The sequence below is a fragment of the Sarcophilus harrisii genome, chromosome 6 (assembly GCF_902635505.1).
Source record: "Sarcophilus harrisii chromosome 6, mSarHar1.11, whole genome shotgun sequence".
Classification (NCBI taxonomy): Eukaryota; Metazoa; Chordata; class Mammalia; order Dasyuromorphia; family Dasyuridae; genus Sarcophilus; species Sarcophilus harrisii.
The window spans coordinates 16,089,413-16,377,770 of NC_045431.1; the positions used below are offsets into that span (position 1 = coordinate 16,089,413).

The window sequence follows — 288,358 nt, forward strand, 5'->3', positions numbered from 1 at the left end:
CATTAAAGGCAAAACTAAGCCTCTATTTTGAAATCAGTGTCATATTTGAGAATCACTGAGGGATACTGCCCTTTTAAAGTAATGAGATGCTATTGATTGCAGAAGTTCAACCCTTCTTAAGAATAGAATTCTCAATTCAGTCACAAACGGTTTTTGCCCATTTTTCTAGGACATTTGGGGGAGGCTCAAATTGAGGGGGTAGTGATGGTAGGAGGGGGCTAGGCAAAGATTCTATTTTTAGGCTCCTGTTCCAAATAGCTAAAAGACTATCCACTGAAGTTTTAGGAGCCTCTCTGAATAATGGTCATTTACTGTATTTGAGCACTTTCAGTGGTGGTAAGCTCAGTATTCTGCAAATCCACACAAATCATGTTGAGCCTGAAATCCCTCCTGCTCTTAAAAAAAACCCAAGACCTTCTTAAGCAGTCTTCCACAGAGATGGAGAAAAGCTGCCACTTACTAATCCCTACCAGACTGTTGATCTCAATTTAATTTTCAGGAAAGCATGAAAGATAGAGATCTCAACACTTGTTTTGCCTAATGACTGGGCAAGATGGAACCCCTAGATTTCTAATACTGCTTATTAAAGTCCAAGCACCGTGTTTGTAGGAGAAAGGGAGAACAAAGGGACTCTTAAATTTGTATTTTGCTGGCTGTCTTTTGTTAGCGCTTCAATGGGCAAGGCCATCTTTAAGGAAATGTTGCCCCTCCAGCCTTGCATCAGAGACATGATTTTTTCTCATCTTTGCTTCCGACAAACAGGACTCCTTATCTCAGGGGCATCCTAAGCACTCTTCCTCCTAGCCTTTATTCATCCTATTTCCAATTGCTTGAATATTCCCCTTTAAAACAAAACCAAAAAATAAAATTAACACAGACTGTTTATTGTCTTAAAATTTGGGGTGCTGAGTGGAGGAACAGCTGTTTGCAGAGCAAGGCTGAGAAGAGTTTAAATCTCAATAATGAAATCTGGTTGGAGATTTGATGGCTTTTACAGTCTCTTCCCTATCTCAGGCCTCTCTCTTTTCTTGTAATCAAAGACTTCCCCTCTGATCCTGGGTTCAGTGTGTGCTATAGGTTATTCTTTCTAGCTCTGGGGAAGGCTGCAGGAGAGAATGAGAGAGGGAGAAAAAAGAAGTTCATTGAGGGAAACCCACTGGACCAGTTCATTCTATAAATCATCTTTGTAAAAAAGAGTAGGTACAGGAAGCAGAAGAAGACTATCAAGAACCCAAAAGATGGAAAGAAGCCTTGTAGGTCTGTGGTGAATAGTCTTGGTTCAGAAAAGATTTAGCCCAATGGCTCAGGTATTAGAACAGAGCTAGTAAAGGAGATATTTGTATGAGCCAGGCTTTATGGGAATAGAAGTACCAACCTGATTTTGCTTTCATGCTGGTTACTGGAAAGTCTGGGATTCCCAGGTTGACATGTGGAGAACACAACTGCTTTCCATTTTAAGAGCTTCTTTTTTTGTGGGTTTTTTTAAAACTCTTTTGTTTTTCTAAACCTAACAAAACCCAACAAACTGTTCCAAATACAGAGAAAAGAGAGAATGTATATAAAACCTAGAATCCCTGTTATATGCAGTTTATTTGTATAATTCTATAAAACATAATAATTTGATATATTAACATGTATTGTAACAACATATATTACAAATAATAAATGTACATATGTATATGTATTAAATAAAAATATCCTATATGTATATATTATAAATTCAACATATTGATTTCTGAGCTTTCTACTACTTATTTTCACTCTCCTTCAGAATTTCCTTCTGTTGTCTTCTGTGTTTTAAAAAATACTTCAATGTCAAAGTCTCCTTAAGAGGAATCAAGAAAAATCTTGCTGGGTCTGTTAAGTATTGTAGAGAGATTATCTGTGAGGAAACAAAAAGGAATAATAGAACGACTTTTGGAGGATCTGGAAAGGGTATATTGATTCTAAAATTGGAAGAAAGGCCTGGGTTCAAATTCTGCCTCCACAAAGCAAGAAATTTATATCCCCTGGATACTGATTTTCTCATCTATAAAAAGCAATATTTGGACCAGGTGGTTTCTAAGGTCTCTTCTAGATTTAAACCCATGAGCCTGTATGGGTTCATATAATTAAAGCTGGGATTTGATGCAGAGTTTGGATATATTCAAGAAAAACAAAAATGCATTCATTACTTGAAGTCCAGGAGATTTGCCTGCACCCATGGAATCCTCTACCAGAGAACATGTATGTCACAATATATGTACCAATGCCTCCAGCATTCCCTGGGGCTTGTTGTGAGAATCTATGTGTGGGGGGGAGCTGTGCTTTTCCCCTAATTCCTCCTTCATTTTAACACTCTTCTCCCATAGCAGCATCAGGGAGTCATAAGGAGAAGCCTGGTAAAATTCTCTCTTACATGTAAGTGTGAAGTTTCTGAATTTCTTGCAGTGTATGCAAAGGAAAAGATCATGTATTGGTGGAGTGGGGATGGCAGCAAGAGGACCTAACAGAGAAGAAGTTCCTGACAAATTTATAAATCCTAGAATCTTAGGTTGCTCTCCTCCTATTGAATTCTCACTTATGATGATGATGATGGTGATGATGATAATAACCCATTTGTCTAGTCCTTTCAAGTTTCCAAAATACTTTCACATAATAGCCCTGTGAACTAGGTCATACAAGCTTCCAAATTTCAAAGATCCAAATCTCTACTTTTTTTTTCAAAAGCACCATCATTCTTTTATTTCCATCTCCTAATTTATCCTTCTTTCTCCCCTTTCACTCAAAAGTCTGTTTAGCTTCTGAACACCACCTCCTCCAATCTGCCCTCATTTTGATTAGTCCTGTCTTGCTTATTCACCTTCCCTCCTACTTCCCTGGAGAACAAGACAGATTTCCATACCCAACAGAGTGTGTTATTCTCTCTCTGAGGAAATTCTGACAACAGTAAAATTAAGCACTACCCACCACCCCTTCCATCTTTCCCTCCACTATGAAAGCTCTTCCTTATAGACCTCTTTTATATGAGATAATTTACCGCCTCTATCTCTTCCTTCCCTCTTCATTTTGTGTATCCCTCTTTCTAATTCTAAATTCTAAATTCTAAAATTCAATTTTATTTTTTTGAAAATCAACTCACCATTGTCAACTCATACCTGTACCCTTTGTCTATGTATACTCCTAGCTGTTCTAAAAATGGTAAAAATCTTAGGAATTACAAGTATCAGCTTTCCATGTATGAATGTAAACACTTTAACCTTACTGAATTCCTTATGATTTATCTTTCATGATTACCTTTTTATGTTTCTCTTGAGTCTTGTATTTGAAAGTCAAATTTTCTATTCAGCTTTGGTCTTTTCATCAGGAATGCTTGAAAGTCCTCTATTTCATTAAATATCAGTTTTCTCTCCTAAAAGATTATACTCAGTTTTTCTGGGTAGGTTATTCTTAGCTGTAATTTAAATTCTTTTGCCTTCTTGTATATTTCTTTCTACAACTACCAGTCTTTTAATATACAAGCTGCTAAATCTAATGCTATTTTGACTGGCTCTAGGATATTTGAATTGTTTCTTTTTGACTGCTTGCAATATTTTCTGCTTAACTTGGGACCTCTAATTTGGCTGTAATAATCCTGTGAGGTTTCATTTCATTTGTAGAGTTGATTGGTAGATTCTTTCAATTTCAATTTTTTTACTCTCTGATTCTAGGAAATCAGGGTAGTTTTCCTTGATAATTTCTGGAAATAAAATATCTATGTTCTTTTTAAAAAAAATCATGGCTTTAGAGCAGCTAATTGGTATAGTGGATAGAGCACCAGCCCTGAAGTCAGAAGGACCTGAGTTCAAATGTGGCCTCAGACACTTAAAACTTAACACTTCCTAGCTGTGTGACCATGGGCAAGTCACTTAATCCCAATTGTTTTAGCAAACAACAACAACAAAACTCATGGTTTTCATGTAATCCATAATTCTTAATTTATCTCTTCTCTCATCTATTTTTCAATGAGATATCTCACATTTTCTTATACTTTTTTCCTTTCTTTTGATTTTGTTTGATTCTTGAAGTCTCATGGAATGATTAGCTTCCACTTGACCAATTCTAATTTTTAAGAATTATTTTCTTTAGTAAGCTTTTGTATGTCCTTTTCCATCTGACCAATTCTGTTTTGTAAGTAACTCTGTTCAGTGGATTTTTGTCCCTCTTTTGCAATTTGACCAATTCTGTTTTTTTAAGGTGTTATTTTCTTTCTTTCTTTCTTTTTTCTTTTGTGCTTCCTTTACCAAGTCTTTTCATAATTTTCTTGTATCACTCTTATATCATTATAGCCTTCTCTCAGGAACAGGGTTCTTAACTCTTGTACATCATGGACTACTTTAGCAGTCTAGGAAGGCTTGTGGATATTTTCTTAGAATAATGTATTTTAGTAATTGGAGGAAATGTAAAATTTATATGTAGATATATGTATGTGCATATTTTCTTCACTCAAGTTCATAGGTTCCCAAAAATCTATCCAAGGAATCCCAGATAAAAAATTTCTGCCTTAGAAAGAGAAAAGGTTGATCTTTTTTGGATCCAAATGGATATTGTTTTTAATGACAGAATTATAGCTTGCTCAGTACTCAGTTTTTCCTGGAAATAACTCCTTTTTTACTCAGTTTTTACATTGCTCTAAAGATTAAAAGTGCTTTTTTTCCCAACAATGGGTGACTATGGGTAATCCAAGATTTTCTTTCTTTCCCAAATGAGGCTAAGAGGAGCTGTTATTTCCTAGGCAACCAAGTGACATAGAGCAACTGGATGGTGATCAGAAGAACTGAGTTCAAACTCTGCCTCAGATCATTCCTTGTTGTATGATCTTGTCAAGTTACCTAATCTCTATCTGCCTCAGTTTCCTCATCTATAAAATGGAAATGATAATAAATAGCCCTAATCTCACAGGTTTGTTGTGGGAATAAAATGAGATAATATTTGTAAAGAGCTTTGCCAACTTTAAAATATTATCTCTAAATGCCTACTGTTATTATTGTTCTCCAAGGTCCCACAGCTAGTAAGTATCACAGCTGGGGCTTGGAATTCTGCTCTTTGACTCCACTGTTTGAACCCACAGTCTTGTTGGAGTGCATTTTCTGGATTGTAAATGTAATCAGATAGGATCAGGAAACAATACAGACTATTTAAAAAATTGAATACAGGCTTTGTGTAATTAGTTTTGTTTTTACCGGGAATTAAAGGTCAGAGGAGAGTGGATCAGTTAAATAAATGTTTAAATCATTTAAAAAAACCCGATCTTTGAGTTCAAATAAGGGTTTTCATGCTAATACTTGAAGTCAGATTTAGTTGCTTAGAACAAAACTTTCTGTTGGTTTGGGGAGGAGGGGGACAGAACGGAACTAATTTAAAAGAGGAGCATTTTCTGAAGGTCGGAGGGTGTGCAGAGAATGAAAACATACTCCGCCATTACTGGCCTTTGTTGACAGGCCTGGAACTTAATCTCAGATTTTACTTTATTATTATTATTTTTTAATGATGATGAAAAACATTAGTTTAGTTGATTCCACAATTTACCTCAGGATATTCCACCTCTTTGGAAGGATGTAAAGCGTAGAGTTTCTTGGACTCTGAGCAGAAAATTCTCACACACCTCTGGGTGGAAGGGAAATTCTTGAGAGGAGAGATGGCTTCGGTCTTTGTATTTGGTTCCCTGGTACCTAGATGGTTGCCTGGCACTGAGTTGTTCCTGAAAGGCGGTGGATTCTCAGGAGGGCCGGCCTTCGATCCCAGAGACTAAAACTCTCTGTGATCAGATGGCAGCGCCCTCCCCTAGGAGCCTATTGCCTTCCTTCTCATCCCACATGGCACTTCATGCTCCCTCAGCCGCCTCATGAGGACCCCTAGACGTAGCACGGAACCCTCCCCTGATTCCTCCTCAGCCGGCCGAGCCCCCCCCTCCTGGGCTGTGGTTCACTCCTTTGATTTTATCCTCTGCATTTCTTCTGCCCCGCTTCTCTGGGCACCTCCCTGCTCATCAGGATGTCAGCCCTCGAAAGGAGGCTTGATTTCATTCTCTGTGCCCAGCCCACAGTGGCTGCTTAATAAGCGCTTGTTCACTGGTGACATGATTAGCGTCCCCATTGCACAGACAGGAAAACTCGGGCTTGGTACAGTTCCACGTCTCTCCTGTACTGAGATCCGGCCCCTTTAGCTGCAGACTCGGTTTACTTCCTGCTGATTCCGCCCCGGCTGAGCTCTTGCCTCCCCCTCTGAGGTGGTCTCCAGGCCCACGGCACCTTTTACATCCTCCACGTGCATTTGAGCTTCTAATCCATTTGTCTCCTCTGCATCTTCCTTAGGAAAAACCAAGCTTCCCGAGGTCAGGGACCACGTCCCCTTCTTCCCAGCAGAAGGTCATTTGGTGAATGCCCAACAAAAGGCAACCCGGGCTTCAACCACAGCAGCTACTCTGCTGCTAGGGCCATGTCTCTGGCACAAAGCCAGCGGGAAGGGCTGAGTCACCAGGCCACGCCCCATACCCACCTAGTGTGCCCAGTGCCAGGGAGCTCTGGAAGCCAAGCGTGACCCAACCCGTCTGCCTTGTGCTCCCTGCCAGGATGCCTGTGAGAGATGGCACGGCACGGCTGCCCCTGTCCTTTTGACCAGCAGTAATGCAGTGGGAGGCCAAAGGCGGGCTCACGGCCCATGTGGGGACTCCCACTGAAGTCAGCCGGGCCCTGGGGGAGGCTCTCCCTGCCAGCTCGGCCCTGGCAAGCTCCTCTCACAGCCTGATGTGGGGCTGAGCTATCCCAGTGACTCACCATATTAGTGCACAGAGAAAGGGAGGAGAGGAGGCAGCTGCGGTGTCTCTGAGAGCCGGCTCGGTCGCTCACTGAGCCAAAGAAGCACCACCCTTCCCCTCCCAAAATTGGGGTGCCCGCTCAGCAGACCCCGAGACCCAGCTGGGGACTCTCTCTGCTAGTGTCAGCAGGGCTGACTCCAGGGCACCTCCCCCCAGTTGTGTTATTCTTCACTTGGTTGTGACTTAAAAAAACAAAACTTTGACCTCTTTACAGGAGCAATCCCAAAGTAGATGGCCTGCCTGAGGGCTGGGGCTCTGACCAGTCTGTCATCCCATCCCTAAACATTGATTGAGTGCCCATTCCATGCCAGCCATGGTACAAATGTACAGGAGGGCAGAAGAATGCAGTTACAGAGGCACTCTGAGTCTCCATATGAGCGGACTCAGAGATGGAGCCATTCCCACCCTCCCCTCGGCCATGGCCTCCTCCCACAATGGGCCACCCAGGGGGCTAGACTTCCTGGAGAGGTAAAAATGTTGGAGGAGACAGCTTCTCTGGTACTTGGTTCATTTATCTACAAACCAAGATTTAGGGACTGAATAATTTCTGAGGTCACTTCTATTTCTTACTTCTGTGATATTATGATTATTACCATTACTAATTCTCTTTTGCGTCTGGAAGCTTTTGATTGAGACACCCTGGAACTGTTAACAACCTGATATTCCTGATCTTGTGGTGACTGTAGTCTTCCTCCCTTCTCTCTCAGGGTGTAGACCAGTCCTTAGCAGGATGTCTACCAGTAATAACTCAGTTCTTGAGAGAAGACCAGAAGTCCACACTCGTTGGACCCTCTGAGTGCCCACTCTGGTGTTCCCACTGGGAGAAATGGAGTGCTGTTGGGCTTAGGGAAGAAGGCACAGGTGGGACCCTACCCGGTGCCGTGGTGTCCAGGATTCCCACTAAGTTATCAAGGAAGGATGGAGCCAAGATCAGGATGATCAGGTTTAGTGGGAAGTGGAATAAATGGTGAGACTGTAAGCAGACGTCACAGGGAAGACTGGGAAGAGTCACCATAGTGCATCTGGGGGGTTGGTCTGGTCTCCCAGTAATTCAGGGTCCTAAGTGATGTCTACTGGTCAAGGATTGTGACCAGCGCTATTCCAAAGTCTAGCAGGATAGAGGGAACAAATGATGATTAATTAAAAATGAGTTCCAGCAGTAACAGAGAGCTGGTTATCTTAATTATTGAAATGAAATTTGCACCTGTTCAGTATTCTGAGACATAATTACGCTACATCATCTGTCTGGTCAAGAGCCACACAGTCCATTTTCTCTTTAAAGAGGCCAGAGTTGGTTCGAGGAATAGGAAGAAAAGTTGAATTTATTTATATTATATATTTTTAAATTATGTTATTGACTAATAATTACATCAATATATTATTGTTATTATTATTATAAGCATTTATTGAGTCCACTGAGCACTGGCCAATATTTTAAATGCTAGAAAGGGACATAGAAGTCAATGCTTACATGATGATGAGGGGAAAAGATAATAGGTAAAGGGAAGCTGAAAGGAGCAGGGTGGGGCTGAGAACGGTCCTTCTCTCCCGATGGAGAAAATGTCCACTGAGTCTGGACTCCTTCAGAGGCCAAAGAATGAAAGATTGGCCATGATTGTCTAGGTCCATTGGTAAGAATGGACCAATTGGAGGAAGGGACTGTGTGAGAAGGGGACTTCAGGGAAGGAGGAATCTCCCAGGATGAGAAAGCTCCAGGATCAGTCATGAGAGGTTCACTCCATGGCCACCCCGATGGAAAACTTGGGATAATCTCTTAAGGCTTTGGTTTGGCTTATTTCTAATTTTCCCCAAAGAAGATTATAAGACCCCACAGAGAAAGATCCTCGACGTACAAAGAGGCTTAGATGGAGAACAGCTATTTATTACTTCCATTGCAAAAGAAATGCTTAAACATGCTCATAAACTCCCATCAACAAATGCTGAACAACATGGGACACGGAACCCATCATTCCTGATACACTGCTACAGGAGAGTCAGTGCCATCCTGATCTTCTAGGGCTCTAGAAATTTTGCAGAGCAAGAACCCTCTTGCCTGGTGACTGCTCCCCTGTCCTGTCACCCTCACTGCAATGGAAGCTCCTTGGGCTTTGGGATCCCCCAAACTTAGCACAGATCTTGGCACCCAGTAAGAGCCAATAATATTTCGAAAAGCCTTAATCACATGAGAGAATATTTTGAAAGTACTCAGCACAGAGTAGATGCATAATAAATGCTTGTCCCTTCCCCTTGCCCATTTTTCATTCTTTCTTTCATTCATTCATTCCTGGGGTGTCGATGCCCTGGACATATGGCACACGTTGTGGGAAAGCTAAACAGTAGTTTCATTTTCACCTTCTCCTCCTCTCTGTGAGCATTTCCATCCAAATCTTTTCAGCCCGAGCATGGATGTGGCTCATCCTTCCATCAGGGCTTATTTTCTCCTTCACAAAAAGTTATTACAGCTCTCCCAGGGTGGACTACGCCAACTGAGGGATCCCATTCTGGGATCTCCCAAAGTCCAGACCTTGCCAACAGCCTTGAACAGTCCGTCTCCCGGGCTTTCTCTTTGTTCACCTGTGCTCAGAGTCACTTAGACAAGCACCTTCTCTCACTGCAACTGTCATTAAAGCTTCTGAGAGGGAAGGAAGAAACAATCCTCCCCTTCCCTGTCCCAGGAAGTCAAAGGCCACTGGAGGCCCAAGTCATCCCTTCAGAAGAAAGGAAGGAAACAGAGGAGAAGATGTCTCCTTTAGAAACTCTCCACCCGTAGGCTGCCTAATACTTGTATTTTACTCTAAAAGTAATGGGGAGTGCCTGAAGATTCTTGCAAAGGAAGATGATGGACGTGCTTTATACTTGTGTAACAAACTCATGCTGATTATTCTCTAAAAACCAAATAGGAGAGTGAAGGGAGAAGTGGGGGAGTGAGGAGTAAGGAGGAAAATATAGGATTTAAACAAGAAAATGGAAATCGAAAAGCACTTCTAAATATGGGAAGAGCTACTATTATTGGAGAAGATGGTGTTCAGAACAGACATGAGATGAGGTTATTGTGTAGTTGGAACAGCCTGGCTTCTGATGCTTCTCTCTCATTCTGGCGTGCTCATGCTCACGATCTCTCTGTCTCTGTCTCTCCCTGTCTCTCTGTCTGCCTCTGTCTCTGCCTCTCTCCCTCTCCTCCCTTTGTGTGTTTGTGTGTCTGCCTCTGTCTCTGTCTCTCTTTCTCATACACATACTCTGTCTCTCTCTTTTTCTATCCTCTCTCTCTTTTCTATCTTTCTCTCTGTCTCTCTCCCCTTTTTCCCTTTTTCTCTCTTCCCCCCTCTCCCTTTCCCTGTTCTTCTCCTTCTCCCTTCTTCCTTCATCCCCCACCCCCAGCAATGTATGGGACACAATCTGGTTAGGGATGGCTAGTTCTACTTTCTTGATGCCCTAAGGAGCCTCTCAAATCATCTTAAGATTCTTATAGAATTTGAAGAAAAATTGCCCCAACAAAATGTATTTCAATTAATTTAATTTTAACCTATTAAGTAGTATACCCTCTGGTCCCTGCATCATTTTGGTGCTGAAAAAAGGGAAGGGCCCGAGAGCACAGAAAATGTCTGTGGGGTATTCCACAGGGTATTCCACATGGGGTATTCCACGCCATATCCATGGGGAGATTGCAATTTCTACCTTTGTGGAGAGTGTAAGACTATGTTTGTGATTGGGCAATCATTCTTTCCCTCTCCCATCTTCCAAAGAGCCATGTCTGTCCTCCCTGAGCAGATATTTTCATAGAGAGGGGCTATGATGGTCTTGGTCGTATGAGATAAAAATCCTGGTTTTCCTGATTACTCCATGGGGAAAGTCAATCTGCCCCAGACCAGTAAGGTAATAACTTAATGGCAGCTAGTCTAGCTCTTCTCCCACCCAGCACTTGTTACATAAAAAGCAATCATAGAAAGTGAGGGAAGCTTTATCAAAGCAATCAATGAAACAGAAATCAGGAAGTCACCCAGATTAGTGCAGATAACAGAATACACAAAAGTGAAGGGTGTGACTTGGGAATCAAATGAAATCTCAACTCAACCATAGAAAATAATTTCACCTCAAAACTTTGCTCTTAGCGCTGTGGGTACGGGCTCTGGAAGTCGGGGGACATATGGAAACGCTGCTTTTCTCCCCATGCCTTTGCCGCCTGGTGCTCCCATGAACCATTCACAATCGATGCCTTCTCCTTCTCCTCCCTGTCCCTTTTTCCTGCCTTTCTCTCCTCTCAGGAGTCTTTCTGCCCATCCAAAGTCATATTCTTCTGGGAACTGGCGGAGCCTCCCAAAGTGGGGCCTGTAGGACTGCTCCTGTATCGTGAGTGTTCTGTTTTCTTGGGAAGGAGAAGACTGAATCATCATGTACTTGGGAAACAGGTTCTGCTTCACTGAATAGTGAACCTATGGTGGACAGGGTACTTTGCAGTGGGATCTTATAATTGCATTTCCAAGGCATCATTTAATGGAAATGGAAGGTCAAACAATCCAATTAGCAACTGCCACAAGGCTGGAAATCGCCTCTTTACCGTCTAGAGCTACTGGAATCCTTAAACTTGCCCAGGAGCGGAAGAGTTTAGGGAGAGAAATGAGCCACATTATGTGAGCCACAGTGTTAGATTTCCAACTAGAAGACTTGTATTTGAATCTTGACTTTCCTTCTTATTCTCTATGTGGTCTTCAGTAGGTTCAGTAACTTCTCTGGTCCTCAGTTTTATCATCTCTAAAATGACCTTGAGGATCTCTAGTACCCTGTCAAGTTCTAGATCCTATTAACTTGTAATCAGGCTATTTAACCTGTTTTGAAGAGTTCTGAGAGCAGGAGATAGCTCCATCTCCTTTCTGCGATTTCTGCATTTGCCAGATTAAGCAAAGGGAAGGGGAGGGCAATAGAAGGAGCTCTGTCTGCTTAATAGCAGAGCTGAAGAAGAGAACAAAAACATGGAAAACAAGCTCTAGTTGAGTCACCTCACTGCTCAAAGTCACCCGCTGCCTCCGGAACTCTCAGAAACTGGGCTTCTGTCGATTGTGTGTAACTACTTACTTGGGACACATTTATTCCCAATCTGGGGCTCAGAATGAAGCCAAAATACTCTGACAACTGAGGAAGAACAGTTCTCTTCAGAGCTCCCAAGAGAGCCCTTCGTTTTCTTCTCAGTCCTCCTGATAGAAATTCAAGCGGATCCACTCCGTAGTTCCAAAGAAGGAAGACGTGTCTCTGACTGAGAAGGCTTCCTCTATTCAGACCAGCCTCCTCTAATTTATTCTCTACAGGTGAGGGAGCAGCAGCAGCAATTTTGCAAAAGCTGGTCTAGTTTCTCTATTAAGGGGCAAGGAGGCCATCATTGGGTCTCTAAGATCAGAGTTGTCAAACGCCCTGTCCTTGGACAACCTTTCCCACTTCCAGTGTAGTCGAAACCAGATTAAAATGTAATTAAGAAACATAACAAAATAAATCAAAATGCAACAAAATATAGATAATAGAAATGTGCCAAATAAAAAGAACAGTTACTAAAAGAAAGGACAAGATATCCTCAAAGGTAGAATAAGAAAATGAATGAGTAAAGAAAAAGTTCCTAATAGAATGAGGAAATACATGGGATAAGACAGTGCTGAATGCTTCATTTCCGGATGAAGAGAGCAATTCCATAATAGCTATCGAACAATTGAACCCCAGAAAATCAGGAATAGCCACAAGAGCAGCAAGAATAGTTTGAAACTCAAATTTAAGAATTGAATAAAGAGATAATTAATGAAATTAGAACTCTTATCTCTGTCATAGAATAGAAACAGGAAAATTTTTGCAAAGTAGTAGACACTAAAAGAAAAATAGGGAAAAGAGTTGTAGTAATACAACATGCAATGGTAATGAGTAGCAAAATCATTTAGAAAGCAAGACCCAATAATGTTTTGGAGAAGAAAAGCTTGCTTAAACATAAAGATTCATACAAAAGGAAAAGGAAACAATAATATAGATTTTTGTTATATCTCGGGGGAATTCAAAATGCAGAAGAGGCCATCATGATTTGAAGCAAAGCAACAGAATAAGTTACAACTGTGAGTCAGGGAAATCAAATATACTTAAAATCCCCATAGATAAAAAGAAATTTAAAATTAAATATATATGCAGCAAATAACATGTAAAAGGTAACCTGACTGAATTATAAAAAGACCTAAATATTAAGAAAATAATTGTTGGGGATATTGATGCAGCTCCTAAAACTTAGACAAATATAACAGAAAGATAAGTAAAAAGGAGGTCAAATATCTGAACAAAATATCAATAAAAGTAGATGTGATAGAGCTTTAGTGATTATTGAATGGAAATATTAAGAAATATAAATATTTTTCAGCATTGTAATGTACCTTGAAAAAAATGAAAACATGAAGAATTATTAAATATGGAACCAATAATAACATGAAAGTTATTTATGAAAAAGAACCAAAGTAAACACATCTATAATGGTGACTAATATCCTAAATAATGAGCAGTTCAAAGAACAAATAACAGTAACAATAATTATATCAAGGAAAACGACCACAGGAAAACTAAATAAAATGCAGGAGTTGTCCAAAGGACCAATCATGAAGAATACTACCTACCTTCTTTAAATGAAGTGATAAACTCAGGGTGGAGAATAAGAAAATTTTAGACATAGCCATTATCTGAATTTGTTTTGCTTGACTGTAAATATTTAATATGATCATTTTGGTTTTCCTTTTAATTTTTTTGGGAGGGAGATAAATATAAGAAAAAATAAATGTTTGTTAACTGAAAAATATTTTAATGTTATGAAAACAAGCTACAATATGAAGCTAGGGTAGTTCTCTGAGAGAAACATATGCCCCTGAACATTTATTAAATGAAAGAAAAATAAGATTTTTGATTTGTTTATTCAAATAATAAAAATGAGGAATCAATGAAAAGCGTGAAATAAAATAAAAATTGAAATCCTAAAAACAAAAAGGTAAACAAGATAGAAAACACAGACTATCTAACATAAACAAAGCTAGAGGTACATTTAAAAAATTAAAGAAACATATAATTAGCTAATTTTATAAGAGAAGAAAAACGTAACCAAAATTTAAAAAGAAACAGGAGAATTTGTAATTCATGTAAAAGAAAGAAAATAATTTGAAATTACTCCATCCAATTATATTCCAATGAAATTGAAAATAAATTAAATGGATGAAAGTTTTTAAAAGTATGAAATACCCAGATAAACAGGATAGGAAATGAAGGTTCTAAACATTCCATTCTGAGAAAGAGAAATAAGAAATTCAAAATCATTAATGACTTTTCATGAAAAAATCAAATTTTTTCCTCTTCTTTTTTGGAGACAACTGGGGTTAAGTGGCTTGTCCAAGGTCACACAGGTAGGAAGTGTTAAGTGTCTGAGACCAGATTTGCACTCCAGTCCTTCTGACCTCAGGGCTGGTCTCTACCTGTTGTACCATCTAACTGCCCCAGCCTGACACTTTTAGATGTGTGATCCTGGGCAAGAAACTTAAAAGCTCTGTCTGCCTCAGTTTCCTTGAACTACAAAATGGAGATAACAGCACTACCTCCCCAGATTATTGCAAGGATTAAATGAGATGATATGTATTAAGTGCTTAGCACAATGCTTGGTACATAGTAGGTACTGTATAAAAGCTTCCCTTCCTGACCTCTCTGTTAGATTGTATGGAAGCAGCTAGTCTGAGTGGAGGAGTTCAGAGTGATGGCTGCAGTCTCCTTATGGATCCAGGGAGCAGGCTTCTCTCCCTGTTTTCCCACCTGAAGTGGGAAACCACTTTTGGGATTTCTTCCTTCTGATCTGTCTTAAAAAGAAAAGGAAAGGAAAGACTTATTTATGAATTTTGGGGTTCTTATGCTATAGCTATTTTCCTTGTATTCACCACACCATCGCTACCTCTATAGAACCCTCCTTTTTCTTTATTTTTTAAAAATATTCACTTTATTTTTTAAGTAATAGCTTTTTATTTTCAATATATATATATATATATATATATATATGCAAAAATGGTTTTCAACAGTCATCCTTGCAAAATCTTGTGTTCCAAATGTTTTCTCCCTCTCTTCCTCCATCCTCTCCCTTAGACAGCAAGTAATCTAGAACAGGTTAAACATGTGCAATTCTTCTATACATATTTCCACAATTATCTTGATGCACAAGAAATATCAGATCAAAAAGGGAAAAAAAGATGAGAAAGAAAACAAAAAGCAAGCAAACAACAACAAAAAAGGTGAGAATACTATGTTGTGATCCACACTCAGTCCCCACAGTCTCTCTCTGGGTGTAGATGTTTTTCTCTATCACAAGACCATTGGAACTGGCCTTAATCACCTTATTGTTGAAAAGAGCCATGTCTATCAGAATTAGTCATTATATAATCTTGTTGCCCTGTACAGTGATCTCCTGGTCCTGCTCATTTCCCTCAGCATCAGTTCATGTCAGTCTCTCCAGGCCTCTCTGAAATCATCCTAGTGGTTGTTTCTTACAGAACAATAATATCCCATGACATTCATATACTGTGACTTATTCAGCCATTCCCAAGCTGAGGGGCAGCCACTCAGTTTCCAGTTTCCTGCCATACAAAGAGGGCAGCCCATGTGGGTCCCTTTCCCTCTTTCTCTTTGGGATACAGGCCCAGTAGAGACACTGCTGGATCAAAGGGATGCACAGCCTCATGACCCTTTCGGTGTAAGAACCCTCCTTTTTGACATAGGAAAACAGCAAAGCTGTTACCATCTTACATACAGTTACAACTGCTTACAGTCAGCAGTACAAGTTTAGGATCAGTCCACCTCTCCACTTTAGAAGCTCCTGATTTCACTCTGAGAACCCTGTTCCCCGGAGATGTATTGACCTTTCCTGGTGTTCGAAGCCTATTGGTCGGTTCCCATCTCTCCTTTCTACTGAAGCAGATTTTGCCTCCATCTAAGCAGGAGTCAATTTGGAAGTACCTGAACATGGAACGCTTTGCCTAAGAAAGGAGCGAGTTGTCCATCCCGTGAGGGGTTGGAGTCCAAACCAGACAGTCACTTATTGACAATCTGCTGAGAGGCTTTCTGCTTTGGACAAGAGTTCAGCTGAATGACCAACTCTAGGATCCTGACTCTTTGCCCAGGCCTGTAAGACACACACCCTGGTCTCCCATGAGCTTCATGTCTGCACTGGAAGCCCAGAGGAGCCGTGTTTCATCCTTTGCTCTCAATCAGCCCATCCTCGGGGATGCAGGAATGATGACAACATTCGACCTCTCTGCCTGTCTTCGCTCCGCCAGCTGTCAGTTGTCCAGCTCCGACGGCTCCTTTGCTGATTCTTCAGGCAACGCTCTCCCTTTTCCCTTCCTGCTGCCTGGCCGGGCTGCTGATGCAGGGAGGGAGAGCAGGGGAAAGGTGATGAAATCCCAGCCAGCTGATCTGGTTCCTTGGTAGTAGCTGGGGAGAGAGGTCTGCCAGGGGAGGAGGTTAAAGTTGTTGGCTAGAAAGAGGCTTGGGGTTATCAAGGGATTCCAATAGTCCATCCTCTCCCTGTCTCCCTCAGATAATCAGGAGAGCTGGCTGGAAGTGCTAATCTTCACACAACACAGCCAAGGAGTTATCACTGGGGCAGAAGCCCAGCCCTTTCCTGAGTCTGCTCCATCCCTTTCTTCTGAAACCCTTTCCTGGGCCAGAAGACCATTTGGACAGTCGGTTATCCGTTGTTATTTCTGTCATGGCAAGCCTTACAGAACTGAGAACTGGAAGGGCCCTTGGAAATGGATCATCTGACCCAATGCCTTCAAATTACAGAGAAGAAAACTGAGGTCTGAAGAGAGAAAGTGACTTTCCCTCCCAGCTCGAAATCCTATGGATCAGTCCAAGGCTCTTTTCTACTACTCCATAATGCCATTTTACAAATAATAACAGCTCCCATGAAGACAATGCCCAAAACATCATTGTCACAATTGCCTTGGGAGGCAGGTAGAACAGGTATATTCACTTTTAATGTACAGAGGAGGAAGGTGAACGTCAGAAAAATTAAATCCCAGAGCTGGGACTCTTTTTATTCTATGAGCTCTTCAATCTTTCCACTGGATCGCATTGCCTCAGAGGTGTGCAGCAACAAGGAGGTGGGGGACACGGTGGAAGTCATCTAGCTCTTACCGTGAAAAGGCTTTCACGGGTGGAATTATTAGCAAGAAAGGTGACACATCATCAGGAGCCACATTGTTTGGGACAGATAGTCAGGGACACGGGAGTTCAAACAAGAAAAAAAGTCACTGAGACACAGACACGACTTTTATGAGTCGAGGATGGTGGGGGGATTAAAAAAATGACTGACACATTATTCTTTTTTGTACTCAAGGTTTTTCTTGATACCTCCTTCCAGAGGGAGATCTCTGTGTTCTTTCTCATAACTCCCTTCCAGGTGGGCAACGCAGCTTCCTTCCCCGCTCCTTTCTCTTCTTCCCACCTCCTTTTTTCTTCTCCCCCTGACCACATGAGGAATCATATCCTTACCTGCTGGTGCTCCGCCCAAAGGAATATACATTTTGATCACTGATTCCTAGCAAATTATCTTCAGGTTTACAGGCTAGATTTATTTTTAAAGGACCTGAAACCGAAATCACTCTGATGGTCTTTGGCCAGCATTAGGTCCCAGGCCAAGACTCATTTGACCATTGTTTGATCTCCGATGTTTTAGCAATTGTTTTTATTTTGTCCAAATATCCTGAGGGTCTTCCCCCAAAAAATTAACTTTGTTTTTTGTAATTTTTGTTCTTTTGTTTTTTAAATTAGGTAGAAGAGGCTATCTTCTGCCCCATTCCTATAATCAATAAATGGGCCCTGTCTCAGTCAAACTGAGACTTGGGAAAGACCTTAACTCAAAAAGCAATTGCTTCTGTTTTGTCTCGCTAGCCTGAGGGTCTTTCCTCCCCAAAAAGTTGATTTTCTTTTTGTCATTTCATTGTTTTGTTTTTTAAACTAGGTAAAAGAGGCCATCCTTTGCCCTATTCCTAACCTAACCTTAATCAATAAATGGACTTTGCCTCAGTCAAACTAAGTCTTGGGAAAGACCTTAACTTAAAAAGGCCAAGGCCTCCCACTGCATCTGGGTCCATTTCCGGTCATCCTGATCAATGTCTTGCCACTGGACCCAGATGGCTTAGGAGGAGACTTGGCCCAGCCTCCCTCACTTCAATCCAGTTCACTTGCAAGTCATGACATCACATTCCTGATATTATGGTCCTCTTGTAAAATAAAAGAAGATGACTAATGAACAAAGGCCCTTTCATTTCTTCTTTATGCTTGACATGTTAACTTTCTCCTTAGAATAAAAACTTTTTCAGGGCAAACATAGTTTATTTTTTTTCCTTGATATCCCCAATACTATACCTGGAAAACAGAAAAATGCTTAATAAGTATTTATTGATTACTTGCCTATCTCTGGACTATCACGTATTCCTCATATTAACCTGTATCCGTGCAATTAGGTCTAGAGCTATAATGGAGAACCCAGAGTAACAGAGTTTTCTACCTTCTCTAGTAGGATAATAACAGCTAGCATTTATATAGAACTTGAAGTATTTCCAAAGCATATTATGTCTATTATCTCTTAAACTTCACAGCAACACTAAGGCAGGTGCTAGTCTGATCAATATTTTATAGTTGAGAGAAGGCAGATAAATTTGCCCAGAGTCCCACAGCTAGTGAATATCTGAAGCAGTATTTGAACTCAGACCTCCTCGTACTCCTTAACACTATGTCATCTAACTTGGAGGCAAAGGTCTTAAAGTAATCATAATTTTTTTTTAGATGGAAGGAACCTTAACCATAATAAAGTCAAATCTCTTATTTTACAGATGAAGAAGCTGAGAATTAGTTAGATCAGATTTCAAGTTCAGAGCCATACAAGGAGTAAGTAGCAGAGCAGAAATTCTATTCCATGTCTTTTCATTTCAAATCCAGCACCCCATTCTCCGTGCCATATCGTACGGTGTAAAAAGTATTTGTCACTGTCATAGGTTTAGAGCCGAAAAGGATTTTGGAGACCATTGATAACGTTCAACTGTCTCATTTAACACATGAAAAACCTGAAGAGGAAATGAGGAAGAAGCTTGCACATTTCCCATTTGCCAGTCAAACTCCCCTTCCCACATCCCCCCTCCCACACACACAGATCAAAGTGCTCCAGACTTACCTTGTTTCCCAGAAAAAGCCAAAATCTATTCAACTCTAGCTCAGCACACTTTCTAAAATGGGGTGGGGTCATGTCAGTTCATGAGATGATAAGCTTTTACTAAGCCTTTTGTGCCAGACACTGTGCTAAGTGTCGAGGACACAAAGAAGAGCAAAAAACTTGAATCCTGCTTAGTCTAATGGGAGACATCCCATGCAAACAGCTACTTACATGCAATGTAAATAGAAAATAATTTTAGAGAAAAGGCACTAGCAGGAGGGAATTGGGAAAATCTGGCCGAAGGTGGGGTTTGATTGGAGCTTTGAAGAAAACCATTGGAGCGAAAAGGCAGATGTGATTTGGGAGAGAATTCCAGGTGGGAGTGGGGAACCTCCAATCCAAAAGCATTGTGTCTTCTGCGTGAAGAGCTTCGAGTCAGTCTGTGTAACTGGATTGTAATGTGGAGGAGAAAGGAATTGAGTTCAGAAGGGGTGGACTATGAGAGAATTTTATATTTGATCCTGCAATTGCAGTTTGTTGACTAGGGACAGAAGACACGGTTGGACCTATAATTTGGGATATTTTTGGCAGCTGAGTGGAGGAACGATTGATTGAATGGAGAGATTAGAGGGAGGGAGCCCACTCAGAGGGCTATTGCAATAGTCCAGGCTGAGAAATAATCAGGGCAGTGTCTTTGTGAGTAGAAAGAAGGAAATAGAGAAGATGCAAAGTGTCAATATTTGTCCTTCATTTTCAAAAAAGACCAGTGACATCATGATGGGTGATCCCCGGACTTGAGTTAAATTTAAGTGAAGGAGAGATGTATGGGGTCATCGGTCGCCCTTTTTCTTCCAGAGTCATTGATGTGCAGTGGCAAGACAGAACAAAATGTCAGGATGACTGGCAATGACCTGCACTGCAGTGGATGACCTTGGAGTCCTCAGTGGCCAAGCCCCAAGCCCTCCAGAGCACCAGCTCCAGCTGCGTCCCACCCATTCCACCGGGAGACATCTGCACTCACCCTGTTAGGCAGCCCCCCAAGTCATCAGTGGGCCTCAGGCCAGTTGGCCACTCTTGACTTGCTTTAGCCTGGCTGCTGAGACAGTTTTACGGGGGGTGGGGCTGCTGTTCCTGCTTCAGCTTCTTGAAGCTCCCTGTGTGACTTAGACACAAGTGAACACCACAGGTGGGTGGGCTGCCCTGAAAAGGGGTCATCAGAGAGACTCCCCGAAACACTCCAGGACAGAATCTGACAAGAGATCTGAGGTAAGTTTTAGTAAAGAGTTAAAGTTGTCATTAAAGTTACAAGATTATGTAACTGGTCAGGGAATGGGGACCTCAGCCAGAACAGGGAAGCTTTGGGGAGGGCTAATGAATTCTGCTTGGGATGTGTTCAGCTTGAGATGCTTGTGTCTCTATTAGGCCTGTATCCCAAAGAGATCAGTAAAAAGGGGAAAGGATCCACGTGTGCAAAGATGTTCGTGGCAGCCCTTTTTGTGGTGGCGAGGAACTGGAAACTGAGCAGACGCCCAGCAGTTGGAGAATAAGTGATGGTCTATGAATGTTATGAAATATTATTGTTCTGTAAGAAATGACCAGGAGGATGATTTCAGAGAGGCCTGGAGAGACTTACAGGAACTGATGCTAAGGGAAATGAGGAGAACCAGGAAATCATTATACACAGCAAGACTACCTGATGATCAGTTCTGATGGACGTGGCTCTCTTCAACAATAAGATGATTCAGGCAAGTTCTAATACTCTCGTGATGGAGAAAGCCATCTGCATCCAGCGGGAGGACCATGGGGACTGAGTGTGGACCGCAACATAATATTTTTACTTTTTTGGTTTTGTTTGTTTCTTTTTCTCATTTTTTTCTTTTGTGATGTGATTTTTCTTGTGCAGCATGATAAATGTGGAAATATGTATAGAAGATTTGCACATGTTTAACATATATTGGATTACTCACTGTCTAGGGGAGGAAGTGGGGGGAAGGGAGGGAGGAAAATTTGGAACACAAGGGTTTCTAGGGGTGAATGTTAAAAACTACAGTCCATATTTTTTAAATAAAAAGCTATTTTTTTTTAAAAAATAGCTTTAGGATATCTTAAATGATTAAATTCTAAATGTCCAAGAAGTAATTGGTGAAGTGGGACTGGAGCTCAGGAAAGAGAAATCAAGCTGTACATATTGATCTAGGAATCATCTGTAATAAGAAGGAAACTATGAGAGCTTTTGAGAAACCAAGGAAGCTAGTATAGAGGGACAAAAGAAGAAGACCCAGGATGCATCTTGAGGAACACCCGTTTTGAAGATCTAACAGAGAAAACTAGGAAGAAGAGGTCAGACAGATAGAAAGAGAGCCAGGAGAGACAGTATCATAAAAACTTGGAGAAGAGCAGGAGCTGGAAGTGACCAATGGTGTCCAAGTTTGCTCAGACATCAAACAGAAGAGAATCTAGAAAAAAAAAAAAAAACATTAGCTTTATCAATCAAGAGATCACTAGTAATTTTGGAGAAGACAGCTGTATTTGAATGATAAAATCAGAAGCCAGATGGCAGACGTTTTAGAAGCCAATGATTGGAGAAGAAGTGGAGGCACCTAATGTGGATGGATTTCTCAAAGACTTTGGTCAAGAAGGGAAGAAAAGATAGAAGATATAGAACCAAGATAGAAATAAAGTTTTTGGCAAACAGAATCAACATGGGTATATTTGTGGATAGCAGGGAAGGAGCTAATAAGCAGGAAGAGATAGAATAGTAAAGACAGAGTGAGTGTTATCATGGGAATGATCTTCTGGAGAACAAGGAGGGATGGAATCAAGAGGACATGGAAAGGGGTTTGCTTTGGTAAAGAGAAAGGCTTCCTCTTCAAATGAATCAGGGGTGAAGGGGAAAATAGCTGACAAAGATGTCTAAGACATGAACAGAAGGGACAATACAAGAGGGAATTCTTGGTGAATGGTCTCAGTTTTTTTTTTCCCCAGTGAAGTAAAAAGTGCATCTTCAGCTGAGGAAGCAGGAGGAGGAAGTGCCACGGGGAGCTTGAAGAGGAATGAACAGGGTCAGTAGAATAGCCAATCAATTAGGAAGGCGTACACAGATTGCCTTGCTACAGTGAAAACATGGTGGAGATTATGGGACATCAATTTATGGCGGATGCAATCAGCCTGATTTTGTGATTTTTTCCAATACCTTTTAGCATGTGCAAAGAGTGAGAGAGGCAGATGGTGGGAATAAACAAGGTTGAGGTTTGCCAAGCCATGATCAGCAATTGTTAGACGATGGTGCAGAATTGAACTGATTTACCACATGCTCAAAGTGGAGAAGGAAGAATAATGTGGAAGGGGATGACCAATGCAGGGATGGTAGCTTGGGGAAAAATTGGGAGACATAATGATAAAGGAAAGGAGGATGTCAGACCAAATCTAATAAGGTGAAACAAGACACAGAAATGTAAAGTCTTACCCTTGGGTTCAGAAAATCAGCTTCACAAATGGAGGAGGGTTAGACAAATTATCTGGAAGGGGGTTTGTGGAATGAGAACTTAATAAAAGTCAACAGTATGTATGGTTTTAGCTTGGGCTGCGAAACCAACAGCCCAACCCCAAAGCTTTGGATTTTAACAAAGACCATGTTTGATTTTAGGAATGTCTCAAAAAAAAATAGGTAACACTGGAGCCACTAGGGCAGTGGATAGAGCACCAGCCCTGAAGTCAGGAGGACTTGAGTTCAAATCTAGCCTCAGACACTTAACACTTCCTAGCTGTGTGACCCTGGGCAAGTCATTTAATCCCAATTGCCTTAGCAAATTAAAAAAAAAAAAAAAAAAAAAAAAAAAAAAAAGCTTTTTTGGTCAAGCCTCCATTTGGTCATTGTTTGGCCTCTGATGGAAATAACAATTGTTTCTATTTTGGTCAGAAACTCTGAGGTTCTTCGTCTTACAGATTAATTTTTTTTTTTGACTCAGTAAAATGGACTTATTTCTTGCCTACCTAAATCATTGAATGGGTTTTACCTAAGAAAAACTGAGACCTGGGAAGGACCAAGGTCTCCCATTTCATTCCAGACCATCTCCAGTCATCCTGATCTTTATCTGGCTATTGGACCCAGATGGCTCTGGAGGGGAAAGTGAGACTTTGCATGGCCCTCTCTCACTTAAATCCAGTGGACTTGCCTGTCATGACATCCCCTCCCTAATGTCATGGTCTTCCAGAATGACAGACAAACAACATTTGGTGGCAAGTAGTGATGGGGGAGGAGAGAGAAAAATCTGTAGGTCTCTCCCACAAAAAAGAAAGGTCCAGTTCCTGGGCAACTGATTATGGGACAGATTTTATTTAAGGCAACATCTCCCCCCCCCCCAAAAAAATGTACAGGACTGAATTAAACCTACTACTATCAGTAAGACCAGCTCTTCTCCCCTCTCTGTTAGACCTTCCTCACTTCTCCATCTAATGCAGAATGACCTATTTACCAGATTATGACACTATTTTAGGTAGAGCTACCACCTTCCTTCCCCCCCCCTTTCTCTCTGTCACCCCACACAAGGGAACAGGACTTGGGGTCCCTAAAGAAAAAATCCCTCTTCCTCTCAGCTTTATGATCTTGCCCTGGTTGAGTCTCCGGCTGTGCCCCGGAGGACCAGGAAGGAAGTGGGGTACAATCCCTGCCACGCAGATGGCATTTAACAAAAGTTTATTGATTGGTTATTGATGAAAGGAAAAGCGCTCAAAGCTGCTAAAGCAAACCCTTCTGTTGAGACTCACATGCTTCAAGAACCTCTAAAGTTCCCCGTTTATCTAGAAAATTTGGGGGAGATGTTACATTTCTTCAAGTATCTGAAGGATAAAAGGGATTTGGGCCAGAGAGTAGAACCACAAGTGGCTTGTGGACGTTGCTGGAGAGCAGATTTTTGGGGGGCCAATTATAAAGAAAAGATTTCCTAATCCCTCGAGCTCTTGCAAAACGGAATAGGCTGCCCCAGAAGGCCCAGCTCAGGTAACAGGTCATGGCTGATTAATGGACCAGAAACGATGTCGGAGGGATTTCTGTCCCGGGTGGTCTGGAAGGATCCCTCCACTGCTGAGATTCTACAGCTCTGTGGTGAGGGGTCTGTGGCCATCTCTAGAGATCATCTCCTTTGGGGGCACGAGAGGCGTCCAGCCCGGAGGGGGGACCCCAAGAACTGCGGCAATTGGGTGAGAGCGTGAGGAGAGGACTGGGAACTGGAGGAAGAGCCGGGTCCTCCCTGCCCGTTACAGGCCTTTCCTCACTGGGATCGCCACCCAAGGTAGGAGGAAGCCTCTGGCCCTCAGCTCCAAGCGTGACCAAGTGGGAGATGGAGGCAGAGGAGAAGGGAGGAACCTGGAAGCCCTGTACAAGCTCTTCATCTCTAATCACCAAAAAGCCATTTGTCCCCTTTGCCTTCGGGGTGAAAACGGGGCCATACTGGCTCTCCCTTGCCTTGGGCTTCTGCTGGAGTGATGGCCAAAGGGGCCGAAGCTGCTGGCCCTCTGCATGGGGAGCACCAACGTGCATTAGACTCAAAGCTTCCATTTTCAGACCAGCTAGTCAAAGTCGGCCGTTCTGTTGCCCGTGGTTCCTGCAGCCCCGAAATGTCAGCAGGCCAGTGTCCCTCTCCGGGCAATCCCCTCCCTCCCCCCGCCTAGGTAGGGCCGAGGGAACCTCCTCTCCATCTGGGCATCCAAAGGGCAGGTGCCATGTCTTTTTGCTTGCTGGGTCCACAGCTCCCCGGCCTGAGGAGCAGCTGCAGGGACCAGCGGTTGGAGCCAGGAGGAGGCTCAGGGGATGCTGTGTCAGCCTGGGGGTGCAAACCACCAAGCCTGGACCGCTTTCCTGGGAAGCCGCTTAGAGGGCTCACTGGCGTGAGGTTTGTCATGTGGTGCCATTTCCGACTGGAGAAAGGAAGTGTGGCCGGGCCCCTCTGCCAGATTTGTCTGCACATCTGCTGAGCCAGGGGCATCGGGAGGGATATGCTCTGAGGCACTCGGGGCTTTTTTTTTTTTTTTTTTTTTTTTTTACACTTTTCAGTGTCCCTTCCTCACTACTGCAACCCTAGAGGAACTTGATGCACATTTCCTGAATCAATTAAGCAAACGCCTAATAGGTTGGGGATCCAGAGACAAACGCAACACCGCCGTGCTTTCCCAGGCTTACATTCTGCCCTGCTCCAATGAAGTCTCCCGCCCCAGCCAAGTCACCATGTCCTGCCAATGAATTCCTCCTCGCACCCCCTGGATCCAACTGGTTTGTTACTCCTCATTTCCCCGAGTCTTACCCGTCACCTTCTAAAGGAAAAGTTCCTGATCTCCCGACCACTTAGTCAGCCGGTGTCCCATGTTCTGTGCGGTTTGTGGTGTCTTTGGACATGTGGACACGTCCCTCCACTTGAGAGAACGGAAGCTCCTCGAGGGTAGGAAACGAATGTTTCCCTTTAGGTTTTGTGTCCTTCACAAGCAGCAAAGTGTCCGACCCACCGCCAGTGCTCCGATGGTTACGCACCTGACAATTATGTTGGTTACAGACAGGCAATAAATATTAATGGATGGAAAACGAATTAATGAAAGAAATGAGACCTCATAAAGCACTGAAGGTTGAATAGAATTCGGATATCTGGGGGCCAACCACAGGAGCAAAAACACCGAGGTGGGATGGAGATACAATAAGAGACCCCTGAAAGTGGAGAAGAAAATATCGGTTGGTCGGATAAGCAGGGAGTGTTCAATGTGACTCATGAGGCTTTAAGGAGGAAAAGCGAGCACAGATTTACTTGAGTTCAACTCCATGATTTTACAGATTAAGAAATTAAGGCCAAGTGAGGTTAAATGACTTGTCTAAGGATCCAGGCAATAGGATAGTTTGGGATTTAATTTAGTAGAGAGTAAGGACCTTGTTATAAGTTCCTGAGCAGAGAAGTGACATGATACGGAGAACTCATCAGTTCAAATGATCATGCAGCCAGCCAGCTCATTAGTTAATTAAGCTCCTAATATACACTGTTTCCATGCTAAATTCTGGGAATACAATGAAAGGCAAAAACCAGGTTCTGCTCTCTGGGAAACTCGGTCTAATTCACCAACAATTCCATTTGGGGAAAAATGCTGGTGCTGGTCCAGTCTTAAAGATCATCACAGATCATTTATTCTTCTTTCATATGAATGTGGGGAATTTTAATATGTGTTCCAATATTTCACAGAATCTCAGAGTTGATGGGTATGAGAGGCTACCTGGTCCAACCTGCTCCTGAACAAGAATCTCCTTTGTAATGTATTTGGCAAGCAATAACTTAGTCACTGATTGAAGACCTCTAGTGAGAGAAGCTCAATATCTTCCTCAACAGCCCATATTCTTTTGAGAAGTCAATTATCAGAAATTAAAAAGATTTAAAATAAAGACTTTAGTCCACTGGATTGATCCGTGGTCAAGAATCCATGGGGGAAAATAGTCAAGAATCATATAGGATAAGGAATAGTTGGGTGGTCCTCATTATTGATCAAGGGAATATATTCCATCTTAATGATGTTACAGATATACTGAAATATAAGATTGCATTAGTCCTTTTAAGGGTCATATCACATAACACATATTCAGTTTGTGGTCAACCAGACTATCCAGATAGTTCTCTCATGAACTGTGACAAAATTATGATTTCTCTATCCTGTATTTGTACAACTGATGTTTTGAATCTAAAATATAGGGATTTGCATTTTACAAATAAAAAGATCTCAGAACTAAGGATAGTCCCCAGTCTGCCACTTAAATTTTGTGATCTTGGTCAATTCATTTAATCAAAGTTTCCATTTTCTCTTGATTGGTAAGGATTTGTCCAACACTAAAATTCAGCGAATCAATTAGACATAATAAAGCCATTTTATTTACTCCATTCCGCTATGCTGCAGTGTAGAAAAAGGAAAGTTTCTAAATCTTAATTTGGGAATCATGGGTAACATTTTCTTTGACCATATGCCCTTCCACATGAATGCTACTTCTTTCTAATTTTGTGACACTGACATCTCTGATAAGCATGTCTTCTTCTGACATTTAAGAATTCAGATAAATGGGGAATATTTTACATTCTCTGCTTCGGCCCGCGAGGCAGAGTGTGTGGACTCTGGAAGAAAAGAGATAAGGGCAAGAGAGAGGGGACGTGCAAAATGGAGGCAAGACAAATCCATCTGATCAAGCCTCATTTTAATGGGTGCAATAGTACAGATATATATAGCAATAGGAAAGAAGGCAGGGTTGTACAAACACAGTACAGGGTGGGGGTCCTAGACAAAGGGTTGGTATCCCGCCCAAGGATGAGCTGCTCAGGTGTTTCTGGTCTTAGGAAGCTCTATGATGTGATTAGGGGATGCCTATTCAAAGTTAGGGCAGTGCTTGGATGTGCTTAGGAGATTCCTATTCAGGAAGTCTTTGGTATGATGTGATTAGGAGATTCCTATTCAAGGTTAGGAATGTGGCCTTATGTGGCCGTAGATTAGTGCCTGTTCCCCACAATTCTCCTTTCTTGTTTGCAATGAATATGAGGTTTCATATATATTTGAAAACTAAATATTTTCCCTGAAGATAAAGATATTAGATAGACAGACACATAGATAGATGGATAGATAGGTAAATAAATTGGTGCATAGATAGACACAGACAGACAGATAAGATGGATGGATGGATAGAAAGGTAGATGGATGGATAAGAAGGTACATGAATGGATAAGAAGATAGATGCTTAGAAAGATGGATGGATAGATAGAAAGGTCAGTAGATGGATGGATAGGTAGATTGATAGGTGGATGGATGGATAAACAGATTAGATGCATAGGTAGATTGGATAGACAGATACATAGATCAGAGTAAGAGACAGAGTAAGAGAGTAGGAAAGAGTGATCTCACATTTATTGAGTACTTACTATTTGTTCAGTTCTCCATTAAGTTCTAGAAATATAAATACAAGAAAAAAATAGTTCCTACAGATTCAAGAAGGTTAGAGGGTAAAGACAATACACAAAAGGGAGCTAGAGAGGGGGGAGGATGCTTATATCAAATATCAAGGTGGTCAGGGAAGAGAAAAAAATTCAGAAAGTCAGAATTGGGGCCAGGAGTTAAGTCAGCCTGGGCACTTCATGATGTGGTTCAAGCTATGCCCTAATCAGTCACAGGAAAGGGCCACAAATCAGAGGCACTTCCAAAGTGAAAAGATTGCTGGAACGCTCCAGAAAATCAGGAGTCGAGCCAAAAGTGAAGTGAGTATAGCTTGGGCACCCCATGAAATAGTAATTTGGGCCAAAAACAGACCTATTGGAGGAGAAAGCATCATAAGGGCCATATCACCAGCATGAGAAGGCTGGTGCAGAGAAAGTAGAAAAATCCAGAGTTAGGAGGGGAGCTGGGAGTGGAGTGCTAATCTATCATGTTAATCTGTAAAACCTTTCTAATGTAAAGCGTTCATTTTCATTCTTGGGGCAATAAATGACCCAAAGTCCTTTCAGTCTTTTTGGTTCCCTCCTCTTTCGTTTTAATGAGATTGTTTTAGGTGAGATGTTCTGAGTTCAATCACAGCCCTTTCTAGCACCCAGTGAGGAAAATTTTTAACATGGAGGTAGAGGTTGGGTCCTTGCTTGCTAACTTCACTTACATTTATCTTGATTTTTATCTAGTTAGCCCCTGGCCTCTTTGTGATTGAGGCAAAATCCAGTTTACTAGAAACATGGATGAGAAATTATTATTTTTGGATAAATAGGCAATCAAGACTAGTAAATGAAGATTTTTTTTTTCTTGTCTAAGTCTTCTTCAAGATAATAACAAAAACAACAATAAAGCTGTTGTTTTTTTGTTTTTGTTTTTGTTTTTTTTAAGTCATTTCAGTCACCTCTGACTCTTTGTGATCCCTTTTTGGGATTTTCTTGGCAGAAATACAGAAGCAATTTTCTGTTTCCTTTTCAAGATCATTCTACAGATGAGGAAACTGAGGCAAACAGGATTATGTGTCTTATCCAGAGCCAACCAGCTAGAAAGTGTCATGTTCTTCCTGATTCTAGACCCAACATGCTAGCTACTGTACCACCTGGCTGAAATTTACTTGAAATTTTATTTGCACTTGAAAGTATGCAAGATGTTTTACAAATATTATACCATTTTGCCCTCACAATCATGCTGAGGTAGATGCTATTATTAGCCCCATTTTACAGATGAAAAAACTGAGGCAGACTGAAGTCAAGTGACTTGTTCAGGATTACACAGCTTGTGAGCTCAGATCTTCACTCAAAGTGTAGCCTTATATCTGCCATCCCCTATCTTTCAAGTTACCTTCTTCAAAAGAAAAAGTATAAAAATCTTTGTTAAATGGTTAGCCGAGATTACCCAGGCTATATTTCCAGCATTCCCTTAATCTATCTGCCAGTCTAGTCATTATGGCAAATAGAGAAATGAAGTTAATCTGATGGGATCTACTCTGGATGAAGCCATGAATCACACCACCTTTTCCAGTTGGTCCCCAAGTCTCCCTTTAATGAGAGATTCTAGAGTTTTGCTAAAAATTAACTTCAACTTTACTAGCCTATGGTTTGCACGTATCCTTCCCCCTTGGCCCCTCTTTTTTAAAAGATCAGGACGTTTTCCTTTGTCCACCCCGGAGCTCTCTCATCCCTTAGAGATGCTGACAGAGACTCAGCAATCACATCTGCTCGCCCCTTCATACCTTGGGGTATAGGACATCCGTTCTGCCTGTGACTGGAGACTTGAGTACATCCAAGGCGGCCACAGGACTAGGTACTGGCAGAGTTCTGTCAAGACTAAGGGCTATTAGACTAATTTAATCTGCTTATGTAACAGAGTGTTAGCACATTGAAGGAGAACAGATCTAATCTATTTTGACTTTTACAAGGCATTTTAATCCCGTCTCAAATAAAACATACTCAGCAATTAACCACGCTAACATGGCCCGTGCCGCACAAATATTTGGTGGAACATAACTGGGTGGGAGGTGATATTTTTAAAAACGGGTGCCCCACGTCCCAGTCTAGACTTACTTGCCAGGTTCCCTCCCTCCCCATTTTCTCTTAACTTCCTCTGCTTGAGTACAGGTTGTCTTCTTCCCTCACTTGTCCAGCCTTCACCCAACTCTTGCCCTTCTCCCTCCCTGAGACATTTAGAGACACGGTTTATGTTTCAGGCTTATTTGTCATTATTTTAGTGTCACTTAATGCTTTGAAGAGCCTCCTCCAATAAACTCTCACCCCTACCCCCTACTTTTGTTTTATAACCTGGAATGTATCCTTAGGATTATTGGGAATTGTTTCTGGTTATTAAGTCTGCAAGAAAGAAAAATGTTGTTGGAATACCTCCTGTCTCATAATGTGTCATGATAATTCAATATTCAGCAGAAGTACTGGAGGTGGCCCCTTTGTAGAAGGTTTTGCTCAGTGAACTTATTTTGTCTGAGAGGCTCTTCCTATGGAATGGGAGCCGTTTCTTTGGACACGTTCCCAGTGGAGAAACAGGCAGTTTTGGTAGTATTCATTTGGCCAAGTGAATCTCTTCCCAAATGCCACAAGAGCATAGAATGTTAGCGGCTAATAAGGAAACAGAAACCATTTGGTCTGATCTTCTCATTCTGCAGATGAAGAAACTGAGGGCTGATATGATCAGACCCAAGATTTCCCAGCTAATGAGTATCAGGGCTGAGAGTTGGACCCAGACCCGGATTTCTTGACTGCCAGTCTGATATGTTTCATCATGACTCTACATCAACCTAGCCCAGGTGAAGACAGATGTGTTTATTTCCTTTAGCAGACACCAGAAGTAAATTGATATGTGCATTAATGACAGTTCTCTTTACTAGTGAGATGACTCTGAGATTTGATTTAGATAAAGATACAGATAATATGCTCTTCAAATCTGCCTCAAAACTGGGCAGGGACGACTAGCACAGTAGAGAAGAGAGTCAAGATCCATGAGAATCTAATTCTGGCTGAATCTAACAATATGAGATAAATGTAAAGGGTTCTACTTGGGTATTAAAATATAAAAATATACCCCCCTCCCCAATCAACTTACAAGTTTAAATAGGATAAGGCATGAATAGATTGCATTTATTCTGAAATTTAAAAAACATCCTGAGGGTTTTAATGGACTGCAAATTTAATATGAGTCAGCAGTGTGGTATAAATGCCAAAATCATTAATATGATCTCGGATTGCAAAAAAAGGGGCACAGCTTCCAGGAAAAAGGAATATTCCGCACCCACCAAACCTCTTCTGCAGTATTGTGTTCTGTTCATGTCACCGTGGTTTAAGAAGAACATTAATAAGCTGGAGAATATCCAGAAGAAAGCAACCAGCATGGTAACTGGTCTTGAACCCATGCTATATGAGAATTTGTGGAAACTGATTGTATTTAGTTAGGAAAAAGAAGACTCTAGGAGGATGTGCAACTGTATTTCAAGTATCTGAAGGATTGTCATGTGAAGGAGTGACTATTCCGTAGATAGACAAGATATTCCTCCTGACATTTCAATATTTCTGTTCTTCAGCCTCAGGACTTCCAGATTTTATTAGAGTATCATCAGATACCATTTCTTTTATGGTAATCTCATATCTCAGAGAATAAGGGCTATTCAAGGCTGATGAAAATTTCTATAGAAAATGCAATTGACTATATTAGCAGACAATCAAAGTTAGTATGTCATCCTCAAAAAGCAGAATCTCAGGACAAGATTCAGAGGTCAAAAACCAAGGGTGTTGTGTGTGTGTGTGTGTGTGTGTGTGTGTGTGTGTGTGTAGCTACTAATTTGTATCCTTTCTCCTGATTTTTTTGCACACAGTTCAATATGTTTAACTATCTTGTTTAAATGTGACTGTAGATTCCTTCAGGGTAGAAAATATATTTCTTCTTCTTTGACCAATTAATAGTCTTCTCCCAAAGCTCTTAATATGATATCATAACTATGAATAATGAATATTTATAGAATTAAGTTAACTTGAACCTTTGTTCATACTCTGCTTTTCTAAAGTTGTGTCCTCACAACTTGGGAGTAAGAGTTAATCCGCCTCCACAATAAAATGAAAAACACAGTGTTGGCCAATATTTACAGATCAACTGATATCAGAAGATTCATGGATTCAGGCTCCTCCAGATGACTAATACCAACCAATGCCAAAGAGTTACCGTCAAGAAGAAGACTAAAAATATTTTCTGATGATGAGGAGAGTGGAAATTGTGCAATGTTCCCTGAGCGAAAAACGGAAATGATACCAAATAGTACAAGCACAAAATTAAAAAAAAACAACAAAAAAAAACAAAAAAAAAAAACAAGCGGTCCACCTGGCTTTGATCTCTGAATTTTGCCCTGAGATTTTGTTCTTTCAGAACGACACACGAATGTTGATTCTGTGATTAGACGTTCAATCTAATTTTCTACAGCAAATTTTTGTCAGCGATGACTAATGCTGAATGAAAGCATAATGCTAGTTGGCAAGTGGAGGACAGATGAAGTTATCTTTCAAAGGTCAAATCTCCTTGGACTCCTCCTCCTCTAGATCTTCAAGGACTGGAAATAGGTTTTGTGTTTCTGGAACCTGATCGCCACCTCCAATTCAGCTCTTGTATGTTGGATTTGGATGACTTTTTCAATTTGGGTCATTCTTAGATTATCACTAAGAGCTAAGCAAAGGGCTCACTTTGCTCACTAAGCAAAGGGCTCAAAGTAAGGCTCTGTGTGTTTATGTACACAGTGAGATGTATAGATGTGCACACACATATTTTTACATACATAGGTGTGTATACTTTGCATATACCCATGTATGCATACAGATTATGTGAATATTCTGTATGTGTGCATACACTTTTATTTTCAAATTTTCAAAATTCAAAATTTATTTTCAAAATAAATAAGGTTTTCTTCTTCCCCTGTCTGGAAAAGAGTATTCCACAGCCAACTTAATGAATATGGATTTAGGAAAGACTAAGAGATGATGATAAGAGGCAGGCAGAGTAGAGTGGATAGAGAGCCCTGGGCTTGGAATCAAAAAGATCTGAATTCAAATCCAGCCTCAGACACTTAATCTGTGTGACCCTGGGTGAATCACTTAACCCCTATTTGCCTCGGTTCCTCATCTGTAAAATGGGGATACAGTGGAGAAGGAAGTTACAGATCATTTAGGATCTTCGCCAAGAAAAAGGACATAAAGTCCATATAGTCAAGAGGAGGAGGACATAAGTGAACAAGACAGATGCAGTTCTCTCTCCCAGAAGTACAATTAGCTAAGAGGTAGGGAGGGGGCTTCAGCTGAAGTTGAAATGGAGCGTGGTGGAGAACACTGTTCAGGTCACGTGGATTGGTCACTTCCCAGGGAGCTGTCATGAGGCTCTAAAATCCAGAATTATTTCTAAAATGGCAAAATATTTGGAATGGATTCAGTGACTGAGCTTCACAAAAACATCCCTGAAGGACTGCTTAAGGAACTGAGTGAGACTTAGGGGAGCATCTTCTTGTATGTCTCTAAGACTAAATTGATACATGCAGATGGTACAAATGTGCCCGACACACTTACAAAACACAATTTCTATCAAGAAGAAAACCTGGGTCTGCCTGGAACACACTCGCTCCTTCCTCATCTCTGCCTCTCAGAATCCTATTTTTTTAAAACTCAGCTTGGATGCCCCTTATTCCAAGAAGTCCACCCAACCTTCTTTAATTTACCCAGTAAAATATTTATTTGTATATATGTCATATCCCTACCCTATTCCCATCTCAAAAAAATATTCTATCTGATACTGTCAGACTCTTACACCCTGTGTCATAAAATCCTCAACCCAAAGCATGATATTTTGCATACAGTGACTGATAAATATTATTGTTGAATTGGATCGAAGCCATCCCCAGCTTATAAAACATCCTATTTGTAAATGACCTTCAAAGAAGCTGCCTTTTGTCCCTTGATTTAAAACATTTGGTTCGTTAACCAAGTTATAAGTATCCAGGATTGTCTGTCCTACTATATCCCCAGTTAGGAAAGCAACAAAATTGGTTATTTAGTGGTCCCAGAGGCTAGCCGGGTTAACTGTATGTTTGATATCAATAAGAGCTAACATTTAAATAGCATTTTAAGAGTTTGCAAAGGGTCTGGGCCCTCCTGTTTCCCCAACACATAGCATCTCTCTGTCCAGGTATACACCATGAGGGGTGCTCCTGGCCCAGACTCCTGCCCCAGTATCCACAGACCTCTCTTACCCTTGTCCCTATGGTAACTAGACTTGGAAAAATGACACCCTGTGATTGATTTCCTTGGATAACTTATTTGGGATTTGGTTTTCTGTTTTCCAGAAGTTGGGCAGGATAGGGGAGGGGAGGGAGAGAAGATTGCCACTTCTTATTGATAACCCACCATCTTGGTTCTATTTCTTCATCAAATTCTGAAATGTGAGAGTGCATATGGTGCAGGGATTTCTGGTGAGGGAGGCAGTTCTCGTGACCTTATGGCTATATCTTTGATTCAGGTACAATATGAGATATATAGACTTCTGCAGGCTAGTCTAAATGCTTAATCATCACCTACAGTGTTATTTTAATGGGAAAATGCATTCAAAGTCCCAAGCAAAGTTCTGAGCAAAATCTGTTAATAAAGCAGCAGCCTCCTATACCAGTAACTCCTTAACTAGTAATGACTGAATCACACATTTAATTATTACTTTAATCTCTTTTTCATCTCTTATTGCCAAAGCTAGCATTTCTCATACAATATTGAATAGTAATGGTGATAGTGGGCAACCTTGTTACACCCCTGATCTTATTGGGAATGGTTCTAGTTTATCCCCATTACATATGATGCTTACAGACAGTTTTAAATAGAAACACATTTAATCATGAAGAGCAAAGCAGGGAACTCATATTTTAGTGGAGAATCACTGTGTCTGAAAGTTTTTCGGCTGCAAGGTAGACGGAAAGGTCGCCTGGTCCTTAGGGCGCAGCAGGGAAACAGATGGAAATGCTTTATCTCTTTTGTCACGTCGGTCATGGTGGACCACTTGACAGTCCCAAGAGCTTCAAATTCTAGCTCTTCAATTGACGTGGCTCTGGAAGCTGCAGGCTGCCTCCTGGACGGGAACTGTGGGCTTTGGGCTGGAAGTATCATTGTTCCAGAGCCTCTCAGGCTCAAGTTTTCTCTGCCAGGATCTGGGGGCAGACAGTAGTCAGGGGGCATTGGTAGCCTGGTATCAGGGTACCTTGAAATCTCTGCCCAGCCAGACCTATGAGGGGCAGTTGCTCAGCAGGACTGAACATGGCTGGCCACTTCTCCACAAGAGTCGCTTCCTGGAGTGATGGCTACAAAGGCTGAGCTCTGAGCAGTGGCCCGAGGGCCACTGCCATGCCCACGGCTATGTGCCAGTCTTCCAGTTGGGTCGGTAATTCCTGCTAATGAGGATAAGGAAGAGGGGCCCCTCTCTAGAATGATTTCTCCTCCTAGTGATGGCTGGGGGAGCTGGCTCAGAAAGTTGCCTGAGAGCTGGGAAGTTCCCAAGGCTCCTGAGTATAGGACCCGGGGCTGCCTCCATCAAGGCCCTGGAGGAGACTGTTGTAAGATGATGATGGCATTTTTCCTTGTGAGGTACATACTGATTCATGTCTCTCCTTCCGGGGTCTTGATACTTTAGCACCTGGGAGAATCGTATCCAGTCATAGATCAAAACACATTGATCAATCAAACTAAAATGGGAGGGAGGGAGCATATTTGTAAATGGTCATCAAATGACAGGACAGATGGAAAACACTTTGCTATTCAAATGTTATCTATTATTAATATTAAACCAATAGCTGACATTTCGGTCCCATACTTCAAGGCTTACAAAACACTTTATTAACTCATTAAAGAGTCACAAAGAGTCTTGGGGAATAAATGCTCTTGACATTTTATCCCCATTTCCCAGACAAGGAAACTGAAGCTTTGAGAAATCAAATGATTTTCTGTGATCACATAACTAGTGTGTATCAGAGGCAGGAAGTCTGGTTCTCTTTCCACTTTAAATTATTCTCTCTCCCAGAGACTGGAGTCCCTTATTCATCCATTATTGGCAAACTTCAGGGGAAAATAGGGCACGCATCCTTTCATCATTTTATTTCATCAGAACATTCCAGCTCTTGTCTGGAAAGATACTAATCTCATTGGAGTGATGGACAAGTCAGATTGATGCTTTCGAGGGTAGAGATCTGGTTTCAAACACCAACTTCATCTGAAATAGATCATCATAATAAGAATGCCTATTTTTTATGCATATACTTCATTTATGTTCAAAAAAAATCAAGAGTTGGGGTTTTTGATCAAATATGAATTTTGCAACATCTGGGTCTGATTACACTATCTAAGCAAATGGAATTCTTTTCAAGGGGGAAAAAGTGTTTTAAATTTTCATTAAAATGCCATAAAGAGAGTATTTGGATATAGTAGCCCCTGTAAGATTTCTCCAGTGCCTTTGACCTCCGAGAATTCATGTCAGACTGTTGGTCAGTCAATACTATAACTTAAGTTTTTGAGTTTTTCTTTTAAAAAAGCTTTTCTTTAAAAAAAAAAAAAACAATTTTTTTTGAGTTTTTCTCATGCACAGAGCATACATTGATTTCAAGAGCAGGAGACAAGAAGAGAAAAGACCCAAATCTAACTCTTAAGGAGCTTGCAATTTAGGTAATTTGTATATTATTGGAGTCTATAGATTTCAAGGACTCATGAATTTGGAAGGAAAAGAAAATTACATTTTTTTTCACTAGCTCTAACTGAAAGCGAGCATCTCTTTCATTTATGAATGTACATACCCATATATACATATATAAATATGTATATATGTTCATAACTCCATAGATTTTCACAGATTGTCAAAAGATCCATGACACAAAAAAGGTTAGGAATGCATAATTTGGGAGTGATACCTCTGAGAAATACAGGCCCAAGAGGCCATAGGGAGTTTTGTCAAGTCAGGAGAGTTTTAATTGTTCCCAGTCAGCTGGAAAAAAAATACCCAACGAGCCTGATATCATGTGTCGTCCCAGCCTATACCAGGAAAACCCACAGGCAGATCCAATTTTTCATTGGTTGTCGAAAGCTGTTCTGATGCCCCCTGTTAGATGAGGAACTAAACCCAACCACTACTTCTCTTCTTGGGTATTCCACAGCCCAAAAAGGATCTAGTGGGTTTGCCAGTGGCTTCTAAAATGACTAATTTCATAAATTAAAAAAAAATTAGTCCTTCTCAAGACATCCTCGGCTTAAGAGAACACTTCCATTTGGGACTATCAAGTTTGCTTTTCTTTTTACCTGGCACCGATTGGTGTTTTGTACCCTGGAGGGAATTTAGACAAAACCTCAGGGAAAAAAAACCTGCTTAATCTGAAGGGTTGTGAAACAGTGGAAAGGAACACTTTACTAAGGAGGGTGAAAGAACCCAGTTCTGAGGGAAAGGGATGGTGTCAATTCCCCTTCTTTTTTAACTGCTTGCAGAAGCATAGTGGATAAAAGAAGCAATCTTGCTATGGAGAGATTCTGCTTTCTTGTCTCTCACTGGCTCTGGGACCCTGCACGTCACTTAGCCCATCTGTGCTCCAGGTAATGTGGCTGGGCTACCTGTCCTAGGAATTGTCCATATTAGTATTGGGAATTAACATATTAATATACTAATGAAAACATCTATCCAGATGGACTTCTTGAGCCACCTTGTTCCATGCAATCAGACTTCAGTGAACTAGAACTCAGTCCACAAGATTCTCAGTTTGCCAGAAATCTGATCATACTCCACATTGAGGAGAAAAAAATAAGTGAATGAGAACAAAACAAATTGATATCAGGGATTTGCTTAAAAAAAAAAAAAAGAACAAAATCTAAGTCCAATGGCTTTTCTCGCCATCCATAGGTACTCTTTGACCATAAGGATCCTTCAGTGTCACTCAAGCCAAATCTGAGTTTTTCATCCTAGATCTCAGAATATTGGAACTGCACCCATCTGGAAGGCACTAGCACCCAACACGCTCCATCTCCATATTCACTCCAAAGGCTATTAAGTCATTCTCCCAGGGTTCCCTAAATCAAGGATCAAATCTAACTCTAAACTGGGGATTTCCACCCAAAAGAATGCACAAATGGCCTCAAGTCCCTACTGGGATAAACTCACAAACTAGTCGGTCAATAATCATTTATTAAGCACTTATGTCCCAAGTATGTTTAAAAAAAATGCAAAAACAGTCCTTGACTCAAGGAGCTAATGTTTTAATAGAGAAGGCAGTTACAATTAGGTACATACAGGGGTGTGTGTGAGAGAGACAGAGATTGGCAGAAAGAAAAAGAGAGAGGGGGGAAGAAGGAGGGGAAGAGAGACACACACAGAGACAGACAGAAAGACAGAGACAGAGAGAGAGACAGAGACAGAGAGAGAGAGAAGAGAGAGAGATAAAGAGAGAGAAAGAGAAAAAGAGAGAGAGAAGAGAGAAAGAAAGAAGAGAGAGAGAGAGAGAAAGAGAGAGAGAGAGAGAGAGCATGGAAGGCTTTATTTGGAGGAACTGGACAGGTTTCTCATAGGAGATAAGACTTAAGCTAATGCTGCTTCTTTAATGTCATTTCCACTGATAAAATCATACTGGTTTCTGATGTGGGACCAGATAAGAATGCTGAGGATTTGGGGGCAGAAGCTTTTTGTTTTGGATTCACCAGCAGTGGCCAGGTTACCTGAAGGAGCAGTGGCCAGGTCACATGTCCACAGGTGTTCTTCCTAAGGTAATGGCCTTAGACTGGAAGCCCAAGACTCTTTGAACTCCAGGGGAGTATGGATCCTCTTTATCTTGAGGGCAAAGCTGTCGCCCCTCCAGAGTCCATCACTGACAGAAGGAGAAAGAAATCCAATGAAGAGTAGTTCTCAAAAGGGAGAGACTAGGGACCAGAAGTGAAAATCTGGAGCATCCTTAGCGTGGAGAAAACCTAGGACAAAGGCACTAGATAGGAAGAATTCCACACCAGGAACTTAGGCTGGCGGGGTCAGACCGTATTGTGTACAGATGGGAGTAATGGGAGTATGGGAAGTATAGGAGTATAGGAAGGGAAAAGGTCAGAAGGACCAGAATAGGAGGTCGGAGAGGGCTCACTCTAACCCTGGTGATAAGAAAGAGCGCTGAAGCTCCTGACCAGTGAGCCGTACGGCCCAGTCAGACCAAGAAAGGTAAAACTGGGGTTAGAGGCTAAGAAGAGAGAGTGCATGGGAAAGATGCTGCAAAGGCAGCAATGATGAGAATAATAACAAGTTACACATAAATGGGAGGGAGACGAGGGAGAGTAAAGATTCGGCTGACGCGCCCTCAGCAGTCACAAGGAAGTTAGGAGGAGGAGGACAGAGAGGGGGGTTGAGGACAAAAGTCCCTCCCAGCTTCCCCAGTGCCCTGTTCCCCACTCTGGGATACATCCTGGGCAGCGGCATCAAGGATTCCCTCCATCCTTAGGAGCTTTCGCCATAGTGAATCACAAACTCCCCAAGTAGATCTTTTTGACCATTTCTACCTTATTGGTCACAGAACCGGTGGGGTTTTCTCCACATCCCTTCATGACTTGCAGGAATTGGGAGTGAGGGCTAATGGCTACAGTGAATGAATAAAGCTGAATTGACTAAACTAATTAATGAATTAATACAATGAATGGATGAATTTATTCAATAACAATGAGTGAATAAGACATTTATTACATGCTTGTTCTGTGTAAAATGCTGGGGATATAAAGAGAGAAGAAAAGAGTCCGCCTCCCAAAGAGCCCCGTTCTCATGGGACAGATGGGACAGACAGAAGATTTCAGCTGCAAGTTGGGCAGAACCATCCCATGTTGTTAAGGTTCAGGGTCAGAACAATCTCCTGTGCTTTGCTGTACTGATAAAAATCATAGTTTTTTGGTGCCAAACCATGTGGTGGTGCCAAGGATTTGGTGATGAGGGCTTTCTCTCTTTTCAGTCTTTGGGAGCTATGGCTGGAGGAGGGATCCCTGGGCGTCGAGTCAGGGGCTGCTTCCTAGGATGATAGCTGAGGACACGGGACTGGATGCATGGCCATTCCAAACCTTCTTATAATATCCCAAGGAACTATGGGCCTTCTCCAACACAGGTACCACCTAAATTCTCCATCAGAGCCTGTCAGACAGAAAGAAGTAGAGAAACTTCCCTGTTTAATGGAGTAAAAATGTTTAAACAGGCCATTCAAGGCCCTCTTGGGACAGGTTCTGAAACAGCAGCACAGAAGCTCTTCCCCTGGCTCCAGACAACCATCTCTGACTGGACATTTCCTCTGATAGATAGGATGGCCAATCTGGCTTGTATCCACTTCTGATCCAATCGGTAGGATTTGTAGCAGGGATGGTGAGCCTGTCTTCCCTTTTGACACCATTGAATTCATATTTCTGGATCTTAATTTTCTTTCCTTGATGATTTACTTTACATAAAGAACTCAGGAAATCTAGGCCTAAATTTTCCAGGCTGGCTATAGATAGCATTCTTCACACCTGAGGATCCTGCTTTGTACTTTAGACAGTGATCCTAAGCTCCATCTTCTCCCCTTCTCTAGATTTCATAACTTCGTGACATCATCCCTGAATCGGCAATTTCTCCAGTTCAAACTTTCTGTGTGTGCTTTTGACTTCATCCCTTCCCATCTTCTCAAGTGGCTTGTTCCACAATCACCCTTTCTCTCTCTGAGCTCTGATCTTCTCTTTTTACTGGGTCCTTCCCTCTTGCCTACACAAATGCCCAAGTCACCCCTCTTCTTAAAAAATAACTTCACTGGACCCTGACATTTATTATAGCTATCATCCCGTGATATCCTGTATCTTTCTACCTGTATCATAGTCTTGTATCTGTTCTACCTATTAGAGCAAATATATATATATGGTTTTGGACATGACTAATGGGGAAATTAGGAGAGGGATTGGACTGTGAATATTTGTTGTTGTTCCAATTTGGAGGCTGGTGAAGTTGGAGAGAGGGGAAATAAATAAATGCTTGTTAATTGAAAAAATAATTAATAAAAAAAGAAAAACCTGCATTCAGAGAAAGAATTGATAAATAGAAGTAGGTATAGAATGTTACATATATGTTGTATGCATATATATATATGTAAAATTATTCTCTCTATATGTTTTTTGTGTCTAATGGTAACCATCTCTAGAGTGGGGGAAAAGGCAGAAAATAAAGAAATTTACATGATAAATTAATTCATTTATTTATTTGTTTTTGTTGAAGCAATTGGGGTTAAGTGACTTGCGCAGGGTCACACAGCTAGGAAGTGTTAAGTGTCTGAGGCCAGATTTGAATTCAGGTCCTCCTGACTTCAGGGCTGGGCCTCTACCCACCAAATTTGTTATATTTTAAAAGCAATAGCAAATTATACAAAATACATTGGCAGTTCCATGTGCAATAATCCTTTTATTTATTTGTTATTTTATTTCATCCATATTCAGTCAATTTATTATATTTGTCTATATTTATCTACATTTATTTTAACTATTTATTATAAAAATGCTTTTTTTATTCTATAAATTAAAAATAATATAAATTAAATCCCCCCAAAATGTGTGTGCACCCAAACCTTCCACTTTGCCCTTCTCACTCCATAACCCTTTGCAATATGGTTTCTGATCTCATTACTTAACTGAAACTACTCTCCCTGAAGTTACCAGTATTCTCTCAATTGCCAAGTCTGATGACCTTTTCATATTCTTCATCCTTCTTTACCTCTCTATGGTCATTGACTGTTTTAACTCCCCTCTCTTCCTTGAGTTTTCATCACACTGAGATCTCTCCTTTTTCTGTTCCTTCCTTCCTTCCTGTCCGCTTTGTCCCTATCAGTTCCCTTTGCTGGATCATTGACCATTGCGCACCCCCAACCTGAACCTATAGAATAAGGATCTATCCCAGATCTCTTCTCTCTCCCTTTATACTCTCTCACTTGGTGACTTCATGTGTACCCATAGTTTAAATCAGTGCCTCTGTATAGCATCTCCCAGATCGATTTATCCAATGCTAGTCTCTTCTAAGCTCCAGTTCCACATCACCACCTATCTCTTGGACGTTTCAAATGGAGTGTTCCATAACGACTTCAAACTTAACATGTTCCCCAAAGACCTCATTATCTTTCTGTCTTCTCCATTTCTGTTAAAGGTGCTACCAAACATCCAATTACTCCTTTTCCCAGCCTCAGTTTCTCTCCCTTCTTAACTCTCATTCCACTCAATTAATTGCCAGATTTTATTGCCCCCTCCCCAGCATTTCTCACAATTATCCCCTCTCTCTACCTATATGCCGTCCTAGTAGAAATCCTGATCACTTCTTGCCTGAACTGTGGCAATAGCAATATTGATCTTCTTGTTCCATGTCATCTTCCATCAGCGATCAAAGGGATTTTCCTAAAGCGTCAATCTGACCATGTGGCTCTCCTACTCAATGTTTCTGTAGCTTCTTATTTTTAAATTTCCTTGGAATTTAATGCCTTTTACAACCTAACTCCAACTACCATCCCACTTTATTCTATCCCAATCACTCCAGCCCTTTCCCACTAACCTGTATATTTTATATCTGCCTCTGTGGGTATCATATTGTCTTCTCCCGTGCTTATAGAGCAAGCTTCGCTCCATAGCTAAGAAAGGGATTCCGATTAGGTTTGTATTAGTCTTTGATCCATGGGTTACCGTGGCCAAAGGATTTGTCACTGGATGACCTGCTCACTGGGAACAAGCCTTTCTATGCTTAGCAAGGCTGGTCCCTGGCAAGCTCATCCCCAGATGTCTTTAGGATGGCCATCCAGAGCGGCTTCAAGCTTTTCCAGTGTGGTAGAGGTCCAATGTCCTCTACTGGAATAGCCTCTATTAGCAGAGCTTGATGAAAGATGGAGAGAAGAGATAAGAAAGAAAATCATGTTTCTCTTTGTGGAATTCCTAGAAAATCAGCCCGTTTTCCCCTTCATCTTCCCCAAGCTTTGCTTGTATTTGTGTTCCCCCCCCCCAATCCTTCTTTAGATAGAAGAGGCAAATCTGAATTTCTTTTAACCAGTTTCACTTCCTTTGCTCTGGGGAGAAGTGGCCTTTGATTTCTGGGTAAAGGAATATGCTCTTTCCTTCTTATCGCACTTCCTGACAGGCCGACCTCCAAGAAGAATGTGTGTCCGTGCTCTGGGTCCAAGATGATCAGCTTGAGCTGTCCAGGGGCCTTGGGGTAAGTGATTCCCGGGGCCTGGAGTCCCCATCAGCAGTGTCTGTGATGCCTCAGTAGCTGATCGGTACAGCCTTATTCCTCACAAGGTTCACTTACTTAACTGTTTAATTCCACAACCACAAAGGCATCTTTTACCTGGGAGAGACTTTTCCCTCTTCCTGAAATGACATTGGGGATTTCATGTGAAAAACTGGACTGCAATTGGCCAGAGAATTTTGCAGTTCTCCAATTAAGAGGCAACAGAGAGTACCAGAAGGGGCCCTTTATTTGGAAATTGAATATCCAGGCTCATGTTCTGGCTCCCCTGCCATTGACTGGCTAAAGGAAAAGGTGTTTAGTGTCTCCAAGACAGTTCCTTGGCCACCAAAGGGTGATAATAACACCTCAAAGGATTGTTGTGGGGAGACACTGATCTAGGGGCTGTGGTTATCAATTAGGAATCCACATTTCTGATGTGGATTTCTTATCTGGCCTTGCTTCTCCTTCTATTTTTCTGTTCTGAACTTCCTATTGTTTTCTCTGGAAAAGAAGTAGAAGTTAGGTTTCATAATGGATAGTGCACTGATCCTGAAGTCAGGAAGACTCAGATCAAAATCCTGCCTCAGTCATTTACTGTGTAGGCCTGGGCAACTCTTTAAATCCTTTGTTCGTCCTCAGTTTCCTTTTTTGTAAAATAGAGATAATGATGGCACCACTTCACAGGATTGTTGTGAGGGTTAATGAGATTACATGTAAAAGGTGTTTGACAAACCTTAAAGTAGCTGTTATTTAAGGAGGAGGAGGAGGAAGAAAAGGAAGAGGAGGAAAAGGAGGAAAAGGAAAAGAAGGAGGAGAAGGAGGAGGAGGAGGAAAAAGGAGAAGGAGAACGAAGAAAAAAGAAGAAGAAAGAAAGAGAAGAAGAAAGAGGAGAAGAATAAAGGAGGAGAAGATGAAAAAAGAAAGAGGAGGAGGAGAAGAAGAAGAAGAAGAAGAAGAAGAAGAAGAAGAAGAAGAAGAAGAAGAAGAAAAGGAGAAGAAGGAGAAGAAGGAGGAGAAGGAGAAGGAGGATGAGGAGTAGGAGGAGGAGGAGGAGAAATGAAAATAGTTTTTGTAATCAAAAGAATCTAGGATTTTCCAGATGTAATGATTTCACAAGTTCCATTCTTTTAGTGGAATGGTCCTTCCATTAACAAGGGAAAGCCTTAGCATACTGCCTGACACATAGTAGGTGCTTACTAAATGTCTATTATTTGATAAACTACTACTAATCAGACAATTGGGTATTCATTTGCTGACCATCAGCTTTATGCTCGGCACAGAGTTCACACGACACAGGTGTTTGGGGGGGGGGGTTAGACAAGCTCTTCCTTCAGGAAGCTTCCAATAACAGCTCCCTTTGGGGTCCCTGGGTACATTTTATGTTGCACATGGTCTCATCTCGTCCTCACAGGGGCCTGGACAGTTCATTTCACTGATTAGCAGACAAGTCTCAGGGAGACTCAATCATCTGCTCAGTTCTGAAACACTAAGTAAGCAGCAGACAATCTTGGACTCCGAGTCCAGCGCCGTGACTGAAACAGTGAATACCGAAGGGGAATCTGCTGGAACTTTGGCACATCTGGGAGATCAGGAAGGTAGACAAGTTGGGGAAGCCTTCCTGGGGGACGTGGGACTGAGCTGGGCTGGGGGATGGTCTGGTTAGAAGAAAGAGTGCCAGCAGCTCTGTCTCCGGCCTGGGGAGCCCAATCTGCCCCATGACCTGCCTGCGTGGTACCGGACCCGCTGTGCCGTTGGCTCTGTGGAGGGCTGGGTCATCAAACACTGGGAGACTGGGCCCTAGGTCAGGTCCTCGGGTTCCACTGGGTCAGGGCGGCAGTTCTGCTCCAAGCAATGGCTGCAGAGCCCTGGGGGAGACACAAGGCTCAGACAGGGCCCAGCTTTGGCCTTTGGGGGCTCATGCCCGGCACAGTATTGGGCACCAGCACAGACGGTTCTGTCAGCCTTCATGTTGGGGGCTTCAAAGTGCTCTCTAATGTCTCAGAGGGAAGTCATGGTGCCTTAGGGACCAGAGACTGTCAGAGGACATTGAGTCACCAGGAAAGGGTCAGGGGAAACTAGGAAAAGGCGCCTGGCCAAAGGCAATCCAGAGAGAGCCTTGTGCCCGGGCCCCAGGTCCTTCAGTCCAGCCTGGGCCCGAGGACTAAGTTCTCCCTGGCCTCTGAGGCAGCTCTCCAGGTTGGGGAGGGGGTTCACCAATAGTCAAGAGCAGGCTCCTCATCACTTCACACCGGATCTGTTGCACCGGCTTCTGGCTAAATGTGGGGAGAGGCCGAGGTTTGCACCAAGCAGGAGGTGTTTCTGAGTCACAGGGATCAAAGGAGCAAAAAAGGATTTGTGTGGTTACGGTGTTGGGGGCATGTGCAGTCCTAGAGAAGCTAGATCCACTCAGCTCACTAAAGGACTCCAATCAAATGGTGTGCCAGCCCCTCAGCTCGTTCTCCCCCTCTCGTCTTCTCCCTCTCACTGTCTCTCTGTCTTTCTGTGTTGCTGTGTCTCTGTCTCTCTCTGTCTCTTCTTTTTGTCTTTGTCTCTGTCTCTATCTCTCTGTGTCTCTCTTTCTGTGTCTCTGTCTCTATCTCTCTATCTCTCTGTGTATGAGAGACACAGAAAGAGAAAGAGAGGAGAAGGGGAGACAGAGAGACAGAGAGAAAGAGAGGAAAGAGAGAGACAGAAAGAGAGGAAAAAGACAGAAAAAAGAAAGAGATAGAGAGAGGAGAAAGAGAGACAGAGAGAGAGAGAAAGAGAGGAGAGAGAGACAGACAGATACAGAAATAGAAAGAGAAAGAGAGAAAGACAGAGACAGAAAGATAAAAACAGAGAGAGACAGAGAGAAAGTGAGAAAGAGAGAGAGAGAGAGAGAGAGAGAGAGAGAATTTATATATTATTCATAAATATATCCTTGCTTAACCATAGCCTGCTTGGGGAAGGTGGGGATAATGAAAGAGGGAAAAAATGTTAAAAAAAAAAAAAAAAAGTGTGTAGCAAGTAACAAAAGAACAACCTACAAGGAAGTAAAAATGGACACTGACAAATATAATTTCTTCTACTATTATATATCCTTCTTGAACTGGTAATTTATTGTTATATATTTGAATCCTTCCTGATGTTTTACTGGACACATGACAATGTTCTATTTTGTTTTCCTTTTATGTTTTATTTTTTTCGATTTTTTTTTTTTTACAAAATATATATTTTAAAGAAGATCTGGTACTGCTAAACCTTTTATATTTTTCATTAATTCCTTTGATAACTTAATGCTTTTGTTCTTCCAATGAATTTTGCTTTTGTTTTTTCTAACTTAATAAAGTAATTTTTGGTAGTTTAAAAAAGGCTTCTTTGAATTGAATAGAAATGAACTTTTTGGAACAAAGTTGGCTGGTAAGGAGACTGCATCCCACACACACACACACACACCTCAAAGTGTCCTAGTTCTTTAGATGGATTTAGGGTTTTAGAGGAATTAGGGTTTTCTTCTCCTTCATCTATTTATTTATTTAATTATTTATTTACTTTGCTGAGGTAATGGGGGTTAAGGGACTTGCCCAGGGTCCCACAGCTAGAAAGTGTTAAGTGTCTGAGGTTGGATTTGAACTTGGGTCCTCCTGACTTCAGGACTGGTGCTCTATCCACTGCCCCACCTAGCTGCCCCTCTTCTCCCCTTTTTAAAAGCTCTTTGGCATAAACCATTAGATGAGACAAGAATGTCTCTATAACTCAAAAAAGTCCCTTATCTGCTCCCTCTCCCTCTGCCCTCCATTGCCCATGGAAACAAAAAGGAGAATTTTAAGTTCTTCAGTGTTTCAGGAACTGTTTTGAAATTCCCAAACTAGGAGGAAAGCATGTGTAAATATCAGAAAAGAATTCCTTTTGTAAGCTCACTTTTCCTTGGCTCCAACTTCTGCCTTGAGTGGGAAAATTCCCTCAATCCTAGGAACTGATAGGGATTTCATAGGTCCAGGAGATAACACCTCGACCCTGTGCTCTTTGAGGGCCCAAGTCCTTTGTGGAGCAGACAAAGTCAGGAAATGTGACTCAGCATCTGCCAGTCCCACACAAGTACAGGGAGCCCCAGCAGACAAGCTGGAGACAGGGGCAGCCGCTGTGGGGGTCCTGGAGAGTGGACTGGCCTGAGCAGCCAGGGGCTTGGAACCTTAGCTGCTTTATCTGCAGAATCAGAAAACCGGTCAAGGGCAGAGATGCTGAACTGGCTGCTGAAAAGCCTGCAAAAGTGTGGCCCGAACCAGATAAAAATGCACCTGGGAAATGTCTAACAAAATAGGCAAAAATACAACAAAATGCAGATAATGTTCATTTGTGCTTATCTAAGGCAGTAGTTTGACACCATTGGTCTAAATCATCTCTATGATCTCTTGTTCTTACAGTACTTTGGTTCTGAGTTAAGTAAAGGAATCTTGATCAATATTAGTGTGATCAGAGGGAGGGATATAAAAGAGAAGCAAAAAAAAAAAAAAAAAAAAAAAAGAGAGAAATTCATTTTTCTCCTCCCCCATAAAATGGTGTATCCTCAAAAGTTTCTGGTGACATCAAGTTTCCACTATGCCCTACTTTATAAAAATAATAATAATAATAATAATTGCTCTGTTCAACAGAAATGGCTAGGAAAAGTAGAAAGCAATTGGGCAGCAATTCAATTTCTTGTTTTCCCCTCTATTTATTTATTTGTTTGTTTATTTAAGATTTTCATTTTCCCCAGTGACATGTAAAACCATTTTTTACCTTTGTTTTTAAAACTTTGAGTTCTACATTCTCTCCCTTCCTCCCCACCCTCTCTCATTAAGGCACATGTGCAATCATGCAAAATGTTTCCATAAAAGTCATGTTGCAAAAGAAAACATAGATTCACACCTTCCCACACACACACACAAAAAAACCCACAAGAAAAATAAAGTTTAAAAAAGAAGTATGGTTCAGGGTGTATTCAGATACAAACAATTCTTTCTCTGGTTGTGGAGAGTGTTTTTCATCACGGGTCCATCAGAGTAGTCTTGAATCATTTTATTGCTGAGAATAGCAATGTTCTTTCCAGTGGATCATCCCACAACTTTGCTATTATTTTGTACACAGTATATTTCGCTTTGTTTGAGTTCATGGAGGACTTTCCAGGTTTTTCTGAAAGCATCTTGATCATCAAGAAATTCAATTTAAATCAACAAAAAAGCATTAGGTGGATAGATTTCTTTTTTTTTTTTATTTTTTTTTATTTAATAGCCTTTTATTTACAGGTTATATGTATGGGTAACTTTACAGCATTAACAATTGCCAAACCTCTTGTTCCAATTTTTCACCTCTTACCCCCCCCACCCCCTCCCCCAGATGGCAGGATGACCAGTAGATGTTAAGTACATTAAAATATAAATTAAATACACAATAAGTATACATGACCAAACCGTTATTTTGCTGTACAAAAAGAATCAGACTCTGAAATATTGTACAATTAGCTTGTGAAGGAAATCAAAAATGCAGGTGTGCATAAATATAGGGATTGGGAATTCAATGTGATGGTTTTTAGTCATCTCCCAGAGTTCCTTCTCTGGGCATAGCTGGTTCAGTTCATTACTGCTCCATTGGAAATGATTTGGTTGATCTCGTTGCTGAGGATGGCCTGGTCCATCAGAACTGGTCATCATATAGTATTGTTGTTGAAGTATAGAATAATCTCCTGGCCCTGCTCATTTCACTCAGCATCAGTTCGTGTAAGTCTCTTCAGGCCTTTCTGAAATCATCCTGTTGGTCATTTCTTACAGAACAGTAATATTCCATAATATTCATATACCACAATTTATTCAGCCATTCTCCAACTGATGGACAAGGTGGATAGATTTCTTAGACATTATTAACAAATTAGAGGAGCAAGGAAGAAACCTCTCAGATCTATGGATGAGAAAATAGTTCATGGGCAAATGAGGTAGACAGGGAATTATAGAAAACAAAATGGATAATTTTGATACATAAACTTTGACAAAGAGACAAAAGACCCATATATCCAAACAGCTCCATTTTTAGTAGAAAAAAAAAACCCTGAAAACTAAGGGGAGACTCATCAATTGAGGGATGGTTGAACAAATTGTGGCTTATAATCACAAAGGAATATATTTGCACTATGGGAATGAGAAAAGAGATGGCTTTGGAGAAATTTGGACAAATGTGTAGAACAAATGGAAAGTGAAGTAAGGAAGAGCAGCAAAGTGATTTATATAATAACAATTTTGTCAAGACAGTTCTGAAAGACTTCAGAACTCTAGTCGACGCAATGATTAACTATGAGGAAGCATATTACCCATTTCCTCTCAGAGAGATGAGAGTCTCAAGATGCAAAATGAGAAATATTTTTGGCCATGGCCAATGTAGGCATTTGTTTTGCTTGACTATGCAGGTTTGTTGTAAGAGTTTTTTTTTTTTCCTTTTGCTAGGGTGAGAGGAAAAATGATGCTTGTTAATTTAAAAAATGACATAAAAACTTAAATAAAGGCCGTGTCAATGCTAGGGATGAAAAAAATGAAAAAAACCAATACTTGTCCTAACAATTTAATTAATAGAATAATAAATTAATTATATGTATATTATATGTATTATATATATTATATTATATATATATATTATGTATATGTATATCTAATGTATGTATATATATATTATGTATATATATTACTAATTATTTATATAATATATATAAATATATATAACATATATATGTAATATATAATATAATATGTTAATATATGTAATATATTAACATATAACATATATATAACATAAATATTACAATATAATATATAATATATGTAATGTAATATATATGTATATATATTATGTATAATATGTATTATATAATTATATATATATTATATGTATTAGGTTATAAACCTAATGATTTAATAGAAACCATATTACATAAATAATACAATGCAAGGTAGGTTGCCTAAGCAAGAACAGAAAGTGGGTGAGAGATTTAGGGAGAAGGATTGCCATGGAGGGGGAAGCCCCAGGAGGGAAAGAAAAGTCCAATTCAGAAATGAAGGAACAAATGTGGAGAGGTGGGAGACAGACATGAAGTCTTCTGAAACCAGAGTCCACAAAGAAGAGTAGCATAAAATGAAATTATAAAACAAGCGGGGAAGTGACAAGGTCAGAACTATTATTAGAAAGATTATTGTGTGAGCTGTGAGAAAGATGGATCAGAGAATGGCGAAGAGACGGGAGTTATTAAAACTCTCTGGATGAGAGGCGATGAGGGCCTGGACCAGGGTGTTGACACTATCAGGGAAAAGCAGGGAATGAATACAAGTCATATTTCAGAGAGAAAGAATTACAAAATGGGCTGCTGATTGGACGTGGGCAACAACGGAGAGGGGAGAGAATTCTCCAGTTTATGGAGCCTGAGCGATAATAGGAATAGTAATGAATCTGGGAGGCTGTGAGGGGAAGTGAATTCAGATTTGGAATTAGTGAGCTTGAGCTAGTGGTGGGACATGAAGGGAGAATAGCTTGCCAGAAGTCGGAGACAGTGAACCCGAGAGTGCGAAAGCCATCGGGGCTGGAGATGGAGATGGGAATGAAGGCGATAATTGAAGTAGGGGGGAGAGAAACAGAGACAGATGGAGAGACAAAGGCAGGCAGAGACAGAGACAGAGACAGACAGAGAAGATGAGAGACAGAGAGACAGAGACAGAGAATGACACAGACAGAGAGATAGAGAGACAGAGAGGAAGAGAGACAGAAAGAGACAGAGATAGAGAGAGTGACACAGAGAGATAGTGAGAGACAGATGGAGAGAGAGACAAAGACAGAGACAGAGAGAGAGACAGAGAGAGAGAGAGAGAGAGAGAGAGAGAGAGAGAGAGAGACAGAGAGACAGAGAGGAAGAGAGACAGAAAGAAACAGAGAAACAGATGGAGAGAGAGAGAGAGACAAAGGCAGATAGAGAGACAGATGGAGAGAGAGACAAAGACAGAGACAGAGACACAGAGAGAGAGAGAGACAGAGAGGAAGAGAGACAGAAAGAAACAGAGAAACAGATGGAGAGAGAGAGAGAGACAAAGGCAGATAGAGAGACAGATGGAGAGAGAGACAAGACAGAGAGACAGAGAAATAGAGATAGAGAGACAGAGAGGAAGAGTAATAGAAAAAGACAGAGACATAGAAAGTGACAGAGAGATAGAGAAACAGAGACAGAGAGACAAAGACAGACAGAGACAGAGAGATAGAGAGACAGAGAGGAAGAGAGACAGAAAGAGACAGAGAGACAGATTGAGAGACAGCGAGAGTGACACAGACAGAAACAGAGAGATAGAGAGACAGAAAGAGATAGAGTGACACAGATGGACAGAGACAGAGAGGAAGAGCGACAGAGAGAAAGACAGAGAGATAGACAGACAGACAGGAAGAGAGACAGAGACAGAGAGGAAGAGAGAGACAGAGAGAGTGACAGAGAGACAGACAGAGACAGAGAGATAGAGAGACAGAGACAGACAGACAGAAAGGAAGGGAGACAGAGAGACAGAAAGAGACAATGACACAGAGAGAGAGAGTAATACAGAGAGACAGAGACCAAGACAGTGAGAGGAAGAGAGACAGAGACAGAGAGACACAGAATGCCAGACAGAGACACAGAGAAATAAAATAATAATGAAAATAAAATTTCTAGGAGAATCTTCAGAGAAAAAAGAATTGGGCTGAGGATGGAAGCTGGGGGATTGTTGGTCTTTAGAGAAAAAGGGAGGGGAAGAAGTCAGTTAGGAAAACTGACAAGGGGGACAGCCAGAGAGTGGGGAGCCGGGAGCCAGAAGAGAGGAATACTAGGAAAGCTCAGGAGGGAAATCATCGAGGACGACAGAAAGTGGCTGCCAGTGTGAAATGATGCAGAAAAGTTGAGTAAGATGAAACAAACCACAAAAGATAAAGAATTGTGCAGAATAATGAGCTCCAAATTTTTTGGTTGTTGAACTTTTAACTGAACTGTGTGTGTGTGTGTGTGTGTGTGTGTGTGTATTTCTAAAGTATATGTGTAATTAATATATATATATATATATATATGCCCTAATGTTCTAATAATTATGTATATTATAAAAATTGTACAAAATTTGAATTTTTAAAGGATGAGATAAAAGTGAAATAATATTTGAAACTGGCATCGTAGGAAGTCAGCAGTTTGTTGAATAGGGGTGGGATATGGTCAGGCTTTAGGGAAATCCTTTTGGTAGCTGTACGTAGAAAGGATTAGAGTAGGGAGAAATTGGAGGTTATTAGAGGTCTGAATCAAGGTGGCGGCTGTCCGACTGGAGAAAAGGGGACGTATTAGAAAAGTGTTATGGAGGTAGAAATGACAAAAGTTGGTAACAGATTGAAAATGTGAGGTGAGAGAAGCTAAAGAGTTAATATAACATCTAGGTTGTGAACCCGGGTGACTGGAAGGATGGCAGACTCTTTTTATATTCCTCAGGTGCTTGAGCATAATGCCTGGTACACAGTAGATGCTTAATAAATGTCTGTTGATTGGTTGATTTATGCCCTTAGTAGCAATAGGGAAAGAACTTTAAATTTTTTAAAAATTTTTTTAAGAGAAGGAAGTTTTAAAGAGGAATGAGTTTGGGGAATGGAATTGAAGGGTGTGAGAAAAGATAATATAATTAAATCCTTTGTGCACATCAAATCTCATCCACGCTTACTTACCTTGCTCAACTCACTCCATTCCCTTCAAAATGAGGAAAAAGGGAGAGAAAAGGCCACAGCCATCAATTTGGAAACTGTCTAGTTCTCAATTTTTTTTGATCTCAAGACAACTTTATACTCTTAAAGGATCCCAAAGAGTTTCTGTTTATTTGGATCCTAGATATTAATTATACCAAATTCAAAATGAAAGCTCATAACATTTTAAAATATTCATTTGTTGATTCATTTAAAATAACAGTTTTGGAGTTTGTAGTTTTGATAAAAATAAACCAATATATGTTGACATAAGAAGCATATTTTTATTTTTTAAAAATCTACATATTCCAAAACAAAACAAAACAAAAAAAAAGGTTTGGTTTATTAGACTATAGGATTCTTATCTCTGCTTCTGCATTCAGTCTATTGTGGTATGTTGTTTTGTTTGAAGGATATGAAGATAATCCAGACTCATACGGATAGGTGTTTGTTGTTTGTCCTTCGTTCGTGATACCAAGAAGGGGATGCCATGACTTGTACCTTCTAGCCCCAGAATTATGAGAACTTGAATTCAAATCTAGCTTCAGACTCTTACTAATTGTGTGACCCTGAATAATCACTTCACCCTGACTGCCTTCCCACCCCACAAAACAGAAAGACATGAAGGAGCTTTAGGGAAGACTCATATAGATAGGCAGTTGGAAAAGGGAAATAATGTCTTAGTATTATTATGAAAATCGTTTTGACCTGGAGGCCTCCCTGCTTGGAGATCCCAAAGACCTGTTCTTTGAGAACTTGTCTAGACAATAGCAGAACCAAAAGTCAGCACAGCTTTCATTTTAAGTATTCCCCAGAATCTTTTGTTTGGGTTTGACCACAGGTGGTTCCATATTTAATATGTGAACCAGCTTACAGTAGACCAGCCAGGGATTTGTCTTATGAGGAAACAGAAAGTATCTGTATTTTAGATCTTTTTCCTAAAGAAAAAATGAAATCAATCTAATCCAGCTTCCTGATTTTCCTCCCCGTATTTATAAAGTTCTCCTGAATTCACACTCTGATGGACACAAAATGTTTGTTACTCTGCACCGGTGAATCCTTGTTGGAACATGAGAGTCAGAGAAACCCGACCTCAAACTGTTGGGCTAGGAACCTGTGAACTTCCTTTTGACAACTCCCTTATTTGCTCTTCCAGGCCCATTAAGACCCCCTCAGCTCTCTGTGGGGTCATTGGCAGATGGATGGAGAGCAAAGAGACCCAAGGAGGATGTCACACAAGGCATCTCTAAGGTCTCTTTGAACCCTAAGGTTCTTTGTTTCATTTTGTGTGATGTTGAGCCATCTGTCCCCAATTAATGTAAATCTCGGTGACAATGACCTGACTCTCTCCCAGGAATGCTTTAAAAAATGACACTTATGGGCTATTTGTGGACACGAATTATTGCTCTTTGAATGTCTTTAGGAAGTGTGTCCCTAAAGAACAATTAAAGGTACCTTAAAATATAAATAAGGAGTTATCTAGTCATCTAAACTCTCCCACACCAGCCCTTTTCCCCTCCACAAAAGGGGGGAAAAACAAATCCAAGAAGGAACCCGGGTTGGGAGGAAGGGGCTACAGAAGGAATAGTTTATCAACATGTGCCTTGTTTATGCTTGTGATAGTGCACAAATCTCAGGAAAAGTTTTCAGAGAAAACGCGATGTAATCCACAGGGAATATTACAATAAAAGTAAAATAAAACAGCACAGCTTGGTATTTTTACAGAACCCTTGCTGTTGATTTAGTTAATGATAATGTTGTATTCCAATTTTCCTCTAAAGGGGAGCTTTAAGCGTTCTCAAACTTGGATGGACTCACTTTAAAATAAACAAATAAGTTATATAAGTCCAAATTGTGGCAGATTGGATTAAAAGGTCGAGCCCCGGAGGATGGCTAATGGGGCCCAGCTCACGTCTTGGTCCTTAGCCTGATAGCACTATTCCCAGGGAGAGGAAGCAAGAGAAGCTTTGGAATCCTACTAAGAAAATCTGGATTATAGGCGCCCATCTTGAACCGATGCCATGTGTTCAAGACACCTCGAAGGTATTTGGTGATTCAGTTGGAGTCCAGGAACAAGAGGGATTTCTGAGGAATGAGGTGCTTTTTTTTGCTGTTTTTCTATTTTTTTCCTTTCTTTTTTTTTTTCAACCTAAGCTGTTAGGAAAGGCTCAGCTGCGTGATTATCCAAGAGCTATCATCTTCCACTAAAAGCAAGACTGCATTTTTGGTGTGAAGGGAGGTGATTACTGAAGATTGAGCTTGACAGCTTTTAGAGTCCACCAAGAATGTCACAGCGAGCCTTATTTATCAAGCTCCGTTTGGGGTGGATGATTGAAAGAGAGCTCGGGGGGGAGCCCCCAAAGCAGATAGATGATAATGGCCCGATTCACAATGTACTTGAGGAAAAAGCTGCATAATAAGCACCACAAATTGGTCCACCATAATGGTTATAAAAGTCCCATTTTGGGCTAGTCAAAAAACTAATAATCCACCCCCTTGTATTATATAAACCAGAATTATTTGTGGCCAGAAACTTAGAATCACAGACTCAGAGTGGGAAGGTAACCTCAGAAACCACCGAAGATGGACTCCCTCCATCACATCACAGTCATAGCTTTTTCTGAAGGCCCCCTCTTGAGGGCCCTTCTACTTTGGACCAGTTCTTCTTGGAAGAAGAAATCTCTCTCTGGACCTTCCCACCTCTCTTCTTGGCTCTGGAGCCAATCAGAACAAGGTCCCTTCTTTTTCCTGTACCAGTCCTTGAAGATGCTTGAGTCCTGTGCTAACCCACTCTCCCCCTCCCCACATCTCACCCCCCTCTTTTCTTCCCCAGGCGAACAATCCCCAGTCTCTTCAGTGGATCCAATTCGATAAGAACTTAAGTGTCTGCTATGTGCAATCATCTCGAGGCCCTTTGCCATTTGGTTGTCTTTCTCCTCTCACTCTCCACTTTATTTCTGTCCTCCCTAAAACGCAGAGCCCAGAAATGAGCACAAAACCCAGATGTAGCTCCACAGTGAGATTACGGCCTCTCTTATCTTGGACAATTTCCCTCTCTTGATGAAGCCCGAGATTACATTCGCTTTTCAGGCTCTGATATCACGGTGCTGACTCAGAATGAATGTTCTGTCCCCCAAAACCTCCAAATCTTTTGGGTTAGCTGCTATCTAGCCACGTCACCCCCATTTTGTATTTGTCAGAGCATCTTTTGGAACTCGTGAACATGGCTTTGGGTTGATCTTTATTGATTTTCATCTTGTTAAGTCTGGTCCAACGTTCTAGACCGACAAGGTCGTTCAGGGTCTTCCAATAAAAGTACATTAATCCAAATGATTGACCGAAAATAACCTGCTAAGTTCTCTCCGTCCTGGCTCGGGCTAATGATTGCAAATCATTAGTGAAGTAAGTGTTGAAGCGATGACTTGCAGCAGTATTTTGGAGATAGTTTAGATCAGATGGGAGCTGATTATTAAATTTTCAGGATAAACACTTAGCCCTTGGAAATCGGCAAAGGCGGCAAATTGGGGTTGAGTTGATTGTCTCGGCTTAAGAAAGTGATGGTAGAAAATTGTGATAATGAAGATTAAGCTTAAAAGTGTGTCCTGTGTACAGTAATTATATTTTTTGGAAAGCTAGCTGTTAAATATTATTAGCATACCACTGGATGACTATATAGTCCTTATATAGTTTGGGGAGATGTGTTTTAACCCATACTGGCCATAAGGATAATTCCAAAGTGATGGAAAAGCTCTAATAAATAACATTATATAAGTCTTGAGTAGGTTAATCTCTTTACAATTATCTAATTTGGTCTCTGGGAGGTAGATGCTATTATTATCCTCATTTTACAAATGAGGAAACTGAGGGAAAAAGGAATTAAGTGACTTGCCCAGGGTCACACAGCTAATAAGGCGTGAGATAGGATTTGAACTCAGGTTTCCCTGACTGCAAGCCTATCTACTGTGCCATCTAGATCAATATTTCCCAACTTTTTTCCAGACTCTAAACCTCTTCACTGTAGTATCGTGGAAAACAAACTGATTTTGGAGAAAGAAAACATGTGTTCAGATCCAGGATATTTTATTTACTATCTGTGAGGCTTTGGCTAAGGCCACTGACCTCTTTAGGACTGTTCCCTCATTTATCCTCAAGTGAATTCCTCAAGTGAATAAATCTATTTCTTGTAGCTGGAACACTGGCCACGTAACCTCGCCTCTCGGGTCCCGGCTCGTCTCCTCAGTGGAAGGAACAAGATGAGCTATTCATTTCTAAACTCTACGAACCCAAGATCTGGCCCCAGCCCGAGGCAGGAGAAAAAGTGTCACAAATCAGTCCCTAACATAGACGCTTTGTGGTCATGGTATCGTCTCTGTTTTGGGAATCCCCAGACTAAATTTATCTCATGAAAAACATGTAGTAAGTGTTTTGTTTCCCAATCTCGATGACTCTTTTTGAAGACCTAGATACAGTTTTTAACATAGGTCCTTGTGTCGCAGAATTTAGAGCTAGAAGTAAACTTCGGGGCCTTCCTCGGATGGATGCAGGAGAACGAGAGGGGCCAGGGGATTTCCTTAAAGTCGCACAGCCATCGAAGCTGTTAAGATATGTTGTTCTTTGTTTTTATTCTGAACTATAGCTCATCTAAAAGTAAATCGATGGTTTTAGTGGACTGAACTCAACAGTGGTCAAAGGTATGAAGGGCGTCTCCTGTGGGTGGGCCACAAGCAGTCATCCTGACTGAAAATGAGTGGTGCAATGGATAGAAGTCAGGAAGACAAGGCTTCTTCTTAGCTTACTAGTTATGTGACCGTAGGCAAGTCTCTTAATTCTATTTGCCTCAGTTTCCTCATTTGTAAAATGAACTGGAAAAGGAAATCATAAACCATTCCAGAATTCTAGCCCCAAAAAACCCAAATGGAGACCATGACTGAAAATGATAATAAAAATTAATGAGACAACATGAGTACAATCATCAACTGAGCTTGTAAGGATGCCCAGCAGAGGAGCCATCATTCTGCGGGCATCTGGCCTTCCCTCGTTCCTTCCAGAGGAAGAACATGGGTGCAATGGTGGGTGGATGGCATCCCACTTGAAGGGACGTATGGACCAGTCTGCCAGGCTGGGGAGCTGCTGCCTTGGGGATGCTCAGTATCCCCAGAGATGCCGGAGCCCACATCATTGGCCTGGCTATTGGTGGAACACAGAGACTTTGTGCTCTAGCTGCCCACGTAGCAGAGGTCACCGATCAGCAGCAGCCCCTGATTCCCCCTGGCTTGTAGCCCCTCAGCCCTGCAGCCTCAGGCTTCCCACTCACAAACGTAGGGGTTTGGAGGGCTGCTGCCTTCCTTATAATGTGTTTGTGCTTACCTGAGCCTCCTCCAGCATCCCCCAAAGCTAGCACAGTCTTGGGCTGTGCTGAGGAATAATATCCAGGATCTGAAGTGAGAAAGGAGAAGGGAACAAGCAAGCACTTATTAATTACCAACTGTTTGCTAAGTACTGTGAGATTATCTCATTCAATCTTCCCAGTCCATAGGAGATAGTTGTTACTGTTAACCCATTTTACGGTTGAGAAAATTGAGACAGACTAAAGAATGGGGAAGAAATGGTTTAAGGCAGGAGACAATCCAGGTAGAGAATGCTTGGGGATTTGGGGCAAAAATCAGGCCATATATACTTAGTAGTCATGAGACTCTGGGCAAGTCACTCTTTTTCTTCAACTGATAAATGGGTGTGATAATAGAACTCCCTCTTAGGATCCTTGTGAAAATAAAATAAGATAGTAAAAGCCCTTTGCAGAGTGTCTGGCACCCAATAAGAGATTAATAAATTTAATTAATAAATTAATTTTTAATAAATTTCTATCCTAGAATTTCCACACTGTACCCCATATACAAACTTTCTTTTTGGTCCCATCCTTTGCTAATATCATTCATGAGGAAAGCCTTGGGATGGACATAGATCAGAAATGTATTTCTAACTTCCAGAGTCAAGCCCTCACTTCCTGTGACTTTTCCTTGATCTTTCTGCCAATAAGTATCAGAGATGGGACTTGGAGTCAGCTCTTCCTGATTCCAAGAGCAGTCCTCTCTGGAGTCTGAAATAACGTTCTCCCTTCATTGTCCCACAGTTTCCCTATGATCACCTTTATTCCTCATTTATTTGATATTCACATAAGGATTTTCCTTTTATAAAAAGAAAAAGTTTATTCAGCATTTCTTCTTCACTCTTCCACTTCTCATAGCCTGTCTCCACATGCTCGGTGTGTCTAAACTAAACAGAAGTCATCTGGTTAAGAACAGGGCTGACAAAGGATTTCTCTTTTCCATCGTCCCCATCCTTGCTCCAAAGGGAGCAGCAACGGCCTTTGTCAGTTCCAGACATCTAAAACTGAACTTATGGTACGAAGAGAATGGGAAAATAACTTTCTGAGGCATTCTGGTAGGGAGTCTGAAATCCCCATTAGGGAACATCTCCCTGGTCTTCATCTCTGCTCCTGACTGGATACCACCTTTATTTTCTTCCATGAGGTCATCTGAAGCTGATGGCTAATGTCAATAAACGTACCGGGGGTTATTGAAATCCCATTTCTATTTGCATTATGGTGGCGAATTGGTAGGAACCCCCAGGAGAAGTCCAATATCTTTACGGACCCCTCGAGTCCTAGAGGTAAAGAGACAGGGCATCATTAAAACATGTGACAGCCACGGCCGAAGATCGAAAATCGAAAGCTCTCCTGCTTAGCATATTTCTGTTCCTTAATTTTTTTTAAAGAAAACAGATGTAGAATGAAAGGCCAAGTGGAACAAAGTAATCTAAAGGGAAACGTGGCCCAACCTGTATCATGGCACTGTATGATGGGCTGTAGCATTAGGGGATAACCAGCAAGGTTCGGGATCCTCTCGGCAATTCTTCTGAGCCAAAGGCTGGACCTCTGAGGGCAGAGAAAAGGGGCCTGAGAAATCCCCACCTCTCCAGGTCTATCAATACTCCCCGCCGATCAGTCAGATTGTTTGGTGGTGGGGCCAGGAGACAGGACCCCGAAAGGGCAGATACACTGTATATAATGATAGATTAGTCCCGATGAATTGTAATAAAAGAAATATGATTTTAAGCATTAAAACCTGGCACTTTGACAGTCCTTTGAAGATTAATAAATTAGCATTTTATGTATGAATGAGGAGCAGGGAGGACTCTTGAGTCCAATTCATCAGGAACATTGCAGTAAAAGCCATTTCCCCAGAATGGGCTGCGTTTGACTACAGAGAAGATTTTAGGAAGCTTACGAGTCGCACAGGTGCAGTCTTTGTGTGGATGCTGATCTAAAGCTTCCCATGGTTTTCAGAAAAATTCTCTTTTTGTAGCAGAGACAGGAGATTGCTAAAGACTTTGGATGCACATTGATTTAAAGTCTAGTGTCTATATAGACCGACTCAAGAAATACACAAATACGCTGATGCTTACAGATCTAAAAATACTATACATTGTTCCTGAGTACTTAATAAATAGAGTCTTCTGGAAATACATTTTAAAATCTTCTATTTCCTTCATAATTTCGTCTGCGAAGCACATGGCACTCACCAGTCTGAGACTGGGGATAAAGGAGCCACTCGACAGATAACCTGTTGCAGTGACAGGATCTGGGTCTGAGCACAGTCACTCACATAAAGACCCCATGAAATATGCATTTTTAAATCCATCCGACAACATTTCATGGTTTGTGTCCAACAGATAACACATCGGTCTCCACGTTTCCCTACAATCAGTAGTTTCACTACATTCAAGTTTCACTGCAATTAGTCAACTTTTTGCCTCCATCCTCATTTCAGGTTGAAAATGGGAATTCCCCCCAAACCACATGTGTCTGAATGGCCGTGGATTGTCCACATAACAGAGAACTGAAATGAATGGAGGCCAAATATTGGCATAATATTCGGGGCCCAGACGCCTGACAAAAGTATCTGGGGATGCTTGAGGTGGATCAGAAAAGAGTCACAATATTCTGACGCCAATTTTCCAACCAGCCCAGGTTAGGGGAGTGGGAGGCAGTGGGGCTGATGATTAAGCCCCGGCTTTTCTGAAGGAGCTGGGGAGGAAGGAGAAGAGCAGCGTGGAGGTGGGGGATCTCACAGGCAGCTCCTGAGTGTGGGGGATGAGGTGGCTTGTGGCAGGGGCTTTCTCAAGCAGCGACGGTTGGACTTTCATAAGGGCCGGGCCGGCCGGAGGCGGTAGTGGTGACTGTCCAAGAGGCACTTGTTGCCCGAGGTTGCTGACCCCTGATAAAGCCCACAGAATTTCCCCACTTCTGAGCTCAAGAATGGCACTGTTTAACAGCAATTGGTCTTGCCTTTCTCCAAAACATTAATTGATCCCACAAAAGGTCTTTAAAAAAGTATTGACTAATGTTTTTGATGTGACAGATACTTTCCAACAAATACACTTTAGACTGTGGACTCCCTAAGAGCAGGTGCACTTTTGCCTTTCTTTTTTATCATCAGCTGTTAGCACAATATCATAGTAGGTGCTTAATAAATGCTAGTTGGCTGACTTAACACCATGCTAATAGTAGGAGCTTAGTAAAGGCTTACTGACTATAGATCCAAACACACCCTCTCATAAAGTAATTTTTCAGGAAAGTAAATTTATGGAAAGGATACAGCCTTTAAAACTGACATGAACTGTTGCTTGTATTTGACCCAATTGCTGTTATCACTCCATGTGAACTTACATTGTTGTCAGCGGGGTGATTCAAGCCAGTTCCAGTGGACTTGTGATGGAGAGAGCCTTCTGCACCCCGAGACAATGGGAATGTGCATCACTTTTGGTTGCTTGTTGGCTTGCTTCTTATTTTCTTTCTCATTTTTCCCTTTTTTGGTGTGATTTTTCCTTGTGTAGCATGATAATTGTGGAAATAAGTGTAGAAGATGGCACATGTTTAACATATATTGGGTCACTTACTGTTTAGGGGAGGGGAGGGGGAGAAGGAAAGGAGAAAAAATTGAAACACAAGTTTTGCAAGAGTAAATGAAAAAAACTCACATTATTCTCTCTCTCTCTCTCTCTCTCTCTCTCTCTCTCTCTCTCTCTCTATCTATCTATACACACATACATACACACACACACACTCTTGTTTTGACTTTGGAATGACCAAAGACCCCATAATCCTATGAAGTTGATTAAAAATTTATTCACATATAGCATCTCTACATCCACTTTACACTTGATGATTCAGAGGTCAGATTAAAATGGGAGGGACCAGTCAGGGAGACCAATAGGAGACTATTGAATGGTCTCCATGAGTGGTCTCAGACATTTTGGCTTTAGCACCCTTTTACTTTCCTAAAAATTATTGGATACCCCAAAGAGCTCTTGTTTATGTGTTTGTATAGATATTTGCCATAATGGAATAGAGCTTTTGTTTATGAGAACTTATAGAGATTTGTCATATTAGAAATAAAGTCTTAGTATTATTGTGAAAAATAGTCTTTATTTGGTAGACCCCTGAAAGATCTCAAAAACCTCCAGGATCACATTTTGAGAACCCACATAACTGATATATGATAAGAACCTAAACTAGGGTGTTGGGAAAGACAAAATGTAGCAATATGAGGGGAGTAGAATCTCTTGAGTCAGAGGATAAAATTTTATTCATGTAAATTTATTGAGCCCAGGGATCATTTTTTACTTTGGGGTTTTATCCCCAGAACTTAGTATATGGTGGGTATTTGCTTGTTAGTTTGACCGAAGAAGTCTAAAGAGTTTCTTGAAACGTTTTTCATTGAATGTTTCTTTGAAACATTTCACAAATACACCAGCAGTGAGTTAGCATTTCTGCCTTTTCTCAGTCTGCCTAGCAATTAATTTTCCATCCAGCTTGATGGTTATGAAATGATGTCATAGCTTATTTGAGATGTTATTCTAATTTTTGCTTCTCTGATTATTCGTACATGAAATATTTTTTTCAGACAATTAATTTGTATTTCATTTGAAATCTGTTCATTACTGGGCATGGTGTTGTGGTAATCCTTGTTACTTAGCAAGCTAATATCGGGGTGTCGCTGGAGTTCAGGAAGACAGAATTGAAAGAAACTAAGCCAGTTGGGTGTGTGGACTAGGTCTGGTATCAGTCTGTTGAGTCCTTAGCAAAGGAAAGTCAGTAGATTGCTTAAGGTGGGGTAAACCAGCACAGGGTAGGAGAAAAAGAAGCAGGTTAAAGTTCTAGTGCTGATTGATAGTGATATCAGCTCCATTTCCAACCTAAGAGATACAGAGAAAGAAAAGAAGGCAGGAAGGAAAAAAGAAAGAATGGAAGGGGGGAAAAGAAAGGAAGGAAGGGAGGAAGGAAGGAAGAAAGGAAGGAAAGGAGGAAGGGAGGAAGAGAGGAAGGGAGGGAGGAAGGGAGGGAGGAAAGAAAGAAGGAAAGAAGGAAGAAAGGAAGGAAGAAAGGAAGGAAGGAAAGGAGGGAGGGAGGGGAAAAGAAAAGAGTTTATTACCATTTATATTATTCATATTATTTTATATTTATAGTATTCATTTTATCATTTAAATATTGTATTAAAAATGACTCTTACTGATTGAATTTAAACATAAAATTCACAACATTTCTCTGTGCTTCCTATAAATTCTGGACAACAGACATTTGTCAGAAATATCTAATATAAGATTTTTTAAAAATTCATATATTTCTTCTAATTTGAGGTGCATTAATTTTAGGCAAAATTTAAAATAAGTAATCAAAATTGTTTGTTCTGCCTTTAATCATCTCTACTACTTCTGTTTACAAAAATTTCCCCCTTCTATGACTGTAAAGATCTAATCTACCATATTCTTAATAATGTTTTTGCTGATTTCAAATATTTAGATAGTTTATCCATTGGAAATATATCATGGCATAGGGTATGTAAAATGTGTTGAACTAAACTTATTAGTGCAAATGTCTCCACATGATTGGCTCAGATCCTAGTGACATAAATTTAATGTATGAAATTTATGTCTTCAGCTTTTTAAAAGAGCACCTCTGGTCCTTCACCTACCATTGCAGTGTGAATATCACAGCTAACACTCATGTGTGCCTTTGTGATTACAAAACGCCTCATGGACTTCAGCTCATTTGCTCCATGGCACTTGTATCACTCCCACCAGAAAGTCAGGAGGACCTGAGTTCAAATGCAGCCTCAGACACTTAACACTTCCTAGCTGTGTGACCCTGAGCAAGTTACTTAACCTCAGAAAAAAAATAAACTTTACAGTCAAAGGGTGATGGCTTCCCAACATAGGGAGAGCTATCGTGCCTCTGATGGAGTCCCTTTCTTGGAAAGCTTTTTCACCTCTGGATTCAGGTCTCTTCTTTTCTTTCCCTTCAGTGCCTTTAAACTAAGGGCCCTTTTTTGCAGCCATGGCTGAATAGGAGTCACCCCGCTTCACCCTATTCCACCCCAGATAATCTTTCTCTCGAAGTCGGATTTCTCCCTGGCCCATCTCCTCCGAAACTCGGTCTTGGGGAGGCCGGGGCTCGCTCCCAGCAGTGGGACCACATTCCATTAGTTTATGTGTAACTTCCTTTGTTGGGGAGGCCGGCCTCTAGGTTAACTTCTGGAAGTAACTTTGGAAACTCATTCTCCGGCAAAAGTCCAAGAAAAAGAGGCACATGTTGAGGAACTGGCATAATTTTTTAACACCACAAGCAGCATATTTCTGAAGGCGACCGTGGCCAGAACTGCTTGCCAAAACCAATATTGATCTAGTCCCTCATCCAATCAACAAATGCCATTGTTTATAAGATATAATTTTTCTTGGTGAAAGTTCAAAGTTAAACTCCAAGGATTTTCAAAACTATAAAAATGAGAGGCTTTCAGACTTAAAAAAAAAAAAAAAAAAAAAAAGCAGGGCTAGCTTTCCACTTCCATGGATATTCACAGTCACTATTATTTTAAAAAAGTAGCCAAAAACATTTTTGCAGAGTGCTAGTGGTGGAGGAAAAGAGAGATGAGGTGGGGAGAGGAAATCAGAAAGAGGGGGAAAGGTGGGGGAGGAGAGAAAGGCCGAGGGAGGGAGGAAAGAGAGAGGAAAAGGGGGGAGAAAGAGGGGGGAAATGAAAGAGGGAGAAAGGAGGAAGGGAAAAAAGAAATACAGAGAGGAAAATTCTGTTGAATTCTCTAAATTCTCTGAATCAAAATCTTTAGAGCTAGGGGCCATTCCTTGGGGGGCCAAGGCTACAGAAATGACTCCCCTGGTTATTCCACTTCAGCACTGCCCACCTGGAGAACTCCCCGAGTCACCCAAGATGCCCCCTTTTAGCTGAAACACCTTTTTCTCTGCTTGGGTCCTGCCATATTGCTCATACCCATGGACTAAGCAGAGGAATCCCAGCTCCAAAATGAAGCTCCTACCGAACAGGGAATTTTGCCCATTGCAAAACTGGTCCTCAAAAAACAACAACAAAAAACTGGTCCTCGCAACCTTTTGGAGATCCAAGAGACCCATTGTCAGGAGGCCGGCCGGTCAGGTTAGGAATATATAACTAGGATGGGGTAATCTCAAGGCTGCTACAAACGGCCACCCCAAAAACCAGTCAGCTCCCTTGGGCCTCGGGCTCTCGGTCTGTCCGTCCCCAGTGCTCAGCACCCTTTCAAGGGCACACAGAAGCCTCCCAATTCATTTTTAAATGGATATAACCCTGGCAAGTCAGAAGAGGAACAATCATCTCCTTTATATATCCAATGCTTCAGATGAGTTGACACGGATTGACCCAAGACCATCCAACCAGAGCGGGGAAACACTTGGAAATATGTCTGGGCAGTTCAGGATTCTGGGAAACCAGAGCCATACAAGGCTGGGTGGGCAGTCCGTGGGTGGTACAAGGGGATCAAACCCGGCCCCTGGGCTGCCTTTGGGCCAAAGAGGCAGAACCTAGTGTCAGGGGCTTCCTAAACAGCAGCTATATCTGGGATCAGAGGATAGTCCTGTAGAAAGGGATGGCCCACAAGGATTTTTTCCCTCATCAATCCCAATGGCCACATAATTATCGGGGTCCCTGCCTGGTACAAAGGACAAGAGGCTCTAGGAGTTAATGATGTACTTCCAGAAGAGGGGGTCACTACATTCAGGTTGTGAAAGGGCTGAAGATTCCATCCCAAGACCAGAATGATTTTCTTGATTCTGAGTCAGACAGCAGACATCACTCTATGGGGCCTGTCTGCTCATGTTAGAGAATCCCCTGCTGAAACGGGGCCTAGCATCTGCCTGGAAGGGAAAGGCACAGCAGGAGACAACCTTGATTTAAAGATGTTTGGGCTCAGTTCTAACCATGTCCTAACCTCCCCCTTCTCTGGGGACCTTCCCAGTGCATGGAGTTGGTTGGGTTGTCAAGTTGATGAAGACTGCCATATTTTTATGAAAAGTTAGAGTCTGGTACTCTATAATTTTTACTTCCCCTCAAAATATGACCATTCTTGGATGTTTCGAGTTTTTATTTTATATCAGAGGAGGCTTTTGGTTTAAGAATTCTACCCAAGTTTGCCTAAAGTCCAAGAATTTTGGTTCAGAGCAGGAGGCAATTGATGCTGCTGGTGATGAATAACTGACAGAACCCAGAGAAAGGCTCGCCCTCCCATGGGCTGCTCACCTGCCCTGATCCTCCCTCCCCCTGTCCCAGCTTTCTCGCCCACTACCTCAGCCTCTCGGGTGCCACTTTCAGTTTTCCACAACTCTTGCTGTCAGATTGTGGGTAAAGTGACTGGGATAAGAGAGCTCTTCTGACGCCAACGGCCCGTGCCAACCCAAACACTCATGTGATAACAGCCCTACCACAGAATCTTGAACTACTGTTGGGGGAATTTTCCTTCCAGCTTAGGAATGAAAAAGCTCTTTTCCTCCCTTCTGCTTTTTACTCAGAGCTCCATAATTCCTTTAAAAAAAATCACCTGGGTTAGCCTAGATGTAAATGTCAATGATGGTTCTTATTCTTATTGTTATATATTAGTGGGACTATAACCTACAGGATAATCCTGGAGGAAATCCAGAAGTAATCCCCTCCACGCAGATGCAAAGCCCCATTTCAATAGTCCTAGGGTTCCATTTGTCTGTTCTAGAGCTGGGATTTTATCTGCCTTTGCCAAATTTGGTGCTTTAAAAACCTAGTGCCATCCCCCTCTTCTCATAGTCTACATTCTTCCTAAAATACTATATGGTTTGTGTGTGTCTGCTGGGGGGTATTAAGGCCCAGATGGAGAAATTGGCTCATCGGGAAATTTGGCAGGTGGTCCCGGCCGAGTGCAAAGAGCAGTTCCATTCAGGAATAAATAAAACCAATCCTTTCCATTGGAAAACACTTGCATTGTGATAATAAAAAATCTGCCTAAAATGGTCCTGATTCAAGATTGAAAGATTTGTGATTGTCCAGGAAAGGACACTCTCACTACCTTTGCAGATTATCCCTTCTTAAGTCGCCTTCGCTAAAAAACTGTACTGTCTGATGGCCGACCTTCTGGTAAAGAGATTTTCTGAATTTTCCAAAAGCCTCAGCTGACACACATCCATCCCTAGGCCCATCTTTAAGCCTTCACAGCCTCAAAAACTTGTAGTTTATTAATACTGGCTTCATAAATTCAATCGCTTCCATGGCATAATAAGGCATCACAGTAAAACTTCCATAGGTGGAAAAATTAAATTAACTTAACCTGATTATCCTTATGGACTTCACCTTCCCTTCTTCTTCCAGTGTGAAATCTGAGAATTTTTCAAAGTAAAAGAGATTTCAGGGTTCTGTGATCTAGCACAATATTGGTTTTTGAATTTTTTTCTTTAAAGCTTTTTCTTTTCAAAATATATGCATGGATAATTTTCAACATTCACCTTTGCAAAACCTTGTGTTCCAATTTTTCTCCCTCCCTTCCGCCTACCTACTCCAATCAAATATATGTTAAACACGTGCAATTCTTCTCTGCAGATTTCCACAAATGTCTTAGCACAGTATTTTTTGAGGAGAGAGTATTCAACAAAAATCACACTGGTTTTCTTACTCTACTATACTCCATCCACACTGCTCAGTCCTTTATTAGGACCTTGGTCAATCAGATTTGATTAATTTGTGTTTCTAAATGTAGTTGCTTTTAAAATATCATTTTGTTATTGGTTTGGTGTATGGAGAAGCAACTCCCACAGTGAAGAAGGCTTCCATTCAAGTCCCTCCTCCGACACTTTTTAGTACCTGATCTTGGATAAGTCACCTAACCCTGTCAACTTTCAGACTGTGAAAATTGCAGAGCAGGTGCCGTTGACATCAGCAGAGGGAATTTCCTCTTTGGAAGTAACAAAAGCAATGAAATCCCGGCCCCAACGAAAGAAAAATGACCTTATGTTGTCTTAAATTTAAATCTATTTTTGAAAAGTAATTTTAGCTTCCCCAGATTCAGTCAATCAACAGGAAGTTGCTGAGTGCCTCCTATGTACCTAGCAAGATACAAGATAAATACACTGTAAAAGGAAGATAATCTAGCTTTGTGTTTTAGGGAATATAAATAAATACAAGACATGCTTATTGTCTCCAAGGTATTTATTAGTTGGGAAGAAATGAAATAAATCCATAAAACCATAAGAGAGATCTTGCAGTACAGCTTCGGAAACACTGAGGGATGTTTCATTATCCAAAGGTCCTTAGAACCGAGTGGGCTGGATTTCAGGCTTGGTTTTCAAAGTCCGCTTTATGCCATAGTGGAAGGAATTGGGTGCAAATATCAAATACTTGGCCCGTGTTCCTGCTGGTTTCCCTGGCTATGCAATTTTTCCACCCACTGCTGGCTTTACATTGAGTGCAAAAAGGAAGGATGCTCTGGGCCAGAAGGCAGGAGGCTGCTCCCCTGGCCCAGCTGTGAGGGGCAGCGGGGGCTCAGAGGCCTAAGACCCACGCCTGGGCCCCCAGAAGGAGGTTCCAGCTTACTCACCATTAAGCCTCCTGGAGAAATGATTGGCCTGTTGGGGCCCTGCTCGAGCCTCCTAGGAATGGGAAGTCTCCAGAAGTGAACCAGTTCTTTTTTGCCTTAAGTAATAAAAATACCGGAATGAAAATATTTGTGTCGACCACATATCCACATATTCCATGCAGAGGCTATTAAAAAAACCCCAAATTACAGAAACACTGCTCTCCAAGGCCACAACAACGCATGGTTTAATGGAAAGTGAAGGGATATTTTCAGTGTGAGTTCAGCCCTGAATAAGACAAACTCTAATTTGTCCTCTTCAAAAGATCCCTTCTGAGACTCTTAGCTTAATTTAAAAGCGGTGACTCCCTTTTCAGAAGCTTTTTGACCAGGCCACCGTATGCTGTTCTCTTCCTGTATTATCTTAGCCCCCAAATGTGCCCAATCTAAAGGCTGCTTGGGGCAGCGGAGGTCCTGTAAAGTTTGGGGGTTTGGGGGGGCCCTGGGAGGAAGGAAGGGGATGGGGGATGCAGAAGCTTAGCTAGCCACTGGCTGGGAGGGAGCCACACCCAATCTGTGAAAGTTTAGACAGATACGTGTTGGGGCCTGGGGATGCTGTGGGCTGAATGAGGACCAGGAGGCCCCAGAACACCGACTCCCTGCCACATGGGGAGGAAGGTAACCTGAGCCCCAAGTGTCTCCGATTATGTCAAGAGATGTCCCAACATTCTCAAGTAGTTCTCCAAATAAAAAAGATTTTTCTTCTGTTTCTCCTATATGGAGTGCTAGGTTCACTGAAAGCACTCAGGAATCACCTACTGATTGACTGAATTTGGGGAAGCCAAAATTACTTTCCCCAAATATATTTAAATTTAAGATAGCATGAGGTAATTTTCTTTGTTTGGGGATGGGCTTTCATTGGTTCGCTCCAATCCTGTTGATTGATGGGATTTGGGGAAGCTAAGAGGACAGAGCTTTAGAGTTGAAAAATCAAAGGGACAGATCAAGTCGTTATTTCTATGTTCTCAATGAGCAGCTTGGGTCATTATGTGACTGATCATAAAGATGGGTGTAAGTAAGTAAGTAAGAACACTGGGCTGAAAGTCAGAAGATCCCTAAGATTTAGACCTGGGGAGCAGTTCAGATTATGTGGTTCAACATCCTTGTTTTTTACAGTTGGGAAAATTGAGGCCCAGAGAGATTTATTCCTTGACTTCTCCAAGGTTACGCAGCTTATAAGCATAATATTATCTTAGGATAGATTAAAAGAGGGCTAGTTCTAGGAGCAGGAAGGTGAAAGTATTTCTGTACTCTGCTCTGCTCAGATTACATCTGTTCATTTCTAGCTCACATTTTAAAAAAATTTAAATACTATTTTATTTTCCAAACATATGTTCTTTTTTGTCTTCTCCGGCACTTAGCACAATATTTGACACATAGTAGGTGCTTAATAAATGCTTGTGTGAGACACTGACCCTTACCCAAATTAAAATCAGAGACTCTCAAGGTAAAAAGCAACAAAGAACAAAGGATTTATTATGATCTCCCTAAGAAAGGGCAACTCCCAACAGACAAAGCGTCAGTCAAGGAGTGCAAAGAGCAAACTGCAAACCAGAAGCTCCCTCACTCCCTATCTTTTCTCCTATTGTCCAAGGGAGTCCAGGCTTGCATCCTAAACAGGGAAATCTATCCCAGAAACGAAAGAATACTAATAAATAACAAAACTCTTTGTCCATTAAGTACTTAAATGCTAATTAAGAGGGAGCAGGAGGGAAATATTCAAACACCTGCAGCTTTTAGCTATAGCCCAACTTGCCATTACAAAGTCTCAAATCCCAAATAGCCACTAGGTCAAAGCCATATTGTTAGGAGAGGTCTTCACTCGGGTTATCCCATCTGTGCTTGTTGACTGTTGATTAACTGAACTATCCTAAAGTGGAAATGAGAAATAGTAGACTCCCCCTCACTGCAAGTCTTTCAAAAACAAAAACAATTTGTTTTTTGACCATTTGTTTGCCGTGTGGAAAAGTATTTGCTAAGGGATAGGTTGGACTAGGTGGTCTCTGAGAGTCTATAATTCTGTGAAATAACTGAGGAGTCCAACCCATGTCTCCAGATTCTAGTCATAGTGCCCTTTGCTCTCTAACACACGCCCTTCAAGTGTCAAGATTTCAGTCTAGACCTCTTTCTGCCAGTACCAAGTTCTGGGGTTATCGAGAAGCCCCTTCCCCTTTTCCTGACTTTAGTGGATTTCAGGAAGGGGCCGAGTTCTGTCCCTGACCTTCTCTGACAAGGTGGCCCCAAACACCCACTTGAGCATCATCAGTTCCTATGACCCAGCTTCGATTCTGGGCATCGGGTGATGCAAACAGAGAATGGAGCAAATGAAATTTTCACTTCCTGCGAAAGATAACTCTAGAAAATATCCTCCAGGGAAATTGTCTCCCCCTCAGAATAAATGCATCCTGGGCTGTAATATGAATCACAAGTCTACTGACAGCTCCCTAGCTTCAAGAAACCAACCGCAAATTTCTTTGAAAAGAGACCCTTTGACCCTTTTGTGCTACTTTTTGCCTAGTCATATAGTCCTGGATTATTAATATCTCCTTTGCTATTTATGAGTAAGAGAGTTTGGATATTATTTTCAGGGTACAAAAATGTGGTACTGAATGGAAAAGTCTGGGAGCCCTATTGAAGTTAGATGTGCAATAGCTTCCAGGTGCAAAACCCCAAACACAACAATTTATGAGTTATTGGTCCCCGCGTTTCTGAAAATAACTCAGCATTTTTCCAGGTGCAATCCAGACCAACCAGTAAGTGCACCAGGTACATGTCCAGAGGTCTCCTCCCTTTGTGACACTGAGCTTATTAGAAAGTGGAAGACAAAGTGGTTTCTACCCACAGAAACCCTGTAGTCTAGCATGAGTTGTGAGCCATTTTTAGATACACAAAACCCCCCTGGCCACCTTGTCTATCCTTCTGCTAAAGCTTTGGAGTTTAACTCCTGCCCCAGTAGTGTACTACCTGTATAGTACTTGTGGGGTAAGGATTAATGTCATCCTTAGGATCAAGACCTGCTGACCCAGGAGCCTCATTCTGCCAGGCTTTGTTCTCCAATAGAGCGTTCAGTATTAGAGTTCATATGAAAGAATAATGTCTCCATTTAGGCAAGAATGAATTGGCTTAGATGGCTTCCCAGCTCCCTCCCATCTCTCCCATTCTGTGATTCTATATATAATTATTCTCTCTGTATATACTTATGTATATACTTATACATATACACACACAGGATTATTCTGTGTATACAGAAATTATATCTAAAAATTCTGTGATTCTATATATAATTTTTATATAATTTCTATCTATATTTTTATATAATTTCTATTTCCATTTTACATAATTTCTATGTGGAAGAATGGTTAAGTACAAGAATATCATCTCAGCTCCCCCAGTGATTTGTCCAGGTCATTCTGAATAAATCAAGGTGTCTGAGCCTCAGAATATTTACATCTACAAATGAAGGGATACCTGACCAGGGATTCTTAGTTTGGGAGAGGGGGAGGCTGTAAACCTTTAAAAGATAGATATTTTGATAACTATATTTCAGTATAATTGGTTTTCTTTGCAATCCAGTGTTTTTATTTTATACATTTAAGAACACTAACTGAGAAGGGATCTTAAGGCTTCACCAGACTTGCAAGGAGTCCAAAATGACGGCCCCCAGCATGAGATGTTTTCTAAGGTTCTTTTTTGCCTTTAGTGGATATATATATAATTTAAAATGAGCGTTGCTTGTTTCATGGGCCAGTTCAGTGGGAGGCAAAGATTAAAATGAGCTTCAGGGCCCACTTTTTTTTATTATCACATATTGTAAAAGTTCTATCTTCTTGCAAGCAGCTGTCTATTAGCCATGTAGATAATGTAGTGGAGAGCGATGTGTCGGGAATCTTGACCACCTCTCCAAGGGAGACTGATTCCTGCCTGGAGGAGAGCCAAAGAAAAGACTGAATTTAACAAGAATTTATTGAGTACTTACTATGTACCGGATAATATACTGAGGACACAGAAAAGGGCAAACTAGTAGAAGGAACAAAGCAGTGAATTTGGAGTCCGGCATCCTAACTTTGAAACTCACTCCTACTGGTTTTCATGTGATCTTGGGCAAATCTTCCTTGAATCCTAAATCCCTTACCTGCCAAATGGGGATTAAAGCTGCCAGTTGTTGTTCAATTGTCTCCTCATCTGAGGTTTTCTTGGCAGGGATACCCGGATGGTTTGTGATTTCCTTCTGTATTTATTATACAGATGAGGAAACTGAGTCAAGGTTAAGTAACATACTTAGAGTCACACATCTAATAAGTGTCTGAAATCAGATTTGAATTCAGGAAAATGGCACCCTCTCCACCAGCACCAGATGCCTCTAACTGCCATCAGCTTCATTTTAAAAGTCCTTTGTGTTTTTAAAAGAGCTACTTGTCTATGCCTTTAAATCCAAATTATTCTGGCTTTCAATGAATGGCCAAGAGCAGGCCTCTGTGGCTCAACATTTAACCTTTATCTTAACTCTGGGTTCGGATGACTCAGAAATGGAGAATCTGCCTGAAAGCTGAAGACTTTGTACTGTTTTATCTCATTCAAATCCAACTCGCTGGAAAAATTAGACATCACCTTTGTGATGTCATTGATGCTCTTTGAGAATGTAAAATGAACAACTGCCTGTAGTATCTACTTCACTGATTATCATTAGAATCAAAAGGAGATAATACATGTAATGTACTTTGTCGGTTTCAATATCAGTTAGAATTATTCCCGAGAAAAAATTGTTTAAAGGTACTCTCCTCCTCCCTCCCTCCTCTCACATCCCTCTAACATCCCCTTCCTGGCTCCTACTTCTCTGAAAATCATTCTGGTGTGTGACCTTTTCCACCCTACGTGGAGCAGATCTCAACTAGCCCTTCGGTGTATTCCACTCGCTGCGCCCTTCTGCCCAGTGAAAGGGCACGGCCTTCAGTCATAAAATGAACCTTAGAATTCAAGGGCATTTTAAAGGTTAGATGGTTCAGCCTTTTGCCCCTTGTAGAAATCCCTTCCTGAACCTTCCTGCCAGTTGGTTAGTCACTATGACAGGAAGTTAAGGACTTCAGAAGCAAGGCAATTAGAATTAGACAGTTCTAACTGTAAGGAGCTCCTTCCCTATGTTGTTCCTCCCTTCTGCTATGTTGGATCCAAATCTGCTTCCCTGGGATTTTACCCATTGAGGTTGAGTACACACCTGGAACCAAATATAATCATTTTAATCCCTTCTTCATATATCAATTAACTGTAAATGACATTTGAGTAAGATGATTTCTAGGGCAATGATTCTTTTTAAAAAAATTTTTTATTATAGCTTTTTATTTACAAGATATACACATGGGTAATTTTTCAACACTGACCCTTGCAAACACTTCTGTTCCAACTTTTCCCCTCCTTCCTCCCACCTCTTCCCCTGGATGGCAAGTAGTTCAATACATGTTAAATTGTTAAGGGGTAGGTCAATTCTCCGAGAGCCTCCACAGCTGCGGATCATAGCATCCGAAGGCGTTGCAGGGCAGCCTTTGCTGACACAGGTGTTGTGGACTGGGAATGAGATAAATTGGAGGCAGAGGGAAGAGCAGAGAGGTCAGACATCACAAGGGCCTCTCAGTCAGAGAGGTCAGAGAACAGCAACGGCCCCTCAGTCTCCTTGTATCATCCTCTCACATGTGGAGATCCATTCTGCAGGTCTGGGTTGGATCTCCAGTAGCCATTGTCAGGTGGCTCCCATGTATTCCAACAGCTTTCCTATATTACAACATTAAATATGTTAAACCCAATATATGCATGCATAGTATTCAGTTATCTTGCTACACAAGAAAAATCGGATCAAGAAGGAAAAATAAAAGCTGAGAAAGAAAACAAAATCTAAGCAAATAAGAACAGAGAGAGTGAGAATTCTGTGTTGTGATCCACACTCTGTTTCCATAGTTCTCTCTCCGGGTATAGATGGCTCTCTTTGTCACTGAACAATTGGAATTGGTTTGAATCATCTCAATGTTGAAGAGAGTAGTAGGGCAATGATCCTTAAATTTTTGTGAGTAATAAAACTCTTTGATAGTTTGGAGAAGACCATCCCTTCTCAGAATGTTTTTAAAAATACATTTTTAAAAATGCACATAGGAATATAAAGAAAACCACTCGTATGGAAATATTATTCTTGAAGTATTAAACAAAGACTAAGAGATCCCAACTGGAATTTCCTTCCTGGAAGTTCTACCATTGTTCTTATATTCCTAAAAGCTGGAGTACCACACTGAATGGGTGCCTAAGTGGGTTTCATCTCCCAAAATAGTTCATAGAAATTTCCCTCTTGACTTGTGTACTTCATCTCTATCATAGCATTGAACATCCATGTCATTTAATAAAAATATTGTCTTCATACGTCACTCAGTGACTCCCCTTTAAAGGTTTTTTGCTTCTTTTATACCTCCCTTCTGTTACAACAATCATCCCAGTATTCTGCGTGTAAACGGTAAAGCTTCAGTAATGTTTATGTATTAAACATACACCATCACAAAAATTAACCATGATTAATAAATACAAGGGAAGGGAAAAGAACAAGCACTTATCAAGTACCCACTATGTGCCAAGCACCGTGCTATTGGGATCCTCAAAATAACCCTGGGAGGTAGGTGCTATTATTATCCCCATTTTACAGTGAGGAAATTGGGGTAGGCAGAGATTAAGTGGTTTATCTAGAATCACACAGTGAAGAAATATCTTAGATCTTGCTGACTCCGGGTCCAGAGCTCTACCCAATGTACCACCTAAATGTCCTCAGATGTTAAAGGTAGTGAGTTAAAAGGGAATGATGGATGATACTTACTCCAAAGTCCAAATGAGAAAGAGTAGCTGGGCTGAATCAATTTATAGAAATAGTGGACAATTATGATTTTTTACTCATCTATTTTTCATTAAAATATAGAACTGCAAGTGCTATCCTATTCAACTCTGGAATCACATGTTGATTGAGAAATATTTCTTGAGCTCCCATCTATTGTCTGATCTACCAGAACCAGAGAAAAACCACAGGTGAAACATTAAATTTTTCATTGGAAAGGCAAAAGGAAGAAAACATATTATAGGATTATTCTCACAGACTCCATACATGAATTAGTAAAATTTCCCATAGATCCAAGGGCCACTGGAAAGGAGAGAGAGCTCACACTCCAAGGTGAGAGCAGGTTTCAGCCTCAGGCATCTGCCATGGATCAAAACTGGAAAAGCTGCCACTTCTGGGTTCTGTCTCCTGGCAACAAGCTGCGCCTTTGCTAATTCTTGGCTCTGCCTCCCTTGCTTCCTCAGCAAGGACTCTCCTGCTGCTTCCACTCTTGTCCGCCCCCGTAGCCTGTAATCTCCATCCTCTGCCTCCAAAGCTGCTTCTCAGTCCTAGGATGCTATCAGGTTTCTTGGCAGTCATCTTCTGAGTCTCCTCATCCCTGCGGCTGCTTCCCCTGATGCTGCTTCCTTACTCAGAGTGAGACTGCCTGGGCTGTATGCCTTGGAGCCGGTCAACACATTCTCGGCTCTCTCCTCCATTCCCTAACAATTCCCGTCCTGTCCCGTCCCTTGTAGTTAGTGCTGAGATGTGTCCATTGCTTTGAGGTTCTGATAGATCTGCAGACACACTAGAAGGGAGATCCCAGAAGCTTTTGTAAATATTCTACCCATCGAGGCAAAATCTGTCCTCTTGTCTTCAGCATTCTCCTACATACTATTTCAGGTTACTTCTCTTTCTTTTTTGGTGCCATTTCTTTTCTTCCTTCCTATCCAGGCAATACCGGCTCCCAGGGCCATCATGTCAGAACAGAGGGAGAAGACAAAAATGATAGTGATAAATTCAAGATGCAGAATGCATGTTGGAGGCACATGTGTGGGGATATGTTGTGCTTAACCATGCATATTCATTACAAGGTCTTTGTTTTTGTCCTTTTTTCCCATCAATAGGATAATGGAAGATAAGAATGACTAGAGATAGTGTAACAAAAAAGAAAAAAAAAGGGGGGGGTTATATTGAGGGATCTTTTAATTTTTTTTAAATTAAAAAATTTTAAATGGTATTTTTTCCAATTACATATTAAGACAATTTTCAACATTCATTTTTTAAAATAAAATTTTAAATTCCAAATTGTCTCCCTTCCTTCCTCCTCTCCCTTCTCCCTAAGAGGGAAGCAATTTGATGTAAGTTATATATGTTCAATCATATAAAAGACATTTCCGTATTAGTCATGTTCTATAAGAAGAAACAGAATAAATAGGGGGAAAACTATGAAAAAGTAAAGAAAATAGAAATAGTAGCTTCAATCTGCATTCAGACTCTATAATTTTTTTCTCTGGATATGGATAACATTTTTCCATCATGAGTCTTTTAGAATTGTCTGGGATTGTTGCATTGCTGAGAAGAGCTAAGTTAATCATAGTGGATCATCATACAATGTTGCTGTTACTGAGTACAATGTTTGCCTGGATCTGATCACTTCACTCAGCATCAGTTCAGAGAAGTCTTCCCAGGTTTTTCTGAAGTCATTCTGCTCATCATTTCTTACTCTATTACAACTATATACCACAGCATTTTAAGCATCCCCCAATTGATGCACACCCCCTCAATTTCCAGTTCTTTGCCACCAAAGAAAGAGCTGCTATAAGTATTTTCATACACGTGGATCCTTTTTTTCTCTTTCTTCTGATATTTTTGGGACACAGACTTAGTAATGCTAGGTCAAAAAATCTGCACAGTTTTATAGCCTTTGGGGCATAATTCCAAATTATTCTGCAGAATGGTTGGATCAGTTCACAACTCCATCAACAATGCTTTAGTGTCCCTATTTTCCCACATCTTCTCAAACATTCATCACTTTCCTTTTCTGTCTTATTAGCCAATCTGATCGCTGTGAGGTGGTGTAAAGTATCTTTTTAGAAAGAGAAGAAAAATGGCCAGAAAGAAGCACAGGAAAGCAAGGCCATTTTAAAATCTACTCGTTAGACTATTTATAAACTTAAAAAGAAAAACAAGTTGTACTTGCTAGAGATCTTCAGCGTTGGGTACAATATTTTTTCTGTTCTTATATGTATGGGAATTCCCATTTTATTCAGTGTTAAGTTCAGAATTTTAAAAAATTATGGAAGAAAAGGAGGAGTTAGACTGGACCATGTCAAAACTACTTTCCAGGGGTCTTTTAACACTCCATTATTTGATACTAGCAATAACCAATCTTCCAAAACTTAGAACATAAAATTAAAATTAAAACCACATTGTTTAATTTTCATGATGAGGATGAATTCATGATAATTCAGAAGTGTTTGATACTAGCAATAACCAATCTTCCAAAACTGAGAACATAAAATGCATTTAAAATTAAAACCACATTGTTTAATTTTCATGATGAGAATGAATTCATGATAATTCAGAAGTGTTTTCAGGATGTTCTCAGTGTCCACAATCATCATTCTGAAGCAGTGTGGTATAAGAGAAAGAGTTCTGGAATGGGAGGCAAAAAACTTGAGTGTGAGTCTCAGTTCTGAATAGTAGTAGCCAGGATAAGGGGCTACACCTGGAATTAGGAAGAACTGAGTCCAATCACAGCCATAGACATCTGCTACTTGAAATACCCTGGGCAAGGCACTTCCATGACAGTTTCATTGTCTGTAAAATGGGGACAATAATAGCACCTAATTTCCAGGGTTATCGTGAGGATCAAATGAGCTAATATTGGTTAAGGATTTGTAATCCTTAAAGCTCCTTGCAGAGTATCCCAGAAGTTTTAGTGGAGATTTAAGCTACTTGAGCCTAAGACTGAAGATTAGCTGATCTGGGTCCTTCCTCAGAAATCAAAGTTCATAGAAGAACCTACCAATAGAAGAGGATCCACCTATGGGAAAGAAGCCGCAGCTGAGAAGAGTGGTGGAAGGTTTTGTATACTTTAAAGCATTATATTTAATTGACTGACTCACCGAGCTGTTATTGTTATTTCTCCTCGTTCAGCAGGATTGTAGATGCACAGTGTAGGCGAAATAGTCAATTGTGTACAGGCTATTTGACTTGGATAGTTTAAAAAATCTCTGATTTCAAGTGCTTATTTAGTCTTTATCAATCCGGGAGTCAGCAAACATTTATTAAGCTCATAAGATATGCCGGGGCAATCTGCTAAGCTCTGGAGATACAAAGAAAGGCAAAAATAAATAAATCAATAAACCATCCGGACTCTGAAGAAGCTCATGGTCCAGTATGAGAGACAACTGTTCAAACAGTTGTGTCTGGACAAGAGACAAAGAGGATAAATTGGGAATAATCTACAGAGGGAAGATCCTAGCATTAAGGGGGATTGGAAAAGGATTCTTGTAGAAAGTGGGATTTTTGTTAGGACTTGAAGGAAGGCAGAGAGGCTGGTGATGAGGACGAAGAGAATTCTAGGCATGAGATAGTGAACAGGCTCCACATTCTGGGAGGATTGTCTTGTGCCAAGAACAGCAAGGAGCCCAGAGTCACAGCACAATGCCTGGGGGACATAAGGTGTAGGAAGACTGAAAAGGTAGGAGGGGACCAGTTTAGAATGGGTTTTGAATGCCAGGCAAATTTTGTATTTGGTCCTGGAGGTGATAAGGGAGCCAATGGAGGTTATGGAAAGGGCGAGTGGAGAGATGAGTTTGATAACTAAGTAGAAAATGGATGGGTATGAGAAATGACTTGAGTCAAGGAGACCAAACATCGGGCTGTAATAAATGCAGCCTGAGATAATGAGGGACCACAACGTGGTAGGGATTCTGTCAGAAAGAGAGAAGGGAGTCTATGTGTATATGCAAATAGACACAGAAATATATGTGTGTGTATATAGATAGGTGTGTGTATGTGTATATATATACATATATATTACCTATAGGATATATCTATATTATCTATGGGATATTATGAAGGTAGAATCAATAGGACATGACAACGTATTGGATGGGAATGGGGAAGTTGGGAAAGAGTGAGAAGTCAAGGATGACACTTAGGTTATAAGCTCAGATGACTGGGACTGCCCTCAGTAGTAATAGGAACATTAGGAATAGGAGAGTGTTTGGGGAGAAAGATAATGAGTTCACGTTGGGACATATTAAGTTTAAGATGTCTTGAGTTTAAGATATCTGGTTCAAGATGTCCAATAGGCAGTTGGACATGAAAGACTGGAGATCTGAGCTAAATAAATATTGAATCCATCAGGATTTGATGAGATCACTAATTAAAATAGTACAGAGGAAGAAAAGAAGAGGATCTTGGGGGATAGCCCTGCTTAATGGTTATTACCTGGATGTAATGAGACTGAGAAAGAATAAATCTGAGAAGGAGAAGAAGCAGGAGAGAGCACAGAGAATATGATAGTGAAGGGGGTAATGCTGTTGAAGACTGCAGAGAATCAGAAGGGAGATAGATTGAGAAAAGATCAGTGGATCTAAGAATTAAGAGATCTTTGAAAATTTTGGAGAGAACTGTTTCAACTGAGTGGGGAGGTCAGAAGCCTGAGGGCAGAGCTAAGAAGTTAAAGAAAGAGAAAAGAAAGGAAATGAAAGTTTTCTGTAGATAGCATGCTGGAGGAGTTTAGCCATAAAAAGGAGGTGAGTTTGGGGAAGGACCAGTTAAATTAGGATTGGTTTTTTGAAGATGGGGAGTCATGAACATGTTTGTAAGCAGTAGGACAGCAGCCAGTAGACAGGGAGTGACTGCAGACTAGTGAGAGAGTAAAGATGGCAGAAGGGGCGATCTTCTGGAAAAAAGGCATAGAATGTTTAAGCAAGGAGAGGAGTTAACCTTGGTTTAAAAGTTTCATTCCCTATTTTTTTTAGACTTTATAGAAATAGGAATCATTCTAGAAAGATTTGTATCCTTACTTTAAGTCCTTTATTTATAAACCTTTTTTTTTGCTATTTCTTAACTACTGTGCCATCTAACTTTGTAGCCTTTTAAAGTAAGATTTACCCTTCTTGTAAAAGGAGTTAGCGAGTACTTTGCGCCCCAGAATGTAAAGAAGTGGATGCTTCAGTTGGACTAGCGCCCTGCCGAACAGAGTGGATTTTTTCCAGTTTTGCACAATTCTCAAATGTTTCTCTTTGATTGGATCTGGCTCCTTTTCAGACTCTCTTGGCTGGTACTTTCCACGTATAGTACCATATGTCCGTTCTCATTCCATGGAGGGGGGAGTATTTTTTTCCAGAATTTGCTGCAGGTGACTTGGACATTCATAAACAGTGAGCAGCATTTTCTTTAGTAATTGAAAATATAAGTGTGGCTGACACATGTCTCATTTAAACACATTTGTGTTCCTCTCTCCAAATTCTCCTTGGCGAGCCTATCATTTCTTCTGCTTGCTTTTACATTCCTCAATTCCCTGATCTCCCAAATGAATTTGCCTTAAACTCTCTCATTCCCTTTCTTTCTGGATTGCTACTTGTTTTCTGTCTCCAACAGCTCAGATCAATGATTTCCATATTCCTACCATATACCTAGAGAATGCAAGCGGGCCAGTCGTCTTCGAAGGTTCCTGAATCTGGTCAGGGTTCCTTCTGGTTTTTATTGGTTTTGGTTTTTTGAATCATGTTTCCTACAGATTGCTCCATCTTGAAATATACAATTAGCAATTTCTCCTGTTTTCCGATTGGCGCCCAGACATCTTTTTTCAGGTACGGTCCTGAAAGTAATTCAGCCACATGTGTTTATTTTTTCTGGTTTCTTGCTTTTCTGAGACAATCTGGTTGTAATTTCAGCAAGAGAATGTTGGTTTGTCTCCCTTTGCTATCACTCCTAGCTTGGTGAGTTCCCCCCAGTTCTCCTTTTCACTTTGTCTCTTATTCTGAGTGTTGACCACACACATGAGGAATCTAGCTTGTGAGTCCATTTCAGATTCTCCAGGCTTCATGTGTGTTGTTTTAATCAACAGTTTAAAAACTCACTGATGCTCCATGCAGACTTTCATTATTTGTTCTTCCTTTTTCTTATAATTACAATATCATTTTAATTATATCATTTAATACAATATCAATACCACAAATTTAAATTGATTATATTAAATTAATATTTTAATTTTAAATTACTTGAATTTAAAATTTAGTTCCTTATTTTCATACAGTTTTTTCAAGCCTTCATCTCACAATCTTTTTTTTTTCTTTTTTTTTTTATTAAAGCTTTTTATATATAAAACATGCATGGGTAATTTTTCAACATTGACCCTTGCAAAACCTTGTGTTCCAAATTTTCCTTCTCTTCCCCCCACTCCCTCCCCTAGATGGCAAGTAACCCAATATATGTTAAACATATTAAAATATACATTCAATCCAATATGTGCATACATATTTATAAAATTTTCTTGTTGCATAAGAAAAATCAGATCAACAAGGAAAAAGGAGTAAGAAAACAAAATACAAGCAAACAACAAAAAGAGTGAAAATTCACTCTAAATTAGTAAACTAAAAAAGAGTGAAAATGCTATGATTTGGTCCACATTAGGTTCCCATAGTCTTCTCTCTGCAGCCCAAAATCTTTAGAAAAAATGCATTAAGGAAAAATAAAAGCTGAGTTTTTAATGTGTAACTAATAATCCAAATTCTTTGGCTTATTTCTAAATTTTTGTTGTGATTTTTAAGATCTAAGTTATTTATTTTATATGTATTTTCTCATTTTTGTCAAGGTTCTTCATAATTTGACACATTTAATATAAAGTAACAAATTTAAAAAGCCTGAGGAGTCATTATGGAATTTGTAATATATATATGTAAAATATAATTTTTAAATTATAACTTTAAAAATATGTTTACAATGAACCTGAGAAAAACATAAGAAATTAGATCATCAAGAATTATCTTACATTGACTATCAATGAATTTGGTCAGTGGTTTCCTCTCTGAGGTTCTGAGTATGACTTTCTTGTATCTAGAATACTTTCTTCCCTGTAGCCTATGCACAGAAAGCATTCTATTTTGAATTTTACTTCAAAATGTTTCTGTTTTCTGTAAATTTTTTGCCATCTTCATTAGCTTTGCAGCACCTCGATATTTGGCATTAAACAAAGTTTTGAGAAACTGTAATGTAGAGTAGAAAGGGCACTGGCTTGTAGAGTCAGGAGAAGAAAGTTTCAATTCCAACTTGTATTTACTACACAGTGAACTATGGCCCTTACCCTCTAGGAGTTCCCAGTCTAGTGTTTCATACCTTTGAACCCAAGCCCTTAGAATAATGTAATCTAGCATTTTCACTCACCTCCTTCAGCCTCAGTTTCCTCATCTATGTGATGGGAAAAGCACTTTGTGAATCTTACAAGACTACAGAAACATGAGTTAATAATTCCTAATCAATAACAGTTTGAGTTTTCTGAAAAGTTAGATCATTTAAAAGAAAAGAGCTCTAAAAGCCGGCTCTCATTTTACAGCTGTGGAAACTGAGCCCCAGAGGGATACTGAGCTTTGTCCATTGTCACATAGCTAATAAGTGGCTTAGAATTTCTCCTACTGTCTCTATTACTGAACACTTATGTGAATTAGTGAAGTGCCAGGTGAATTAGGCATAAATCTGCGGGCTCCAAATGAAATCAGAAGAAATTTAAAGGAATTGGGCAGCGGGCTGTAAGAAAATCACGTGATAATTCTAACATAAACTAAATTTTAAAAAATTGTTCTTCCTTTCTGTTTTTATTTTGTCTATGAGAATTTGCTGGGAATATTCTTGTCAGTAAGAGGAAATTTTTAAAAAGGATCTTTACTGCAGTTGGATCCTTTGCCTCTTGGAGAAGAGGTAGCTGGCAAGCAGCGAGAAGGGAGAAGAGTCTTACCTCAAATGTGAAAAGTCTCATTAAAAAGCTGAGGCACAAAAATGGCCTGATTCAGAATTGCTGTTGGGCCAAATCAGGAAGTTGATAAAGGATGTCAGAGTTCCTTTCCTTTCTAATTCTCTTACAGCCTCGGTGTTCTCTACTCTTCAGCTGCTCGGGGACCCCTGCTGTAGTGGCTCCCCAAAGGGAGAGTCTTTGAATCTTTTCCTTTCTTCTCATTTCATCAGAACCCTAACTTTACTAAGAAATTGGAGGACCAGTTCGGCGATTCTGGTCACAGCACATAGCCTCTCTTAATCTCAGTTTCCTGAACTGAAAAATGATGAGGTGGGATCTGATGGCTTATAAGCTATAAATCTATGATCTGATGATTAATCTAAGCTAGAATGTTAGTACTTAATTCACTAAGCATTTATCATGTGCTATGATGGGCAAAGAGGTCAAGGATTTAGATAATCCAATAGATCTTTTTTTTGTGTTGTGACTACTTTCTCCAGTAATGTAAAAATCACAGCTCTGCCCATCCTATTTATATCTTGTTGATATCCTCCCAGAAGATCATAACAGGGGTCTACTCAATATGCTGGGAGCCTTCCTCATTTTATCTTCTTCTTTTTAAAATTATACATTTCTTTGATGACATCCTTTAGACCACTTCTCCTTCATAATTCCTTTTTTTTTTTTTGGTAAAGTGTGGCTGGCTGCTCTAGCCCATCATACATCTTTTCTTTGGCCTTGGGGTGTTCCTCAACTTCATGACTTCAGAGATTACAGCGTGGCAGAGCTCAGGCCTACAATACCATTGGAAGAATACTATTGGTAAAACTATGAGCTTCATTTTCTTTCCTTTTTGATCTGATACTTCTTGGGCAGCATGATAAATGTGGAAATATGTTTACAAGAATTACACATGTCTAACATATATTGGATTATTTACTATCTAAGGAAGGGGGTGGGGGAAGGGAGGGACAAAAAAATTTGGACCATAAGGTTTTACTGAACTATTCATAGCTCTTGAAAATAAAAAGCTAAAAAATAAATTAAAAAAAAAAACTGTGAGCTTTTCTTTCAAGAAGATACTTGGGATCATTCAAAGAGCTTTGCCATTTCCCAAGGCTAATCCTTGTTGCCTCTTTCCATTTAGTCCTGGGCCCAATTAATAGATCATTTACTACAGTCAAATTATATGTATATGCTCAATGAGCCCTACATCAATAACCTGATAGACAAGCTTCATAGTTAATCTGTCCACTTGTATGTTCTTCCCTTAATTTCTTCTGTAAGATCATTGATATAACTTCTTTTCAGTGATTGAAGTCCCCTAAAGGCAGGCGCTGGGTTCCCTTTTTGTCTTTATATCTCCAGCACCCGTGAGAATCAAGGCTAAGGACACAGAAGTAAAAACCAAAATGATCCCTGAATTGGTGAATCTTTTCCTCCCAAAAAATTCTTGCATTTTAGCAACTGCCTTCAATATTATAAAACACAGGGATAAAGAATGATGAGAATTTCAGACACTGATATTGGCAGGTGTAGAAAATATTTGGGGGCAAGAGGATGAAATGGAAAGATGGCCATAGATTTTGAGCCAGAAAGAGCTGTTTTTAGATTAGTTAGTCCCTTCTTGGTGAAACTGATGCTCCTGGAACCCAGACTTACCAGACTCAAGAGGAAAAAGAAAAAAGAGAGAGAGAGAGAGAAAGAAAGAGAGAGAGAGAGAGAGAGAGAGAGAGAGAGAGAGAGAGAAGAAAAAGAGTGATGGAGGGGAAAAAAGAGAAGGAGGGAGAAACTAAGCAAGAAAGCATGTAACAGAACCAGGATTTAAACCCAAGTCAAATTTTTCACTATAATGTTTCCCTGGCATTGAACTTGGGGTCAAAAAGCTTAGCTTTGAACTCTGGGTTAGCTACCTTATTCCATAAGACACTTGTCCTAATGTAGTTCACAATCCAGGATTCTACATTTGCTGGCTTTTCGGACAAATATTTATGTCTTTTGTCCATAAATCCTAAACCCCAAAGTATTTCATGACAGAATTAATTTTAAATATTTTAAGATAATTGAATTCCCTTCACGCCTGGTTTTAACTAGTTAAAATCAATCCAATATCAGTCAATATTTCCTGGCTCAGAGCACCATGTAAACTGCTGGGGAGATGCAAAGTTTAGCTAAGACGTGATCCCTGCCCTCCAGAAGTTTACATTCTAGTAGGTTTATATGATCTTTTCTGGACTGGATTAATACTTTCTTTGGTATAGGGGACTTCTAATGATGGAAATCCCTTCTCTCAATACACCAAAAGAGTCCTGTTATCTGCCCTGGGAGAAGGGAGGAGCTTTGATGCCATATGACACAAATAATGTAAATAAATGAGAGGTACCAACCAAATGCTCTGTAAGGTCAAAGTTGGAAGCTCATTACTAATTAGGGTGATCGGGAAGACTGTGTAGCAAATGACAAATTAATTGGCTTTTTAAGAATGGGTAGGAATTCAACAGGGACAGAGAAGACTTTCTGGGAACAATAAAGTACAAAGACAGAAAGGGGGAAAGGGGGATTGGGGGGCGATGAAGATGACTGCATGGAGAATGTAGAAGAGAGTAGTATGAGATAAGGCTAGAAAGGCAGGAAAAAGTCAGATTGTAGAAAGCCTGAAAAGCAAGGCAAGAGGAAACCACTGAAGAGTTCTGAGCAAGAGATAAAATGACTGGTTTGTTATGGAAGGAAGCACTCTGTCAGAGACGAAGAAACAAAGAGACAGAGAAGAAATAGGAAGACTGTTAGATGTTGTACTAGTCCAGATCAATGATTATCCTTCATCAGGATAGTGGGAGTTGGAATATAGAGGAAGGGGTAGATGAAGGAGACATTACAAAGGTTCAATTATTAACTAATTTATGTAATATCTGTTGGTTCTTTTTGGAGTAGTTGTTGAAACTTCTTTTATATTTCCTTGAAGGCAAATCTTGCTCATTGCTTTTTTTTTTTTTTTTTTTTGCTGAGGTAACTGGGGTTAAGTGACTTGCCCAAGATCACACAGCTAAGAAGTGTTAAGTTTCTGAGGCCAAATTTGAACTCACATCCTCCTGACTTCAGGGCTGGTGCTCTATCCACTGCATCACTTAGCTGCCCCCCATGGCTCTTTTTAAATGAGATTTCTTCTACGTTATGTCATATAAATCATATTAATTATAATGTATATATATATATATAATAGTTAGCATTTAGAGTCATATACTTAGGTGCCACTCTGAATCACTATTCCCTTTTACAAAAAATATCTCATTTGATCCTGAAGACAACCCAGGGAGTTAGGAACTACCATTATCCTCATTTTACAACTGAGGAAACTGAGGAAGTATCTGAGGATGGTTTTGAATTCAAGTTTTCTTGATTCCAAGTATAGTTTTCTATCTCCTGGGCTACCTAACTACCCCTTTTCAGGGCCTGGAAGTAATCAACTTTCCTAACCTTTTAGTACCTTTTAGTACTGTACTAGATTAATACTTTCTTTGGTATAGAGGACTTTTTAAATGGATGATTATGGGATAAATTGGCAGCCATGCTAAAAACCAGGAACAATAGCCCAATACACAACTTACATATCCTTATTAAGTTTTGTTTTTTTTTTTGTTTGTTTGTTTGTTTTTTTTGAAGAATATAGATAAAGCTGATCAGGCCTTGAGGGAACAGCAAGAGCTAAGAACACAATCACTATTCCACCATCCCTACTTCCCTTCTCTTCTCCATGTTTCCTAGAGATACAAGTGTTTTTACTGGGTATCCCACTTCATCATCCTGACTATGAAAATACCAGCATCCATACATCAGTTTGTGGGACACCAATGACCTAACCAATCAATGGTCTGCCCGTGCATCTCTTAAAAACAATACACTATAGCCAAGCTGCCCCTCTGAATTCTTTCTGCTAATAAATCACAAAAATTGTCCTGAAAAAAACTGTTTAATTACTGTCTTGTTGCCTTTCCCTCCCACTTTCAAATATTTTTTAATGTTCCCAGAGACTTATTCAAAGACTCGTGCTAATATTGTATCAGAATATAGATTTTTAGAAAGTAAGGGATCGAGGAAAATTATAGATCTAATTTTTAAAATCTTTAAATGATGGGCTCTAGATGTCTGATCATAAACTTTTACATGATCTCAAAACTTGCTGTTTGTACATTTGCACAGAGTTAGATGAAGGACTTCTCATCCTCTATATCTGAAGCAATCTGGACCTAACAGTACAGTAACATTTTAGGCACATCGAGTCCTAAATGGATTGATTTGGACAGCTGACAAAGAAAAGTTTCACCCACTTGTCCTCTTTGGTTTGTTTATTTTTTACCCTTATCCCTGAATGGATAACCTATCATTGGTCCTACCACAACCAGGAGGAATATCAGTATAGCAATATTATATTCTAGAATTTCTGGAACAATCCTAATTTCAAAAAAAAGAAACTATAATTTTTGTATAGTTTTGCTAAAGACATACATTTTTTTTTCATTGAGGGCAGAAGGGAGAACAGGGAAGGTGCGAGAGACTGAAGGCAGATTTTAATTTTTTAAAAATAAAGCATCTCCTTCCCCAGAGCACATGTTCTGATTTTTGAATTATACAATATGATAGCCAGAAGTAAAAAGACAGAGAAGTAAATTTTCTTGTGAAGATTGGCTAAAATGACACCCTTCTCACATCATAAAGACAGTAGAGGAGCAAGAAAGAAATGTTTACCTTTCTAAACTATGGATAGAGGAAAACTTCATGACCAAACAAGGGATAAAAAGGATCATAGAATCTAAAATGGACAATCTTGATTACACACACACACACACACAAATTGAACAAATTCAGCTAATCAGCTAAAATTAGAAGGGAAACAATTACCTGGGAGGGAAAAATCTTTGCAATAAGATTTTCTGACAAAGATCTCATTTCCAAGATTTATGGTGTTGAAGAAATAGAAATAAAGGAGATGTCCATCAACTGGAGAATAGCTGAACAAATTATGGTATATGCAATGAAATAGTATGCTTTGAGAAATAACAAAAGGAATGATTTCAGAGAAATCTGAGATTTGTATGAAATGATATATAGTGAAGTAAACAACTAGGAGAATATGGTATATGCAATGGAATACTATGCTTTAAGAAATAATAAAAGGGATGATTTCAGAGAAACCTGGGAAGATTTGTATGAAAAGATATATAGTAAAGTAAACAGAACTAGGAGAATAATTTACAGAATAACAACAGCATCTCACTTTCTGACAAAGTGATGATAGATGATGGATTCGAGATGCAAAATAACATGCCATTTTTGTCATGGACAATACAGAAATATTTTCATTTAACTACATATATGTATATAGAGAGATATTTGTTGCAAAGGCTCTATTTTTCTTTTTTCAGTGAAGAAAGAAACAAGTGGAAGAGAAAATATTTTCTGTTCGTTGAAAAAAATAAAATAATTAAACATTTTTATTTAGAGTTTTAAGTTCCAAATTCTATTCTTCCCTCCCTTTTTCCCTCTCCTCCCCTCTCCCTGAAATAGTAAGCAATCAGATATAGGTTATACGTGTACAATTATGTAAAACATCCCATACTGATCATTTTGTACAAGAAGATTTAAATTTTAAAAAATGAAAGAACATAAACAATAGCAGGCAGATTCAATCAGCATCAGTTTTTTTTTTAGAGGTGGGTTATATGCTTCATCCTTAGTCCTTTGGAATTGTCTTTGGTCACTGTATTGCTGAGAACAGCTAAGTCATTCACAATGCTTCCTTGAACAATATTGCTGTTGCTGTGTACAACGTTCTCCTGGTTCTGTTCACTTTAGCATGCATCGGTTCATGTAAATATTTCCAGATTTTTTATGAAATTATCCTACTTGCCATTTCTTAGAGCAGAATAATATTCCATTACAATCATATACCATAATTCGTTCAGTCATTCCCCCATTAATGGGCATCTCTTTGGTTTTCAATTCTTAGCCACCACAAAAAGAACTGCTATAAATATTTTTGTATAAAAAGACCCTTTCCCCTTTTTTGGCTGTCTTTGGGATAAAGACCTAGCAGTAGTAATCCTCTATCAAAGGGTATGCATAGTTTTATAATCCTTTGGGCACAGTTCCATATTGCTTTCCAGAATGATTGGATCAGTTTACAACTCCACCAACAATGTACCAGTGTCCCAGTTTTCCCACATCCCCTCTAATATCTAATATTTTCCTTTATTGTCATATGAGCCACTCTAATAAGTGTGAGGTTGTATCTCAGAGTTGTGTTAAATTTTTAATTTAAAAAAAAATAAATGACATCTTTTCAAGGAACCCAAAATAGTATAAGATACACTCTAGAAAGATGAAGACAGGCTGACAGGTACTCAGAATCCTCCTGTTTTCTATCCTTGAAGTCCCTAAAAATTGTAGTGTTGAAATCACCAGAGAGTCTTAGGTGACCCCATCTCAAACTACTCCATGAAGGCCCATAATTTGAGAGCTAATTACTCGGATGTTCTGGTAGCTCTTCCAGGAGCCATCAGTTGCCATTCTCCAACTGCTTTGTGTGCAATTATTCATTGCCTGCAACTATGAAGAGCCAAGTTTTGTGTCATCATTATAAATGCCAGTCAACTTAGGATAAATTGCTACAACAAGCTTTTGGGGTTTACCTCCATCCTGCTTTGTCAACAGAATTTTAGCTAAGTTGATGCAAGCACGGACCATGTAGCTTTCTGTGTTTCTAAATATAAATTTGCTATGTAATTTTTAATTATTTACCAAAATTAAACACTAGAAAGTATCATCAAGTACATACTCAAGTAGTGTCATCACTATCGGCATTATTTTAGTCTGTATTCAAAGTAAAAGTGGTGAGAACAAAATATGCACGAGCCACGCCAGGGGAGAAAGCTCCAGAGGCCAAAAAGGGATCATGTTGATGTGAGAGAGCTGAAGATCCTGTTCAAAACAACTTCAAAAGGGTTTGTGTGAATCACTTCTTTCCCAAAAAACAAAGGGAATAAATACATCTACCATTTAGTGTCCCTGTCTATTTGAATCTGAGACACCGTAATACTTAGGTAGCATAAAGTATTATTAAGAATAACAGGATGTCTCCTACTAAGGCAGGAAACTATTAAAAAAAAAGTCCTGTCAAACCTCATTGCACAAAAAGATCATAATTAGAAACTAGTAATGGTGGATTCCAGTTTGGAGTTAAGGGGTGAAGGGGGAGAGCAGGGAGTGAATAAACAGAGCTTAGTGACTACACGGGCTTCCTGTTTTTGAATCGAGGAGAAGCCAAGAATCAAGTATTTCAAAAATATTTTTAAACGTAACATTTATGAAATGTAAAGAGTTCTAGCCCAGAGCTTCAGAGATCACAGCTTAGTGTGGGGATGGTGTGTTATAAATCATTTTGGCTGTTTGATGGGGTCTTAAGTTGTTGTTTCCTTACTACTCCTGTCCAAAAAAAAAAAGAGGGAGAGAGAAGGGAAAAAAAGAGGGAGGGAGAGAGAGAGAGAGAGACAAAGAGAGACAGAGACAGAGGGAAGAGGGCGAATTAATTGAATCCAACAGGACTTAATCCTATGTGTAGAGCATTGTGAAATTCCTTGCATATTAACCAAGGTAATATGATAGTCCTTACCTTTTAGATGAGGAAGAATAAGATATGTTCACAAATAAATATCATTAAAAAGGAGAGTGTGAAAACACATAAAAGAGGTAAAAATGCTATGAGAGTTTTAAGGAGAGAAAGATCAGTTCTCGATTCATCACTAAGGAAAGCTTCATGGAAGAGGGAATATTTAATCTGTCCTATGTACGTCACAGAGTTTTTTAACTTGAAGAAAATCATTTTGTAAAACATAAAGATCTGTATAAATGTGATGGATAAGTAGGAACTTCACACATAGAAATAATGGAGAAGGTGACATTTTAGGAATAGTGTGTGGCTCGAACAAAGGTATGGAGATAGGAATCCACAGGGTGCATTAAGGAAATCAAGTTTACTCCAAGTCAGCAGGGAAGGAGCCGATGAATAGTCTGGAAAAAAAAGGTGGGTAGATTGGAACCAAATGATGGAGTCTTGAATGTCAAGAGTTTGGGCTTTATTCTATTTATAGTAAGTAACACAAGAGATTCAAAGAACTCAGAGAATGAAGTCTTGCTCTCTAGAGAGAGAAGACATACAAAAATGAATGAAGAAAAGAATTCTCAAATTGTATTTAAACAAAGTGTGTGCTAGTCTGCCATCTCCTACACTCAAGTGCCGACCAAATCTGAATTAGGAGGAAGATCACCAGTAAACAATGATTGGGGAAAGTGGAGTACATATTTTCTTCATTTTTTTTTAATAAAGATGATTCAAAAGTATGTATGTTAACCTTTTGGTGGATAATACTTAACACAGCTAAAGAGATCTTTTTCAGAGAAAGGATTCTTCTTGTCTCTTTCCCTCCCTTTGAACTCTTCTCAGGCATGAAGACTAATACATCAAGTAAAATGAAGAAGGTAGACAGATGAAAAGGGAACATGAATTCTTTCTGGGTCAGTATGACATAAGATCGGATGTCTGACAATGGGTACTTAAGAGTTAGGAAAGAAAACATATTTCCTTATCATAATTGACTTTCTTTTTCCTTTTTTTTTTTTTTTTTTTAAAGTTAACTGTTGGCCAAGTTTTATGTAAAATATCAGCAGGGACAATCTTCTCTGATCTGGATTCTGTATGAGATTAGAAAGCTGGGGGTAGAGAAGTTTGGAAGCGAGTGGGCTTTCTCAACAGAGGCAAAAACATGAGATGATATTGGAAATATACGTGCATGTGAAGGTGGAGGAAGATCAAGGGGCAGAGAAAGAAGAGATTTTATTTGTTAGCAAAATAAAGAATACACAGGATGAAAGATAGTAGACTCAAGAAGACTAAAAGAGTTGCATTATTCCAGACATCAAAATAAGATTGAATGAAGCAATGAGAAGTACTAGAAAGACCTTGTATCTGGATTCAAGACATCTGGGTTCAAACTCTGCCTCTAACACTTAATGTAGTGCTGGACAAGTCATTTCATCTGAACCTCAGATTTTTTTTTTCTATGAAATGGTAGTAAAAGTTGCCCTATGTACATCATAGAGTTGCTTTAAGGAAATCATTTTGTAAAATGTAAAGATCTGTATAAATGTGAGTTGGATGGGCAGCCCATTGAGTTATTACATCCATATGTAATCTTGAACAGACACCAAAGATAAATGATGAGCTGGGGGCCAGTATTGAATAGGAGAAGAAAGGACTGGATTGCATTTGGAAAACTGTACTCTTAAGAAGAGTAAGCTCTCCCTTTCCCAAAAGTCTATCTCTTTAATATCAATTTTCCTGATGATCCTATTTAGCTGAACCTCATGGAATATCCTTCTCTTAGAAGAATCAAAGTTTCTAGGGACCCCAAGGTCAATCAGTAGAAAATAATGCATGACAGTGTGTTTAAGTAGTTTGCAGCATATTACCAAGGATGATTTGTATCTAGAAAGTAGAATTAATGAGCTATTTAAAAAGGAGGTAGACAAAGGAAAGGAAAAGATAATAGGAGGAGAGCTTGGATGCCATTATGTTACATACCAAATGTTAAAAGAGTTAGAGGAACTCTTCTATCTGAAGGTAAGAACTTCAATAGAAATCGAAGTATATTTTATATACTTCTCTATAAAGATATATGTAGAATATATCTCTATATATAAAATAGAAGTATACTTTTATACATGTAAAATGGTTAAGAAATGCACAAATACTATAATAAATCAGTGTATGAGTAGTCTGTGATCTGAATCAATGAAGGAAATGCCAACAATGTTGAGATTACAGAAATTGTGAAGCCTTGTTGTAATGATCATTTCATGCAGTCAGCAATAATAAAATTAGGAAAGCTCTTCCCAACACGTGAGCATTAGCTCATACTGAGCTGCCTTGGATTGCCCAATATGTAGTCTCCCCTAAAAGAAGCATTAGAATGAGGGGACCTGGTTTGAATCTCAGCTCCTTATGGTCTTGGTCAGTCATTTAACCTTTGTAGCCCTCGGTTTCCTCATCTGGAGAATAAGGAAATAATCCTCGTATGAAGGACCTTATAGGTTGTTGTAGTGATTAAATGAGACGTTGCATGAATTTGGGGAGCATGCAAAGGGTCTCTCCAGCGTGCTCCGACCTCCCATGCTTCCTTTCTCTCCTTTCCATCCTCCCTCTGTCCACCTATAGCATCATCTTGGAGTTCACCTTCTTGGCTCATCCTCTACTAAAATGGCTCTGCTCCAAAACGATGCCTTTCCTCCCTTTTCCCCATCAAACTGTCCTTTCCCTCCCCGCTCTCACTGACCTAGCCCACAAGAAGTCAAATATTGCGTGTTCGGATGCCATCAGGGAGTTCCCAGTATCTCTGTATGACCTTCCTGGAAGGGCATTCAAGGTCCTTTTCAGTCTGCTTTCAACTGTCCTTCTAGGCTCATTTCCTGGAAACTCCTTCCTGTACCGTATGTTAGGGTGAAACTGAAATCCCAGCTGCCCCTTATTTCCCTCATTCTCCAGCCCACTCCCATGCATTCTATCCTCCATGATGTTCCTTCCACACCTCTGCGTGCTGAAATCCTGCTTCCTTCAAAGGCCAGCAGGAAATCCTACTAAGTGGAAGTGTTATCTTCCTCCAAATTTTCTGCTTATTTTGCCGTGTTTCACATGATTCAAGTCCTACTGAATTTCCCTGAATTCTTTTTGTGAAATTTTTATGGTTCAACAATATTCCATTACATTTATATAACATAACGTGCTCAGCCATTGTCCCTAAGAATAGACAGTTCTTTCCTACTACAGATAGTGCTGAGATAAAGATAGATGATTGATTGATTGATAGCGAACTAGCTAATGAGATGGATGGATAGATGATAGCTTGATAGCGAACTAGCTAGCGAGATGGATGAATAAAGAGATTGATAGATAGATATTTTAATATGGGGCATCTTGGGGTGGGAATAATTGCTGGATGATAGGATCCTAGAATTTGGGTTCCTAGCCAGAGAAGAAAAATTACTTTGGCAAAGTTAAGGGGGTACTTTTTAAGAAATCCCAGATTTGAGAGTCCTAGAATCTGGCCTTTTAGTCAGAGAAGGGAAATGTCCTCAGCAGCATGTCTTGGAAAGAGAAGACAATTACTTACATGACTCCTTACATGAGGTAAAGTTATAGGAAGGGATAAAAAGCTAAGATATGGAGGTACAAGCACTGAACTTTTCACTCCACTCTTATCAGACAGCATCGGTCCTGTTGGAAGGAAGGTAGTCTTTCCAGAAACCCAAGTATATGTCCCTTCAAGGGGAATCCACACCCTTGGAGAGTCTCTAGCAAGTTAAATAGGGCCTCCCTGGGATGTCAGGGTATTTCCTATTAGCATCCCCAATGTATGTTTCTCTTCCAGGGAGAATCCAAATCACAGGAGGCACTAAAAAATCTGTAGGAGGCCGTGTAAGACCTTCTGAGAAAGGGAATTGTTGGAATGTTGGGGGTTCCCTTGCTGGCAACCCTGAGTGAAATGTCCTTCCCAGGGGAATCTAATCTAATGTTGTTTGGGGGTTTTGGGGGCTCTGTGCTGATATTGGAACTAGTGAAAAAGTCCGTTGAGTAAATAATTATCCATTGGGCTTTTTCCTGTCTCCTTTTTTTTAAAAAAGGGAGGACCATGGTTTAGTGAGAAGGAGGAGACAGGCTGAAGATGAGACAGCTTGGTCCAGAATTTTAAGGTGGGAGAGGAAAGCATGAGTGTGGGGAGGTAGTTGGTGTTTGTGCCTCATTTTTGGAGGGAACCATGACATCAGGAAAGCAAGTGAGTTGAATTTAAGGGAGGGAGAGCTGTGCAAGGTCACCAGCCCCACTTTCTCCTCTGGAGCCATGTGGGTCCAGTGGCAAGGGTTAGGTCAGGATGACTGGAGGTGGTTCTGGATACAGTGGGAGAGGGAAGGGGTAAAGAAACCAACTCTGCTGTATCAGAAGGCAATCAGTTCCAATGATCTTGTGATGGAGAGAGCCATCTACACCCAGAGAAAGGACTGTGGGAACTGATTGTGGATCACAGCATAACATTCTCATTCTTTTTGTTGTTTGCTTGCATTTTGTTTTCTTTTTCATTTTTTTTCCTTTTTTATCTGATTTTTCTTGTACAGAATGATGATTGTGAAAATATATTTACATGCATTGGATTTAACATCTATTTTAACATGTTTAACATGTATTGGATTACTTGCCATTTAGGGGAGGAGGTGAGAAGAAGGGGGAGAAAATTTGGAACACCAGGTTTTGCAAGGGTCAATGTAGAAAAATGATCCATGCTTATGTTTTGAAAATAAAAAGCTTAAAAAATAAAATAAAAAGAAGGATTTAGGAAGGGGGCAGCAGAAATCAAAGGAACAGGGAAATAACAAGCAAGGAGCAGAAGGCTTCCGAGTCTTTCCTTTCCTAAAAACACTTCAGCCAACCTCAAGTCAAGATTTAGCCCTCGAAGCAAAGTCCCTTTCTCCTTGCAAGATGGGGGTGAGGGGCCACAGTCTAGAGGGTGATATTCTCATCTGAAAGTCTGCTGCTTCACGTCCCGAAGTCAAGCAGAGCAGCGTTTGCTTGTACTATGATTCATTTTTATTATTGAGTGTCTACTTCTGCTTTCGCCATCATCATCATGTATCAGTTTTGTTTTTGTTCTCCAGCCAAGTTCTTTTCATATTTTCCAGATCACTCAAAAGTCTATATCCGCTGCCCCAAGCAAGTTTAGGGAACAATTCCGGATTTCTTTTTGAATAAGCAGAGTTATTTGTACTTTATTTTGCTTTTCTTGGTTACAGAAGAGAAACAGTGAAAGAAATTACTGGTAACACTTTGTGTCCAGCACACAAATGTCAGTGTTAAGTGACTCTGCAAATAAATAGTCACATTGTGGACAGCACAAGAGTCTTATTGAGGAAATCCTGTACAGTGATTGTTAGTGGGATTAACAGTAGGATTAGCACGCTGCCAGCCCAGGAGATTTTGCTAACTCTTCAGATTTATCACTGCTAAAAATGCAAAGATGGAGACCTAGAAGGCAGAAGGCAAAGTTTCCCGACAGATGGGGTAGGGGACAATGGAGGCTTGGGTGGCTAGAATCGGAGGACGAATTCCCTCACTTGGCCAGAGTGAATTTACGTTTGTGGGGAAATGGATTAAATGTCCCAAATGGCTTTAGTAAGGACAGCATGCGGGCCAGCTACACTCTGGCCCTATTCCAATTACATCAAAATTCCATTTAGACAAAAGTTATTGTTTTTTAGAACGAGATGTTTCCATCCTATAATGCAATCCCTCTTCAGATAATATCCTTCTATTGTGTCATTGAAAGTGAAAAGAAAAATTGTGTTCCTGTAATGTCTTAGTGACTGTAGTCAAAAAGAAAATGCCAGGTGAATAGAGACTAAAAGCACCATCAAAATAAAATGAAACCTCAATTTACAGGAGTCCAGCTCATCAAAATGCTTAATTAACGGGAGTAGTGCTTGGAAAAATAGGACAGAAGAAAGAAGCAAATGAGAGTAAGACAAAAAGTTACTGGGGATTTATTTCAAAGGGAAGCTTTCAGAGGGCGTCCCCCCCAGTCAACTAACATTCAGCCCAAAGGCCCATCTTTTTTATTTTAACATGGACAGAGAAGAATCCCTGTTGGAAGTGGGGGTTCTGGGATTTCCCTGATCATAAAGATTCTCTTGTATCTGCTGCAGAGGCAGGGCCCAGTTTACCTGGGTCTAATGTGCACCCCATAAATGAAGGGCTGCTGGAAACATGCTGGGGACTTCAGTCATTGGCTCCCAGATGGGATTCCCCTTTTTGATTGTTCTTCTGACCCAAAGGCACTGGTAGTTGGGAGTGAATAAGAGACAGAAGATATGAAGAAGCCCCTGTAACTGATCCTTCTTAATGTGCAAAGGGAAGCGAAAGAAAAGCTTCTGAACATTACACACCTGAACTGTGTCCCCCCATCCCATTCTCTGTCAACCAGAGCCCCTCCCTCAGTGCCTAAGAAGAAAGGATCTGAAAGGCCTGATTTTGCCCTGAAAGGTAGCTAGATCTTACTCAGACTTTTAAATGCTGACTCCCCACCCCTATTACTAGCACTTATGTGCAAGTTGTTTTTTGTTTTTTTTTTCCCCTATAGAGTCCAAGGGAAGAAAGTAAGGGGGATAGTGAGACAAAGGGCACCTATTTTCCTTTACTAGTAAAAGCAAAAACAAAAACAAAACTTCAAAAAAAAATTTAAGGCACAAGATTGCAGGGGAGACACTGACTTTGAATTCTGTGGGCCAGGGAAGGAAAGAATTTTTTTAAAAATTAGAGTTATATGGGGAGGGGAGGGGCCTAGTAACTGACAATAAATAAACCAGTCTGTCAGGTCCTTTGCCATCTCAGCGTGAGGTTTATAGTTGGTATGATGGGGACTCAAGAGGTCAAAAGAAACCTTCTGAGTCTTCTCAGAGTGAGTAGACTGGGATGAGGGACTGGAAGAAGACACTGAAACAGTCAGTATAAAAACCAGACTTAAAGGATTAAAAGGAGCTGAACCAGCCCCTTGGGCTAAGAGTTAAAAGAGAAGGTAGATCTCTCTCTCTAAGGAGAAAGAGCCTGACAGCTCCCGATAGCTATTGGAGACTTGCCTTCCTGACTGCCTCTTCTCCACCTGGGACATAATTAAGAACTTAGGGAATCCAAGATTATTAGATCTAGGAAATATGGAAGAAACTTTGGAGGTCATGTGGCCCATTCTCCTCATTTTACAGATAAGGAAACTGAGGTCCACCGCTGTTTCATGACTTATCCGAAGTGAAACTAGTAGTAAGAGGCAAAGCTGGGATCCAGCCTCAGGTCTTGTGCTTCCAGAATCCACCTCTTTCTCCTGTACCATATTCTACCCCAGCACTACTAAGTTATCTCTCTAATGATTCTGTCTCATCAAGGTATTGAATCTTGAATGTACATATGCTACCTTAATTAATTGCCCATATTTCTCCATATCATCATTATAATGGCTAGCACTTATAAAGCTGCTTAACTCTGCAAAGCATTTTACATATATTATTTCATTTGACCTTCACAATGGCAGTCCCACGGCATCCCTGTATCACATCCATGTTATGCCTCAGTTTTCCTGGTTTAGTAGATGAGTATGTTGCACTCAGAAGCTTCCCATATTGAACCCCATGAAATTGTGTGGCTGAGCCATCAGTCTTTACCTCATGAATATCCACTGGCTAGAAACTGCTGGTTGCTAATGGAAATGGGGGCTGTCAAGAATGGTACCATTATTGCATCATAAACTGCTAATTTGGGGTGACCTCTGAATCCTTAGCTTCTGGTGATAGTGCTGAGTGTCCCAGTAGGTTTCTCACTTCCCCTACAATACATCCTTCCCTTCCTTAGAATGTCTTTGAACTTTCTTCTCATTTCTAAGGCAACAGTTAAGGATTTGACAACTAGTTTCCAAACAACTCTGTTAACAATTTTCACTTTGGGGTTTCTGAGATGAATCTTTCTTTTCTAAAATTAACATAATAAAGTTATTGTCTCTTCTTCATCACTGTGGCCCATAGTTTGTACTCTACACTCTTCCCACAAACTTATAGCAGGATCAGAATCTTTATAATAACATCCATTTTATATTCAATAGGTAATATCTCCTCCTCCAAGTTTAACGGTTGATGAAGGCCACATCCTATGGCTATGTACCAATTTTCCAGTTATATTATTTAGTTCAATATTCAGCCACAGCACAATAAACAACAACATACCAGTGGCATGCCAGAACTGTTATTTTGAAATACTGGTTTAGTAAACAAAAGTTACTTTGAAAATTCCTGCTGTCTGATCACAGCTAAGGATAAAAAGCATAAGAAAAAGAAAGAAGGAAGAGAGGGAGGATGGAAGGAAGGAAGGAAAGAAGAAGGAAGGAAGGAAAGAAGAAGGAAGAAAGGAAGAAGGAAGGAAGGAAGGAAGAAAAAAGAAAGAAAGAAAGAAAGAAAGAAAGAAAGAAAGAAAGAAAGAAAGAAAGAAAGAAAAAGGAGGAAGGGAGGAAGAAGGGAAGAAGGGAGATAGAAAGAAAAGAAAAGAAGAGAAAACTCTTTAATGTATCCCTTCCATGCTAGAGCATCCACAGTAGGTCCCTGAAAGCTATCTTACTAGGTCTGACTCACATTATGAATCAGCCTCTTCTTAAACTTCACAGCTCATGAAACCCCAAAGCAGCATTTCTTTTTTTTTTTTTTTACCAGTTAATCAGAGAACTCATTAGTTCTGAGCAAAATATACTTGATTAAGCAGTGCACAAAAATAATTAACAAAACAGTCCCCCTTGACCCTGTGATGTTCATAAGGGATACCCTCTTCTGTGAGGTACCATTCCACTAATGGAAGAGGGGATACAAGCAAAGAATTCCACACAATAACCATTTATTGAACTCTTACTGTGTCCCAGATGCTGCCCTAGGAGATACTGTGTCCTTTCATGGACACAGATTATTCTGTACAAAACCTATGCAAATAAATAGAAACTAATTTGTGAAAACACTAACAGGTAGAGAGATCCAAAAAGGTCTTGGGGAAAGTTAGGGACTACATAAAGTGATACTGGGAAAGCAAAAAGGTAACATTTTATACAAAACCCCAAAGGAGGTGAATGTCATAGAGCAAGAGTGCTTGACTGGAACAAAGTGTCTCAGGAGAAGTAACATGAAATTAGTTTGGAAAAACAGCCAAGTCGGACCATAAAGAACTTCAAATATCAAGTGGATGTTTACATTGCCTCCTCAGCCAATAGGGAGCTGCTGAAGCCTCCTGAGCAAGAGCAGGGGCAGGTGTGTTCCAGGAGCATCAGTTTGGTAGCTGGGTACACTTGAGAGAAGAGAATGTGTTCAGGAAGTCTGATAAGGAAAGGAAGGAAGGAAGGAAGGAAGGAAGGAAGGAAGGAAGGAAGGAAGGAAGGAAGGAAGGAAGGAAGGAAGGAAGGAAGGAAGGAAGGAAGGAAAGAGAAGTGCAAGAGAAAGGTGAAGAGAATTTAAATTGAGGTCCTAATTATCTGAGAGGAGAAAGGGACTCACTACAGAACTGCAGAGCCAGGGATAGTTAGACATGTCATCTGACTGGCTGTGGAGCTGAGGAAGAGTAAAGAACTAAGAATGACTCCTGTGTTGTGACCCTGACTGATAGGAGAGACAAAGCGGCTCTTGACAACGGTGAGCTGGAAAAGGACGGGCTCTCTGTGGGAGTAAGACCCCCATAGAGGCAAGAGAGGGGAAATCTGTAGCCAAGCTAACTCTCACTTGGCACTCTGCTAGCTGGTCCTAAGAGCTGCTGATTCCTTCCCTTTCCCCTACACAGAGAGGACTTTTTCATCGATCCACTTTTTAAGGTCATAGTCCCAGGGTATATTTTAGCTCTTTTATGATGCAGTCCCTCTCTAGCCATACTCAAGTCCACTCATTAGGGAAAGCAATGGGCATTTATGTCTGAACCAATTGAGCTTCAACATCACCCTGATCACCTCATTAGTGGTGATTAATCACTAATCACCATTAGTGATTGAGAGAGAAACCAGCCCCATGATTTCCTGATGATAGGAAACTTCTAGGTGAAGGAACCCCCTCCCTCAGTACTGATCAGCACCTTTTCTACAACTATAGTCTTAGTTATCCAGAGACTGAGATGAGCTCCGTGGCAGAATAAGGCTTAACACTGACAGGAGCCCTATCCCTTACAGCTATTTAACTCTTCATCCACCCCCAGCTCCTTCCATAAATCTTCCCCAGGCCTATTGTAGAGATTCACCTGTGTTATGCATAGTATAATGTAAAGCCTGGGAGGACTGGGACTACTTCTTTTCTCTATTTGTATCTCCTGTGGCCCTCAATTTGCCCATGCTTAATAGATATCTGTCAAATAATAGCTTCTTTCTGATTTCCCAGGACAATCAGAGGGCTTTGAGACTATGAAAGTCAAGAGTATAGAATCAGACAAATTCAAGTAGGAGGGCGGAAGAAAGTCCTCTGTGGCACCCTGGAAGCAGGGAGGAAGAACAAATTTGTCTGTTCCCCAATGGGGGAAGATGGCACCGCATGGGGTCCCTTGCCTGCCAAATTCCCAAATTCCCATCGTTTCCTTTGGCACATTGGGATCTGGAATTAGCCTTGGAACTCTGAGGAAAGGGCTTAGGAATAGAATAACTCCCATATCCACCCTCTAGCTCTTTCATCTCTCATTTTCAGAGAGGAAGAAATAAGAAAGCTTATCTCACCTCTTCCAAAAGGGATTATGATTTGGAAGGAAATCAATATTGAAAGGAAGCCAGATCTGTCTGTCTTAAAATATAAATGTGGGATTTTGGATATTTTTAAAGTACCAATAAAGCCAATATGAGTAAGTTTTGAGATGTAACATATTTGTGAAGGAAGCCATGAGAGATTCTGGTAAAGGGGGAAGGTGAATGGCCCCAAGTAGATACCAGAATGATGTCCTGAAGGGAGGTTGAGGTGGGCTCTAAAGAGTTTAAAGACATAGAAAAGGACTAAGGAATATGAAAATATCTTGAAGAAAGAGAGAGGGAAGAAAAAGGGAAAGCACATGGTGAATCCAAGATGGTGAATTGGCAGTGCAAAAACTAGCAGTGACAAAACTAGGGGTGTCAGATGGATCACTTATAACATCAATGGAACCAGAAGCTCAAAGGGCTGGATCCAGTTGTGGTCATTACATCTAAAGGTGGATTCAAAGCACAAATAGGAAAGAATTGTAAGGATTAATGGCAGGGAGTTTCTGGAAATACTAGTGTAATGCTTTTAAACCTGAACTATCTTTTTTGGGCAACAAGATGACTGAGTTAATTTAAACCTAAGGGAGCTGACTGAACAGGAGAAAATTACAATTTGTGAACTATCCTTACCATGAGAGGGCATGTGCCTTGAGACAGTATAGAAAAACATAGTTGTATTTCCAAACCCTTGCAGACTATCAGACAAGGAAAAGGGAAAATAGCATTAGTAGAACAGCTTGCCAGTGTCGGGGAAAGGCAGGGACTCAGGAGAGTGACTTTTTTAAAAAATAGGAAAGATAATGGGGTTTTGTTTTTGGTTTGTTTGTTTTTTGTTTTTTAACCTATGACTGATGCCAGTAAAGAAGACTGGGACTGAGCATCTACCAGATGCTTAGAAATCAGTTTCCTGGGCTAAAGCACTACAGTCTCACTTTAGGAAAAATACCCAATTCTAAAGTATTGTATCCATTTCTGAGTGCTTTGGATTTTTTAATTGCTTTTAAATCTTATTTTTATTGACGTCTCTCATTTTCAAATGTTTGTCGACCTTCCTCCCCTTCCTATCTCAAAAGTGAACCCTGTCCACACCCTAGGAGTCCATATTCTTTTGGGACTGAACTTGTGAAACTTCAGGTGCAGCTGATCTTTGCTGTATGGTTTCTTGTATGGTTTTTGGATGTACTAGTGCTGTGAGTGTATAAAAAGGGACTTTTATTTCCTAGATTTGTACTTCTGCTAATCTTCATGGATACATCATGTCAAATCTATAGTAAATCATCCAGCCAAGAAGCAGACACAGATAGTAAAAGGTGTAAGAGGTTGGACTGAATATATATTAAATCCAGACTATGACCTGGAAGTAGTTTTTTGGGTTTTGTTCTAATGAAGGGCTGATCTGACTCAGAGAGGTGTTTGTGGCTGGGGAGAGAGATAACTTGTCTCTTCTAAAAGTGGGCTGTCAAACAGAGGGAAAATCATGGTTCACAGAATATCGAATTCCAGAGCCAGATAGGATGTCCAATTCTGGGGCAACTGGGGGATACATTGCAAAGATCACTGGGCCTGAAGTCAAGAAGCCTGGTCTTCTTGAATTCAAATCTGGCCTTAGACATTTACTGGCTGTGTGACTCTGGCCACGTTATTTGCCTCAATTTTCTCATCTGTAAAATGAGCTGGAGAAGGAAATGACAAACTACTCTAATATCTTTGCTGAGAAAATGGGGTCACAAAGAGTTGGACAAATTGAAAAAATCACTGAAATATCTAATCCCCATATTTTACAGACCAAGAAACCAAGATTTAGGGAAGTTAAGACACTTGAGCCAAGGTGACACAACTAGTTAGTACTAGCAAAGGGGAGAAGACCCCATTTTTATTTATTTTTGTGGTTTCCAGCTCAGTGTTCATTCAAAAAACTAAACTGAAGTTCAAGGAAGCTGGGTTGAAGGGGTTAAAAGGGAGAGACACTAAAATGTAAAGTGAAAGACTTTCAGATGCAAAATAGCACTTTAACACCAATTGCTTTTGAAGTGGCCTGGAGACTTTGAGCGTGCCTCTAGGGTACAGACTGATTTAATTTCCTCTTGGGTTTTTCCTGTGTAAATGTCTTTTTAAGCACCTTCAGGACGAGTGGGGACCCCTGCCCCACCGACCACCTAAAGAATGGATAAACACAAAAGTGAAGGTCGGTAACAGGCTTGCCAAATCCCATGGCTTTGTACCCCCCTTTCCTCACCTGTGGAGGTAATCCAACCAGATTCTATTCCATCAATAGACTTCTATTAAACTCCTTTTGAACTAGCTTTATCTCACTCTTACTTTACAATCTGATTTCTTTCTTTCTTTTACTTAAGGCAAATTCAGCTTGGCTCCTCGCATGGCTCTAAAGGAACCAGTTAAAAGCATTTAAATTGTAACCACAGGGCTCCTCGAGATGTATGGTTTCTGGACACTGAACTGTCATCACAACCACATGTTGCACTGTTTATTCTTCACTTGCATGGCCATCCCCATCAAAACCACACCCTCAGTTGCCAAAGCCACAGCCCCACCCAGCCTGAGGAAACCAAAAGCTGCAGAAGGCTGAAGGCTCCCTGGCTCCCAGCTAACAAAAGGGAGGGTGCACACATTGCAGCTGGAATTGTTATATTGGGGGAAAGAGACACTTTTGCAAAAGCTTAAGGTTTGATTAAAGTTATTGCAAATCTCCCGGAGTCAGGGACATTCAATCTTGACTCAGGATCACCTTTGCCGGCTCCTGCTAGGTCCTCACCTGGTCCTGGTGCAGATTTAAGTCTTAATTACTTAGGTTGCTGTTGGGATGGAAACCATCTATAAACAGCCCATCATGTGTTAATACAAATAGAACAAGCAATATACAATTTCAGATTCCATGACAAATGAAAATTGGGCTCGAGTGGATGAGAAAACTAGCACAATAGAAACGATGAGAAGGAAATTACATCTGACTATTTAGAAATTAATTAGAAATTAGAAATGAAATGAGGCTATTATTATAACTTCTTTCTGAAACACCTATGGCATAAGTGATTAAAATGATAATAACTGGCTACGTTTAGAGATTACAATTTAAAAATGACTTTCCTCACACCGTCTCTGTGAAGTCATTCAAGTCTCATTATCATTCCTATTGGACAAATGGAGAAATGGAAATTCCAAAGGATTTTTGACTATCTGGAGTCATAAGGTTCATGAAATGTTTTAAAAAAAAATACTAAATTGTGAATTTTGCAAAGTATTTCATATGCATGATTTCATTTGATCTCACAAGAACTCCTGAAAATAGGTAATATAACTTCATTTTCACAAATGAGAAGACATGCAGAGGGATGACCAAGATCATTCAAATGTAGCAAGCAACAGAGGGATATTCACACCCATGTCTTTTGGCTCATGTGTCAGTAGCCTTTCTACTTTAGATCATTTGTATTTAGACAATTTGATATATTTAGATAATTTGTATTAGGTCATTTGTATTTAGATAATTTGATATCTTTAGATAATTTGTATTTAAACCCCATTTGAAATCATTCCTATTAAAATGGGGAAAGCTTTTGAAGAAAGTATCTATATGATAGATACCGATCCAATTAAATTCAGCAATAACTAGAGCATTCGTTTTAATCAATTATTTTCTATTTCCTCTATAATTAAACTTGTTATAGAAACTAATAATTAGCAAGATAATTTGAAATGTCCAGTGCTGGGGCAATTGGGGGCATGGTACCTAGAGCACTGGGCCTAAAGTCAGGAAGCTGAGCTTCCTGAATTCCAATCTGACGTTTCCTAACCAGAGAACTCTATGAAAATTCTTCTATAGGGTCCTCTAATAGGGTTGGAGTAGAAGGAGAGCAGCAAAGCATCTGGGTTATCTAGAAATTATATGTTTATTTCTCAGATAATCAAACGCTTAGGTGTTTCAGCTAAAGTTTGAATTTGATGAGACCTATTGGCAAGTGAACATATGCTTCCAGAGTCTGAATGCTGTGTGGGCTTTAAGGAAAAACCAGTGAAATGCAAGCCTACTTTCAGTCATTAATGGCACTAATCAGGACAGCAACAAATAGCTGAGGAAATCGAAAGCTAAATGGAAAGCAGCACAGGGTGTTAATTTTCTAATTGTTCTTTCTTGGTTGTGTTCTTTATCGAAAACACTTTCATTCACTTAGGAGACCAAATTAACATCATTATGTGGGGGTCAAGTGCAGTGTGTCCAATTGTGGCTGATCCGATCAATCTGAGCTCGGAAGGCTCTACCATAGACACAAATAGTCCACATGAACATTTGGAGGGTAGATGTCTCTGGATTTCTTCACCTCATGTTTCTTTTGAGCTATTGAAATTCTGCTTTGCCCATAAAGCCTTCTTTGGGTTACCAGGGAACCAATCATTAATATATCAAAGCACAAAAAATATTCTTATAACATGCATCTTATTCCATCTAATAGTCCTGTTTTGTTTTGTTTTTTTGTTGTTGCTGTTGCTTGTTTGTTTTTAATAACCAATATGGCTTTTTAGGACATGCTGAGCACAAAAGGGCGGTTCTGGCTGCTGCTTTACAAAACCATGCTGATAAAGATCATGGTGGTGATGACAATAACCAACATTTGCAAAGCACCTTAAAATTTAGAAGTTCTTCTTTAGTTGTAAGTTGTATCTGTGGGCCCACACCCACTTTGTGCCCTCTGTTGCCCTCTGTGGAATATTCATTTTTTAATTCTTTGGAGAGCACTGGGCTCTTTATCTCCTTGCCACATGGCACCAGTAGAATGTTGGTACTGCCGTGCCTCTGCTTTTCAGAGACAACTGTGGGATCATTAAAGGAACTTCAGATTTTCTTGAAAGCAATCCAGCTTACTCTGATCTTCAACTCTGGGGCTTGAGTTCACTAGCCAAATGTACTAACTGTTGCAAACATGTATAATGATATAGAAACTTTATAGATTCTCTGTCCAAATGCATATTGAGCAATAGGCATTTTTCATCCACTTGGCCCTTCCTATGTAGATGATCAGCTCAAACTCTTAGCCATCCCTCCCAGTGACTCTTAAGTGTCGGTGTTTGATGCAGTAAACACAATGTCATCTGCACACAGGAACATCTGGAGGACCTCATCGCTCACAAAGAATTTTTCTTTGACTTGGACTATTTATTGCAGTGGTATCGACCTCAAATGGAAATGGGAGCAACTAATTCATGCTTAGGAATCCCTGCAGACTGCAATACTATCTTTTTAAAATAGATTTTTATTTATGTTGTTATATATTTCCCAATTATTTTTCTGTTTCTTTGCTTATTTTATTTTTTCTCAATCACATGTAAGATTTTTTAAAATATTTGTTTCTTAAAATTTTGAGTTCCAGATTTCCTTTTCCCTTTTCCTGCCGTGTCCTTGAAAAGACAGGCAATTTGATAGAGACTATATATATGAAGTCATACAAAATGTACTTCCAAATGAGCCATTTTGCCAAAGAAAGCAAGAAGAAAAATAAAGAAAGCAAAAATAGTTATGCTTCAATCTCCTTTCAGATTCCATCAATTCTTTCTCTAGAGGTACCTCCTAAATCCTTTGGAATTGTCTTTTGGATCACGTTACTATGTGCAGTGTTCTCCAGGTTTTGCTCCCTTCACTTTGCATCAATTCATGGAAGTCTTTCCAGGTTTTTCTGAATGTATCATCCTGTTCATCATTTCTATCACAATCTTATGTATGCAACTTGCTCAGCCATTCCCCGACTGATGGCCATCCCCCCAATTACATTTTAAGCCGGGCTACTCTTGGGATTGTTGTGAGCCACAGCATGTCTAATACCTCTGTTATACTGAATCTTCTCCATCATAATGACAAGCACTTTGGCCAAACATCTACCATCCTCTTTTATGCTTTGTATAATATTTAAGATCAGAGAATTGTTGAATAGGATTCTCTGTTGTCCTATCTTTAAGGGAATCTTGAATGATTTTGATGATCAATGAGAGAGATCTTGTCCAAAAAGCCTTTAAAGTAATATTTCGGTCTTCCTAAAATTCTGCATAATCAATAAGTAACAGAGAAGGAAGAATTATATTCGGTACATCATACAGTCAATTGTGAAATGGTAAAGAGATGATCTATTGCTGAATATTGTTTGAAAAGGCCTATTTGGTCCTGAATGATGTTCTCCTTGGTTTATAGAGGTGATCCTCTTTAAGATTTTATAAAAATGGGAGAGTAAATATACAAGTTGACAATTATTGATGGACTCTAAGTCACCTTTTTGGTATTAACAAGACCTGAGTCTTTTTTTCTTTCTTTTTTTTTTTTTTTCCTGTGTGTTTAGCATTTTTCCCTCCTTCAAATACTTTGAATATTGATTCCTTAGTTCCCTCACAATTGGGTCACCTCTTACACAAATATCTATATGCTCTTGGTCCAATAAAGCAATTTTTCCATCTTTACCTTTTTGGTACCATCTGTATTTACCCCCTAAAAGCATGGGAGGAGCTGTGATGTCAAGGTCTAAATGAGATGGTTTCATACCCTAAATGGAAAACACAGTTCTCATGTTTTTTTTTAATAAATCTTTCCCATTTTTATTCTGCTTATCCATCTATACTTATCCTTAAATGTCCTTATGATAACTTTTAAAATTGGATATCTTGCCAAGGTTTCTTTAAATAATAGCAAATAGGAGTAGCTAGCATTTATATAGTACCTACTGTATGTCAAGAACAATGCTAAGTGCTTTACATACATAATTACATTGAATCCTCACAACAACAATTATTCATCTTTGTTTTCTAATTGGGGAAACTGAGGTAGAGAAAAATGATTTATCTAGTAAAAATCTGTTGAAGTTCAAAAGGAGACCCCAAAAGGTTGGGGTTGCAGAATGGTGTCAGGAGGTGTCTCAAAAGAATTTGCAGGCTTGAATCCATCTCCCAGTCAAGGGGCAAAGTTTATTATAATTTTAATGCCAATTGACGCAGGCTAAGTTCCAAAAGAATTTAGCAAAGAACTAGTAGCTAGAAGATAAATTTACAGGAAAAGACAGAGATCTGGTTCTTCAAGTCACTGATATGCTAATTTTATGGCCCAGAACTGAGGAGTAGTCTGGTAAGTACCTCATCATTTGTCTCAGAAACCCTGTTATCAAGTGAATCAACAGATTGTTATCTGGCAATCAGCAATGTTTCTAGGACCATACTATAGTTTTCCTAAAGTCTCTTGACTTTAGGATCATTGACAAACAGACTGTTAGAACAATAGCACTCTAAGGTCAAGAAACCTCAGGATTACTGCTCTATTTCTCCTAGAAGCTGCATCCTATCAATACAGCCAGTCTACCAGATTCTTTGCCCTTGTCCACCGCACCATCCAGTTATATTATTATTAGTTATATGATGATAGGCAAGCTCTCAGCTTTAATTTCCTTCTCTACAAAATGGGGATGATAGACGTGTGGCATCTTTTACAGAGTTTTGGGAAAGAAGTACGTTGTAAAATATAAAGGCCAAATTATTGTTGAGAGGGGAAAAAAATAGAAAAGAATAAGAAAATGAAAAAGAGAGGAAGAAGTAAAGGGAAAAAAATTGAGAAAGCATTTCTTCTCCAGAAAATGTTTCTGTTACTCAGAAATTAGTATCAAAGAATACTAATTTGAGTACCAGGAAGTATAGGAAAAATGAGGAAGACCATATTCCTTGGTCAAAGACAACAGAACTGAGAAAAGAAAACTGGGGACCAAGAGGAAGGAGAAAGAGAAGCAGGTTATGTTTCTTTTATTATTAAAATGATCCCAAACTAAGCTTGCTTTGAATAGCTTGCCCAAGAAAGGAACCCTGTCTTCCCCATTGCCAGCTCAGGCACACTGAGCAAAACATAAATATAACAAAAGGAATGTAAGGTCAGAATTTTCTACTTTTCAAGTTCATGCAACCTTTGATCCTGTTTTAGTGGGTACATGGGCCTCAAGTAGCACCAAATGCTGCTAGAGTCTACAATCATATTTCCCCTATTTATGGATAAGTAGAGGCAACATCATCCGTTCAAATCTTTGTTCCCTATTTAATACTTTGTCAACTTTCCTATCAAATAGTTGTGTAGCATTCCATGTTTATCCCTCTGAGCACAATGCCTTGGGAATACTTAATAAATGCTTGTTGATTGATTAATTGATCTAAAGTAGCCAAATCCGGCTGTAGTCTTGTGACACTGGGATTTCTCTAATTATTTCAAGGAATGCTATGAAATTCTCAGAACAAAATTAATTTCTATTCACTTTATGATGTCAGCAAAGGCCATGCAGGGTACTTAGGAGGGGTTAGGTTCATACAAATAAGGGACTATGCAGTTCAGCTCCAAAGAACCACTAGTCTTTTCTATGGTAGAGATTAAACAGCTTCTCAAACAGTCTAAATTTGAGCAGAATTGCCCATAAAAACTTCTTCCCTCTGGCTATCCACAACCTTCTTTTGTAAAATCTGAACTTCTCTCTCAAATCTTTGTATCCATAAGGGACCATTTGCTTAAGAACCACCAGCTATCGTTTTTGGGAGTTTTTGTTTTTTTTTGTTTGTTTGTATCTGATTTTACCAGTATAGGAAATACTGAGATTATTTCTGAAATGTCTGCCTTCTGAAGTTGCAGTTCACAAATATGCACATTAACAATGCTGGGTGAGAGAAGAGATTCAGAGTTCCCCTAAGTCCTTGCTCTCAGTGAGTTTAGAATATAGCAGGGGAAAGGCTTGAAACCAGCTAATTACAAGAGAGGAGGAGATTTTTAACTCCATGGACTCTATAGTTGGAGCTTCCACCTCCAACTGGATCACCTGTGTCTAGAACCAAAAAGGACAAATGAAAACCAAAATTAAATCCTCATTCCTGGAGGCCTCAGGGCTTCAAGCTTGGTTACCATGATTTAGGTGACTAGGACCATCCTGTCTGCCTGCCCTGGATACAGGTGGCCCCTGTCTGACAGTTGTGAAAACAATTTTTCCATCCTGAGTCTTAACCTGAGTCTTACCGTAGAGCCAATGAGAAGAAGCTATTCTACCTACTGGTCAGGTAATAAGATACATTCTCCCAGTAGCAGATCCCTGCTGTCTCCTCTCTGTCTAAGTACAAGCAAATTAGGGAAATGGAAAGATAAAGTAAAATAGAGCATCATATGTGGTTCAAGAAGGATAAAGTGATCAGTGACCAGGAGCTGGTAGCATTTGGGTTTGGCTGCAAAGGCTGCAAAATGAGCTAAATGGGATTCCACTTTATTAACCATCACTCAAAAGCCACAGGTGGGACGAGGGATGTAGTGGGAGAGGGAGGATATCAAAGCACAGAAAAGAACTCATGCAAAGCTCAGGAGATGGGAAAGTACAAGCCATATTCAGAAGACTCCAAGGAATCCAATTTAACAATAACAGAAGGAAATAATAAGCGCTTAATTGTAGAATCGTGCCATAGTGAGGAAAGTGGACAAAGGCATAAGAATATGATGTCAGCCCCTTCTCTTTGTCTCATCTATTTTTCAAATAAATTAATGATATAGAAAACCACATTTCTGAACACTACCTGAGCTTTCCTTTGGAGCAGCAGTGGGAATTCAAATGCTGCCAAGCCTAAGCTGTAACTAAAATGAGGATGGCTTTTGTTTTCCCCAGCGATCTTCTGCCCGTGTACTCCCTGGTCTGGAAGCCTGGGAGGCTTACCCTGGGTTCCATCCCCAGTGTAGGATCAATCCAATATGTGGAGTGCAAAACTATGAGTTTGTCACAGACATTGTCCAAAGCCTCATCTTGAGCTTCTCTTGGGAGAAGCCCCATCTTGACTGATGAGTAGCAACGTATTTTTCGGTACAAGTCAGGATCAGAACCATCACCGAGAAGAAGGAGGAAGAGAGAGTTATTGCTGTCGGAGGCATAACGAATGGATGTAATGAGACATTCAGAGGGCGAGGAGCTCCTTATGACTTCAATATAAGCATTAACAGCTACTTGCCAAAGTCAGTATGAAAGGAAGAATACTAACTTATTTATCAGCCCGAATAGATTTGACATTCTTATAATAATAAAAACGCACACAGAAATAATAACTTTGCTCGTCGATATCACGGTGTCGAGAATTGTACTGAATGCAGAGTTCCATTGGGTTAAATGGGTAAGCCCTTTTGCTTTTAACAAGGGACTGAGGGATGGCAGGATCCCACGTGTTATGATTTAGCTGCTATAAGCAGGTTCTGTGTGAATTATCAAAAGGCCCAGCTTGCTTTGGTATAATCCTAATCAGAAAGTCATGCTCCTGATTTATTCTTCTTGCTTATTTTTCCAAAAGTTTCACACCAAGGAGGAATGTATTTCTCTCTTCTGTTTAAGGTAAGAATCCAAAATAATCAGTATCTTGAGTTGGGCTGTTTTCACTTCATTTCTTTGGCCTGAGTCATACTCTCCAAGACCAGAGAGCCCTTAGGGAAGATACAAAGGAAATGATGTAATTCTCTTTGGTCTAGTTCATGCTTTTGGACTTTTTCTTTTGGCCTGAGCTATAATGGGTCTGTTTTCTAATTTGCTCGGGTAAAATACACTAGAAGTATCGGCTCTCTGCCTCTTCCTTCTTCAACCAAGAAAGGTCAAACATATCACGTACAGGTTAATGATATCAATTCATCCTGCCAATATTAACTCCAGGGTCATATTCCAACATCTCTATCAGGTAGCTCAAGGAAAAGTCTTTTCATCCTCAGTCTGTGTCTTAAAAAAATCTACTGGTAGAAAATGATTTGCCCCAAAGTGATTTATTTGATGGTTCTACCTGTTTTTGTTTATCCCTCATTCTTTAAGAGGATATTGATATCAGGGAGGGGATGCCATGACAAGCAAGTGAGTTGGATTTAAGGTAGGGAGGGCTGTGCAAGGTCACCTGCCTCACTTTCCCTTCCAGAGCCATCTAGGTCCAGTGGCCAGATATTGACCTAGAAAAGAACACAAGTCTGCTGATTCTTTGACTGCTCACCAGGTGATCCCCTTCCTTTTTTTAACCTTAAAAAACAGCTAAACCCAAATCCCTTATATTTCTATTTTTATCCTAGTAACAAATTAGAGTCTCATTTAAGCATTTAGCATTGTGGAAAAGATAATTCTATAATTAATATGTTTTTAACCTTATGAATATGTTCATATACGTGATTCTTTGATAAATGTAATCTCGGAGACAACTTATTTCAGTGGTTTTCTGATTACTAATGTCAAATGAGGTAAAAGATAGGGAAATGGATGCTTTCCACTGTCTTGGAAGGTGTCCTGAAAAAGGACAAAATGGAAGAAGACTGCCCCAGAGATAGTGACATCTTGCAGATCCTCTCTTCAGATGATATTGTGCTGATTCTGTTAAGCATTAGAACATTCTGGGACTCCTCAACAAAATCCATGATTGCATGGAGAAAATGTGTTAGATTCAAAATCAATCAAACAGGAAAAAACTGAATGATTGAAATTTATCTATTATCCGTACTAGAAAGAAGTATGGAAAGAATGACAAGGATGAGACAGATTATATGGGTTCAGATTTACCCTAAGGGAGGGAATGTTTAAAGGAATTAAATCATAGATCCTATAATATCCTGAAATACAAATTTTGCTTTTTTCCTCATATTTTTGTATCAATAAATATATTCCTCATATTTTTATCTTTTGGGAGAAAAAGGCTGATTTCCATAAAGTAAATTCTGAATTCTGAAAATATAGGTACCTAATTAAGTACCGATACTTTACAGTAAACTAAAATCTTTAGAGCTAGAAATAATCTTAGAGAACACCTAGCCCCAACCCTTCATTATTCATATGATATAAATATTTGAGACCCACAGAGTTACAGAATTAAGGAAGGAATAGGAAGAGGGAGCATGGCAAAGTATAGAGAGTCAAGGACCTGAGGTCAAAAAAACTGGGTCCAAATCCCACTTTAATGCTTACTAGCTTTTTGGTCACGGGCAGATCACTTGAGCCTCAATTTTCCCAGCTATAAAGTGAAGAAATTAGTCCCTTTGATTCCCACTTTAATATTCTTGCCACTGTTAAGAATACAATGATTGCACTGGCCATTGACACTACTTTCCACTTTGCTTTCTTCCTTAACTTAACCTTTCTGTGTTCAGCATTCAACTAGTGCTCAATATCACTATTCATTTCTAAAACTGATCTAGATGGAGATGATAGATAAGGAGGAAGAAAAATAGGATAAGAAAAGAAAAAGGAGAAATAAAAGGAAGGGGAGAGAATAGGGTGGAAAAACAAGAGACTAAGGTATATAAAACTACTATTCTAGAGTGCATGGGACCTGCCAGCAAATTGGGAGAGAGGATCTTCAAATAAGAGAAGGATAATGTTCCATTTTCTCCACTCTTTATCTCAAATCAACTGTGTACTATTTAATAGATGGAAGCAGTTATTCATTGAAAGAGTTCAGATTCTTTACACAGGAGACAAATTTCTGGCAAGGAGAGGTACAGTATCTTTATTATATAGGGAGTGTCCTGTTTTAGTCTTGGTGAGCTTTGTTCTATTTGATTTAAACTATTTCTCCAATTTGGGATTGACAATCGGTACTGTACAAAAGTGCAGGACAATAACCACACTGGTCCAAGGGGGAGTTTTGTCCCATTTAATGACCCTCAAGGCCTAGCCATGTCCATTTTCTTGTATCTCCCAAGTAGATGCAGAAGAATAGGGAAGTATGGTTGAAGTATAATTTAGTCTTGAAGACGCTTTATTGATCCCTGGGCCATGTGATTGTTATCCCCATCTTGCATTAATAGTAATAGAACAGGATGTCTCCTGCTTCGTGTCTTGTCTGATACTGGTGACAAGACCCCATTTAGGTCTCTGGATGGATATGCTAAGAAACAGCATTTATCATTTACCCCGACCTCATAGCCATTTCTCTCATGACTAAATGGAGGAATTGGGTGGGAGGCTCATGGGTTAATAGCACCTCATACAACCTTCCCTAATTTTTCAGAACACTGACTCCTAGTCTCAGATGAAACTGAGAGATGTAAGTAAAAGAACATTTTAAAAGTTAACCTTTAAAAATCCTCATTACCGATTTTAGTAACAAATATATTTTTGGTTGCTCTTTTTCATACTGATTCACTCCTTTGCTCCCTAACACCTACTGAAAAAGCGTCTCTCAGCTGTGACCTTATGATATGCTGATTATTTTTGATGTTACAGACTTAATGGTGGTGGAAGCATTTTGTGTGTGGGGGGAGAGGAAGATCTTGTTTTATCTGCCTAAACTATTCATTGTTAAAAACCATATATAACCCAGAAAATTGTGGGTAGATCTGTGGTGTGAAAGGGGAACTTGATGCAAGCAGTAAGAGCAAGAGTTTCCGCACCAAGGTGAATGTTTACTTGGCAACCACTGGAATCCTAGCTCAGATCTTAGCTTTTTCTTTCTCTGAAGATCACATTTAAATTTTTGATTTCTTGTTCCTAAAACTGGTGGAAATAACGCTCTAGATTTCTTGAAGTGAAGAGTCATGGAAATAATACTTAAAATTTCTCCAAGCAAACACGATAAAAGAAACATTGAATGAAGAGACTATATTTGGAAACAGAATTACTTGTTTTTGTTGAATTAAAATCAAACGTCAGTGTTTTGGGATTTCTCTCTGCCTCTGTCTCCCCCCACTCTTCCGCCCCCCAACTTCCCCTCTTCTCATTGCTTCAGGATCTTTGTAAGCTCCTGGATAGTTCTTCAAATTTCCTGATTTGGCAACTCTTGAACTCCTCTTCCCCCCAGATCTCCCCTTGCCCCCCACTTTTTACTTGAGTAAAACTTCCTGAATCGACATTAAAGAAACTGTTGCCTCACATCCATATAGCTTCAGGTTTTAATTGTCTGTGCACCACAGTAGATCCCGCTTTGTAAACTACAAGTGACTTTTTCGAAATTCCCCATTAAGAGAGAACGGATGACCTCTGTGATGTGAGCTGATTCACAGCCGGCAGGCCTCTCAAGCTGGACCTGGCAGTCATTAAGTGGGAAGATCTTTCCAGCTTTGGACAGCCTGTCAGGAGTCCAAAAACCAAAAAGCGCCACAGATTTTCAGAGCAATTTTGAAATTTGGGGAAATCATTTACAGGCCCGTAAAAAAAATCCCATTTTAGATCATTTTATAACTCCTCCGCATCGTTGCTTGATAATTTGTTGGACATCCCCTCCCTCTCCTTCTTAGAAGAGAGGAGGAAGTATTGAAGATGTATATAACTATTTAAACACCTATCACCTCCTCTCACCAGCAGCCATATTCAGGGCATGGCCCTTTGCAGAACCTTCCCCTGGGTCGAGTTTGTGGTTAGCATCTTTAGCCTTTGGTTTGAGAAACTTTGGGGTCTTTTGTGACATCCCTCTTCCTCTGCCTCTTTCTTCCATTCTAGAAACGCCTCAGTGTGTTAATGCTCCCACCTCTAACCTATTAAAAATTGCTCTAGAGGAAGTATCTGTAATTATACTTTACAGGGAGTCAGTTTAAGTCAATGTATTTACTTTTCCAAGGGGGATTTTCATTTTCAGCCTTGCCTCTAATAAGGGAATTTCCTCTCCATGCCAGTCACATCGAGTACAGCACAGGCTTATTACCTATAAGCAGAATTCGGAGAATTAATGAACAAATTGAGAAGGATTTTTATGTGAGGGGATAATTGGAGTCCCTGAAATCATGAGGTGAAGGCAGTATCCTGTTCCAATTATGTTCCAATTATGATAGACCAATAGGGTTCTGCCTACATTCCAACTACTATCCCTGACTGACTTAAGATCAGGGAAAAATCAAAGGTTCACCTTCCTGAAAAAAATTCAGATAACATGAAAATAGTGACAGTGTAGACATCACTTCCCTGTCACCTGAGTGCAGAACAACCATACCCCAGAAGCCCCTAATGCTTAGCAGGTAGATCAAGGTGGGCAGCTCAAGCAAAGGAGTTTCATTCAGTTGAACCAACTCAAGAGGTCCCCAGGATCTTGTTGAATATCTTTCTGCTTTGGCCAAATAAATCTCCTTTTTGTTAACTATTGAATAGCCCATGAGGATCTCCTTTTGTCCAAATGATGGACCTAAATTGCCCTTAATCAGGTTCAGTCCACACCATTACTGTAAGAAACATCTTGAGGGATAGAATCTGTACCTTATTCTCCTTAGGGCTTAGCCCTATGTGTTACATATAATAAATGTTTTGAATGAATGAAATGTATAGCTTAGTTTATTCAGTACCTTAGGACCTCAAAGAGACCTCAAAACTCATTTAGTTCAATCCACCTAAACAGGAATCCCCATACAAAGTCCTGGACAAAGTCATCATTCAGATACCAGCTGAAGATCTTGACTGATCGGACAACTGGCAACAACCTGAGTCACCCAATCTACTTTAAGACAAATCTATTTGTGACTTCTATTAAGTCCCAATCTGTCACTTTACAGTTTCTGCCTGTTATTTCCTTAAGGCTAAAAAGGATAAGCCTAGCCCTTCTTCCCAATGACAGTCATTCCGATTTTGAGATAGCTATCATGGCAGCCAGCCAGTTATTTCCGAGGTTGTCATTTCATTCATCCCTCATCTCCCTTAGACATCCCGTCTCTGAGGAGCAGGTCATTACTCCCAGGGCCTTTCTGTCCCCATGGCCTCCTCTTTTGTTATCAGCCTCTAGACCTCAGCCCTTCAGAATGATAAGCTGGCTATCTTAGCTCCCATCTTCCACAGTGTAGTGACTAGAGAGCCTCTCCCTGACGAGGGCAGGCTGGCTTTAATCAGCCCATGCTATGACCCTCCAGGTCCTGCTCAAAACAGAGGAAGAAAAGCCAGGCTGATTATCCCGGAGCAATGGTTTGTGAGACTTCTGTGGGGGGGAGGTTTGTATTGTGCTGGTGCTAAATCCAGCTTTGTTGTCCTAGACTTAAAGGCTAGAAATTCGCATTTAATCTCTATGGTTTAACCGATATATGGTGTAACTTCTTATGTGTCCCTGGAGCCCATTCCAGTTGGCTCTGACAAAGAAACTCCAAGGAAACTATTTGTAATCCATATGTAAATCCACTTTACTACCATGATCCCCCATGGACTCGGGAATCTACACAGGCAAAGTAGCTCAGCAAAGAAGGCAAAACCTCTGTTCTCCACCTCCTGGTCCACATTCTGCCTGCCCAGGTCTACCTATCAGTGGCAAAAACAGCCCTGATTTTTGCTGTATTTCAAATTTAAATAAGCCCAGAGGTCTCTCTCTTCCAGATCTCTACTTCTGAGGTTCTACTTACATTCTTTCTGGAAGGTGAGGGAAGTGGGGAAGCAGGAAGAGACATGGAGACCTATTCTTTCCCTTTGTCAGGAAGAAGCCCATCCTGCTACTCTCAGGCACAACCAGTTCCCAGACTCTCTTGTTTGTCCTGAGTGATTGTGAGGATGGAACTCATTATCAAGCCCCCCCTGTCTATCCCCAGCGGGTGGGCACCTGCAAACAACCCTGGAGATACCAATGAGCTGGGACACAGTCTGCCAGGGGCACTCCATCCTGGTCCCTCCCTCTGATCTGCCCTGGGAAAAGCCCCAGGTCATCTTTCCCCCATAAAAGATCAGCTCATGAGGAACATTTTTGCTTTTAAGGACTAAGCCCATTCTGAGTCTTCTCTCTCTCTCTTTCTCTCCGTCTCTCTCTGTCTGTCTCTGTCTCTCTCTATCTCTCTTGGTCTCTGTCTCTGTCTCTCTGTTTCTCTCTCTCCCTTTCTCCCTTCCTCTCTCCCTTTCTCTTTCTGTCTCTCTGTCTGTCTGTCTCTGTCTCTCTTATTTGAATACCTGTTTTATATACCTATATACCTGACATCATATAAAAATAGCTCTGGCAAAAAGGGGTCATGAGTTGAAAAAGTATAAGAAGCCCTGATGTAGAGAGTAATCTGGACAAATGTTTATTCATTTTTCTCTTTGCATGCGCTATAAACTGTCTTTTGTACCTATCTTGTGCTTTTTGGTTAAAATGTTAAGGTGAAATACTTAAAATCATAAACCAGAAGAGTGGCCAGGTCAAGTACAGGAGAGAGAACTCTTAGTTGCATCAGATTGTCTGAGATGAAGTTAAACAATAACAAGCTGAACATCCCCTACATTGAACAAAAGAGAGGCTACGTCACTAAATGGAGAAGCTCCTAGGTAAGATATAGCCCCCTTTTTCTTCAATTAAGAAACTATTTTCTATTTCCCTCTCTGTAGCAAGAAAATATAATGATTTTCTCCTCAATCCATTACCTTCTATCTGAAGTTCCTTCTTTTCCTAGATGGCATATTATACCAACTGAGAGTCATTTAAATAATTCTGTTTTGGAACTAGAAATGACTGAGACTTGAATATGAAAAAAAATCTTTTTATTACCAATGTGACCTTGGGGAAATTACTTTCCCTTTCCTAGGCTCAGTTGGACTTATAACTCTCTAAAGGCCCTCCCAGCCCTGAACACATGAAACTCAAGTTTAAAATGACCTTTTTTTTCTGCCTACTTTTAAAAGGCCATACACACATAATTAAAATTTGGGAAGCCCAATAACCAGGCTCCTCCTTGACTACAAGTTCATAAATTTACAGCTGAGGAAGTTGAAGCAAACAGGTCACTAATAGGGTCACATGGCTAGGACTTTGTGACTCCTGATGCTGTGGTGTGCCACTGGCTGCTTTGATAAGCGTTTGTTAAAGGCCTACTGTGTTTTGGGTGCACTGCTACATACAATGGGAAAGTGAGAGTTCTTGCCTTCAAGAACCTCTGAGTAACCTGGATCAGAGGAAGGGAGCATGTTCACAGCCAAGTAGATAAAGGATAAACTCAGAAGAAGCTCAGAGTACTTTCAAGGAAAAGATGATGTGGCTTGAGAACCGAAACGATGATGGCAGGCCCCAAAGCCAAGGCCATCTTGGTTATCCTGGAGAACTCGGCTCTGGTCAGAACATCTCTACACTACTGGGTTGCGTCCTGAGGCCATGTTTTGGGAAGGACCTTGCTAAACTGGAGGGAATCGGAATAGTAACATATCAGGATCAACTGGAGCTACTCCGGATGCTTGGCTAGAAAAGAAAAGATTTTAGAGAGGATCTGATAGTGATCATCAAGTACTTAAGGACTGTATTATGGAAGCTATATTAGGTATGATTTGCTTCCTCAGAAAGGAGAACGTGGGTGGAAGAGCTGAGGGCAGGTGTAGGATCCTAAAAGGAAACCCATTTTAACAGTGACACCAATTCAGAAACAAAATGAGCTGTTTGGGGAGCTAGTTGATTCTAGATCAATAAAAGTTGTTAAACAAAGACTGGATAACCATTTGTTGGGTATATCATAGGGAGGAGTCCTGTTCTGCTACTAGTTGGACTAGATGGTCCCTTCCAACTCTGCCATGTTGTATTGTCCCTTATACACTCTGATAGACCTCTCACATACGCAGCAGGGCATGACTCCTCAGCACTTAACATATTGTAAGCACTTTAAAGTATGTTGAATTAATTGTTTATTCAGAAAACCATTTTAATACTGAACAAGGGCTTTTGTCAGAAAGTTCTTATCTTAGTAGCCTTATCTTTGGATCTCCAGTGCCTAGGCTAATGCTTATAGATTTGTTGAGTTGAATTTAATTAGACTTAAGATATTTCTATGGTAACTTAGGCCAATCTAGACCATCCAAAATTTGTTGATTTTTTTGGAACTTTGAATACAATTCCATACCGAACAGCCATTTTAGATGATGGCTAGTTCCCAGACTAGTAGCTTAAATACACAAAAGTATAAATGTTTAATCCATGTAGCTGAATTATACAGAACAAACAAAAGTTCCAAGACCTGGGATAAATGGCTCGGCTTCCAATTTCTGGGGTTTGTTTTAAGAGTGAGGACACTGATCCATAAGTCTTAAAATTTATTGTGATTCACATACTTACCATTCTTAAAGTATGCAGTACTAATACATACCTATGAATGAGATATTAATTGAATTTGTTGATATCTTTTATGATAATTATGATAGATTTTTGAGGGGAGTGGGTAAAACTAGGATGACATTTACAATAAGCACTGAGAGATAAAAAAATAAATGTTCCATTTAAATATGTGAGAATGTAAATCCTAAATGAGATGGGAAAGCATCCTTAGCACAAGTTCACACAATGATTATTTTCATAAGCACAATGAACAGAACAAGGTACCACATAATTTTTTTTGACAGTTTTGTTGTTAATTTTACCTAGGGTATTATGCTTACCTGAATAATTTTGGGAAAAGATTTCAGTCCATTTCATCAGTGGTTCTCTGTTATAGCTACTCCATCTTTTTCAACTGAGTGACCAGAATTATTTGAGTTAGTACTTGAAATTACCAAGTTGAGTTCATCTTTTGCAATGCATATCAGTGATGGTTGTGCTCTTTCATTTGAGATAATTCAGACTATTGTGCTGATTAGTAACTTCTTCCCTTGATCTCTATTTTTTTTTGTTCCTTCAAATATGTCTAGTGAGGTGCAGCCCAGGGAAGGCATTGAGTTTGGGCATAAGTGACGCCGACCTGGACAACCGCTCTGACCCCCAGCAGATGGTGGTGCAGGGGCTCTGGTGATGTGGAACTAATACCATGTGCCATATCTTTTTGTTTTGAACAGTCAGCCAGGCCTAATATTTCCCTCCCCTTTGCACCAACAGCTGTATATACAGACCAAGCTGGTAAAACCCCTAACTGTCATTTCAGAACTCCATGTTGTTAATTCAAGATTTCTCTACCATGAAACTTCAGTAATACTGCATCAATTACTTCCAGAGAACAAGTGGAGTGAAAGAATATGAGATAGAGAGAGACAAAGGGAAAGAGAAAGGGAGAAAAGAAGGAAGGGAAGGAGGAAGAGAAAAAGAAAGAAAGAAGAAGAAAAAAAGGAAGGAAAGAAGGAATGATGAAAGGAAGAAAGAAAGAAAGGAAGGGAGGAGGTAAGGGAGGTAGAAAGAGAGGAAGAGAGGAAAAAAAGGGAGGGAGGGAGGAAAAGAGGAAGAGAGGAAGGAATAAAAGAAAGAATTTTTTTTGAAACAATATTATCATTTTCCAATTATCCCCCAAATCCCTTAGAACTCACTCTTAAAATAGCAAAGAACCCTTGGGGGAAAAAAATCAATGCATCAAAAAAAATCAATAACTGAAAATATATGCCACATTCTGAATACATAGTCTACTACCTTTCCATCAAGAATTCACATTTCCCCATCAATCTTACTGAAATCACAACTGATCCTTGCATTGATCAGAATTCAGAGACTTTTTAGTGTGTCTTTTTTTTTTTTTTTTTTAAATAAATGGTTCCCCTGGATCTACTCACTTTACTCTGCATCATGTAATTGTGGTCATTCAACAATATTCTACTACCTTTATATACAAATAAGCTTCCTTTTCAGTCATTCCCCAATTACTGGGCATTCACTTTTCCTTTCAGTTTTTTTTTTTTCTCCCATGAAAGCATTTCACTATGTGCCGTGTACTAAGTTCCTGGGATATAAATACGAAAGCTAAGAAAGTCCCCATCTTCAAGGAGCTGTTATTTGAATGGGGAGACAAAAAAGCACTTTGGTTGGTGCAAGAACAATGGCCAGGTAGATTTGGTCATAGTTCCAGAACTGGAGGGAGTTGGGGTGGGAAGGAGAGAGAGAGAGGAGGGATGGCTAGGGCTTTGGGGAGAGAGATCAAGGGAAGAAGTTACTGGTCAGGAGAATAAAGAGTCAAGGTGGAACTTCAACTTGGGCACCTTTGGTGGGGCAGCAAGGTGGCTGTGGCTGTGGCTGTGGCTGTGGAAGAGAACGCTGGAGGGAAGCTTACATTTGGGGATACAAAAATAAGCAAGACAGTCTCTGTTCTTAGGGAGATTAGATTTAGTGTGGGGAAAGACAGCTCCTAAAAGGAAGCTGGAAATGGTAGGGGGTAGAGATCCAGCCGGGTGACCGGGTTTAGAGCTGCTGGCTGGGAAGTTATGTGACTTGCTCAGTGAAACACAGCTAGTATTGGAAGCAGAACCCAAGTTTTGCTCATCCAGACCCCATACTCTGCCTGTCACACCATGCTACCTTTTCTAGGATTCTCTATGGCACATTTTAAAGCTCAAACACTCTTCTATCTGCTACGTGCTTCTCTGTTACCTTTTACTGTCAATGATTGAGGCTCAAACATTAGAATAATGACCTTGATCAAAAGCTGGATGAACCACTTATCAGATGTGTCACAGAGGGGTTTCTTGCTTAAGTACATGTTGAACTAAATGGTCTTGAGATTCCTTTCAATTCTGAAATTCTGTGATGTGATGATAATTAGGATGGTGAATTTAGCAGGAAAATGTCCATCTTCAAAACAAATAACTAATGATTTGGAAAATTTTGGGGGGGAAAGGAGCTATCTTAAGCTACTTCTATTATTGCTTAATTCATTGATAAATGTATAGATATATGTATTCTGTATACATATATACATACAAATATATGCATATAATGCATATATATGCATATATATATACACATAAACATATATATTATCAGAAATAGATAAGTAGCAGTTCTTTGGGAAGTCTAAAGATCTCCATTTTGTCAATGAAACATCAATCAACTGTAAGCCTCATTTAAATGCTCACTGGAACAGGGAAATTCTTGAAGTGATGCCTTTAGTGCCAAAATCAGAATAATTAGAGGATTTGATCCTTTCAGAGGGACAGAAGTGATCCCTTTTGTTCCTGGGGAATTAGTACTTTCTGCGGAGTGGGGTTCCCTCTATGGCAGGAAGAACCTCCTCTGTCTGTCTGTTTTCCAGCTTTTGCTTTCCCTTAACATGTTAAATGATGCTTTATCCTTAACCTTTTAAATACTGATTAGTTATATAACCAAGGACATGGTAACACTGTATATTAAAACATCATGAAATTCAACAAGTCAGTAAATAGGGATTTAAATCCCAGCTCTGCCATTTAAATCTCAACATCCCCAAAGTCTATCAAATATGATTTATTTCTTAGATTTTGGTAAATTATTTGACAGTTTTTCAAGCTATTCTTGTAGGCACAATAGATCACGTCAGGATATAGTTGAGTAGATTCAAGGCTGGTTGAATGATTGTAACCAAAAAGAAGTTAGTTATTAACAGGCTGATATCCCTTTGTAGGATGATCCCTAAGGGAGTGTCCCAGGGATCTGTCCTTGGTCCTGTGGTTTTTATTAATGATGGGAAGAGGTATAGATAGCGCAATTACCAAATTTGTAAGAAACAAAGCTGTAAAGCCTTGCTTAAAAATTGGATGATGGTTAGGTTCCAAAAAGATCTCAATAGACTAGAACGTTGGGCTGAATCAAATCTAAAAGTGTATGTATAAACTACTACAATAGGTTTCAAAAATCAAGACAAGTTAAGGAAGGCAGGACAAGGATAGTTTTTCATAGGATGCAATTCAAGATGAATTCACCTGTGTGATATAGCAGCCCAAATAGCCAGTGCTGTTTTAGATTCAAGTAAAGAGAGACACAGTGTCCATTACTCAGATAGAAATCTCCCTGTACTCTGCCCTGTTCGGACTATCCAAGGCTTATTGGGTTAAATTCAGAATGGCACATTTTAAAAAAGGACTAATAAGCTGGAAAGCCTCCAGGGAAGAATGACAAAGGTAGTGAAGGGCCTTGAGATCATGGCATGTGAGGTTGAAGGAAGCAGGGATTTTAAGCCTGGAAGAGAAGACTTTGGGTGGGGATGGGCATGGGGAGGTGGGGGACATGACACCAGTCTTCCACTATTTAAAAGGAGATTATAGAAATATTTATGAGAGACAAGAATTCTATTTTGATCAAGAGTTCTGGAGAATGTAAGTTGTCTCAAAGTAAGGATAATATTTCCTAATAACAGGAGTGAACCTAATGCAGAAAAGTTCCTTGCAACTTCTGCAATATGAATTAAGTGAAAAACACGTCTTTTTAAAGAATTATAACAAATGACATAATGACCTAAACCAAGTAGAAGGTCTCATGGAAGAAAAAAGTCACCTCTATTCTTCCTGTAGTACAAGTAAGTAATAATGATTAATATTTATACAGCACTTGGAGGTTTATAAAACACTTCACATCATTTAATTTGATCCTTATAACAAACATGTGAGGTAGGTGCTGTTATATTCCTATTTTACAGATAAGGGAACTGCAGCTCAAAGAAGTTAAATGATCTTTTCAGAGGCATACAGGTAACAAGTATTTAAAAGCAGGATTTTTAGTTTTATTTGATTCCCAAGTCCAGGGCCAGGGGGAAACTGGCAGCACGGTGGATACAGTGCTGGACTCTGGGGGCGACTAGGCGGTGCCATGGTGCACAAAGTGCCCAGCTTGGAGTCAGGAAAGCTCATCTGTAAACCTTCAAATCCTAGCTGTGTGATCCTGGCCACATCACCTAACGCTGCCTGCCTCAGTTTCCCCATCTGTAAAATGACCTGGAGAAGGAACTGGACAACCATCCCAGGATCTTTGCCAAGGAAAGCCCATCGGAGTCATTACACCCACCGAACAACAACCACCAGTGGTCAGTCCACTACCCTGCCTTGTTTTCTCACTAGTTCAGGGACATCTAATTTCCCTTGAGTTTTGTAGCCACCAGGAACATGACCCTCCCTGATATTACTAGTCACCCCCTCACCTGCTGACAGCTCTTTTCCCTTTCAGGCCCATATAGTTGGGATTAGGCTGGATCAAGGAGCCTCTAAATAGTGAGACTGTTATAGAGCATAACTACTTGAAGTTCTTCTCCTAGAGCTTATCCATCACCCATCCCCTCTGGTAGCAAGGACTTATAACAGCCATAAAGTTCTAGGAAGACCTTGCCAAAGTGGTGGGGTGTGAGGGGAGCAGCATGTGAATGTGTGATATTTTTACACAAATAGCTAATTATCATTCTCGTGAATTTGTTTTATCATATTTAAAAGTACATTAAGTACATTTTTCTTAGACTTGAGGATATTATTCTTAAAACATGGAATTTACACCGTTCCAAATTGCTGCCTACCTCACGCTTTGAGGAGATCATTAGGGCCAACCATGTCCCCAACAATAGAAGGACTTATTACAAATGCTATAATTCATTTTATGTATTGTTCCCAAGTAAGAGCCATTTAAAATAGCAGTGGTACTTTTAAGATCCTGTTATTATTCAGGCACAGACTTAAAGTGATCACTTTCCTGGCATGCACATAAACATAAATGTAAGATGTGTTCCGCGGGCAACTGTCTGCTTATTTTCTTTCCTAGACAAGTGGTTAACCCATATTGCATATCCTGTGTTTATAGAATTCCAGAAAGGTTATATCATAGAAAGCACTAGTAGTATGTATGATTTATAGCCAAAACGTAAACTGAAACATCTTGAGGATAAATTTATCAGTTTATAATGAATAAGAATGCAGATAAATGATGTTAGCATTTACTTCTACTTGTTGTTTAGTAAGTTCAGCATCTGTTATCTTTTATAAATATTGAGGGTTAAAAGAATAGAGAGATTTCACATAGATAACCAAAGCCAGATACTCTACTTTGCTAAATCTATCACTTGGGAAGTAAAAGGAAAAAAACAAAAAACAAATCCTGAATGAGTTACTGATGTAAGCAGACTGAATTTGCATAAAAATTATATTTGTACTTCAGTTTTTAAATGGAAAAATACAATAAGACAAACTTTCATTTAAGTCTTCTGCCTTATGCACAAAAATTCAACTACTCACACTAAAAAAAAAAAAGTTGTTCTCATTCTTCCTAAGAAGTCTTAAATTTCAGTTCTTTTCTTTTAATTTAAAAGTCCATTATACTACTAGCAAAAGACACGAACAGCTTAATATCTCAATTTAGATGAACCATTGACTGAAAGTTAGGGGCCATTTTGAAAACATTTACTAATAATAACATATTTTCTGGTACTCTGTTTATTGTCATTATTTTAATCTTAATCAAATTGAACCCACAATATGGGCTTCTCTCTGGTACTTTGGGATTTTATTTCATTTAAATACATACACAAACTGGGACCAACTCGACTCCCCTTTCTCCAGGCCTCACCAACTCAGATGACCATCCAGAGATGAATATGGCAAAAATCCAAAAACCACTCAAGTTTGGAGCTTGTATAAGTGAAAGTCATCACTGTGTTGAAAGGAGAGGTTTTTCCAAAAGATTATGATAGGTTTCAGTTTTACAAAACAATATACAGGATTTACACGAGACATCTGCATTGCTGTGCTTTATATTAGTTACATGGCTCCAAAACAAACAGGCAAACCACGCTTTTAGAATAGAGAGGGTCAAGAGGGGAAATAATCTCTCCTTGATAGCTAATAACTATAAATAGAATTTTAGAAAATCTCCATGAAATACAGAATTTAATTCTGTATACTTATTTGTTTTTCACAGAGATTGTTTGGGGTGGAAGTTAGGTAAGGAGAAGCAAAAGAAAAGAAAAAGCTCAAAGACCCAAATTAAGTCCATGAAAATGGAAAATTTGAATTCTTGTAAGCAGAAAAACCAATAAACCAACGGAACTGATGCATTGCAAAGTATTCTGAATAGGATTTAAAACATCATTTGTAAAGGGAACTTGAAGTAAAATTAGAATTAATATGCAATGGGAGGAAATTAAGTTAGCCCTCAACAAAACCAGTTGACCACAAAGAGATAATAATTATTAGTCCCTTGAAGTAAACTAAAGAAATATTATTTTGGCACTCTCTCTGGGTGCTCTTCCTTCTTGTTCAAGTGCCAGATCCCCCAAAGAGTATCCATTATTTTAGATTCAGAGACTGTGTGGGTTGGTACTCCTATAATAATAATTTATTAGTCCTTTCTGTAATTTCATCAAACAGAATGGAAGTGGGATACAAAATAAACTCTTCCTTCAGGGACAGATTTGCTCTCAATAGAAAATCAACTGTGATACTATGGATATATTTGTGCCTATTTCTCATTCTACCACTCAGGATTGGTGTGAAGATCAGAAGAGATAATATTTATAAAAATGTTTAAAATAGTGCCTGTAGGTACTATACAAAATGTTTATTCTCTTCTATAGCCTCATAACAATTTGCACACTTAAAATGATAATCGTAACAGTGTTCTGCCACCAAAAGTTATCTTTTGAAAAAAAAAAAGGTCTGATTTATAAAAGAAACATACCAAAAAACAAACTTTCCAATCATAATATGAAAACTAAAAAGAAAAAAAATGCTAATTTTTGCCTACAAATCCCTGCAAAAATAAGATGTTTCAGATGGAGATTTTGGATGGATAATCTCTTCAATAGGTCCTGCAAATTCATAGAGCATCCCAAAGCTCCTACAGAAAAGCAGCCCCTTTGAGCTTCTCATACTATAACTTAGTCTTTTCTCTTCATAGGTTTGATCCATCAAGTGGCTATTACTTCAGCTGCTCTATGGGTCTGTACTAATAAAATTATAGCTCATCATCTTCCACTGCTATGTTTACTTTGAATAGCCAATAGACACAATTAATGCAAAGCAAAGACATTTACTGAGAGAGTAATAATAGTAACTACAAAATATTATCCCTCCAATCTTAGATCTCATTCTCCCACTTCTTTCCATTCTCTCTTGAATTGACTCTTTTCTTTCTTGCCAAGGCTTATACTGTTTGGAGCTGTTTCCATTGATTATTCCCTGATGGATAAAATGTCTCTTCCTGGTCTATAAGATGTGCTGCAATTGGGGAGAGAAGCAGGAGAAAGAAATTTTGTTTCTAATCTTCTCCACTGCCTCCCCAGCTCCTACCTGGAGGGACATTTAATTTCCTGAAGGAAAATCTGATTTTAGCAAATCTAGGGAAAAGTGAATTTCTGGAAGTTGTTTGATGTATCTTTCAAGGCCGGATTCTTTCTTCATAGTCAGACCTCTTCTGGGCTGCCAGACCTCACACCCTTTGACACTGCTTTCGATCTCAGCTGTGCTAAGCAGGAAAGCTTGTTTTTTTATAAGCTACTGGGGTGTGGGTGATCTTTAGCCAGTCCCTGGAAAGCTGACTCTCTAGTTCCATCAGGAAGAACAATTTCACAGCGCATGGAGGAGTCAGAGGGTATAGATACATTAGCACACCCTCTCTCTCTTAGCTGTCTCTTCTGTGATTTCAACAACTTGGTAGGAGGGGGATGTCAGGTGCTTTGGGTCTTCCTTCTAAACAACTTCTTCCAACTCGGTCATACTTTTGATCCTCCTTCAATGAAGGAAAAAAATGTCTTGGAGGAGCAGCAGCACCTTTTTATGACAAAAAAAGTAATTGAGAGACTGAAAGAACTTGTCAAAGATGAATAAAAAGGACTTCACAATTATGCTGATTTTAGTTGTGTAATGAGCCTCTTCATAGCTCTTTTTTTTTATTCTGGTCAATTTTATGTATCTCCATTAAATTTGTGAACATGGCAAACATAAACAATGGTTTTAAAAATTTTCTTCATTAAAAGGATTTGCTCTAAATTTCACAGCCATTTAAACATTAAGAACTATTTCTTCTATGCAACCATTCTTGGTGTCTAGTATTTTTTTTCTCTCTCTATAAATTACAGATACTAGGGAGATTGCTGTACCTCCATGAATTTTCTTTTTTTTTTTAATATCTTATTTATTCTTAGAAAAACATTATGAACTAATTTAGCATTTGTGGACTTTTTGTATTTTGACTCATAAGGGAAATGAATCATGTCGTTGATAAAGAACAGAGAGGTGAGATTTTGTGTTCTATATTTCTCAAGCAGGATTTACATTATTTGCTTTTCAAAATATATCTCCACAATTAAGTTGCTTTTCAGGAACCAAACTGCTCTAAAATGAATTTAGTCTTTGCTGTCATTACTAATAGATGATTATTTTTGCATTTCTACTGTCATGGGCTAATTTACATTAAAGCCATTACTGTGATTTAACATATAAATTGAAGTGAAACATTAAGAAATTATGTGGTGAATCTGACTTAGGCAGAATGCAGTTGGGAAAATACAATCCTCTTCCAAAGGGCACACATGTAAAACACAAGGCCTCAATCAAATGTTTTATTAATGACTAATAGAATTCCACTCCTACTTCCTACTACCACTTAACTTGGCCTACTTAAGCTTTGCCACAGGGAGGCTCTGGTCACAATTTCAGGTCACTGCTTTTCATCCATTTACATAGCAATTTACTTAAAATATAAATTTTAGGTTACAAGGTGGTCAGCCTCAGGTTTATTACTTGAAAGTTGGAGTTTAGCAAATGTTAGGAAAAGTGAATTTCAGCAAGTTGTTTGCCATGTTATATATAAGTTGACTTTAAGGTGAGTGAATAGGATAACAGAATGGAGAGACACTCCAGAATGAATAAGAAAAAACAAATAGAAGCCAGCCAATCCACAAGCTGGATTATTATTAGGTGTCTACTATGAGCCAGATGCTGTGTAAGAATTAGAGGGGTAACGAAAAAATGAAAAGCAGCTCTTGCTCAAGAGCTTCGATTAGCAGCTGGGTGAATTGGGAAAGGCTTCTTGAAGAAGATGGTGCTTGAACTGAGTTTTGAAAGAAACCAGGAATTCTAAGAGAATTCTAGAGAAAAATCTAGGCATGGGGAAGAGTCAATGAGGTCAGAGATGGAATGAGGATGGTTTGTGGCCAACATGGTTGGAATATATGAGAGGAGTGATTTGTAAAAAGACAGGGAAAGGTGAGAAGGAACCAGGTTGTGAACTGCTTCAAATGACTAACAAAAAGATTTCTATGTAATTCTAGAAGTAATAGGGAGCTGCTGACGTTTATTGAGTAGGGAGAGGTGACTTGCTCAGATCTGAGCTTCAGGAAGATCATTCTGGTAGCTTTGTGGAGGGTAAATGAAGTGAGGATGATTTGAGGCAGGAGACTAATCAGAAGGTGATAAGAACCTATTTTTAGATCTTTATTACTGTAAGCCTTATTGCTCAGGGCTTTGTGAGTAGAGAAAAAAGGGATGGATGGCAGAGGTATTGGGCAAGTAAAAATAAGATTAGTTCACTGGTTAGATATGTGGGGTTAGTGCAAGGAAGGAACAGAGGATAAGTGTGACTGTGACCTTTGGTGCCTTAGGGCTCATGGTGCTCTCTGACACAAACAGGGAATTTTGGAGGAAGGGTAGGTTCGGGAGGGAGGGATGTTAGATAAGTTCAGTTTAGTGCACACCGGCTCAAGAGCGGGACTTGGAGATGCTTGTTTGGTCGCCGGCATGAGATCTGAGAGCAGAGCAGCAAGAGCGTGACTGATATACAAACTTTAAATGGAACTGAAAGAAGGAAGGCAGGGCTGAATTCTTTACCTTAGAAGCATCATACTGAATGAAAGTGACAGTTGTCTAGACCAGGATTTTGAATTAGAGAGAGGCACCCCGGTTATTATGCAGCTTTGGAGTCCATTCTGTTCTGTAATTTCATAACTTCGGGTTCTGAAAAGGAACGTACTTCTGAGATGAGGTCAATTACTAGGGAGACTTCTCACTTAAAAACCAGAAACAGCCACTGTCTGCAGACAATTATCAAGTGTTAGTTTGAGGGACTTTTGGAATGGCAATTTCTCAAAAAGGAAAACAACCAAATACAATTTCACCACTTTGGGAGGCTGCGGCGTTAACAATCTGGGTAAGAATACAAGGATATAGGAACAAATATCGAAGTCAGCTTGGAACCAGAGCCACGTTCGGAAGGAGATATTTGCTACATCCGGGAAGGATTCTTGGTCCCAATGGGGACCAAGTGAGGAGGAGGAGGAGGAGGAGGAGGAGGAGGAAGAGCTTTCTTCTTTCTGCCTTATAAATGCATCTTCCCTCATTTCTCCAAAAGCACTACTTCCTCCCCCCACCCCCCACTACTTCTCCCCCAAGCCTTACTAACAACCTGGGTGGCAGACATATGTTCCAAGACTCATTTTCTTTTCTAGATAAACATCACTATGAATCTGTCTGCACAATCATTAAGCTTAAATACCCCTTCCCCCCACTCAGGGCCAGATTGAAATGAATGTTCTGAATCCATGGTGGTTTTCAGGGAAGGAGGGTTATTAATGGTACATAACACCTTAAATTAGACCTACTAACTGAATATTTATCATGTCACTTGTTAGTGTAAATATAATAGAATATTTTATCTTTCCCCCCTCAACCAACTACTTTTTATTTGAATCTATCGATGGATATTTTAAGTAATATAATTTTAAATTATAGTTTGGAGAAAATGACTTATCATTATAAAGCTTCTGGTGACATGTTTGAAAACTGTTTTAGTTTTAATTACCATAATCCCTTATCAGAAATCTAATCTGACACCTGTAGTGAAGTTAATGGAGGAAAATAAGCCAAGGAACTAATATTATATGACATAACCTATCCCTTTGATTTTTACATAAAGTTTTTAAGATAAATTTTAATAGGCTTAATACTTTGAAGTGAATACTTTTCTTCATTTTAACAATTTTTTAAATAATGTAATTTAAGAAAATAAGCTATGTTTTGAATTTTTAAGAACTCTAAAAGTTTAAGAATTATTTCTATGCTCAAATCTGAATTTATAATGATTAAATTGTGGGATATTTGCATTTCAGATTCTTTAAAATAATGAAATTAGCTATTACTTAAAATCATTTAATTTATTTATATTACTTTGATGTGTAATTTATTAGTAACTATACTCTTGTCATATGCTGTACTTCAGAAGTTTTCTTACAGGAAGCTTTATTTTCTTTTCAAAAAGTATTTTCCCCTTTCTGAGAGTCTATACTTTACTGCCTATTTTGGAAACTTGGAAAGTACTATGAAAGTATAAATATAACTATGCTAGTTAAAAATAAATGTTTACTACTTGCTGGTAAAGGAAAATATTATGTGTTTTAGGTAAAACTGTATGATGAAAATCAGGTTTACGGTTCATCAGAATAGTTCTGAAGAACTTGAGCAATGGAGAAAAAAAGAAGCCAAGTTTTTTCCTCTGATGAGAGTTAATAACTCTCACTGAAGTCAGGAGTAATTCTGAGGGAAGTATTTGGGCCAAAGTGTTTGGAAAGCTTGAGTAAAAAATGATGAAGCATGCATAAATGCACAAATCTTTCCAAAGGACTTAGGTTCTGGGTTATGATTAATAAAAGCTTGAGAAATCTTTTTTTTTTTTTTTTTTTGGTGGGACAATCACACATAATACCTAAAGATAATTTTGTCAGCTTTGTATAAAGTGCTAATCTTGGTAACAGAGTACATCACTGTCTAAAACAGAATGTACATGCTACAAAATGGTAGTAAAAAATAGTAATCCTATGCCTAACACCAGCTAGGGAACTCTCTGGTGTGTAAAATCATGGGATAGATGAATGCTTGAACTTAGAGTGAGAGACACGAGTTTACATCTTGCATCTGAGACATAACTGTGTGTCCATTGACAAGTTACTTTTCCTCTCAGTTACCGACCACCCCTTGATTATAAATTTGCAATGAAGTGTAGATCCACACTGCATCCACATACATTGTGGAGAGTTTATGCTTCAGGGAGTTCCCTAGCTGGTGAAATCATAGATCCAGAGAAAGATATAAATATAAAGATAGAAAATTAGCATCAAGTCCCAAATATCTTTCCCATTATCAAAAATAAATACCAGGATATATTAAAAGATAACATGTAATAATCAGCATTTAAAGCTTTGAGATATTAAACTCATCTTAAAAGACTGTAACTGCCTTTAGCAAAGAAGTACATGCAATAAAATACTTATTTTAAGTGCATATTATAAGAGACTGGTTTAAATTTAATCCTTTCAATCCTTATTTTATATAAGAAGCAGATGTATAAAAAGGTCATATCTACATATAGATGCTTATTAATATAAAACAGTATAGAAAGTGAAATCTAACTTCTAAGTTCTCTTTTAAAACAACTGATAAGTCACTAATGCCCAAAATTAATGGTAATATGTCAACCTAATTCTTAAATTTTACTCAAATAAATTCAACAAACATTTGTTGTTTCTACTATGTTCAAGGCATTAGATTCAAAGGGCACAAAGATGAATGAATGGTACAGAAAGCTTCAAGTTAATCAATGTTAACCAAAATGTTAGATACTAGGCTATATAAGGTACTACCAAAATGTAAATTTAAGGAAACCACTTTTATGTATTTTATATATTGCACGGCTTCAATTTTATGATTCAGATAGGGCTTTTTTTTTTTTAAAACCATTTATTGGATTGATAATATTGCTAGACCTAGGTTTTGCTATTTTGGTCATGTTATAAATGACCATGTCTAAGTTTTGGATCTCTCCAGTTCCTAGTGCAGAACACTACACTGAGTAAGTACTTAATGGATGTTTGTTGAACCGAATTGATTCAGTAAAGGGTATTATTTTCTTCCAATCTGCTAAATTAGCCAAAGTAATGGAAAATTGCTACAATTGTAAATACTTTCCCCTTCAAATGGTCATCGGCAGTAATTGCATTTATTTTGAGGACTTTAACCTTTCCACAACTCCTCCTACTTTCCTTTATTGTCCCACAAATCTTAAGGCAAAACAAATTCAACATGTGTCTAATATAGTTCTTGGCACATAGTAGGTACTGAAGAAGTGCATATTGAATCTTTTAAATTTTTTTTTTTTTGTTTTTTGTTTTTTTGCTGAGGCAATTGGGGTTAAGTGACTTGCCCAGGATCACACAGCTAGGACGTGTTAAGTGTCTAAGATCAGATTTGAATTCAAGTCCTCCTGACTTAAAGGCTAGTGCTCTATCCACTGTGCCATCTAGCTGCCCCGTGTATATGGAATTTTTATAAAGATCTATTACTCAGACAATTCTGGGGGAGGGGAATCAAATAAACAATTTTAAAAGAAGAGGAAGAATATATTATTTTTGTTTTTCTGATTTGTTGACAACTACAATGGGACACAAGACTGGATTTTTTCATTTGCAAGCATTTACTTATTTGGTCAACACGCGTTTATTAAGTACTCATGCTGATAGATCCTATACAAAAAAGCCTGTCCTCAAGAATCTTGTATTCTGATAAAGGAGACAATATGTAAACAATTTTATACATATTATATATATATATATATATATATATATAATATGTATATATATACATATGTATATAAAAATATATACAGAGTATACATCTGGAGGTAATTTCTGAGGGAAGGCACTATCAGGAAAGGCTTCTAACAGAAAGTTGTTGTTGAGATGAGTCTTGAAGGAAGCTGGACAACTGGAGGAGAAGTTGAAGCTGCACAGTATTCTGGGGATGGAGGAACAGCCAATGAAAAAGCCGGGAGTCGGGCAAAGTAATGTCATGTGCAAAGAATAACAAGAAGGATTGATTGCAGAGTATGCAGAAGGGAAGAAAGTGTAAGAAGACTAGAAAGAAAGGAAAGGAATACTAGATTATGAAGCACTTTAAAAGCCAAATGGAGGATTTTTGTTCGACCTTAGAGACAATAGAGGCTCTAGAGTTCAAGGCCAACACACTCAGATTTGCATTTATAAGAACACTGGCAGTTGAGATGACCTGGAATGAAGTGAGACTAGTGGTAGGGAGACCAATTAGAGACTATTGCAATAGTCCTGGGTGTGAGGGTGGTAAAGGTTAGTAGTTGTGTGAATGGAGACATAAGAATTGTTGCAAGGTAGAAAGGATTTAGCAACAGAATGAATGTATGAGGTGAATGTGGGCCAGGAGCCAAGCATGAAACATGGGTTGTGGTTCCCTCAATAGTAATGAGGAAGTTTGTAGGTGAGGGGTTAGGGGAACAATAATGAGTTGTTTTGGATATATTGAGTTTAAGATGCCTATGGAATATATTGTTCTGACCTCTGGGGCTAAACACAGCAAGTCTAATCCTTCTGCCATGTAACAGCTTTTCAAGCACTTAAAGATAGCCAGATAGCTACCATCTTACTTCTCTTTCCCAATGAATACTAGAGAAGAAATTTTTTTTTTTGGGGGGGGGCAGGATGGAGGAGTGGCAGGCAAGGAGGGTAGGACCATGGGGACCCCCAAGGGAATGTCTCTCTTTGAAATGTTAAGATTCCCAGTGATTGGGAGCACTAGTGAGCTAGTGAAGACTAGGAGCAATAAGGTGGAAATTTGCAAAGAGGTAATTTTAGGTTTTCATCAAGGAAAAATGTAACACTTATCCACAAGTAGAACATATTGCTTCCCACCGTTGTGGATCCTCTTCTAGTACATCCTCAATCAAAACTGGAAAATTATTTGCTAAATATATTGGATGAGACTGTTCAGGTTTGGTTAAATTAGATGTCCTCCCAGGTCTTTTCCAACTCTTGGATTGTCAATTTCTACTCCTGTTTAGTTGAAGTTTGGTGTATGTGACAGAGAAGTGATAGATGAAGATGGAAAGGAAAGTTGAAGTATTATAAAGGGCTTTCAGTGTTAGCCTAAGAAGTCTGATCTTTATTCAGCAGCTAATTATTAGGAAGCCTCTGAAGGGGTTTAAACAACAGATTGATATAATCGTGACTGTGCACCAAAAAGACTAGATTAGCAATGCTGTGTAGGATGAGAGGTGAGTATATAAGTAGAGAAACCTGTTAAGCTAAGAAAGCATGAGAGCCTGAGCTCAGGTGATGGAAACAGAGAATAAGGAGATGTTAATGTTCTTCTATTCTAATTAGAAATTATCCTGATATCTATATGTATTTTTACTTTTTCCCACTATGTGTATTACATTTTGCTAGTCAACTAAAGGTATTATATCCAACAGAACCAAAACTTAAAAAAAAAAAAAAAAAAGGTATCCAGTAAAATATAATTTTCAATTTAATTAGAATGCTTCTTGCTTGCAATGAAAGCAAAAGTTGGACAGATATTAACCTACCTTCCTAAGAAGCACAGTAGCTATCTGTAGTTGAACCATGGGCTTGGATTTAGAAAGTTTATACCTAAATCCTGGATGTGACACTAGGCTGTATGACTGTAAGCAAGTTATTTAATCTAGTTGCCCATCAATGAAGTTAATAATAACCCTTAGATTATGCTTTTCAGAGCTGTTTTGAGAAATGCTCTTTGTGCATGACAGAAATGTTGATCATTATTGTCAAATTTATAACTACAAAAAGAGGACTTCCGATGACCTCGAAAAAGACCAAATCCTAACTAGATAAAGCAGGGAATAACAGCCACTTGTGAATGATTGAAAAATAAAATTTTAAAATGGTCGACTTTCAGCAGTGGGAGAAAAAAAGAAATGAAAAGACAAGTCAAGGGAAGCGGCCCCTCTGAAGGGCTGCTCGGGTCAGGGCCGTGGAGTAAACCACCCACCCCCTAAGCGATCACAGCCGACCGAACTGATAGCGGAAGCCCGGATTCAGAAAGAGGATGGGGGGCAGCTCAGCCTAGAAGCCCCTGGATTGGAGCTGGTCAGGCTGCGGGACCAAGGGCTGGCTTCTGACCTCCAGGGCACCGTCCACAGCTTGTTTGGACCGGATGGGGGCAGGGATTAAAACTGGGGCTCACAGTGGGGTTAAAGTCCAGTCCGGGAAGGCTGGGGAGGGAAGCAGCTCTTAACCTGGGGGGGGGGGAGGGGGGAACTTCTGATAAATAATTTAATAAACAGAAAGTGCCTATTCTGTGCCGGGCCCTGGCGGAGGGCTGGATCTAAGGATCCCTCTACCCGGATATGTTCGATATAATTGGTTTCCTTTGTCACCGCGCTAGGCTCAGCGGCTATTGATCTTTATCTCGGATGGATGTTTCCATTTAATTGGTTTCCTTTGTCATAGGCGCCCGGCGCAGGGTGGAGAGATCTATCTCGGGATTTCCATTTAATCGGTCACGAATCGGAAGGCCCGAGGATCGGGGCTTCCCGGCCGGACAAAGAGCTGCCAAGGTCAAGCGCCGGCTTCAGCGCGCGGCCAGGGGCGGAGGGCAGGCGCGTCCCCCCGGCTCCCGTCTGTGGGTGGGGGAACCGCGGGGCCCCGGCAAGAATGACTCAGAGGCGTAACTCGGTGGCTGGGCCTCGTCCGGCGCCCTGAGGAAAGTACCGGGGAGGCCCCGGAAACCTCGCCCGGCCCGGGCCCAGGAGGGGACCTTCGCCCGCGGCCGCCGGGGTCTTCCCAGCCAGGGAGATGTAGGTCAAGGTCGGCGGAGGGGGAAGGGGCTTCCCGCCCAGTTTTCCCTCCCTGACCTCCTTCCCCGTCCGGCCGCCCTCGGGTCTGCGGACCTCCGGAGGTCCCCGGGAGCCGGGCGGGGGAGCGTCCCATCCCTAGCCGCTATCACAGCGCTCCGAGACGCCGGGGCGGGGGACCGGGGGAAGGAGGGAGGCCGAGAAGCCAGCCCAGACTCCGTCTCGCGAGATTGGTGGCAGCGGCCGCCCGGCTCCGGGGCAGCTCTCGCGAGGCTTGGGAAAGTTCCCACGGCCGTGTTGTGTCTGAAGGGGCCCGACGGGGGGGGGGGGGGGGGGGGGGGGGGGGGGGGGGGGGGGGGGGAAGGAAGAGTGGCCGAAAAGGTGATGTGCTAGACAGGGCCGCTCGCATCGTCTTTAGCAGACGAGCATGCGCAGAAGGCCGCCCGCACATGCTCCGTTGGCTTTCTTGAGGGTTCGTGGGAGAAATGAGAGTTTTCTGGTTCTGAAAGCTCTGCACCTTGTTCTAGGCTTTGCATTAGAGCCCTGGAGACAAGAGTTCCAACTGGACTCGTGCTTGGGCACACACTAATACAGAGCGATCAGGTTTCTTCGCTGCTATTTCCCCACACCGGTGCATTGCTGTCACTCTATAGGGTGCCCCCCAAACCTCAGTGCGGTTTTAGGCTATTGAAACGATAGCGAACACCCGCACTGAGGCTCTGGGACTATCCCTTTAGTGACAACAGCAGCATTCATATGCTCCTATGCGTGTGAGTGGCATTATTGAGGCAGACACTCACTGGTGGTCAGTGTAAGCACGGGAGGACCCGAGTCAAGTACGGAGGGGTACGGCTCCCTCTGCGTGGTCACTGCTGGATAACGTGGAACACACGCAGGCCTGGGTTTCTACAACGGCATCATAAAGAAAGTCTGGCTAGTAGAGGTCAGTTTTCTTTGCAAACTGCAGTTTCCCAAGGAAATACCGAGGCGCGAAAATGGGGAGCTTCCTGCCCTGGAGCATGGACTAGAATAGGACTTATCGGTTAAAAAAAAAGTTAGGGAGGGATCTCGGGGGGACCGCCGGCGGACCCAAGCAAAGGCTTTACTCAACACCAGTTAAGGGGGCAGTTGCTTTAGGAGGCAGCTTGGCGCTCATTCTGGACGTGCTCAGGGGGGAAGGCGGCTGAAGCCGCGGGAGCTAGTGCCAGGACACGGCCCGCGGAGCTCGGCCTCGGAAATCCGGGTTCCGACTCCGGGACGGGAGCAGAGTCCGCGCCGAAAGCTCCCAAGTGCAGCGTGCAGATTGCCCCCCGGTCTTCGGCTACCTTTCTTGGAGGCCCCTCCCCCTGACCTCACAGCCCAGCCTTTCTTCCAGGGGCCGTCCCCGGAGATTTTCCCAAGCCCCGAGCTCATCCCGCCCGGGGCTGAAGCGAGCCCTCAGCCGCCGCCACCCCCCCCCCCGCCCCACCCCCGGGGCTCGGCGGCCCGCGTGCGCATGCGCCATCGCCGCCGGGTTGGGTCTCCGGCGCGAGCCGCGGGATCTCCTACTACGAGGGCGGCGCTCGGCTGGGGGGCGGGGGGCGCGGGGGGCAGAGCCAGCGGCGGAGGGGGTGGGGAGAGCGCCGAGGCCAGGCAGGGAGGCGGCGGCCGCGGCGGGGATCTCGCGAGGCTTGGAGTTTTGGCGAGAGTTTGTGGAAGATGGCGCCTGTTGTGACAGGGTAAGTCTGGGGACTCAGAGCTGGGGGGTCGGGGAGAGGTAAAGTTCCCGGCGGCTCCCGGCTCGCCGAGGGGCGGCGGGGGCCGGGGCTCGGGGTCGGGACGGCGTCCCCCGCGCGGGGCGATGCCCCCGCGGCGTGTCCGTGTCCGTGTGTGTGCGTGTGCGTGCGGGGCTGCGCTCTTCCCCGGGACTGTTGCTCCAGCTCCCGTGTGTTTGTGTGTGTGCGCGCGCGCGCGTGTGCGTGGGGGCGAGCGTGAACGGGGGCGCCAGCCGGCCCCCCGCGCGCCCCTTCCCGGGGCTGCGCGCTCCCGCAGCCCCCGCGGCCCGAGCGGGTCCCCCGCGGGGCCGGGGCGTGGGGGGCGTGAGTGTCGGCGCGCGTGGGGAGGGGGCGCTCGCCGCCGCGGGGGGCAGCTTTGTCTGGCGCCTGGCGGTGCCCGCCGGTGCCCGCCGTGCCCGCCCGGGCGCTTTGTCTGCTCGGCTTCCCCCGGCTCTCCCCAGCCCGGGCTCTTTGTCTCGCCGCCGCGAGCGCTTTGTCTGACCCCCGGGCCCCCTGCCCACGCCCCCCCCCCCCGTTCCCCTCGGCCCGGGGCGGCCCCCTCCGCCCGCGGCCTCCTCCCCTGGGGGGTCTCCCACCCCCTGTCTTCCGCCCGGGCTGCGGGGGCTGGTGCGGCGGGACCCCCCGCGGGACGCCCCGGCCGGGGCCGGCCCCCAGTCTGTGCCCGGGCCGGGGCGCCCCTGGTCCTCGGGAGCAGCCCCCGCTCCCGGGCGCCGCGGCTGGACGCGTGCGTGCCGGCGGCGGTGCCCGAGGGGCCTCGGAGCTTTGCTGGAGTGGCCGGTCTTTGTGCCGGTGGGCTCGGCGAGGTCCTCCGTGCCAGCGCCGGTGACACCTCGCGCGTGCCGCGTGTCCGAGGGGCCGCGGCGGCGGGCACGGCCCCGAGGGGGAGGGCGCCCCGGGCCCGATCCAACTTTCCGCGAACGCTGCCGCCGGGCTCTGCCGGAGCCTCGTCCCGAGGTGCCGGGTCCCGGGGGGCGCGCTCGGCGGCCCCCGCTGTGCGCCCCCGGAGCCGCGATCCGGCCAGGCCAGCCCTCGCGGCCCGGGAGTGCGGCCCCTGGGGAACGGGGCTGCCGGCCAGCCCGGGGGGGGGGGGGGGGGGGGGGGGGGGGGGGGGGGGGGGGGGGGGGGGGGGGGGGGGGGGGGGGGGGGGGCGGCGGGCCCGGCGCGATGGCCGGGGCCAGTCTGCTGGCTGCTCTGGGGGACGCGGTCCCGGGAAGCGGCCGGCGCAGCGGCCCCCTCCTCGAACTGGCGCCCGAGCTGTCTTTTCAGGCACAGCGCCCTTTTCTTGGAGTTCTGTGAGTTTTAAATAGTTGGGGTGCCATTAATGAAATGAGCCTCGATCTCCCCTCGTGTTATAATCCTTTTCTCCCACCCGTGTCGAGAAGCGGCGCACTTTTGTGTGTGAGGCCGGCCGTCTTGGGCAAGGTCTGAGTTGTGTAACCAGGCTGTGCCTCAGTAATGCTGCTTCTGTGTCCCCAAGTTCAGTGCCGCTTTTCCCATGGGCACTACCCTGTTCCCTCTGCAATAACAAGTCCAGGAGGGAGAGTCCTTCGGCAGTAAACGGCTGGTGTGGTAGTACGGAGGCAGCACTTTGGGTCGGGAAACTTTCTTAAGACCTACATAGTAGAAATGAGACCTTTCAACCTTCAAGCTTCAAATAAAGTATGCCGTTTTACGCAGAATTAATTTTATTGTAACTAGATAAATTGCCAAGTACATGTTTAAAGAAAAGGTCCTGGGGCAGCTTGAAGTTTTAGACATCCATGTGTACTCAGTTTTGAGTCATGAGGTTTTAAAGTTATCATTCCCCCATAACAACATCCTGCTGTGTCTGTATTTAACAACAACAGCAAAATTTTTTTATGTGAGTGGATGAAATGTAGATTATAAAAAGAGTATAGGAAAGCACTTGTGTTGAATTCAACTATTCCTCAGGCAGTTAGTTATCTATGGAAAATGGCTTGTTTGAAAATCTCTGCTTGCTTATCGTTTGAGCACACTGCGTTGCACACTCAGCAATACTTAATAAATGTATGAATGACTATTTTCCCTTTCCTTATTTATAAGGGTCAGATAACTTTTTCAAGTTCTTTGGTTTCTGTGCTTTGCCATTCTTACTACTGAATTTCATGTTCTCTCAACTAGGGGCAGCATATTCCCATGGACTGACTGAAAGTTGTTCTTGGCATCTGACTTTGTGATTGTGTCCAAGTTACTTTACCCCCTCTGGGTTAGTTTCTCAACTGTGTGGTAAAAAAATGGAAATTATAATACTTACCACCTATCTGCAAAGGATGATTGTTGTGTGTTACTGTTTACATGATGTCTTCTCAGTTGAAACATGTGTTTGAATGGTTACTGTAGCTGAATATGGGATATGGTTAAATTTCATAAGGAATGTCAGAGATTATAAACTCCTAAATTTCATGAAGTCTTAACGGTAGTAAAAGAATGAATAACGTTAAATGAGTTTTAAAGTTTAATATACAAAGCAGATGGTAAGGTTTGCTACAAAACAGAGGGCAAACAAAAGAATTAATGCGTTGGTATTATTTGGGATTGGGACAGAGAATGAAAAACGACCACAGAGTATAAAGCAAAACAAAGATATATTGTGAGTTAGGGAATTATCTTTAAAGATATACTTTCTACCATAAGATTATCTTGAGAATATAAACTCTTAAGATTTCGTATTTTGGGGATCTTATATTTTGGAAGTATTTCCCAAGTCTGAAATCATTCAATAAATTAATTGTCCATACTCAGTAATTCTTGAGTTACTTTCTAAAGAATATTCTTAACAGTGAGGATGGAAATGACTTCAGATTAAGAAAAAGTGAGCCCAGGTGCCATATGATAGACTGAAACTTTGATAGAATATAATTCACAGGGAGTAGAATTCATTATAAGGTTATAGTGGTTCCCCCGAAAGGGGATTTAGTTACTGATGTACCAAAGACATTATCATAGGTAGTGTTACCTACAAGGGTTTCTGAAGTATAAGCTTCTGAGACCAGCATTCTAATGTAAGGTTCTAATTTTCTTTCTTGGATTATTAACAAATCTAACATAATTTTTTTATGCAACTAAAGTGTTTAATACTTGTACATTTTCTATTTTCTTTGGCTGAGTTTGTCAGCGCTAAAGGCCCTCTTCTTCCCAGTGTCTCTCTTCTCCCCTCTTCCAACTCCTCTACTTTCCCTTATCCCACCTCCCTTATCCTCTCAGAACTAAGTAGTTCTTCAGCCTTCTTTAAGACTATTCGGCATCTATGCTGCATTTACCTTTTTATATACTAATTTGTGTATGTATTTTCTTCCTCATTTGATTGAATATAAACTCCTTGCAAGTAAGAACTATGCTTGCTTTTTGATATTTCCAGGACTTAATCTATGCCTGCCTATAATAAGTATTTAAATGTCCATTCATTTCAGTTGATGAGAATACAGATTGAAACTTTGTTATGCTATTTTTAGGGTCTGTGTTATAACTTGACACTGTTAAATGTTTCTTGGGAAAACCAACCAATTCCCTTATACTACTGAGTGCAAGATGATTTTCCTTGAATTTGTATTTGGTTGTATTATAGAGTAGCAACAGTGTACTTTTAACACAAGTATGTTGGCTTGTTAAGCTGTCTGATTTGGTATATTAATCTCTAGTGGATGCTTGGCTCTTGTCACCAATATCCTAGAGTCACCCACCATCTGTTGTGTCTCACACTTGCTTTAATAGTAATAATAATAATAATAATAATTAATAGCATTTCGTCCTGTTATTCCCTCACAATTTACAAAGCCAATAAGCCTGTGAGATAGGTAGCTCAAGTACTGTTATTTTTATTTTACAGATGCTCTGAATGCCAAGCTGGTACCATACAGAGTACATTCTAGGTATGTACCCTGTCAGTACTTCTGAAAGCCCTTCAGGTCTGGCACACCATGTTGAAACACTGTTTTTCTGTGTCATTAGTTGTAGTCCATTTAAAAGTAATTCATGGCTTAAAAGAGCTAATATACCTTCCTAATATATTCAGTGTGCTACCAGGAGAGTAGAGATATCTGGGGAACTGATTCAGTTAATAGGATCTTAGGTTTTGAGCTTGAAGGGAGATTCTTTAATCCAAACCCTTAATTGAGCAGAGTTGACTTTTTATGTTTTGAGTCAGGAAACTGGGGCTAGGGAAATTCTCAACCAGCATTTATTCAGCACTTGTTCTGTGCCAGGTTCTGTTTGGCCCAAGAACTGAATGATAAAGGCAGCTCCCAACAGTTCCATCTGTTGGAGCTTCTGCTAGAAAGAAGCCTCAAGTGTTCAGGGGCACTGAGGAGATGGGGGAAGACCCCAGTTCAGATGTGCCCCCAGCCAAATCACAAGCCTGCTTGACTCAGTTTCTTCATCTTTCAATGACCTGGAGAAGGACATGGCGATCCATTCTAGCCTCTCTACCCAGAATACTCAGCATGGGGCCTCGAAGGTTCCAAAAGAGATGGAGTCAGGGAAGCCCGGGAGTGGAGAAGTCATAGCTGTGAGGGGCAGCCAGTGGCAACAGGGTGTTTGTTGGAGGAACCAGAGGGAGGCCAGTGTCTCTGGAGTGTCAGGCCTGAGAACGAGGTTAGGAACTGGGGGGGGGGGGGGCTTCTGAAGCCAAAGAAGATGTTTAATATTTAATCCTGGAGGTGGCCGGGAGCCCTGGAGGTGATTGAATCGGAGGGTCCTGTGTGTGAGGTGGTTAAATCTACTCTCTGAGAAGGTCCCTTTGGAGCAGGGAAGAGACTTGGGATGGGGAATCAGCAGGCCAGCTATGGCAGTGGTCCGGGCTTGCAGAGCCCATGGAGAGATCCAAGAGTTATTGGGAAGGGATCATCAATGGGCTCTAGGGCTGGGGAAGTGAAAGGGAGAAAGAGAAATAATTTTCACACAGGTAAGCAAGTTTGGGGTTAGAACTCAGACCTCAGGTCTGCTGCTTTCCCCATTGTACTCCATTGGCACCCTTTATTGTTGATAGTAATCATTTTTAATTGACTCTATACAGCTACTGCTAGGACTGCTCGACACAAAAATATAGTGCAGTGTATTGCCAATTACAAAGTGAGCTTTATATTCTTTCAACATTTAATAAGTGTCTATTCTATACAAGGTACTGGAGATACAAAGACAAATGAAAAGCTCTTGATTTTAAGGATCTCACATTCCCCTGGGGAATGTTGTATGGATATAGGTTAACAGATTTTTTTTTTTTTTTAAGTAGAGCACTAAAAAACTGAAAGTTGATTAAGGAGTTGGTAATTGAACTGAACCTTTTTTCTTTGATAATAATTTTTTCTTCTAAATACTTGCAAGGTTAGTTTTCAGCATTCATCTCTGCAAAAACTTATGTCCCAAATTTTTCTCCCTTCTTTCCTTCCCCTTCCCTAGACAGCAGCAATCTGATGTATGTTAAATATATGCAGTTCTTTTAAACACATTTCCATGATTGAGCTGAATTTTAAAGGAAGAAAAGGGCTTCTTTTACGACATAGATTGAGTGAGTTCATTCCAGGCTCAGAAATGAAACAGGGGGGGGGGGGGGGGGGGGGGGGGGGGGGGGGGGGGGGGGGGGGGGGGGGGGGGGGGGGGGGGGGGGGGGGGGGGGGGGGGGGGGGGGGGGGGGTTGGGTTCAGCAAAGTTGTCAGGGGAATAATATAAAATGTGCTTGGAAAGATTGGCTTAAATGCTAGACTGAAAATTGTGAGTAGAGTCAGATCTTTGCCTGAAAAAGATTATTTTATCATCTCTGTGAAGTTAAAGCTGAGGAGAAAGAGATTGGAAACAAGTAAATTAATTAAGTAGCTGTTCCAGTGGTCTATGGGAGAGAGAATGATTGCCTGAAGCTGAGTGGTGGCTGTAGGAGTGGAAAGGGAGGGGACAGGTCGGAGAGTTGTGAAGGTAAGCTGGCAGGACTTGGATGTGAGGGGTGAAGTATAGGGACAGTGAAAAAAATGGATCTGACATTATAAAAAATGATTTTTGGTGATTTTAGTGGTGATAGTACCCTCACCAGAATGAAGAAAATCTGGGGAGAGAAGTTGATGGAGAAAAAGATCAGTCTCAATTTGGACTTGTTGAGTTTGAGATGTCCTTAAGCCATCTAAGTGGAGACTAGCAGATAGTTAGTGATGCAGAAATGGTGCTGGGGCTAAAAGTGTTAAAGATAGACAACGCTGACTTTTAATATATTTAAGGAGCTGAATCTTTACCCTAACAATGCTGTGTCTGTTAAGTAGAAGGTAGAATTCTTCAGTACCTCAAAAGGTTTTTTTGGTGTGGTATGACAGATTGCGATCCCCCTCATCACTGATGTGGTGAGAGCCTGCTGGAGCTTGCCATTCCCTAAGTTGTAAGGGTTTGTACCAGACGAATATGTTAGAAGACATATGAAAAAGACACATTAGAAGATAAGAATTGTCCTCTTCTTTCTAGTCCTAGAGATTAGAATGAATATGCAAATTTTCTTCTACACTATTGGCAACCAGGCTAAAGTTAATTCAAATATTGAGACTTAATTGAGAAAGGTGATATTAATTTGATGATTAACAGTGGATGTAGATTTTAAAAATAACTTGTGTGAGGTTTTATTAGCCAGGGAAAGTATTAGCTGTTTTTAAATAATTTTATTAACTAGAGTTCTGATCTACCACATTTATCAGTGACAAAAGATCACATATATCTTGGCTTTGAGTTTTATACTCCACTCTGGTTATACTTTTACCACAGAATTGTGATTTTTTTTTTTTTTTGGGGGGGGGGAGGAGGACTCAGTTTGTTAAAGGAATATGGAGTACTTGATAGAATAGAAAGACAAGCCAGTGAGAGAGAAAATAATGCAATGATTCTTTATCCTGGAGAATATATCTGAAGAAAAAAATCACTGTTGGTCTTCCAAGAGTATGAAGGTTTATTAGTGAGATATTTAATAGTTCTTCTCTTTTCAGAGCAGAATTATGATTAATATCCCTTATGTATAATCAGATGGATTTAGGTGGCTGCATTGGTTCAAATGTAAGATGCGTTTCTTCTTCCTCTTCCTTGGATAAAACATGAATGTTGCCATTAGTCACTTTAAAAGCATATTTTATACATGCATAAACACAAACCCATACACACATATGCCAGTGTGGAGTATTAAATAGAGAGCTGGTCTCTCAGTCACATGACTTGGATCCAGATTTCACCAACATAGGCTTGGGAGAGTCCTCTCCTGAGATTTTTTTTGGTAAGATAATGTACTTTGGTAATGGGAGATTGCTCACTGGGAATTTCCTGTACCAGCAAAATCCTCAGTCTGGTCAAAAGTGTGTGTGTGTGTGTCTGTGTCTGTGTCTATGTGTGCATGTATGTTTGTGTGTGTGTGTCTGTGTCTGTGTGTGCATGTATGTTTGTGTGTGTGTCTGTGTGTGTATGTCTATCTGTGTGTGTGTGTGTGTCTGTGTCTATGTGTGCATGTATGTTTGTGTGTGTGTCTGTGTGTGTATGTCTATCTGTGTGTGTGTGTGTGTGTGTGTGTGTGTGTGTGTGTGTTCCTTTTCAAAGAGATCTCATTTTATGGTGTGGTTGATGTTTTGGGGCATTCTAGGCGTGGACCAACATGGGAAATGAGAGGGAGGAGTATTTTCTGATACTTGGGGAAATCTCCATGGAAGTGGATGCCACTAAGGGGGAGGGGGGAATATGGGCCCTTCCTTTTCTGGAAGAAGATTAAATAGAAATAAGTGATGTTTAATTACCTGCAAAGCATCTCCGATTTAGAGCCGAGAGCCCATGGCTTCTTTGCCTTTGTGTGCCGTGCCTCTTGGCAGTCTGGTGAAACCCATTGAGGCTTTCTTGGAACATTTTTTTAAGATGCATAAAATTAAAATGCTTTGTATTACAGAGGAAACCAATTATGTAGAAAAGCAGTTACTTGATGTGTGTGTGTGTGTATTTTGTCAGTCATTTCAGTTGTGTCTGTCTCTTTGTGACCCCATTTGCCTGTTTCTTGGCAAAGATACTTGAGTGCTTCACCATTTCCTTCTCCAGCTCATTGTATAAATTAAGAAACTGAGGCAGACAGGGTGCAGGGACTTGCTCAGAGTCACACTGCTAGGCAATGTCTGAGTCCAGATTTAAACTCGAAAAGATGGACCTTCTTGACTTGAAGGCCTAGCTAGTGATGGACAAATGCACTTGTCTACAAAAGGAATAATTGCTTGTACTCTTGCATTAGAATTCCAGGACATTTCCTAGAATTTCATCTTGTTTTTTCAGGAGCATTGCCTTTTGTTCTTGCAGATTTTGCCTTAAAGTTTCATTTTCTGGTGTGTCTTTTATATTCAAAGAATAGTGGAGTGGGGAGGAACTTCAGAGGGTCTGTATTTCAGCCCTTTGACTCACCCATAACTGCTAGGATTAAAACCTCTGTCATCTGGTGCTGGTTCCAGTATCCTCTCCATAGTCTCATTCAAGTCTTTATCCTGCTTGGTTTTCAAACTGATATTTAAGGAATAAAAAGCATTCCCCTTATTGTGACTGATGTGAAAATCTCCCCGTGCTGGCTCCGGGCACCCACACTTGCTTAGTGTCCCACTTTTATTGTTGCTTAACAACTTTCCCCAAGGTATAGTAAACTTTAGACACTTAGAAATGTGAAAGTAGTTGGTTGTTTTATGATCATAATAACAACCAAGAAGCTGCTTTGTGCCTCATTGACGGGCTCCACGTGGGTCCTGGGAAGCCCTTCCTTCTAGGAATGAGCCTGCATGGGTGCTGCTTGGCCTGGCTTCTGAGCTCATTGTGCTCTTGGTCAGCAGCCTTGCCTGGGAAAGTACTTGACCCTTTGGAGCTTCATTTACCTAGTGGATAAAACGAGCAAGCTGGATTAGGTGGTTTCTCTGGAGGAAGCACTGCAGAGGCTGGAAGTGGCTCTCTCACTTTCTGTAAGCCACTTAACCTCCTGGCACCATGTTGTCCCCCTGCCTAGAAAGAGGAGATTGGGCCAGCCAGTCTCTCAGAAGCCTCTTTCACCTCCCCATCTTTGATCTTCTGAAAGGCTCTTTTGTAAAACCAATTATTGTAGAGAGAGCTGCTCCCTGTTAAGCAGAGGCACAGAGGCGACTGTGTCCTTCATCCTCACCTGCCTTCGTCCTGCTTGGGGCTGTTGCTCCCAATCTGCCCATAGCTGTCTCTTGCACTGCAGGGTCACTCTCACTCTGGTTCTGCCCCGGATTCAGGCTATTTGTCCTGAACCTGCTATCTCCTTAGGTTCTTTGGTTGCCTGCTGTTCTGGACTGCCCAGAAAAAAGGAAGGGGCCACGTGGAAGAATCTTCTAGTATAAGGTCTCCAAAATCTTAGTGTCATTTTCTAAATGTGAATAGCAGTTGCTTGCTTTAAGTTTCAATTTATGTATATATGTATGTCTATAAATACACACGTATAGTTACATGTGTATACACAGCACTGTGTATATATGTATACATATGCATAGGGACACACATGTATATGTCTGTGTTAATTTTAAAATTGGTCCTTTTTTGGGGAATTTATTTTAGTATTGAATTCAGGATGTCCCCAAAATCTTAGCCCAGTTTTAACTAGCTATTAGAGCTACTTAAACCAAAATAAGAGTAAAGATCAATCTGTGGGATATTGTCTGCTCTTGAGCAGCAGCAGCAGCAACATCAGTCCTCCTCAGGAAAGGTGAGATGACATGCTCAGCCAGGAAGTATTTATTGCCAGAGGTGGAATTGGAGCTCAAGGTCTCCAGTACTGGTGATGTTTGCAGTGTGCAGTGCTTCCTCTGGAAAAATCCCAGAATTGTATAGCTAAAACAAAATTTGTGCATGTGTGTGTTTGCATGTGCATGCACACACACACACACACACACACACTAACTATAGTGGACTATTTATCCCAGGGTGGTAGGCCAGATTGAAAGACATTAGACCTATTCTAATACCAGCAGTGTTAGTCTCAGCCATATGAAGTATGTTAGATCTGTCAGCATACTAATTGTTTAAATGATGGCATTTCACAGTACCTTATTAATGAATGTACTTTGGCAGGCAATACAGTTGTTCAAAGCCTTCTTCAGAAGGGTGTTATTAATACTGGTAAACAATAGACTTTTCAGATATAGTTTTTAAAAGCATATTTTGTATTTATTGGTGATTGAATTTTGTTTATCCAGAGGAAGAGATTGTTTTTAAGCAAAATGAAGTGATGGTTCACTCATTTTAGTTCTTATGTAGGTTATATCTTAAACTGAGATCATAGATGACAGTTGTAACTGTAAATGGGATAAATGTAAATACATTAAGATTTTTTTTCAATGTATTTGGTGGTCTTGTTTTTTAGGAATTATTTTATATTTGGTTCTTTAACATTGGGAACTATCCCCAATTTTATTTTGTTTCTATAATTACATGAAAGAAATGCTTTCTCTTAGAAGTAAGGGTTCATTATTTTAACTAGTATTGTATTCTAGATTAATGTTTCATATGCTACTTTTCAGGGACTTCAAAATTCTACTAAAGATTAAGTGACTTAGCAGAAAACATTAAGTTTGATTTCATATTGTATTTTAAAATTCAATTTTAAAGAAACTCACTTTCCAAAAATGGCTAGGTTTTAATCTGAAATATTTCTATAAAAATAACTTATTTATGATTGAAATTTCTTCTATTACAAAATTCCTGTTTGCATAACATTTTATGACAATAACTTTGTGAACTGTAGGTATTGGAAATACTAAAAACCTCATTTCACTGATGAGACTGTAAGAAGTGAAGTGACTAGCTCAAGATAACACAGAATTGGGATTGAAATTCAGATCTCTCTTGATTCCAAGATCTGTTATTGTTAGGGGCTGACTGTGCAGTTCCCCTGGAAAAACATGAGATCCAGAGCAAACTGAGGGTCACAAGAAACAACCACCATGACATGGCCTTGAGGGCAAAATTCCTTGTGTTCCTAATATATTTATTTTTCTGAGTTGATATTTTTTTCTGAGTTGATCCCTGCATTTCAAAGTAAAATTGGATGTGCAGCTATTGAATATCGTGAACTTAGATGTACCTTGTTCATCTGAAACTCAATGGATTTCAAATTCAACTCATTATCCTTCTTTTTCTTAATGTCCAGACTATAATCCTTTTTCCAGTCACCCACCCTGGCTTGCCACTTCAGTGTCTTCCTTTACTTCTCATTCACTCTTATTCCCCCATCCTCTTTCATTTCCAATCTGTTGCCAAGAGGTAAATTTAGCAGGCCTTGCTTTCTTCATCTATCAAAGGTTAGACCATATCTCTAAGATCCCTTCTAACTCAAAGTACTGTAGGATTTTAAAGGTAAAAACCTAGGTCAAAGTAAGGGGACCCAGTTTCTCAGCCTGCCTACCACCAAACTGCTGGATGACCTTTGAGAAATCACTTATCTGCTCTATGTCCTGATTGCTTTACTTGTAAAGGGGGGGAGGAGGGGAGCTGTATTTGTTCTATATAATTTACTTTTAACTTTTCTGCCTCACATTTCCCTTCAGGCTCCAAATTTTGCTATGTAATGTCATAGCTCTCAAGCATGGACAAAACCAGTTAGACTAAGTTTGAGCCCTTTCCTCTAATGCCCCAACTATATTCTACTTTGAGTTCATTGAGACCTCCCTGTCCCAATGGTTTTGGTTAGAGCCTCTCTGGGCTTTTCAGTTTGGGGCAGACAGAGCTGCACACACTGCTTCCATGACCAGGGAGTCCGTCAACAGTTGTCCTTTGGTAAGATTAAAGATCTCCAGAGTTTACAATTTACCTTGCTACAATACCTGCAAACCACTGGGCCCTGCCATCCTCCCTTTCATAGCACTAGATCATTGCCTTCCCACCTACCTTATAGCACATAATAAATCCTTTTTTAAAAATTCATTTCTGCTTTCCATTTTTCATGTTTATCTAGGAAAGACTAGGTTCCAGTGGTAGCTAATTCCCCAGACACTTAAGTTATAAAGAAGATACATTGGAAAAGGAGTTTTGTATATCTAGGAAGTCCCAAGACTAGTCCTTATCTTTATAATGTAACTCAAATAATAGCTTTATGTGTAGCTTAATAATTTGTCAGTATCTAAAGTGCATTGAAGAGTTTTTGGAAGCCAGTGTTTAGAATATATTCTCTTCCTGTATTATTCTGAGGGTTGGATAAGCAGTTGGGATGGCACTGATGAAACAACTTTACTCTGGAAATCTTTGGAGTTATTCCTTCTCTAAGTGCTCACTTACATACTGATAGGTCCTATCTCCCCTTTCCCCCTTTTGAAAATTACTGTCTCCAAGGTTGAGTTTTTTCCTTTATCTTCTTATTTTGTGGGAGGTGTGTATATAATTGTTCTCAAAAGAACTGTTCTAAAAGGCTCAAGAACAGGAGTTTTCTATTGTATTTAATAAATTGTTGAGCATTTACTTTGTGCACTGTTCTATAATAGATTCTGTGCTAAAATTCCACAGCCCAAGCTACATGTTGTGTCAAGTAGCCTAAATATAGTATAGAGCCCTATATCTATTCCATTTAGTCTAAGATGTATCAAATGTGTATACAAATAGTGTTACATTGAGAATTGAACAAAACATTAGCTTTCCTAGCAAATTTATGAAGAGAGCTTTGATACTTGTATTTTGAGAGGTACTCTAAGCAATAAAGGAGAAATTTTCTGCTCCAAAAAGTATAATAAACAAGTAGTGATTTGAGAAGAGGGGCTTCTCATATTTTTATGTAATAAAAAAGATCATAGAAAGCTTCTGGAAAAACAAGCTATGGTAATAGTAACAGACCCTGATTCAGGAGACTTGGCAAAAAGCATGGAGTTAAAAGATTATGGTTAGTGTTTCCAAAGGAATAATATTTAGTAACCTTTGCAATATTGTGTGTGTTTTTTTTAAGAAACATTGTTTGATAGAAGAATGAAAGTAGAACAAAATATTATTGATTATAAATTTTTTCTTATCATTGAACTTAATCTTGGGTTAACTGAAGTGGAAATTAAAATGTCTTTTATCAAGCTCTTGATGTTTATAAACCATAGGTCTACCATAACCTTTGAAAGGAAGCGTATAAATAATTTTATGCCCATTTCACGGATGAGGAAATTTAGATTCAAAGAGATTGTGATTCGGGATCTTGGAATTACAGGTGGTATCCAGTAGTGGAGCTATCATCTGAACATAGATCTCTTGATGCCAAATCTAACTCTTTACCTCTTTGTCTCATTGACTCTGTCATAATTTATGCCGGTGTAGCTATCTGTGGCAATTAAAAAATAGATGTTGCCAAGACTTTCCATGTACAATTACTTTGAATTTGTAATCATTTTTTAAAAATCAGAGTGTATGTGTGTATGTGTGTGTGTGTGTGTATTACCAGTGGAATAATTATATAAAATATTTGGGGAAGGAAAAGAACTAGATATCTTTTATGTAAAATTAACTTTAATGTTCACATGAATTGGCCAGGAAATTAAAGTTTGAAGCCAGTTAAAATTTCCTCTTCTCCCTCGGGTTTCACAGTTGTTACTAATAGACCTATACCACTTGGGAAGTAGGAATATTATTTTCTTCACACAGATGGCATTGCCAGCTTAGGATTCTAGCAGCACCTAGTGAGTTTCATGACTATGTTAGGTGAAATTTGGTACTGGTAAGAAATACCTAGTTGTGACATAGGAAATTGTGTTTAAAGTGGTTTAATTTTGGGTATTTTGCAGTTTTCAAAAGTTTGGGTGTAGACATCATGTGTAATGTTGGTACCTCAGAGATTTTGCCCTTAGTGTACCCATCTTTGGGCAGTTGATGTTTTGTGTCTCTTAGAATCACTGAAGGGTATTTCTAACTCAAATATATTCAAGCTGTGCCGTTGACCTACTGCTCTACTGCCTGCCATCATTTAGCTCAGTTATCAGCTGCTGTTCCTATTCCTGGTTATGAGCTACATCCTTCTCACAATCTAGTGTTTTGGAGGAGCTCTGAAGTTTCTGTTGGCATGGGAAAAGCTGTGAATCGGTGAAGCTGGCAGGTGCTTCTTTCAGTCCTGCTCTTCTGTTCTGACATTTGTCAAGATTGGGCAGGCCATGGCTAATAACCACCGAGCTGGGGCTATTGCCAGTTAGCCTATATGCCACTGGTGGGAGGGATGCATTTCCTTTGGCTGACCAGTAATCCATAGCTTGCTACAAACATTATCTTGAAAAGTACTCTCTATTAAAACTTCCTACACTTCCAAAGCCCAGACTGAGATGTGTTTTGTTCTCTTAGATAAAATAATTTGGTATCTAGTTTGATTTTCAGGAAATATAAGGACTGACCATTGAAATCATTGGCTGCTTTCTAAATATATTTGGAGATGTTAATGTTGGCTCTAGAGACATTTGGGGTGTTTTGTAAAGTACAAGTAAAGATGAATGTTTTCCTTTCCCCTTTCCTTATCTCCCAGCTTAATGTAATGGTAATTCAGGCAGTTCTGAGAGTAGGCAATGTTATATTGGAGAATGCCTGGATTTGTACTGACTAAAGGGATTATTTTTACCCGTGAATAGCCAGGGTAATTTTGATATCTTAAAATGCATGTTTTCTCTTATAAGGTGGTTGTATGACTTTTAAGTGCTTTTGTTAGTTGGTGCTCTGACTTTGCAACAGATTTCTAAATTATATTAGTAATAAAGATTGTATAACCTTGAAATTGAAGTAGACAACAGTGAAAGCTACAAGCTTTCCTATCTTTGTTCATCGGAAATGATTTATACGTATAGGACAAGTAGTATTGTTTAGATTTATAGTTGGAAGGTAGTCCATTCACTTCATAGGCTGGTAGAGCATTGCAGTTCAAATATTCTGAGTTTAAACGTAACCTCAGATATTTTCTGTGTTACCCTAGGGAAGTCACTTAGCCTGTCTAATTCAGTTTTCCCAGTTGTAGAATGGGGATGATAATTGCTTCTACCTCCCAGGATTGTTGTAAAGGTCAAATGAGATAATATTTGCAAAGCACCTGACTCTGAGCCTGGCTTTTAAGAAATGCTTATTCTGCCCCTCCTCTTCTCTCATTTTACAGATGAAGATGAGGTTCAGAGAGGCTCTAGCTTATCCCAGATCACATAAGGGGTCAGTGGTAAAGGAGCACCGGTGCTCTACTTGGGAATCTAGTGCACGAATGCTCTCTGTCTTTTTGTCTCTCTCTGTCTCTCTCTGTCTCTCTGTCTCTATCTCTGTCTCTCTGTGTCTGTTTGTCTGTCTGTCTGTCTCTCTTCCTCTTTCTCTTCCTCTCTCCCTCTTCCTCCCCTGAGGCAATTGAGATTAAGCGACTTGCCCAGAGTCACACAGCTAGGAAGTGTTAAGAACTCAGGTTCTCCTGACTTCAGGGCTGCTCTATTCACTAGCTGCCTCCAGTGCTCTTTTAATTATTCCCCAAATCTCCTGGCTTTTAGCTTTTAACTCAAAACACGTGATTGAACAAAAAACAAGATTTTATACCTTACTTGAATAATACTTTGAATTTTTCTTTAACTCAGCATTCACTGCCCCTCCCCCGCAAAGAACAAACACAGAACCATATGGATTTTAGAACATATTATATATATATATAATAACTACTGGATTTTTCATTTTCATGATGAAGGACAAATGCAGTAGGATAGATAATCCTGGATTATCCCAATCTAGATTTGCCATATATCTAAGGATTGAGGGGAGCTGGTATGATTTACTTTGTCTATCTCACCTATGACTTTAAAATTTAATATGTATAATCTATAAAAGCTAATCTACAGTTTCCATATAAACACCAAGCAAGGGATCAAAATATTTCATGTCACAAAATTTTATTTTAATAGAAGATGTGAACTTGAACTTGAATCATTATGGCATCTCAAAAATACAACATTTCTGTCAGTACCAGTTTATAGAATTAGTTTATGTTTCTGGCCCGGGTTTGCTGAATGTGAAAGTTGCAAGGAATTTAACCTACAGAAAAAAAAAATAACCACAATTTTCTAGACAGCTGGAGACGGAATAGGCGTCAGTGGCTACTAAGGATAATTTAGGAATGAATTGAAGTTATAGAGCCAATAGCAACCCAAGATGCTTGTATGTGAGTACATTCATGAGGATGGTGCAACACAGCTTCGAGGTAAGCCAAGAGCTTTGAAACTTAAAACTAGTGCTGCCTCATGGATCATCCCTTGCTCGAGACCAGTAAGATTTATGTTGGCTTTGAATTTATATTACTACTTGTGGACATGGCAGACTGGAAAAATATTTTTTGAATATTGTGGTACTTAATAAAATTTTAGTAGTAATTCAGGGTCTATTAGGAAAAACTTTTCAAAAGATGTATTACTAGATCTTATTGTTGAAGGGTTTTTTTTGTTTTTTTTGCAGTTTGTGAAAAAAAGGTTACATTCATTGCATATGAAAAATTGGAAATGCAATGAAAATTAATCCATTAATTTTCCTCATACCCTTTTTGCTAAGTTAGATTCCTATTGCATAGCACGTTTACACTGCCTTCTGTGTAACATTTCCGGAGAACTTGAAATCTTTCAGAAATTTTTGGTGCAAATGCCATATTTTTCTGCTGCTATAGTTTTGCCATTCTTGGGCTTATTAGGAAAAAGGAAATGGAAGGAGAGACTAAGGCAGCAGCCCCAATAGTTTTCACTCTTTCTGTCAGCCTACTAGAAGAAAGCACTTTCTGTTGATGGGCTTAGCTGGGTGGCTGTAGGGGAAGGGAAGGGGAGGAGGGTGGAAAGACAGAAGGGAAAAGGAGGAAGCATTGTCCTAATAAGCACTTAGGAAACATCTAGTGGGGGGTAGGCTGGGAATATTGAGAGAAAAGTAAAAGTCCTGGCTTTCTGGGAGCTTATCTTGAATTGGAGGAGATTACATTCCACTAGATTAACAAAAGGAGGGTGTACAAAGTTAGTGCAGAGGAGGGAGGAGCACTGACCCTGTATGGGGCTACCAATAATGGTGCTTTAGCCAAGTCTTGAAAGATTCTCAACTTTTGGAAATTCTTGAGGAGGGAAAAAGGCACAGGTGCTCAGCCCCATACAGAAGCATGGAGATGAGAAATAGTTTACTATGTGTTAAGGAAGAGTAAAGAGGCCAGTTTGGCTGGAATGAAGTGCTTATGTATTGTGTAATGTGATTGTAAAGGTAGATTGGGCTCAAGCTGTATTTACAGAATTTATCTTTGACCCTCAAGGTAACAGGAAGGATAAGAGTGTATTGTAGTGGTGGATTCACACTCAACTCTGCGCTCTAGGAGACTCTGATGGTGCCTGTGTAGAAGATTGGAGTAGAGAGAGACGGGAGGGAGGGATGCCAGTTAGGAGATGTTTGGAGGATTTCAGGTGAGAAATACTGAACAAATGTGGAGGTGATGTGAATAGAGTAAAAGCCACATAGATGAACGTTTGGCTTTGGCGTGAAGGATAATGAACATGACACCCTAGTTCTTGCCTTTGAAGACAGAGAATAGTAGACAAAAACAGGGAACTTGAGATGGGGATCGGGTTTGGGGGAAAGATGCATTTTGTTTTGGACATAGTTTGAGATGTTTATGGGACATCTGTTTTACTGGATCCTGTAATCCAAGTGGATTACAGGATTATACACCTGGAAGCTCAGGAAAGAGACTAGGGCTGGCTGTATGGATCTGGGAATATTCTGCAGAGAGATAATAATAGAACCCATGGAAGCTGATGAGGTTGCCAAGAGAGAAGAGACGGCTTTGGAGAGAGCCTTGGGATACATTCTTTCTTAAGAGAACCTTTAGCCCCATGTAGTCACTCTGGTGGACATAGATATGAAGTATGCCTTCATTTAAAAACTACCAGGTGTGCTTAGAAAAAGCACACAGGAAAGTGATTTAGTTTAAAAAAATGCCTTTTAAGTTCTATCCTTACTCTAGAGTGTAGTGGAAATTGCAAGTATTTCAGGGTTTTGAGGACAAGGCACTACTTATCTGTGCACCTGAGTCACTCTGAGATTTATAAAAGAAAATATCTCAATTTGAAGTCTTGTCTTTCCCTACTTGTATGGACAAGTTACTTATGTAACCTTTTCAGTTTCCCTATCTTTAAAGTAGATAAAATAATACTTTAATATGTTTGTTGTAAGGCTCAAATAAAGTAATATGTGTAAAACATTTATGGTCTTTAAGCAGTGTATGTCAAGTATTAACTACTAAGCGTCAACTATTATTAATAAGAATAACGATAATATGCTTTGCCCCAGTTTTTAATTTTCCAAGGCATAATCTTATTGTGTATATGAAATAGGAATAACAACACTTTTATCTGGGATAATTAGGTGCTGCATGTTTCCATATAAGGGGAATTTTCCAGATAACTGAATCTTCTCCATTTAAGCATCCTATATTCTTAGATTTAGTTTAGGTTTTTTTTTGTTTTTTTTTTTTTTTTTTTGTTTTTTGTTTTTTGATCAGTCAACTAGCATTTATCATTAAGCACTTAGTATATGCCCGGTAGGTAGCTAAGTGCTGGGAATGCACTTGGTCTCAGTCTTCATGCTATCCTAATGGACGTTATGCTATCCTTAATGGACGAGTCAAATAAATAAATCTATACATGTGTGATATACAGGATAGATTCAAGATTATCTTAAGGCAGGGTACCCAAGGGATCTGGAAGAATATGTGGAGTGAATAAAGTTTCAGAAAACTGTGATTAAGATATCTTATCTAAAACTTCATTTATTTGTCTACATTCTGAAATCTTATAAATTTAGCTTGAGTTTGAAATTCCTATGGAAAGTCTAGTTCAAGGTGTCGGAGAGGTGATAGAAAAGTGCAATTCTGGAGAGAGGTTGGAGTTGGACACATAGATATGATAGTCATCTACATAGAGACAGTGGAACTCTTGGGAACTGGTGAGGAAATGACTCAACAGAATTTGAAATGCAGTTTATCTTAGTGTAATCTCTAGAAAATTTGACAAAGATAACAATTTAACTGAAATGTCAAGAATTCTGAGATCATGTGATATCACCCTTATTATGTGTCTGAGGATGCTTTGAACTCAGGTCCTTCAGGGATGCTGTTTCTCTACCCACTGCACCATCTGGCTGCCCCAACCTCCCCCCTTGCAAATTTTCCTATTACTGTTGAGGTCCCTATACTCCCAATCACCCAGGCTTACACCTGGATACACTTTAGCTCCTTCCTTTCTTTCAACAGACACATCCAGGCTCTTGTCCAATCTTGATCTTTAATCTTCACCACCTTTTCTGAATGGCCCCTTATCTTCAGGCACTCGGTGGCTAGGTTGTTTAATCATCTCCTGCCTTTATTTTGGCAGTAGCTTTATGGTGGTTCTCCCAGCCTCTGTCTGTGTCACCTATTCTTTCTGAGCTCTTCTGATTTCCTGTTAGCTCCAGGATTAAATGTAAAGTCATCTGTTTGACTTTTAAATCTTCTGTCTCTATATATCTGTCTTTCTCTGTCTCTCCCCTCCTCTCCCCCTCCCCCTCCAGGTCTCCCCTTGCCTTTTCAATATCTGCCTCCCACACCTTTCTTACCACCATTTACTGAGTTTCCTGGCTTCCTTAAAGTTAACTAAAATTCACCTTTTCCCTGTTCCTTTTAGTACTTTCTTTCCAAAATTTCCTTCCATCTATTTGTTTATCTTATATGCACATGGGTTTCTTTTGCATGTTATCATTCCCTTTAAAACATGAGTTTCTGGGAGGTTGAAACCAATATTTTTGCTTTCCTTTGTATCCTGAGTGCTTAGTATAGATAGTACTAGCATCTAGTAAGAACTTGATAAAATGTTTGTAAATCTGCTGTAATAGTAAGAGGAAAAATTAAATGTATGTTGATTTATTAACTTAATTAAGCCAAGTGTGATTAGGAAGGTTAGTTTGATTACTTAACTTCCTAAGGTAAGTTTTTGGAGGAAGTTAAGGTGGGAAAAACATAAAGCAGAGCATAAAAGTATTTAAGAGTAAATGAGAACATTGGGAACCAGAGAGCTTAATAATGACATATAATGCTTTAAGGTTTGCAAATAACTTTATATGTAGTAGTAATAAGTGGTAATACTGTAATATACTTTAAGGTTTGTAAATCACTTCATCCATGACTGCCCTAAATCAGATAGGCTACTCCAAGTCCAGTACACATTTGCTTTTTTTTTTTTTTTTTTAGAGCTCTGAGTGATTTGTTTTATAATATCTGGGTTTAAATACTGAGTGCTGTTTATTTCTTCCATCTTTGGAGAAATCATTCAATTTAATTTTTCTGCCAGTCATTTTCCTCATCTTCAAAGGTCACGCCTTGGATTAAGTCATCTTTAAGGGACCTTCCACTCTAGATCATATTATCTTTTGAGTCTCTTTGAAGTGAAGTATTTCCGGGGTGCTCTGTTAGAATATAGCTTGAGTACCTTTGTTATACTGTATTGCATAAAACCCCAAAAGTTTGTTAAAAATTATGAGTATACTTTTTAGAACTCAATTTTATTTAAAATAAATGGAACCTTTTGCTTATAAAATTAGTTAATAGTTTATAATGCATGTCTACATATAGTTGCATCAGCTACTTTTATCACAGGGGTTGAAATGTTCTTTGTATTGTGTTTTGTTTGCTGTAGCCTGGTTAACTTTGTGAACTTATTTTTCAAATATTTAAAGCTAATTTTTAAAGTTAGACCAAACTACTGTTTGCTTTTTATTCATTATTAGGGCATGGGGGAAAAATATTTAAGCTATTGGCACCATTCAAAAATGTTGACATACAGACAGACATTCAAGATCTTCTCGTGAATTAATACAGAAGAGAACAGTTGGCCAGATAATCTTATACCTTCCTCCAGGAGGACATTTCTTGTGTCTTTTACTGATTCTGCAGACTATCCTAGCACAGCGAGTAATAATAGCAGGCACATAAAAGTTACTTCATAAATGTAATGATAGCACCTAAGTAACTGCAAATTGAAATAAGATTAAGTGATCCTCTTTAAAAGGTATTTTAATTGGTACTAAATCATGACTTTAAAGATTTACCTTCATTCTGGAAGTTCACTATTTTTTTTTACAAATTATTTAATAAATAGTATCTCACATTTTGGCTGCTTTTTTGTAATACCCTTAACATATGATTTGCTTGTAATGCAGTTTTCCTTTTTTATTTTCTCATCCCTTTTTTAAACTTTTCCTCTTCCCCTCTTTTTTGTACCATTTCTGCCATTTTCTTTATTAACCGCTGTTCTGTTTATTCCCTTAGCCCCCATCAACTAGACTACTTTCTCTTCTCTTCATAGAAAAATTATTCTAAACTTGACAAATACTTCCAAAAAACCATTTCTCCGTGTAAAATAGAACAGCAAAGAGGTATTTTATGTAGAACCTTAAGTCTTTATTATATGTGGATTTTTTTTAAAGTAGAAAATAAATTGTCTTAACTTTCAATTGTCTTAACTTTCAACTTAACTGTTACTTCTCTGTTGCAGAGAGCTAGATATCTACCTTCATTGTAGGTTCTTTATAAAAAGTGTTTAGTCATTTCATTCATCAAGATTTCTTCTGTCTTTCAAAATTGGTTTTCTTTACAGTGTTATTGTATAAATTATTTTCCAAATTCTGCCCACTTTTTTTCTTTTCATCAGTTTTTATAAAAGACTTTTCCAGAGTTCTCTGAAAGAGTCCCTTTCATAATGTCTTATGGCACAGTAATGTTCCATTACATTTGTATAGTATAATTTGTTTAACCATTCCCCAATTAATGATCGCTCCCTTAGTTTCCATTTTTCTTTTTGTTAAAACAAAACGAGTTACTATAAATATTTTTGCATGCATGTATGCATTGTCGATCTCTTTGGGGCTCTGGGGTTAATAAGGTATCATTGACTCACGAGGTACACCCACTTTAATAACTAGTGGAACATAGTTCAGAATTGCTTCCCACAGTGACCAGACCAATGCATGGCTCCATCAGATAAATATGCTTATGAGGTACTCCAACTGTCTTGTTTCTGTTATGTGAACTCTGCCAATCTTAGTAGGGGAGCATCTCAAAGTTGCCTAAATTTTTGTCTCGGTAATAGTAATTTGGATAATTTTTGTTCACATAGTAATGTGGTAGGCAGAAATTTTTCCTTTGAGAACCATATGCACCTATCCTTTGGATATAGTGTTACCACTTCCCATATTTCATCCGTTTGCTGTTCTTTCAGTCCTTTACTGTTCCGTCATTATTGGTTACAGAAATTCAAATGGAAAGAATTATGAATGTTTTTATATCAGCCCTAATAACTTAAAGCATATTGGCAAAGATAGTGAGAGATGGGGGGCGGGGGGGGGGGAATGTTGTGAATATGGGGGAAAAAATAGTTCCCTATTATTGGCAGCTGTAAATTGGTTGGTTATTTTAGATACAATAAAAGATAGAACACTGCTTACACTCTTTGACCCAGAAATCCCCTTTTTGTAGATTTATACTTTATGAATATTATTGACAGGAAAAAAAGACCAATTTGTTTAAACAAAATATTCAAAATGGTACTATTTGTAATTTCAGAAAACTAAAAATAAAATCTTACAATTGAAGATAGTTAAATAAATTATGCAGCAATAATAAGGAAATTGTGACACATTTTAAAAAATAGTCTTTATCCAAAGGAGCTAAAATGCAATTCTATGAAAATAAACTCAAAACTAATTAGTTTCACTTAAGAGGGAATATTTTTTCTAGATAATGCAGATGAAAATTTTACTGTAATTTGGTTTTCCATAGAAAATAGACTAAACCATTACTATAAATGCTATTTTTATAGAATAAACTTTGGCATAATTTAGGAATTGCAAGTTGCAGTTCTCTTTGTAAGAATACACATTATTCCTCCAAATTTCAAACTGTGAGAATGTTGCTCTCAGTGCTTCAATATGTACATTCTTGAACTTTGTGTCTTTATGCTGTACAAATTAAGTTTATGTAAGAGTTTTTGCTGGTTTGGGGCATATTGTTTTCAACTTGGCATGAAGTGCTTTCTGGAGAGGTTGAAGTGCACATATCTACAGAGTGCTACAGTGGATAAGAGTATTGGACTTAGAATTAGGAAAATGTGAATTCAAATCCTGCCTCAGATCCTTGCTAGTTTTGTAACCCTAAGCAAGTCACTTAACCACTCTCAACCTCAATTGCCTTGTCTGAAAAATGTGAATAGTAATAGGACCTACTAAGTCTTAGGGCATTTGTGAGGATCAAATGAGACCATGAGTAAAGTGCTTTGCAAACTTTCAGGTCAAACCAGGTCAGCAAGCATTTATTAAGTACTTACAACACTCCACTCACACTGTTAAGAGCAGAAAACAGGGATAGTTCCTGCCCTCCAGGAGCTTATATTCTAATGGGGAGAAGACAAGGCATGAAAGGAAAAAGGAAGGGGGGAGTTAAGGGGAAGGAATGGAGGCACCCCAGGGGAGAGCTGGTAGAGAAGAGCCAGAGAGGCAGGAGCCTGAGAGGAATAAGGAAAGGTGGAAGGAGCCATCCAAGGGAGAGATCGCAGGTCCAGGAGTCACTTCTGGGCTAAGAAATCTCAGAGTGGAGGGAGCTCCAGGGGGCGGGGGTCCCAGGCTGAGTGAATAGAGTCAGGTCTATTTGGTCCAGAAAGGCATGAGGGTCTCACCCCTCACACACACACTGGTACACATTCATATGTACTAAGAGAGGCGTTTTCTGCCTTCCTTCTTACCTCTGAGCTTAACCAGGCCCAGATCTCCCACTGCCTGTTCTGATCCCCCTGCCTGGCCCTGCACCCAGATGGCTCCAGAGGGGAAAGGAGGCCGGGAACCTCGCCCAAGCCTCCCCCCCCCCAGACCCAGCTCCCCCGGGAGTGTCGCCTCCCAGACGTCCCGGTCCTTCTGCAGAAGGAAGGACAGAGAGCAGCAAGAGCGCACCCAGATAGTGGGGAGCGCAGCCTAGAGAAGAGTAACCGGATAGTCCATGTGAATAGTAGCCCTCATCTTTCTCTCTCAGTGCTTGTTCTGATGGTCACCAACAGTAGCAGACTTGTTAGTGTGCTATCTCACAGGGGAAGAGGGGCCAGACATCCTTCCCTTATTCTTTGTTACCAATGTAAGTTTATATAGCTAAGATTATATTGTCCATTTTTATCTAAATAATCCTGTGTTCTGATGCATATCAGCCATATTAGTAGTTTGTTATTGTATATTAGTTGCTCTTTAGAGTATTTTAGCCACTCCTATGTCACATCATCTCCAGTTGTGACGGTCTAGTATGTCTCACTATATATACAGTATTTTGGATAAAATCTTCAAAACATTCGCTTTACTGTTACATTTTAAGTAACCGATTCATATTGATGATGATTGTTATGTTTATATATATAATTTTCCTGAAAAATTATGTATAACTTCAATAAAAGGAGTTAAGACAGATCACATATGAATAAATTCTTTTGAGTAATATTTTAAACAACTTAGCCACAGTTTAGGAATTCCTTAATTATACTTAATTGTTTATAAATTTAAAATATTTTTAACTTTGTAAAATTGATTTCGGTCTGTTTATGTGTTTAGTTACAATTGTTTATATTCTTCCCTGCAGATTTTTGATTTTCGCAGTTAACATATATGTTTTTAGAAAGGAAAACAATTTAAGAAATAGAAAACAAATCATTTTCATTCAGAAAATTTACTGCAAAAGAGAAAATAATTTTGTTTTTTAGTATAGAATTGGCCCTTTGGAGATTTTTTGAGTTGGAATATTTTTAGTTTTTAAGCCTAAGAGTTGTTCATTGTTTTATCTTTAGATAAAAGCTCAATTTTAAAGTCATAAACTTTCTTTAATATTTAATATCTGTTTTGGTTCTTTATAAAGTAATTGGTTAAACTGAAGCACAAGAGGTTCAATCCCTGTGTAAACCACTTAGCAATATAATATGTATAGAATAAATGTTCCCTAACACACGGGCTGTCTTAACTTTGATCGGCCATCTCAAAATATATTGTGATTAGGGCAAATGTATATGTTTGTCAGTCAGTCTTTATCTGTAACCACTACTGATCCCAGTAATGATGGGTATAAGTATTCAAACATATTTTATCTTAATATCTTTACTGTTGAAGTGAATAATTATACACACACACACACACACACACACACACACTACAATAAGTTTTGTTGCAGAAAACTACTTCCATATCACTCAGAATGGGTTATAGAAATAATGCTTGGTTTTGTTACAACTAGTGAAAATTCTATACAAGTGAGCTAGCTTGTGTCCTGGTCTCTCCAGTGAACAAATGCCTTCTATAATAAATGTACCTGATTGAGTATTATTTGAATTGTACTTAAAAAGATCCACATTTTGGCCCTTTTTTCTGGTAGCAACTGCCCTTCAAACCTGAGCCCTTCTCACCTCAAAAATCCCAACCACTTAAACTCTAAACCATCTGCCACACACAAACAAAATCTAAGAGATCTAAGAGCTAACTAAGATGGAAATTGCTCTGTGCGTGCTTGTATGTAATGTGGCTCAGCCAGTGCTTTTAAGTCTCAACTCAAGGTCCAAAAGACTGAGAGTAATGTTGCCCTCATTTTAGCAAAATTATTTTGTATAGTTTTTAACTCATCATAGTGTGATTTTACCAGAAGTGTCTTTCCTAAAAAAAAAAAAGAGAGAGAGAGAGAAAGAGATCAAGTTGTATATCTTAAACCAATCAGCATTTGAAAAAGGGAAAAATAAAGGGAAAGTATGTGGAGTGGTAAAGGTAAATTTTAATCAGATACAAATTAATATTCTGAGTTGAATGAGTTTTTTCGGGTGCCATATTGAATAAATGTACAGCTGTTCTTTTCAGCTATATGTGTACTTACAATGATGTAAGTTTTATTCATAAAGGAAAGGAAAGTTACAGGTCTTCCTTGTGTATTAACCTTTCAGCTCTTTTTAACATTTTTCAAGTAGCATCACTTTTATATTATTGCAGTATATAGGTAACAAAAATCACAACAGTTCTCTTACATTAAATCTCCTGGTATATGCTTTATAAATGTTCTACCAAATTACATATTATATAACTCTGTCAGCAAATAATTGATCAGATATCTTAGTATGCATGGTTAAAATCTGATCATTCAGATGTTTGAGTTTTACTAATAATTTCATCCTTTTCCTTCACCAGAGCAGAAGTTGGACTGATTTCAGTTTCATTTCTGCTTCTCTTTGGTGCTTGCAAAATATTGACTTGGCCAGAGGTAGAATGGGAAATAACAAATAGGACGACTGAGTGATCTACAGATTACACATCCTCAGCTCTTGAATAATCAGATGGATTGGAAATATTTTTGTCCCATTTAGAATGTTACACTTAAAATTCAGTGTTAATAAGAATATATGAAAATAAGTTTTGTTGGCCCTAACCTAAAAATCCAGATTAGCTTAATCAAATATTTTTGTCAAAATGTTGGTTTTTAACTCAGTTTTGCATAAAGGCTTGCCACCATCCTTTGTAGAAAATTTCAGTAATATCTCTACCTTCTCCTAATATCCATTATTAGTTTAACTGTAGGGAGGAGTTGAAAAGAGCACAGAAATAACACTAAAACTGTAATTGAACATTTAGAGTTTACTCATAAATACAATGATTGCCATGAAAAAAAATGTATATATGTGAATACAACATACATACACCCCCTCCCTCATGGACTTTTTTTTGAAAGGTAATTGAAAAAAAGAAATCGCATTTATTTAATTGCCTTTTATTAGCCTAGTTATATAGGAATCCATCAGTGTACAAATTTAGATTTAACATTTAAGTTAAGATTTTAGATGTATTTTAGGAAAAAAATGTTCAGAGTAATAAAAAAATAAAATGTTTCCCTGTCAGATAGATATAAACTGGACTGCCACCTTTTGGGGATGTCAGAGAAGGGATTTTTGTTTGGGGACAGCTTGGACTGGATGGTTTTTAAGTTCCTTCCCATCTCTGAGATTTTGGGATTGTGGCATGTGGGAATATATTTATTTATATTATATTGTTACATTATTATTTTTTATTTTCTTATAGGTTTTACAGATAGATGAAGAGATTGTGGCTCTGAAGGATTAACACAAGATCCATAGCTAAGAAGAGCCCAGACTCTTTCCACTCTCATACACTTAGGTAGCTCTGTTAAAGTTTGCCTTACTGAGTTTGGATGAAGTAACAACCTGTTTTTCATACTTGCATTTTCCTCTACTGTGAGACCCCATAGTAAGGCTGAAATTTGTGGCTCCTTTTTGAGTCCTGAGTCATTACTGCATTAAGTCCTTCTTCATTGTCAGTTTTGACTCCATATTAACTTGTTTTAGAGTAATGAGACTAAAAATTGGGAAACATTTAAAAGAATAGGAATAGAGCTCCACCAAGTGGAGCTTTATTTAAAAAAAAAAAAAAAAAAAAAAAAAGGAAACTTGGCCTTCCCTCTCCCAAAAGTGATACAAAGAGCATATCTTTTTTTATTGCTAGCTTTTAGTACTAATTCTGTATTTAGCCTCTTAAACTCTTGGTACTTGGCAGTTTATTTTAGTATTTGGTTGGATTGAGAACTATAATATTAATGTATAAATAAGTTAGATCTTTTTATAATTCCTTTCACTATTTAGATGTATCTTCTGATTGAACATAGTTTTTGAAAAATAGTCTGTAGCAGTTGACATTCCAAGAACTTGCTGAGTTTTTCATTCTTAATAATGGAAGGGTCACTAAGTTATAACTATTTCCAAGTAATTGAGAACAAGTATGTCCTTAGGTAAGTATTCAGAGAGTAAGTTTCTAAATTATTAAGCTCTTAAGAGGCTTTGCTTGGTCACTCATATCCTGTCTTTTCTTAGAATTGTAGATTCTTAAAAAGTTGGAAGGGACTACTCTAACATCATCTGTGCCTTTCATTCTCTTTTTAAAATCATTCTCGGTTCACATTATTTCCATACATAGTGCACCACCTATTCTGCCTATCAGATGATCATTTCCAAAATCCATTCTTCATAAATTTTAATATTTCTGACAGACCATGAGGGTAGTCCTGTCCATTCAAATGTCAGCTGAATTTTTCTGACAGTCAGGTTTTAATCATAGAGTTGGAAATCTTCTCATTTCTCCCTCTCATTTTATAGACCAGGAAATTATTTCAGAGAAGCTAAGAGATGTGGCGTGCTTGAGGTTATGGGGCTAATCATTGGCAGACCCCGAGTCTAGAACCCAGGTCAGCTTTCTTCCCACTGAACTTATTTTTTGGGTGTTTCATACTTTCTGCCTATTAAAAGCTCATTCCCCCTCTCAATTACCTATACCCATGCTTTGATTATTAATCTTCATGTCATTTTGTCTTTTGGAATATTGGAATATTCCTGTTAGAATATTCTAAAATACAATAATCGTTTTTAGTAGAAATGGCTTATTCTTTAGCAACTCTGGACTGTTCTTTGATGCTTGAGGTCTGTAGCCTGGGACCTGATGCTGGAGCTGAGGGTCTGGGCTGTGGCTTGGCCGGGATTTGCCTCCCCTGGAGAGATTCTGGATGGATTGTGGGGGAATCTGCTGAGAGGAAGAGGTGAAGTGCTTGGCCCAGGGCAGACACATGGTGGGCATGTGGTGGGCACATGGCGGGCACTGTGGAAATGCTCATTCTTATCTGCTGTGCCCTTTTGTGAGGCATTAGGTCAAGAATTCATTGTTATAATGATACTTTTGAGGGGCTATGGGGATGCTGAAATTATCTTTTCTTTTTTTTTTTTTTTTATTATACTAACTTTTTATTGACAGCACCCATGCCAGGATAATTTTTTACAACATTATTCCTTGCACTCACTTCTGTTCTGATTTTTCCCCCCTCTCCCTCCACTCCCTCCCCTAGATGGCAAGAAGTCCTATAGATGTTGAATATGTCCTAGATATAATATATGTGTGCAGGACCAAGCAGTTCTCTTGTTGCACAGGAAGAATTGGATTCAGAAGGTAAAAATAACCCGGGAAGAAAAACAAAAATGCAAACAGTTTACATTCATTTTCCAGTGTTGTTTCTTTGGGTGTAGCTGCTTCTGTCCATCATTGATCAATTGAAACTTTGTCAAAGAAATCCACTTCCATCAGAATACATCCTCATACAGTATCGTCGTTGAGGTATATAATGATCTCCTGGTTCTGCTCATTTCACTCAGCATCAGTTCATGTAAGTCTCTCCAAGCCTCTCTGTATTCATTCTGCTGGTCATTTCTTACAGAACAATAATATTCCATAACATTCATATATCACAATTTACCCAACCATTCTCCAACTGATGGGCATCCACTCAGTTTCCAGCTTCTAGCCACTACAAACAGGGCTGCCACAAACATTTTGGCACACACAGGTCCCTTTCCCTTCTTTAGTATCTCCTTGGGTAACAGTAGCACTGCTGGGTCAAAGGGTATGCACAGTTTGATAACTTTTTGAGCATAATTTCAGATTGCTCTCCAGAATGGTTGGTTTCGTTCACAGCTCCACCAACAATGCATCAGTGTCCCAGTTTTCCCGCATCCCCTCCAACATTCGTTGTTATTTTTTCCTGTCATCTTAGCCAGTCTACAAGTGTGTAGTGGTATCTCAGAGTTGTCTTAGAAATTATCTTTTCTTGACCCCTTTTCTAAGTCAATTTTTAAAAATAAACTATTTTGTTTCCTTCTATCTTCAAGATGGTTTGGTTTGGTTCTAATACTTTTCCTACCTTGTGAAGTCATTGGTTTCTCTTTGGACTTTCCCACTCTCAGGAGAGGAAGGTTTCCAAACGTTCTTCTCTTTCTGGATCTTCCCTCACTGGCTTTCATTTCAGTTCTTCCAATCCCTGAATGAAGTTGGGGGTTCAAATCGTGTGTGGAGGGCGCCCTTCCCCTTGTGCTGCTGCTGGCCAACTTGGGAAGACTCCAGCTTGCCGTCCTTCTTCCCGTTGGGCCTTGCTTCCCTTGACTTACTCATCTCTGGCTTTAGGTCATGAATTGGGGCTTTGTGCCCGGCTTCACTTCCTGCGTACTTTGGTCTTGCCCTGGTTTCCTGTGCTGATCTCCACCTCCCCCCCAGGTTACCCCCACACTCTCTCCCAGTTTTTGAGATTCAGAGGCTCTCCAAGGGGCCTTTCCTTGTCAAGTTCTGAGCTTGGTTGGGGGCTGCTTACAGCCCCCAGCCACTGACCCTGCTTGGATCAGGCTCACCGAGTTGGGCCTGGGGCTGGGGGTCCCCTTCCCTGTTGCCCCCAGGTCTGTTGGATTCTCTCTTCCCTTCTGATGTGGAAGTCGCTCCCTGTCATTTCCCATGGGGTTTCTTGGTCCTTTCTGGCTTTGGGCTTGGCTGGATCTGCTTCTTCCCTTCTGTGACTTTGGGCATTTTCTGCAGGCAAAGGTGTGAGTGGGGAGGGCCTAGGGGGGCTGTCTCCTTCTTGTCTGGTCTCCCCTTTGTTGGGTTTTTTATTTAGCTTTCTGCTTGTCTTCCATCCTCTGCGGTGTTTTCTCCTTTGGTTTGGTTTGTTTGTTTTTCTTGAGGTCTCACTAAGGTTCCATCCCTGTTACACACATACCGGAGGAGAGCATCCCCGCCCTCCTGGAGTTTACCCTCTATTGGAAAACATTCACAAATAAAGGCAAAACATAGATAAGGGGGGGAGGGAAGAAGGAGGTACTGGAGCCTGAAGAATCAGGAAAAGACTCCTGTAGAAAGTTATATCTCTATACTTCACGTAAAAGGGAGATACTCATTCCAAAGAGGCAAAATTTTGAGTTATCAGGTAGACTTTTTAGTTCATAGGTTTCAGAGCTGTAAAATTACCTTAGAAATAATCTTTTTATACCAGGCATTCTATATTTGTTACTGTAATGTGGACATTTGGTTGAGCATTGAGAGTTTTTTGTGGCCACTAATATCTAAATTATAGTATTTAGACATTAATTCCCTTAACTTTAAAAATAATTTGAGGAAGAGCTATAAAATGGTCATTAATTATTTTCACCATTTGTGACTGTGAGATTTTAATTAAGTCAGCACATAGGAGGGTGATATTTTATAGTTTTTTTATACTTTCAAAAAGCTGCTTTACCCAATTACCCATTTACTGCTTTCAGTCTTGGGGCTTATAGAAGAGTGTTATATTTAGATTGTATAATTAAATATAACCTGGTATTTTATAGTAGACTTTCTTTGAAAGTGTTTTTGTATTGATGGGGGTTTTGTTTGTTTTGTTTTATACCAACTGTGTAATTGGTTTATGGCCAAGGATTCTTAACCTGGGATCCACAAACCACCATCCATGGATAGATTTCAAGAGATTGTGAACTTAAAATTATCTTTACTTTTACTAACCTCCAATGGGGAAGCTAGGTAGCCCAGTAGATTGAGTTGCTGGGCAAAGACTCACCTTCCTGAGTTCATATGAAGCCTCCTACACGTGCTAGCTGTGTGACCCTGGGCTGTCACCTAACCCTGTTTGCCTCACTTTAGGTAGCAAATGGCAAACCACTCCAGTAAATCTGCCAAGAAAATCCCAAAAGGGTTGGACACAACTAAAAAATGACTGAATGATAGCAAACTGAGATTTCATTTCCATTTTAAATGGAAAATTAAAAAAAAAAAAAAAAAACTAGATTAAGGAGGACTATACTGTCATCATAATAAGAGGTCCATGACACAAAGGAAGGTTAAAATCCTTTGATTTTATTATCAGTAACTGTTAATAAATCTATAAATATGCAAATGAATACTGCTTAGTGGCTCAGTTTTACAGTTTATATTTAATAAAATTAGGAATGTAATGAATGGATGGCTGTCAATAAAATCTTAAATTTCCCTGTAAGTGTACAGGAAATATGGAATTTCTCAACCATTTTCTCTTTGCATTTTTCATACATTTAAAAAATTCAGTATACCTATTATATTCTCTGCATCTCTTTGCCCATGTCTTCTTGAGACATTATTACTTAAGCTGAGATATACATGAATGAATCTAGTTATAGCTCATGAAAGTGTCTTTGAGAAATATTCCTCTGTTGCTTATTAAAAAAAAAGTATAACTGCTTTATGAAACCCTACTAATCCTGCAAGGTTCAGCTCAAGCTCTACAGCCTCTTTTTTAAGCATTACTCCACCCAGCCCCCTGGCCCTTTCCAAAAATTGGAAATGAACTTTTCTTCCTTGGCTTTTGCATGACATTTTATGCTCAAGGTTATATTTTATTTAGTAGTATTATTTTATATTAATGCATACTTTTGCGTGTGTATGCTTTCTAATACTTCATGGTGAAGAATGGGAGGAAGTTTAATTATCTTTATATCTTCCTCAGTATCCTGTCTGTATTTTGCAATAAGTATTTAACAAATGACTGCTAAATGAATATAGACTACTTTAGCTCTTCTTTAAGTATTTAATTCTAAAAAGTTTGCTTAGCATTAGAATTGTTTTTATGGGAACGTTTCCATTTTAAAAAATAAATAAGTTAAGAGTTTTTTGTAATTTGGGTATAAAAAGTGGTTTCGGCAACAATTTATAAAGTAGTACCTCTTTTTAAATTAAAATTTATTTTGTAAAAATTCATTTTTTTTTTTTTATTTCAGCATACCAGTTAGGTTATATAGTACCTGATGATGGCAGCCTTGTGTAATATTTAAATTTGTTGTTAACATTTTGTTTTGGATTGACCTTTTAGTGGTTTAGTATCAGTCTCAATGTTATCTAACATCTATAAAGTAAATTTTTCATCCTGTGATTTTGCCATATTCCTTATCATTTATAAACAGAAATAACTTAGTACTCTATCTCTTATGATTTACCTAGTCTTTTTTTTTTTCCTTTTCTTCTGATCATTAAAATTCTTATTTAAAGTTCAGTGTTTTATCAAACTTACTTTGGTTAATCAGAGCTGATCCTAAAATATCATTGATTTCCTTTATGATAAATAATGTATGTATATATTTGAGTAGTTATTAGCTCATTTTTGTCTCCCTCCCTGTAGACCAAATTCCAAGTTATCTCTATAGGAATTATAATTGAAATTTTTTGTTAATGTGCCTCCCTCCCCACATTGAAGCATGGTTTTTAATGAGAAAAAAAAATATTCTAACAGTACACATAATGAAAAATCGGGAGATTGCAAATTTGAGGAAACCCAAACATAGATTTTGCTATCTCTGAGTGAGCATTTGTATAGAGAGTTGTAAGGAGACCTTCCCAATGGAAACTTTTTCAATTTATTAGAAAGTATACAAATTTAAATAATTCAACATAATTTTCATATCTGAGAGAAAATGTCTGCCTGCAAGAGCGCCATGCAGAGTCCGACCACTTAGGCCAGAACCATCTGTCTTATGCTGTTGATGGGAAAACTGAGGAGATTTAGCAGCCTGCCAGGGCTGGAGACCACCCTAAATCATAGCCTAGAAATTCTCATAGTTACATCCCTCAGATCACTCCCGCAAAAGTTGACTCCTGTGTACATAATAATATTTGGTTAAAATGACAGTGTCTCACATTAACAGCAGCTTATTTATTTTTCTTGGTCATGGCAGTTTGTTTAACACAGTTCTCTAGTGTTTTTAACATACTAACACTTAAAGTCATTTTTTTTTTTGTTTTTGTTTTTTTAAAGTTATTGAAATTTTGTATGAGACTGACATTGAAATGGAAGCATTATAGTTCTTCGGAGCCATTATGATCTCCAGGGGAAAGGAGAATGATACACTGGCTGAGGTGTTTTGAGGTGCATCGAAGTGTGCCGAGCCGTGGCTCACCTTAACATGTTCTTGAAGTACCATGGCGTGGATTAAAAGGTATGGCTTGGAAACATCCCAGTGACCCATTGTTCTTAGGGCATTGACAGAGTAAAGCCCAGCTTTGTTAGCAATAATTATGAGTTTTGAGTCTATAGTATTTAGCATTTTGTGTTAAATGTTTAACTTTTATGTCATGCTCTTGAAATTCAAGGACTAAATTAAAACCAGTTATAGGAGTTTTTCAACTATTAAGTTTTATCTAATTTTTTATATAGGTAATGGGCAATACTTTTTTTTTTTAATCAAACAATTCAGAGCAATACCCATTTCACACTGTAACTAACTTTTGAGTTTATAGTGCAGATTTGTTTCTTTGCTTCAGTGTGACTACTCCTGGAGGCCACAGTTTGTGCTTGTTTATAAAGTTTTCACTCAGGAAAATGATGATTCATTTTCTTTTATAGTATGTTTATTTTTTATTCAGAAATGTGTGCCTTATTAATCATAATCTCTGTGTTTGTGGTACTTAGTCTTACTTTTACTGTTTGTGGTTAACAATAATCATAACTCAAGGTTCATGATATCCATAACCACCAAATATGTTCAGGCTTTTATGTTCCTGCAGTTTTACATGAGTGATGCAATCAAAACCATTTTGACTTTTTGAAACCATGGAAAACCCCTAATTTGGTAGTTCCTATTTGTTGCTAAAAGCTTTGTGAAAGGTAGTAAGACATGAAGCAGCTCTAGAAAAATGCTGTATTTATAAGGATATGCAGAGTACAAAATTGCTTTAGTAATAAAGAACAGTGCACTGTATATTGGGGGCAGATAGGTAAGTAATTCAGTTCAGTTTGAGCTTAGAAGATAACCCAGTATCATCTTATATCACAAATGTATTGGTGAAACCACCTTGTTACAAAATTGTTTTGATATTTCAGTAATTTAACATGTTTTAGAACTGTTACTTAAATCTATCTCAAGTGTCTAGTGTTCTAGAATGTCACCTTTTTAAAAAATATTCATCCACTTGATAATTTTTGGTCATTGATCTGTGAACTTGCTATATCCTTTTTGAAGAACATGTCCCCCAAATTCATATTTGATGAAAAAAATATTTAAGTATCATATATATTTTTATTTTTTCTAAAAGGTGTCTTTTAAACACCTACTTCTTTTCTTCCTGCTTAATATACAAAGCTTTTCAAGGACTGTGCAGTATTCTGATATTTTAGGAATCCAGCATAATAATCTTATTCAAATAATTAAAATTTATTAACCTAAAGCCTCCCCTTTTCCCCCCTTTGACTTTTAAATTTCATATTTTGGCTTTTAATTCTTAGTGAATGATTTCTAACATTTCTGTGCTCTTGTTCCTTCCTTTATCCCTATACAAGTAGCAAAAATCAATTTTGATTCTGTTCTGGTGAATGCTTTAGCCATTCTTTACTCGAAAGACTTAGAATACATTCTTGGATAGATTTTAAAATTTGCCTGGATATAAAAAATACAAAACAAAATAAAAACTAAGCCAAATAATTTCTTGGTTATGTCACAATTTAAAAAAAAAATATTAGGAGCAATTAAAGTCTATTTGGAAAGTCATATGTAGCAAAAACTACATTAGAGCTATTTCATATTTTGTTTTTTTGTAAGCTCAAAGAAGTTATAATTTTGTAAGTATTAGGTAAAATTGAGTCTTTCCTACAAAGACTGAAACATTTTCATGTTTGTCATTAACTTATATTAAAATAGATCTTGGATTTTCCTAGATCCGTAACAAGGATTTCCATTTCTTGTTTTAACACAAAAGCTGAGATCCTGCATATCCATATATGATCATAGAAACCAAAATTTAGAACTGGAAGGGTCTTTAGAGATAATGCTATTTAGTCCAGTTCCCTCATTTTATTAAATCAATAGAAGTTAAGTGACATACCCAGCTTTTCACAATGATACAAGTGGGATTTCAATGAAGATCTCATTTTAAACCCAGCCTGTTTTTCATTAGGCCACATTGCCAGTAGGTGGGTAAGGTGGGTAGCTAGGTATGATTGTTTAAATATCTATATATTTGTAGGTTTTCCTCAGTCCAGGGACCACTAAAGTAGACTGCATAGTGTTTTGGGGCAGGACTTGTGATTTCATTGCTTTAAGAATTTAGGAATTTCCTTCTACCAAAGTTAGAGATCACTTGCTCTTCAACTTGGAGTCTTGTAGAGTTGTCCAGGAGAGTTTGTGATGTGGGTGGGGCTCCCACTGTGTTCTTTGTGGAACTTGAACCCAAGGCCTTCTTTAAAACAACTCCAACTCCTTATAGACTCCCCTGGGCCCCCTCTCCAGTCCTCTTGTCACTTCATTACACTTGGTAAGAGGATTGATTTAGGGAGAAAGTGAAAAGTCAATAAATAATTCAGCCATAGATTGGGTAAGGTTTTTGGTATGGGATTTTTTAGCATTAATATAATATTTTAATATAATAATTTTTCTTCTAAAAACTGTAGTAAAGGAAAAGCTTTATAGAAGAAAGAAAAAGAAGAGAAAAACTAATATCTGTGTCTAATCCATTCTCCAGCTTTGGGTTGGAAGCCATTGCTTTTTTTTACAAAGGAAAAATGAAAGCGCTGTGCTTTATTAAGTTGCTTTATTTTCCTGGGCCTCTGGGATCATAATCATAGTAGGCATAATTATATAAAGCCTAGTGCTTTGCACGTCTCTCATTTTATTGTCATAAAAAACACATCTGAGGAAACTGAGGCAGGCAGCTTAAGTGACTTGCCCAGAGTCACCCAGGAAGTGTCCAACTGCAGCACCATGCTGGTGATCCTGACCCAGACCTGGTGTGCCTCACAGCTGCCTCATGCCAGGGCTTCCCCGCTGGCTCCTCTCAGCCAGAGGTCAGCAGTGGGGAGACTTCCTGGATGCCCACCTTGATAAACTCGTGGCCTTGCTCTGCAGAAGGACAAAGCCACTAAAGCCTGAGCTCTGGTCCTCCACGCATTGGGAAGCAGCGGGCTCCTGAGGAACTCCACCTGGTCTCCCCTCCCAGCGACCTGGGGGCCCCAGCGCTGGGCAAGCAGCTCTCCTATTGGGGTGTCGCGGCCCCCTGCTGATGCTCCTGGCCTCTGCGGTTCCCCTAAGGCACCCTGGTCGCCCCATTAGATAAGCAGGTTCAGAAGCAGCATTCTAGGAGCTCTGGTTTCAGGAGCCCTTTCTGAGGGCAAGTGCCTGAGCCAGGCAGGAGACCGGGGGCCAGGCAGGACGGTCACCTTCCAGCGCATGGTCCAGATGTGGCGGGGTTGTCATGTGATGGGATCTCAGTGTGACCAGATTGATTAGTAATTGTAGCCCATCAGGAAGCTACTGCTTGATCATAGAAAACTATCTGTTCAGAAGATGAGAGTTCAAATGCCACCAAATACTCGCTGAACTTAGAGTACTTGAGTTTTGGAGGGTTAGTTTCCTCATCTGTCATTTGGAAATAATACTTGCACTTCCCTCCTCACAGGATTATTGTGAAGAACAGTAAGCATTCACATTTACATAGCAAGCCCTTGCAACGGAAAAGTGAATGCTTACTTTCATAGAAACAATGTAAAAAGAGAAACACCATACTAAAGTCACCTTATTTATCTTAATCTTTTCATTGATTCATCCCATATAAAAACTATATTGATGCATCCATGAGGAACTCATTAATTAATTGATCAATTAATGATTAATGAATTAAACTATGATTACTTCAAAAGGGAAGGATAAAGTTGGGTTGTCATGTCATAAATATTAATGGGGATAGCATTCTGTTTTTCCCCCCTTGGAATATTATCAAAAAGGTCCAAAACACTTAGAAAAGAGATGATGTGGTAATGATGATGAAATATATTTTATGCTGAATACTTTGTAGAAATTTCAGCAGAGTCCTCTGGTTTCAGAAATTGAGCAGTATTGGCAAACAGTCACTTATGTTTGAGATATCTGTGTCTATACTCTTACCTCCCCTTCTTTTGTCTCAGTAAAACAGTAAAAGTATGCCAAATTATAGGAAGAATTGGTAAATTGTGCCCAAAATGAATGGCACTTGTATATTTAGTCCGCAGTGACATGATAGTAAGATGTTTCTAATAAGTCAGACAGCCACCATGCATTTATGAAGTGCTTATTATATACTAGGTATTGTGATGAGGGAAAAAAAAAAACCAGACTCTGCTTCTAGAAACTTAACTTGTAGTGGAGGGAGGTACAAGAAGAGACATACAAAATAGATGGAAAGTAATCTGAGAGGAGAAAATAGTAGCAGGTGGGACAAGATCTGGAACAGTGTCTTGCAGAAGGTGAAATTTGAACCAAATTTTGAAGGAAGCAAGGAAAAACTCAGAAGCAGAGAGAGCCTTTCTGCCATGGGGGACAGTCTGTGCAAAGACTTGGAGGTGGAAAGTAGAGCCCCAGTTTGAGGTGCATGTGGGTGGATCATAGAGCACCTTCCTCTGGTCAGTAGAAACTTACCTTCCTTTCACCAAGAAAAGCATTCTCAAAACTCTTCTTGAAATTGGGTGCTTTTTAGAAATCTTTGAATAGACGTGCTGCCGGCCCCACAACTACAGAACTACGGCGAGTAAAGCAGCACCGGAAATGGAGTTCTGAGTTAACTGTCATACTGAGAGTTGCTTATGATAACCTTTTGATGGGCACAGATATGTGATGATGTGGTGGGGAGGCTTTGAGAGGAAAAGGGCAGGCAATTTTTAGATTGAAGAAGTTGGTCAAGTTTTCATTTTTCAGCACTATGACTTTTTCCCTGTCCCTTTGTCTTTGTCCTAGATATTACCCTACCATTCTTTTGATCTACTTTGATAGCTTTTGACCATCTTGTAATAATATTTTTTCCTCTTTGTTGAGCATTATTTTATATTTCTCTTCTACTCCATCAACTTAACTGATAGATATTGAAATATCTTGCTGTCATTTTAAAGTATTTGGGTTTTTTTGAAGCTGTATCTAGCACCATGATGTACTGTCCTGCACAATACAAATACGTAGAGTTGCTTTTCAATGAGTCCTGCTTTTCTTTGGGTAGGTTCATAGTCATTCACTTTCTAGTTATTATTCTTATAGCTCAAGAACAAAGACTGGAGGAGTGATAGTTCTCTCCAGATGATAGGTTTTTCCATTAAATATCCAGGTGTTTATGTATTTAATGCGTATATGTGTATATATATATCATACACATATACAAAACGTAAATTAGTATTTGCCATTTCTGCTAACATTCAAAAGAAAACACTGCAGCTTTTTTTTTTTTTTTTTTTTTTTGGCTGAGGCAATTGGGGTTAAGTGACTTGCCAAGGGTCACACAGCCAGGAAGTGTCTGAGGCCGGATTTGAACTCAGGCCCCTTGACTTCAGGGTTAGCTGTCCTAACACTGCAGCTTCTTAAAGAAACTTTGAAAGAGCAATTGAAAGTTTTGAGCAATGGCAGCTTATTGGAATGTGTATAATTTAACAAAATGGTGACTTCTACCCTCTCAGGATCCCTACTAGCCAAGAAAAGGAACATTAGGCATCTTTGTGTTTTTAATCCTATAATGGGAAGAATTTTCTCAACTCATGAAATTTGTTTACACCTGGGTTCTGATTGCTAGACCCCTTGCCTAAATCTGGGACCTGGCTGTCAGCCTCCTGAAACAAACCACCCTATAAATCAGTCCTCTAATTGATCTTTAGAGTCTGATTGTTTTATTTCATTTGCTTGATTCTTGTCTGTTATTAGAATATCTCACTTTTCACAACTGTTATGCGGTGCTAAATATCTTCTGATGTTCCGCATCTAAAGTGATGACCGTACCCATTTGTTTGGATGTAGAAGTTCTGGTAGATATGATCTAAAGCCAAACCAATGATACAGAAAACAACCCGATGCCCTCATTGTAGACACAGCCTCTTTTGGTGTGCCAAAGGGAAGGCCAGTGCTTGTTTCCCAAGGCAGGGACCAAGGGTTTCGAAGTCTGGCACTGTCTCCTATTTCACTCAAGTAGTCAGCCCCCTGTGAGAATGTATTCTGCTATCAGCTTATTTCAACATTTGGCCAATAGGGACAACCAGGAAGATGCTTTCTTGTTTGTGAAACTGTGAGGAGGACCGGACGGGCAGGGAAGCTCTGTGAGTGCCACCTTGAGCCCCTTTGTGTCATGTCCCTACTTTGAAGGGCCAGGAAGTCCATGAGTCCTGAGCAATCAGCAGAGAAGATGGAAGTGAAACAAATGGCAACCGCCATGGGTCATCTTTGCTGGCCCAGACCAGCTCCGAAGCACTTCTGAAGCCTCAGCTTCTTGGGTCTCTTGTTTGGAGGACGCATATCTGACCCTGCAGTCTCATTTTGAGACCAGCTCTGCTGGGTTTCTCACATTGGGTATGAGCCGTCAATCGACAATTGAGACGCTTCCTCTCCTTCCCCTACTCCCTGAAAAAGGGTATGATGATTTCTACGCAGTCCCTTAAGACTTGCTTCCATTTGAACTTACTTTTGTTCTCTTCTGTGCATTAAAAAAATCTCTCGTTTTAGAGAAGAGGAGGCAGCTGAGGAGTAAAGTGACTTGTGTAGGGTTGCTGAGGTAGGATTTGAATCCAGGGCTTCCTGACTGCTCTGTTTGTGCTGAGAATAAATGGAAGGCAAAACCAGACACTATATACTGGAAATAATGGTAACTCTTTTTCTTAACTCTTGGTTTTACTTGACATGGTAAATTTTGTAATAAATGTCTTCTGGCACTTTCCTACAGGAGGAGAGAAGATTGAGTGTATTAATTTACTGATAACAGTAAATGAATAAGTAATAAAATAAATGCAAACAAAAATAAGTAACAGAAAATACATCCACCATCTGGTGTGATTCATTGAAGGAATTAATGTTAAATTTCTTTTGATATAGAAGCTTGTGATTGTAGAGTTAGAAAAATACTTTATTGAATTATTTTTAGAATTTATTTTATTTATTTAGAATTATAAATTGTGTTTCTTTTTAAAAGAGCATTTGTGTCGTAAACTAAGCCAATTAAAGTTCATATGATAGGCAAAGTAGTACAATAGTTGTTTTTAAGATCTTCTCAAGAAAAGGAATTATTTGCCAGATATTGAATAACTAAAGCTTGAGTGCACAGTATCAAAAGAGAAACACTGCACAAGGTGAAAACCTAGGGCAGCCACTTCATTCAGCACAGCTCTGCCCACCATGGCTCTCAGTGCACTCTTGTCTCCTTCCTCTTTCTCTTCTCTCTTAGGGACATGGCTTCAACCCCCCCCCCCCCCCCCCCCGATCCCCCAGTGACTGCCCAGTCCAATATGAGGAAGAGCTTTTTATACCTCAGGGTAAGAGAGCTGGGAGCCAGCTGGGTCCAGAGCTGCCTTCACTGACACCCCCTGCCTCTTTTCATTGGGGGCAGGCGTCAAAGCCTCCCAACATGGGAAAACCTCAGGAGAATCGGGTTAGCCGATGATGAGCCCCCAAAGGAGCAAAAGTCCAAGTTCAAATAACAGAATCAGAAATCAGGGGGAGGTTGCTAAGAGAAGCTAAAATACATTGAGTATTATACTGAGGAAAAAATGAACAAACATTCATTGGAGAAAATGAGAATTTGTAGCAACTCCCTCCCCTCCCCCCCAGGTCATAGAATGATTTCAAGAAACTCTAGAATGATTTAGAAAACAAATTTAAAAAAAGATATTAGGGATGGAATTTAATTAGAAATTAGAGCCTTTGCTACCTACGTTTAAATAGGGACACAGAACTGAGAAGATAATAGAGAATTCTTCCAAAGAGGTAAAATTTCAGAAAGAGATCATGAAAGATACATAATAATACTAAAGTAGAGGGAAATTTGGCAGATGTAAAAAAGCAAAAATGTTGAGAGCACAGGAATTCTGTAAAAGCTAACAAAATGACCTTTCAGACAGCATAATTTAAGCCCAATAGATTTTCTAGAAGAATGTCATGAATTTTTAAAAACAAGTATCAAACTGAAGCAAATAATATCAGAAAATCATGTAGACAGTCTACCCCACTTCTGAGTGAAGTCAACAGCTACTACTTGATCAATCAAATTCATATATTGGCATCATGCAAAAAAAGAATAACCTCTTTCTGAGATCCTTAAGGGATGTAGAGTTTACACTTTGCAATTTCAGTAATATAATTTTGTAAGCTGAGAGGAACAAGGCATTCAAATATGAAAGAGTAACATTCAGATAAACCTGGAATACATGCAAGTTTTGAGAAATTGGAGGACTAGTTTATTCCATAAGACAAAGGAACTCACTGCAACTCAAAATAACCTGTCCTATAAAGATAATCCTTCCATGTTGATAGACATTTAAAAAGAATGACCAGAATGAAGGATAAAAGAAAAACACTCACAGGATCAGAAAGACTTAAAGTGCTGAAGATTTTAGGGGCACTTACATTTGGAGAAGAGAAGTTAGAAAAGTTGAATTAATAGCCCATGGATTAAATACTCTGACCTCCAGAAATGATCAATCTGGGGAAAGGGGCAGGATTGGCAGTTGTAGGATATAAAATAGTATGGAATGGAAATGGAAGGAAAGGAAAAAGATAGGATATTGAGATGTACTCTGAGCAGATTCAGAGGTCAACAGTAAAGATGTATTCCTTTCCTGGGTAAACTTGTAAAAATCGCCAGCATTTCTATAGAGTAACACAACTTGGGATACAATCCAAGAGAGACGGAGGTCTCATTCAGGATAACTGCTGAAGGCATACGATATCTGGGAGTCACTCTGTTAGGGAACACTCCAAACCGCTAGCTATAATTATGAAGCATTCTTTAAAGAAATAAAGAGTAATAAGAACTATTGGACAAGTTAAGGAAAATGATGATTAAAAATAGGAATAGCACTTAACAGATTTCAGGCTCTATTATAAAACACAGAAGATTGGTTTATACTGGTTTTAAAAAATAGAAAGGTAAACGGAACAGAAGATTAGGAAGAATGATTCGGAATGAAACATTTAACCACCTTGTATTAACCCAAGAATATAAATTGCTTGGTTTGAAGATTGCCCTGTTTGATAAGAATTGATAGGAAAATTAGAAAGCATGTTGATGAAAATTACATTTAGACCAGTATTTTATATAACATGCCAAAGGATGCACCATATGTCAAATTTCTTAAGTAGCCTGATTTTTAAAGGACAAACCATTGTTAAAAAAAAAAAAAAAAAAGGAAAAGTAAAGATATCTTTCCCAGGAAAGGAATTTATAAGTAAACATGGAGGTGATCACAAAACATAAATTAGATTACATGAAATTGAAAAGCTTTTGTACAACTGAAAAAACAGTGCAGTAAACTTTAAGCAAAGCAGCTGAAGAAAACAAAAATTTCTAATAAGGGTCTGATTGCATTATGTATGTGTACATACACACATGTATACATAAACATGTACAGCAAAGGCCATTTCCTCCTGCTCAAAGGATTTAAACAAAGGTTCTTGAAAGGATAGTGAAAGATTGAAAAGATGCTCCAAATTACTATTAGGAGGAAAAATAAATCCAAAGGACTCTAAAGTGTCATGCCTTACCCCTAGAAAAATGATAAAAGATAATTAAATATGGGTATAGTTCAGACTGAAAAAAGATTGACACAATAATGTTCTTTCGAGGACTAGGAATTATTTCAACATTCTATAAACCAATTTGGAACTAGGGTAAGAAAGTAATTTAAAATATCCATAACTTCTAAGGAGGTCAGAATTAACCAAAAATTTATAGCAGCGACAAAAACAGAAATTGAAATTGAGTGCTGAATAGTTTTATTGACCAAGCCTGATTCTAAAGAAGAGGTGTAAAGTACATTCTACTCCTTTGTGGGGGACTTTGGTATACTATACATGTGGAATACTATTTATACTTTGGGGCTTGATTGAGAAGTCAATTAGGTTTGTTGAATTCCTTTTTTTCACTTCTTTTTTTAGTTATAAGGAGTAACTCTGGTGAAGGGGGAGGGGCATATTCTGAAAGGAAGGTAATGTTAAAACATACATAAAATTATTTTTTTTAAAATACTGCTAACTGTAGGAGCATAGGATAAAAACAAAATAAGGAGAAACACTGAGATGGGAGCATTAAAAAGATAGGCTTTCCTTAATAAGGCAAGCAAAATATGACATAACTAACACTTCCCATGATGGGTTAGAGATATGTCTATGGTTAGAGATGGGACTTTAATAATGAATTTCATCAGGAAGAACTCCCACATTGGGAAGCTAACTAATCCAGGAAAGAGTTCAACCTTTCAGGGCTGCTTCCAACATAGGAAAGGGATGTGTGCAGTTGCCAAGGTTAGCTAAGCACCAAGTGTGTGGGAAGTATAGAACCAGAGATGACATAACCAGAATGTTGGAAGTCAGGAATAATCGTGGTAAAAAAAAAAAAAGGACAGAAGCAGGCCTCATAACTCAGTATCCAGAATAATTCTCACTGTACAAAACTGCTTCTGTTTTAAATTGCTTCCTTCATGGAATTCATATTCCTGAAAGGAAGGCCCATCAACAAATACATCCACCCTTCATGATTCTCCATGAAGAAACAATCTCTCTCTTTCTCTCTCTCTCTCTCTCTCTCTCTCTCTCTCTCTCTCTCTCTCTCTCTCTGTATGTGTATGTGTATGTGTGTCTGTCAAAAGAGAGGGATACACATTATACACAACAAATGAGGGAATTTGCTTAGTTAAAGCAATACTTACAACAATTCCCCCCCCCCCTTTTTTTTTTCAGTGAAATGGAGGATGGGAGGAAGAGAAAATAGATTTATTAATCTTAAAAAACTGAATAAAGAAGTTGGTATGCTAAATGTGGAATGTTGTATACCCTTTAAGGTGATGTTATTATTGTTAGACTTGATTGTTTTATTTTATTACAAGAAACCTCATAAAGTGGAGGAGGAAATATTTACAAGCATGTAAATATTTTAAAAAACAAACTATATCAATATAACTTTTAAAAAATGACCAGTAAAGCATCATTTAAAAGAAAGTTAAAGTGAGACACCAGAAAATAGCAAGGATGGAGAAAAGTCTACATAGGAAAGAAATGAAATAGAAGAGGGAGCTCTTGTACATAATCTCTAAAAGATGTATTGAAATTAGACCTATTAGACCCAAATAAATAACTTTTTAACATTATATAGTTTGTAAATCATTTAAAAATAGAGAAATATTTAAAATAGAATTCGAGATTCCTGTCATTTCAAGATAATGTAAAGATTATCAAATCCAAATTGTTAATCAATGGGAAAACCTTTTAAAGTAATACAACTCAAATAAAGTACTACAACTCAAAACCTTTGCTTGGATATTATACTCCAATTATACTCTGTTTCTAAAGGGAATCTATTCCATTGTTGTACAATTTTATTGTTAAATAATTTTCTTAAGAGGTATTCTGGGTATTCCCACAAATACACATTTTGTTATAATAGCACTTAATTTCTGTTTAGGGAATCTATTCATTGATAACTGAAGAAAAGTTAGTTGTAATTTACAGTTTTTAGATGTTTTGGGTCTTAATATATCATACTCATTTCCTATTCAGGGAATTTTTAGGAGGGTTTAAGACAGAACCTGAAGAAAGAGATGAAGGACAGAGACCACAGGCTTCTTAGACTCTTTAGCACATTGTTTATGTGAAGTAATTGCACGTCGGCCAGTTGCCTAGCAATGCCAAAGCTATAAGATCCACATATTGGACTAATATGTGGATAGGCCTTTGACCCAACATGTGTCTGGGCTAGCTTGTTCCTGATGGTCATTGTGGCTAGTGGTGCTGGCTTGTCCTTCTGTCCCCTCTTGGTATTTAGAATGTTTTGCCTATAGGCTAGTGTATTTACTTTATTAAAAAGTTCATGAAAACATTGTAGTATAGTCTGCTGAAATTTGGGGGAGAAATGTTTCTTCCATTTATGTTGAAGGTCTGTTTAGCCTTTATACTATGCATCTACATATATCGTCTGTCCTGAAAAATACTATGTAAAACAATATGTTCAAGAATAACTGATTAGCAAGAGAGGAATTTAAAAAAAAATTTTTTCCCTTAAAAAATATCCTTAAATTTATTGACTTTGTAAGGAAAGAAAGTTGAAAGAGAAAAGACATAAAATATATGTCATAGTTCAATACCATAGCGGAGGCAAGTGGAATATCGTGGGCAAATCTTGGTGTTTCTGTCTTTAGAACGCCTCTACCCATCACTCCCTTCCTACGCCATGGCCCCAGTTCAGACTCTTTTTTACTTTTACTTGTTTCCCCTGTTAGGACATAAGCTCCCTAAAGGTAGGGACTGGGGGGCTGCTGGTTGGTGCAGTGGAGAGAGCACAGCCCGGGAACCCAGGGTGGCCTCAGACCCTTCACAATTCCTATTGTGGGGCCCAAGGCAAGTCATTTAATCCCCATTGCCTCAGTTAAAAAAAAAAAGAATAAGTTGATATTATTTCTGCCTTTCTTTGTATTCCTAGCACTTAGCACTGTACCTGATACATAGTAAGTACTTAATGTATGTTTCCACTGATTAACTTCTCTCTATAAAAGAATGTATTTTACATTAGGAATGACAAGGGGGAAAACCCAGAAAGTTCATCTTCAAGATAAAAAGTGTTTTTTATTTGAGCTCTATGAAAACATCACTTGACCCAAATGAAGTATATCCTTAAATCCTGAATCAAACAGCAGATGTGCTGGTTGAGCTTCCTCTTAACTTTCAATGATATTTGAAATGTCCTTGAAAATGGGGGCAGTGCCATAGGACTGAAGAGGGGCAAATGTTTCCATTTTCGTTAAGTAGATGAGAACAGTCGGCAAACTGTAAGTCAATGAGCTTAGCTTCATGCTCCTAGAAAATTCTAATCACTACAGAGGTGGTGATTTCAGAGAACCAGCATTTCTTCATCCAGAATAGGTCCTTCCAGACTAATAATTTCCTCTTTTGTCAGAATTACTAAATGATGAGTAAATTGCTTTAGATGTATTTTGCCTATATCTTTTGTTTTTGTTTTGTTTGGGTTTTTTTTTAAGACTGGTTCTCTTATCTTGCCCAGTCTGGATGTACGGTGGCCATTCTCAGGCTTAATCCCAGCACTCAATGGTGTATGAAGCTTAGCCCACTTCTTTTTTTTTTTTTTTTTTTTTTTTTTTTCTGACCACAGCCAGTTTGTTCTCCTTGGGTATCCCCACTCCCAAGGGCTTATTGTACTGGTCCTAATCTTAGCATGGACACCAAATCAACTTTAGCCCTACTGCATCTCAGAGCTCATTGCTCGTGCAATCCTTACTAACTCCAGCTTCCCCAGTAACTGGGATTGTATGTGTATCGCCATGCTGGACCATTTGCCTAGATTTTAGCAAAGCGTTTGCGCACTTCATGCCATTGTGGGGAATATGAAATATGAATTGCTTGATAATGCAGGCAGATGGATTCAGAACTCACCAGGTAAACCTTAAGAGGCATTGCCAATGAGTTCAGCATTCTTCAGGAGAGAGGCCTCTAGTGGAGCACCACAAAGGCTTGACTTGGCCTGACATTGTTTACTGATTTATCAATAACTTGGATAAAGGCAGAGAAGATGAGTTTGTTAGATTTTCGGTTGACATTAAACTGGGAGGGATAGCTGACGATACTGCTTGCCAAAATCGGGCTCCAAAAGGATCCTCACAGACTGCAGTTTGGGACTAAATCTAATAAGATAAAATTTGGGAGGAATAAAGTCTTTCAATCAGATTCAGAAAAATCACTTTCATAAATGTAACATGGAGAAGACGTGGATAGCCAGCAGTAAGGGGAAGAGAGGTGTTAATGAACTGCAAGCTCAATATGTTAGTAGTATGATGTGATAGCCAAAAATGCTAATGCAGTCATGTCACATCAAGAAGTACGTGGTTTGCTGGGACACAGCTGTGATAATCGCATTGTATTCTCTGCTTTTTAGACTTCTTTTAAATTATTGTATTTAGTTCTGGGCACCGAGATTTAAGAATGGCTTTGATTGGTTGGAAAGTTTCTGGGGGTTGGCAACTTGGATGATGAAAGGTCTTATTTTCATGACATGGCAGGATTTTTTTGAAGGACCTGGGTGTATATGGCCTGGAACAAAGAAGAGTTTGATGGTGATTGTTCTAGTTCAAGTATTTGGAGGATAGTCCTAGAGTAGAAGGACTCACTAGAACCCCAGAAGGTAGAACTAGGAGTACTGGACAGAAACTGCAGAGACAAATTTAGACTTGATGTCAGGAAAAACTTTGGAACAATTAAAGCTTTGCACAAGTGAAATGAGCTGCTTGTAGAGAGGGTCGAGGAGACAAGATGGAGCCCTTGTTGTATTTGTTATAGTGGGGATTTCTTTGGGCTGTGGATTGGGATGAATGGCCACTGGTGACTCAACTCCCAGATCTTGTAATTCTAATATTGTCTTTGAAGGTTTAGATTTGGGGTGAGGAACCTTTTTTTCAAATGGCCAAAGGTCATTTGGATATTTATAACATCATTTGAGGGCCATACAAAATTATTAGCTTATAGAACTCAAGCAGTAAGAGGTTATGTCTAGCATTCAGCTCATCATCATTTGCAGGTGCCTTTGCAGATGATTACATGGATGTTATATGGCCCGCAGACCAGACATTCACCACTTGGACCTAGATAGATGATCTGGTCTTCCAGTTGCACAGAGCCCAGGAGCACTGGTGCCAGTGGCATCCACCTTACCTGGCCTTACGTTATTCATAACTCTTCCCTTTCTCAAGAGGTACGTGCTTCAGGCATGCTATTTAAGCTGTGTGCTCTGAGCCTACCCAGTGGTACAGATGACATCCATCTCTGGAGACCTTTCTTGTTTTCTCCTGACAACCAGAATGCAGTGTCCTTGCTGCCCACTCATCACATCTTCTTGGACCTTTCCTCCTCCTCTTTGAGTTTTCTCTTTGGTTTGGGGTCTCCTGGCCTACACCTCCCAAGCCCCTTGTGATTGACTTCTGTGTAAGGCTCATTTTTAATTCTTTGGAGAATGTTCTATTCTAATTCTTGCTGCCCTACAACAAAACTAGTCACATATTGGCATTAACTAGGTATTTCTGGGGAAGCTTGGCGAGGCTTCCTGAGCCATCCAGGTAGCACGGGGTACAGAGTGCTGGCCCTAGAGTCAGACCTCCTCTTCTTGAGTTCAAATCCGGACTCAGACACTGACCTTGGGCAGGTCACTTCATCCTGTTTGCCTCAGTTTCCTCACATGTAAAATGAACTGGGGAAGGAAATGGTTAACCACTCCAATATCTTTGGGGTCACAAAGAGTGAGACATGAGCAAAACAACTGAAGAACAACAATTTCCTGGAAGTTCAGCCCCTTCTTTGTTCCGTTCTGGGCCCAATTCATTATCTGTACTATCTGTATGTTCCAAATATAAAAACAAATGGAAAAAGTAGGGATTATCCATCCAGTGCATAATGGATGATGGATATTTAATATTTAACAAAGCACATGATATTCCAAAGTCATACAGGCATTCATTTTTGCTTCTTTTACCACAGATTGATCATTATCTGCAGCTGATTCTTCATTCTCATGTCTTGGGATAGCAAAAAAGGTCATCAAACAACCCCTTCTGTGTACAAGGCGAGGAAAATAGTGCTATTTAGTTTAAAATAATGCTGAATTCCAAGTCTGTTTATTTTGTCACTTAAACTTTCTGGCCTATTACCATCTTAGTTGTAAAGTGTCACCTGTTTCTAGTCCCTGAAATTTAATTAGTTTGACTATTACAGATTTTTGCAGAAGTTTTCCAGTTGTGCTGCAAATTTGAGGTTATTATTATCTCTTCAGTATGCATTTAGTATTTAGAAACTCATTCATGACTGCTGTTACTGTTGTCCCCTTGGGTCCCACCCAGCGCAACTGAGTAGTTATGAGCATCACCTTAGTGTAAATATGGATTGGAATATTTTAGGACTTAACAACTCCAGATCATTTTAGAACCGAAGGGAATCTTGAGATAGCAGAGCGAAGTGGCAGGAACTTTGCATTTGAAGTCAGAAGATTTAATTTTAGATCTTGCTTTTGACTGACCTGGCCCAAAGTACTTAGCTTCTAGGCCTGGGTTTTTCCAGTGTTTTTCCAGTGGGGGTTGGATCTCCCACCCCCAGGTGAGAAAACTGAGGTCCCTGGTGCTAGGATTCCCCCTCCCCACCCCCACAAAGTGGATCAGTGGTTCCCCTGAAGAGAGAGGCTGAGCTGATTGCCAACCCAAAGCTTTCCCCACTGTCTCGCTGGGCCTCTTCTTGGGTAAGGTTTTGTCACTTAATTTTTGTATTGAAAGTGACTAATAAAAGTGCCCATGGTGCTGAATGTCATGCTAAGCCCTAGTTCCCATAGTGAGTTGGGGTGGTTTTAGTGGTAGTTTGTGGTTTTATAGTTCTTTTCATCTTTTTATCCCTTACAATTAAGGAGCATCATCTATCAAAACTGGTTTTACTTACATGACTGATGCTTGGCCAACTTTTTTTTTCTTCTCCTATAAGTTAGTTGACAATTATAAAATTCTTCATTAGCTTCAGCTGCCTTTGTGTGTACGTGGTGAGAGGGCAGGAATGTAAAAGGGTAGGATTAGTATGAAGTGAGATAGAAAACTGAGGGATGGGTTTGAAGAAGGCCTTTCTTGCCTGTTTGGCTGTGTTCTTGTATTGAGAAGGTGGGAGATGGATGGACTGAGAGCCCACCAGGTTTTAGATGAGTTTTAACAGGAAGGAGTTAGAAAGAATAGCAGACTTGACAGTAAGAGGGCAGTAATAAAATTGAGTGGGCAAGCCAAGGTGGGGCCCAAGGACATCATGAAGTAAAAAATGGGTTCTGACCAGGGTATTGCCAAGCAACGGACATAGAAGATTCTAGACCTTTTTCAGATATCCACGTGGAAAATATGTAGGCAGTACATAAAGAAATAAATTGCAGATTTCCATGTGTCAGGGAAATCCATGTGTACAGAAAAAAGCCTTTGAAAGGCTTCCATGTAAAATGATTATGGATTCACTTTACTAATAAAAATTTTCCATGGGATAACTTTAATACTTTGACACATTTAAGGTGATAGGCGTTATGACTTAGAGTCTCTGGGCGCTGCCATTCCACAGATGTGTGACCTTCAGCGTATTATGTAACTATGACCAGCATGACTTTTTATGTCTGCATAAAGAGAATAATAATTTTTGATTTGGTGATCTCACAGAATTATCTAAGAGTCAGATGACTGTAACATTCTTTATATTTGTAGAGCAGTTTTTATAGTTTTTATATGGCATTTTAATTTTAAATTATTTGGGTTTAAAATGATTTGCACATGGTTTTTCAGAAATGTGTCTGTTGCACAAAAGATCACTGTTGCTGAATTTGTATCCGGGAGTTAAGTCTGTTATGATAGGTAGATGTCATGGAGCAATTGTGCAGAAAACAAGTGCCTTAAAAAGCAAAATCACTTCTTCCTGCTTTATTGAAATTTTTTTTCCTCTAGTAGTTAGTGTTTGGAAAGAAAGATGTTTAGGGAGTTACATTTTATTTTAAGAACAATTATTCTATATAGCAAAAGCACTTCTTTAGTTTTACAAAACTCTAATTTTTGGCCAAGGCTATTTTATCAATCTTAGCAGTAGGTCTGTTATTTCAATTTAAAAGAAAATCAGTTCTTTTTGGGAGGAAGAGAATGGAGTAAAAGCAGGTATTAAACAAATTCTATAGCAGCAGAATCCATAGAAAGATGGAAGGAAACACTTTTCCATCTTAGGATTATTTGGAAAGTCAGGAGGAAAGGTCCATCTCATGAGGATGAGATCAGCCAGCCAGGAACAAGCCTTGGGGCTCTGGACCCTGGGATCAGGGGGAGTTTCCAGACCTCTTAGCCCCCAATGTAGAAGGTCTGGGCAATGTAGTGAGAGGGAAGCCAAGTCACTAGGTAGGTCAGCCAGGCCTCGGGGGCTAAAGGCCCAGAGGAAGAACTGATGGAGTCTGATGCTGACTGAAGCAAACTTTTTTCTTGAGGGTTGGGGGAAGGGTAGGAGGAGGGGGTCTTTATTTGCTTTCACAACATGACTTTTATGGAAATGTTTTGCGTGGCTACATATGTATATTTTAAAAATTACTTACATTCTCAAATGGCGGAGTAGGGAGAGAGGAAGGGAGAGTATCCAGAATTCAGTTTTAAAAACATGTTAAAATTGTTTTTACATGTAACTGGGGGGAAAATAAAATACTAAATTAAGAGGGGAGAAAGAAAATTACTCAGTTTTAAAAAGGAAACAAAAGCAAAGTTTCACAAACTTTTAAAAAACCAGCTAATCCTTTCTGACCTTTTTACTTTATAAACTTATAAACTACCAATGAATAGTTTCCAATTTGATATGTTCCATTAAGTTAAAAAAAAAAACAAAACAGTTTGCATTCAGGTAATTTTTTAATACCTTTTTTCTCTCCAAGTGGTGAGCAAGATTTCATGTTACTTTCTAAAGAACATGCCTATCTATCCCCAAACTTTTTTTTTTTTTGATATTAGCAAATAATGTACATAGATGAGGTTTATCATCAGTTAAATCACAATTACTCTGCTTAAATGTTTAATAGTCATTTTAACAATTTTCTAGTGATGGTATTTTCTTTTCCTTGTTTGATTTTTTTTCCACCCAGACTATTTTTAGCCAAAAAAGGTGTTTAGATGGTACACTTTTGATAACTTTATTCTTATTTGACCTTGATACATTTGTGGTTATATTTCCTTAACAGGTTGTTGAATATAGGAGTAAATGTGGGGGAAACAATATTGCACCTTCTTCAAAAGTTAAGAGGAAATAGTTGGTTGATCTATGGGTTTAAAGTTTGAGCATAGGATCATACATAAATCCATTGTGCTCTTTCCATTACGTGTAAAAACTATTTTGTAGACTACTCCAGATACTAATGGATTGCAGGATATATTGGTGTCTCAATGCTATTTCCAGGTAAGAAGAGCGAATATAGCCAGAGTGCTGTCATGTTTTCGAATATCTTTATGATTTTATAATGTAGGCTACAATAATTACAGCTTTCCCTAGTTATGGTGAGATTGAATTAATGTACATCTTAACTATAGGATAAAATTGAGATCTTTGTTTCTTAGGGACATGAACTAAATTACAATGAAACATAGACTAGTTTAAAATTATGAGATGCTGTTTGTATTCTGAGTATGTAGCTTTTTGTAGAATCTTAAATTCACATTGTTATTTCTGGGTTATAGTGATTCTTTTATGTCAATTTATTATGTATTATGACAATTTTTAGGTACCTAACAAATGTTCATTGAATCAATTAATGGATTTAGAAATCATTTGAAATCTCTATAGCATAATGTAGTTTAAAATAGAAAATATATTGGAATATTACCAGTCATAAATTAATTTTAATGATGTTAAAAACTAAATTTTACCTTTTCTTAAGATAAGAAAACAGTTTTAAGTTTTAAAATATTTGAAATGTATTAGGACTGAATATATTTGTGAAAAGATCTCTACATTGTAGAGAAGACCATTTATCATCTGTATTATTCTGTCAGATTGTATAATTTCAGTTACCCAATTATAAGTATACTTTTTGTGAAAAATATTTCTGACAAGCTTCAAATAAATCAGTTTGTGAGGTACAGATTTTAAAATATATTACACTTATTAGGTATATATGTAAGTAACCAGAATTCTAAAAAGCTTCCTGTTCCTTTGTTCAGTTTACTATTTAAAAAAAAAAAAAGACCTTAGGTTTTCAAAGAAATTAAAATTACGTGGTTTCTCATGAAATGATTGTTACCTTGCTGGGCCAACTATATACATATATGTCTTTCTGTCGAAACATTCTTTCTTCTCTGTTTTTGTTCTGTTAATAGCAGTATACTACTTAGAGGAAACATTTAATTTGACTGAAGCATAGCCAAGTTAGTTTTGTTTTTTTTTTTTTTTTTTAATGCTGATTTCAACAAACCCCTAATCATTTTGCTCATAGAAAAAAGCAAATGATTTGACAATTGATAATTAATGACTGAGGTGAAATTTAAACATTGTCAAATCCAGTGACCTTTTTTCAGCCTTCATTTAATACAAATTAATTTATTCAGCCAGCAAATGGTTATGAAGTACTTGCTATGCAGTACTTTTATGGTGGGCATTAGCTTATACGTAGTTTCTGCCTTCTTGAAGCTTATTGTTTAGTAAAAAAATAACAAGTGCTATAGAAAACTGCAAAACAGAGTGGTATTTTGACTTCCTGTGGAAAGTCATTAAAAATAAGGTGCAGAATGGGGAGAAGTGGATGAGAAAAGATTTTAATGGAGACCAACATTTGAGTTGGTCTCGATGGGATGAGAAGGAAATATCTGTCAGCTATTGAATATTCCCAGTCATAAATTAATTTTTAATTATGTTAAAAATACAAAATTTTACCTTTTCTTAAAATAAGAAAACAATTTTAAGTTTTAAAATATTTGAAATATACTCTCTCCATGTGTTCTCCCTCCCATTTAAGACATTTCTGCAGGATTTTCTTGATCTTCTCTTCTACCCTCCTTCCATCTGAGATTTTCTTTCATTTACCCTGTGCATATCTTGTACATCCATCGTTTTTTGCATGTTGTTGCCCCCATTAATGTATCAATTCTTAGAGGCATGGAATTGTGTTTTTGTCTTTCTTTGTACATCCAGGACTTAGCATCGGACCTGACAGATTGTAAAAGCTTAATAAATTTTTGTTGACTGATGAAAGCACTTGTCAAGTTATTGTAGTTTTGGATACTGAAAAGAAGAAATTCCTCTAGAATTGTTGCCATCAAAACAGGGAGCAAGGATTGCATTTGTGAGACACTTAGGAGGTGGTATCATTAGGAAATTAGTAACTAAGTATCAGAGATAAAGCAAAGAATAGCATCAAAAAGAATAGCATCAAAAGGTTCAAACACTGGACTCAGGATAAATGGTAATCTTATAGAAAAGAAATAATGAAATTAGGATAGATTTTGGAAGAAAGATAAGTTGTTCGATTGAGTTGGAGGTGTTAGTATATATCTGGGTAGAAATATCCTCTTTGAATTGTATGGTTTAGAAGAGATCACATCCCTGGAGATGGAAATATGAGAGTTTTCCACAAGATGATAGTTGAAGCTGTGGCAACTATACACATTTCTAGAGGGAAAGTGTAGAGAAAAAAGGCAAGTCTCTGGACAACCCATTAGACTTACATTGAGGGGTTAGGAATAAGAAGAAAAGCCAGTAAAGATGCTGTAATAGAAATAGATGAACTAGAATTGCATCTGTCCCTCAAGTCAAAGGAGAAGAGGCTGTCTTGTAAAAGGAGTTCTGCAGTGTCCACAGAGAAAAGTGAAGAAGGGTGAGGGCTGAGGATTATCAGGTGCCTGCCTTTTTTGAAGCAGTGTTTGGATAGAGATGGAAGAAAGAATAAGAAATGGCTTTTTCAAAAAGTTTAGCAGAGAAAAGAACCAGATTGGTAGCTGAATTGACTAGATGGATGAAGAGAAGGCTGAAAATATTTATAAACAAATGCCTTGGAACTGGGAGAAAAAGAAAAGTCATTCATTTCATTAGTGAAGAGATGACTGCTGAAGGAAGGTGCTAGATTAGGTAGAAGTAATAGAATTCAAAAGATAAGGAGAGATTTTGTATAATGAAAGAGAGCTGAGAAAGCAATATTAGTTGTTAAAAAGCAGTATTAGATCCCAGGCTTTTGGGTCTATTAAGAGGTCAGGCCACTGAAAGATTAGAAGTAGTTTGAAAATGATAAAGGTAGAATAGAAAAAAGGTTAATGGAAGCAAGCTGGGATTGTGGGCCATTGATATGTAATGGAATAAAACAGCCTGCTTGTTATAACTTCACCTATTTTCAGCAGCTAGGAACAAGATCAGTCAGAGAAGTTTCCAAAGATGTATATCTGTGGGTGGAAAACAGCAAAAAGATAAGGGCTGAGACATTCTTGGGCAATCCCTGGTGAAAGAGCAAAGAAAGGCCAGGTTGATGGAGATGGCTAGAAGCAGTAGAGTGGATGTGGGCCACTCGTTGGCGTGTATTTAGCGCTTAGAGGTTTATGAAACTTTGGCCTGCACTCTCTCCCTCGTACCTCACAAGAGCTCCTTGAAGCCAACGCTGTGACCACTTCCATTTTACCTGGGAAGAAATGGAGGCCGAAGCTGACTGTGGTTGATCACAGGGCGCACCTGTGGCTATGGAGCCTAGGGGTGGGGGGCAATGAGGAAGGCTTCAGGGGAAGAAGAAGCTCACCCAGTGGGGGCATTTGGTGTGGCTCCCCACTCTGCCCTCCCTGGGGCCTCTGGGACAGCACCCCACGAACCTTTGTCCACTGTCGGCCTTTCCCACCCCCTCCACACAGACGTCTCCCAGAGGGCTGCTGTTCGCTCACCCCTTCTCTGCCAGACTGGCTCTTCTTCCTTCTTCCTTTCACGGCCATGGAACCACCATTTCCCCAGTCACTTCAGCTCTGCCACTTGGAAGTCATTTTTGAATCTGATATCCTTAAATTTTGTCTTTCAAGCCCATAAGAATTCTTCATCTCCGAACTTACTGTTACAGGAAGTGGCATGGTCTCATGAAAAAATGGCTAGTTTGGGCCCAGCCCCTTCCAACCATTTGTCCAAGAGGAGACTTTGGGGCCTCTCTGAGTCTCTGTTTCCTCCTCTGTGCATTTGCTATAGTGAAACTTAGGTCACCGTCCTTTCCTTAGCTGCTGAATGACCAATGAGGTTTTCCATTTCATTCTAGCCACCCTAAGTCATACCCAGCCTAGAGCAAAGGTGTGTTGTGAGCAAAGTGCTTTGTATCCAGGGCCTTCCCTACTCTTTGTGTAGTAGCCTCCTTTATGGACTTTCTGGACCATTTACATCCTCTTGAAACTTTGTTTTGATGATTCCCTCTATACCTGGGATTCCCTTGGACTCATCCTTCCAGTTTCTGTCTTTTGGCATCTTTATCTTCCAGACTTTATCAGATGTTAGCTTTGCTCTGAAATTTTCCTGATCAACTTCTTACCCAGATGGAAGAAATTTCTCAAATACATATTTATCCCAATCACATAAGCTCAAAACTGCCTTCATCTTTTATTCTCCATCTTTTATCCAGCCATTCATGAGCTTCTGTCATTTATAGACTTGTCTTCCCTCCCCTCCTTCTCTCCTTCCTGCCCAAAATATTCACATTTTCATGAGGTTCTGTTATTCATAAATTAATTCTTAGTATTCTTTGGTAACTTCATAGTTAGGTCTTTATGAATTACTCTCTTACCCGATTCATTTTGCATCCACACTCTCCTTCTGTCTTTGCTTATTACTTCATATTAGTCTTCCATCAGTTTTATAATATCAGTTTCCTGTTCAAAACCTTTGCTGCCTTCCCACTCACTGCCTTTAGGTCATCCCACCCAAGTTTTTCAGCCATATTTTTTACTATTCACCATCACTGTTTTAGTCAAACTGGATTTCTTGAAATCTGATTTAACAGAATTCCTGTGTGAAGGATCATGTCCCAAATGCAAACAAGATTGATCCTGATCTCAAGGATCTTACATTCTCCTACTGTAGCATCATGAAGGGAAATAGCACTATATTTTCTCTCTCTACACACACAGATTCTCTCTCTCTCTCTCTCTGTATATATATTTATATACACACACACATCACACATATACATATTAAATATATAGGTAGCTAGCTACACTATAACATATACTCATTATGCTGAAGATTGAGGTGGGAAAGGATCCTAACAAGTGGAAAATCCAAGGAAGGCTTCATGAAGGAAGTAGCACCTTTCTGAACTGAAAGAGCAGGATTCTATGAGGCTCAAATCAAGTAGGGGAAGATTCCAAGTCTTGGGAGTGGCTTTTTCCTGTTTGGGTGGCTTTGCTGATGCGAGACCCTCTGTCTATAACCCTAATCCCAGTCTAATATTTGTAATATTTATATCACTTTATATAAAAATTCTTTTGTTTTGTAAGTTGATTTCTTTTACACTGATATTTCCTGTAGACTTTAGGCTCTTGTTTTCATCTCTGATTATACCTTAGTGAGAAACTAGAAATTGGAGTTATATTAGAGTCATCTGAACTGTGACATTGGGGCAGATGCCGTTGGCTAAATGATCTTTGATTACATGGGGTCAAGGAATGATTGAGAAATTTGAATTGCTCCATAACTTCCAGTTTTATTTGAACTCTTAGGTTGTTGAAAATCCTTGCCTACATTAGTAGAATCCTTTGGTATGTAGTCAAATTAAACTGGCCTCCAGGAATTTTGTAAGGAGTTTTATTTTATTTAGGGCTGTGTTGAATACTTCCCTCAACTTCAACACAAAATAATATGGTTCATTGATATAATGGTCTAAATTTGGAGTCAGAGAACCTGGGTTCACTTATGCCATACTCCTTCCATTTCCTCATGGTTAAATTAGTGTTTTTGACTAGATGACCTCTGAGGTTCTTTGTCAACTCTAAAATTATAGTTCTCTGAGCCTAGGAAAAGAATATACTTAAGGATATTTTGTTAAAAGGTATTTAGAATTCTATGTCATTTTGACTCAACTTCAGGCATTTCTTTATTATTCTGCATTTTTTCGTTGTGTTCCAGAATATTTTAGCTGGCTTTGATAATAGTGCATGTTGTAGAAAGACTTTCACTAAATACGAAAAGTTAGTAAATAGAGAAGGAAAATAAAATGTTACTGTAAAATGTATTCTACAAATTGTTTTAAATCATTTTCTTTTTTTTTCCATAGGAAATTCGGTGAACGGCCTCAACCTAAACGCCTCACTAGGTAAGAATTCTATGATTCTCTCATTAAATAAAAATATATACTTAACACAAGAAAATGATGCATATTAACATGATATGGCCTGTTTAAAGTTGCAGAGCCAGTAAATGTCTAGTGTTCAACATGGAACAGAGTCCTGGGACTCCGTCATTCAGTGTCTTTTCCAATGTATGTCTCTATAAATGCCATTGTGCATGATGTGTTCCCATATTAATGACACATTCAGAGTATTTTATTTAAAAACAAAACCTTTATTCTCTGACTTGAGCACCAGTGCTGTTTGGTCTATTGAATAAAATTTCTTCATTCTTTTAGTTAAATCAGAGATATCAAATGTCATTTTAGGCTGTAATATGATGCTGTATTGTAGGTAAGTGTTTTTGGCTAGATGAAAAGAGAACTTTTGATCCCTGTGCTCAAAGTAATCATGTATCCTACTACTTTGGAGACCCTTTTCAGTTTGCTACTAGGGCTCCAGGGTCCTCATTGAAATCACTTATTGTTTTGCAATTTCTTTTGGAGCTTACTTTTTGTTGACTATATTGTAGAGTGTATTTCAATAATATTGGTGCTACAATATGTCATTTAGTGGGAAAATATTCTTACCAATTATGTACTGAAAAAAAATCTTAACTTTGTATTGGCACAATTTGTGTAAATGCAGTGTTTTATTTCCCCAAAGTTAAACTAGGAAAAATTTTTATGATTAGCATTCACCCAAGATGAATTTAATCCTTTTCCAAATATTTTCTCTTTCAGTCATTACTTTTTCTGCTTCTGGATGCTTCATTTTTGGGGTTTTAGCAGTAGCTTCTTTACTGACAGTAAAAGGAAGAGTGCTTAAGGAATTTTTAAATTCCTTTGATCACTGCAGCCTCAGTTCTAAAATTGTTATTGTGATAGGATTTGTACATAATGTGATTCCACTGATTATTGTTGGATAGAGAAGGTTAGGTAACAGGACATAAGTCAGATTCTCTTTTAGCAATCTGAAAGGAGGACTGTTAATTTTTATATTATACTGGGAGTTTTGTAGTATTTAATATTATATGAAGGACATTAGTAGAGGCTTGGAAGTATTTGTTATATGCATTTTGTTGTTGTTATAAAAAGATGTATTTTTACAAAGTTTTAAACTGAGTGGAAACTTTGACCTGATGACATGCTGACTTTATTTAGTGAAATACTTTTTCCTTCTTTTTTGGGGGTGTGTGATTATGAATAAAAGCAACAGTGACCGATTGAGTTGTTCTTACATAGTCATTCAAAATTTTTTTTTATTAGTTTATTTTTTTTTTTTGGTCACAGACTCCTTGAGCAGTCTGGGAAAATCTACAGGCCTCATTTCAATATATATAAATGTGCAAAAAAATTAGAAAGGAAACCAATCATATTGAAATAGTTCTTAACTTTTTTTTTTTTTTTTTTTTTTTTACCTAGTTCACAAGTCTCGGGTTAAGAACCTTTGCTTTGAATGTTAGGATTTGGAGCTGGAAGGGACCTTAAAGATAAGCTAATAAATCACAGCTGCCTCACTTTACAGGTGAGGACAGGGGAGCAAGCTTACCCAGGGAAGTCGAGGCTGTTAGTAACAGACAGAAGCCTTCTTCACCCTGCTGCTGGCCGGGGGGAGCCAGAAGACCATCAGGAGATCGTTCATTGGTGTTGTCCCTGGACTCACTTGACTTAGAACTGCCTTAGAAGTTGTAAGGGCCAGTGAAATATAAACCAGGGCATTGATAAGAGGAGCTGGGCTCAGAGGCTAGGGTGGCTGTGTCCCCTTATCAGGCATATTTTCCCCAAAATTCTAATTCTGGGCCTCCTATTCAATCAGTATGTCTCTGTAAATGCCCTTCTGCATGATGTGTTCCCATATTAATGACACACTCAGAGTTCTTAGTGGTATTCATAGTATGTTCTAATTAAATGCTCTTGTCCCTGTTGTTTTACACTCCTTTCTTCATAGATTACTTATTTTGTCATTGTTCATGTTTGCCAGCAGTTTTTTTTTTTTTTTTAATTGTCAGTAGCTGGGATATTATGGAATATGAGTTACTTGACTGTGCCTAAAGATCAACCAGAATATTTTTAAAAATATCTTGATCAGTAACACCAGTATGAAATGACATCAGTAGCTGAGAAGCAATCTGGAGAGAGAGAGCTTACATCCCGTGTAATGCTATGCTCATTCACTTGCCTTCTCCAGGCTTAGCCAAAGGCTCCTAATTTCCAGATTACTAAACCTATCAGCCTTTCCTTAGTCCTCCTCCTTGTTCCAGACAGCATGGGATATTATTCCCCTCTGCCCTGGGGGGGCAGCTAGCTAGTGCCGTGGATAGGGTTCAGGGTTTCATGAGTAGATGACTCTGAGCAAGTCATGTCATCCTGTTTGCCTCAGTTTCTCCATCTGTAAAATGAGCGGGAGAAGGAAGTGGCAAAGCACTCTGGAATCTTTGCCAAGAAAACCCCAAATGATGTCACAAAAAACCAGTTATAATCGAAACGACTGAACAGCAGCACCCCACTCCCAGCCCCCCCATGATGTTCTCTCCTTCTTTGGCTTCCTCAGTAGTGCCCTCCTCATTCTTCCATAAGTTCTCTGGCTTTCTTTTCTCCTCCCATCTTTCTTCTACCAACCTCTCAATGAGAGTCCCTCCTAAGACCCTGACCTTTCCCTCTTCCCTTTTTCCTTCCTTCCTTCTCCCTTCATCCCCTTTGGGCTCTGCTGTTCCTGTGGTTTCAGGTATTAACTTCCATGACGATAGCCATAGTTATCTTAGTTCCATTTCCACATTTCTGGTTGCTGTTGGATATCTCCACCTTCTTGTCCCATTGATAGTCCTAAGTTAATGTATCCACAATTCATCAGCTTTCCGACCACCATAATCTGTTCCACATTGCCTCTCTTCTACAGTTTAACTAAATGTTAGCTAAACTGTATTGCTGTTTGTTATTCTCTGATCTTATCCTGCATGCATTTGTGTAGAATAATGGTCTTTTGGTGGCACACCCCATCAGTTAAAAAAAAAGACTGCACTCTCCCCCCATATGTGTATATATAAGGATTTATAAGTTGTACTAATAATTATGTACAATACACATGGTACACAACAACAGAAATTTAAAAAATGATGAGATAGATAGGAAGATCCCGGAGTCATGTCATCACTAAGGTCCCACAGCCTGAGGAGGTGTGACCTGGTCAGAGCTGCCCTGGGGAAGCGGCTTTGGGTTCTGTGCAGCACTAGGAGAGGCCCAGAGCAGGGAACCCTATGAGAAGAGAGAGCGCTTGAGTGGGAGCAGTGGCTTAAGAGAGAGAGGGAGGAAGAGTGGGCAGCCGACTGATAAGGGGAGCCAGAGGAAGGAGGCTTCAGTTCTTCCACGAAGTTCTCAGCCTATGTACGGGGACACTCAAATGTCATTGCTGGGGAGCAAAGGCTCTGCCCTCCAAGGGGCACTTGGGCTGGGTGCAAGAGAAGAAGGGTTTCCCAGTGGCAGTCAGGCAGCAGCTGCTGTGGTTTTTCTGGTTAGAGCCAGTGATGAGAGTGTGACTCTCCTGAGTGTCGATCCCTGAATTAGAAAGGGAGAGATTAGGAGCTTTCACAGTGGAGAGAAAAGGTGGAATTCAGGAGTATTAGGAAATGAGGTTAGGTATGATTTTATTGGAAAAGGGTCCTATGATTGAAGTTGATTGTCTCAGGGGAGGGAAGTCCGTACCCCACTACCCTGATTTGTATTAATCACTCCTTCTGGAAACCCTTGGTGTAAACTGGGACCTCACGCCTCAAATATATTCTCATCTTTACACTTTGAAATCCTTGGTGCTGTGTCATGAAGCCTTCATTATTTCCTCTCTCCCTCAACTCCCACCTAAACATCATCTCTCTGTCCTCAATTTTTCTGATGTTATTTTATTTTTATTTTCCCTTTTACTCTTATCACATTTTTCCTTCCATTGTATTTATGTGTCCTTCCCATCCTATAACTCCTCTATCAAACTATAAGCTCCTAAAGGCAAGGAGCAGTTTTTTATTCTTGTTTTTCCAGAACTAGTAGAATACCTTTTATATAGGAGCTTCGTAACATGTTCACTGAACACTTCTTGGTTTTGTCTAAGTTGTCAAAGCAGGCATTTTTAGAATTAGCCTGGAATAGGGAAAGTGACTGGGGAAGCTTTCTTCCTTGCTTTGCCAGAAGGGGGAATCTTTAGCTTTGGTGTTTTGGAAACTAGTGGAGAGATTCTATGAGCCAAGTCAGGGATGACCTTGGTAGAAGCTTTCCTTTCTTAGTTTTTTATATTTTTATTAAATTTAGTTAATATTTTCCCCAGTTCCATTTAAAACTATTTTTACATTTGTTTTTAAAACTCAAATTCCAGGTTCTCTTCCTCATTAACCACATGTGAAATTATATTTTCATGAAAGTCATCTTGTGAAAGAAAACATAGATGTCTCATCATAATGGAAAAAAAAAACCATCAAGAAAAATAAAGTTAAAAAAAAAAGAGAGAATGCTTCAATCCATATTCATAACAACCAGTTCCTTTTCTGTGTTATGGATAGGATCTTTCATCATTAGCCCTTCAGAGTAGTAATGAATTCTTGTAAGGCTGAGAATATCCAAGTCATTTATAACTGATCATCCTGGAACACTGCTATTACTCATTATACAATCTATTTCACTTTGCTTGAGTTCATGGTGGACTTTACAGGTTGTTTTCTGAGAACATTCTGCTCATCATTTCCCATAGAACAATAATATTCCATCCCAAACACATACCATGGTTTATTCATTCCCCAATTGGTGGGCACCCCTCAATTTTCAAGTTTTTGCTGTGAGAAGAAAGCTGCTATAAATATTTTTTGTACATATAGGTTGTTTTCATTTTTAAAAAAATCTTTTGGTATTCATGCCTAGTAATGTTGTTAGGTCAAAGGATGTGCATGGATTTATCATTTTTTAATTACTTTTTATTCCATTCCCTCTGTGTTTGAGAAATGAGGCCTTATCAGAGAAACTTGCTTCAAAATTCTTTTTACAGTAATTATTGCTACATGTATTTCTCCCCCCCCATTTATTCTCTCTCTCCATTTACCCTCTTCTTCCTCAAAAGTGTTTTCCTACTGACCATTGCCTCCCCAAATATGCCCTCTCTTTTATCACCCTTTCCCTTTCCCATATCCCATTCACCTCATGTTTTCTAGATTTGTATTACCCATATTGAGTGTATAGGTTCTTTCCTCTTTGAGACAATTCTAATGAGAGTAAGGTTTACTCTCTCACCTCCTCCCCCTCTTCCCTTCCACTATAAAAACTTTTTCTCACCTCTTTCTTTCTTTCTTTCTTTCTTTCTTTCTTTCTTTCTTTCTTTCTTTCTTTCTTTCTTTCTTTCTCTCTTTCTCTTTCTTTCTTTCTCTCTTTCTCTCTTTCTCTCTTTCTTTCTCTCTCTCTCTCTCTCTCTCTCTCTCTCTCTCTATTCCACTTCTCCCTTTCTCCCAGCATGTTCCTCTCTCACCCCTTAATTTCATCATTTTAAAAAAAGATACTCATATTCAATTTGTCTGTGCCTTCTATCTATATGTACCTCTAACTTCCATAATAATGAGAAAGTTCTAATGAGTTACAAGTATCATTCTCCCATATAGGAATATAAAGATAAACCTTATATTTCTCCAGAGTCCTGCATTTGAAAATCACATTTTCCATTCAACTCTGGTCTTTTCATTATGAACTCTTAAAAACCCTTTGTTTCAGTGAATGATCACCTTTTCCTCTGGAGTCTTATACTCAATTTTGCTGGGTAGGTGATTCTTGGTTGTAATTCTCACTCCATTGCTCCCCAGAATATCATATTCCAATCTTTCCAGTCCTTTAGTGTAGAAGCTTCTGAATCTTGTGTTGTTCTGACTGTAGTTCCAATACTCTTGAATTATTTCTTTCTGGATGCCTGCAATATTTTCTCCTTCACCTGGATGTTCTGGAATTTGCCTATAATCCTGGGAGTTTTTGTTTTGGGATCTCTTTCAGGAGATGATCAGTGGATTCTTTTAATTTTTATATAACCCTCTGATTCTATAATATCAGGAGAATTTTCCTTGAAAATTTCTTGAAAGATAATGTCCAGGTTCTTTTTTGATTATAACTTTCAGGTAGACCGATAATTTTCAGACTATTTCTCCTGGATCTATTTTCCAGGTCATTTGTTTGGTTTCCAATGAGATTTTTCGTGTGTTTTTTTTTTTTTCCCCTTTTTGGGAGGTGGGGGGGGTGGTGCTTTATTGTATCTTGATTTTTCATAAAAGTTTATCAAGCTTCCATTTGCTCAATTCTAATTTTAAGGATTTTCCTCAGTGAGCTTTTGTATCTCCTTCCCAATTGACTAATTTTGCTTTTAAGGCATTCTCCTCATTAGCTTTTTGTATTTCCTTTTTCACTGCTCCCAGTTCTTTTCCTAATTTTTCCTCTAAAGTCCCCTTTGAGCTCTTCCATAGACTGAGCCCAATCTTACTTTTCTTGGAGACTCTGGATGTAGGAGCTCTGATTTTATCATCTTCTGAGTGGGTGTTTTGATCATCCTGGTCACCATAGTAACTGTTAGTGGTCAAACTTTTTCTGGTATCTGCTCATTTTCCGAGCCAGCTTTCAGCTCTTTGTGTCCTGAGTGGAGTCGGTCCGCTATTCCAGGTTGTTCTCTTTCTAGGGAGCCCCCTGCTCTGCCTTAGAGCTGTGAGGGTGCCCCTGCCCCACTGGGACTGTAATGACCAGCCCGGGATCACCTTGGACTCCCAGCCTGTGGCCGCCAGCCTTTCCTGTTGACCTTCCAGGTCCTAGTTGGTATCTCTGGGCTCAGAGGACTGGGAGCTGCCAGCAGGGACTGGCTTCAGAGGCCCTGTGGGTCTGGGGCTGCTCTGGTGCTCCCTGCTCCAGGCCTGCCTGTTTGGAACCCCACCATCACCACCACCACCAGGCTCACTGACCTTTTCCACATGTTTCACCCTCAATGGCCTAGTCCTCTCAAGAGCAAGGGCAAGCCAGAGCCGCTTTCAGCTACAGCAGGTTCAATTCTGTCTGGGCATTCTGACGCTGTAACATTTGTTTAAAGTCATCTTTTAAAGGGATTTGGGGCAGTTTGTGGGAGAGCACAGCAAGTCCCTGCTTTTACCCTGCCATCGTCACTCACACCTTTTTAAGGGGCCAGAAGGTTGTAGTTGCTAAGCTTTAGTAGTCAGAGAATAGAAACTCATTGTTTTTAGATCCATTGAAGAATAGTAAAGCCATTCTTTAGGAGGATATACAATTAAATTGTAATTGTAATAGATGAAGAGAAATAGATTTTTTTAAAAATCAAACTTTTTTTCTTGTGTACAATCTGGATTTCAAAGCCCCATTTTCCATGGGTTTTTTTTTTTTCTTTTTTAAGCTGATGTTAACATTTAAAATTACTCAGCTACTATCAATGAAATACCTAGATTCTAGAGACTTCATTTGTTCTTTTCTTGGGAAACTTGATATTTCATATGAAGGAACGAGAAAAAGAAAATTGGAATCTTGTCATCCTGCCTTTCATTAAATTTTTTGCTAAGCTTTTTAGGTAATTTAACATTCAGCAAATTTACCAAAAAAAAAAAAAAAAAAAAAAAAAAAAAATCCAAATACCATCATAGTTTCATGTTTTGGTTCTCCAATCAGATTATGATCTTAAAGGCAGGAATGCTGTTTTATTCTCCTTTTATATTTATCCATGGATGCGGAGAAAGGAAGAGAATTGCTAATAATTGGATTAACAGAATCCTTAGCAGAATAAAGTTTTATATTAAGACTATACCATGGTTTGTGACTGATACTTATAATGTCCATCATCTGCACTGTTGTAATATATTCCTAACACATTTTACTAATCTCTCTAATCTCCCATCCATTTTAAGACACATATGCTAGATTAATCTTCCTAATGCACAGCTTTGATCAAGTTATTTTAGAGGTGATAGATCATAATGGATAATGGTAAAGTTGTAATCAGAAATATTAGTCTGAATTTAGCTTTCAGCAGGCTATCTTTGTGACCCTGTACAAGTCACTTCACATTTCTCAGCTTCATTTCTACATATATTAAATGAGGATAACAGCACCTAACTCAGAGAGCTGAAACAAGGATCAGATGAACTAATTAATACATATGAAGCTTTGCAGATATTAAAGCACCATATAAATGTGAGCTATTATTATGGCGCTTTCTCCTCCCATTTTATATTTGATAAAGTTCAGAGAAACAGGGTGCTCTCTTGCTGTTATTTCATATTTAATATTCTGTGAACTATTGAAGAGGTGGATTAAATGACTGGGTTTTTTAAAATAATTGAATACAACTATTAGGATATAAGCTGGCTTATAAGCTTACTACTACTAGCATCTTTGAGACAATTTCATTAAAGTACAGTATGATGGTCATGATAAGCATTGTATCGTCTTCCAACAGGAGCTTATTTTTTTCCTATTAGATTTCTGTATTTTGACAACTTTATATTACTTATAACTTTAGCATCGAATCTTCAGTATAGCAATATCTACGCGAAACATTCTTCTTAAATTTTTACACATGATTTTTATTTCTGAGAAATTGTGGACAATAGTTTTTTTTGTGATAATGCTATAGTTTTAGTTAGTTGATTGAAGACTTAAGAAAATTTTGAACTCTGTATTTATATTCTGAAGAGTTGTTAGTTTATGAAAGATAAGTTCCTAGGGCATGATCCTGGCCATTTCTTGCGCAATCTGTATTGATCAGTGGGTTCAGAGACCTTTATAACAGATAACTTTTCTGTAGTTTCATGTAGCATTGTCTGGGTCTTGAATTGTGATGTTTTGTCTCGGTTTCTATAAACAAACCCACACAGTTCAACCACTTGTTTGACACTTCTTTGCCAACATAGTCATGGTTCCACATCACGTGGAGCTCTCCCACGAAGAACTTCATGTGTAACCTTTTCACTTGTCCTTAAAACAAATTCAAGTTCTGCTTGGTCCAGAAGCTGAAACACAGCTAAGAGCAGTTCAGTAGGAGGAGGAAAAGCTTTATGACGGTGATGAGAGCTAACAAAAAGTGACATGTGCCATCTGGGAAGTAGTGAGTTCCCCTTCATAAAATACGTTAAATCCTTATTTTAAGGTCAGTGACTTGATTATGCTGTGTATTGGGAATGTTGTAGAAGGAATTCTGGATTAAGAACAAGTTGGACTAGATGCATAAGGTCTTTTCCTACTCATATGGGGGTGGTGTGTGTGTGTGTGTGTGTGTGTGTGTGTGTGTGATCAATCTCTCAGATGGGGACTGCAAATTTTTGAGTTGGACTGAGCTTAGAATTTAGAAATCTGGCTAGATTGCACATGGAAAATTGTGCTTTGTTTCCACTTACTTGAAAGTGCACAAAGTTGGAAACACAGGCCCTGAAGCCAATATAGTGGAATTAACCATCTGTAATATGTCTCCGAGTGATGGATGTGCATTTACCATTGTAAAAGGGGCGTGTGTGCTCACTGCAGGGAGACACACAGAGGGGAGGGGTAGAGAGAGGCTGAGCTATGAGAGCCAGCCCCAGTCCAAGTCACACATTGCACCTCCTGAAAGGAGGAGAGAGGGCCTCTGGGGCCACAAACAGGCCCTTGGGAAGCCCCTTAGGTGCAAAATGCTGGGGATACAGAAAAGAGACAAAAGCTGGCCCTGCCTTCAAGGAGCTTACTGTCTGCTGGGGGGACATCATAAAACACCATACAGAATCATGGTTATCAGCAGGCTGAAGGGACTAGAATGAAGAGGGAGGGATGGTGGCTTCTCAGAGAAGGGAAGATCACAGCTGGAGACAAGGAGGGAGAGAAATCCAAGCTGAGGGCCCAGCTATAGAGCAGGAGATGGCACGTAACCATTGTGCAAGGAATAGCTATTGTCAGGGTGCTACAGAGCATTGGTGAGGGGGGGGGAGGGAGGGAAGGAGAAGGGGGGGGAGAGAGGGAGAGAGAAAGGGAGGGAGAGGAGGAGGAGAAAAGGAGGGAGGGAGAAGGAAGGAAGGTGGGAGAAGAAGGGGAGGACAGGCTGAGCTGAACGGGGCCAGCTCAGAAAAGGCTCTAAAAGTCAAAAGGGATTTGGTATTTGGTCCTGGCAGTGATAAGGAGTCACTGGAATTTATTGAATATGGAGATGATGTGGTCAGACCTCTACATGAAGAAATGTAGTCTGACAGGTAAGAGAAGGCAGGCCCAGGATGTGGGCTGAGCCGAAGGGGATTGTAGTTGTCCAGGCACGAGGTAATGAGGACTAGGGCAGTGTCAGAGGAGGAAAGGGACCGGTAGGAGAGATGATAAGAAGGGAAAATCAACCGAATTGAAAGCAGATTGTATGTGTACATGATGGGCAAAGTGTGAAGAGTAAAGATTATTCTGGGTTGTTTGCCTGGATGCCTGAATGTAACAAGAAAGTTAGGGAAGAGAAAGAAATTGAGCAGGGAATGAAACAAGTTAAGTTTCGTACTTCTGAGATGTTTCTGGGATATCATCCTGGTGCATTTATGGGAAAATGTGATTAGATATACAGGAATTTAGAGTCAGAGAATATGTCAGAAGACAGAATACTGACTGATAAAACATGGATCTTTGTATTACATAATACTCCATAAAATGTTCCTTTTTTTTTAATTGATAAAAATTCTATTTCATTTTCATTATACAAAAAGTTTATATTTAGGGAAAACAAAATATATTTAGGGAAAACAATTCAGGGAGTCTGAAGAAGGCATAACTAGAAGCATGAAGTTTTAACAGCATTTTTATTTCCTTTATAAAAGTTGTAATAATTTTAACATTGTATATAATGACAATAGATATTCTTGAACTGGAAGTTGTAATATTAATTGGAATAAAATCAGTTAAATCACAGTGAATTCTTGAGATTAGAGAATAAATAAATTCTTGGAAAAAACAAGGGTATCAACTTGAAAAGCATTTAAAAATAATTTTCTATGAACTTAAGGAAAAATATGAATCCATAAACAGAACTATTTACAGTATTTAGAAATTATAATCTACCTTTTAGTTTCTTTGCAGGCCTTTCTAATATTTTTATTTAAGTATGTCCAGATAAAAATTAGCCAACATGCAATTTTTTAATTTAAAAAATTTGTTAAAGTATGCAAAGATTGAAATTTTCCTGAATTTTAATGTTTTTTAGAAAGTGAGTGTTAGCAATTTTTGGGATTATTCATTGTACTGTTATATGAAAACAAAAGATCCTTTTGAAATTTTTCCTCTAATCATTTTCAAATATGATCTTCTAGGGAAGCAATGAGAAACTATCTAAAGGAGCGAGGTGATCAAACCGTACTAATCCTCCATGCAAAAGTTGCACAGAAGTCTTATGGAAATGAAAAAAGGTAGGATAATAAATTTTTTTAAAATCTCTGTTAAGTGGAAAATATTTTTTTTTCCCTCTATGTCATTTATTTCAGTGATGTATGTATATCTTGCTCTAATGCTAAAGCCAGGCCTGCTGATAATTAGACTTATTTAAATGATTGCATTCTTCACTACATTCAGAAACCACTGAGAGGATCCTCTACAGCAGTGAAATTAAGCTCAACTAGAAATAAGGACCACATAAGGATCCTTGTGAGCCATATACTGACTTAGAAAGCCACATTTTTAACCTAACACTCTTTCATTGCATTTTAATTTTATTTTGTGAAATATTTCTCATTTTCATTTTCATCTGTATCAGTATCAAAAATAAAAGGAATAAATTCACCACTGATGAAGAGGAAATTAAAACAGTAATTTGGAGCTACCTCGCCTACCTGTATGCCTTTAAGTCTGACAATCTTAAGTGAAATAGCTTGAACGTTTAAAAACTATAAATTGTCCATATGAACAGAAAATAAAATACTTAAATAATTCTGTTTTAGAAAAAGAAATTGAACAAGCCTAACCCCATTTTAGAAAAATTGAACAAGCCATCAATGAATTCCCTAAGAAAAAAATCTCTAGGGCCAGATGGATTTACTAGTTTAATTAAGCATTTTAATTAAACATTTAAAGAACAATTAATTCCAATGCTATATAAAGTATTTGGGAAAAGAGGCAAAAGATAAGTCCTACCCAGTTATTTTTATGACACATGTTTGGTAATGATACTTTAAACCAGTAACAGCCAAGAAATTACAGCAATTTATCATCAGAATAATACACTATGCTTTGGGAGGAATTTATGCCAGGAATGCCAGAATAGTTCAGTATTAGGAAAACTATCAGCATGTTTTTGTTTTTTTTTTTTTGGTTTTGGTTTTGGTTTGGTTTTTTTTTTTTTTTGTAAACTTTTTTTATTTGGTTAAAGCTTTTTATTTTCAAAACACATGCATGAATAATTTTCAACATTCACCCTTGCAAAACTTTGTGTTCCAAATTTTTTCCCTCTTCTCCCCATCCCCTCCCCTAGATGGCGAGTTATTCAATATACATTAAACACATATAATTCTTCTATACATAGTTTCACAATTATCATGCTGCACAATAAATATCAGATCAAAAAGGGGAAAAAAGTGAGGGAAAAAAATGCAAACAAACAACCACAAAAGTGAAAATTCGATGTTGTGGTCGACACAGTTCCCACAGTCTTCTCTCTGGGTGCAAGTGACTCTCTTCAGCATAAGATCATTGGATCTAGCCTGAATCATCTTATTGTTGACCATCAGAATTGATCATTGTATAATCTTCTTCTTGTCATGTACAGTGATCTCCTGGTTTTGCTCATTTCATTCACCATCAGTTCATGTAAGTCTCTCCAGGCCTCTCTGAAATCATCCTGCTGATCGTTTCTTATAGAACAATAATATTCCATAAGATTCATATACCATAACTTATTTAGCCATTCTCCAACTGATGGTCATCCATTCAGTTTCTAGTTTCTTGCCATTACAAAAAGGGCTGCCACAAACATTTTTGCACGTGGTAGGTCCCTTTCTCTCCTTGATGAACTATCAGCATAGTTGACCACATCAACAACAAAACTAACAAATCATAAGATTATCTCGGTAGATGCACAGAAATATTTTGACAAAATACAGCACCCATTTTTGTTAAAAACACTAGAGAACATAGGAATAAATGGAGTTTTCCTTAAACTGATAAGCAGCATCTATTTACATCAGCAATCATTATATGTAGTGGAGATAAGCTAGAATGTTTCTAATTAATAAGGTCAAGAGTAAAACAAGAGTGCCTAGTGTCATCTTTATTATCATTCAATATTGCACTAGAAATTTTGGCTTTAATAAAAGAAAAAGAAATTGAAAGAATTAGAACAACAATAAGAAAACAAAAATATCATTCTTTGCAGATGATATAATGGTATACTTAAGAAAATCAACTAAAAAACTACTTGAAATAATTAACAAAATTGCAGGATATAAAATAAAATCCCTGGCATTTCTGTATATACCTAACAGAGCCCATCAGCAAGAGATAGAGAAATTCCATTTAAAATAACTGTAGACAGTATAAAATATTTTGGAGTCTACCTTCTAATCTTTTTATAGATGAGGAAAGTGGGACCCAGAGACACTTAAGTAATTGGCCCTGTCTCATAATGTAAACGGCTAAGGATTCAAATCTAAAACTAGCACTAAAACTCTGATTTGAAAACTAATACTCATTTTCCACTATACCACACTCTAAAACTCAGAATGAGTTGAATCTGACAAGAAAAGCTAAAGATAGGAAAAGGTTCCTTTTTAAGCAATTGTCTGAGGGGAAAAGGAGAATCAGGGAAGGCATACTGCTTAGGGGAAAAAGTTCAGGAGTAAATAAACAACAAAGAAGAATAAGTAAGCTGTACCACTTCTTTTAATACAATTAAATTTTTTATTATAGTTTAAGTTCCAAATTGTCTCCCTCCCTCCCTACCCCACACTAGAGAAGGCTGCCATTTGACATAGATTTATGAATACATGTAAAACCAAATTCTGCATACTTTTTCAGTATGCAACTTAATTTTTTTTGTAGTTGATTTGAGTGCTTATAATACTCAGAGTAACTTGGTTGTTCACAATTCTTCTTTGAACAGTATTGTTATTTCTGTACACAACATTCTCTTGATTCTGCTTATTTTGCTTTTCATTTCAGATCTTTGTGGGCTTTACTAGCCCATCATTCTTATAGCATCTAATATCCATCACAAACATACATCACAACTTGTGTAGCTATTCCCCAGTTGATGGACCTCTCCCCAATTTCTAGTTCTTTGCTATTACAAAGAGGTGTTATAAATATTTTTATACATGTGGGTCCTTTTTCCTTTTTTATGATCTCTTTGGGAAACAAACTTAATACTAAGTGTTGCTGGGTTAGAGGGCATACACAGTTTTACAACTTTGGGCATAATTCCAGATTGCTCTGTAAAATGGTTGGATCAGTTCATAGTTCCAGCAAAAGTGTATTAATGTCCTAGTTTTTCCATATCCCCATCAGCATTAGTCATTTTCCCCTTCTGTCATTTTGGCCAGTCTGATAGGTATGAGATGTTATATCAAAGTTGATTTAATTTGCATTTCTCTAATCAATAATGATTTAGACCATTATTTTATATGATTATATATAGTTTTGATTTCTTCAACAAGAAATTGCCTGTTCATCAAGAAAATAAATGATTATTTATCAATTAGGCAATGACTCATTCTTATAAATTTGACAGAATTTCTCTATGCATTTGAGATGAGACTTTATCTGATCCATAAAGAATTTCCCCCAACTTTTTGTTTTCCTTCTAATTTTGGCTACATTGGTTTTATTCATACAAAAACTTTTATATTTAATGTAATCAAAATCATCCATTTTACATCTCATAATATCTACCTCTTGTTTATTCATAAATTCTTTTTCTGTCATTAGTTTGATAATGTGTTTTATGTTCTTCTGATTTCCTTATGAGATCTTTCTTTATAGCTAGGTCATTTATTGATTTTGACTTTATCTTGGTGAATGGTGTAAAATACCAGAATATACCCTGTTTCTGCCAGATTGCTTTCCAGTTTTATTAACAATTTTTACCAAATTGTATATTCTTACCATAAAAGCTTAAGCTTTTTTACATTTATCAAACACAGGGTTATTATAATCTTTCACTACAGTGGGTTATGTATCTACTTAGTTCCATTGATCCACCTTTCTGTTTTTTTGGCTCATATCAGATAGTTTTGGTAATTATTGCTTTATAATACAGTTTAAAATCTGGCACTACTACTAAATTTCCTTCTTTTACATTTTTTTCATCAATTCCTTTGATATTCTTGACCTTTTGATCTTCCAAATAAATTTTATTTTTTTCTAGTTCAATAAAATAGTTTTTAAGTAATTTAATTTGGATGGCCTTGAATAAGTAGATTAGTCTAAGTATATCATTTTTTAAAATATTGGCTATGTCTCCCAACCATAAACAGTTAACATTTCTCCAGTTATTTAGATCTGTTTGTATAAAAAATGTCTTATAATTATATTCATGTAGTTCCTGAATTTGTCTTGGCAAGTAATATTTTATACAATCTACAGCATTTTAAGTGGGGTATCTTTTACTATCTCTTCTTGCAAGGTTTTGTTGATGATATGTAGAAATGCTAATGATTTAGGTGGCTTTATATCCTACTACTCTGCTAAAATTATTAGTTGTTTCAACTAATTTTGTACTTAAATCTCTAGAATTTTCTAAGTATATTATGATATCATCTGCAAAAAGAGGTAGTTTTGTTGCCTCCTTGCCTATTCTGATTCCTTCGATTTATTTTTCTTCTTTTATTGCTTTTGCTTGTACTTATAATACATTAAACAGTACTGATGACAATGCTTATACTTATTTTACTCTTGATCTTATTGGGAAGTCTTCTTCTCCCCATTACAGCTAATGCTTGCTAATAATTTTAGGTAGATGCTTCTTATTTTATGGGAAAATCCATTTAACCCTATGCTTTCAAGTGTTTTTCACAGAAACAAATGTGTTTTTGTCAAAAAAGCCTTTTCTGCATCTGTTGATATAATCATATGGTTTTCATTGATTTTTGTTGATTTGATAAAATCATTTACGTTAATAGTTTATATTATCTCTGCATTCCTGGTATAAACCCCACTTTGGCACCATGTATAGTCTTTGTTGCACATTGTTGCAGTCTCCTGACTAGTATTTCTTTTTGTATCCCCATTCATCAATTAAATTATCCTTTAATTTTCTTTCTCTGTTTTTGTTTCCTAGTTTAAGTATTGGTACCATATTTGTTTCACAAAATGAATTTGATAGGACTTTTTCTTTGCCTATTAATCTAAATTACTTAGCTAACAATTGGAATTAGTTGATCTTTAAATATTTGGTAGATTTCATTTGTAAATTCATCTGGTCCTAATGTGTTGTTCCCCCCCCCCCCCTTAGGAAGCTTAATTGTGGTCTGGTTGATTTCTTTTCTAAAATATATAATTTTGGAGATTTTATTTGCTTTTTTCCTTAATTTATTTCCTCTTATGTTCATTTAGGCAGATTATATTTTTGTGGACATTCTTCCATTTCACTTAATTTGTTAAATTATTGGCATATAACTATAATACCTATTAATGGTTTTGATTTCATTTTCATTAGTGATATGTTCATTCTTTTCACTTATGATATTTGTAATTTGGTTTTCTTCTCTTTTTTATATTAACCAATAGTTTATCTGTTTTATGTTTTTTCCCATAAAAACAAACTTTTGATTTTATTAACTCAATGATTTTCTTATATTCAGTTTTATTAATCTCACCTTTAATTTTTAGGATTTCCAATTTGATGTTCAATTGGGGATTTTTAATTTGCTCTTTTTTCTAGTTTTTTTTTTTTTAATTGCTTACCCAATTCATTGGTTTGCTTTTTCTCCATTTTATTAATGTAAGCATTTAAAGATATAATTTTTCCTCTGGTTACAGCTTGTGCTGGATCCCATGGGATTCTTTAATAGTTCAACTCATTATATTATGTTTTCCAAGGAAGATGATGTTTGGACTAGAAAAGATAAAACAAAATAAGTATAATAGGGAATTTTGATACCTAGGTAAATTAAGTTCATAGGAAGAAAACACTTTGCTGCCCTTGAATTTAAATCATCCAACCTGTTTGAATTATATCCTATGATATCAAAAAGAACTGCAACATGCAAGTACGGAATCACATGAACTTTGGAAAAGAAGAGAAAGAGATTTTCTAGTATTTCAGGACTGAAAAGGAGAGTTGTTGGGTTCTAATTTCTGTATGTATAAAATGTGGAATGAAATATGGTCCCTTAGGTTCCTTCCAAATGGGCCCCCACTGGGACAAGGGGATCCCTTTAATCCTCAGTTATTCACTCTCCCCCTAGCAAAGCCGTTTGCCATGCCTTTTTATCACTCCTCACCCCTCCCATAGCTTCCCTTCCCCCACTCTCTCAGCTAAAAAGGTTGTTATTTTGGTTTTTTTAATTGAAGCAGTTCTCAAGCGTTCTACAACCATCTCCTTCATCCTTGTCTTACATGGAAGAGTAGCCTTTCTCTGTATCAAGGCAGATCTTTCCATATACCATAGTCTTTGGCAGTGTTCCTTCTGTCATCCCTATTTTCTCACTTAATCTTCGGTCTCTTTTTCTGTTGGTTTCTTCCTTGATGATAACAACCACATTCATATCTCTCCCATTATATAAAAATAAAACAATAACCAGAGAAACTCCTCACTTGATCCATGTGGCTGGCCTTACTAGCTAAAATGGCTATTTTACCCCCTGTTTTGTGGTTATCATCCTTGAGAAGATCATGTATATTTGAAACTTTTACATCCTTAACTCTCTCTTTCCTCCTAACTCGATTATCTGGCTTCTAACCTTGTTCCACTGAAACTGATTTCCCCAAAGTTAGTCATTCTTATTAGCAAGTCTGGTGACTCTTTTTAGCCTTTCTTGACCTATCTACAGATTCCAACACTATTTCCACATTATTTCCTCTCTTTCTGACTTTTTTGTTACATTGATTTTTCCTGGTATCTCTGGGTGTTCCCCAAGGCCCTTTCATGGGCCCCATTCTGTTTTTCTTCGTGAGCTTGTGGTTCAAGATCTTCAAGCTCACCGCATCGTCTCTGCAGATAATTCTCAGACATTTTTGTCCAGTCCAAATATCTTTCCTCACATCTCCAACTGCCTTTTAGACATCTCAAGTTACATATCCCATAGGTAACAAACTCACTAAGTTTAAAATTGATTCATTACTACCCTCACCTCGCCCCCCTCCCAAAGTTATCTTCTCTTCTGAAGTTCCACGTTAGTGATGAGGGCACCATCATGTTTTCGGTCACCCAGGCTGATAAGGCAGATTTCTGCTCCCTCCCATCCAGTCCAGGCCTGTGGATTTCTGTCTCTTCTGACTCCGCCTCCACTCTGGCAAAGGCCTCGACTATCACAGTCACTGTTTCTTTGTCTCGGATCTCTCTAGTCCCATCCTTCCTTCACTCACCTGCCAGACTGTCAATGCTGAAACTGCCCTCCTCTCTGTTAAAGTAAATCCCAGCAGCTCTTGCTATTGCTCACACACTGTACTTCTCTACCCGGAATTAGCAGCACTTGTAGATGGTACTTGAGGGGATTTCATTGAAGATTGTCTATGGAAGAGTGAGTGAGAGTAATTACTACATTCACCCCCAGGATATGAGAAAGTGCCTGGATTCACTAGTTTCCAGAAGAAGATTCAGTGACCTCTCTGTATACAGAGAAAGGATAAAGACCCCGATTTTCCTCCAAAATATCTTTCTTCTGGCTGATTCAGTTTCAGAATGGTTCTGACTGGCTGCTTGCGGCTTCTGAAACTTGAAAACGTAACTGAAAATGGCTTCCCACTCCAGGGCATGTTGACTTTATTGAAAGACCTCTGGGTCAAGTTGTAGTCTTAGCCACTTGTCCTCCTCCCCAGAGCCCTTCAGCGCTCTGTGACTTTAGAATCTTGTGCAAGACGTAAAGCAAGGCAGCTGTTCATTAGCATGAGCCCCTCACAAGCTTGCACAGTACCTCCTGCTCCACCACCACCCATGCCTTGCCATGGCTTTGTAGATCAGCTCTTCAGCTCATCCTCTGGACTTATCTTCTTTCAGTGTCTTAATGCACCCCCTGTGACCATATGCCCTCCTCTCTATTTTGTACCAGCAAACAATACCACTGGGGAGGAGATGGAATGAAAGAAATGGAGAATGGAGGGTCCCTTAGCTGGCAGAGTACACCAGGTACAGGAACACTTGATGAAGGGACGGGGACGGGGTTACCGTGGGGGCCCAAAGGAGAGGGGACTGGTATCCATTTTAGTTTTCCCCTAGGTTGGACCAGGAGTTGAGCCTGGCAAAAAAATTAACAGTAACTGAAAGTTATTAACTAATAAAAGCTAATGTAGACCGTGTGGGAAGTCCTGTCTTTGGTTAATTGGCCATCAAAGGGGAAAGTAAGAATAAGTAATAGGATTTTATGAGGGACATTACCAAAGATCTCAGGAGGAGAAAATTCAGTCGGAATCCTTGAGTCCAGGCAAACAGATCAGCAGGGAACATATTCTTGATAGAAGGGAAGACAATCCCCAGGATATCTAATGGAATCCAGACGTCTTTGAATAAGAACTGCAAGACAAACCAAACCAAATCAAATTGAGTGAAGCAGAGAACTCTGTTGAATCCCCAAGATAACATGAATATAATTTTTATACCTCAATCAGAGAAGGATAAAGCAAATAAAAACTATAGTGATATCATTAATATACAATCTAGAAAAACATACAAAATGCTTTTATAAATTTTACTACAAATTATTACTTTTAGAAATAAAGGAGGTATACAGACACTTTAACTCAACAGATGATAATAAAATGATTTGTAAAGTTGTTTAAAATGAATTACATATTAATAACTCTATAAAAGAATGTGCCAGACCAATAATCATAAGTAGAAATGCAAATCAAAACATCTCTGAACTTTTGCTTCACATCCAGCAAATTGGCAAAGGTGACAATTGTCCACATTGCAGGAGTTATGGGAAGATAGTAACATTATTTTTTTGTTAGTGGACTTGTGAATAAGTGTGATTTTTGTGGAAAATACAGAGTTGTGCAAATATAATTACTACAATGTGCCTACTCTTTATGATGCTGTTTAGTCAAAGAGCATTTCTTTTCTTGACACTTTCTAAACCTAAATTGTAATCCATTTCAATATTTTAGGTAAGTTTTTTTTAAATTAATTTATTAGAAATAAAGGAATTGCTTTATAAAATTGTCTGCTGTAAATTAAATCTAAATTGTGTGTTTATCGCCACCTAGTGGAAGAGAGTAGCACTGGTTTTTAATAGTTTGACAGCTCAATAAAGGCAAAATTGTTTGCCTCTTCAAATCTCTTGATCTGTATTTTGCAACTTCATGTCTTTATTGAAGACATTAAATATAGATTATTGGTAGTTTTAGCTGAAATATACATGGCACTTTATTACACAAATTTTTGAGATACATTTTGATATAGTGGTCAAAAAGTCTAGCAAATTTAGTATGAATAGACTCAAATTCAGATCCCAACCGAGATCCTTTTCAAGCTGTATAGCGAGGCTTTTTTAAGCCACAGCTTCCTTAGTGGACTAGTAATCTTTGCATACTTACTCCACAGGGTTGTTGTAGGGGAAAGCATTTTTAATTGGTATTTTTATTCTGCTTTCATTTATTATTTTAAGGTTTACAGAACAATTTCACATAAAATCTGGTATGTTAAAAGTAATTATGGTATTAAAAGCAGCAGGATTTCCATTCAACTTATTGGGATCTATCAAATTTTTTATTTTCATGCTTTATCTTAGTCTTTTAGAATTATCACTGCCCCCTTTTTCCCAGATATTCATACAATTAGGTAAACTTGCTTATTAAAATGATTAGTTGTATTTGAATGATTTCTTTTGGTGTTGGATCTGTTGACATATTGAAGTGTTACTCTTATTTTACACTTATAATTCACTGATTAAACATTACTGATTAAAAAAAACAACAATACTATCTCTAGATGATGACTTTGCCCTTAATCTTTAAACCCCTTGATACTAGAACTGACGAAGCCCAGCTTGCTGTTGAATTTCTTCTATAGCAGACTCAGGATATCTCATAGAGCTGTAAACTAAAACTGACTTAATGATTGAAACATTTGGAATCATTCCCAATCCACTCAAACCTATGAGGCATTTGTCCAAATCTGAAATGACATAAGATTGCTTCTATCCTAGCCTAGACTTTTATCCTGAATGAGGGTAGGTTAGTCCTGTACTAAAATGGGAATCCTCCTCCCCAATTTGTTATTACTTTTTAATAGTCAATATACATTGGAAAAATTTTTTTAATTTCATAATTTTAGTGATTATTAAGTTATTATATCTATCTATCTATATATCTATGTTTATATCCTGATTGGCTTTCAAGCTGGCTCTGGAGATTGAATAAGTATTTGATAGTTGATAATAGTTGTTGAAAGAATCAATAATAAAATTGTTGTTTGACAATTTTTAGAAACTAAGGGTATCTACATTTTTGTCTCTGGATGTATTTTATTCTATCAAATGTCTTGGGGTTGTTTTTTTGGTAACTCAGAGTTGTCTTAATTTGCAATTCTCTAATCACTAGTGATTTAGAGCATTTTTTTTTCATATGACTAATTTCTTCAGCTGAAAGTTGTCTTTTCATATCTTTTAACAATTTATCAATTAGAGAACTCTATTCCTTTTTTCATTTCATTGCTTTTTGCTATCTTAAATTGATTATCCTGCCTATAATTTTCTGCCATCTTTATCTACAGTGTTTTACATATGAATTTGTATTTTAAGCTGTTATTAATCTTGGCTGCTCTGTCTCTACACCTGGCAAAGGGATTGAGTATTAGCTAACTAAGACAATTTCCTTCTTTTGGGGGCCCACTTTTTTGTAGTCAGTTGAACTTTATTAATAAATTGATAATCCGGGTTTTTTTTTTCCTTTCCCTCTTTTTTTTTTCTTTCCCTCTTTCATTATCAGTGAGTCAAACTAGTGTTAAAAATGCTTATAGAGGTTGATTCTCATCTAAAGATATGTTTTTTTTCAAATTTGATATTGATTTTTACTTTGGACAAGTAGGAAGAGAACAAGTATTTATTAATTCTCTGCTGTGTGACAGGCAGTATGTGGTTTTCTTTTCTTTCTTTCTTTTTTTTTTTTTTTAACAAATATTATTCAGTTGTCTAATTGCTTCTGTATATCTCATTCTGATATGATTCCCACAACAATAATTAGTATTTCCTATCTCATAAGATAAAGGCAATATAAGTTTTTTGGGGACATTTGATACTCTCCATAAGCAGTGCCTTCTATTTGTCTTCTACATTAGAATTTTTTTTTTCCTTTTTTGTCTTTAAAGGGAAGACTCCAGAACAAGTTATAGGGATTGAAAAGAAACAAATTTCAACTTGGAGTTAGGAGAAGTACTTCTTTACTGTACAGCTGTTCAAAAGTAAAATGTCCTTTCCCAAGAAGTCTTTGGAGGTTTTCAGACAGGTTCTAAACAACCACTTCTTGGGATGTGTATGAGTGGAACTCAATGACTCCCAAGTTCCCTTATGGCTCTCAGACTCCATGCTTGTGTGAAGGACTCTTAATCCCTGGGCATGAGGCTTTTAAGTAGTCTGTTAGTATTTACCCTTTAATGCATTCCACTTCTGAGTCATATGTACTATTATTTTTCATCCCTCTCCTGTGTTCATTTGCTTTGAAGTTACTGAGAATCAAAATATATATTGACTTGGTTTGGAAAATCAAGTGAAATTCTTTACCTCTTCCTCCTTTTCTAAAACAGTTGTATTATGAGTTACCTTCAGTGATCTTTTTGCTCATGCTCCTTATGAACTCTGCAAAATGAGATAACCAAACATTGTTGTCTTGTTCTTTTTATCTGAAGAATATCACTTTTTAAAATATATTTCATTTCTCCTAATGGTATATCAATGTATTATATTGAACAAAAAACCTCATATATGGAGTACATGCAGTGTTAATGCAGTGATAATTCATGAAATTATAGTCTATGATAGTCATGATCAAATGTCTTCCATAATTTAAAAACAATATTTTAATTGAAATTGTAATTAGGCTATTTGCTATTAGGAAATTCAAACTGGAATTACTTATGTTTGTTTTAATGTAATAAATCTGCTTTGGTCCTCACCTTTGGATAGGCTAAGTCACATCATTTTACAAATAGGATATTGCATGTAAAGGATCCCCCCTCTCCCCCACAAAAAATACACCAGAGGTTAAAATCATGAGATTATTAAATAGGTATTTTCTATTATTTAATAAATTAGTAATCACAACATAAATATAAAAAGAAATATTCCATGCCATTGGAGTAGAGATAGCTGCCTTTGTCAGAAAAGCCTTAAGTTGACCAACTTAATCAAGTACCAAGCTTAATGAAATATTTTAAAATCAAAAGAAAACTATAGTAGATGTTAATATAATTATGACAAAATACTATCATATTCATTTATATAATATATGATTTCTTTATTAGGACCCTCAAAATTGTCAAAGAGCCAAGCCATTCATGATCAGTTCTTGATAACACCAATTTAAGTAATCAGAGTTATAGCACGTTTTTATAGTATATTATTTTAAAGTTTGGTGTATAGTAAGCACATTATAAATAATTGTTGACTAATTTTTTTTTAAGAAAAAAAAAGTCACTTCTTTCTGTAGCAGATAAAACAAGGCAGCTATTACTCATTGGAAGCTTTTTTGAGCTTCGGTCAAATTTACCCTTTTCTTCCTTCTTGATGTTAGCAAAGACAGTTTCTGTTTTCAGGACCACACTCTCAAGCATTTCATGAGAGCATCCCTGCCAGCATACCTGTTGGTGTCTATTGCGAGAAATCTGCAACTTGGCCAGTCTTATGTCAGCCTCCTCTTTCTACTGTGCTTTGTACACACTTGGGAATCCAAATCTTGGCGCTTTGTGAAATTGTCTCTGCCCGGCTCTCGGGCTTCCATTGTGTATTCAAGGCCCAGGATCACTCTGAAGGGAGTAATGTAGTGTCATGTAGTGAAATCTTATCAATAACCCTCAAAAATAGATGTACAACAGAAGATTGATTATAATGCTATATTGTGGGTACACTCCATGAATGTGTTGTGTGTGTAATTTCTTGTAATAAAATCCTTCTTGCAACAAAGACTGTTTAGATGAGGACTAAAATCCATCAACTGGTGTGTTAGGTCCCAATAAATAAAGCCAAATTATATTTTGATTAGCTTCACCAGTATACTGTGTGTGTGTGTGTGTGTGTAATCAAATAGTCTTGTCCTAAGGATCTATAGATTGTTTGAATGAGGCCTAACTTGAACGTACATGTTTACTTCACTTTTTACAAACCCAAGAGAATAGATGAAAGCACGTCAATTTGAGTATGTGAAGATTCCTTTTCATGAGGTTCAGTTATAAGTCTCATTTATTGACAATTTTAAATTTAAATGTTTTCATATAGCTCACTTTTGGTTTTTGTCTTCAGGTTTTTCTGTCCTCCTCCTTGTGTATATCTTATGGGCAGTGGATGGAAGAAAAAAAAAGAGCAAATGGAACGTGATGGTTCTTCTGAACAAGAATCTCAGCCATGTGCATTTATTGGAATAGGAAATAGTGACCAAGAAATGCAGCAGTTGAACTTGGAAGGAAAGGTATAGTAAGACCTGTACATATATTCGTATGAGGGGCATTATGGCAACGATTCATTTAACTTGGGGGATAACAACTCATAGGTATCAGAATTCTTTCTATATTCGAAAAATTAACCAAATACTTATCAGAATTTGAACGGTCTGTGTTAAGCTATTAGTGTATAAGTGGCTAAGTCTTGGGGTCTCTGTTGGCTTATACTGGCCATATATGTTGGACATATGCTGTTCTCAGTGAGGTGACAGAACTCACTGGGTCAGGGAATCTGTGATTTCTGATTACATCCATTAACAATGTAAAGAGTCATGAGTTAGCAGTTGTAGAATGTTTAATTTAATTGTTAATTTTCCATCACCTTTTTTGGAGCATAATCATAATTTATGGAAACAGAATGCTAATCTCTTGCAGAAAAAAACCCTCCAATAAATTCTGAACGATTCACATTTCTAAGCGAAACATACTAGAAAACAAGCGTTTGTTTTATACATAGAACAAAACAATGCTAGGCATAGGAGAAAAACTTTGTTCAAAAACTGTTTTTGAAAAGCTTTATTTCAAAACTTTTTTGTGATAATAGTTAAATTTCTTCCTTTAGCAAATTATTCCATTAGCTAGTTGACCTTACTTTCAAACATATTGTGTTAATGTCTAACTTAATTCTTTCTTCTTTTATATTCAGGAAATAACTAACTCTTTACTTCTAACAATCTTAGCTTTTTTTGTTGTTGTTGTTCATTTTTTATTAGCTATTCAAGTGTTAATGTCTCCCATTTAGCTTTAAATGTAATAGAAGTTTTACTTGTATTACTGCTTAAGCTTTTGCTTTTCATTTTTTTTAAACTACTCTGAACTGCTTTAAAAATAGTTCATTTTAAATAAGACTGTATATAACCAAATGCAACTTAAAGATATCAAACAGATGTTAAAGAAAATAAATCCACTAAGAAATCTCACAATGAAAATTGAACACATTGCAAATTAACCATCCCTTTTTTTGGTTTTCTCTACTCAATGAGCCTTAGAATGTGTATCTACCTGACTTTGTCTATATATTTTTAAATCAAATCCAAATTAAATCCCCCATCAGTGAGTTCTCTTGGCACTGTACACTTTCCTTTGCATTCCCAACCAATACAGTGTCTTCAATGTATTTCTAGGCTCTGATTTTTTAAAAATATGTCTTACAGTGGATTAATTTCTTGTTTAATTTGCCTATAGTCGCTCAAGATCTGTTTGAGTGATACACTTAGAAGCCACCCTTAGAGATAGTGAAACAGCCAAGTGACACAAATGGCTGGGAGCCAGGGACTCCAGCTCCTCAGTCGTTCCTGGGCTGGCTAACCATTTAGCGCCATTATCCCTCTTGGGGAGCCTCACTTTCCAGAGCTGCTCTCTGGCGCTTGCTTTGCCCCAGAGGGAGAAGGGGAGATTCTTATGCCGTCTTCCATGAGACTTTGGTATGAGTGAATCCCTGGTGCTTGTACAGTTTCCCACAGTATGTCCTTCCTCCCCAAGCTCTCAGTCTTTCACAGTGGAACAGAAGTAAGAGGTAGAAGTCCTGTTTTAAGTGCTCAGCATGTTCTTCTGACCCACACGAAATGTTATTTGTGAAACGATTGTCCAGATAACTTCTTTAAAACCACTATTTGAATAAAAATCATCCTAATAGAATATTTAATAACTGATGGCATGGCATTGGAAAGTATGATGAAACGGCTTTGTTGCTCAGCAGTTTCTGAGGTAGCCACGTTCCCTCTGTTGTTCAGTATAGGTGATAAATGAGGGGACAGGAGGTTAATGAAGAGCAAGGAAAAAATGTGACTAACATTTATTTAGGGAAAAAATTAAAATAAAGCAAACATTTGATTCTGACAGTAAAAAAAGATTCAGAGAAAATACTATTTACCACTGCTCCATCCATAGTCATACTTTGAATATATACTTACATTTTGTATACCAAAAGGTGTAATTAATCACAAACTTATTAAGAACTAATTTTTAGACCATAGTTTTGTGTTTTTAATTTACTTTGAAAGATATGATGTAAGCTACTGTGGGAAGGTGGAAAAAACACTGCTTAGATCTAGTTTCAAATTTTGACTTCTATTTTCAAATTTTGATTTAGCTGTCTGACTGCTAAACCTGACTTCCATGTCCTGCAAAATATGGATAATAATACTTAATACTTAAAACAGAAGGCTGTTCTAAAGAATTCATTATGTGTTAATACTGACAAAATGTTATATGTTATAGTTAATGGTTCTCTGGATACAAGGTTTACAGAAACCTACACTTCATAGGAAAGTCAAATAGGACTTTTTATATGCCATCTGAAGAGAAGGCAGTTTTCCAAAGGAAAGGGATATTGTGCATTTTCTTGTGCTTCATGGTGTAAAGAAATGATTGGTCAACATTGAATTGATCTTTGTATAATAAACTCTTCAACCCTAGCATCTTTAGAATCACCACCACTTCTCTTATTTCTTTGTTTGTGTGGTGAATATTTTGCAAAGCCACTTCTTTTGAAGTTTTTCATATAAAAAGGTTAACAGAAGCTTAGTAACTTGTCTAAAGATTGTTTGCATCTGAACCTTATCAAACAAGATGAGACAAACAAGGTACTAATAATAGAATGTTCAACAGTGAAAGAATTAGTTCTTTGTAATGGCATTTTGTTTCTTCTCACATTAAGAGCAATACCATTTACGTACTGTCATACTACTTTTCCCTAATTGTTTCTTATATAAATGAATTTAGAATAAGCTAATTCATGAACTTCATATCTAAATTATTAGTATTCTTATTTTCATTTGTTTTGTACTTTATTTTCTACACTCCTTTTGCTAGTATTATCTTAGGTCCTTTACCCAGAAAAAATAAATTTTTATATTTCTAGGTTTTATTCAGATCAGTTGTTTCTCCTCCTTTTTTCCCTTGGCAACTTTTTCTTTCCTTCAGTGTCTTTTAATACCCTTTTTGGAAATGAACTAAATATTTTTACACTTCTCTTTTAGGGAAATTGTCACCTGCAGTATTTTTGTTTAGAGCTACTTCAGCTAATTTAGCAACATCTTATGCTGAAATAAATATGCTTCTTAGTTTCGAGCTTTTACAAAGACAACATTTTTATGGTTAAAGTAACTTTTCGGGGTTTTTTCTTATAGGGGAATTTGAGAAGTTTGTATTCATTATATCCCAATTACTTATTGCTTTTAACCAGCCCTTTGCTAGCAGTAAGTACTGTAGTTCTAGTAAAATTTCTTAAAGTCTGTCTTGATGGATTGGAACAATTAAATTTCAAGTTTTCCATGAGAATGACCTTTGGATGCTTTGATTATATTTATAAGACAAAATCTCTTGTTTGCCTCTAGTTCTTATGATCAGATATCCCATATACTTTTTTTCCTTTTGTGTTTGCTAACCAATGTTTTACCATGACATCTTCACTCGTTCTTAATATATAATGCTAAACTTCCCTGTTTCCTCCTTTCCTGTTTAGATTGTATACAACTATCCTTCCCACCCCAAATTAAGCTATTCCTATTAGATTGTAACTGCCTTAATTTAGATACACTTAGTGTTTGCTCCCTGCCTTAGTATATGTACACTTTTAGTACATTAATTTTCATTTTCATAGACCTCGTCTTATGTTGCAGAACAATTCCATAGTTTAGGCTAATTTGACCTACTATGCTGTCACTTTAAAAGTATGGCGGACCCATGGCTCCTGCCACAACAGCTTACAGATGCCATCTTTGAGCGCTTGGAGATCCTTGGATGAAAGGCGCTATGTGAGTGCAAAGTACTATTTTTTTTGTTTGTTTGTTTATTTTTATTACTATTAGCTTCATCTTAAATTTGCTGTCTGCAGAGCAAATCCTCACCAAGCTTTTAAGGCTCTTTTGAATCCTAAAAACCTCATCAAATATAAAAAAGAAATTCAAGATGGCAACCAAACCTCTATTTTTAAATATTTCTGCTACTGAAGAATCTTGAGATAAACCTGCAATATTTTTGTTCTGCTACTAAGGCAGTACATCTAGTTAGCAAAGTGAATTAAAACAGACAAAAAACAATTGAGGTTTACCATCCACTTCCTAAATTATTCTGTTACCAAAACAAATAGAAATTGGCTAAAATCACATCAACTCGATCTTAGATTTAATCTTAGATTAAAAAAAATAAATGTGATGAAATCAAAGTAAGCCAAATTAAAATATACCTATTTTAAAAATGCAACATTGTTACAGAAAACTTTTTTTTACATTTGAGGATTTTACCAAGAAAAAGTCAAGAAGATATAACAGTTTCCTTCTATCATATAACCCTTTTATGTTTCTGTTTCCCCATTTAAAAGTTAAGACGTAATGAATGATTTGTCTTTCTCCTTAGTTCCTAAAGAAGTTGCACACCTAAAATTGTAAAAATGAAAATTCAGTGAGGTCTTAAAATTGCAACAAACAAAATTTATAGCAAAATTAATTTTTTTTCTTACCTTTTAAAAAATGCTAGATATTATGCCAATTTGTAGTTCCTTTCCAGTTGTTAGTAATTTGGTAGACAATTATGTGCAAAATAGCATTGTGGCAGGTTGAATGATTTTTCAACCCAGTATATTAAAAGAAGTGCCACGTTGTGGTTCAGGTTCATCAAACGTACCTTCTTCTGGTGATAGACTAGGCAACCTTTATATGGTACTTCAAAATTTTCAAAGCATTTGACATTTATTATTCTCAGTGAAAAAAGGTTATTTTCCTATTAGTTGTGGTTATCCATTATTTTCAGTGGCTATAGTCTACATATTTCTTTTTTTTAAAAAACTTTTTACTATATAATTTTAAAGACACAATTAGTGAAGTATCCTTCCCCATAAACTTTTGGGTTTCCATAAACTTATTTGATATTTACTTATAAAGAGAAATAAAGCAAATACACATCAAAGTAACATTTTATATGATACTTTTTAGAAAGACCACTTCTAAAATCTTATTATAAAAATAGTTTCCCCTTTTTCTTTTGCAAAAAGAAAATCATCATGGACTTTTAATTTTAAATATATGTCTTCTGACTGAACTACAGTCATTTTTAAAGCCATTTAAAAAGCTTTAGTGCTATTGTCAGCAAGGCAAAGCTAACTTTTTTGAATATTAAAGCTAAAAAGGAAAATCAATACAATATTTCTTAATACTTAGTAGTGAAGAATTTTTGCCAATTTTCTGGGAGACAGTTTCAGTTTGAAACTTCACTTTTTTTTATTTGGACACTAGTATTTATAAGATACTCATTGAACTATCACAAATCTTAAAACCTTATTCAGCCTAGCCATGGCCATTCTAAATTGTCGATAGCACATTGTTATGGTTTTGGTGCAATTAAATATTTCTTTCCACAGAATTATTGCACAGCCAAAACACTGTATATATCTGACTCAGACAAGCGAAAACATTTCATGTTATCTGTAAAAATGTTCTATGGCAACAGTGACGACATTGGTGTGTTCCTCAGTAAACGGATCAAAGTCATCTCCAAACCTTCTAAAAAGAAACAATCATTGAAAAATGCTGACTGTAAGTATCATTGAGTTTGACAATTTACTTTACTAGCAGTTAGGCATAATATTCACATTGAAGATGAAAGAAGGAAGCTTATTCTCATGTTTGTGATCTTATTTTCCATTAAATGAGGAAGAAATACCTTGTATATTATAAGCAATTATTGAATTGCTTTCAGTTTTTAAGTGAAATTTAGGAGCTACATCTAGCTCCTTTTTTAATATCAACATCATATTTACTTATTCTGTAAATGACTGGTGAGTTTTTCATTTTGGAATGATAGATTTCCATAAAGTCTATTTTCAAGAATCAAAAAAACTAGAAAATCATGATACTTTCTGAACATTTGTGCAGAAGCTATTTACTCATAAATAAAAAAGACCTAAATATATAGACTATAAATGCTAAGAAGCCATAATAATAGAAAATGTTTTCTCTCACAGTGTGCATAGCTTCAGGAACAAAAGTGGCATTATTTAATCGGCTTCGATCCCAGACAGTCAGCACCAGATATTTACATGTAGAAGGAGGGAATTTCCATGCCAGCTCACAACAGTGGGGAGCATTTTATATTCATCTCTGTAAGTATAAACATCTTTTCAGTATTTTTCATTTTGAACATTGTAATTCCTTTTTAAAAATATTAAAAACAAACACTGAGTATAATCTTCATAAGCATTTGATGCATTCTAACATGACAGAATTTGATTTGTTTTCTACAGTGGATGATGATGAATCAGAAGGAGAAGAATTCACAGTGAGAGACGGCTATATCCATTATGGACAGACTGTCAAACTTGTGTGTTCAGTTACAGGCATGGCACTCCCAAGATTGGTAGAGTTCCACTTTTACTTTAGTAATATATAAACTAAGTCATTTTTGCAGCAAACAAATGACCAAGTTGCAATTGTGTTGCCACATGGAATATATTAGTTACATGCTTTGAATAAGAATACAGTTGTAAAATAATCATAGAAGTGATTTTTATGGACTTTGTAATGGATACATATGGTATTTTTTTCATAGATAACTTTTTTCTGGTGTTTTATTGTGAGTGAATGACTAAATCGTTCAGCAGAGGGCACTATAAATTGCATTTGGAAATCCGCAGCTTAACTGTGAATGCTTCATTCTACCCTGTATTTTGAGCCTTAATATTTTCTTTGAGGATTGGTATTCCAGATATGCAAAAATATAGCAATTCCAGTTAGGTTTGAAAACATATTTGACCAGGCCACCCTCAGGAAATAGATTGTTTTAAAATAAAATTTACTTTTCTACTAACAATATTCAATTGAACCAATTCAAATCGGGAAACATTTGCCTGTGCTTTTAAAAAAATACCGATGGTTCCAGAGGAAATGATGGCAGACCTGATACTCTGACACCTCTCTAGGGCAGGACTGCTTAGCAACTTATTGTAGTCTGTGCCCAGCACTTAGCACCTTATGTGTATTTAATCAATGCTTGTTGAACTCATGTTGAACATGAGGTTAACTTCACTTTCAAATCTTATGACGTATTGATTATTGAGATTAAAGCATTTTGCCCCTACTTCTTTGTCCCCTAACTCGCCCAGCACCTCATTATGGTACGGAGTCCTTGAAGCCCAGCAAGTGGAACCTTAAGTTCTGGCGAATCTTAGCAGGCTAGGCTGGACAAGCTTGGCTGGGAGGCCTGTCTGCAGATGATCATCAGCCACAGAAAGATGGAGTTGGATAGGCTGGCTAGTAGCAGATTGGATGTCAAGTGGTTCAGTGGGGCCGGTGTCCCATCTCATTGGTACTATTCTCCAAGGCCTGGGTGATTACAGTGGGAATTGTGGAGGAAGGAAGTCATGGGTCTTTGAAATATTGAAATAGGCATTATTACTATTAGTAGCCCTAGATAAGTCATAAATCCAGTTGAGAAGTCAAGTAGTAATTTGTTTCATTAGTAAGAGGCTTCATTTAGGAAGGAAAAGTTTAAATTAGAGAAATTACATTTCTTAGGCAAAAGAAAAAAAATGCTTTCCAGATATTTTCACATCAGGGGCCAAATACACACAAGACACATATATACATATGCACTTCTATACATATATAAATATATAATTTCCTTTTTCTACAGCTCTGTATACTATTTAAGTGATTTAAAAGTGACCATTTGTTTAAAGAAATGAAAAGGGCATAAAGTAATTATGCATTTAAACAACTGCTTTCTTTTTGAACTACAGTTCCATGTTCCCTGAAATAGCCCATTGGTTCTCACTCTCAGGCATCCCAGCCGACAGTGCAGTAGTTTTTCTCTGCCCAGAACTCTGCTGGGAAAAGCAGCCAGCGTGAAACAGGTCGGGTAAGCTGTGTTTGGTTTTTTATTTTGCTGTTTCTTTTACTGTGTCTCATGGTTTTGCAAAGTGCTTTTATTTGCTATTTCATTACGATATCCTCATAAAGCCTAAATAATTTTATGAAACTTTGCAAAACTGGAGCTAATAGTAAAATGAAAAAACAAATAAAAAACCAAATATAGTAATTACCTGGACAGTTTCCCATTTTTTTCTCCCTGATCCAAATCCTTGTTCTAGACAGGTTCTGTCGTTGTTTTGACATTAAGTGGCTGCTGAGACACCATAAATTGTGAGGTGATAGAATTGGAAAAGACCTTAGAGGTAATCGACTCCAACCTTATCATTTTACAAATAAAGAAATTGAGGTCCAGAGAAGTCACAGGACTTGCCTGCAATGACAAAACTGGTAAATATGAGATCTGGAATTTCCAAAAGTTATGTTACACATTAGATTCTTCGGGACTTAAAATGAGAGGAGGAAACAAGATGAATTTGGATATTAGTTGGTACGGTTTTTGAAATATTAATTGCTGATGTATTTAAAGAAACATTTGTTTCTGACTCACTTCAAGTGCATTGTTGTTATTATTGTTGACAGCTGAATCTATCCTGACGAGGGTATTTAAATGTCGAGGGGAGAGGGGGACCTGAGGTCTTTATAAGACTGTCCTTTAAAAGGGCTGTCAGTATACAGTAATCGTGTGTGCCTTGATGACCTCTCCTCAAAAAGGTGAATTAATCCCCTTGCTGTAATCAGTTAAAGATTCCAGGAAATGTTTGCTGAATCTTGGGATAATTTCTTAATTCTGTCATCTGGCATATCAGGACATAGGGACATGTAGCTTTTTAATTTTGTAGAACTCTGTGTCTTGAAGGATTTAAAGATGAGTAGTTAGTTCATTCCCCAGCAGTAAGATTTAGTATGTTTTTGGAATATGGGCACCAAATTGGAATTCATTGCTTTCACGGAGTGCTTTTACAGTGCTCTTGCACCAAGTTTCCCAGGAAGCCTATTTGTTAAGGCTTCACAGTATTTATTTATTTATTATTATTTTTTTTTTTTTTGGACCTCACAATCCCTCATATCCATCTGTGTCTCCCAAAGTTCCAAGGTAATGTTGATATTTTTTTTGAAATAGGGTTAACCAAGCACGTAGTTGAAGTTTTTATGATTTAGAATGCTCATGTGGAATGGCTTAAAAATAAATGCAATATTTTAAAATACTATCATCTATATTGTCTTTATCATTGACCTAATATTTATAAATTGCCTTACCCCATCTCACTGAATTTAGGATATGGCTAAGATTTGACCGATGATACAGTATGGAGATTTGGCCAAAGGAAATATTTACAATAACTGCCAGCTATAATCATCTGTGATTCAAAGATGTCACTTCCTCCTCTTAGATCATTATCTGTGTCATTAAGACTTGAAAACTAAACTTAAACATTCTGAGATAACTTAGCTTGACAGAACATCCTGGGAGCTATAGTTGGTCAAAGTTCAATTACCACTCTATATCCTAAAGTATCACCTATTATACCTGTCCATAATAGCAAGTATTTTACCTCTAAGTGGCAAGATTAAGAATTTGGAAATGCAAATAAGGCAAGTCTAATTGAGGGCAAGTCTCCACACTCCTCCATTTGTGTAGAGAACGTTTAAGTATATATAGGGTCCTAGAATGAAGTTTCTTTTATTTTTAAATTACAAATTAATTTTTTTTTTTTTAGTATCTGTTACATATTTTAGTCCATCTTTTCTCAGGCAGATGGCATTCAGACCTAAGAAATAGTATTCTAATAATTTGCTTTTATGATGAGCTAAGGTATAAACTAACTATTCTTTGCCAGTTAATGAATTATTGGGGAAGGAGGGAGGAGAAGATAGAGTTGTCATTACCAGGTTTTTTTTTTTTTTTTTTTTTTTTTTTTAGAAGTAGCATGGCTTTAGGTTTTATATTATTGCCCTTAATATTAATAGATTTTGTATCTATCATAATTATGTTTTAGAAAGAACAATTGAGTCATTCTCAAATGATCATCTAGAGGAAGAGATAGTTGACTAATTCTGCTATAAAAGATCTCTGGGAAGGAAGTAATAGATACTACTGCTTGATACCTATAAGAATGAGAATTGTTTCAATTTTTCTGCCCTTAATAACCAATATTTGAAAATATTTTCAGCGCTGTGGGTATAAACTGAACTTACAGTGTATACAGTATATGATTTTTTTGCTAGTAACTAATGGAAATTTTAAAATGTAAATTTTTCTGTGTATGTATGAGTTTTCTTTTGTTTTTGTCGAAATAGATAATTCGAAAAGTTGATAAACAGACCGCATTACTAGATGCAGATGATCCAGTGTCCCAGCTACATAAATGTGCATTTTATCTTAAGGATACAGAAAGAATGTATTTGTGCCTTTCCCAAGAGAGAATAATCCAATTTCAAGTGAGTTATTTATGGGAAAAATGTAGAACATGATGATCATTGGGATTTTGAACTCTAATCGAGTTGTTGCCATAAGAAATGATATAAGACAGCAATGTTTCTTTTAAGTCTGTGTGCATTTGGGTAAAGTCAGATTCAGGCGATTTTCTCCTGTGGTCACACTTGATTTTTTACAAATGTTTTTTACAAATGTCGTTTCCAAAGCTATTGTAATGTTATAGTTCTAGTATAGTTAAATATAACGACGAAGCTGTCGGGGGGAAATTGAACCCTTTTAATGTGGGAAATTTGTGGTTCCTCAGTTGAGAGGTTCTTATAGATCTCTCCGTGTTGTTACCGGTTAGTCCATCCTTCAACACCAACTAGCTCAGGGACAGTGAGAGTAGAGAAAAGAGCAGCGTGCCAGGCTTCAGGAGGTCTGAGGCTACTCTTCCACAGTGTAGCCTGGGCAAGTCCCTGAAGTCATCTGTAAGGCGGGGATGATGTCAACCCTGCTACCTTACATTCTCATTCTGAGCATCACGTGAGGTACATGCTGAATGTTGTGGAGATGTGGCAGGCTGCCTGAGAATGGGGCGCTTGTTGTTCCTAAAGACCCTAATATTTATCATGATATTAGTTCCCCATCTTGATGTTCCAGAATAATCTCATTCTCTTCCACTTTGTTGTGAAATAAAATCAGCCGGTCAAACATGGACGCTCACGTGAAGAAACATTCATCTATCCATGTTACAGTATTTTCTTTTTATTCGTTAAATAGATAGGCTGTCATTAGTTGGTATTCTTTGAAATGTGTCAGCTGAGTAGCCATGAGAGTTCAGACTTATAATCACAGCTACCAGGGAGACCGGCAGCTCCATTGCAGTGAGGGTGCCAACCATTGTCTGCCTCAAGAGAGCCACATTTGGGGAGTGGGAGGGACGGAGGAGAAAGAGGGAGTTGTGTTTGGATTTTCCCCCCTGAATTCTGTATATTTTATCAACGTGGCTTTCATATCTCAATAAGGAAATCAGCTCATTCATTTTTTTTTTTTTTAAATCAGGCCACTCCATGCCCCAAAGAACCAAATAAAGAGATGATAAATGATGGAGCTTCCTGGACAATCATTAGTACAGATAAGGCGGAATATACATTCTATGAGGGTATGGGACCTGTCCATGCTCCAGTAACACCTGTGCCTGTTGTAGAAAGTCTTCAGGTGAGCTAGTATTTAATTACTTCAGCTCTTTGCTTTCATGCACAACTTGTTTTATTTACTAAATCAATCTGGGTGTTTGTTATTAATTTGTTGTAGTGTTGGTGGGAGTACTGAAATATTTGTCTAATACTCCTGCTGGTTCTTTCAAAAATGCCCTTTCATAATGGTTTTCTGATTGTGTTACAGTTGAACGGTGGTGGAGATGTAGCAATGCTAGAACTCACAGGACAGAATTTCACTCCAAATTTACGTGTCTGGTTTGGGGATGTCGAAGCCGAAACTATGTACAGGTACAGTAACCCTTTATCATTCTTGATTCCTTTACTTCATTGGGCCCATTTTTGATCATGAAAAGTGAGCTTGTCATCAGATGTGTCCGGTTGCTTTTTTACTAATTTCTAAAAATGTTTACTGTTTTTCCCTCCGGCAGATGTGCAGAGAGCATGCTGTGTGTCGTCCCAGACATTTCTGCATTCCGAGAAGGCTGGAGGTGGGTTCGTCAGCCAGTGCAGGTCCCAGTAACTTTGGTTCGTAATGATGGGATAATCTATTCCACCAGCCTGACCTTTACATACACGCCGGAACCAGGGCCACGGCCACACTGCAGCGCGGCCGGAGCGATCCTTCGAGCCAATTCGAGCCTGATGGCCTCTAACGAACCAAACACAAACAGCGAGGGAGGTTACACAAGCGTCAGCACAAACCCAACCAACGTCACGTCGTCCGCAGCCACGGTGGTATCCTAACTACCGCTGGGACCTAGGACCTGACTCTGCAGTGCTCGCATATGAGAAAACTGAACAAGCTTCTGTGGCTGCTGGGAAAAGTGTCCATTCTGACCAATCCTCTTTGAGCCCTGTTACCTACAAGTACCGATTTGGAAAAGCAGAAGCCACAATAAAAAAAAAAGTCAAAATATGAAAACTTTATTGGGAATCTATTTTTCAGCTGGGTTTTTTGGTTTTTTGTTTTGTTTTGGTTTTGGTTTTTTTTTAAGGGCAAGAAATAGAAATGTGGCTGGGACAAAGTTTAGAAAACGATGAACATCACATAGTTTTTATGGACCAAGGAACTTGTATAAGCTTTAGTAAAAGGTACATTTTCACCATACCTTTTTTGTATCACAACATATAGTACACTTTTGTTACCAAATAGTTTATTTTTTTTTCTCTGAGCTTTTGCTCTGAAGTATAATCAGGTTTCATACCTGACCGTACTTTTATAATCTAATTACCATACTCTTCCAGTTTAAAAAAATATATATATTTTTGGTCTGTGGCTGGAACTTCCTTTTTTAAACTGAAGTCTTGTGACTTTTTATGAACTGAAATTGTTTTGATTTCAGCAAGTAGAACCTTGTAAAGGCCAGCATATTTTTTTTAAGATTATATGAAGTCTGTGCAAAAGCTTTAAAAAAAAATGCCTCTGCCTTGCCTGCAATACATGCAATGTATGTTAACTTAGTGCTCTGTTTTCCTGTCATTGTCAGTAGTGTTTTTTTTTTTGTGTTTTCCTTTTTTTAAAAAATGTATTTATAGTGGTAACTCAAGAAGTTCTAACATTTACAAGAGCTTCTTAGGTGACCATCTAGTCATGTTAATGACTGTTCATGTGACAGAAAATGTTGGTTTTTGAAGGGTTTTATATTTTTTCTTTCAAATCACAAATGCAACCATCTGTTCCAGGATCTTTTCAGATTTTTATTCACTTCTAATCTTGTACATAACTTGTATTATGTGTAAGTTAAACATTTTATTTTGAATGTGGAATGTTCCCAATGGCTTCATTTGGCAGCGTGTTTTTGCCTTCTTGGCTGGTGACAAAAGTATCATGCAAAGTATTTGCTACCAGTAGGACTGGTAGGTGGTGACCCTTATTGTATAATGAGAAAAATCTCTACAAAAGCATGTTTTTATTCCCTTTACATCTTTTATTTTTTTTTAAAGTAGCATAGGCTAAACATTGGTGTAATCCTAAAATAATAAGATGCTTTTGTTAGATGATCAACTGAAATAGCTGGAATACATTACTTAGAAATGGATAGTTGTAAGATACAAGTGTAACCCATCCCTTCTTCCATTTTCTCACCCCTTCTGCTTTACCCCTCTCTGAGATACCCGTTGTCTCCCTCCTGATGGCATCCATCCCCCAAAGGCTTTTCTTTCCTTTCCCTTCCGTTAGAATTTGGTTGCATTCAGTGGGTTTTGTAGGCTTTGCACTCTGAGCTTGCCATTTTCACATTTTTCCCGTTCCTGCGCTCCGACTGCCCGGGTGTTTTTCTCAGAGGTGCCGGCAGGACCATCGGAGTGTTTGAGTACCAGAAGTGCCCGTTTTGGGTGGCAGGAGATTGTTTAGCAATGCAGTCATCCTCTCTCTTAGATCCAAAACTACCTCTGCATTGTGACTGTCCCATAACACAAGAACCACAGCCCCTTCGGAGTGCAAGCTCACAATCCCCTCAGTGTTGGCCACGGGCTCCCTCGGCCATTCGCCAAAAGGACCAGAGGAAGCAGATCTTAAGGACCCTTTCTCTTTCTCAGTCTTCCTTCTTCCCTGTTTTGCTTGGGCTGTCCCACTGTAAATGTTGTTTTTACCTATGTTAATGATTTTGTCTTCCATTTTCAAAGGAAAAAAATTAATTTGGTTGTTAATTCAGTACCACTGTGTTTTGTTTTGTTTTTCTCCTATAGGCCTGCCTCATTATTCATAGGCTTTTTTTATACTACATCTATCCTTCTTTGCTACAATCTTATAAACGCGAGCTCCTCGTACTAGCGAATACTGCCTCACTCACCGGCTCTCTGTTTCAGTGACCAAGGGCGGAACTCCTTGTGGCCTTATCTTTCTTTGTTTTAAACTGTTTACTGGCATTCACTTGCAAACTGTTTACTTGTCTTTGCCCTCCTTAATTTTTTTTCTCTTGTGGCTACAGTCATTACACAGTGTTTTTGTTTGAAGCATGTAAGTATTTTCAGTACTATTTTACTTATAATTGTCCACGAGTTTCCTTCACATAATAGGTTTGATATTCAATTATGTAATTATATTGGATTTACTCTGATGCCAATTACAACAGATAAATGTTACCAGTATATGAAACCACAGCTTTTTTCCTTTAAAACAATACTTTTGAAATTTGGGGGGATCTTTTCCAAATCCATTTTTTCCCCCTTAGACAATACAAAACTTTTCATCTTTTGCCTTGTGTTTAATTACCCTTTTTGGGTTTGTTTTAAATGCCTTTTTTTTCCCCCTCAGAGCTTTGTTCATTAGCATATTATATACAATATTCCTGGACTTTTAAAATTTCCAAAAATGTGTTTTTTCCCCACTTGTCTTTCTCAGCCTTTAAATTATGTGCTGGGGGAAATGAGGGAAAAGAAAGATAGGGAGGATATGGGAGTTTGTTGTAGCTTCTCTTTTGTCAACTTTTTTTCTTTAATATTTTCTTTATTTAAAAAAACAAAAAACAATTCCATGGACTTCTGGCCCTCGGTTTTCTATTCTTATGAAACATATATTCCATATCAGTACCCCTTTTAAACATAACTTTCAGTTACTAATAGGACTTAAATGTTAATTTTTGCTTCTTCCTGTGGTTGTTCTGGAGAGTTGGTCCTTTTTAGGATAAAGCCTCTGTCACTAGAATGGCAAATGCCTTTGACAAACATAAATGGTATATTCAAATATGTATTTTTCAGCACTATTCCTTGTTATATACTTTTGTGCAGTTTCCCAAAACACACATAGAAATTTGAGCCCATGTTCCCAAAAAGTTGCTAATGGGTCAATAGTGAACATCGAACTTAGCACGTAAACTAAGAAAACCAGAACAATGCTCGTGAAAGAGCTATTATTCCAAACAGTCTCAGAATTGAACACTAGGATGATGTTGTGTTAACGCACCGCTGCTAACGTCTTAATCCTTGGCCTCTGAAGTCTCATTAAATAAGTGATGAGCTATTTCACTTTGACTACACAGGATCATTTGAGAACCGCGAGTTGTTTTGTTTGTTTGTTTTTTTAAATGAACCTGGTATCATCTGTTCTCACATAGAGAATTTCTCATGTAAGTCTTGACGGAGGAAACCAGCTAACCATTTAAAACCAAATAATGGCAGGAAGAGCGGGGCCCCCGGGGAGAGGTGGTCTTTCATGAAACAAAATATCCAATTATTAACTGAGGTATTTACTTTTTCTTTCAAAAGCAGCTGTTTCTGATGAGTACTGAACAAATGTGTGTAATTTTCTGTACCAGATTCTTTACTTTGTTTTCAAGCACTGTAATGTGGGATTGAGTGGCAGCTTTGTTAGAAAACAGTAATATATTAGGGTTTATATTTAACCCTTGCAGGACTGAACTATTTCTCTCTTCATTCATTTCAATGTTGTAATAAACATTTGCCAGCATTTAGTACTGTCGTGGTCCAGATGTAAGTTACATGCTCATTTTTAGCTTATTTCTTGTACCTTGCAGCATGCTATATGCATTCAGTCCTTAAGGGGTTATAATCTACAAACTGTGCACCTGTAAGGTTTATTAGCAATAAGGTAGAAAATTGAGCAAGTTTTTACCATAATTTTGTAGAAAAAATGAATCTGCTCAGTTCCATTTTTCTTCCCCCCCCACCCACCCCCAAAAAAATTCCTGCAATATGGGCAGTTTCAAAGAATAAATAAAAGTGAAATGTAAAACATGTAAATGTCTTTTGTCAGATGTTGCTTGCTACGTTTATATTTTTGTTTTCACATCCTTTTTAAAGATCAGATTTAAATATCACATTATTACTCATGTCGGTTTGCAAATGTACCTTTGTGTTGGAAGCATGTCACAGTGGTCTCAATATGAGTAACTTCCTAATTTCCTTGTCCTTGAGAATAGAGAAATAGATTATTCCATTTAAGTGAATTCTACGTAGCCAGATTTGAGTTATGTAGAATCCCTTTGTTTCCCAACTCAAAATTACTCTGGGCCTCCGGAGTGTGGAAATGTAGTTTGTTTTGAGATGGATCAAAAAGTAAGTTTCTGTTGGGCAGAAAGATATGTAAAGGTTTATCATTTCCAATTTATTAATTGGTCTGTTTTATTCTTTGGAGTAGAAGAGAATGGGATTTTCTGATTTAATATGAAAGGATGGCACATGCAATTAGCAGTGTTTGCTTAAAGTAGGACCGGCATGGATTGAAAATTTCATTAATGTGACATTCTTAGTATATTCTTTTCCAAATCTTATTTTTTGATGTTTGAATGTGTTTTTCTTATTTATGCACAAAATAGATATATTCTCATTTGACAAGCTTAAAGTAGTGGTTAAGCTTTCCATGCCTGCATAGGGGAAAGATTAGTAAATAGCCCTGCAATTATCTTTTAGTTGGGTGGGTTTCAAATTAATATAGAAAGAGAATTTATTTTATTTTTAAAGTTCAGCAGATCCAAGAGAAAAAGATTCAAAGAAATTCAGAATTTAAAAATACTGATTATTAGATGAATATAAACCATTATGATGATGGAAAATTGCTGTCTGACCTTGGTGTTTAACCACTAAAATATCTGAGAAACATGAAGGCTCCAACTTAGGACACAAAATTACAGTGAAGGTAAGAAAAAATTAATGGATGAAATGCCTTGATTTATCTGTGAGTAGATTTAACTTACAGATAAGAAAGAAATCACAAAGGTATTAGAAGATTATTATTATTTTTTTATAAAGGAATACCTCTTATTACTTTAGGGGGAAAAAAAAACTCAAACATTTTGAAAGAACTTAAAACTTCTGAAAAACATATTGATTGTTGTTGGGGGATAACAATCTTAAATATCAAAACTGGATCCCTAGTGGCAGGTGGTGTCTAGTGAGAAAGAACCAAAAAAACAAAATGATAGCACATTGCCAATTTGTTTGTCTTAGATGAACTTAGAAGAAGTCAAGCTAATAACAATAACTGAGAAAAGAAAGTTGGTGTGATGGGTGAGGGTAAATCATTCCTCTTGGAGAAAGGGAAAAGAGAGAGAGCTGAAGGTAATCATCCCTGTGAGGATAGGGAATAAACTACCAGGGGATGCACTTGGAAGAATGGTGGACTGGGAATGAGAAGACCTGGATTCTGGTCCTGGCACTTTCACTAATGACTTACGGGACCATAAGAAATCCACTTCATCTTTCAGTGCTCTTGGAACAGAAGAGCAAAAGGTCAAACTAAGAGATTCCAAAGGCTAAGTAAGTAGAAACTCTTTCAGGAAGAATGTTAGAGTCATTCATAGTCATAGGAAATATCATTTCCAAATATTTTAGTATTTATTTGTATATGGTGTAGATCACCAGTTTTTCTCCTTTTTCAGAACAAATAAAAAGTTTCCTACATATTGCAGTTGGCATGAACTAAAACGATCTCTTGATTCAGGTTTTAAAACACTGAAGTCACTAAGGAGTAGATTTGTGTTGTTTGGAAACTCTTACACACATGATTATGTAGAGGAAACGTTTTACATGTCCTGCTCTCTGGGCCATTACAGCATGAATGCTAAGTAAGATAGAATCCTAAAAGCTCAGAGTTAAAAGTTCATCTGGTCATTCCCAACCTGACTCATGAATTCCTTGAATTGAGACATTCTCGTGTGAAACCAAATTTTATCTCTAAGATAAAAACATCTTGGGGTTTTTCTGCAGCCAATCTAATTACATCTAATCTCTTCAAAATGACAGTTCAACTCAATAAGCATTTGTTACACATCTGCCTCATGGAGGATATTCTTTGGTTCATAACATAACTAATTATAATATTGTTCATAAGGGAAGATGCAATCTAGTCTTTGATGGTGTTTTCAGGAATACATCATAAGAAAAAACTGAAGTCGTCTGCAGTTTGCTCACCGTGAAGCACTCTATGCTGTATTCTGATTTTAGAGTTAGTTCCTTTATAATCTGGTCCAGATGAAGCTGGAGATTATACAATAATAATTAGAGACAATCTGGCGCAAATTGATTATTGAACATCAACTTCCAATAAGGAGCCCCCCCCCCCAATCCCAGAGGACACATTTGATGTGTTAAAGGGGCTCTCCCCCCCACCCCTTTTTCCCAGTTCTTTTAACGTTTTTTAAATAATGCAACATTCACTTTGTCTCTTTTATCCCTTACTCTGAATACATGAGTTAGCTACCTCGTTTCGTCCTTGAGGATGTCTTTCAGGTCTCTCTTGGATGGGAGTTACTGATAGTTATTATACTGCAGCCTGCTTAGACCTGCCATATGCCTTCTTATCTCAGAATCTCCTGCATTTTTCTGAGGCCATGATATGTTGCACATTTCAAAGCAAAATGGCTCGAAAAGGAAAAAGCTGGTGTTGTGGAGATGCATTCTTGTGGCAGCTTGGGTTTGTTGAAGGTTCTTTATGATTTCTCAAATGCAGTCTAACATTTTAATCACTTCTAGACTCATGGCTAAAATAAAATGTATTGATGAAATAAGTCAGTAAACTGCCCACATGTCATCTGGGTAGCAGACTTTATTCATTTACAGGGTTTTGCTTATAGGGATTGCTAGGCTAATTAGTCATCTGGGGTCTCAGGTTTTCCAGGGTCTGCCCCTGGAAAGCCATATGATCTAGTGATTAGAACTCCAGTGAAGAGTGTTCAACTTGAAGTTAAAAACTCAAGCTTAAATCCTGCCTCAGATACTTAGCTCTGTGACTCTAGGTAGGTCATTTAACCTCTCAGGTTCAGTTTCCTTATCTGTGAAAGGAGGGCTTTGGATTCTTTGATTTCCAATTCGAATCTGTGTTCTTATGATCATCAAGAGACACGTATGTAGCATCCTAGGACTTATACTAAGAACAAAAATGTCATGAGTAAAGAAAAGATCACGGATAGTGTTATTTTGAATGTCCAAAAAGCCCCCAGCCTGTTTTCTTCATAAAATCTTGAAGAATGAAGAAACCCCAAATTGAGGTTTTCCTTCTCCTGTTTCCATCCCTTTGTAAAGACTGTGAATAAATACTCTGCTCCCTTTCTTAGAATCCTTACCTCTTTTTAAGGTTTAGCTCAAATGTCAATTCCTATGGTTTTTCCTGGTCCCCATTTATTCTATTTTTCTTTTCAATTTATTTTGGATTCAACTGTATATTCACATTTGACTGATGTAAAATATAAACTTAATGAAGAGAGGTAGGCTGCCAGAACTAGAGTGGTAATGGTCCTACTACATTCTTTCCCCCAAACAGACCATGCTTAGTAATCCATTCAGCTTTTTGGGAAAGAAGATGATAACATGGTGAGCATCTAGAGAAAAGCAACTAACTTGAAGAGCTTCAGACGCTGCTGTGTGAAGAACAGTTGAAGGAATGGGGAAGGCTTAAACAGGACTTAGTGGAAGTAGAGTAAATTGCCATCAAATAATTGGAGTACAAGGAAGGATTTGACTTGTGCTGCTCGGCTCGGAAGGACACGATTGGTGGCAGTTGCAGAGAGAGATTTAAGTTATAGGTGAGGAAAAATTTCCAAGCAATTTGAACCATCTAAAAAGTGGACTGACTGCTATGGAAGGCTGTAAGTTTCCTTTTCAGATAAAGAGTGAATGGCCATCCAAGGGGATTTTCTTCTAATGGTCATTCATTTGTAGGTACAGGTTAAACTGAATGGCCTATGCAATCTCTATGTGCCAAACCAGCCTTGTATATATAGGGGTAGAGACCAGGCTAGGATTTGTTTCCTTGCAATGGGAGCTTCTTACAGGGAATTTCTGATTCCTGCATTCTGTCAGGGAGCTCAGCAGTTTCTCTACAAGTTGGGGTTTTAGATATAGTCTGGGGCTCTGCAAAGTTAAATGACTTGTCTAGAGTCACACAGCCAACATGTGTCAGAGATGAGACTCAGAGACAGCTCTATTTGACCACACACTAATATATGCTTGTTGAATTGAACTCAGTCCTTGAGAGAAATGGGAGGAAGTAGCAGGCAGTATTTCAAATCTGATTTCCTTGTCTTTTGCCATACACTTGACTGAGAGAGGTAAAGAATATGTATAGCCTTGGATACGTTTGGTTCTGGCTTTCCTTGGAGAAACTCTTTTTTTCCCCCTTGTGTGCCTTCCTTTCTTAATATGTTAAATGAAGAGTTCTGTTCCAGCTCTTCCTAATAATACAGAGGTTTGTAAGGAAAATGCTTTGCCAGCCATAAAATTCTAAGTTAATATTGTTATTATAATCTGACTGGCAGATAGGTGTATTGAAGATTGTATAATAGATGTATCCACCAGCATTTATAGGTTTGCAAACTGCTTTATACATTTATTAAAAAAAAAAAAAAAGCAGGTAAGTTCCCTTATAGATGATTTTTGGATCCAGACCTTCTTGCTTCTGAATTTAGCTCACTCCATTACACAGTGCTACACTGCTTCTCTTATTGAAAAGCAACAAGAAGTTAGAGGAAAAGAGAGGCAGAGAACCAGTGAATTAAACAGGAAGCTAAAAATAACTTAGAAAATGAACAAATTAATAATCTTCAATGAAGCACAAATGTAGAAATCCAAAATCAAAGAAGAGATTGGCCGAAATTGAAAATCTAGCCAAATAAACAGCCTTATTGAACTGATAAAAAAAATAATTGATAAGATCTGGTGAGGGAGGGGGAGTGATAATATTGATAAATCAATAATACCTAATTTAATTTTTTGAGACAAAATCAAAAGAAAAACAGGAAAATTTACAATGAATGGAGAGGAATTTTTTAAATTATTAAATTTATTGTATGTCAACAAAATAAGGTTTAAAGAAAATGAACATTATTTAGAAAAATATAAAATCATGCTTAACAGTACAGAAAATGGGATATAATAATTATTAAACAACCCAAAACCCTACTTTAGGTCTAGATAAATTTACAAACAATTAAATTTCCTCTTCACTCACATGCAATGAAAAAGATTTTCTTGAAGTGCAGTCCTGATCATATCACTTCCCATCTCCAGTCAATAAAATTCAGAGATTTTGTGTGTGTGTGTGTGTGTGTGTGTGAGAGAGAGAGAGAGAGACTAGCATTTAGCCTAGAAACTGACACATAGAAAAATGCTTAATGAATACCTATTGATTGCTTTAGCTAATCTATTGTATAACAGCACTAAACAGCTGATTCTGGAATGACTTGCTAACCAGTCATTTCTTGTTTTTTAAGGTATAATGAGTTTCTTTCAGGATATAATCCATTTCTTTTTAAAGATATGGTCAGTTTCTTTCTTTTTATTTTTTCTTTGTTCTTGAAGAAAATGTATGAAATTTCAGTAGGCTAAAAGCCTTTACATCTTTCGTGTTATTTTAGACCATATTTCCCATATAGCTCCTGCCATTGTTTTCTGCACCAATCTTCATACTGAAGTCTTTGATTAATAAGGCATACATTGGATTTGGTTTGAACAATTTTGTCAAGGTAGTTATTTATCAATGTACTTTTCTTACATCTTCAATAGATATTGACCCACAAACTTCAATTATCTTGATGATGATCCATCTGTATTTATTGAGGACACCGCAAGGGTATATGACCATGTGTCCAGTGAGATGGTACTAAAGATTGTCTTTGGGCTCAGAATGAAATGAACTTTTTCAATTTTTTTATCTTATTTAGTTATTTAAAAAATGACAGCCAAAAAATTGTTCCAAGCTAATGAATGTCTTCGGTTAGGATTCATTTGACCTGAAGCTGGTCTAGTTTGTTATTCTGAAAATATATAGCTTTTCTTTCTTGTTAGCCCCCTGCCTCAGTTTCTTTCTTAATTGTTAGCCCCCGTCTTAGTTTCACATAAAATCTCCCTCTGTCATCCTTCCATAAGAAGGGTCACACAAAGAAGGAGGCTTTCTCAAGTGCATCTAAGAAGTTTTGTTGCCCCACAGGGTAGTCATGAGGTTAAGGGAGAGCTTATGTCCTACTTCAAGTTCCCAAACTTAGATCTTCCTTCCAGCTGAGTCATAAAAGACATTATTTCATCCAGCCCCTCCCTGTGTTGTCTCGACATTTTGCCATCAAGATAGAGCCCAGATGAAATAAATCTTAAGATTTGAGTGCATTTTGCAGTCAGTCTTTCCCCCTCCGGATTCCAATTTCTCTTTATCTTTTAGCTTCATTATTTTCTTTTGCTTCTTCCCTCCCTAGTCTTCCTCAATTCCTAGACAACCAGTCATCGATTCCGAGAATATTGCAAAACTCATTCTAAACAAGGTTTCCTTGCCAAAGAAGGAGGGAGTTGAAGAAGAGTTTGTCATATCTTCCAAGAATGAATGAATGAGAAGGTATTGATTATGTGCCAGGTATTGTGATAATCACAGCCTGTTTTGGTCTGGGAAGTCACGGTGGTACCATGTGGAAGAACACAGGGCTCAATTGATAGGCCCTTACCAGAAGCAATGGTGTTTATTTGATCACTTCCAAAATGAGGAGATGGAAAATAGAGTTGGTGTGGGTGGTCCAAATGAACCAGCAAAGAAAGAGGCGAATAAAGAGATGACCAAGTCATTTCACCTGGTTTAGATCAATTTTGTATCCATGATGCGGAAATGGTTTTTGTAAGAGTCTACTGTACTTAATGGTTTAAGCCCTTGGCCAACATAAACCTTTATGTGTACATGTGGGTGTAATGTTTTCTTGCTCAGTTTCATGTGTGTGTGTAATGTTCTCTTGCTCAGTTTTCTTGGGGTCTCTGGAGGCAGCCTTCCATTCAGTTCTGTAATCACCACAAGTACAGCCAGGTTTAAAGTCCAAATCCTTTATTGTCTCTTTCCAAGTCTTCTCTCCTTTCCTGGGGCCTGTTAGCTTTCTTATAGCCCAGATCCTTTATTATCTCCTTCCTGGGGCTGGGCAGCTTTCTGGAGAGCCTTTCAGTCTGGCCTCAGTCTTAGTGGAGGAAGTGCAGGAGGCCAGGCCACCAGGAAGATGGAAGATGGAATTGAATTTCTCCCCTTGGTTCTGAGAACTTAAGCTCCCGGCGCCAATCCTTTGCCTTCTCTCCTTCTGAACGCTTCCTCCGAATCAGCCTAGCTGAGGCCTCTAGCTTATATGCTTTACACTGAGTATAAACTAATCATTATATCACTAGGAAACCATTATTTTTGTAAGATTAAATCAATCATACGGAACCAAGTTAAACTAGATAACCATTGTCTCTATCAATTCCACTGACTTAGCACCTTGTAAGAATCCTTTGTTTCAGGTTCAGAGTTCTGGCCCATAACGTGTCTATCTGTCTGTCTGTCTGTCTCTCTGTCTGTGTGTGTGTGTGTGTGTGTGTGATACTTATATACAAGATCAAAGTTCATCCTGGACTGAAACGGAAACAGGAGTTGGAAATGTCTGACTTACTAAAAACCCGTAATTTGAAAGCTGAAAACTGCTCTGGTGAAAAGGGTTTACTCTTCCTTACTCTAATTCAGTGTTTTCTTCAGAGAGAAAAGATGCTTCCAAGTTACAAGCCGATGCTTGACGTCCTAGCCAATCCTCTTGAGCTGGACACCCCACTTTCGGGACCGCTTGCCACGTGCTTCTGCAGCACCATGTCCTTGTTTATGTCAATGTCCAGCCTCGGAGATCCTGGACCCCATCCTCCTGGCTACTTTCGGAAAGTTTTGTCCTTGTGGAGGTGATGACTCTTCTGCTGTGGAGTCAGCACTAACTCCAAACTGAGCTCTGAAGTCTTGGGTTATATGGACAGAGTCTATAATGCTTTCCACTCCACCACGCTGTTTCCCTACTGCACTGTTTGGGGGGGAGAATTCAAGGAAGGAATTACGCACAAATTAAGCTCTTTATGCACATGTTATTTCCTCCGATCCTCCCAATTCTGGGAGGTAGTTGCTTTTATTATTCCATTTTGCAGGTGAAGAAACAGGGGGCAGGATTTGAAATCAGGGCTTCCCATGAGCCCAGCAAGGCATCCGAGAAGTCCCGGGACACCGTTTTCCTATTGGGCTGTAAGAGATCGATTTAATATCTCCCTCGTGCCTAGGACAGTGACTTCCACAACGGGCCATTTAGTAATTGTCCCTCATTAAGCAATGGGTGGTCCCTGGAGCTTTTCCACGAGGCAGTGCTGATTGCTCAATACTTCCAAATCTTGAGGTCCATTTGGGGTCTCTCTTAATAACCACAAGCCATTTCCCTCAATTTTCAAATTTAAAAAATGTCTCTCTCCACCTGCTTGCCCCGGGATAGACCCCCGGGCTCCAGCCCAGCCACAACCGAGCCCGAGCCGGCCCACATCGGTTCGGGGATTTGTCCCGTCTCCAAGTTGGTGGGGGCCCAGTCCGGCCCAAAAGGGCGAGCTGACCTGCATGGTTTTATTATTCCCATGGCACTGGGTAGGTCTCTGAAGACCCCAGTGGGCACCTGGGAGATGAGGATGGAGAGCCCCACTCTGCGATCAGCATCCCAGAAGCCCCCGCGGATGGGAGAGGCCAACCTTCTCAGAGGGCGTGCTCTCCAGTCCCCGGGGAGGTGGAGGACAACTCGGAGATCTCACAGGTTCAAGGAATTAATTCCCTGCGAGAAAACTCTCTCTATCCACTAAGACTGGCAGCTGTACTGCAAGTTAAAGGAGGCAGTTAGGTGGCCCAGTGGGTAGAGCGCTGGGTCAGGACTCCAGAAGATGGGTTCAAATGTGACCTCAGACATTCTGATCAGGTCACTTCACTTCTGTCTGCCTCGGTTTCCTCAGTTGTAAAATAGGATAACAACCCTTCCTCCTAGGATTCTCAGGAGGATCAAGTGATATGATAAAGAACTTGGGGCAGTACCTGGCACCATTCTTTCATCATTCTTCCTCCTCCTCCTTTCCCCCCTTCTTCCTCTTCTTTCTCCTTCCTTCTTATCTTCTCCCCTGTTTCTTCTTTTCCTTCCTCCTCCTCCTTCCCCCCCCATCCTCTCTTCGCATCCCCTTTTCTCCTCTTCCTCTTCCTCCTCTCCCTGCTAATCTTCCCCTTCCACCTTCCTCTTCTTCCTCTCCTCCTCTTCCTCCTTCTAAAGATTCCCCAGCTCAGATGACGCTACGGGAGCAAAAGCTGAAATTCGCGCCGGACTGAATAAAGACCCAGGGATTCACTGAGCACCTCTCGGGGGTGACTCGTCGCACCCCGGAAAGCGAGCGCCGGGTACAGGGCTTCGGTTCGCTTTGCGGACAACTTTGGGCCGCGCATTGGGGGGGCAGCAGCCCCTGACTCTAATAGGTTTGGAAGCCATTTAATAGTCGGGAGGAGCCTGTCTTTGTCATCAGCCTGGGATCCTAACTGCTGGGGGGCTGTCGGGGGCGCCAGAAGCGCACTGGGGGGGGGGCACTAGCGCTAGGTGTTCTGGGGGGCTTCCCCCGGCCGGGACTCCCAGGAGAGCTCGGGGTCCTGATCCCAGCCGGGGGTTTCTCACAGCCACGACCGGGGCCTTCATCTCCCGGAGCTCAGGGCCGGGAGGGGCCCCAGGTGCGCAGCCCCACAGCCCGCCCCGCCCCCGCCCCCGCCCCCGGATTTCCCCCACACCGCGGGGCCAGGACAAAGGGGGACGGAGCCGGACGCCGGGAGCTTCCTGAGCCGCCGCTGATGGAAGCCAGAAGCCTCCTCCTCGGGGCTGACGGCGCGGCCCCGTTCGCTGGTCCGGGGGGAGGGGGGAGAGAGGGCAGAAAAGCGAGGAGCTCCACTTCCTCGATCGCCCATTACTTGGGAGATAATTGAGTCACGGCTTGATTAGCCGATTGCCTCCAGGCTGCTTTTCCCTCATTTTTCAGCCGGGGCCCGGCCTGTCTGGGCCAGTTAGCCGGAGGACGCGGGCCGGGTCGGACGGAGCAGACAGGCCCCCCTGCCTCCTGAAGCTGCCCCTCCTCTCCTCCCCCCCCCCAGTCTCCTGAGGCCCCCCCCCCTTCCCCCCGCCCCCCGGGCTCCAGCCGTTCTGACAGAGAGAAAGTGGCGCGTCTGGGGCCGGAGCCGGCCTGGGGATGGCGGGGATGAGGAGCCAGGGACGGGAAATGCGATTCTCTTCCAATTCCTTCCTCCCGAAAAGCGCATTTATCTGCATCTAGCGGCTGTCGAGAGACAGGTGGCGGAGGGAGGCAGGCGGGGAGGCCGTGGCGGTGCGGCCACTGAGGCAGGGCCCCAAACCCGGAGGACTTCCCAGAGGCCCTTGCGGGGGGCCGAGCCGGCGAAATCCCCAGCCCTGCGTCCTCCTTCTGGGCAGCAACAGGCCCTTCTCTGCTTGTTTGCCCCGGGAAGGGGACTAGAAGCTGGAAGCCCCGAGGGCGAAGCCTGCTTCAGATCCCTCTGGGTTGTGTGACTCTGGGCAGGTCACTTAACCTCACTCAGTAACTTCATCTGTTAAAAAAAATAGGTAATAAATCCGCCTTCCACGGTTCCATGGAGGATGGAGTGAAATACTATCTCTGAAGTACATCATGAACTCTAAAGGCTTATATAAGTATTAGGTATTTATATTATTAATATCATCCTCGCCAGTTACTCAGGGATTGCACTATCCGCTAACGCGAGTGGACACTAGAACGTCCTTCTCCGTGGCCCTGCCCATCCGACCTCCAAACTCTATTCCCACAGCCTCCGTCCTAGTAACGCTCTTTTTCCCCTGAGGCGACTGGGGTCAAGGGACTTGTCCAGGGTCACAAATGAGGAAGTGTGCAGCGTCTGAAACTAGATTTGCACCCCGATCCTCCTGACTTCAGGGCTGGGGCTCTACCCACTGGGCCCCCTAGTAACGCTCTCTGACACTATTGTTGTCCTCTCCATTTCTCTCTGTTCTGGATCACTAGCAGTGGCTCCTGTCCCATGGTCCTGCTGTCCTCGGCCCAATCCCAAGAGAAATCTCCTCACCCCACGAGGGAGGCGGACAGGGCCCTGTTTGGGGCCCTCCCTTACAAGGCCAAGAACTCCTGGCAGAGAGCTCGGTCTGCACGGCCCCAGCCCGGAGCGGAAGCCCTGCCGAGGGCCCCAACTTTCAGGAAAGCCACGAGCCCAGATTCATCTACACCCTCCCCCTGCTCAGTCATAGATTTAGACCCAGAGGAGACCTGAGTGTGGCTTTTTATTTTTTTCAGAAGAGGTCAATGTGTCTTTATTAAGTTCCTGTCAGATTAACTTTATTTTCTTTGGGGGCAATTACCAGACTGGAAGAGCCAGTGAATTTTGTCGACTCGGTTTATCAAGATTTATTAAAGAACGTGACAAAGCCTGCCAGGCCGGGAGCTGGGTTTTTACACAGAGGAAAGATGAAAAGAGATCTGTTGACGTGAATAAAAAACGTCCTGTCGATTAAAAATTTAAAAAGATTGAAGAAAAGAATGGTGAGCTTGAAATAGGTTGTTCATAAGGTGTTAGAATAGTTCTTTGGTCAAATCCTGAATGGCTTCTTGGGTTGTATGTTGAAAACAAGGTTTTTTGTTTTGTTTTTGTTTTGTTTTGTTTTTCTGGATATAGGTAAGATAGTATGATTTGTGGTTTCTCCTTTCTTTCTCAGAAATTCTTTGATTTTGAGATAATATTCATCCTAAGAGGTAATTCTTTGCTAATTTTAACCTTACCTCATTGACCACCAAACCAAAACTAACAGCCCCATAGATTGATCTCTCTTTCACAGTGGCATACTTCTTTTTTTAAAGAGATTAAAATTTTTTATTTTCAAACCATATGCAAGGATAATTTTTCAACATTGATCCTTGCAAAGCCTTCTGTTCCAAATTATCCCCTCCTCCCCCCCCCCCACTCCTTCCTCCAGATGGCAGGTAGTTGAATACATGTTAAATATGTTAAAGTATATGTTAAATACAATATATGTATACATATTTATAGTTATCTTGCTGTACAAGAAAAATTGGATTAAGAAGGAGGGAAAAAAAACTGAGAAAGAAAACAAAATGCCAGCAGACAACAACAGAAAGAGTGAAAATGTTATGTTGTGATTCACACTCAGTTCCCACTGTCCTCTCTTTGGGTGTAGATGGCTCCCTTCGTCACTAAACAACTGGAATTGGCCTGAATCATCTCGTTTTTGAGAAGAGCTATGTCCACCAGAATTGATCATTGTATAGTCTTGTTGTTGCCGTGTACAATGATCTCCTGGTTCTGCTCATTTCACTCAGCATCAGTTCCTGTAAGTCTCTCCAGGCCTCTCTGAAATCATCCTGCTGGTCGCTTCTTACAGAACAATAATACTCCATAATATTCATACTATAATTTATTCTCCAATTGATGGGCATCCACTCAGTTTCCAGTTCCTTGCCACTACAAAGAGGGCTGCCACAAACATTTTGGCACATGTGAGTCCCTTTCCCACCTTTATGATTTTTTTGGAATATAATAAACCCAATAGAGACACTGCTGGGTCAAAGGGTATGCACAATTTGATAACTTTTTGAGCATAGTTCAAATTGTTCTCCAGAATGGTTGGATCCATTCACAATTCCACCAACAATGTATCAGTGTCCCAATTTTCTCACATCCCCTCCAGTATTCATCATTATCTTTTCCTGTCATCTTAGCCAGTCTGAGAGGTGTGTAGTGGTACCTCAGAGTTGTCTAAATTTACATTTCTCTGATCAGTAGTGATTTAGAGCACCTTTTCATAAGACTAGAAATGGTTTTAATTTCTTCATCTGAAAATTGTCTGTTCATATCCTTTGAGTGTCTCTTTTTGTTAATCTCATTTTGTAGGTGAAGAAATTTGAGCTGAGAGAGACTAAAAACTTGCCAGCCAGGTGGAATGATGGCTAGAGCACTGGAGTTCAGATCCTGCCTCAGACACTTGCCATCTGAATGACATGGAGCAAGTCACTTACCTTTCAGCCTCAGTTTTCATCTGTTAAATTGGAATAATAAGGATAGCATCTACCTTACAGTGTTGTTGTGAAAATCAAATGATACAATATGTACAAAAAAAGCTTTGCAAAACCATAAAGCACTATGTAAATATTAATGGTATTATTGTTATTGTTGGCCAAGTTGAATCATTAGCAATAAAACTGGGAGTCAAACACAAGTGTTATTTGGGTGATTTTCTTAGAGAGAAAGAATGAGGAGGAGAAGGAGGAGAAGAACAAAAAGAAAAGAAGAAAAGAGGAAAGAAGAATGAAAGAAAAAACATGGAGAAAAGAACAAGAAGAAAGAAGAACTAATATTTACCTACTGCTTACTTATACCAGGATCTCTAAAACTATTTCTAAGAGCTATAAAAGAAATTAATCAGTCACTCAACAAACATTTCCAAAGCCCTTACTACGTTCCAGCCCCCAAACTCAATACCTAATTAAGGGAGAAACACTGGCAGCTCCATCTGTTTCTCCCAGGCTTGGCTCACACACAGCTGCCAAGCAAACTGACTGATTTCCCCAGGAAATGCCAGCTGTAAAAAATAAAAGAATATATGCCAGGCTGCCACTGGGTCTGGTTTATTTCTATTCTAGGGTTACCACAGGACTCTCTCTGATACAATGTCCATCCTCCCCAAGCTTTGGGGCCGTGTTGGATTGGGCTATTGTTTTTCTATTCAGAAAAAAAGGAGAAATCTTTTCAAAATCATTATCAAGAAGCATTCTGGGAATTGCTGGTGGTCGGAGGCTGGATGCTGTTAGAAAATTCAGAGTTCTCTTCCTCCCACCCAGCCCCCTCTCATCCCATCCTGCCAAGGAGTTAGTTCTGCCTTTGGGCTGTAAGTAACCCCCAGTAGAAACCTTGCTGCCTCTGGGGAGACTCTGACACCTACGGATCACATTAAGGAGTCTAATACAGAGGTGCCAGTGGTATCCTGCTTCTGCTGGGATGGGGAGCCCCCCCCCCACTGCTCCCCCAAGAGCCGGACCACAGCTTGGGGTTCTATCAGAGATTGCATTCTCTATTTGCTCTCTGCACCTATGCATTCTGGGACTCTCCTTCTTCCTTCTCGGTCCCCTGGGCAGCTTGCATCTCTGGCCACTAATCAAGACAACTGAGCATACACTGTTTGTGCTTGCAAGCTTGGCTGGAGCAGCGCCAATCTGACACAGCTAGATCCTCAGGACTTTGAGTAGTGCCTCCCCCTGCTGACCCAGCAGGACAAGCTCTTGGGAACATAATTCACTTTTTATCATTTACTCGCCACCAGTTTGACTCAGTTCCTGAGCCTGATTTGTCACCAAGTACTTCCTTTCAGTCGCAGATTCGATTCTCTCATTTTCAGAAAAGTCTCTAATTCTAGTGCTCTTTGCCAATAGGAAAAAATATTCTGGGAGATTAATAACAGATTAAATTAATCTGAAAGATTAACAGATTAATTAGCTTCCCTTAGTTCAGTGTTGGCTTGCTATAGCCCCCATTGCCAATATATGCAAATAGTAGAAACATGGATCCTGCTGGTGGACGGTAAGGTTTTATTCTGTCTCTGTCCCCCCCCCCGGGCTGGCCCCAGTACCTTGATTTTAGCAGTGGCTTAATGAGTTCTTGCTGAAATGAAACACAGGAGTTGAGGGTGTAGTAATTTTCTGACTTTTCAGTGAATCAATACAATCAAGTAGTGTATGAGAGGAGAGGGTGAAACTAATCTTTAATGACAATCTCCCCACCCCCACCCCATCCATAGTTGTTTCTAACATTCTGGAAACCAATGAGTGAGATAATTGTATTTATATGAAAGAGAGTCTATTGTCTCTACAATAGCATCCAATCCATAAATACACCAGAATGTGAGAACCAGTAGGGTTCCTGTGAGCCAGCCAGTCAACAAAAGGGTTAATGGAGAGTGTAAATAAGCATTTAAAATTAATTGCATTCAAAATAACCTGAAGCCCAATTAGCCATCTTCTGCAAATCTTGAGACTCTGTGTGAGGGACAGGGAAAGGAGGGACCCTCATCCAGGCAGAGGCCACTGAACTGGCCAGAGTTTGACTTAAGGTTTTTAGATTCAGACTCCCTCTTCATCTCCTCCTCTCCCCCCTCTCTCCCTTCCCTACCCCTCCTTTCCCGCCCCTGTTGCCTCCACTCACATCCCTGCCCCGGGAGGGTGGTAACATTGCTTAGAGCTTTCCCTTCCTTCCAGCCCCCAGACTCAAAGTCTAATTAAAGGAGAAGAAATACCTGCAGCCCCGTCTATTAATCCTAAATTTGTAGAATACACAGCTGCCATCCAGCTAGGACTGATTTCCCCAGGAAATACCAGGTTAGTATAAAAGAGAGAGAAACAGAGAGACAGAAGAAGAAATAGAGAAAACAAGAAATAGAGAAACAGAGAAAACAAGAAATAGAGAAACAGAGAAAACGAGAAATAGAGAAACAGAGAAAACGAGAAACAGAGAAACAGAGAAACAGAGAAAACGAGAAACCGAGAAACCGAGAAACCGAGAAACCGAGAAACAGAGAAACAGAGAAACAGAGAAACAGAGAAACAGAGAAAATGAGAAACAGAGAAACAGAGAAACAGAGAAACAGAGAAACAGAGAAACAGAGAAACAGAGAAAACGAGAAAACGAGAAAACGAGAAAACGAGAAAACGAGAAACAGAGAAACAGAGAAACAGAGAAAACGAGAAACAGAGAAACAGAGAAACAGAGAAACAGAGAAACAGAGAAAACGAGAAACCGAGAAAACGAGAAACCGAGAAAACGAGAAACAGAGAAACAGAGAAACAGAGAAACAGAGAAACAGAGAAAACGAGAAACAGAGAAACAGAGAAACAGAGAAACAGAGAAACAGAGAAACAGAGAAACCGAGAAACCGAGAAAACGAGAAACAGAGAAACAGAGAAAACGAGAAACAGAGAAAACGAGAAACAGAGAAACAGAGAAACAGAGAAACCGAGAAACCGAGAAAACGAGAAACAGAGAAACAGAGAAACAGAGAAAACGAGAAACAGAGAAAACGAGAAACAACAGAGAAAACGAGAAACAACAGAGAAAACGAGAAACAACAGAGAAAACGAGAAACAACAGAGAAACAACAGAGAAACAACAGAGAAACAACAGAGAAACAACAGAGAAAAAACAGAGAAACAACAGAGAAACAGAGAAACAACAGAGAAACAGAGAAACAACAGAGAAACAGAGAAACAACAGAGAAACAACAGAGAAACAACAGAGAAACAACAGAGAAACAGAGAAACAACAGAGAAACAGAGAAACAACAGAGAAACAGAGAAACAGAGAAAACGAGAAATAGAGAAACAAACAGAGACAGAGAGAGATAAGAAGACAGAAGGAGAGAGAGACAGAGACAAGAAAGAAAAATGATCCGCATAGTGCTGTATCTAGGTCTGGGTTTTTTCCATGCCAGGGATACCACCCCAATGCCTTCAATTATATGATGTTCAGCCAACAGAAGTTTGGGGGCAAAGGCCAACTTGAATCTAAACATGGATTCCATGCTTGGCTGTACTATTGCTGTATCCAAAAGGGTAAAATGAGCTATGTTCTGGAGAACCGTTCTGAGAATTATTGCCCAAGGACATCCATCTGCTGGAAACCGAGAGCCGGGAAGATTTCAGGTTTGTGTCACTTTTACTATTTTTACCCCTCCTATCTTAATCCTCCGTGTCCAAAGAGATTTGTTAATCCTGCTAATTGAACCGAACATGGGGGCAGCAGCTTTAGAAGGCTGGGAGGCTACAGAGAGACTCCCTACTTGAAACTAAAGAACAGGAGCTGGCTCTCCAGTGGGGAGGAGAAATAAGTTAGCGATGGGGCTTGGACTATTTCCCCACCGCCAAAGACAACCAGATTCCCGAGAGCCCTTGCGAATCTAAGTCTCTGATCAAGTGTGCTTTCTGAATAAATAGCTTGGACTGGTAAAGGGACAACTATCTGAAGGAGCGTTGATTGACTATGTCCTATCACTGTCAGCTGTTGTCAGAATATGGAGTATAAGAGATGGCCCTAAGTAGTTCTGAGATCTGAAGTCAACCTGAGTGCAAATCTGGCCTCAGCTACTTAGGAGTTGTGTGGCCCTGGACAAGTGGGCCTCTGTTTCCCCAACTTTTTTATAAAGCTCTTTTTTTTCAAAATGCATACATAGATAATTTTCAGTTTCCTCAACTTTAACATGAAGAGAATACCAATACCTCCCAATCTCAGAGTTGTGATTACTGAACAAGATATTTGTAAAACACTTATCGCAGTTCTGGATATATAGTAAGCACTTAATAAATGCTTCCACCTCCCTTTGTACATGTTCCTTCCCCCCTTCAGCCCAAAGCTTATCATTCAGCAGAGGAAAGGAAGCTGACATGTGTGAAATTGAGGGGCCCAGTTCTAGTCCCAGCCCTGGATTTACTGGGTCTGTTACCTCAGAAGAGTCTTTATACTTGTCTGCACTACTTTTCCCATTGGTAAAATCAAAAGATAGAGTTAAAGGATCTCCAGGATCCCCCTTAGCTCTGCCTCTATGAGCCAATTTAGAGGACAACTAAATCCCAGACAGGAAGAAGCAGAGGTCCAGTGGTTAGTGCTAGACTTGAGGCAGGAAGATTTGGGTCCAAATGCAGGTTTTGCTACCATGACCCTGGCTCTCTGAGCATCAGACAATTCTTGTTGGGAGGCTCGAATTAGCCCACAACACAATTTGAAAAGCTATGTAGATACTAGCTCTTAAAAAATGGTCTCTAACCTCAAGAACAAGGATTTGTTACGCTGTTCTCTATACTTGTGTCTGAATTCAATAGATAGGATCATACATTAAATGTAGACTCTCATTATCATGGACTTGCATGGGGAGGGTATGCTTTTGGTTTTACCGGAATGGTTTGTACCAACTTTTCTTCTTATACCATTGGAACAAATGCCTTTGCAAAAACGCTAAAAAATGGTCTTTAAAGATCTGATACATCTCCCTACTCTGAGTAAAGAAGGCTTTTTTTTCCATTTTAAAATGTTTCTTTTGTTATAAGGCCTGATTCAGCTCCAGATTTGGAGGCAAAGGGACTATCTCTATGAACAAAAGGAAAACACTGCTATGGCCTTTTCGATGACCTCCTCTAGTACCCATATCCCTGGACAGTAAGGGACCTGTCTAGTCGACCTGAAAGCCATGGAGACACTGGGAGTTATTATAATCATCGCACTGCACTGATGAGCACTCTGGCCACACAGATTTGGAAGATCCTGGGTTTTCTATCCAGGATGTCCCCCAAGTCTGCTATTAAAGTTTAGAACTTAGAAAGCTTAGAACCCCGTTAAGGCGTCCGGGGCAGCCGGCACAAGCTTTGATCGAGTGGGGGCCCATGTTTTAACTCGTGCAAAGCTCAGCTTTGTGTTTACACAGGAGAGCCCAAGCCAATAAAGCCCAGCACCGGTGGCCCAAAGTGCTTTTCACTGACAAGCAGGCAGCTGCCACGCTAGAGCCGGAGGAAAGGCCGAGAAGCCGGAGAAAGACTCTGGACTGGAAGCTATAAGGATGCTCACTAACTGTGACCCTCGGAGTTCACTAGCCTAGGTCCCCGGCTCCTTCTCTGTTACAAGAGAATAATAAAACACACAAATCAACTTCCCAAGAGTTTTGCTAGGAAAGTACTTTGTAATCTGACCTGTCATAACGACTACTTGGAGAGCATCACACTAACCAATGGGGACTGGGGACAGAAAGGCACGGGCCTGCCATCTGCCCAAAGTCTGTGCTTCTAGTCCAGGGGGAAAGCCACAGAATCTCAGCCCCGGAAAGCACAGGGATGATGGAAAGCCACGGGATCTGGAATCCAAGAGCCTAGCCCAGCCCTGCCACTTATTATCCTGTGGCTCCTGGGCATGTCAGTAAATAGTCCTGGCACTCCATTTCCAACTGCTTAAAATAATGGTCTTGGAAGTCTTTTCAGTCACTAGAGGTATGTTCCTATTTTATATGCAAAAAATGGGAACATACCTCTAGTGATATTTTTTATATTTCATATATATATATGTGTGTGTGTATATCTGAAATATATATGTGTGTATGTATATATATTAGATATCAGGTGTGTGTATACACACAACCATACCTGATACACACACACACCCCTGATATCCTTATACACCTGAATTGTATTTGTCCAATACATGCCTGAAAAGAAATCCTCTCTGTAACAGATGCCCAAAGTGGCCCCTGCCTTTGAACACTCCAGTGACAGGCAGCCGCCGTTCTGTGTTGGGCTGGATTTAATGAGTAGGAAGTGGCTCCTGACATTAAATCGACATATACTTCTTTGCTCCTGCTACTCGCTGCTCGCAGCTCTGTCCTCTGTGACCAAGACCTCCAAGGCTTTGCCAAACCTTAAAGCAAAGCCTTCCCTTTGTTATGACATCTCTTAAAAGGGAGCAATGGTGACCCCCCCTACCCCCATCCACAATGTCTTCTCTTGGCTAAAAAATTCCCCGGTTCCTTCAACTGATATGGTGTGGGAATGTTCTTCCCTAGATGCCCTTCAGCTTCTCAACGTCCTTTCTAAGCCTAAACTCCATGTGGGCAGATCAGGGCAAGGCTTATTGCCCCCTCTGGACAATGTACCTCTCAACACGCTCCAAGGTTGCTTGAATGAGCTTATTTGGCTGCAGAACTGAGTCAGCCTCAACGACTTCCAAAGAGAAAATCAAGTGTGTAAAAGAGATAAAACTACAATAATGGGTGCTTATATGGTACTTTAAGATATATTCAATTAGAGGCACCCAGGTGGCTCAGTGGATGGAGCACCAGCCCTGAAGTCAGGAGGACCCGAGTTCAAATCTGAAGTTGGGGGCCTTGCTCAGCCACTCAGCTAGTAAGTGGTAGTTGGAATTTGAACCCAGCCAGACCTAGCACACTTCCACATACTCCCCAACGATCGCCTGCCTCTTCAGGGACTGTCTGAATACCTCTGAGAGAACCCCAACATTTTTCACTGGTTCCTTTTGTTTTTATGTTCCCTTTTCCCAGTTTCTCCCTCCTTCTTCCACCCACAGAATCATCTCTTAGAACAAAGAGAAAAATCAGCCCAGCAAAATGAATCAGCTCATCAGCCAAGTCTGATTGGGTGGTTTGGGAGACTGGTTTTTAAATTTCTACTGGTCTTACGGTGTTTAAGTGCATATTATGTGGTGATATATTCTCTTCTTCCCATTTTTTTCCCTCTCTCCTCCTCTCTCCTTTCTTTCTCCTACTTTCTTTCTTTTTCTGTTTTTATCTTTGTCTTTCTGTGTGTCTGTCTCTATCTGTTTCTCTCTCTCTCTCACTATCTCTATCTTTCTGTCTCTCTCTCCCTGTGTCTCTGTCTCCTTCCTCCCTGTCCATGTCTTTTCACCCAAGTGACTGCAAGCTTCTTGAGGGTAGGGGCTGTATCTTTTCCAAACTTACTATCTCTCCAGCCTAACATAGCCCTCTCTTCTTGTTACTCTGTAGGTGCTTATTAAATATCTGCTTTATTTTAAGTAGTATGAGGAGTAGCCATTTTAGTATCCACCAAAGAAAAAATTAGTTGAATAATTTGTAGGCATAGAGGGATTTAAATTTGAAATGTAATTAAGCTTGTGTGTGTGTGTGTGTGTGTAGACTTTCAGAAGACCTGCTAGTCACATAATTATAGTACTATCCATCCCTCCTTCTAGATCCCTCCCATCTAGATATGTTGAGGTTTAGATTTGAGGTACTTAAATGAAATTAGGGTTTAGTTGAGGTCTAGTGGCAGGTTTGGGATATAGGAAGTCAAGCAAAGCTCCCCTGCAACCCCCTTGGATTCGGCGCAAGGATATGGCGGTAAATGAGGTCTAGTAGAGGGGCGAGTTCCCAATAAAGTAATTTATTGGCCTGAGAGCTAGATTGATAAAAGAGGTTTATTATTGAATTTGGAAGTAGGAGATAGGTGAAGGGAGAAACAAGGAGGGCACTGGACAGTGGGGCCAGTGGACAGAGGGTCCTCACATGGTTAGCATGTTTGGAATCTCTGCAAAGAGGGGTTCCCAGCATGGCCCTTTTATAATAGGAGACTTAGCTTGAGGGGCTTTTGCGTGTAGCCCCAAAGTTGGCTCAGATCCGGATGGGGCTGGGACAGGTCCGGATCTTCTATTGGAATTCAAAGGGACAGGGATTTGAATCAAAGGGCAATTACATTCACTAGAGGGGTTTGGGAATCAAAGATAGGAATCTTTCCCACATCAGATAGATATCCATCCATGTATATCTCTATATACACATATATTCCCCAACAAAGGAAAGTTATTAAAACCTGCTTGAACGACCCTTTAGATTTTTCTGGGGCTTTCATGGTTTAAGTTCGTTGTGTGACTGTAATTTGAGCTCCATCCTGAATCCTTGCACTGTTAAATGTTGACCATTAGGTGGAAGCAAGGCTGAAGTTACTCTGCAAGAAGCATCATCAGGCCTGCTCATGGTAATATCACCCAGCAGAGGGCAAATGCTCCCTGCCTGCCCCCCACACTTGGGGCCCCAAAGAAATCCAGGGGGAAATGGCCATCTTTTGTCCTGCCTTGTCATTTCCTTGGACTAGAGAAGTCTCTCAGGAGGAAATTCATTGGTAATGTAGATTGAGACCCGTCCCACAACTTTCTTGTCTTAGAAAGTTACCTGGGCCAGTCTACGTGATCCAGGGGGTTAGCTGGCCAAACCCAGAGTCAGGAAGGTCTGAGTTCAAATGTGCCATTAGACAGTTACTGACTCAGTGAATCCCCAGCAATTCACGTAATGTCTCTGCCTCTGATTTCTCAATAATAAAATGGGGATAATAATATTATAAGTTGTGGTAGTAAGTTGAGGTAAGGAAAACATCATTTAATATTTTTAAGAGCTTGGCCAGAATTTAACAAATGTTTGTTTCCTTCCTGGGAGGATGAGTGATGAGCAGGGCCCAACAGCCAGTGTGTGTCAAATTCAGAATTTGAATCCAGTTCTTTATGATTCAAGTCTTGATTTATATATATATATATATACACATACACATACACACACACACACACTATTTGACAAAAGGGGAAATAGAATCTTTAAACTCCCCAGGAGATAAGGTTTTCACAAAGCCCTTTATTTTAAAACTTGAACAACTTGAGTTGTAGATAAGATAGAAATGATGTGTAAGAAGCAAAATTGCTTAATTTCCCCTTAATACTGCATTTCACTGTTCTAGACAAACTCTTCTTATTAGAGTTTCTCTGACAACAAACCGTAGCTAACTTCCAGCCGGAGCCGCAAATGGCAGTTTTAGTTTTGGAGGCAAGCGGTGTAAGACGTGCCCTCAAATCAAAATTTTAAGAGAAATGCAACTTGGGAGAGGAGGAGGAAAGATGGAATGGACATAGAATGCTGCCTTTAAGGGGCTGGAGGGGCTAAGGACAAAGATCCCAGAATACTGGTCCTTGGTCTATTCCAACTTTGTTTCCTTCCCCCACTGGTGGACGTCTCCCCAAGAGTGTCTGGGGTGCCCCCAGTGGGAGGAAGGGACCAGAGTTAAACTAGACTGAGGAGAAAGTCATCTGAGTTACGGAGGGATGGCACCTGAGTACAGGAAGCTGATCATCCTGTGGCTTCCCATTCTAGTGTATAAAGAGCCTGTTCTGAGGTTAGGTCCCTCTCGGTCCTACCCCCACTGGAGAAGATGAAAACTTTCAGAGCAAAAGGGAATCTGCCTCTGGAGAGAGTTTCCTCTGGAGTTGTCTCTGTGGATGGAATCCAGACTGCAAAGGGTTGAGGAATGAGTGTATGTTGAGGAAGTAGTTATCCCTTTGGGGGTTAGGGGTGCTGTAACCCCCCCCCCCCCCCCCCAAGATCTGGAAAATCTGCATATGCTTTGTTGGTCATCCCTTTGTAACAGAAAAAATCTGCTTGTTTTCTTTTGCTTTTGTGGGATGTTTACAGTCCCAAATTACAGTCCCAACCCAAAATTTGGGTTGCTATTATGCAATATTCTACATACATACATGTTAATACACATACATACATACATATAATTCTACATTTCTGAGTATCTAAGCTTTTTCTGGGTCAGCTGATGACTTCACGTATTATCTGCAGCTTCCGTAACACTCCTCCCAAATTCCCATTTCATTTCTTAAGCTTATCCATGATGTAGAGAAGTGGCGATGGGGAAAGTCACACTGTCAAGGAACAACTGCAGAACATAAGCTTAGGAAGGCCCGTCTCCCAGTGCCCCAGGACCATCTCCATCCTCCTGATCTATGTCTGGCCACTGTTCCCTTTGGCTCAGGAGGGGAAGGTGAGGCAGCAGCCCTCCTCCCTTAAATCCAACTCACTTGCATGTCATGGCGGCACCTCCCTGATTCTCTCGGAGAAGGAAGGACAAATAACTCTCCCCAGAATTGCAGAAGTGAGAGAAGGCAGTAAAAGAACAAAACCCCCAGGGTGCGGAGAGATTAATGGGAGGGCTGCTCGGTTTGTGATTTAAAGGGCAGGTGAGACCTGAGTATGTTTGTAGATGAAAGGAAAGGAGGCATTAGTTCCAGAGGGAGATAGGAAAGATGAGGAAAATTCTGAGGCTCCTGGAGATGAGACCTGAAATGGAATAAGCCAGAAAAGGTAGAAAAAAGGCCCCAACTCCCACATATTCTCCTTTTCCTTTTGTCCTTTCGTTAGGTTTGCCAGCGTGGCCGAAGGAGGAAATGATCTAGACTTCATAAATGTATCTTAATTACAGCCAAGCAGCTGATATACTCTTTCAAGATACTAATATAGAGAAGTTGGTGAAATGTGGGCTGGATAATAGCATGATTAGAAGGCTCTGGAAGCCAGTGATCCAATATGGCCAAATAAGGCTGATTAATGGCGTCCTGGGGCTCGTGGCGGGGGAGGGATCTCCGAGCTCTCCCTCTAGCTTTGCCTGGCTCTCTCCCCTCGGCCCTCTTTTCCCTCATTGACATAAATGAAGACATATAAAACCTGTTTATAAAATTTGCAGATGATACCAGGCTGAGAGCTAGAGCTCAGGCCGAATATGACAGAATCAATAATCCAGATTTTCCTGACAGTCTCAAAGGCTTGGCCAATTTCACCAAATAAAAACCTATCAGAGAGAAAGGCAACGGTCTACTTTTATGAGGTTTTTTAAATCTCAAAAGCAAGAAAAAAACCGGGGGAAACCTAACTCTATCCTATAGTGGGATATATATGTGTATAAACATTTTAAGGCTATAGTTAACAATGAGCAAAAAACCAAAAGTTGCCTTAGTGGCCATATCATGCTAAAGCCACAGAGAGAAATAAACCCAGGGTACCTTGTGCTTCCTGCACATTCTAAATCTGAAATATCCGTGGCTCCCATGGACCATCTTAAGATGGATTCTCACTAAACAGCCAACCAAAGGCCATAGACCTCATCTTGAAAACCTGCAGAGAAGGGGGAACCAACCGCCTCTGAATACAGTCCAAGGCCACTTCCAAATAGCTCTCTGTCCTTTATCATACTCAACCCGTTTCTACATTAGGGCCAAATGTGGTTGTTATTGAGGTGTTTTGGTCAATTCTTACTTTCTATGACCCCATTTGGGGTTTTTTGTTTTTGTTTTTTGGCGAAGATACTTGAGTGGATTATTTCTTTCTTTAGTTTATTTTATAGATAAGGGAACTGAGGCAAACAGTTGTAAGTTACTTCTCCAAGGTCCCACAGCTAGTAAGTGTCTGGGGCTAGATTTGAATTCGGATCCTCCTGATTCCAAACCTGCCATAGCTGGGGGGTAGGTAGAACGAATCTAATTCAAGGGAAACCCATTATGGAAAGGGACGGCATAGGAGAGAAGGGAGAAAGGGAAAGGAGAAAGGAAGGAGTAAAAAATGAAAAGGAGATGGAGAGCTAGAAATAACAATAGGAAAGGGGGGACAGAAAAGGGTAATGCCAAGGAAAGGAACAGGGGACAAAGGAAGAAGGGTAAGAAACTTTTCCTACAAAAAAGGAGGGCAGGAAAGGGAAGAGCTAAGGAAAGAACAGGGGAGAAAGGAGGAAGGGGAGAGAGAGAGAGAGGGAAGGAAGGGGAGAAAGAATGAGAAATGGAAAGCTAAAGGATAATTGAAGGTAAAAGAATGTGTGATTAACAAATGCTTTGGACAGTTTATTTTTAAACAAAGTGCTTTGGGTGCCTTTTAATGAGGCAATTGTCAAAGGTCAGGCTTCCTGACTTGCTTTGACTGAAGACCCGTTCCTAGTGAAGTCCCCCCCTCCAGTACCTGGAAGCCTGGGTCCCTGCCATAAAGAACACTCATTCTAAACAGGTGTTCTAGAGAAGCAGAGAGCTCTGAAGGCTCATTTGAGGAGCCACTGCAAACACAGCCTTATTCTGCCCCCAGAAAGTCTCCTTTGCAGGGCTTGGAGCCCCGAAGCCAAAGCTTGCCTAACATTTCGTTATTGAAGGTTAAGGCTGACATTTTGTCCTGGATCATGTTGGCCTATGTCGTACCTTTGACATTATTTAAACATAGATTTTTATATTTAATAAACACAAGGGGCCTAAGAGACTTCTCTGGAGCCTGCTGCTAACATTAATCATCTTCTTGAACATACACATCCATTCAGACTGGGGAATTGGCCAAGCTTTGAGGGGGGAGGAAAAAGGAATCCTGGAGTGCCCGGCTGAGGGGATGAGCTCCCTCTGCTCTGAAAAAATCTTTCCTGACAGTCACTCGGTAAAGTCACCTTTAAGAGGCAGAAGGGGAGGCAGTTTGATTCACTCCAATGATCACAGGAGAAAAGGAAATAGGGTGGGGGGAGTAGGGGGAGAGGAAACCAACACACCTGGAAGAGAAGGATTGAAATGCAAACATTCTTAACAGGAACTTCACCTCATACTAAGGTGTAAATGACTGACACCAGATCTTTTCTTGAAGGCTTGAGGAGAAGGGATGGGAAAGAGAGCTAGAGTAATTGGAGACTGAAGGCCGAATTAGTTAGAACAAAGAAAAGGAAACTGGGGGTGTTGATAACAAATTTAACTTGTTTATTTGCCTATAGATTGCTCTCAACAAGCTAATGCTAGCTTCTGGCTTTATTAAATTGTATTTTAATAGTATATTATTTTTCCAATTATATGTAAAGATGATTTTCAATATTCATTTTTGTAGAAGTTTGAGTTTCAATTGTTTTTCCTCCCTTACCTCCCTCTTCCCCACACTGATATAGATTATACATGTAATTCTATAAAATTATAGAAATGTTCACTATTTCTATACGTGCCATGTTGGGAAAGAAAAAAAAAAAAACAAAAGGAAAAAAGGTGAAAACAGTATGCTTCCATCTGCATTCAGTCTCCCTAAATCTTTCTCCCAGATGACATTTTCCATCTAGAGTTTTCTGAAATTGCTTCGGATCACTGGATTTCTGAGAATAGCCATGACTATCGTAGTTGATCATCACACCACCTTGCCATTACTGTAGACTATGCTTTCCTGGTTCTGCTTGCTTCACTTGGCATCAGTTTCAAGCTTTTCCAAAATCAGCCTGTTCATCCTTTCTTACAGAATAATAATATTCCATTCCAGTCATATGCCATAATTTGTCTAGCCATTCTCCAACTGATGGCAGCCACTCAGTTTCCAGTCCTTGCTACCATAAAGGAGCTGCTGCAAACATTTTCCCTCTTTTATGAGCTTTTTAGGATACAGATCAAATAGTCTGAATTATGGATATGTGCATTTTGTTCTGTCTTCATTCTAAAGCAAGATTTCTTTTTTTTTTTTAAATTTATTTAATAGTCTTTTATTTACAGGTTATATGTATGGGTAACTTTACAGCATTGACAATTGCCAAACCTCTTGTTCCAATTTTTCCCCTCCTTCCTCCCACCCCCTCCCCTGGATGGCAGGATGACCAGTAGATGTTAAATATATTAAAATATAAATTAGATACACAATAAGAATACATGACCAAACCATTATTTTGCTGTACAAAAAGAATCAGACTCTGAAATATTGTTCAATTAGCTTGTGAAGGAAATCAAAAATGCAGGTGGGCATAAATATAGGGATTGGGAATTCAATGTAATGGTTTTTAGTCATTCAGTTCATTACTGCTCCTGGGCGTAGCTGGTTCAGTTCATTACTGCTCCATTGGAAATGATTTGGTTGATCTCGTTGCTGAGGATGGCCAGGTCCATCAGAACTGGTCATCATATAATATTGTTGTTGAAGTATAGAATGATCTCTTGGCCCAAAGCAGGAATTCTTAACCTGGGAACTCCAAACTTTAAAAAATTGCTAATTACATGTAAACATAATTGGTTTCCTTTATGCTTCTATGTATTTTATTTTATCCATTTAAAAACATTCTGAAAAGGGGTCCATGGATCTCACAAGAGCACTAAAGAAGTCCTACACACACACACACACACACACACACCTCCCTTTACCCTCTGAAATAAGACAAAAGAAAAAATAGGGACAGAAATGAGATTTATTTTTTTATTTTTTCAGAAAAAAAGAAAATCTATCATCTGTCCTTCATGTCTCTTCCATCCTTATTAAGAAAGGAAGAAAAACAAAATCCCCATTACAAAATGTTAGTCAAACAAAATAAATTCTTGAATTAACCATGGTTCCAAAAAAAAAAAAAAAAAAAAGTAAGACACCAGAAATATGTACAATTACTCCATCATCTCTCTATCGGGAAGTGTACGGTATATTTCATCATTAGTCTTCTGGAATTATGGTTGGTCATTGCATTGATCAAAGCCCCTAAGTCTCTCAAAATTGTTTACTTATATTGTTGTACAGATTACTTTTTTTTCGGTTCATTTAAGTCTTCATCAACTGATATGTGTCCCCAGGTTTCTTCAAAATCATCTCCTTTATCATTTTTACAGCATAATTGTAATCTATCATATTCCTAATCCATAATTTGTTTAAACATTCTCCAATAGACAGTCATCCTCTCGATTTCTTATTCTTTGCTATTGCAAAAAAGTGATGCTATAAATATTTTTGTACATGGTTCCTTTTCCTCTTTCCTTATTCTTTTAGGGGTATAGATCAATTATTTGAATGGTTTAATAGCTTTTGGGGAATAGATCCAAATAGCTTTGCAGAATAAGCGTACAACTTCACAGCTCCAACAATAGGCTATTAATAATACCTGTTTTCTTCTCCATTTCCCTTAGTATTTGTCCTTTTCTTTTTTGGGGTCAATTTTGCCAAACCAATGGGTACAAGGTAGAACCTAAGAGTTGTTTTGATTTGAATTTTTCTAACTACTTGACCTTTAGGACTTTTTAAATATGACTTAAAAACTTAGAATTCTTCCTCTGAAAACATATTTGTTCATATGATTTGACCATTTATTAATTGAGGAATGAATCTTATTCTTATAAATTTGAATCTGTTTTCAATACATCTTAGAAATTAAAATCTATCAAAGAATCTTGCTGCAAAGAGTCTCCCCACCACCACCTATTGCATACTTCTTTTCTAATTTTAGCTGCATTGATTTTGTTTGCGCAAATACCTTAATTTCTTCTCATCCAAATTGTCACTTTTACCTTCTGTGAACTTTTTTTTGTTTGCTTATTCTTCTATCCAATTTCCTGACTTTGGACTTGGTGCTAGGACCAGGCTTTTTGAACTTCTGAAAAGTTCTTGCTACTGTTTTCTTAGGATATTCAGTGTTATGTTATTCCATAATCTCAGGGATAGCTCAGGCTGAGTCATGTAAGCACTTTCAATATTCCCAAAGTGGTCTGATCCAAGGCTAAGTCTGATTGCTTCTGTCCTGATTTGAGCTCTGCAAGTTCCTGAGCTCAGTTTGAGACTGAGCAACATGCCTATGGACTTATATCACTTGGAATTCAAGTAGACTGCTCCTGGACTCAACCACTTTCTACTGGAAATCGCTGCTGGTTCGGAATGCCGGAATACCAGGCTCCTTTTTGGTTGGGGATTTTTGCCTTAGTTATTTCACTGTGGGCTTTAAATTAGACTCAAGGCTGGAATGGAGACCCTGCTACTCTTGGAAACTCCCCAGTTGAACTTGCTCTTTGCTCAGAACATAGTCTGGGGTCCATGATTGCTCCCTTCCTTGGTATACCCTGGACTGTGAGACTTGGTGAACTGTGAGTGTGGTGAATGCAGTTCCTAAGGGTGAAGTTTAGATCCTTTGGCTCCAGTTTACAGAGACAGGGTGATTCTCAGAAACTCTTTCGACAGCCCATATGCATCCATTTCTTTTTTTTTTCTTTCTTTTTGCTATGAAACACTGGTTTATTTATTGATCCAATAACTTTGTCACGAATTAGCAAATAACAATTTTTCTCTCTGAAATGTGCTTTTCTTTTTTTTTATTATATTTTTATTTACGAGATATATGCATGGGTAATTTTTCAACACTGACCCTTGCAAAATCTTCTGTTCCAACTTTTTCCCTCCTTCCCCCCACCACCTCCCCTAGATGGCAGGTAGTCCAATACGTGTTAAATATGTTAAAATGTGTTAAATACAATATATGTATGCCTATTCATACAATTATCTTGCTGCACAAGAAAAATCAGATCTAGAAAGTTAAAAAAAAAAAACCCGAGAGGGAAAACAAAAATTGTATGCATCTATTTCACAAACCAAATCAGAGCTTTTGTTGGCAGTCTGTCTTGTCTGGACAATCGGAGAAGTCCCAGATGTAGTGGACTGCCTCTGAAGGATGTGGAGTTCTTGGGGGTCCTTGTGAGGAACATGAAATAGAGAAGCAGAAGTGGAGAATATTCCTCTTCCAGACTTGCTCCATTTGCTAATCCAACAGACATTTATTGATTCCCTACTGTGTATCACTAAATGCCATGTGCTGCGAGTCAGAAAGACAACAATAACATTTATATAGTGTTTACTACATCACAGGTCTTATGGTAAGCTAAACACTTTAAAATTTCATCTCACTTGATCTTCATAGCAACCCTAAGACATAGGTGCTACTATTATGTGCAGTTTTACAGATGAAGAAATCAGGGTAGACAGAGTTAAGTGACTTTTCCAGGATCACACTGCTAGTATGTGTCTGAGGCTGGGTTTGAAAGCATGTCTCTTAACTCAAAGAACTAATCTTTTCCCTCATTAACTAGCATTTTATTTTTCTAATTTCATGTAAAGATAGTTTTTCTAACTTATTTTTGTAAGATTTTGAGTTTTAAATTTTTCCTCCCTCCCCTCCTCTTACTCAATGCATCCCAATTGGATATAGCTCATATATATACAATCATGTTAAACAGATTTCCATATTAGGCATGTTGGGAAAGAAAAATCAGAAGAAAAGGGGAAAACCATGACAGAGAAAGGGGGGGGGGAGAAAAATACTATGCTTCAAATTAAGACAACTCTGAGATCCCACTACATACCTGTCAAACTGGCTAGAATGACAGGGAAAGATAATGCAGGACGTTGGAGGAGATGTGGGAAAACAGGGACACTGATGCATTATTGGTGGAACTGTGAATACATCCAACCATTCTGGAGAGCAATTTGGAACTATGCTCAAAAAGGTATCAAACTGTGCAATACCCTTTGATCCAGCAGTGCTACTACTGGGCTTATACCCCAAAGAGATACTAAAGAAGGGAAAGGGACCTGTATGTGCACGAATGTTTGTGGCAGCCCTCTTTATACTGGCTAGAAACTGGAAACTGAGTGGATGCCCATCAGTTGGAGAATGGCTGAATAAATTGTGGTAAATGAATATTATGGAATATTATTGTTCTGTAAGAAATGACCGACAGGAGGATTTCAGAAAGGCCTGGAGAGACTTACATGAACTGATGCTGAGTGAAATGAGCAGGATCAGGAGATCATTATATACTTCAACAACAATACTATATGATGACCAGTTCTGATGAACCAGGCCATCCTCAGCAATGAGATCAACCAAATCATTTCCAATGGAGCAGTAATGAACTGAACCAGCTACGCCCAGGGAAAGAACTCTGGGAGATGACTAAAAACCATTACATTGAATTTCCAATCCCCATATTTATGCCCACCTGCATTTTTGATTTCCTTCACAGGCTCATTGTACAATATTTCAGAGTCTGATTCTTTTTGTACAGCAAAATAACGGTTTGGACATGTATACTTATTATGTATCTAATTTATATTTTAATATATTTAACATCTAGTGGTCATCCTGCCATCTGGGGGAGGGGGTGGGGGGAAAGAGGGGAAAAATTGGAACAAGAGATTTGGCAATTGTTAACGCTGTAAAGTTATCCATACATATAACCTGTAAATAAAAGGCTATTAAATAAAGAAAAGAAAAGAAAGGGAAATGGAAATACTATGCTTCAAACTGCATTCAGATCCTGTAGTTCTTTTTCTGGATGTGGTCAACATTTTCCAGCACAAGCGTTTTGGAATTTTCTCCAATCACTGTATTGCTGAGAACTAAGTTTTATCAGAGTTGATCATCACACAATTCTGTTATTGTGTGCAATGTTCTGGTTCTCCTCATTTCTTTGCAGGTTTTTCTGAACCCAACCTGCTTAACATTTCTCATAGCACAACAGTATTCCATTCATATACCACAACTTGTTCAGCTGTTCCCCAGTTGATGGGCGTCCCTTCGATGTCCAATTCTTTGCCATCAGAGAAAGAGCTGCTGTATTTTTGTACGTGTGAGTCCTTTATTATGAATCCTTTTTATGCTCTTCAAAGAAGTAGTCTTCCAGTTTTGTTGATCGATCAAACATTTCTCGAACTCCTTTTGTGTGGAAAGTCACTTATTATCTCAGGTTTGTCCTTACCTCCTAAGAGTTAGGACACCTGAGTTCTACTCCCACCCACTAATCTGCTTCAAAGGGTTCCCACACCTCTCTCAGTGGCTCCAGATATTTCTAGAACAGGGATTCTTAAATCAATGTCTGTAACCTTGGAGTTTTTAAATATCTAGCTTGATAACTGTCTCAATAGAACTGGTTTCTTTTGTAATGTTGTACCTTTTACTTTGTGCATTTAAAAACTGCTGTTCTGAGAAGAGGCCCACAGAAAAGGTTAAGAACTCCTCCTCTAGGACGATTGATCCTGCATTAAATGGGGCTTGAATTAAGTTTCTCTTTGGAACTTCTCAGTTCCCCTTCCTGTACCTGCTTTCCTGCAAACTCCCCAGTCTATCATAGCTAGACCTTTTTTTCTTTTTTTTTTTCTTCCAAAGTATTTCTTTTTAATTGTTTTTTTTTTTAATTTTAATAGCCTTTTATTTACAGGTTATATGTATGGGTAACTTTACAGCATTGACAATTGCCCAACCTCTTGTTTCAAGTTTTCCCCTCCTTCCTCCCACCCCCTCCCCTAGATGGCAGGATGACCAATACATGTTAATATATTAAAGTATAAATTAAATGCAAAATAAGAATACATGACCAAACCGTTATTTTGCTGTACAAAAAGAATCGGACTCTGAAAAATTGCACAATTAGCCTGTGAAGGAAATCCAAAATGCAGGTGGGCAAAAATATAGGGATTGGGAATTCAACGTAATGGTTTTTAGTCATCTCCCAGAGTTCTTTCGCTGGGCGTAGCTGGTTCAGTTCATTACTGCTCCATTGGAACTGAATTGGTTCGTCTCATTGCTGAGGATGGCCAGAGCCATCAGAATTGGTCATCATATAGTATTGTTGTTGAAGTATATAATGATCTCCTGGCCCTGCTCGTTTCATTCAGCATCAGTTCATGTCAGGCTAGACCTTTTTTCAATTGGCTCCTGTTAATAAGGAAATTGATTTGATAAATGCATCCCCTGACATGAGGTGTCAGGGACTTGATGTGTGAGCCCTTCCAAGGAGATGTGCATTTTAAAAGAAATCGAGATCTTTAACCCAAGGTATTAGAATCTGTAACGGTATTCGGGTGCCAGATCAGCCTAAATCTTCATGACTTGTAGGATTTCTATGGCTTAGCTATTAGTTCTGTTGAAACGGGACTGGAAACTCCCAAGAGATGAATCATTTCCCAGACCATCCTTTGGGCAGCTCCTAGAAAGGGTCATCCTTGGAAAATGTGAAGTAGGTAAAGTACTCAATCCTTCCCTTCTCTTTCCTTCTTGGTCCCTCTGCAACCTCCTGCCCTTTCCCCTGTGACCACCTTCAGGCAACCATTCTCAGAGTCTTCTCAGACCAGGCAGTTTAAGATTCGTTTCCTCTTTATCTCATTTGTGGGGGGATAAAGCAGCCATTATATGAGTTTAAACCAAGGCTTGTATGTATTTGGGTGAACAGATATTAACTTCTCCAGGTAGTATTTCCATGCGAAGAGAATATCTCATTAATTCAAAGAAATGATTCTCTAATTGTATAATTTTAGAGGAAAAGAAACTCTGGAACCCATAAATCACACTGTTATACCATCTATTCTATTTCAAGTTCCTTTATTAGAGTGTGGCATCCTAGAACAGGGTCCCTTTCTCTCATCTGTGAGTTTCTGCCAAGACCTAACATGGTACCCGATACACAATAAGTGCTAAATATATATTTACTTAATATATGATAATGACAATTACTCATGTTTACATCCAAATATTGATAGTCCTTGCTCTCCCGGTCAGGTCGGTCTTATTCTTGAACTGAAATGATCTTGAGAAGTTTTCTCTATGTGTTCTAGACCCCGATTTAAAGGAACTTTATCACTGTTAATGAGACACCAAACGGTGTCTGGTGAAAATGTTTCTTATTGATTATAACTTTACATATACTTTTATGGCTACCCAAGATGCCTTTTTAGAGATTCTTATTTGTTTCTCACAAAAGCAATTTCTCCGGGTAGTACAGCAGGTATCTAAAGCCCAGCTCTTTCTCTTCACTATTCTCCACATCTGTCTCTGTCTCCACATCTCTCTCTTCTGTTTGGCTGTAACCACTTGCCAACAAGGATGACCCAAGCCGTCATCCCGTAGAAAGGTCCATCTCTTCCTACATGGCCACCTGAGAAAGAGACATGAGAGAAGCAAGGGGAGGGAACCCATTTCTCTATTTTCTAGAACAGAAAGTGGACACAGACTTTCTGGGCTATATTTAAAATCCCTTCTCCTTCCAGGAGGCTTTCTTTGTTGACTTCAAGCCACCTTCATTCATTTCCTCTCTGAACCATTATAATATAATTAGTTCTATTTGTTACTGAACTGCCATTCAGCACACAGACATCTGTTTCACGGATTGTTTTCTAGTTGTTAGTTTAAAAAAAATCTTATTAATGTCTTTTATTTTTATATTATAATCATCTCTAAATATCAACCATCACTCCAACCTCCACAAATGAACCTTCTCTGTAACAAAGAGCTCGACGCAAACCCACTGAGACTAAGTCGGACTGTGTAGAGTAGTCGAGATTCTCTGTGGGTAAAAGAAGGAATACGCTTTCAAGCATCCTCCAAGACCATTATTGTTTTTTTTTTTTTCCCCAGCCATTCAGAATTCCTTTAGTGATTCTTTCCTTTACATTATCATATATTTGTGGATAATTGTGCCGTTGGTTTTATTTATTTCAAAAGCATTGGCTCATATCAATCTTCCCATGTCTCTTTGACTTCCACATTTGTCTTTTCTCACACAATGATAATATTCCATTATATTTGGGCAGCCAGGTGGCATATTGGATAGAGTATTGGGCCTCAAGTCATGAAAACTTAACTTCGAATGGAGCTGCCCACACTTACCATCTATATGATCCTGGTCAAGTCATTTAAACTCATTTGCCTCAGTTTCTTCTTCTGTAAAATGAACTGGACAAGAAAATGGCAAACTGTTTCTGTATCTTCACCAAGAAAACCCCAAATAGGACCACAAAGAGTCAGATGTGAATAAATGACAGAACAATAAGAGAAAATATGAATATTCACATACCACAGTGTTCAGTTTTCCCCGATGGGCAGCCAACTTTTTCCCAGCTCTTAGTTATCCTGAAAAAAAAAAAAATGTTGCTGTGAGGAATCTGCTGTCCCCCAGGGTTTTCTTTCTGTCTTTGGGCTCTCTCCATGTGGACATCAGCCTTGTCCCCCTGGGCACCAGGAAGTCGGGACCACATAGTTTTTCCCTTTTGCAGCACCCCATGGCACCTGGCGCAGCCTCGGGCAGAGTGAGTGCCGAGTAAATATTTGGCAAGTAAACAAAACTCTGACTGTTTGAGTCAGACCAGAATCGGCTGAACTGGCGCCCAAAGAAAGGGGACTCACCCCTCCGAGAGATCCTCGGACGCCCCCAAAGAGACCCGGCCTCGTGTTCCTCTGGTCAGACAGGACAGTCGGGACCTGTCCGCTTTCACTCAGCGTTTAGTGAAAACACTTTCTGACCCGCGTCTTCCATAGAAATCCCTCTAGGAGGTAACGGCTATTTACGGAGGTTCCTGTGGGTGCCGGGCTCTCTGCTGGGGTCCGGAAGGCAAGCTAAAAAGGGGGGTCCTCACATGTGCACCAGAAACATAGGAACGGCCTCTTGTACCCCCCCAACCAGGCTGGGGGCTCCTGCAGAGCAGGGATTGGGACCTAACGGGGAGGGGCTAATTAATGAGGGTCAGAAATGTCCAGAAATGCAAATCAGGAGAACAAACAGGCATAGACACATGCACACACACAGATACATACATATATATATATATATACACACACAAATGTATATAATACATATATAGATATGCATGTGTATATATAGTATGTGTGTGCAAGGCACACATACCTAGGTACACGTATGCAAGTATACATATACATGTACACGTGTAGCATACATACACATATTATATAATGTGTCCATGTGTATACATCGGCATACAAATATCTGGACATACATGTGTATATATATGCATGTCTATATGTGTGTGTGCATACATATACACATGTATATATATGATCTACATATACGTAAATAATTTGATTGGATAGTGGTCCAGTCTTCTGGAGGGAGTGCCAGACTTGCCTCGGGAAGACCAAGAGAGACTCCAGACATTTACCCCCTGGGTGATCTGAGCAAATCACTTCACCTTCATTTGCCTCAGTTTTCTCCTCTACAAAACGGGGATAATAACAGCACTTGCCTCAAAGGATTGTTGTGAGAATCAAATGAAGTAGCATCTGTACATCCCTTCACAGACCTCAAAGGGAATGGGACTGCCTGCCATGTTACCGGTGAGGCGAGTCCTCGGCCAGTAACCCGGCCTCTGGGGACCCCCTTCTCTGCTACTTACAGGGTTAGAAATGGCTCTAGTCTGAGCTGTAGGGTAATTTGCCCAAGGCTTGTTTTATTTATATATATATATATATATATATGTATGTATATGTATGTATTATGTGTGTATGTGTGTGTGTATATACATATATGCATGTATAAGATATATGTGTATGTATAATATATATTTATATAATATAATGTATATATAATACACATATATCTATGTAAAATATATACCATAGATGTATGTGTGTTGTGTATATATATATATATGCACATCATATAATGTATATATGCATGTATAGTATATTGTAGGTGTGTATATATATATCTATATATATATAATATGGATGTATATATGCATGTATAATGTAGACATAACATACATGTTATATATATATATATTACATATACACATATAGGTATATGATATATAATGTATATTATGTGTATATATATATATATATATATACACACTATGTATAATATGCACATTACATATGTATACGTATATATATTATGTCGGAAGCGGACTTGCCCGGCTTCCAGGCCAGCCTCCCAGGGGTCCCCTCGGCCGGGTGGGCAGCGAGCACTTTGCAGGCCGGAGCACTTTGCAGGCCGGGACGCGCTGCACTAAATGCGCACTAATATTCTCCAAATGCGCACAAGCGCTGCTTTGAACAGTGGGAGGAAAAGCGTTGCTGGCCCAGACAATGGCTGAGCTTCCTTCTGGGCCTGAACCCCAGAATTCTAACTACTGAGGAGACTCTGGGCTAGGACGGGGTTAATCAGGGCGGGCTTCTAGGTCTCGAGGGAGCCCCCTCCAGTGCGGGGACAGCTGGGAAAGCTGGAGGTGCCTCCTCTGAGAGCCCCCGAGTCGCCTCCAGCCTCCCTGGGCTCTTTGGGGGAGCCCCGGGCTTTCTGCCCGGTGGGGACTCCCTCACTATGTCCTTCCAGACAGGGCTGTTCCTCCAGAGCCCTTGGACTCGGCCCCGCTGAGGGCCCGCGTCCTCCGCGCCCCCTCCGCCTCCCCTCCGCGCCCCCTCCGTGCTCCCCAGCAGGGCCCGGGCAGAAATGGACTTAATGCGCTCTGCAGAAACAAACCCTGAATCAATACCTGCCCACACAGAACTCGGCATAAATTAGAGCGAGACACGCGTGAGGGAGAAGCCGAGCAAAGGGCCGGGAGAAATGAGAGAAGGGAGAGAGAGCAGGGGCCCTAATACCCAGCTCTGTCACGGCTGCCCTGAACAAAGTGCGGCTCCCCACCGGGCTTTGCTTTGACCTTTTGCAGGTTAGGCTTTTTCACTCCATTTTTCCTGCGTGCCCGGTGCTTTGGGCAGTCTGGGGGCTCATTCTCTGAATGCATAAAATAAAACACAGGATTGCAATGGAAAACTGTTAAAAAAAAAAAAAAACAGTTCTTAATATATTAAAAACAAACAAACAAACAAAAAAGCAAGTTCACGGACATCAGCTTGAGAAGGCCTGGGGGTGATCCTGGAGCCTCTTGCAAATCTAACTCGCTGAGATTCCTTCTGGGATTAGGGCTATACTTGCAGCCCAGGTTGGCAGGGGCTGTATGACACTGGAGGGGGAAGCAAAGAAAGCTTCTTTGGGGAAACAGCCCCTAAATTGGGTCTTTTTTTTTTTTTTTTTCCTGAGGCAATGGGGTTCAAGTCACTTAACCTGGCAAATGACTTGCCCAGGGTCACACAGCCAGGAAGCATTTGAACTCAGGTCCTCTCCCCTCCAGAGCTCACCCTCTAACCACTAGCTGGTCCTAAATTGGGTCTGGAAGAAGGAAATATTTCAATAGACGGACATGGAGTGTGGTCCCTTCCACAGTTGGGTCATTGAGGACAGAGACAGAAGAGGCAAGGAGGAGAAGAAGGGGAAACAGTGGTTGGGGCTGGGCTTGGGAGAGGGTTGAAGAGTGCTGAGAGGGGGGAAAGTCAAGGTTAAATGAATATTTTCTCCATCGGGGCTCCCCGGAAGCACTGCCCAGTGTGGGGGAAGAGGGAGGATCCTTAGGCTTCGATCAGGCGATCCCAAAGTCTTGGAGTCCCTCTGTCTCCTGGTCCCAGTGCCCAGTGACATGCGAGCTCCTAGTCAGAGAGAAGGGGGCCAGCCTTTGGGGGCCACGGCCCTGGGGTCCAGAGTCTCCGTGCTCTAGGTGGGGGTCCCTCTTCCGCCCCCTCCAAGTTACCCAGGACCTAGCCTGCTAATAAATGATTGTAACGACAGCCTGGTCCAGTTTTCCCGAGCTCCAGTGGGTGATCAATAATGGCCTGTTCCCTTTGATTATGAGAGCCTTATTTGGAGCCTCCTTCCCTTAATTGGAGCTGAAGTTCCCTTCTGAAGGGGAACAGACTGCGCCTTCACGGGCAGCTATTGATTTATGGTTTGTCCTTACAAAATGCATTAACTGCATTTCTCCACAGGCCCTTTGGGGCTGGGCTGGAGCTCCTGCAGCCTTTCCCTTCCCTCTCCTCCTCCTGCAGCCTTTCCCTTCCCTCTCCTCCTCCTGCAGCCTTTCCCTTCCCTCTCCTCCTCCTGCAGCCTTTCCCTCCCCTCCTCCTGCAGCCTTTCCCTTCCCTCTCCTCCTCCTGCAGCCTTTCCCTTCCCTCTCCTCCTCCTGCAGCCTTTCCCTCCCTCCTCCTGCAGCCTTTCCCTTCCCTCTCCTCCTCCTGCAGCCTTTCCCTTCCCTCTCCTCCTCCTTGCAGCCTTTCCCTTCCTCTCCCTCCTCCTGCAGCCTTTCCCTTCCCTCTCCTCCTCCTGCAGCCTTTCCCTTCCCTCTCCTCCTCCTGCAGCCTTTCCCTTCCCTCTCCTCCTCCTGCAGCCTTTCCCTCCCCTCCTCCTGCAGCCTTTCCCTTCCCTCTCCTCCTCCTGCAGCCTTTCCCTTCCCTCTCCTCCTCCTGCAGCCTTTCCCTTCCCTCTCCTCCTCCTGCAGCCTTTCCCTCCCTCTCCTCCTCCTGCAGCCTTTCCCTTCCCTCTCCTCCTCCTGCAGCCTTTCCCTTCCCTCTCCTCCTCCTGCAGCCTTTCCCTTCCCTCTCCTCCTCCTGCAGCCTTTCCCTCCCCTCCTCCTGCAGCCTTTCCCTCCCCTCCTCCTGCAATATCTCCCCCAGGCTCTCCCTTCCCTCCCCAATCCAGTGGCTGGTTCCCATCTCCTCACCCAGCTGCTCAGGAGCAGGCTTGGGCATTGTGGGTTAAAAACCATCCTCTTGAAGTCCATTTGTCCTTCCCCACTTTGGGGATGAGATCAGCATTTTCAGGAAGGGGCAAAGGGGAAGGCCCCCTCTCCTAAAAGTGAGGGGCTCATCCCTCCCCTTTGTCCTAAGCAGTATCACAAGCTGCCTCCATAGGAAGGATTTAGCCCAAAGCAGTCACTTCCAGGGCACCGAGGGTACTTACCGTGTCCCAGGCTCTGAGCGAGCTTTGGAGCATCCCAGCCCCCTTGGGTTTAGGCTCCCAGAGATCCCTCCGGCCAGACTTCTGGGCTGGCCCTGAGAGCCTGGACACCCCAAATGGAGGGAGAGACCTGCTTTCCAGTAATATTTATTAAGCAACTGTAACTTTACAGGGTACCATGCTGATCTTTATATGAGGAGGACAGGGAGAGGGGGGAGAGGAAGGAAAAAGAGTCGGGGGGAGAAGGAAAAGGAGAGGGAGAAAAGAGTAGCATATAGGAGATACAATCTGTATATGTGAACACCTATATATATATATATATATATATATATATATATATGTGATCTTGAAACTATATATGTAATATATAAAATCTATATTATATATAAAATCTTGAAACTATATATATATAATATAGATATTATATATAAAATCTTGAAACTATATATATATATATATAATATAGATATTATATATAAAATCTTGAAACTATATATATATATATATAATATAGATATTATATATAAAATCTTGAAACTATATATATCTATATATAATATAGATATTATATATAAAATCTTGAAACTATATATATCTATATATAATATAGATATTATATATAAAATCTTGAAACTATATATATCTATATATAATATAGATATTATATATAAAATCTTGAAACTATATATATCTATATATAATATAGATATTATATATAAAATCTTGAAACTATATATATCTATATATAATATAGATATTATATATAAAATCTTGAAACTATATATATCTATATATAATATAGATATTATATATATAATCGTGAAATTATATTATATATATATTTGAAATTTTCCTTTTTAGATTCCATGCTATTTCCTCTTTTTTTAACTGAAAAACCACTTTTGGTTTGAGAACTGGATCCCAACTTCCCCCCTCTTGCAGTGGTTCTGGTTTATAAAGGGTAAGAGATATAATAAAGCCATGACTTCATCCAAGGTGACTCACAATTCTAGCAGGAGGCAAGAGAAGCAGAAAGAGTCCTGTCTTCAGAAGACCTCCAACTGGGGGACTTCAAGCCTAAATTGGATTTGCACAATAATTAGGTCGGCTCCAGCTATGCTTTATTCTTACATTGCTGCCATTTTCAAGACAGCTGCCATTCTGGATCCATAATCAAATCAATACTGCTATTGCTATTGGAAAGGATTCATTGGTCTACACCTCTGGGACTCCTACCGTGTTGTCTGACACTTTCCAAATGAAAACACACGTCTTTGGTCACCACTTCCTTTTTATGTTTTCTCCTGTTACAATATAAGCTCCTTGGGACCGGGACTGTCTTAATTTTATATTTGGATCCCCGGTACTTAGTATAGCACTTGGTATATAATAAACATTCAATAAATGCTTTTTCTTCCATCATTCATCCAGAGCAATGCTTGAATCCATCCCCACCCAAACTCTGGGAAGAAATGCTGCAGACGGGCCGGATATAAAGTGTGAAATTGCCAATAGATACTTTCAGGCAACAAAATGTGCCAGTTGATAATGCTCAACACTTCCCTGGGAAGGAATCCAAAAGAGGTGGAGGGCCCTTAGTCAGTGCTCTTTGTCGGGCATTTAAGCCCTTTCTAATGAGGAAGGAGATCCCTTCTCCTTGACATAAATCCCAGATGCCACAGATTAGCAGTGAATTGGTTGGGCTAGAATTAAAGGTCTGTGATTGGATCAATTTGCATGGGAGAAACAAAAACCTCCATCACAACTTCTCTCCCCTTAAGTGGAGGGAGCAGAGGTATGTGGTAAAAAGAGCATTAAGTAAATCTATGTCCTTAAATCTCATAGAAATCAGTAGAGTTGGTCCCTTCTCCATCCAGCTACTGGATTTGGGGAGACCTAATCAGCCCTGATCTCACCATCATCCCGTTACACCCATAGGGCACATTGTTTTGTGTGTGTGCACATGTCTACATATATATGTGTTTAAGATATTTAATTGACATCTAGCATTTAATTGTATTCATTTTAATCCCTTATTGCATTGTCAGTTATTTTATCCTTGCTTTGTTCTTTCAGTACATGCTTTCTCTCTGTGAAGAGATGGACAATTCTTGAATGCCAGTCTTTCGCATTTTTGAGAAGTAACTTGGTTCATTGGAAGGAAGATGGACCAGAATCCCGCTGGCCTGGGCTCATAGTTTGGTTCCACCATTTCCCAGTCCTCCTTGCTGCTAAGCCACTGAAATTTACTGAGGCAGAGATTTTCATCTGTAAAATGCCAACAATAAAAGTCACATTTCCTCATTCGAGCGGGCTCGAGGAAGGCATTTTGGGATCCTTCGATTGGTATTTAAATGCCCGAGATTTATTGTTTTCATTCCTCAATGTCCAGATGCTCCATAAATACTTGTTGAATGGACTCCTTCCCAGAAGTCAGCTGGGTTTTATCCTTGGAGACTTTTTTCAACCTTGACTAATCAGGTGTATACATTGGTCCCTCAACCCCCTCATCTGCCACCACGGGCCAGCTCTGTGTTTCCCTTTGGACAGCTGTGTTATTTCTTGCGTGACTGAAAACATTCCCTTGGATGTTTTCTTATTGCAGCTGTTGTCTCTGTCCTTGAGGGATCTGGCTAAAATCAGAGGCTGGAAGGGAGAAAGAAGGGGTCTTCAAGGGTCCATCTGGGTAGGTGCCATTGAAGGAAAGTTATTCTTCAGTTCAATTAAACACCCCCAAGTTTGCTCCCCCTATGTCCTTGGATTAGGAATCCTCTTTCCACAATTTCTTCATTTATAAAGTGAGGGGCTTGGACCAGATCGGTTCTGGGGTCCCTTCCAGTTCTGGATCTCACTGTGGATCAGACCTGGGGATGCTACAACAATGACTAAATTAATAGTAGCTAAGATGTAGCACATCTATGATCTCACCTGAGCCTCACTAATACCCCTGGGGCACAATGGATGAAGCCCTGAGTTCAAATCTTGCATCACATTCTTCTCAGCTGTCACTCAATCGTTTTTCCATTTTTAAAGAGAGGGACAGAAGCAAAAGGTAAACTGCTTCAGGATCTTTGCCAAGAAAATCCCACGTCACAAAGAGTTGGACCCAACAACATTACTCCTATTTTAGAGGTAGGAAAACTGAATGTGAGTGAGGTTCAATGACTTGCCCAGGAGCACCGGAGGCAACGTTCTATAAGTCTATCATGCTACTTTCCTGCCCTAGGCCAAAACGAAGGCCACCCTCGGGGAACTTACCTTGTCCCTAGGCCCATTGAGACACGAAGAGGGCCCAGAGGGGAATATAAAATAAGAAATCGGCAAGTGATCTCAGAGTAAAGGAGACAATCGGACAATGCTTCTTTAGGAGGATCTGGGGGTCAGGGAGTCAGGGGTGAGAAGGGGGAGCACTGGGGATGGGGGTAGGGGAGCCCAGGGGGGGAAGGGGAACAGCCACAGAGTCAGGCTGGACGTGGACGTGGAGAAGAACATTCCGTTGCTGGGGCCAGGATGGGAAGGGCTTGAGTGGAAATGAAAAGTCTGGGTTTTCCCCAGAAGCCTTGGAGAACAAGGACGTCTCTGTGTACTCGGGACCCTCCGCCAGGGCATGAGGGAGGGCTGGGCCTTCGGGATGGACGGTCCCAGAGGAGAAGGGGGCCGGAATGCCGGGACTCCCGGCATGGGGAGCTGGCCCGGGACCTTTACCTTCCCTAAGGGACCATCGGGTCTGACCAGTGAACTGCCCGTGACCCCTGTCACACTTTCCAACCTGCGTTCAAGGCTCTTTCTTTTGACCCCAACTGCTTCTCCTGAGCAGCAAGAGCCGCTCCCTAGCTGCTGCAAGACCGAGGGGAGGGCTGGGCTTCACACCCACAGATGGGACAGGGAGAGACCCCCCCAGGAAATCTCCCTTCTTTCGAAGGCTTGGGGATGGGCAGCTTGGGCCGGGTCTGGGGAAGCGGAAGTCCTCCCAGGCTCCTTCTGCCCCCGGCCCATTCTGCAGCCCAGTCACAGGGGGAGGAGAGGGCGGGGAGGACCCCCTGGGCCTCGGACACAAACCATTAAATCTCCTGCCGGCTCCGTTACCCAGCAAATGCAAGTTCCTTCAGGGCTGGCCGAGCTCAGCAGGGCCATTGGCGGGGATGGCTCCTGACCGGGCTCCCTGTGGGGGCTGCGGGGTCCCGGGTCAGGGCGGACTGCCCCAAAGTCGGACCCCACTGGAGAGCCGAGAGGGCCCGGCCCAGCACCCTGGCGGCCGGGGGAAGGGGTCCCCATGCTTTTCCTTCTCGCACCTTCTCTGCTCTTTGACCATTTCCCATGAATCCTTGGATCAGCTCTTCTCTGGGGAAGAAACCTCAGAGAGAGGCCTTTTAGAGGCCGGGAGAGCATGAAAGATGCATGAAGAGGCTCCGGCCAAAGCCTAATGGGGAAGCTGGCTGTCCCCGGCCGAGATCAGATTTCAGCCTGGAGAAGCACAGGCCATTAGCTCCCTCCGCAAAGAAGGGCCTTGTGGTCTTGTGGCTCCTTAGAGCTCTGAGAGAGTTCTGGACCTGGAAGGGGCTTGGAGATCATTTTATAGACAAACTCAGGGCACCAGAGTTAAAGTGATTTCTCTGAAGTTAAACAATGAGTAGCAGTAGTGGGTTTCAGCCCAGGTGGCAATGGGACTTGGGGGACCGCTGAGGACCTCCCTGGGGGAGCTGTTCTATAGCTTTCAGTGGCAATTTCCTCATCTGGGCTGTGGGGATAATAACAGGGCAGGGCCGCTGGAAGGATCAGTTGTCATCATCTACGCAAATGACTTTAGGAATCTTAAAGCATTTTATAAAAGAGGATGATTATTCCCAGGGGAACATTCTTCCCATAACACCATGATGTTTCCCTGGGTACTGATCGTCCCTGTTGTAATTATGACAATTCTTGGTCTGGCCAGTGGAGATTTCCAGTGTGAGAGGCAACATGGCATTGAAGAAAGAACACTAGATTATAATCATGAGATTTGAGTTCGAATCTCAGGTAAAACTTTTTTTCCCCAGGTAGACTTCTTGATTATATTTGATTTTGGGGAAAATCTGTCATTTCTCAGTGTCTCAGTTTCTTTATGGGTAGAGTGAAGGGATGACCTGTAACGATCCTATTTAGCGTGTGAAAGCTTTTAAAACCATGGCATTGGAATTCTCCCTTGTCTTCTCGCCCTCTCTCTAGAAACCACTTTCAGTCCAAATATCAGGATATCAGAAAAGAAAATGAAGAAATGAAATAGGAAGAAATGATATGATGATGACCTAATGAGGCAGCTGAGGAGCCAGTAAAGTAAAATCAAAATTCAATGGAGTCCATCAGGTTACCATAAGGAGCAAGAGTCGGCAGGATGAGGAAGGGAAATCATGTCTGAGAAATGGAAGGGACCTTTGAGACAGTGGCGAGCTGGCGAATGGTTAACAACCAGCTTCCCATTTTTAAAAAATACGTAAGATCCGCTTTTTAAAGTTTAAACTGCATTATCAACAATCAACAAAACAATTAATCAAGGCCTGATATGTAGCATTTGTCCATTTCTGGGGTATAAACACTCAGAATAAAACTTTAACCATTGGCTTTTGAGAGCCAGTTTGAACAAAATCCAGCATATTGCCTAGAGCTCATCTGGTCCAGGGGTCTTTTACCCTTTGGGAGTCTGACGACACCTAAAAATCCCTTCTCCGAAGAATGTTTGTTGCCTATGTTCATTATTGAAAGAAATATTAAATTTCAGATAGAGATGAGCAAAAAATAAAAATGGACCCAATCAAGTATCTGGAGGGGCCTGCATTTTCTCCAGAGACCCTTATTAAGCCTCCTTGATTCTTAATTTTATTTTATAGATTTTAAAGAATATTTATATATATATAATACAGAATTTTATATATTTTATAGAATACAGAAGACAACTAAGGTTCAGATGGGTGGACTTATTGGTCCAATGTCCGTCGAATAAGTAGAAGAATTGGGAACAGTCAGATGGCGCAAGGGATGGAGTGTTGGACTTAGAAGTGGGAATATCTGAGCTTGAATTCTGCCTCAGATGTTTATTAATTTTATGACTTTGGAAAAATCAGTCTCAATTTCTTTACTTGTAAAATGGAGATAATAATAGCACTTGCCTCCCAGGGGATTGTTTTGAGACACAAATGAATTTATATACATCAAGTGCTTTGCAAACCTTGTGATCCTCTCTGTCTGCCTCTGCTGGCTTTCTCTTTCTCTCCCTGTCCCTGCTTCTCTTTCTTCCTATTATTAATATTATTGGTATTTCAACCACGTTCTCTGACTTCAAAAGCACTGCTTTTCCATTATACAATCTTTCTTAGAAAATCCAGACAAATAGGAAAAAGGTCAGTGATGATTATTTATCTTGAAATGTTTAATTATTTTTATTCTGAACTTAAACACCAAAAAAAAAAAAAAAAAATAGCATTTGCACCCTCATAGCAGAACATAAAAGAAGATTCTATGGAAAACCGTGAATCTTCATTTCACGCAGTTTTCTTTAAAAACAAAGCTGTAATATATTCTGTTATTTTCACGCCTTTTCGGCTTGTCTGCCATTCCTTCTCTTTCCTGTGCGTTTTTAAGTGTTACAATATTATTTGAAGGGGACATCACTCTTCCTGTTCCTTCCCCTTATTCCTTGATCCTCCCTTTTCCCCATTAATGGAAAGAAAGAAAGGGAAAAAACAAACTTTGTAATAAATAAGTATCTCTAAGCAAAATTAATCTTTACGGTGTCCACATAATGGTTATTTTTCAAAGGAAGATTGGTTGGGAAAAATATAAATTGAAAGCATCAAAAATGTGAGGAGGGGAAATACTGTTCCTACTCCACAATGACAAAAAAGCATATTAAACTGTATTCTTCAAATGGCTCTGGAGAAAGACTTTAAAAAGAGGGAAGAACTGAGAAAATAACAGGGAAATGTGCATTGCAGGAGAAAAATAGATAAATTAACTTCAGGGGGCTACTATTTTTCCCTTTTGGTGAATCTAAGAAATAATCTACTTTAAAGATGCTTATAACTAACCCCTTTATCCCAAAGAGATGAAGGATTCTTTTATCGATATTCTCTCTTTGCCCCCTGCTTCTCTGGGAGGTGAAAAAAGCAGAATTATCTTTCTTCTAAAAATATTTTTTTAGAGGAAAAATAACACCACCTCAGGCATTCATGAAGAAATGCAGAAATGGAGGAAGTGATTTTAAATCCCCAACCCCAGGAGAGCTAAAAAGGCACAACAATATGTGGGAAGAAGTAGAACTCCCAGAAGCAATGTCACCCTTAGGGAGACAGTCCCCATTTAGCCCAGGAAATGGGACCAATAAAAGATGACAGAAAAAAGGATTTGATTATTCACATTAGTGGGGGGCAGGCAGGTGGGCAGGAGAGAGGGGAGATGTGGGTATTCCAAATTTGTGAATAATCCCCAAATCCTTTTTTTTTTTTTTCTAAAGCTCTATCATGTGTTTTAAGTTGTATGTACTTGGGGTTCTAAGGAATTCACTTCAAATAAATGACTCTGGGAAATCTTTTCACAGGACGAGCTGGGAATCTGAATGTACACGGTGCTGATTTTATCCCTTCCTCAGTTCATCAACACTGGGATTATTCAGACCTCTCTCAGCTAAAGTTTGCCCTTGTGCATTAGATTTTCCTGAAAGTGGCAAGGTCTCTGGGAAAAAAACCCCAACCAACCAACCAAAACAGCTTTCTGGTCTGTAAACAAATAGTCAAGATGTCCACAAAACTGTAATTAAACAGATTTAGGGGAGCTGTCAATAGTAAGGGTTTGAAAGTCAGGAAGCCAATATTGAATTAGAACAGATGTCAATTGCTAGTAAGCTTCAAGGCAGCTTTAAAGGCGGTGGGGAGATGAGACTTGACTGTAGGTTTGTCTAACATGTACGAGCAGGAGAAGGACCTCACGCCAACAATTTCCTCTGCTCTAGCTCTTTCATTTTACTGGCAGGAATCCAAGAGATGAAAACATTTGCTCAGTTTTTGAGTGTCTGCATCTATGTTACCATTGTTACTATTTTCAGGAGAAAAGTTATTAAGATATAAACTGAAGTTGTGGTGTTAAAAAGTTACATGGAAATCTGCAACAGTTCTGATAGGAATTTTAGGGGTTTGAATATCAATTAATTTTGTTGATACTTTTTCAAAAAAGACTTTAAAAAATAAAATAAAATAAAAAAGAATTTAAAAATGAGTATTCATTTAGAAGGAGATCATAAGTTGAAGCTAGATGATATCATCAAAATACATCATTGTAATTGAGTCAACAGTTCTTGAGTAGCAACTCTATTGGAGACGAGAACATACAAAATTAAAAAAAAAAACCATCATACACAAACTTGAAGAACTTTCATTTTGATGGAGAATAGGAGAATGCCAAACTTGTAACAAGAACATAAGCAGATTATAAAAGATTAACTTCATAACCTGTAAATAAAAGGCTATTAAATAAATAAATAAATAAAAAAGAAATTTATAGAAAAAAAATAAGTAAAAGATTAACTTCAATTGGGACTCTTAACCTGATATCTGTGAATTTAAAACACTTTTTTGGAAAACTTTATTTTTGATTTCATTTGTAAATTCTGCCTATTTTAATTTTTGCACTTAAAAAAATTATTCTGAGAAAGGTTGTATAGGGTTTATGGGATTGTCCAGAAGGTCCAGGTCACATACACACAGTGTTGAAAACCCCTGAATAAAATAAATATA

The 288,358-nt window shown here is 39.4% G+C and overlaps 1 protein-coding gene and 2 long non-coding RNA genes across 6 annotated transcripts; 2 read left to right on the forward strand and 1 right to left on the reverse strand.

The window, feature by feature from the left end:
- Positions 1–43,242: 43,242 nt before the first annotated feature.
- RBPJ (recombination signal binding protein for immunoglobulin kappa J region) lies at positions 43,243–235,906 on the forward strand. 4 transcript variants are annotated; one of them, XM_031944137.1, is made up of 12 exons: positions 43,243–43,262; positions 173,805–173,985; positions 198,776–198,814; positions 210,136–210,231; positions 223,426–223,591; positions 228,982–229,156; positions 229,585–229,722; positions 229,864–229,976; positions 233,789–233,929; positions 234,972–235,127; positions 235,314–235,417; positions 235,558–235,906. In XM_031944137.1, exons 2-12 carry the CDS (start codon positions 173,969–173,971, stop codon positions 235,871–235,873), a joined length of 1,461 nt encoding a protein of 486 aa, XP_031799997.1. In that variant the 5' UTR covers positions 43,243–43,262; positions 173,805–173,968; the 3' UTR covers positions 235,874–235,906. The 4 variants fall into 4 exon arrangements, with proteins under 4 accessions (XP_031799997.1, XP_031799995.1, XP_031799996.1 ...); XM_031944136.1 differs by lacking the exon at positions 43,243–43,262 and adding an exon at positions 139,987–140,068; XM_031944135.1 differs by lacking the exons at positions 43,243–43,262; positions 173,805–173,985 and adding an exon at positions 139,983–140,068.
- Positions 72,687–99,087, reverse strand: LOC116420156. The gene is made up of 2 exons (XR_004230433.1): positions 98,956–99,087; positions 72,687–72,904 (listed from the first exon to the last, which is right to left on the reverse strand). It is a non-coding gene; the product is annotated as an uncharacterized LOC116420156 (long non-coding RNA).
- A 13,533-nt stretch (positions 235,907–249,439) lies between the features above and the next one.
- Positions 249,440–252,137, forward strand: LOC105750921. Its single transcript, XR_004230231.1, has 3 exons — positions 249,440–250,570; positions 251,263–251,440; positions 252,094–252,137. It is a non-coding gene; the product is annotated as an uncharacterized LOC105750921 (long non-coding RNA).
- Positions 252,138–288,358: the final 36,221 nt, after the last annotated feature.

Bases quoted from the DNA above. Each gene is read 5' to 3' on its own strand.
- RBPJ (XM_031944135.1), top strand. From the start codon at position 140,049: ATGGCGCCTGTTGTGACAGG. The intron at 140,069-198,775 runs GTAAGTCTGGGG...TTTTTTCCATAG, and splicing joins ATGGCGCCTGTTGTGACAGG to GAAATTCGGTGAACGGCCTC. The intron at 210,232-223,425 runs GTAGGATAATAA...TTTTGTCTTCAG, and splicing joins TCTTATGGAAATGAAAAAAG to GTTTTTCTGTCCTCCTCCTT.